General features: G+C 50.8%; 10 protein-coding genes, 2 long non-coding RNA genes and 2 other non-coding genes across 20 annotated transcripts in view; 8 read left to right on the forward strand and 6 right to left on the reverse strand.

The window, feature by feature from the left end:
- Nucleotides 1-11697: 11697 nt before the first annotated feature.
- Nucleotides 11698-38037, reverse strand: LOC121830755 (uncharacterized). Its single transcript, XR_013052635.1, has 4 exons — nucleotides 36951-38037; nucleotides 15316-15393; nucleotides 12951-15218; nucleotides 11698-12202 (listed from the first exon to the last, which is right to left on the reverse strand). It is a non-coding gene; the product is annotated as an uncharacterized LOC121830755 (long non-coding RNA).
- LOC143274192 (uncharacterized) lies at nucleotides 21085-33637 on the forward strand. The gene is made up of 4 exons (XR_013052634.1): nucleotides 21085-21571; nucleotides 25149-25324; nucleotides 27575-27633; nucleotides 33254-33637. It is a non-coding gene; the product is annotated as an uncharacterized LOC143274192 (long non-coding RNA).
- Nucleotides 38038-38336: 299 nt separating the features above from the next.
- On the reverse strand, nucleotides 38337-60617 carry LOC121830756 (uncharacterized). Of its 2 annotated transcripts, none has more exons than XR_013052636.1 (4): nucleotides 59824-60614; nucleotides 39816-39910; nucleotides 39144-39272; nucleotides 38337-39044 (listed from the first exon to the last, which is right to left on the reverse strand). XR_013052636.1 is itself a non-coding variant. In XM_076575764.1 (4 exons), the coding sequence occupies exons 1-4, from the start codon at nucleotides 59933-59935 to the stop codon at nucleotides 39040-39042; spliced, it is 330 nt and encodes a 109-aa protein (XP_076431879.1). In that variant the 5' UTR covers nucleotides 59936-60617; the 3' UTR covers nucleotides 38337-39039. The 2 variants fall into 2 exon arrangements, 1 of the variants encoding a protein (XP_076431879.1); XM_076575764.1 differs by having other exon boundaries at nucleotides 39144-39261; nucleotides 59824-60617.
- Nucleotides 60618-62602: 1985 nt separating this feature from the next.
- Nucleotides 62603-68476, forward strand: Shfl (shiftless antiviral inhibitor of ribosomal frameshifting). Its single transcript, XM_006987035.4, has 8 exons — nucleotides 62603-62757; nucleotides 63140-63263; nucleotides 63412-63461; nucleotides 65124-65162; nucleotides 65330-65479; nucleotides 67084-67187; nucleotides 67306-67460; nucleotides 67789-68476. The coding sequence occupies exons 1-8, from the start codon at nucleotides 62737-62739 to the stop codon at nucleotides 68013-68015; spliced, it is 870 nt and encodes a 289-aa protein (XP_006987097.1). The 5' UTR covers nucleotides 62603-62736; the 3' UTR covers nucleotides 68016-68476.
- Nucleotides 68047-75015, reverse strand: Angptl6 (angiopoietin like 6). The gene is made up of 6 exons (XM_042280485.2): nucleotides 74860-75015; nucleotides 73306-73893; nucleotides 71512-71689; nucleotides 70632-70819; nucleotides 69326-69596; nucleotides 68047-68316 (listed from the first exon to the last, which is right to left on the reverse strand). Exons 2-6 carry the CDS (start codon nucleotides 73885-73887, stop codon nucleotides 68126-68128), a joined length of 1410 nt encoding a protein of 469 aa, XP_042136419.2. The 5' UTR covers nucleotides 73888-73893; nucleotides 74860-75015; the 3' UTR covers nucleotides 68047-68125.
- A 4239-nt stretch (nucleotides 75016-79254) lies between these two features.
- Nucleotides 79255-83159, forward strand: Ppan (peter pan homolog). Its single transcript, XM_006987034.4, has 12 exons — nucleotides 79255-79400; nucleotides 79490-79660; nucleotides 80269-80370; nucleotides 80556-80606; nucleotides 80698-80868; nucleotides 81532-81608; nucleotides 81792-81899; nucleotides 81990-82113; nucleotides 82197-82275; nucleotides 82360-82489; nucleotides 82564-82730; nucleotides 82815-83159. Exons 1-12 carry the CDS (start codon nucleotides 79383-79385, stop codon nucleotides 83024-83026), a joined length of 1410 nt encoding a protein of 469 aa, XP_006987096.1. The 5' UTR covers nucleotides 79255-79382; the 3' UTR covers nucleotides 83027-83159.
- Nucleotides 80412-80494, forward strand: LOC121831242 (small nucleolar RNA SNORD105). The gene has a single exon (XR_006074617.1). It is a non-coding gene; the product is annotated as a small nucleolar RNA SNORD105 (small nucleolar RNA).
- LOC121831247 (small nucleolar RNA U105B) lies at nucleotides 81643-81722 on the forward strand. The gene has a single exon (XR_006074622.1). It is a non-coding gene; the product is annotated as a small nucleolar RNA U105B (small nucleolar RNA).
- Nucleotides 83160-83252: 93 nt separating the features above from the next.
- P2ry11 (purinergic receptor P2Y11) lies at nucleotides 83253-85165 on the forward strand. Its single transcript, XM_076575766.1, has 2 exons — nucleotides 83253-83392; nucleotides 83989-85165. The coding sequence occupies exons 1-2, from the start codon at nucleotides 83377-83379 to the stop codon at nucleotides 85038-85040; spliced, it is 1068 nt and encodes a 355-aa protein (XP_076431881.1). The 5' UTR covers nucleotides 83253-83376; the 3' UTR covers nucleotides 85041-85165.
- Nucleotides 85166-85253: 88 nt separating this feature from the next.
- Eif3g (eukaryotic translation initiation factor 3 subunit G) lies at nucleotides 85254-89324 on the reverse strand. The gene is made up of 11 exons (XM_006987033.4): nucleotides 89215-89324; nucleotides 89062-89108; nucleotides 88885-88968; nucleotides 88689-88777; nucleotides 88486-88545; nucleotides 86962-87066; nucleotides 86680-86869; nucleotides 86056-86163; nucleotides 85792-85928; nucleotides 85597-85703; nucleotides 85254-85345 (listed from the first exon to the last, which is right to left on the reverse strand). Exons 1-11 carry the CDS (start codon nucleotides 89232-89234, stop codon nucleotides 85330-85332), a joined length of 963 nt encoding a protein of 320 aa, XP_006987095.1. The 5' UTR covers nucleotides 89235-89324; the 3' UTR covers nucleotides 85254-85329.
- An 8901-nt stretch (nucleotides 89325-98225) lies between these two features.
- On the reverse strand, nucleotides 98226-148107 carry Dnmt1 (DNA methyltransferase 1). 4 transcript variants are annotated; one of them, XM_006987030.4, is made up of 39 exons: nucleotides 147767-148107; nucleotides 137514-137550; nucleotides 136779-136886; nucleotides 136495-136690; nucleotides 135530-135605; nucleotides 133948-134020; nucleotides 132934-132965; nucleotides 132492-132570; nucleotides 130117-130154; nucleotides 127415-127502; nucleotides 125227-125267; nucleotides 123879-123957; nucleotides 120724-120761; nucleotides 120411-120456; nucleotides 120238-120318; nucleotides 120051-120157; nucleotides 118338-118456; nucleotides 117814-117906; nucleotides 116970-117121; nucleotides 116288-116475; nucleotides 116012-116195; nucleotides 113970-114067; nucleotides 113687-113834; nucleotides 112656-112771; nucleotides 112295-112496; nucleotides 112083-112222; nucleotides 110825-110998; nucleotides 107374-107592; nucleotides 105679-105871; nucleotides 104019-104103; nucleotides 103659-103787; nucleotides 103228-103510; nucleotides 102949-103090; nucleotides 101344-101510; nucleotides 100930-101107; nucleotides 100314-100509; nucleotides 99525-99805; nucleotides 98866-98956; nucleotides 98226-98550 (listed from the first exon to the last, which is right to left on the reverse strand). In XM_006987030.4, the coding sequence occupies exons 1-39, from the start codon at nucleotides 147844-147846 to the stop codon at nucleotides 98513-98515; spliced, it is 4815 nt and encodes a 1604-aa protein (XP_006987092.3). In that variant the 5' UTR covers nucleotides 147847-148107; the 3' UTR covers nucleotides 98226-98512. The 4 variants fall into 4 exon arrangements, with proteins under 4 accessions (XP_006987092.3, XP_076431882.1, XP_042136422.2 ...); XM_076575767.1 differs by having other exon boundaries at nucleotides 127355-127502; nucleotides 147767-147928; XM_042280488.2 differs by lacking the exon at nucleotides 147767-148107 and adding an exon at nucleotides 146910-147382.
- Nucleotides 148108-169251: 21144 nt separating this feature from the next.
- Nucleotides 169252-189008, reverse strand: S1pr2 (sphingosine-1-phosphate receptor 2). Of its 3 annotated transcripts, none has more exons than XM_076575770.1 (2): nucleotides 188845-189008; nucleotides 169252-171849 (listed from the first exon to the last, which is right to left on the reverse strand). In XM_076575770.1, exon 2 carries the CDS (start codon nucleotides 171807-171809, stop codon nucleotides 170751-170753), a length of 1059 nt encoding a protein of 352 aa, XP_076431885.1. In that variant the 5' UTR covers nucleotides 171810-171849; nucleotides 188845-189008; the 3' UTR covers nucleotides 169252-170750. The 3 variants fall into 3 exon arrangements, with proteins under 3 accessions (XP_076431885.1, XP_015861050.1, XP_076431886.1); XM_016005564.3 differs by lacking the exon at nucleotides 188845-189008 and adding an exon at nucleotides 179478-179782; XM_076575771.1 differs by lacking the exon at nucleotides 188845-189008 and adding an exon at nucleotides 177642-177860.
- A 16280-nt stretch (nucleotides 189009-205288) lies between these two features.
- Nucleotides 205289-210055, forward strand: Mrpl4 (mitochondrial ribosomal protein L4). Its single transcript, XM_006987028.4, has 9 exons — nucleotides 205289-205472; nucleotides 205558-205624; nucleotides 205726-205876; nucleotides 207084-207135; nucleotides 208070-208187; nucleotides 208748-208854; nucleotides 208938-209047; nucleotides 209131-209207; nucleotides 209719-210055. Exons 1-9 carry the CDS (start codon nucleotides 205416-205418, stop codon nucleotides 209862-209864), a joined length of 885 nt encoding a protein of 294 aa, XP_006987090.1. The 5' UTR covers nucleotides 205289-205415; the 3' UTR covers nucleotides 209865-210055.
- A 7024-nt stretch (nucleotides 210056-217079) lies between these two features.
- Icam1 (intercellular adhesion molecule 1) overlaps nucleotides 217080-220884 on the forward strand; it is a 9849-nt gene continuing 6044 nt past the window's right edge. The window contains exons 1-2 of the mRNA XM_006987027.4: nucleotides 217080-217859; nucleotides 219748-220008. Coding sequence (XP_006987089.1) covers nucleotides 217793-217859; nucleotides 219748-220008 — 328 coding nt within the window. The 5' untranslated portion in view covers nucleotides 217080-217792. The remainder of the gene's footprint in view (nucleotides 217860-219747; nucleotides 220009-220884) is intronic.

Below are 220884 nucleotides of genomic sequence, written 5' to 3' on the forward strand. Positions count from 1 at the left end.
AAGAGAACTCAGCAAACAAGCAGATGGCTCAGCTGGTCAAGGAGGCGCTTACCACCGAGTCTGATAGCCTGAGTCCAGTTCCTAGTTCTCACATTCAAGAGGAGACAACCAACTCCTGCAAGCTGTCCTCTGACTGTCACACTCGAGGTGTGGCAAGTTCACACCCACCTACCCCCCACACACACACACACAGAAGTAAACACATGTTTAAAAAGCAAAACAAAGAAAGAAATCAAGTTCCAAACCTGGTGTATAGTATGCTACTCTCAGAGGAAAGGCTTAAAACAATGTATGCTTTCCACTAAAACATTCTGTCCTAATAATTTTTAAAATATGATAAAATAGTCACATCTTAATTTTCTTTGCTGAGTTCAGGCTCTAATATAGCTGAGGCTGGTCTCCAACTCCTGACCCTCTCAGCTCTACCTATAAGTGCTAGGATTATAGGCCTGAGCCACCACACTCGGCTTTAATCATTTTTTAAAATTATTTTATGTGCATTGGTGTTTTGCCTGCATGTATGTCTGTGCGAGGGTGTTGAATTCTCTGGAATTAGAGCTACAGACAGTTGTGAGCTGCCATGCATGTGCTGGGAATTGAACCCAGGTCCTCTGGAAGAGCAGCCAGTGCTCTTAACCTCTGAGCCATCTCTCCCTCCTCTAGCTTTTGTCATTTTTAAAAATTAAAAACAGAAGCTGAAGAGATGGCTCAGCAGTTAGAGTGCTCATTGCTCCTACAGAAGACCCAGGCTGCTTTCCAAACACCCAGGTTATACAACTCAGCATCATCTGCAATTCCAGCTTCAGGGCCACCCAGGGGACAGCACATGAACACACACACACACACACACCACACACACACCATACCACACACCATACACACCCAGCACACATACACCACACACACACACACACACACACACACACACACCACACACACCATACCACACACCATACACACCCAGCACACATACACCACACACACACACCATACACACCCAGCACACATACACCACACACACATCACATCACATACACACCATGCAAACACACCATCCACACAAACACATCATACACACCACACACACACATACACACACCACACACAAACATACCACACCACACACACACATAAATAAAACAAAATAAATCTTTTCTTAAAAAAAAGAAAGAAAGAAAGAAAGAAAGAAAGAAAGAAAGAAAGAAAGAAAGAAAGAAAGAAAGAAAGAAGAAGAAGAAGAAGAAAAAGAAAAAGAAGAAGAAGAATATCACAGAGTGGAGTTACTTTCATCTATTTAGTTTTGGGTTTGGTGTGTGTGTGTGTGCGCGCTTATGCATTGTGGAGATCTTTGGACAGCTTCAGGCCTCTCTTCTCTCCTCTGTCTCCTGTCTTGTTTCTGTGGTGCTGTGCACTCCACGACAGCTGCTCCATGAGCCTCTGGGTCTCTCTCTGTCTCCACCCCCCACCTCTCCTTGGAAGTGCTGAGATGACAGACGGGCATCACTGCATCTGGATTCTCACATGAATTCTGGGGACTGAACTCCAGTCTCCAGGCTTGCAAGGCAAGTGCTTACCCACAGAAGCATCTCCCGGCTCTAGGCTTTTTGTTTTGTTTTGATTTGTCTTGGGGTTTTGGGGGGGCAGGGGGAGGTGTTTTTGGTTTTGTTTTATGAGACAGGGTTTCTCTGTGTAACAGTCCTGGCTATCCTGGAACTCAGTTCAAGACTGGCCTTGAACTCAAAGATCTGCCTGCCTCTGCCTCCCAAATGCTGGGATTAAAGGTGTGCACCACAAGGCTCAGATTTTTTTGCGGGGGGGGGGGGGGGGGGGGGGGGGGGGAGTCCTTAGGTTTGTTGGTGTGTTTTTTTGTTCTTTTATAAGACCGGGTCTCAAGTAGCCCAGGATGGCCTTGAAATTACTAAATGGTTGAAGATGACCTTGAGCTTCCTGCTTCCATCTCCTGAGTGCTGGGATTAAGGTGTGCAGGACCATGTTTGGTTTATTCAGTACTGAGGACAGAAACAATTACTTCTGGTGTGCCAGGCAAGCACTCCGCCAACTGGGCCACAGTACCACCTGTTTCGAGATAGTGTCTCGCTCTGTAGCTCAGGCTGACCTTGTTCTCATGGTGATCCACACCCAGCCTTTTCCCAAGTCTTTTTTTTTTTCTTTCTTTCTTTTTTTTTTTTTTTTTTTTTTTGGTTTTTCGAGACAGGGGTTCTCTGTGTACTTTTGGTGTCTGTCCTGGATCTCACTCTGTAGCCCAGGCTGGTGTCGAACTCACAGAGATCTGCCTGCCTCTGACTCCCAAGTGCTGGGATTAAAGGCGTGCATCACCACCGCCCGGCTTCCCAAGTCTTACCTCTGTGAAATAAGACCATCTTTCTTCCCTCTCCAACTCCATCATTCCTTAGCTTGATACACTTGTTAGTTTTTCAGTCTTTGTATGTATGTATGTGTGTGTATATATATGATGTGTGTGTCTGTGTGAGTGTGTGTGAGTGTGAGCTCCCAAGCGCCACAGCACACATGCAGAAGTCACTGGACAATCTCGGGTGTCGGTCCTCAGCTCCCACCTTGTTTAGGACGGTCTCTTGTTCACCACCGCCAGTGCCAGGCTGGATAGCCCGTGAGCCTCGGCGTCCCGTCTCCCCCTCCACCTGGTGTACCGAGTGCTGACTCCAGACAGGCTGCTGCATCTGGCTTGATCCACTCTGGGGGCTCAAACCCAGGGCCTCATGCTTGTGTGGCAAGTACTCCCCCTAAGCATCTCCTTGTCCCTGAGATGTCTCCCAGCCCCCCAACCTCTTTTCATGAAAAGCCTTGTGCGTGTTGCCCAGGTTAGCCTTGACTTCCTCAGTTCAGGTGATTCTCCTGCCTCAGCTTCCCAGACAGTTGGGGCCACAGGTGCTCATGTCAGTTTGCCTGCTGATGACTTTCTGTTCTCAGCCTAAATGCTGCTTCCTCCGAGAGGCCTTCCTTGACTACCAAAGTGCAACAAGCTGGCAGGTCTCTCCTGTTCCCATACTTCATATCTCACCACTGTCCTGGACCACCAGGCTGGACACTCAGTTCTAATGCAATGAGACTCTCCAGCACCCTGCCAGGCATTCACACCCAGAAGCACAAACACCAGGCAGACAGACAAAGTTAGCTTCTGAATTTCCCTCCCTCTCAGCATCAGGGTCCTTGTGAATGTCCTCACTGCCCAGATGGGAACCCCTTGTACAAAAGGCAGGGAGACTATGGTTGTCCCAAGAGGTGAGGAAACCAGGCCAGCATCCGCAGCCTTGGGGAAATTAAAGGTAGTGATCAGAAGCCCTCTGGGAACTGGGTTATCCACCTGTTATCCCCACAGTGGGAGCTGAGGCAGGAGGATTGTGAGTTTGAAGCCAGCTTGGGCTTCTTAGCAAGTTTGAGGCCAGCCTGTGCTCCACAGTGAGTTTAAGGCCAGCCTACGCTACAAAATACGAACAGCTGTGGAGACCGCGCAGAAGCGTTTGCTGAAATCCCTGAAGACGAGTGTTCAGATCCCTGAACCCACATGATGCCGGATGCATTTCAGGAAAGAAGCAGGCACAGGGGTCCATACCTGTAATCCCAGCACTCAGGAAGTAGAGGCAGGAGGATCAGAAGTTCAAGGTCAGCCTCAGCTATTAAACAGAGGCCAGCCTAGGGTATTTGATGTCCTTGGAAACGACAGGGCACTCTTGATGGGATCCACGGCAGAAACAGCGCTTTTCTGGCGGGCCTCAGTTCCTCATCTGTAAACTCATGGCGTTGCTAGGCAAGACTTCGCTGCTCCGTGCTGGACAGGCTAGGTGTTTAACCAATTACCAGCCCTTCCTTGCCAGTTACATAGATACTGGTAATATCTTCTGGCCTCCTGAAGCCTGCCTAGCCTTTTCCCGGGAAGCCCTGGGCTGAGTGCCCTGGAGGAGGCGGGAGGCCTCAGGCCACTCATCTCTGCTCAGATAAGTCCCTGCAAGGCCAATCCCCAGGTCCCAGGGAGGGGAAGGCGAGCTGGATGGCAATCCCAGCAGCAGCTGCTGCGGGCTGGAGGCCAGCACCGCCTGGCTCAGCCAGCCGCATTCCTGCGGGGACCCGGGAAGCGAGGAGCCCTGCCAGTCATCGGCTCGCTCGCGCCCCCTCGTGGCCACATGTGGACCTGACCATTTGTAAGTCTGTAGACCCAGCCTTAGAGAGGCTGAGGCTGGAGGACGACTGAGAGTACCAGGCCAGCCTGTCTACATAATGAGACCTTGTCTCAAAAATCAAAACACCAGCGAGCAGGTTGTAGGGCTGTGGCTCAGTTGGTAGACAGCCTACCTTTAGGCAGACCGGAAGTCCTGGGTTCCATGCACAATACCACATAAACTGAGCCGGGCTGTGCCAGCCTGTAATTCCAGCATTTGTCAAGTGAAGGCAGAGTTTAAGGCCAGCCTAAGATACATAGTGAGTCTGAGGGCTGCATGAGACCCTGTTTCAAAACAAAAACAAAGGCTTGGTGAGGTGGCCGAGGGGTGAGAGGACCTGCTGCCAAGCCTGAGGTCCTGGGTTCGGTCTCTGGACCCACATGCCAAAAGAAAAGAGACAGCTCCTGAAAGCTGTCTTTTACCTTCACACGAGTGTATACACACACACACACACACACACACACACACACACACACACACACACACACACACACATCTTTTAAAAGTATTTTCAAAGCCAGGCAATTCTATACCAGCCCACAACCCGGATTTCAAAATGACCCAGGGGAGCGGATACCCTTCCTCCCCGGCCCCCTGCTGTACCGGCTGAGGGGTTTTGTTTTGTTTGTCAACTTGCTACAAGCTAGAGCCATCTAGGAAGGAGAAACAGCAGTTGAGGAGTTGCCTCCGTCAGACTGGCCTATGGTCTAGTCTGTGGACATCTTGACTAGCGATTGATGTGAGAGGACCCAGCCCGTGGAGGGCAGTGCCACCCCCGGGCTGGTGGTCCTGAGGTGTAAAAGAAAACTGAGCAAGCCATGGAAATCAAGCCACTAAGCAGTGTTTCTCCATGGCCTCTGCCGCAGCTCCTGCCCTGAATTCCCGTCGTGATGGACTGTACACTGTAAGATCATATAAACACTTCTCCCAAAGTTGCTTTTGGTCTTGGTACTTATCACAGTGTCAGAAAACAAAGTAGGGCACCTGCCCACCTTGACTCCGTGAGTGCCCTCTTCGACCCAGGATCTGGAGCTCGGCCCTATCATTAAGCATGCTGTGTGGCCCTGTACACGATGTTCAACCTCTCTGTGCCCCCATTCATTAGGGAAAAAAAAAAAGATGGAACCATGTCTGTGTCAGAAATACTCCCGACACAGGATTTGGTATTTCTGTCCTGCTCAGTGCTGTCCAATGACTCCAAATTAGGTGTCTTAGTTTTCTCATTGTTGGGACAAAGTAACTGAGGAGTGTCTTCATTACCTTTCTGTTGCTGTGATAATGGCCAAGGCGATGTATAGAAGAAAGTTTGTTAGGGATGCACAGTTCCAGTCCAGGGCCATCGTGGGGGGTGGAGGGGGACATGGCAGCAGGCAGGCATGGCGCTGGGGCCAAGAGCTTACATCTGATCCATAAGTACAAGGCACAGTGCTAACTGGGACCGCTGTGGTTTTTGAAACCTCAAAGCCTGCCCACATTGACACACCCCTTCCAACAAGGCCATGTCCTTAATCCTTCCCAAACATTTCCACCAACTGTCAACCAAGTATTCCAATATATGAGCTTCAGGGAAGAGGGTTTAATTTAGCTCACAGCGCAAAGATGCAGTCCATCATGGCAGCAGGCAGGGCTGCAGGAGCCTCGGGCAGCTGGTCATATGTGTCCAGTCAGGAAGAGAGAGAGAGATGGACGCTGGTGCTCATCTCATCTCCTCTTTTGTTCATTCCTAGCTCATGAAACGGGGCTACCCACATTTAGGGTGGGTCTTCCCACCTCAGTGAACCCGATCTAGAAACTCTCTCACAGATGTGCCTAGAAGTTCATCTCCTAGATGATTCCAGATCCCGTCACAGTGGGCCGGAGAGGTGGCTCAATTGACGCTGAACATGAGGACCCAAGTTTAACCCCTATCACCCACTTAAAAAGCTAGGCATGATGACACACATCTGTAACCCCAGCCTGGAGAAGCAGAGACATGCTACATTTGGCTGGCCGAGTTCTTGCCTCATTGGACTGGTGAGCCCCAGGTTAGTGAGAGACCCTGCCTCAAAGATGGAAGGCCTGATGGTGCACACCTTCAATTCCAGCACTCAGGAGCCCAAGACAGGTGGGTCTCCATAAGTGTCAGGCCAATCAGAGATACACGGAACGCCATGTCTCTAAATAAATAAATACCAACATGGAGGCCCAGAGAGACGACTTGATGGGTAAAGGCATCGGCCACCAAGGCTGACGACCTGGCTGCCACCAAGGCTGATGACCTGGCTGCCACCAAGGCTGATGACCTGGCTGCCACCCCTGCAACCCACAGGTCGGAAGGAGAGAACTGGCTCCTGCAAACTGTCCTCTGACCTCCAAATGCATATGCATACAAGCACACATATACCACGTTCATATGAACACACAGATATATACATATCCCACACACATGCTCAATTAACCACCATACCAGGCACACAAAAGACAGTCTCTAGATGTTGATCAAATGCTTTTCATTGTATTTTGCTGGACCTGAGCTATGTGGGATGGGAGGCCGGGGGGGGGGGGGGGGGGGGGGGGCGGGGGGGACCAATTTAAAGAAAAAGGTGGCAGTGCTGGAGCTCAGAGCCCTAGACACCCTCACCGTTGATCTATCTGCTGCCTTTGGCCCCTTAGCTTTACCTTCAACATAGGGGAACACTGGGGCAGGGGCAAAGGTAAAATCTCCCAGCCAAGTGTACGGCTGGTTTTTTGTCAACTTGACATAAGCTACAGTCATCAGAGAGGAAGAAGCCTCAGCTGAGCAAATGCCTCCATGAGATCCAGCTGTAAGGCATTTTCTCAGTTAGTGATTAGTGGGGAGGGCTCAGCCCATGGTGGGTGGTGCCATCCCTGGGATGCTGGTCCTGGGTTCTATAAGAAAGCAGGCTGAGCGAGCCAGGGGAAACAAGCCAGTAAGCAGCATCCCCACGGCCTCTGCATCAGCTCCTGCCTCCAGGTTCCAGCCCTGTTTGAGTTCCTGTCCTGACTTCCTTTGGTGAAGTGGAAGTGTAAGCCAAATAAACCCTTTCCTCCCCAAAAAAGTCATGGTGTTTCATTACAGAAATAGAAACCCCAGCTAAGACACGAAGGGTGATTCCTTAAGAGCCTAGGACTGTTAATGGACACCAATGTTCTAGAACCTTCCAGACTAGAGTTTGGCCTGCTTCAAAGAACAGTGCTCAAAATCCACATGGAAGGAGAAAGTGGGTTCCAGCAAGTTGTTCCCTGATCTGTACATGTACAATGAGAGAGAGAGAGAGAGAGAGAGAGAGAGAGAGAGAGAGAGAGAGAGAGAGAGAGAGAGAGAGAGATGGTGGCCCTCGCCTGAAGCCTGAAATCCTAGTGTCTGGAAACCTGGAGGGAGGGACTTATGCCTCTAAGTCTGGTCTTCTGAGTGCTAGGATTCTGAGCTTGTTTTGCCATACCCAGCTCGCTGTGAGCTGTAAGGTTTAAGGAGGAAAAATGCATCTTGGGCTTTTAAGTTCTCAAGAAATGTCCTTACTCAGGAATGATTTTGTCACATCCCTGGCTATGCTCCCGGTGTGCTAAGCAGAGCCAGACTCAAGAGAAAACTCTTCTGGACAAATGCACATTAGAATCGTTCACGGAATCAGACGCCATGCAAGAGGCAAGGCTGTTCAAGCCGAGACTAGGCTGTTGCTCAGTCAGTAGTGAGCACCCACCGAGCTGGGAGCCCTGGGTTCCGCCCCCAGCACCACTTAGACCATCTGTAGTGGACACGCCTGTAATCCCAGCACTTAGGGAGTAGAGGCAGGAGGATTAGGAGTTTAGGGTCATCCTTGGCTACGTAGTGATTTCAAGGGTAGCCTGACCTACATGATAGACTGTCTCAAAACTAAAATAATAATAATAATAATAATAATAATAATAATTTGTCCAAGCTGGCAGACAAAACCTCAAACAGAATTTCTCTGCAACTTCTGCTGTGTCCAAGCCAGATCAACATTCTCTTTAACACACACACCAGCCAGTGAGACTTTCTGGAAACAGAGCAAGGCTTCTTCCAGGAATACGCCAAGTGTGCTATGTTTTCCTCCCTGCCTTTAGAATGTGTCATTCACTTGCTGGGAAAGGAGACTGACATGGGTCAGGAACAATGGACAATGGACATGATTAACAAGAGCGACCATTGCCTGCAAGAGGGGAAGCCTGGTGGGTGCTTGCTGGGTACAGAAACTGAAGGCCAGCTTAGCAAGAGCTGTGTGTGTGTGGGCATGGGGGGAAGTTGGGGGGAGGGCATGTGTCTGTGGGCGTGGGGGGGCATGTGTGTGTGAGTGTGTATGTGTGTGTGTGCGTACACGTGTGCATGTGTCTGTGTGTGTGTGCGTATGTGTGTGTGTATGTGTGTGTGTGTGTTTGCACACTCACGCATGTGCTTATGCCCTGCTCTCCACCTCATCCTTTTTTTGCTTTTCGAGACAAGGTTTCTCTGTGTGGCCCTGGCTGTCCTGAAACTCGCTCTGTAGACCAGGCTGGCCTCAAACTCAGAGGCTTGTCTCTGCCTCCCGAGGGCTGGGATTAAAGGGATGCACCATCTCTGTCCCAGCAGCACCAGGACTCAGGCCCTCGCCACCATGCCGGCCTTTACGTGGGTGGTGGGACCTGACCCATCACATTTTTGCAACAAGCTCGTTAGTGACTGAGTCACCTCCTCAGCCCCTGCCTTTGTTTTCCCAGGCAGCTCTCAGTCCCCTCACGCCCCATTGTTTGTTTGTTTGTTTGTTTTGAGACAGGGACTCCCTATGTAGACCGGGATGACCCTGACTCGTAAAGATCCACCTGCCTCTGCCTTCCCGTGCTGAGTATGGAACCTCTGCTCCCACCTCATGTGGTGCTGAGGATGGAACCAGGGCTGTGTATGCATAAGCAAGCACTCTGCCTACTGAGCTGAATCTCCAGCCCACAAGAAGATTTTTTTAAATTCTTTATTATGCCTGTCATATGTGCCCAAGGGCACTCATATGAAGGTCAGAGGGCAACTTTCAGAAATCGGTTCTCTCCTTGCATCACCTGGGGCAGGGGATGGAACGTGGGGCCTCAGACTTGGTGGTAAGTACACTTACTGCTGAGCCATCTCACCAGCCGTGGGGAAGGTTTTGATCCATGTTCCTCAGGAAGTTCAATGTCTGGAGCTCCTGGGCCCAGCAGGCTGAGTGCCAAAAGGTCTTTCAAGCCTGGAACTGGGAACCTGGATAAAATGCTTAGTGTGTCCTGGGGGGGCAGCTATCACAGAAACACAACAGCCATCCAGCCCCGGGGGTGGGGGGAAGTGCCACTTGTCACTAGCAGACAATCCCAAGATAGTCCTGGCACCACATGGCTCCCTGCCTACAGAGGGGACAAGCCATCTATGGGTCTCCTCAGGCCACTCTGATCCCCCTAGACTGGGACTTATCTCAAGGCAACTGCCCCCAGGAATTAACTCTGCCAAGATGATCCAATGCCAACAGTCCTGGGCCATGTCTTAGGCATACTGTGGAACAACCCTTCCTGGTCCTCAAGGACAGCCCCACGGGCCACACCGAACCACTGTGTGTATGAGGCAGCTCTCCCTGATTTGACTCTCCAAGCACTGAGTTCCTCTCATGTTGCTTCTGTCCTCTGACAAGTAGGTATCTCCTGGTGATCCCCAAGTCATGAAAGTCAACAGTTCTGCAAACCCAGTCTCCATGCCTACTCAGACTCCAGGAGAGACCTCTTGAGGTGACCATCATGGTGCGAGACTCTCCCATAAAGAAGACAGTGTTGTCCAGGAGCCTGCTCACTGTCAGTGGAAAATGGCTTTATGGTTCAGATGCCTGCTCTTGGTTGTCAACTTGCCTACATCTGGAATTAACTAAAATCCAAATGGCTGGGCACATGTGTGAAGGATTATTTTTCTTAATGAAATCATTTGAAGACCCACTTCTAATCCTGATCTTTGAGGTGGGAAGATCCACATTTAAATTGGCCACACCTCTGCTGGAAGCCTATATAAAGGACATGGAGGAAGGAAGTTCTCACTCTGCCTGATTGCTCTCGCTGGCAAGTCCATTCCTTCACTGGCATTAGAGCCTACTTCTTTGGGATTCTGGTGTATACTGAAGACCAACTGAGGCATCCAGCTTCATGAACTGAACAACTACTGGATTCTTGGACCTTCCATTCATAGGTAGCCATTGTTGGATTAGCTGGACCAGAGCCTGTAATTCTAATAAACTCCCTTTCTATATAGATAGAGATTCATTTGATAAGTTCTGTTACTCTAGAGAACCCTGAGTAATATACCTGTGATAGTGGATGACAGGAAAGGACAAGTGGTTATAAAATGTGGCTCTAGGTCAGCAGAGAGGGTAGGAAGGAAGACATTAAAGAGGGCTTCCCACGAGGGACACTGTAGAGTCCATGCAGGACCCATGTATTATGTAACGATTCACATCCTCTCCCTTTAGAAATAAGTCCCCTAAGGCTTGAGCTCCAAGGAAGGCCAGCCCACTATAAAATGCCTATGGAAACCACAGACTCCCTGCTCTGATCTCAGCTTGGGAAGCTGAGCATGCACTGGACTCACCTGCCTTTGACTGAGTGTCCTTGTGCAATGAATAACCCACATAACTGTGCATGGCAACCTTGTTCCCTGTTTGACACAAGGTAGGGTCATCAGAGAGGAGGGATCCTCAAAGGAGAAAATTCCTCCATAAGATCAGGCTGTAAGGAAGCCTGGAAGGCATTTTCTTAATTAATGATTGGTGGGGGAGGACCCAGCCTATTGTAGGTGGTGCCATCCCTGGACTTGTGGTCCTGGGTTCTATAAGAAAGCAAGCTGAGGCCGGGCGTTGGTGGCGCACGCCTTTAATCCCAGCACTCGGGAGGCAGAGGCAGGCGGATCTCTGTGAGTTCGAGGCCAGCCTGGGCTACCAAGTGAGCTCCAGGAAAGGCGCAAAGCTACACAGAGAAACCCTGTCTCGAAAAACCAAAAAAAAAAAAAAAAAAAAAAAAAAGAAAGCAAGCTGAGCCAAGCAGTGGTGGTGCATGCCTTTAATCCCAGCACTCAGGAGACAGAGGCAGACAGATCTCTGAGTTCAAGGCCAGCCTGGTCTCCAGAGTGAGTTCCAAGAAAGGCGCAAAGCTACACAGAAAAACCCCGTCTGGAAAAACAAAAATAATTAATTTAAATAAATAAATAATAAATAAAGAGGGCACTGGATCCCCTGAAACTGGAGGTGGTTGTGACTCTCCAGAGATGGGTGCTGGGAACCAAGCTCAAGTCTTCTATAAAAGCAACAAGCACTCAGCCACTGAGCCATCTTTCTAGCCTGTCCACCTTGGGTTTTCAGGCAGACTCTCTCACGGAGCCCGGAGCTCACCAGTGGCTAACCTGTCTGGCTGAGGCAGGAATCTCTCACAAAGCTCAGACCTCACTGGTGGCTATACTGTCTGGCCAGTGATTCCTCCTATCACTGTTTCTCAGCACTGGGGTTGCAGGTGTGTGCCACCATGGCCAACCTTCTACATGGGTGCTGCAGATCTGAACTCAGGTCCTCATGAGGCACAGCACACACTTTACTCCTGGGTGTCTCAGGGTTTCTATTGTTGTGAAGAGACACCACGACCATGGCAACTCTCGTTTTGTTTCGGGGGTTTTTTGTTTGTTTGTTTGAGACAGGGTTTCTCTGCATAGTTTTAGTGCCTGTCCTGGATCTTGCTTTGTAGACCAGGCTGGCCTCGCACTCACAGAGATCCATCTGCCTGGCTCTGCCTTCCAAGTACTGGGATTAAAGGTGTGCACCACCACTGCCCAGCTCATGGCAACTCATAAATAAAAACATTTAATTGAGGTGGCTCGCTTACAGTTTCAGAGGTTCCGTCCATTATCATCAGGATGGATAACATGGCAGCACACAGGCAGATGTGGTGCTGGAGCTGAGAGTCCTACATCTTGACTCAGAGGCAACAGGAAGTCAACTGACTGTCACACGGAGTGAAGCCTGAGAAAAGAGAGACCTCAAAGTCCACCCCCACAGTGACACACTTCCTCCAACAAGGCCACAGCTCCTAATAGTGCCACTCCCTTTGGGGACCATTTCTTTCAAACCACCACACTGGGTCACCTCCCCAGTCCTCTTCAATTGCTTCTTTTCCAAAAACATAGCCAAAAGCTTTCCCCCTAGAGAGGGAGAACACCCCAACAGAACTTGAAGAAAGTAAGTATCTCTCTGCAGTTCCCTGAGAGCCTGGTGTACCCCCCAATCAAGGACAGCAACTGTTGCTTGATTCTAATGGCTCCCTGGGGGAGGAGGTGAGAAGGCATGGCATCAATGGCACAGACACCAGGAGTCAGTTGAAGGCAAACAACAAACTCATTTATTTAATAACAAGGAAGGCCTTACATACCCTCCTCCTAGCACCCAGTCGTTGTGGTTGTCTCTCATTGGCTGGGCACAATCAGGAACTCTGACATTGATCAGGAACTCTGACAGTGCCTATTGCTAGGCCCTCAGGCAGACTCCAGGTTGGCTCATAAGGAAGTATGTTATGTGCATGCCTTGGCAACTGGTCTGAGCCAATTTTCTCAACCCTATGGGCCTGTCCTACTATATATCCACCCTTTTATTTTGTTACATGTGTGCTCAGCAGGAGTTGGAGTTCTTTGCTCTGGCCTTGTTGACCCCACCTCAGGGGGCTCAGCAACTGGACTGTGCCTGTGTTAGGTTGCCTTGACAAACAAGCTCTTACCTGTCATTGACTATCAGCCCTCGAAGAGTGTCCATCCCTGGGGGGTCATCCTGGGTGGGGAGGGTCAAGCAGTAGCCTTTCGAATTTCAGAAAGCCAGGCATGCGTAACTGTAGATGTAACCAACTGTCTTATTAAATAAGAAACACAGAACCAATGCAAAGAAGAAAGCCAAGAGGTCAGAGCTAAGAACTAAAACCTTACCCTTCCTCCTGCAGTGGTCCTACCTCTCCAAACCAGAGCTACTTCCTGTGTGTCGGTCTTTTTATAGTGTTTCTGTTCTGCCTTCTCATTGGTTGTAAACCCAACCACATGACCACCTCATCATGGCCTGTCTGTATAGACCTCCAGGTTTTCTATGATTGGTATTGAGATTAAAGGCATGTGTATCCAATGCTGGCTGTATCCTTGAACACACAGAGACTTACCTAGCTCTACCTACCAAGTGCTGGGATTACAAGCGTATGCCACCACTGCCCTGCTTTCCTATGGCTTGCTAATAGCTCTGACCCCCGGGCAACTTTATTTATTAACATACAAATAGCATTTTAATACAAATAAAATATCAGCATACATAACCTCCTGTGGAGGGCTATGAGTTGGATGTCTAAGAGCCATTGAACACCTGTAGAGTCACCTTAGTGGCCACCCATTGTTGCCAGATGTGCTGTGGGAGACACTTAAAAAGGAGAAAGACTAAAAAAGCACTACCTCACCAATCAAAACATAAGTGAAAATCCAGGAGGGATCGAACAGTCTTTTTATGTCATCCCACACTTTTCACAAAATAAAGAGTCAAAGGCCATAACCTCTGCTCTTGTCTAATTTAATTGGAAAATTTCATGTGTTAGCTGCAATGAATAATATAGAAACTTTAGCTGACCATGGGCCCTTAATATATTTAGCTAGCTCCCAGCCTGCTAAATTAACTTTCCTCATCTTAAAAGCTTCATACAAAATGAAGAAAAGTGAGGGTCCACAAGTCTTCAGCCTTTAGAGGGCCAATGAGACAAGAAAGGGGAGTATATTCATTACCCATCCTGGGTTATTACCTCCTTGGTGGAAGCAGGCTGGTCTGTGGCCAAGCACAAATCTCTTGCTGGGACCCATATTGGCATAGTGGCACTCTGAGGAAAAACACAAGCATACCCTCTCCCATGGGTTAGCAGGCAGGCTGGTGATTGCCATTGGAGGGAGATAGGATCTCTCCATCTCGTTAGGGGCAGGGGCATGTTCTTTGGCAGAGATGCTCAGTGCTTGTAGGCCTAGCTGAGCCCTTTTTAGGGCCTTGAGGGCCAGGTCCAACACCTGTTAAAAATAGGCATCCAAGCTAATCTGTGTCTGGTGCACAGGATGGACATATTCCCCATGCCCTGTGAGCATATCATGGGTAAGATGTTTGTCCAGGCCTGGGATTCTGCCTGATCATCATAGACTGCAGGCTCCAACATAGCTTTAAGCAAATGGTACCAATCTAAATAAGTTTGTAACTGCATGGACCATTGAGCAAGGACCTGCTGAAAGTAGGGAGAATCTGGACCTGACTCATTGACTGCCTTCTGGATAAGGAAGAGATCAGCTATGGGGTGGGAATCCAGGGCTGGGCATCAGCATTTGGGCCCACATTGACTGGGAAGGCTTCTATGGGCCTATGGACTGATAATGGCACAGGCTGTGAGGGTTGTAAGACACCTGGTGCTGTGGGAGAGTAGCCACCTCCTGAGGCAGGTGGGTGCTGGGTTAGATCTTCCCAGAAATACCACAGAGGAGGTGTAGCCACCAGCGATGGTGGAACAGAGCAGGGAGCAGGGCATGACTTAACGACAGCTGCCTTCTCCTTGACAGATTCTGAGGGGCCCAAACTGACAGCTACATTCTTCTTGACAGATGTCTCAGGGCCTAAACTGACAGCTATGTTCTCCTTGGCAGATTTCACATGGCCCAAACTGACAGATTTCGAGGGCCCAAACTGCCTGTCTCATCATTGGATCTCATAGAGATATCCGACAGGGAAGTGGTGGGGGTGATGAAAAGATTACCCATCTTTTAGAGGGAAACAGCAAGCAAACAGCAGTCAGAGAGAAGATGACAGTCAACAGGGGTGGAATTTGTATCAGACCCTTATGTCTTGTGCTTAGTGGGGGACTTCCGTGTTTTTTAGGCCATGGCTGTATGCCCACATGGTATCTCCAGACAAGAAAGGGTGTTCTAGAGCCGAGCCTTGGTTCTACCTCCTGGGGTGTCAATCCTTATGTGAAGGTGCCAGGAGACTGAAACAGAAAAAAAAAGTGCTTTCCTAACAGAATGGGCAGACAAACATGACAGACAACACAAAAGAAGGAAAGAAATGGAGGTCCCAATGCTTACCTGCTCGAGGGACCAAAAGAACACCACACTGAGCGGCCTTCTCACCAAAACACACCATCTTGGGGGCGCTACCAAGCACTGTGAGTGAAGACAGGGAGATGATCAGAACCTGCCCTGAGAGAAAGTAACAGAAGCCCCACATTGGGTGCCAGATGTTCCTGGATTCTAACAGCTCCCTCTGGGGGAGGGGGTGAGAAGGTACGGTGTCAATGGCACAGACACCAGGAGTCAATTGAAGGCAAACAACAAACTCCTTTATTTAACAATGGAGAAGACCTTATATACCCTCCTCCCAGTACCAGTCTGTGTTGCAATCTGGTGGCATTGTGTGGTCGTCCCTCATTGGCTTGGCATGATCAGAAACTCTGACAGTGACCAGGAACTTTAACAGCACCTGTTGGTAGGCCCTCAGGCAGACCCCAGGTTGGCTCATAAGGAAGTATATTATGTGCATGCCTTGGAAACTGGTCTGAGCCAATTTCCTCAATCCTATGGGCCTGTCCTACTACAAGCAACATGTCATCATCTGGGTGACTTGGATGCCTAGCTCCAACTCCTTGTCCATGGAGGGGATGGTGCTGGAGTTTTGCCAAGCTGACAGATGGATAAGACCATCCGCACTCCTGGGCACATGGGGCAGACACTCTGTTTTGGTTTGGATTTCTATTACTGTGAAAATGACCATGGTAATTCTTATAAAGGAAAGCATTTAATTGGGGCTGACTTACAGTTCAGAGATTTAGTCCATTGTCATCATGGCAGGAAGTACAGTGGCACAGAGGCAGACATGGTGCAGGAGAAGGAACTAAGAGTTCTACATCTATCAGCAGGCAGCAGGAAGAGAGAGAGTGACACTGGACCTGGCTTAAGTTTCTGAAACCTCAAAGCCCACACCCAGTGACACATTTCTTCCAGTAAGGACACACCTACTTCAACAAGGCCATATGTCCTATCCTCTCAAATAATGCCCCTCCCTATGAGCCTATGGGAGCCATTTATTCAAACTACCACAAGCTCTTATCTCAAATGCCCTAAAATCCTCACCAGTTCCCAAGGCCTCCTCCTCCTGCCCATACTCTGAGGGAGCTGCCCCCATGTCCCTGAGACCTCTCTCCCTCCTGTCCTCTGTCCAATGCTCAGAGTCGTCCAGTCTCTCTTAGTCCTGTGGCTAGTGCTTATTGTGAGACACAGGATGGATCCCATATCCAGATACTTCACACTGTACATCAAGGTGGCCCCTGACAGGGGAGGGGGACTTAGGAGCTGGAGTTGAGTTGTGTGCTAAAGGCACAGGCCATCGAGACCCTAAAAGAGGATAGCTACCAGGCCTGTCCCCTGCACCAGCAGAACCCAGAGGGAGCCTCTGTGACCAGCCAGAGCTTGATGCCCAACAAAGGCCAACAGCTTCTATCTGCCAAAACTGATCAAGTAGGAAGCACCCTCTGGTATTTTAGGGAGCTGAGTGCAAACTGTACCTCATTCCTCTGCCTGGGAATGTCCTTGTATGATGAGCAACCTGCACAACTGCACATGGTAGCTTTGCTTCCAACATAAAGACTCTCAACTGCTTCTTTTCCCAAGATCTGGCCTAAGGTTTTGCTCCTAGGGAGGGAGACCCCAAGAGAACCTGAGGAACCAAAAGCTTCATGTTCCCCTCAAAACACTTCAGCATAGGAAGTCACTCTCTATCTTCCTATCTCCCAACTTTCTGTCACAATTTAGGAGCCTGGACCAAGAGACCAATTACCAAAGTGCAGATGGACAGAAGTTCAGGGCTACCTGTTGCTGGAGAGCTTCTCTCCAGGTTCCCCAAGCCCCGCAGTCCCACAATCCACTTATAAAATAATCACTCAGACGCTTGTATCACTTATAAACTGTATGGCCGTGGCAGGCTTCTTGTTAATTGTTCTTATATCTTAAATTAACCCATTTTTATAAATCTATAGCTTGCCACGTGGCTGGTGGCTTACCGGCTTCTTTACATGCTCTTCTCCTGGCGGTGGCTGCAGTGTCTCTCCCTCCTTCTTCCTGTTTCCCCAATTCTCCTCTCTCTTTGTCCCGCCTATACTTCCTGCCTGGTCACTGGCCATCAGTGTTTTATTTACATAGAGTAATATCCACAGCAGCTACCATAGACATGAAGGAGTCCAGTGAAGAGACAATGGATAAAACATATGAAGACCAGAAGGGAGAGCATGAGGAAGTCATAGAGGAAGGACAGAGAGGGGACAAGTGACATGCTTAGGGTGCCATCGTTTGTATCATGTCCAGTGCTTCCATCTTTTGAGGTCCAGCTGAAGCTAAACAAGACATTATTCTACCTCAGCAATGAGGCACTGGGTGTTGGCATCCAAGCCCAGTGAGTCCCCTTGATCCCCTTCCCTGCTAGAGGACCAGGGACACCAAGAAACTGGACAGACAAAGGACTCACTACAGTTGCAGTGTGACTGTGGAATGTCCCCCATGATCTCATCGGCTGGAATCCAGCACAGCTGCTATTGGAGCTGTTGCAGGGCCTTTCAGAGGTGGAGCCTGTCTAAGGAAGTGGGTCACTGGGAGACAAGTGCTCTGAGGTTAAAGCCCCACCCCGCTTCCTGTGCAGTTCTCTGTAACCTGTCTGCCATGACAGTCGGCTCCATGCTCAGGGCCTTGAAGTCTACCATGTGTTTCTTGCCAAGATAGACTGAAGCATCCCTAAAACTTGGAGCCAAATCAACCCATTCCTCTTTAAGTTGCTTCTGTCACAACAAGAAAAACAATTACACCCAATTCCTGTTTCTGTGACTAAGAGAAGGAAGTGCTCTTAACTGTTGGGCCATCTCTCTAGCCCCATACCCCCATGTTAGTTTTTAAAAGCCACTTGGTATAGTCATGTTAGGTCTATTTTCAAGGTCAAACAGAGATATATTTCAGGTAAACAGGTCATCTTCAAACACTTCAGAGATATACAGAATATGGCATTAAAGATGTTTTAATAACATAAGGCTTTTCATGACAGTGAGACACATCTGTTCCTAGCAGCACCAATCTACTTCAAAAAAAGGTTAATGAGCATCAAAGAAACTCCATACGGAGTTTGCTTTCTTTGTGGCAAAGTTAGCCATCTGGGTAAAGAAACTGCCCTTGCCTCAACTGCTGATAGTATACTGTCCAAACCGGACAAGCAGGATACAAAAGAAGGTGACTGCCGAACTTTGCCAAGACAAGGTAGGACAGCCCTTCAATGTTTCTGCTCCACAGATAAATCTGTCAGATATTCTAGGCCTCTAGGCTGAAGGTGGATGCCCCAACATTGCAGAGGAATCTTGTGTAACTGTTCAGAAAGCCAGCTGTCTTTGTTGTTTCATAGTTTTAGATGTTGTTTGCTCTGCACTTCCTGTTTACTCAGGTAATATTATAATCTTCTCCAGTCTTTGATGAGGTTGAAGACTAGATAGGTATAGTGAGAATTTTCCTTAGTTATGACAAAAAGTAAATTAAGTACAAAACTCTGGACTCATCAAGAAAGGATAGTTAATGGAGTATTTTCTGTAAATTTGTCAAATAAAAATAGATGGGACATTGTGAATACAATTCTTACATGATAATTGTTCTTATTGTATATAATTTTACCATATTAGAGTTAAAACCTTTCCTTTTTATTTAGACAAAAAGGGGGAAATGTTGTAGAATAATCTTTTTGTACACTGTGAAGATGTCACTCTGATTGGTTTACTAAAAAGCTGAATGGCCAATAGCTAGGCAGGATTCCAAGGCACAGAGGATGCTGGGAAGAAGAGTTGCCAGTGGATGCAGAGGGAACAGATATGCAGGAGAAGAGGTAAAAGCTATGAGTCACATTACAACATGTAGATGAATAGAAATGGGTTAATTTAAGTTATAAGTGCTAGTGGGACAAGACTAAGCTGAGCCTTCATAATTAATAATAAGTGTCCATGTCGTGATTTCAGAGCTGGCTGGTGGGACAGAGAAAGATTCACTACACCTTGGCCTCTCCAAAAGCTGCACTGCCACCAGGCAGCCTCCTGTCTCCACCCCTTGAGTGCTGGAGTCACAGACTTCTGCCTGTGGTAGTCTGTGCTAGTGAAAGATCCCAAGACTCCAAGCATGCTAGGTAAGCACACTACCCACGGAGCCATAATCCAGTCCCAGGTTCATGTTTTGAATGCAGTGAGGTCCAAGCATCATCCTCTGAAATCATGAGATCATAAGTGTCTCCAAGCCATCAAGAGACCCTCCACTCTCCAGGTATGTCTTCAATAAGCCAGTGTACAGGCATGCACTGGCTGTCTTTGGGGTCAAGATAAATTCCCAGCAGACTGTCATCCAGAGCTTACTCAGAGGGTGGAGGTGACTGAGTCCTGACCTTCTCCATCCTCTGCCTCTCTGTTAACACCTCAATCCAATAGCCATATCCCCTCTTCTTCCCATCCTAACAGGTCTCTGGAGGCCTGGGCTATCTCCCTGCAGAAGAACATGCTGATTACTGTTTTCTACAGTCCCCAAAAGAACTTCAATGGAGCTTCCATCTCCCTCAGGTGACATCACCACCCAGGACTTCTGTGGTGGTCATGATGCTGTTTTGTTCCAGCCATGTGACCTCAGGATCTGAGTGAGTTTCCTCATCCAAGAAATGAGGAAGAGCTGTGGAGATGACTTTGTGGGTGATGTGCTCACTATTCAAGGATAAGGAGCTGAGTTTGTTTCCCAGCATTTATATAAAAAGCTGGAGCCAGACTCCACAAAGAAAACCTGTCTCAAAAAAATAATAATAATACTGAAACCTCAAGGTGATGGTAAAGCAGTTCCCCCCAAAAAATAGATTTATTTTCTTTTTAATTGTGTGTATGTGTGTGTGTTTACTTCATAAGTAGTGTCCTCAGAGGCATCAAATCCCCTGTAGTTGGAGTTACAGACAGTTGTGAGCCTCCACTGTGAGTGCTGGGAATTGAACTCAGCTCCTCTGCAAGAACAGCCGGTGCTCTGAAATGATGAGCCGTATCTCCAGCCCCATATTACCACTGCAATGTCACACTAACCCCAACCAATAGGTACAACGATCTGGGTTTAAGGTGAGCAATTGAAGACAGACAGCATGAAACAACAAAAGCAAGCCTGTGTCAAGCCATACACTGAGTGTGTGTGTGTGTGTGTGTGTGTGTGTGTGTGTGTGTGTGTGTGTGTGTGTGTGTTTGAGAGAGAGAGAGATACCTGTGAGCACAGGGTCCTGTCTCTCATGCCCTAGGACCAAGTGGAATTCCCGCACAAGGAGTCACTGTGTGTCCCCGACAGGAGCCCCACTCAGCCAGGTGGGGGCTGTGCTGTGCCCACCAAGACTGTGACCTTCACGCTTCTCCCTCTCAAGACTGGGATGTGGAGGTCAAGGCCATGGACCCTGGCCTGGACCACATGAAGCAGATTCTCTTGGTTTGGGTAATTCTGTAATTGATAAATCATGCTGCTGAATGATTCCCTGTTTTAGGGACAGACAAGCAGTTTCCACAGGTCCCAGACTCTGTGATTGATCTGAGAATGGGGGGAGATGTGGGAGAATGGATGGGAAGGTCATCAGTGGGCTGACTTGAGAAGCTACAAAGTCTCACTCGAAGCTGTGGGTTCAAATGTTATCTTTGCTGTATGACATTGAATGACTTACTGTATTTCTCTGAGCCTCTATTTCCTCATTTATAAGACCAGGTAAAGAGCCCAGGAATATGAAAACTGTACACAGTCTGTACACATCATAGGAATATTGGAGCTGACAGCTGCTGTGGACAAAGGTTACACTTTAACACTTGCCTCTGCGTGACCCTCTGCCCTACATTCCTTTCAGCTACAGGGAAGACAGCTGTGTCAAGACAGCCACAGGCTTTCACAAATACCTGAACTAACACCCTGCAATTGAAACTGGGGACTCTCAGAATGTCACATGACTCAATGCCCAAGCTCAAGACTGTAAAACCCTGGTGACCCACCACCTGGTGCTTGGATTTTACTGTAAGAAGAGGCTTGGAAGTTCCTCTCAGGGTCACCATGTCAGAAGCCCGACTCTGTCTGTGGCCCTAGCTAGCTACAAGTTTTCTGTGCCCTGTGGTGTTTGGAATAAAGTTTGCTTCTGGTTAATAGACTTTGGTGTCTGGTCCCCATTATTCCCACATCTTCAGGACTCAACATTTTGGGGGCTCATCCAGGATTGTGCAATTTTGGGAGGACACCCCAATCTCTGGCAACTTTATTCTACTGGTCTGGACAATAGGTAAGTTTATCTCTGTTTTTTGTTTGTTTGTTTTTTGTATCTGGGGTCTGAACAAGCTGGGGCTCACTAGAGAGCAGGTAGATGCACTGTTGACCTCTGATCCAGAGGGGAATGATGGATGCCTCGACCCTGCCTCTGACCATCGGGTTGTTCATTTGTGGCCCTACAGGACTGGTTTGGAACCACTGGGCCCATCGCACAGTGTTCTCCCTTTCCTGTCTACCGGATCTTCATCTACTCATTTTTGTTTACTCGTTGTCCTGTTTATTGTTGGTCTGTTGGTCTCCTTGCTGTGCTCGCTTATGAATTAATTCCTACCATGGTCAAACTTCCTCTAAACCTAAGACTCCCTTGGACCTTGTCCTTTCTCATTCGTTGACTTCAGAGATGTAGCAGCAGCCTCCACCACCCATGTGGAACTGGGACGACTTAAGGTCTTGTGTTCACTGGAATGGTCAGACTTCTGAGTTGGATGGCCTCCCTAAGGTTCCTTTGATCTTTGTTTGTTTGTATGTTTGTTTGTTTGTTTTTCGAGACAGAGTTTCTCTGTGTAGTTTTGGTGCCTGTCCTGGATCTCGATCTGTAGACCAGGTTAGCCTTGAACTCACAGAGATCCATCTGACTCTGCCTCCCAAGTGCAGGGATTAAAGGCATGCACCACCACTGCCCAGTGGTTCCTTTGATCTTAAGCTTATTCTTAAGGTCCAGGATATCATTTTCAGCCATCCAGGCCATCCAGACCAAATCCCCTACATTGTGGCCTGGTGCTTTCTCCTGGTCAACCCCCCATCCTGGTTAAAACCCTTCATTCTTTCCTCAGAACGAGACTGCCATTCTTCCCATACAACCAAGGAAATCAAAAGGAAAACCTGGCCATTCTGATACTCTTGCGGTCTTGCCCTTCCTTCCTGATCCTGAGCTGGATGGCTCTCCCTCTCCCTATAAGCCCTGACCCTGTAGACAAGCGGGAACTCCTCTCTGATGCGGATAACACAGCTGCTGACTCCCCTCCTGCCTTACCTTCCCCCAAACCCTCTGCTCCCTCATGGAACCCCCCTCTCCTCCCCTCTGCCTCTCACCATTCACCCCCTGAGCCACGCCCACTCCATACTGACTCCGAAAACCACAAATTGTGGCCTCCATTGCTCTCCCATTCCACACTATAGGGCCACCCAATGAAGAGGGCAACCCTTGCCTAGCATATTTTCACTTTGTTACCAGTGATCTATACAACTGGGTGCTCCAAACTCCTCCACTAATAGCACTTCTTGATACTGTTTTCTTCACCCATCACCCACTCGGGATGACAGTTAACCGCTCCCATAGGTTCTATTTACTACTGAGGAGCGAGAGAATCCTGGGAGAATGGCGCAAGCTGATTCCAGATAGTCACCCCACCGAGGATGAGACAGCTACTAATGCTGCTTTCCCCACTTCTTGGCCTGATGAGGGATGGGACTGCAACACAGCTGAACGTAGGGAGAGGCAAAGGGTCTATCACCAGATTCTTATGGGGGGGGGTCTCTGAGCAGCTGCTGCTAGACAACCCACAAATGTTTCTAAGGTGAGTCAGGTAGTACAAGAAAAGAGTTAACCACTAGGTGCATTTCTTGAATGCCTGATGGATGTCTATCATACCTACACTTATTTGGATCCTGAGGTACCAGAAAATCAGGTGGAGATTAATCTGGCTTTCATTAACCAAGCAACCCCAGATATTAAAAGGAAATTTCAGTGGCTTGGTGAATTCAAAGGTAAAAATTTGTCTAAATTAGCGGCTAAAGCCACCAAAGTTTATAACAACAGAGAGACACCTGAGGACAGACAAACTCGAGGGCTGACCAAGGTCTTATTGTATTGGCAGCTGACAGGAGCCGGGGATCCACTGAACTTAGAAACCATCAACTGTCCCAAACAGCCAAAGGTTGGGGAGATAATGGGAGCCCTGAGCACTCCCCATCTCAAAAAGAATCAGTGTGCATACTGCAAGGAAATGGACCATTGGAAGAGGGAATGTCCCCAGAGAAAGAAAGGACAAAAAGAACCTAAATATGTCAAAGGGTCCTTGAACTGCCAGGTCTAGATGACTGAGGGGGATGGGGCTGGAAGTCCCTTCTTGAGCCCTGAGTGACTCTACATGTGGAGGGGCAACCTGTTGACTTCCTAGTGGACACCATAACTCACCATTCCATGTTAAAAATCCCACTAGGGTTCTATCAGATAAACAAATATGGGTTCAAGGGGCTACAGGAACAGCCTTACATCCATGGATCACAAAACAAACTGGACTTGGGAAGAAAGAAGGTTACACATTCTTCATAGTTATCCCTGAATGCCCCTACCCTCTCTTGGGAAGAGACTTATTGACCAAAATGAAAACCCAAATTCATTTCACTGGAAAGGGGGTGACAATCTCCCCATAGCCCAAAGTCTATGCCTTATGTCTGGACCCAGAAGAATACAGGCTCTTTCCACAGATGTTTACTTCAGATGTGTCTCCTTTAATGCTTTAACTTCAGTGTTCTATCCCTGGAGTATGGGCAGAGACCAATCCCCCAGGGCTACCAATCTAGAAGTCCCCAGTTGTGGTTACCTTAAAGGCAAGTACCCAACCCATCCAGGTAAGGCAGTAAGTACCCCATGACTCCTGCCAATTAGACATCACTCATCAACTGACTCCTGGAGCATGGAATTCTAGTGCCTTGCCAGTCTCTATGGAACACCCAGCTTCTGCCAGCCAAAAAGCCAAGGACCAATGATATCAACTGGTGCAGGAGCTTAGGGAAGTTAACAAATGGCTGGAAGATATTCATCCAATTGTTCCCAACTCTTATATCCTCCTGAGCTCCCTCTACCCAGAGCTCCAGGTTTACTCAGTTCAAGACCCTAAAGACACCTTCTTCAGGAGCTGGAGAGATTGCTCAGTGGTTAAGAGCACTGACTGCTCTTCTAGAGGACCTGGGTTCAATTCCCAGCACCCACATGGCAGCTCACAACGGTCTGTAATTCCAAGATATTACACTTTTACACAAACATACATGCAGGCAAAACATCAATGCATATGAAATAAAAGTAAATTTAAAAAAAAAGACACCTTCTTCAGCCTAAATCTAGAAGACAAGAGCCAGCCCATGTAGATGTAATTCTAAACGGTCTTATTAAATAAGAAACACGGAGCCAAATAAGGAGTTAAAAGCCCAGAGATTGAGCAGCAGCCAAGAGCTAAGAACCCTTTACTTACCACTCACTGCCGTCCTTCCCCTGAGAGAGAGACCTTCTTCCTGTGTCCTGCCTTTTTTATTGCCTTTCTGTTCTGCCTTCTCATTGGTTCTAAACCCAACCACATGACTTCCTCGTTACTGCCCGTCTATACAGACCTCCAGGTCTCTATGGTTGGTACTGGGATTAAAGGCGGGTGTCACCATACTGGCTGAGTCCTTGAACACACAGAGACTTTGCCTGACATGTGATCGGATTAAGGGCATGTGCTACCACTACCAGACTTCTGCTTAATGGCTGGCTATGACCTCTGACCCCCAGGCAACTTTATTAACATACAAATAAAATCACATTTCAGCACAAATAAAATATCACCGTAAGCCCATCTTTGCCTTCAAGTGGCATGACCCAGATTGAGGCTTCAGTGGGCAACTCACCTGGACTCCCTTGTCCCAAGGATCCAAGAACTCCCCAACCATCTTTGATGAAGCCCTCCATTGAGACTTGAGGGACTACTAGACCTCACACTCTGAGGTAAGCCTTCTTCAATATGTGGATGACCTCTTGATTGCTTCCAAGAACCAGGACTCTTGTTTACAGGCAGCTAGAGACTTTCTGCAAGCCTTAGATCATCTGGGATATAAGGTATCAGCTAAAAAGGCCCAGGTCTGCATCTCAGAAGTCACATACCTGGGATACATTCTAAAAGAAGGTAAGAGATGGCTGTCACCTGCTCAGAAACAGACTTTCCTGGATATCCCAGCCCCTAAGAGCTGAGGCAAATCTGAGAATTTCTAAGCTCATCCAGAATCTGCCTACTCTGGACACTGGGATTTGCTGAAATGGCCAAACCCCTATATGAGACTACTCAGGGGGCTGAGTAGTCCTTCCTCTGGACTGAGACTCAAGAAGAGGCCTTTAAAGCCAGAAAGGAAGCCCTGTTCAAGACCCCTGCCTTAGCTCTGCTCAGACATAAACAAGCCCTTCCAACTCTTCATAGATGAGAGAGCAGAGGTAGCTAAGAGAGTCCTGACTCAGTACCTTGGACCCTGGAAGTAGCCAGTGGCCTATGTGTCCAAGCAATTGGATCCTGTGGCCTCTGGAAGGCCCAGCTGCCTCCACAGTATGGCAGCTACAGCTCTGCTGATGGTCAAGGATGCTGACAAATTGACTCTGGAGCAAACTTTAACCACAGTTACTCCCCACTATATAGAGGGGGTCCTCAAAATTTCCCCTACCAGTGGATGGCCAATGCCCAGTTAACACACTACCAGGCCTTGCTCCTCAATCCCCCTTGCATTAGATTCCTCCCAAGCACTTCTCTCAACCCAGTGACCCTGATGCCTAACCCAGATTCAGATAACATCCATGACTGCACAGAGACATTACAAGTACATAGAATCTGACCAGACTTGACTGACATCCCTTGACTGTAGATGTAACCAACCGTCTTATTAAATAAGAAACACAGAGCCAATACAGAGATGAAAGCCAAGAGGTCAGAGCAATAGCTAAGAGCTAAAAACCTTACCCTTAACTGTCGCTGTACCTCTCCGAAAGAGACCTACTTCCTGTGTCTGTCTTTTTTTTTTATAGAGTTTCTGTTCTGCCTTCTCATTGGTTGTAAACCCAACCATATGACCTCCTAGTCACTGCCTGTCTGTACAGACCTCCAGGTCTTTATGATTGGTATTGAGATTAAAGGCATGTGTCTCCAATGCTGGCTGTATCCTCGAACACACAGAGATCTACCTAGCTCTGCCTACCAAGTGCTGGGATTAAAGGTGTGCGCCACCACCGCCCAGCTTTCGCTATGGCTTGCTAATAGCTCTGACCCCCGGGCAACTTTATTTATTAACATACAAATAAAATCACATTTCAGTACAAATAAAATACCACCATACTTGACCAGATCCAGACCTCACATACTTCATGAATGGCAAGGGAAGGAACCAAGTATGCAAGTGTGGAATAGTGACACCCTCAGAGACGATCTGAGCCATAGCCTGGCCCTCTGGCACCTCAGCACAAAAAACTGAGCTAACTGCCCTAGTCAAGGCCTTACAATTAGGAAAAGACAAAACTATTAATGTTCATATGGACGGCTGTTACGTGTTTGCCACGGCACATGTCCACAGGGCCATCTGCAGAGAAAGACACTAACTGCTGAAGGAAAAACTATTAAAATAAGCAAGAGATCCTAAATTTATTATCTGCCTCCTGGCTCCCAAAAAGACTGGCCATCCATTGCCCAGGACATCAGAAAGGAAACTCCTATGAAGCCCAAGGCAAAAGGAGAGCAGACCATGCAGCCACAGAGGCTGCCCTGGCTGCCACCAACCTACTAATAACACTCCCAGACCCTGTGTTTACTGAGATGCCAGATTATTCTACCCAAGATGATAAGGACTTTGCCTCTTTATCAAACACCAAGATTAAAAACAGATGGAGGTACACTTTGGATGAAAGACTCATCCTGCCAACTGAACTGGCCAAGTCTTTGATCTACCAAATCCACAAAGGAATGCATTTAGGCCAAAGGGAATTAAAAGAACTCCCAAGAAAATCAAAATTCAAAAATTTTCAACATAAATCAATTAGTGGAGGAGTGTGTAACTCAATGCCTCCCTTGCCAGGCTACTAACCCACAAAAGAAAGAGCCCTCTCAAAGCAAGAGGGAAAGAGAAACCTCCTCAGGAATCCATTGGGAGGTGGACTTCACTGAGGTAAGACCTGGAAAATAAGGATTTAAATACCTCCTAGTCTTTCTTGACACTTTTTCAGGTTGGAAAAGATATTACATCGACAGTAGTCAAGAAGATCATTGATGAACTCATCCCAAGGTATGGACTTCCTTCTGTGATAGGGTCAGACAATGGACCAGTTTTCATCTCTAAGGTAACACAAGACTTAGCTAAAATTGGGGATTAATTGGAAATTACATTGTGCATATCACTCCCAGAGTTCAGGACAGATAGAACAGATGAATCAGACCCTAAAAGAGACCATACCTAAATTAATCCTAGAAACTGGCAATGACTGGACAGCTCCCCTATCCTTTGCCCTGTTCAGGGTGGAACTCCCTACTATTGTGAGTTAACACCCTATGAAATCATGTTTGGCAGAAAGACTCTCTCCCTTGGTTCCCAAGCTCCCCTCAGAAGTCATGGCTGAGATGTCTGAATATAAGCTCCTTAAGTCCACCCAGGCTCTCGAGACAGTCCAGGACAAAATCTTCCCACCCCTGAGACACATTTATGAGTTGCCACCTGCCAAACCACACAACCACAAACTGGGTGACCTCATTTGGATCCAGAGACATCATAAAGAGGCCCTTGGACCACTCTGGAGAGGAACGCACACCGTGATCCTGACTACCCCAACTGCTGTTAAGGTAGATGGAATCAAGATGTAGATTCACTGGCTAAGATCAAAAACACCAATGACAACCAATGTTGGAGAGGATGTGGAGCAAAGGGAACACTCCTCCACTGTTGGTGGGAATGTAAACTTGTACAACCACTATGGAAATCAGTATGGCGGTTTCTCAGAAAATTAGGAATCAAACTACCTCAAGACCCAGCCATCCCACTCTTGGGCATATACCCAAAGAATGCTGATTCATACCATAAAGATACATGCTCAGCTATGTTCATAGCAGCACTATTTGTAATAGCCAGAACCTGGAAACAACCTAGATGCCCATCAACGGAAGAATGGATGAAAAAAATGTGGTACATATACACAATGGAGTACTACTCAGCAGAGAAAAACAATGAAAGCATGAAATTTGCAGGCAAATGGATGGAACTAGAAAAAATCATCCTGAGTGAGGTAACCCAAACCCAGAAAGACAGTTATGGTATGTACTCACTCATTGGTGGATTCTAGATATAAAATGAACAATCAGACCACAACCCATAGAACCATATATATATAGCATGGAGGTCCCTAGGACGACTGTGGCATATAATAAATTTCAGTTTTACTCAAAAAAAAAAAAAAAGATGTAGATTCACCACTCACATCTCAAACCCACTCCTGATGGAAGGTTGGATGACCCAACCATCAGTTGGAAGGCCTTCTAATGCCTTAAGGACCCACTAAAGATAAGACTAAAAGCTTACAAACTACCATGACTTTTCTGATCTCTGGGAACCTCCCAGTACCCTCCTCTGTTGTTTTATTTTTGGTTTTTTGAGACAGGGTTTCTTCTTGTAGTTTCTTCTTGTAGTTTTGGATCTCACTCTATAGACCAGGCTGGCCTCGAACTCACAGAGATCCACCTGGCTCTGCCTCCCAAGTGCTGGGATTAAAGGCATGCGCCATCACTGCCTGGCTCCCCTGTTAGTTTTATTTGGAGATTCACAGACCTCTGGACAGGGCAACTAATATCTGAAATGATCTAAACAGATTTTGAGACAGCCCCAATCTGTAAGACTGACTTGTGTCATCTAAGGCTAGACCTAATATTCAATCGGGTACCTCGGAGAGCCACTCATGGGGAAGCTCTCTCCAGCTCAGTTCTCAGCCTAGGAAAGTATGGGAATCTTGAGCCTTTACTAAAAGTCTTTCAGGAGGATTTCAAGGGAAAAACATTACTATGCTTGCCTGGCTGTCTCCACCCCAGCTTGCTCCAGTCAAAACAAATTCTGATGTCCATCCTGGGGATGTGAAACTTGGGTCCCCTCTTGGAATGTTGACAAGAATCCCTTAATTTTATTTTTATTTTTTTGGAGCTGAGGACCAAACCCAGGGCCTTGTGCTTGCTAGGCAAGTGCTCTACCACTGAGCTAAATCCCCAACCCCGACAAGAACCCCTTTATAACAATATCGATAACAATAACAATAACAATAACTTCTGTTAATAGTTCCTGCACAAAACCCATATTCTGTAACCTTATTATAATCCAAGTTAAGAGACGGGATGCTGCATACCCACAAGCCTATAGCTACTGGGACTTGGGAAGATCTTGGGGATTTAGATTATGGGAATCAGGTAGTGACTGTGGAATGGCATTTACCACACAACAGTCACAGGTCAAGACTCCAGTCCTCCTCATAGGACCTTTACATGACCTCCTTAGGCCTTTCCTGATTCCCATTCAGGCCCTCACAACCCAGCCCAATGCTACCCAGAATGTCACTTCACTTGGGATTGTTGTGTTAACGATAACTAAGGAAATGATGAAAAGCCAAACTGAACCACCAGCACCAGGACCCCCCTCTTTGAAATGGTTCTGGCCACTTATTCCTCCTTAACATCATTTTACTGATGACTTCTGGTTATGTCTAGACCCTAGATGCCTTTTTACATAAGATTAGGTCTTCTGGGTACACAACCATCCATAACATTCAAGACTGTGTCCCTAACCATCAGGACAGCTTGTCACTGGAAGGCCCCTCTCACCCTAAGAAACATTCAAAGAGATACAACTTGCTTCTGCTCATACAACTATCCCTTAGACAAAACTGCTTATCTATCAATATATAAAAGTATTTTCTCCGGGTCTTCTGATACTCTTAACTTAAACAACTCCCATCAGCTGGTCACTGAATAGACAGCTGGCTCTTTGGCTTCTTCTCTCCCAGCGGGTTCTGGGCTCTCCCTGGACCCCCTTCTTGGGCTGATACTACACTAGGTAGCTGTACTGTTCTACACAGAAGCAGTCAGCCTCACATCTCAGTTGTCATAGTCAGCAGATTTGGTGAGACAATTGGGAATTCTTAAAGGGAGGAATTAGTTAAAAGAGAGAGTTTTCCCACATTAAAAAATGGGAAACACTATTATGATGGAGAGAATTAGGTCTCTGTATGATTACATGATGTGTAGTTTGAAAATGGAACAATTAGATGAGAGGATAGTTTAGATGGGATTTACATAATGTCAATTATAAATAGTATCTGTTTGATCATTTTTATCATTAAAAATGTTGGTTAATATGAGTGCCAAGATAAAAGTTTTAGAAAAACTTATTTTAAAAAAATCATAGATATTCAGACCCAGACAGAGGAATTTAAACGAGAACCAACTTCAGCATTGCATTATAAGGTTACAGAGAAATAGCCTAAGATTTTCAAACAGCCAACCTTAATTTATCCAGTAACCTTACAGGAACTGCCAAATGATAGATGTCCCGAGGCTTTGTAAGAACTGAATGGACTCCTGTGCAAATGTTAGATTTGAGGAGATTCAAGGAGTCTTATATGGCATGCATTTGCCTTTTGTGAAGCAGATGTTAAACTCCTGGTCAACTTGTAATAGAATTATCCCTCAAGACTGGAAAGATTTGGTTACAGCAGTCTTGGAGCCTGGTCCTCAGTTTCAATGGAGGACCTAGTGGAAAGATGAGGCTAAGACCATTGGACAACAAAGTAGGGCTAGATATGGAAGTCTCCAAAGACCAACTTCTTGGAGAGGGAGATTATGCTAATGTACAAAAGAATTCTCTATATGCTGACCACACCCTGGCTTTATGTCACACAGTAGCCTTGAATGTTTGGGACAGAACTGAAGAATTAGGAAAGAAAATTGAATCATTTACTAAAGTTATACAGGGCCCAAAAGAAACCTTCACTGATTTCTTACAAAGATTGACTTCAGCAGTGAATAGAATGATACCAAATTCAGAGGCTAGACAAGTAATAATTGAATCTCTGGCTTTTGAAAATGCTAATGCACAATGCAAAAGGGTAATTAGGCCATTAAAGGCAAGATCAGCTAATGGAATTTTCCCAAGGGCCTACCCTAAAAAAAATCCCTCCCAGGGTCCTGGGTAAGATGCTATGTCCAGAGTGGGGTTATCTGATGGAAAAGAAGCTATGTACACCATGCTCTTCTGTCCATTTACTTTATTTCTCTAAGACAAAATTCCATCTATACAGCTTCAGTTCCATCCTGACACTCAATTCTTCCTTGCCCTTCTTTTTCTGGTCTCTCATAGCCTAATAGTAACTAAGCTCTTATGCCTTCAGTCTCATCTTCATCCTCTGTTCCTACATCCTCCATCTTTACTCCCTCTTCTCCTCTCCTGACCAGATACAAATCCACCTACGGTCTACAAATAACTTTTCCTTGCTCCTCACTCTCAGCCTGAGCCACATTCTATAAATGATCTGCCTTGTTCCTCCTTCTCTGGCTCCATGACTCTGCCTGGGCCAGGAGTTCTGCTCCAGTCTTTACTACACCTGGTTATGCAAAAAGCCCAATTGTCCTGAGTCAATTGCTCTGCAATACCACTAGGCCTGAAGGAAGGGGACGGTCTGAGCTTCATTTGCACAAGAAACAAAACTATGCATCTACAACCAGCCTGTCTCCTAGGCCCTGCAGGGGTGTTACCTAGTGGATCAGCAGTAGGTCTGAGCAGCTAAACTGTTTGCTATAAAGCCCAGTAGTATATGGGTGCACAAGAATTTCATAACATAAGATAGCTGGTATATATTAAAAGCTAAATAACACCAAATATTCCTTGATAAATGGCTTCCTCTTGAATGACTCCTTGGTCAATCAAGGTATAGCTTATTATATACAGCTGAATCTCTATAATATATTCTTGCAGCCCACTGCAATCAACACCCTTGGAGGAATGGATCCAAGATAGAATCAATATTGAATCTCATAACCATGATGAGGCTTGGATAGGAAAGGTGATTTCCAGAGGTTTGAAGAAAAATCGAAATGTTAGGTGTTTCAAATGTGGTAAACAAAGTCACCTAAAAAGGGACTGTAAACAAGGCATTTCTAGAAACAATGTTCTTCTAAGAATAATCCCAACAGAACACCCCTCCCTTCTGGATTATGTAGAAGGTGTGGCAAAGGCAGCCATTAGATTTACAAACGGCAGATCAACAAGGGAAAGTCAAGGTAATCCTTTGCCATCGGGAAATACCTTGGGGGGCCTCTCACAGGAGCCTCACATCAAATTCAATTCAGTCATTTCCTGTCATCATGGAGGAAACTCCTTCCCAGAGCAATTAATGAACCTAATGCCTATTGTAAGAAACCATACTGCTCTGGATGATAGAACAGCTATAGAAGAGAGAACAACAACAAAAAATTAAAGAGAAACCATAAAGTGAATCTTTTGGCAAACTTCTATAAAATAACAAATATTGATCCTTTAGCCTCTTTGAGATCTGCTGCATATGACATTTATTAAGTTTTCTGCATTGAACCATGACCATGCCTAACAGTGACCTTTGAAGTCTCCAAAAGGATGACAAGGCCCCACAATGATGATTCCACACAGACTATGATAACGCCACTAAGCTGACAAACACCACCTAAAGATCAGCTTTGGACTACAAACTGCTCAGCACAGTTTTGAGGTGGCTGGCTGAGATGATCCAGCCTCACAGACTACTGGAAACCAGCACTGCACATTCCCATTTCAGAGACTGGACAATAAATGGCACAGCTACCTCTCCCAGGACTTGACAATTAAACCAAATTTTTCTTTTCAGGATCCCCTAAAGAGGCCATCGCCTCCAGACAGCAGGAAGTAAACTTAAGAGCATGACACCCACATTACGGAGAGGTAGGGTGGGTGGTTTTTGGTCTTTAAACTGTTTATGAATATTTGTCATCATTTAGGGTGGTTGGTTACAAGTTGTTATTTATTGGTAATCATCAGGAAAAAAGCTGAACAAAAAAGATTAGATTCAGGATTCTTGTTTTGAAAAAAGGGGGTGGATATAGAAATGACAGGATAAAAGGTAAATTATTGAATCTACTCTGAAAAGAAAAAGGGGGATATAGATATGATAGGTTAAAAGCCCAGATTATTGATTCTACTTTTAAAAATCAACTACTAGTTTTAAATATTTTACATTGGATTGGACTTTTGTATATTGTATACAAATTTTGTATATTGATACAAATTTGAGGTTATTTTTGTTAGAACATACTGTACATACATTTCTAATCTTGTTCAAGGTATTGTACCTATATATCTCATTTAACAATGTAATGCAAATTTGTAGTCTTTGAAAGTTATTATTACCAATTAATTAGGATAATAAGAAAATACAGGTTAGTAATTAGTCATCGATTACAATTGAACTTGTAGTCATATTAGGTATGTTTTCAAGGTCAAACAGGTATATTTTAGATAGACAGGTCATCTTCAAACACTTCAGAGATCTACAGAATATGGCACTTAAGATGTTTTAATAACATAGGTTCTTTTTTTTTTTTTAATGACAATGAGACATGTCTGCTCCTAGCAGTACCAATATACTTCACAGAAGATGATGGTCATCAAAAAAACTCTATATGGAGTTTACTTCCTTTGTGGTAAAAGTTAGTCACTGAGCAAGAAAACGCCCTTGCCTCAACTGCTACAGTATGCTGTCCAAATGGACAAGCAGGACACAAAAGAAAGGACTGCTGAACTTTGCCAAGACAAGGTAGGATAGCCCTTCAGAGAATCCTGCTTCACAGATAAGTCTGTCAGATATGCTAGGCCTGTAGGCCAAAGATGGATGCCCCAACACTGTGGAGGAACCTTGGGTGACTGTCCAGGCAGCCAGCTGTTTCTGTCATTTCTTACAATTTTTGGAAGTCACTTGCTTGTACTTCCTGCTTACTCCGTTAATATTATTTCCTTCTCAGGTCTCTGAAGTTGAAGATGAAATAGATACAGGGTTTGTTGTTGTTGTTGTTGTTAACAAATTCAGAAAAGAAACTCACTAAAGAGGTGTAAAGTGTATAAGTTTGAGAGACATCAAAAGATAGTTTTCAGCTAGTAATATAAGTTAGAATAGAAAGTGAATTAGGTACAAGCTTTTGGACTCACCAAGATAGAATAAATAATGGATTATTTTCTTTGAATTTGTCAAATGTTAACAGACTAGACACTGTTGATGTATTTATTGCCTGTATACATTGTATATAGTTATTGTACTTATTGTATATAGTTTTTCTTTTATTAGTTATAATCTTTTTTTTTAATTTTAGACAAAAGGAGGAAATGTGATGATATTTTGTGTATGATCCGAATAAAGCTTGTCTGAGGATCAAAGGGCAAAGCCAGCCACTAGTTAGCCATAGAAGCCAGGCAGTGGTAGCACACACCTTTAATCCCAGCACTTGGGATCTTATGCCTTTGTTCCCAGTACTTGGGAGGCACACACACCTTTAATCCCAGCCCTAGGGAGGTTGAGACAGGAAGTGATGTGGGTGGGCAGAGAGAGGCATGTAGTGGGTTGCTGGGGACCCTTAAGGCCTGGGATGCACATACATGGTCCTCTCTTCACCTCCTTGTGGTATCAGATGCTGAGAGCTGGGACCAGGTGAATCAGCATGGGACATAGCTCAGCTTTCCCAGACCCTAGGATAAATCTCCCATGGTAGTGAGTTAACCCCCAAATAAATTTATTTGTTCATTAAATAGACTCCATGGATTTCTCCCATTATCTGGCACCCAATGTGGGGCATGGGTAAGCCATCCACAGCCTTTTACCCGTGCAGATAGCTTCAATGGATGTCTGCCCACAGACTCGGTGAGCAGCCTGAATGATCTGCCACGTACCTGGAAGCTCAGACCCCTGCTTGCTAACTATGCACCTATGGCTCCCTCCCTCCCAAGTAGCCGCATCTGTGTCCTGCCCACCGTGGCAGACTTGCATCCACTCCCTAATTTGAGCCATTGCCCAGATCCCAGTGCTTACTTGCTGACCCCACGGCCCATTCAAACTAGAACTAGCCACAGCTCACAAACCGCGTGCCCCCGCCCCCGCCCCCGCCCCCGGCCTGGTCCCATACGTGCTGCTGAGTACACCTACTGCATGCTAATATGGGAGGAGGCTGAGCGCCTCCCACCTGCCGGCCTCTGTTTACCCACTGCACCACAGGTTCCCGCCCACCCATGGCTGCCACCACCCACCAGCCTCCACCACCATGCGCCCCAGCCATTTTACGTGCACCATACACAAGCAGCTGGCCCCATAACAACACCACCAACAGGCAGCTACTTCTTGGTTAAAACTTGTTCGTTAGCTGTTTAAGCTCAATACAGGTCAAGGTCTTCGGAACGCTTCAGGACTTGCTTTAGCACTACACCTGCGACACCTGCTGGCTGAACAGCGCTACTACACCCAAAAATCCATTGCAAGAACTGGGACACCAGCTCTGAAGTATTTCTTTCATCTAAGGTAAAATTACTCATTAATTTTACACCTTAAAACTGATTAATAAATAAATTAATAAAATTTTTCTTTACAAATTTTAAATATTTAAATATAAGGCAGGAGGAGAAAGGAGCTCAGTGCTTTCGCTGAGGATTTTGTAGAGGTAAGAACTAGTGGGTGGCTGCTCTGATTCTCTGATTTTTCGGCATTTACCCTGACATCTGGCTCTGAGTTTTTATTAAGACAAATTAGGTTTTGTGCTACACCACCACCAGCACCTATGGACCCCCTCTTTGAAATAGTCCTGGCCACTAACTCCCTCCTTAACTCGACCCTTATGAATTTCACTGATGACTTCTGGTTATGTCTAGACCCTGGATGCCTTTTGACATAGGATTAGGTCTTCTGGTTACACAGCCATCCATAACATTCAGAACTGTGTCCCTAACCAACAAAACAGCTTGTCCCTGGGAGGCCCCTCTTACCCTAGGAAACATTCAAGGAGATACAACTTGCTTCTGCTCATACAACTATCCCTTAGACAAAACGAATATATATATTCGTCAATATATAAAAGTATATATTTTTTCTCAGGGTCTTCCAATTCTCTTAACTTCAACAACTCCCATCAGCTGATTGCTCCCCAAGGGTCTTGGTATGTCTGTACCATGGGTTTATACTCCTGTACATCAACTAGCCTTTTCACATGGGAAAGCAACCTGAATTCTGTATCTTGGTACAAATTGCCCCTCAAATATATTATTATGATGGTCCAGCCAACAGGGGGTCCTCCCTAGGGGTACAACATAAGAGAGGAGCCCCAATCCTTGTCCCCATAATGTTGGGAATAGGTATTGCAAGTTCCGCTGTCCTGGGGGCAGCAGCGCTGATTACTAGTCAAGCCAGTTAACCAGTCTCTCTGAGGCTGTGGAAAAGGCCTATTCCACCTCCAGGCAGAACCTCATACCTTGAACAACAGGTAGACTCTTCAGCAGAAACGGTCTTACAAAACAGAAGGGCCTAGACTTACCACTCCCGACACAAGGAGGGCTATGTGCCACCGTGGGTGAATCCTGCTGTTCCTGTGCTAACCCCTCAGGCGTTGTTAGAAACGTTCTTCAAAGTGATTCTCCTCGAAAGACAGAGAGAGAGAGAAAACGATCATTTTCCTGGTTCCATAAGCTCTTTAATTGGTTCCCTTGGCTAACGACTCTATTGCCCTCCATTACTGGACCATTGCTTATTCTTTTGATACTCTTAATAATTGGTCCATGTGTAATTAATACACTGATTAGGTTTGTAAAAAAAATGCATTTCTTCAGTGAAACTCTTGATTCTGTGCTCATAATATACAATTATTGAAAACTCAGACTCAGGTTCACATACAGATTCAGAAGAATCAAGTGTTAGATTCTGATATAAACTCATGGGGGAATGAAAAGCCCAGGAGTATGAAAACTGTACACAGCCTGTACACATCCTAGGAAAATTGGAGCTGACAGCTGCTGTGGACAAAGGTTACACTTTAACACTTGCCTCTGTGTGACCCTCTGCCCTACATTCCTTTCAGCTACAGGGAAGACAGCTGTGTCAAGACAGCCACAGGCTTTCACAAATACCTGAACTAACACCCTGCAATCGAAACTGGAGACTCTCAGAATGTCATGTGACTCAAGGCCCAAGCTCAAGACTGTAAAACCCTGTGACCCACCACCTGGTGCTTGGATTTTACTGTAAGAAGAGGCTTGGAAGTTCCTCTCAGGGTCACCATGTCAGAAGCCCAACTCTGTCTGTGGCCCTAGCTAGCTACAAGTTTTCTGTGCCCTGTGGTGTTTGGAATAAAGTTTGCTTCTGGTTAATAGACTTTGGTGTCTGGTCCCCATTATTCTCACATCCTCAGGACCCAACACAGGCCAATCATGTCACCCATAAAATAGAGAGCTGTGGAAATTAAGCTCATGTGGGTAATTCCAGCAATTAATCAGGCGGTGGTGGCGCACGCCTTTGATCCCAGCACTCGGGAGGCAGAGGCAGGCAGATCTCTGTGAGTTCGAGGCCAGCCTTGTCTACAGAGTGAGATCCAGGACAGGCACCAAAACTACACAGAAAAACCCTGCCTTGAAAAACATATATATATATATATATCAACTCATGCCTGGAGAGATGGTTCAGCAATTAAGAGCACTGGCTGCTCTTCCAGAGGCCTGAGTTCAATTCCCAACAACCACATGGTGGTGCAAAACCATCTATAATGGGATCTGATACCCTCTTCTGGTGTGGAGGCATAATATGCAGATACAGTACTCACATAAACAATCTTTTTAAAAAAAGAATATCAACTCATTGAGGTAAAGAGCAAACATCTGAGGTAGGAATTCTGATTATGCTCTTTTTCTTTCTTTTCTTTTTCTTTTTTCTTTTTGGTTTTGGTTTTGGTTTTTTCAAGACAGGATTTTGTTAATGTTGTGAAATGGTTTGGACCAAGGTGCCCCACAGGTGAGACACACCATGCAGACGCAGCAGATTACCGCATGGCGCCATCTGCTGGAAAGTTACTCACACGGTAGATATGACTTCCATATGGAAAGTTTTTATGATTAAAGGAAGAGAGAGAGAGAGAGAGAGAGAGAGAGAGAGAGAGAGAGAGAGAGAGAGAGAGAGGGAAAGAGAAAGAGAAAGAGAGAGAGGGGTGTTTGGTACCTCTGGTGGGGGGGAGTGAAGGCAGAGGAGTTTTTTCTTAAAGGGGACCTTACTTAAGATGATGTCAGGATGCTGGGTGGGTCCCCAAGGTGCAGGTCAGAATACTAGCGTTCCTCCATTTTGAGTATTATAAAAAGGTGAGTTGTGGATAGCAAGTGGGGGGAATGAGGGTGCCAAATTCTCGAGAATGCTTCCTGCTGACAAGGGGCGAAGTGGGGAGGGGGAAGCTGGGAGTCACGCATGGTGAGGGGTATGAGTGAAGAAGCATTCAGTTAGCTGTCATCGTGGAGATCTCAGGTGTTCCTGGAGGGGGCTGAGAAGGCAGGTTGCAGCAGTGATGTTCCAGGAGGTTGGGGAACGGCACACCAAATCAGGAGTACAGGAGCCATTGCATCTGCTGTGTGGTGGAAATATCTCTTTCATCCTGTAAAAAGTGTCAACGGATTAGGAGATAACAGAGTTTTTATGAGTGGGCATGTAGATGAAGTTAACCTGTCAGTATTCACCCAGTTGGTATCCTTACTTGGTGGTTGGCATCCTTGGAGCTGGTTCAGGGGCTGGCATATCTGGAGGACCCCTGTGGATTGGCCCTGGCACAAGCCTGGCAGGAGGGGTGGATCTGTGCAGGGACCTCCAAGTGTCTGTAAAGCAACTGGAACAGATTTACATCTTGGTGTCATAGCAAAAGCTATGGCTTTGGGTTAAAAGGTATGAGCATTTCCTGGTTTCAGCCTAATGAAACATATCTTTAAATCTACAACCAGAGGAAATTTACTGAATGGAAGTGGTTGAGTGAGTGAAGGAGGAGGGAGCCTTCCCTAAACATCATCAGATCTGAGAAGGATATGTAAGTGAACAGAAGTAAGAAGAAGTTTATATCTTCATATAAACAAACCTTAAAGCTATTTCTTTTTATCTAATTTATCAGGGGATACTGAGAACAGTCAACAGTAAAAAGTTACATTGAAATCTGTTCTGTGAGTTTATCTGATCCGGTAACAAGGTAAGTTGTGTCTAGACCTAGTAGTAGCCCTAGGAGAGGGAGATCTGTGAATTTTATATAGAGAACTGAGAAGGCAGCTGAAGCAAAGCCTGGTTCTCAAATTGAATCAGAGATCTGAGAAGGATAAATTATATCTGAGTGCAGGCCAAGCAGCTTTCAAATCTATTAAAGATAACAGGGACCAGTGCATACCCAGTCAGCCATGCCCGGGTCTCCCATCGTTGGAGGCAGAAGTATCAGAACAGCATCAGTCTTTGGCCACCAGGCCCATAAAGTGGGAGTTTTTCCTGTGGAAGAGGGACATGGAGAAGACTGATCTTACTTTGTCTAGGCAAAAGAGGTGCAATTGATACTCTGACGTCCTAATGTTTGTCCACAGTTGGGGCCCGGTCCTGGTAGCAGGTGTTGCATTGGGGCATTTTGCCCAGAGGTCAACGTTGCCTGCCATAATCCAGGTGGAGATGTCATGGTGCCTCATAATCTTCTTCAGAGACCTTGGGCCACTGCTAGGATCTGGGAGTCTCTGATATAATAAGCTTTTTGATCAACATTTTAAGAGCCAGAGTCTGCAGATCTCGAGCATTTGAGCACTGCTTGTCCGTTAGGTAGGAATGGCTGACCTCAGCTTATGCTCCCTAACAGTCAATGTGTTAGCAGCTTCCGTAAGGCTAGGACTTGCTCACGCCTGAGAAGGCAAAGAAGAGTGACAGGGAAAGATCCCAGGCCAAACAGGAACAGGGGAAAGGGGCTTGTGAGTCAGGGTGTGGCCCAACTCTGAGAAGAGGACCCTCTCAGGGGACCGGAAATTCCGTCATAGAATATATATCTTGTTTATTAGGTACCCCATTTATCGAATGTATGACATCATTTATTTAAATTTTCTAGAAGAAATGGGTGTAAATCACTAAGTTAACTCTTATTAATCTGAGCAGATCTTTATAAATTTAAATTTCTATTATCATATAGAGTGTACTATAAACCAGTGTTGAATCAAATATAGCTTTACATCTCTATTATCATACAAAAAGTCCATACCAATCCCAAATATTTGAGACTTATTGCTTCCTTACTCTAGAAGGAGATAAAATGAACAAAGAGGTCATCAAAACTAAATCTATTTTTAATCTTAGTAAGCCTTAGTAAATAATGGCTGCCAGCCACATGGCCATCTGCATCACGATGAGGTCACCAGCCAAGATGGTTGCTGCTCAAAGCATGTTTATCTAAGTCATAAGGAAGGGAGAAGGAAGAAAGTGGGGAATTTTTTCTCTGTTCCCCAACCGTCTGGCCCAAGAAATCCTGAGGCCAGTCTCACATCCAGGGGGATGGTCGGAGGCAGGTAGCTCCACCAGAGACCCGAGTGGAGGTGTTGATGGAAGGCAAGGAGAAGGCAGACTTGTTACAGGCGGGAGGGAGCAGACGTGCCGGTGGTGGAGGTAAGTTAGTGGGTACCTCTGGCGGGCCCTGCCAAGGCATGCCGCCAAGCAGACAGGCCACACGCAGCAGAGTTAGTGGGTACCTCTGGCGGGTCCTGCCAAGGCATGCCGCCAAGCAGACAGGCCGCAGGCAGCAGTTAGTGGAAGAGGGAGAAGCAAAGGACGAGAGTGAAGGACCCCGAGAGTGGGGGCAGGCCCTGATTGCTCACAGAAGTCATACATGTCCCAAAAAGTCACAGTTCCCACGGATGAGAGGAGGACAAGGAGTCCCTACAGCCTGTAGCCGTGGGTGTCACCAGGACTAGAGGGAGGACAGAATGAGGACCAAGCCATCAAAGACGGCCTTCGCCACACTCAATGGGGGTCGGCTGAGCCTGATTAAGCTGGGGAAGTCTCAGCACCTAGTACTAGGATTTTTGAGGAGGTGAGAAGGAAAACCGAGCTCTGAGAGGGGTCTCATCCATGGGAAAAGGTCAAGGATCGTGTTGCAAAAGCCAGAAGGGCCTAAAGGAGCTGTGGGCAGATCCTGAGGGGGTGTAACAACTCAATTGAAACTTATGTGATTGCCGCTGGTGGACGAGGTGGTGAGTGATCGGGTGAGCTGGATCCTGTGGTGGGCAGACTGCGTCCGGGATCCTGGCATGCGAGCGGCTGCCAGGAGGGCCTGAGTCATAAGCACCAGTTTTAAGGTTGTGAAATGGTGCTAAAGGCCTTGGTGGGTTTGGACCAAAGTGCCCCACGGCGGGTGAGGCACGCCACGCAGACACACGGACGGGCAGTGTGGCGCCGTGGGAAGCTACTCACAAGGCAGGTGTGACATCCACGTGGGAAGTTTTTATTAATAAAGGGAAAGAGAGAGAGGGAGAGAAAGAAAAGAGAAGGGGAGAAAGAGAGAGAAAGAGGTGTGAGAGAGAATGAAAGGGGAGGAGTTTTTTCTGAAAGGAGACTTCACATAAGATGACGTCAGGATGCTGGGCGGATCCCCAAGGAGTGGGTCAGAATACTGATAGGTTTCTTTGTGTAACCTTGGCTGTGGTAGTTAGCTCTGTGGAACAGGCTGGCACCACCACCACCCAGCTGTTTATCCTCCTTTTATAGAAAAGAAAAATGAGCGGGGTGGTGTCGGCGCACGCCTTTAATCCCAGCACTCGGGAGGCAGAGGCAGGCGGATCTGTGTGAGTTCGAGGCCAGCCTGGGCTACAGAGTGAGATCCAGGACAGACACCAAAACTACACAGAGAAACCCTGTCTCGAAAAAACAAAAAGAAAGAAAAGAAAAATGAGGAACAGAGAGGTCGGTTAATCTGCCTAAAGCCACATAGCTCTAAGCAGAAGAGCTGAGATTTGAACCCCAAACCTCTGCTCTCATGGCTTGGCTGCATTTGCTTTTGCTCTCACTGGGATTGTAGTTACTGCTGCTATAGTGGCTGTTTTAACTTTGCATCCTCCTCCCAGAGTCATGGGGGCTGGGAAAAAGAATCTGAAAGGTTTTTGCACCTCAATAAGCCTCTCTGCTCCAAATCAGACCAAATTAGAAAAAGCCCCAGTTTAACGGGTAAAGCATTCCCGGGTGATTCTCCAGCCCTCTAAAGAGGAGATAGGGAAGAGAGACCAGAAAACCACGAGTCTGTTTTCTGGGATACCTTATGGGAGTGGTCTTGAGCCTCTCTGGGGGAGGAGCCGTGTTTGTGGGGCTTTGGAGGGATGGGTTTGGGGAAAGAGATGGGGGAGGGGAGTTGAGGTGGATCTTCCACCAGAACATTCCAGACTCTGGATGTAGGGATGACAGTTCAAGTCTGGCTACTTCCTGTGGGTATGGGGCGATGTGGGGAAGGGGGGAGTTGGGAGTTGGTGGGCTTACATTCAGTAGGAGGTGTGAGTGGAGGAGCATCTGGTTAATCATCACCCTACAGGCCTCAGGCATCTGTTTCTTGAGGAAGAAAAGAAGGCAAGTTTCTAGGAAAGAAATAGATTATTAACATCTGCCCTAGCTGTGCTGCAGAGATGAACGCACAGGGCGGAAGAGCAGGTAGGCCCTGCATTGAGACAACCTGGAAAACCGGAGGGTGGAGGGTCCCAGCTGCTGGACAGACCATGTATCCTCAATAGATGCCTGTTTGAGCCTGGAGAGATGGTACCAGCATGGATGTCCCAGGAACTTGGTAGCCGAGAAGATGGTGAGGATCACAGTATAAGGTCTTGTCCACTGGGGCTCAAGAGACTTAGGAGCTAGCTGTCTGAGGAGTCCTCTGTCCCCTGGGGAGAGTGGGGCAGGCTGGAGCAGGGAGACAGCTGTCCGCATGTGAATGGCGAAGGGACCTCAGAAGGGAGAGGTAGGGGAGATACATGGCCAGTGGGGGAGTGTGGCCTGGGAGGTGGTGACTGAGGAGGAAGGGCCTTCCGTAAAAGGCTCAGGCCTGTAGGAGAGTTGCAAAGCAAGGAGGTATGACCAGAAAAGAGTGTGAGAAGAATCGCCCTGCAAGAATGCAGGGAAGAGTCGGGGTCTTGAGGGGAAGGAAGCCGTTTTCATCAATTCCTGTGGGGGAGTTTGGGGGCCCCCTCAGCCTTTTTTAATTTCTTTCTAATATCTAGTGCTGACTGAGAAATGAAATGGGTGGCCAGGACCGTGGCTCCTGCTGTGGAGGCTGAGTCAAAGTGAGTATATTGAACCCTGGTCTCTTATAACCAGTTTAGAGAAATGGCCAGGTTTTTGTCAGCTAGCTGTGTGATCTCTGAGTTTATCAAAATTAACAACTTTGTCCGAGACCATTTCCATACCTTGGAGGAGGCAACGAACCATGAGGTCTCTTCTCTGGAGACTTGAACAACTCCATCAGCTCCAGCTACTTCTCGGAGAGGGCCGAAGAGGGCAGGAGTCAGGCAAGACCAAGTATGAGAAGAAATCGGGGAAAATTCAGAGGAGTTAGGCCAGTGTGTAGAAGGGGACCAGGATGTAGGTTGGGGCATTGGGGGGTAGGGAGGAGCAGCTTCGGGAAGGGGAGGACAGGAAGGCGGATGAGGAGGAATTTGGTCCTCGGCCTTTGTCCTGGAGGGGAAAGAAGGGGGCAGGGGTGGATAGAGGCAGAAATGTGAGCAGTTTGCCACTGAATGGAACATGTGGCCCCATAGGAGGGGGGTGGATAAAGAGGGGTGGGGGCGGGGCCAGTGTCCCGGTAGCATGGTCAGAGTGGAATTTTCAGGGTCCCAGTTTCCAGACAGATGGGAATCTGGAGATGGCATGGCCCTAGCCATGGGAGACATTGGCTGCTGTAGGGAGGGTGGGAATGCAGAACCCAAAGAATGTGGACATGGACAGTTCTGCCATTTATCTCCATGCAGACAAAAATTTTCAAGATCATGGAGGATGGAAAATTCTAAGGTTTTCTCTGGAGGCCACCTTGACTGCTTATCAAGGTGTTGCAGCCAGGCCTTAGTGCTCAGAGAAACCAAGGTATTAGGAGAGATGGTATCAGATAGCCCAATTTGGATAGATTTTGTAAAAGACACCGCAGGTGCATTTGGGGATCAGGCTTTGAATAGGAAGTGCCCATTTCACAAGTCTATGCCAGGACCCGAAGCCTAGTGCAATGAATGCATCCACCGTGGTAGGCCTTGGGTCAAAAGCAGGGGTGTGTGGGAAATTCCCTTCAACAGAACGTCTTCTGCAGAAGGGGTCCCATGGAACAAAGGCAGCCCTTTGCTCTAGAATGGGTCAGGGGCCTGGCACAGCCACATCTTTGGCAGGACACCCCCCAAATCAAGAGGCCCTGGGCTTCTTAGGCAATGACTTAGAAAGGACAACTTACCGAGCTGAAAGCCAATCTTAAGTCTGGTAGAGAGCAGATGTTGGGGATAGGGTTGTTTTCCCATCACGTGGCCCGGGCTGGTGGGGGAAAATCAACCCCCATTGGTGGGACCTCCAGATGAAAGGTTTTTGTACCCCAATAGCCTCTCTGCAGACGCAGCAATCCAAATCAAACCAAATCAGACCGAATTAGAAAAAGCCCCGGTTTAATAGGTAAAGCATGCCCGGGTGATTGCCAGCCCCCTGGAAACGGGACAAGAGACCGGAAAACCACATGTCTGTTTTCTGGGCTGCAGCTTAAATACCCTGTGGGAGTGGTCTTGAGCATCTCTGGGGGAGGAGCCGTGTTTGGCAGGCTTTGAAGGAGCAGGTTTGGGGAAAGAGATGGGGGAGGGGAGTTGAGGTGGATCTTCCCCCAGAGCATTCCAGACTCTTTGGGTATAGGGCTGCCAGGGTGCCAGGGGCCAAGGTGGAGCTTCCACCAGAACAGAATCTTCAACAGCATCTTCTGAACCTTCAGGGTTTGCTGGGTTGGCAGGGGCCACGTGGAGTCCTAGGACTAAACTAGCAGGGTAGGGGGCTGAAGTGAGGGTGTCCAGCCCTCCCCATACCCTACATGTCCTGATATCCCTGATCTCATAAACACTTGTGCCTGTTCAGGTCAAACTGAGGCGGGGTGGGAGGGAAGTCTCTGAGCAAGGTAACAGGACAGAAGTGTTCGTCAGCATTCAAGGTGTGCAGCAGGGACACGGTCAGGAGGGTGGGGCCGCCTTCTCTGAGACTGCCAGGCTCAGGGTGGCCATCTGTGGCAAGCAGGTAAGAGGATGTTATCCACCTGACAGGTGACATCCTTGGAGAGGCAGCCATGGGCAGCCTGACATTCAGTGAAGTACGGGACATGCTACAGGTCCCTGTGGCTGCCCAGACAGCAAGCCAACACCTGCGGCTTTCTTTCCTTTGCTTTCCTTCCTTCTTATTTTTGGGGGAAGGGCAGGTTTCAAGACAGGGTTTCTCTGTGTAGCCCTGGCTGCCCTGGAACTCACTCTGTAGACCAGACTGGCCTCGAACTCACAGAGATCTGTCTGCCTCTGCCTACCAAGTGCTGTGATTAAAGGCTGGGGAGGACCATTGTCAGTGGTAAGTTGTAAGTCCAGCCCCTGAGGAACATTAACAAGGAAAATGAGACTCTCCAGAAGGCAGCTATGGTACCCCAGTTCCCCAGGTGACCCCAGTTCCCCAGCAGTCATCCCAAAATACTCTCAGTCTGTACCCCTTACAATCTGACAGGAGATCCTCTGATTTCCCCCAAGCAATGACTCTGCAGGTGAAGATGCAACCAGACATTGTCCACCTTGGGGCCAAGACAAGGCAAAACTACAAACACAGAGTAACATCGGGAAAGGCATCACAGAACACCTGCACGTTGAAACCTCCTCCAGCTGCCAACCAGAGATGGACAGCAGAGTCACACCCAGTCACCAGCCATCCAGGTCATCTTCAGATATTGTCACTCCAGTATCACCTAAATACCAAATCTGCAGATAGCTTTAATAATACCCAAACAGCAATAGTCACAGTTGGGTGTGATGGCCCACACCTGCTGGATACTAGAGAGGCAGAGAACCAAAAGACCAGCCTAGGCTACACAGCAAGATCCTTTCTCAAAATAAAAGGGAAATGGACAGGGGACATAAATTAGTGGGTCAAGTGTTGACCCAAGAGCATGAGGATCTGAGTTCAAATTCCCAGTACCCACATTAAAAAGCCACTTACAGTCCATCCCAAAAACCTCAGCATCTGACTCAGGAACTGAGCAGAATAGGCAGATTCCAGAGAAACCTTGTCTCAAACAATCAAAAAATTAGGGGAAGAGAAGTACAGAACATTCTCTTCAGTCGATCTTTCTGTCCTTCAAACACACACACACACACACACACACAGGTGAACATACATACAGCATACACACACACATACTCTCACACACATGGGAAAACAGGCAGAGAGGGAGGAGGAAAGCTGGAAATATGGCTCAGTGGTAGAGCCCCTGCCTAGAATCCCCCAGTGAGGGGCTGGGGCGGGGCTCAGCTGTGAGGTTCTTACACAGCATTCACAAGGCTCTGAATTTGATTCCCAGTGCTGAAGAAAAAATTAGCAGTCTTGAAAACATCAGAATCTACCTAAGAGGCAGATCCTGCTGCATCCTGAGATTACCTTTCTGTTGGCAGAGACACAGTGACAGCCTGAGTTTGCATTCAAGGACAGCTCAAGGACACTCACAGGCTCCATGTCACCCCCACCACAGCTGCACCTGAGCAGACCTGCAGTCTGTCTGAGCAGCACCCTGAGGCACACCTCTCTCCAGCATCCCCAAGGGGACTCCCAGACAATTGCAACTGGGCCCTCGGTCCTTAGCCAGCCCCTCAGCTCTACAGCCCCCTCCTTCACGTGCCTGGATGCATCTCCTTCTCCAGGTGTCCACCTAACTGTGTCATGATGGCAAGATGGCTCCGTGGGTAAAAGCACTTGTCACCAAGCCTGATGACCCGAGTTCTAGCCCCAGGACCCACCTGGTAGAAGATGAAAACCTGAAAGTATCCTCTGACTCCTGCATGTTCAATGTGACATGATTTGCCACCCCACACTCACATAAGCAAATACATAAATAAATCAAATTTACAAATTAAGCATGGTGTGGACCAAAGTCACACCTACACCCAGTCCTCATGCTCCAGATTCTCCTTGATAACAGAGGCTGGCTTCCTGGTCTCCCCACATACCAACTGCTCTGCAAGGACCACCCCTTCCCTCTTCCTCCAGGCCATGCCCAGATGCTGACCCACCAGCAAAAATGGAGGCTACCATTTCACCAAGGGAAGCATGTGGTAAGGACAGACATATCACACCTGTCTCCACTGTTTCAGGACAGCCAAGCTTAGGCAGTGAAGGAAATCATGGAAAACAGAAAGCTGGTGAAGATGTAAAAGAACAAGGGGGCCATGTTCCAGTCCCATCAAGCAGCAGAACCTTGCAGCTTTGGCACGTGGTTCTGACTTTAAGGATAGAAGAAACGGGTTGTGGAATTTGTCTGTGTCTAAGGAAAGCCGCTGAAGCTGGGTATGTGTCAGGACTGACCCTGATGGAGACCTAGAGAGACCATTGCATGAAGCTGTGAAGTTGAAACCTGGAATGCCTTGGAGAACCCAAGATGTTGGAGATACTAGAGCTGTGGGATTCCTGCCAAGCAGAGCTGCTAACAGGAAGTGGAATCAGCCCGAGAAAGAAGTGTGTTGCAGTCAACAAAACTGAAAGGAGTTGGAGAGCTGAAGAGCATTTTGACATCAGACATGGAGATGCAGAGTTTGGAGTTTGCCCAGCTGGTTTTTGGTCTTGCTTTGGTCCAGTATTTCCTCACTATGCTCCCGTCCCTACCTTTTGGAAGGGTAATTTATATCCTGTTTCATTAGATGTTGTAAGTATGTGACCTGTTTTTTTTTTTTATTTTGATTTTATAAGGGATTATAGTTAAGAGAGTGCATGAAACTCAGAAGGGACTTTGAAGTTCAGACTTTTAAATGTTGTTGAGACTGTTATAGACTGTGAAGACTTTCGAAGCTGGACTGAATGCATTTTTGCATTATGGTATGGCTACAAGCCTTTGGGGGTCAGGGAACGGAATGTGGTGGTTTGAAAGAAAATGGACCCCAAAGAGAGTAGCACTATTAGGTGTGGCTTTGCTGGAGTAGGTGTGACCTTGTTGGAGGAAGTGTTTCACTGTGGAGGTGGGCTTTGAGGTCTCATATATGCTCAAGTCACGCCCAGTGTCTCAGATCACTCTTGTTGCCTGCAGGATCAAGATGTAAGAACCCTCAGCTCCTTCTCCAGTACCATGCCTCACTGCATAGCACCATGTCCCACCATGATAATGGACTGAACCTCTGAACTGTAAGGCATCCAGTGAAATGTTTTCCTTTATAAGAGTTGCTGTGCGAGGCCAGCCTGGTCTACAGAGTGAGTCCCAGGACAGCCAGGACTGTTTCACAGAGAAACCCTGTCTCAAAAAAAAAAAAAATGGGTTGGGGATTTAGCTCGGTGGTAGAGCACTTGCCTAGCAAGCACAAGGCCCTGGGTTCGATCCTCAGCTCAAAAAAAGAAAAAAGAAAAAAAAAGAGTTGCTGTGGTTATGGTGTCTCTTCACAGCAATAGAAAAAAACCTAAGACACTAGGCAAATGCTCACCATGAGCTGCACACACAGCCAGCCATTAGCACTTGACTTGGAATGACAGACCCCACCCAGGCCCACCCTGAGCAGCTCCCCTCCTTCTCTCCCTCCTTCCCTTCCCCTCTCACCATTTTGCCTCCAGCTATATCATCCCGCCACATCTGGGTGCCTGAGAGCACCGAGGTAAGTGTTTTGGAAACGCTCCAGGGATCGTGTGTGTGAATCCCCACACACAGGATGCATACCAGGGCTCAGAAGCAGACATGTCCCTTACAACCTTCATTCTGACTGCTCTGGATAAAGGATCAATTTGTGCAGCCCAAAGATGGCGTAGGTGTAGATACCTATCCTCTGGCCCCTCTGGATCTTTTCCTCTCTAGGGACCTCTTCTAACCTCCCACCTCTGACTCTCTAGAATTTTATTGGCAGCATCCAGAGAGCCAGTGGCTTCCTGGAGATGCAGGTCCCCACCATTCAAATGACATTTACTGCGGCCATAGCCTCATACACACTGGTGCTCATCTCCAGCCCCTGAGCCAACTACCGCTGGGGCAGCTTCGCCAGCCATGGTGGGTGACTGACCACACTGAAAGTCACAGGGTGGCACAAATAGGACCTCAAATACAGCCACATGTGAGTTGTCGGTGCTTACTGAGACGCTGCTACATACCAGCTCTTGAGCTCAGACCCTGAGACAAAGATGGGTAAGATAGACAGGGTACTCGCCCTCCAGGGTCCCGCTGTCTCCAGGGAGGCAAGCAGCTGTCAGACACATCAGTGTCTAATTACTAACCAAAGTAAACCCTGGCAAGAGAGTGAGCACGGTGACTGAGAGAGACGTCAGGGAGCGGCGTAGAGATTGGAAGTTAGGTGGCTATTAAATGCACAGATGCAGCCAGGCACAATTGCATGCACCAACCCTCTCAGCACATGGGAGGCTGAGTCAGGAAGAGTGAGAGTTAGAAGCCAGCCTGGGCTATATAGTGATACCCTGTCAAGGGAAGGGAAAGATAAAGGGAGAGAGAAGTAGAGGGAGAGAGGGTGAGAGGAAGGAAGGGAAAGGGGGATGAAAGAGGGAAGGAGGGAAGAAAAAAGGAAAGAAGAAATGTGGGGGGAAAATAACATGATATGGTCAAAGGTGAACGGAAAGCCATGAAATATGGGCTATTCAGAAGGGACAGTCCCCTTTGGCCCCCATATAGCTACTTCCTGTCTTCTCCATCCTCATGTCCAGTGTGAAATTAGGGAAGCATGCTTTCACCGGAATTGAAGGCACTTTGAGGATCTTTGTTGAACCTCAGTTATCCATATCTGAGTAGTTGGAGCTCTACCTCATAGCATGATTGGCATCGTCCACATTTAGCAAAGGGTTTTTCATAAATAGCAGGTGAGTCAGGCTTGGTGGAGTACGCCTATCAATCATCCCAGTACTCAAGAAGCTGAGGCAGGAAAGTCACTGTGAATTCAAGGCCAGCCTGAGCTATACATGAGTTCCAGGACAGTGTGTGCTACATGGTGAGACCCTGTCTCACAAACGTTATAAAAAACAAATAAACAAAAACCCTTAGCTGGACAATGGTGACACATACCTTTAATCCTAGCACTCAGGAGGCAGAGGCAGGCAGATCTCTGTGAGTTCCAGAACAGCCAGGGCTACACAGCGAAACACCATCTCAAAAAGACAAAATTAAATAAATGAATTAATTTAAAAAAAAAAAAAGGCCTGGAGATCAGTTGGTAGGGTACATGCATTTTATGCATGAAGTCCTGGGTTCCATTCCCAGAACATTATAAACCGGGTATGGTGGCACACACCTGTAATCTCAGCACTCAGGAGGTAGAGGCAGAAAAGTCAGGAGTTCACAATGTCTACATAGTGAGTTTGGGGCCAGCCTGAGCTACATAAGACCCTTTTCCAAAAAATTTTAAAGGAAGGTAAAAAGAAATGAGGCTAGGTGACTCACGAGCAGGTCAAGCTGCGTAGCCCAGCTCTGCATACGTAGATGGATGTGCCTCTTGCAGACAAAAGCTGTTGGCCGGTGGACAAGCGGGACCAAAACCGCGTCTCCCTGCACACTGTTGAGGGGACAGCCACACACTAAAGCTGAAGCCGAGTCTGCACAGTGAGACAAATGCTGTTGTAGAGTGGTTGGTTGACCAGCGGGAGCTGAGAGATAGCTTTGACACAGACTGGGAAAGCCAGGGACTGGGAATTAAGCAAGGTGTTGCTGCACCCAGACCCGGGGCACGGCACGGGAGCTGTCCGTGGTCCTGAGCAGAGTCACAGGGCAGGGGTGTTAAGGCAAGCTGCCCTTTGGGAGCTGTCCACAGTGCTGACAAGGATATTGGGAGAGGGACTAGCTCAGGTGCTAGCTCACCCCGCCCTATCTGAAAGCAGTGACCCGCAGTTCTGTACAGGGCACTGAGTGGGGGGTCTAGAGGAGCATGGCTGTGAACATCCTGACAACCTGTCGGGGATCCCTGGTGCTGAGGAACCTTGGGGAGAGGGGCAGGGTGGGTAACTGAGGTGCTGGTGTGTCTCGAAACCCACACAGCTGTCTGTAGTGCTGAATGGGCCTTTGAGAAGTAGGGTTAGGGTCACCAAACTGCTGAGGTTCCCAGTGCAACAAAAGAGTGTCTCTCCATGGTGCTGAACTGGGGAGCGCTAATGTGCACCATGTCCAATCCATACTGAGCCCTTCAGGGTGCCGGACAGAGGTAGGATGGGTCACTGTGGCACTGAACGCTGCCTGTGTTCCAACGCCCAGAGCACCATGGTGGCCCTTGAAGCCTTGATCCCCTTTAGACAAGCCATCCCCTTTGAGGGTGCCAAAATCAATGTCCCCAACAGAACCTTGAACGTTCAGTGGACCACTGATCACAACAATGTCCACCACAGTGGTTAGCAAAGGCAGTCTTCTGAGGGATGAACACAGAGGTGGTACTGGAGGATGGGGAGGCCAAAGGTCACGTCCCTGCCATCCTTCCACCATAAACATAGGCAATTTGGCCATCTGTCAGCATGTCACATCGTGTACCCTGTTGATACTTTCTGAGGCTCTGCTAAAATCCTAAATTTTTAAAATTCCCACGGCCCTTGCTGGCACAGAACATACAACCTAGAAAGACACTACAGTCCATGCTTAATAGATTATATCTTAAGCATTCTAAACACAAGAACAGAGGAGTACATGTGTGAAGGAGGAGATTATGTGGGTTTAGGGAGTAAGGACACTTCCATGACTGGATTCCATGAAGCCTCAGCCATTGCCCAGCCTGGTGACAGAGCTGTCATCCCACCTATTTGGAAGGCTGAGACGAAAGCGATACAAGTTCCAAGCCAGTCTGGGATTCAGATTGAGTTCAAGGCAACCCTGGGCGACACAGTAAGACTTTACTTCAAAATAAAAGAAGCTGGGGTGTGGCTCAGTGGTAAAGCCCCCACCTAGAATCCCCCAGTGAGGGCTGGGGTGTGGCTCAGTGGTAGCGCCCCTGCCTAGAATCCCCCAGTGAGGGGCTGGGAGCCTGGCTTAGCAGTAAAGTGTGTGCCAGTGAGGGGCTGGGGACATGACTCTGAGATCCAGCACTTGACTAGTATGATGGTTCTGGGTCTGATCCTGAGCACCATCAAATAGATAAGACAGAAGATAGAAAAGAAAAATGAAAAGTTTCCATGGGAGAAGGCAGAAATGAACTTTCTGGTTGTGGAAACAGTCCAAGGACAAGCTCCCAGGAGTCCTTTTCTCCCCCCTCTTACCTAGTGGATGGCTGTGCTGCCTCCCCCTCCACCTTCAGTGCTTTTCTACCTTTCCCTCAGTTCTTAGCAGAGGACGAACTACAGATCAAGGCAGTGGTGGGGCAAAGACACCATCACCGTGACATGACACCTCCACCCGAGTGCACTCGCTGCCGCAGAGCGCTCCGTGATCTGAAGGTGGGCTCAGCAGCACACACCTGCTCAGCACACACCCTAGTGAGCCCTGCAGGGCCTGCCCAGCATTCGTGAGCCTGTGTTGCAACAAAGCAAAAACAAACCAACAAGAAACAAACTTAGGACCTGGTCATTAACAGCAGGGACTATTCCTTCCTGTTCTGTAGCAGGAAGTCCAAGCTGCAGGCGCTGGCAGCCAGTGCCTGTAAGGGCTTGTTCCTCAGCCCACAGACGGTGCCTCCTCTTCCTCCTTCATTTTCTTTTCTTTTTCTAGACAGGGTCTCATTATATAGATTTGACTGGAACTCATCTGTACACCAGGCTAACCTCAAAATCACAGAGATCCACCTGCCTGTGCCTCCTGAGTGCTGGAATTAAAGAAATGCACCACCATGCCTGGCTTCTTTTCTTTTTCTTTTCTTTCTTGTTTTGAGACAGGGTTTCTCTGTGTAACAGCTCAGGCTGTCCTAGAACTTGCTTTGTAGACCAGGCTGGGCTTGAACTCACAGAGATCCTCCTGCCTCTGCCTCCCAAGTGCTGGGATTAAAGGTGTGTGCCATCACACCTGGCCTTTTTTTGGGAGGGGAGCTCATTTTCCTTTACTTTTTAATATCGTGTGTGTGTGTGTGTGTGTGTGTGTGTGTGTGTGTGTGTGTGTGTGTTTGCACATGTAGAGATCTGAGTGCAATGTCATGGAGTCGGTTCTCTCCTTCCACCATGTGAATTCCAAAGATCCAATTCACTGAGTCCTCTCACCGGCCCTTTACGGGTCTTCTGGATATTAGAGACTCTTATAAGCTAAGGCTAGGGCTTGAGAAGAACAGAATTTGAATTCCCACATGGCTACAAACATGGGAAGTCAGGGAGGAAGGATAGTGATGGAGGTAGCTGACATCCCCTTTCTGCCTGGTGGATCCTGACCATGTGCTATGCACCCTTGGAGGCCTGGAAGAAGATCTGCAACCTGTTCTGGCTAAATGCGACTCTGCAACATGAATGACCCTGACAGTGGGCTGTGCCCGCCAGCCTCCAGCTGCTGCTTATTGGTGTCGTTTGCTTCCCACTAAGCATAACCACAACTTTGTCCAGTCATTCAACCCACATTTATGAGCATCAGTTACATGTTGGGCCATTTCTTGGTCATAGGAGCATTTCCATGAGCCAGAAAAATACCTCTCCTCACTGGGGCATGTTGTATGAGAGATTTTTTCCCTGGAGAGACACCATACACACACACACACACACACACACACATGTAACTCAACTCTGGAAAGGAAACCAATGACAGACCAAAGTAAAAATTCACCAGGGTTATTAACAGGAGTTTGGGTGAGAGGTTACTCAGGGAGCAGAGATCACTCAAAGCACGTACTTCACCAAAAAGCCCATCCCAACACAGGGGACGACTCACAGACGCTGCACTTGTGGGACTCTGCACAGTGTGCAAGCAGCTGCACAGGCCTGAAAATCTTCCTGCAGCTTTGCTAGTCGGTCCCCTCCGCCAGCACATGTGCACGGCTTCCATGCCTTTGGGAAGGACCCTGGTAAATCCTGCAAGTTTACTTTGTCCTAGATATGTGGTTTGTTTACCCCCTACCCCCTCCTCTGAAGGGACTACTTCAAGTCAGGGGACACTGCTCTGCCACAGCATACGGCAAATACTGCAGTCCCGGCACTGGGAGGTTGAGGCAGGAGGATCACTGAGAGTTCAGGGCCAGCCTGAGCTGCATAGTGAGAGGTCCTGTTTCAATTAACGAGAGCTCTGCCATAGAGCATGGCTGTAGTCCAGGCAGCTGCCAGCTCACTCCTTCGCTTTCTCCTCTTACAGAAAATAAAAAAGGGAGAAGAGACCTTCCACCTCTGGATAAAGACCAGATCGGAGCCTGGATTGGGGCTGGCAAAAGGGTCCCAAGATCTGCTAGCCACCATCCTCCACCTTCCCCAGGCACTGAAAGGTAGGTGGAGTCCTGCAAATTTGTCTGTCCCACACCTGTGTCCTCACCTGCTCACTCCATCAAGGCTGGCATATCCAGAGTCCATACCTGAGTCCTCACCTGCTCACTCCATCACAGCTGGCACACCTGAGTCCCACACCTGCATCCTCACCTGCTCACTCCATCACAGCAGGCCTACCCAGAGTCCACACCTGCGTCCTCACCTGCTCACTCCATCTGAGCTGGCATACCTGAGTCCCACACCTGCATCCTCACCTGCTCACTCAGTCTCAGCTGGCCTACCCAGAGTCCACACCTGGTCCTCACCCTGCTCACTCCATCACAGCTGACATACCTGAGTCCCACACCTGTAGCTAGAGTTTTCCTGCCTGGCCCACAGTCAGGACAAATCTTTGTCACCCGCCAGTCCCACAGCCGCTCAGACCCAACCAAGTAAACACAGAGACTTATATTGCTTACAAACTGTATGGCCGTGGCAGGCTTCTTGCTAACTGTTCTTATAGCTTAAATTGACCATTTCCATAAATCTATACCTTGCCACATGGCTGGTGGCTTACCGGTGTCTTCACATGCTGCTGGTCATGGTGGTGGCTGCAATGTCTCTCTGCCTCAGCCTTCCGCTTCCCAGAATTCTCCTCTCTCCTTGTCCCACCTACTTCCTGCCTAGCCACTGGCCAATCAGTGTTTTATTTGACATACAGACCATCCCACAGCACACACCTGTGTCCTCACCTGCTCACTCCATCACAGCTGGCATACCTGAGTCCCACACCTGCATCCTCACCTGCTCACTCAGTCACAGCTGGCATACCCAGAGCCCACACCTGTGTCCTCACCTGATCACTCCATCACAGCTGGCATACCTGAGTCCCACACCTGCATCCTCACCTGCTCACTCAGTCACAGCTGGCATACCTGAGTCCCACACCTGTGTCCTCACCTGCTCACTCCATCTGAGCTGGCATACCTGAGTCCACACCTGTGTCCTCACCTGCTCAGTCAGTCACAGCTGACATACCTGAGTCCACACCTGTGTCCTCACCTGCTCACTCCATCTGAGCTGGCATACCTGAGTCCCACACCTGCGTCCTCACCTGCTCACTCAGTCTCAGCTGGCATACCTGAGTCCACACCTGTGTCCTCACCTGCTCACTCCATCTGAGCTGGCATACCTGAGTCCCACACCTGCGTCCTCACCTGCTCACTCAGTCTCAGCTGGCATACCTGAGTCCACACCTGGTCCTCACCTGCTCACTCCATCACAGCTGGCATACCTGAGTCCACACCTGGTCCTCACCTGCTCACTCCATCTCAACCAGCATGCCTCGAGGCTCCTGCTCCGACAGCTCTACCTCTTCTGCAGCACAAACCCCTGCCTTGGCACATTTGCTCTTCTGTCCTCCAGGCTTGTTCCCCTCCAGATCCTCATGACTCCCTCTCTTCCTCACTTCTCTCAAGAGTACCTCAGAACGATCTCCAGAGCCCACGGCCCCGCCCAATTCTCTCATCTTCAGCAGTGTCATTCTTGGTGTGTGTGTGTGTGTGTGTGTGTGTGTGTGTGTGTGTGTGCTCTCGCGTGCGTGCGTGCGTGCGTGTGCATGCGTGTGTGTGTGTGTGTGTGTGTGTGTGTGTGTGTGTGTGTATGCGCGCGCGCGCGTGACGAGGGGCACACGTGCTGCAGCGCACACGTGGATGTCGGAGGACAACTCTGGAGTCGGGTCTCTTCCTCCACCTTCACTGGGTCCCATCACTCAAAGCCATCTTGCCAACCTTGCTACAGTAAGTGACTTTACCCACTGAAGTGTCTCAATGGCCTCTCTATATTCTTCTTCCTTGCCCAAGTCTAAGCCCAAAACAAGCATGTATTAAGCACCTACTGAACACAAGGCTCTGTCCTGGAAGTGAAGGACACAGTTCTAAGCAAGGCTCGCGACCCATCAGGAGAGAAAGGGGTGGGGTTGGGTTTGGTAGAGCACTGTCTAGCATGCAGAGAACCCCAGGTTACACCCCAGCACCAAATAAACAGGATGGGATAGGCGGTGCACCCCATCACCCTAGCGCTCAGAGGTAGAGCAAAAGGGTCAGAAACTCAAGGTCATCCTCAGCTACATAGTGAGTTCAAAGCCAGCCTATGCTACATGAGGTCAAAAAGAAGCCCTACACAGCAATGGCCAGACCCAAAGATCTGAGAAGCCCAGTGGTTGGAGAGGTGGAGAGCAGATGCAGAGGTGTGGAGAATGACCTCCAGCCACTCCAGCATCAGAGCAGCCTCCACCCAACCTTGCAGGACTGTGTGCCTCCCTGAGGAAGGATGACAGCAGATGGCAGGAGGAGCTCCAGGTGGCTGTGTGTGAGGCAGGAGCTCACTTTGGTGAGTGCGGGTGGGTGGTATGAACAGGGGGCTCCCACCCACTGGCCAGACAGATAGCAATACCATCCGCCACTCTGTGCCTTCCCCTAGGGCACAGGGTCAAGCTGGAGGCAGTGCAGGCCTCCGCCTTGAACCCCTACATCTCTACATGATGCAACTCCAAGCCGTCCTCAAGGTCCCACATGACAAGAAAAGGGGGTGCACCCTACCCTAGGAGTGGAAGTCCCTGTGTGGGGAGGTCCATGGCAGCACTGTGTCCTTTCCAGGAGTAGACCCTGTCACACCACACCACGAGAAGAAATTCATCACTCACGCCACCTGACAGGGCTCCCTAGGATTGCAAGAACAGGAATCATACCTCAGCATGGGCCAGACATCAGTGGGAAATCCAATCCCAGTGTGTAAAGGGCTCTTGGTGGGGACCCTTCCTTTCCCCGGCCCGGCCCTCAGTTCCAGTCTGTACCAGACCTGTCAGCCACTGGTCCAGGTGCCAGTTCTGCCTAGAGTGGAGGCACAGGCTGCACAGTGGACAACTCCAGGGTCTCTCATGCTTGTGGAGATGGTGTGTGTGTTAGGACTCAGTTATCCCACAGAGGGCAGTGAACAGGAAAGGGGGCATTTCCCCCAAATCTCTAGTCATAGGGCCAGTAGCTGGGAGACCAAAGAGACCTTGTAGTGGACACACTCCATGATGAGTTTCTTGTATGCTTGTGTGTTCACATGTGTGTGGATCCATGGAGGGGGGAGTACCTGTGCCTTTGGAGGCCAGAGGTTGATGCCTCTCCACCTGTACTCAAAGGTGGGGCCTTTCACTTAACCCAGAGCTCACTGGTCCTGGCTAGTCCAGCTGGCCAACGTCCCCAGGATCCCACCCCTGCCTCCGGAGTGATGAGATTCAAGGCAGCTGTCGTGCCCACCTGGCTTTCGTGTGGGTTGTGGGGACCCAGCCCTGCAGTCTCCATGCCTGCTTGACAAGCCCTTTACTGAGGGAGTGACCACCCCAGCCCCCAGACTGAGATTCCCACCGTCAGGGGAGCAGGACAGAAGGTCGAAGTGGGGAGGGGCAGCAGACTCTCCTCGCCTGTTCTCCCGTCTCCCTGCCTGCCACCCACAGGTACATTTACTTCTGAGGCAAGGAGATATTCCTCATGCATTGGCCAACAAAGAGGATGCGGGACAGAAGGCACTGTGGACCAGCTCAGAACATGTGACCACCATGGCTGCAAAGACAGAAGAAACTGGGTCCCCCTTGGGGCTGTTAGTATCTTTAATAAAAGAATTTAAGAGCTGGGCAGTGGTGGCACACACATTTAATCCTAGCACAAGGGAGGCAGAGGCAGGTGGATCTCAGTGAGTTTGAGGCCAGCCTGGTCTACAGACTGAGTCCAGGACACCCAGAGCTATACATAGAGAAACCCTGTCTTGAAAAAGCAAAAAAAACAAACAAACAAACAAACAAACAAACAAAAAACACTCAAGTGGAAGCACAGGACAGTTAGGGAAAGCAGCCCTGTGAGGTCAGCTGTCAGCGCCAGCTGCGGCCGAGGAGGCTGGAGGACAGACACATGGGGGGGGGGGGGTGAGGCGCTTCAGAGAAAACAAGGAAGCTGAAATGTTGAGGGGAAACCCCAAGGCTCAGGAAAGCATGTTTAGAAAAGACATAGAAGAAAACTTACACTTTGGGGAACAGTTTAGAAAAATGTGTCTTGATCACTATTCTCTTGCTGTGAGGAGACACCATGACCACGGCAACTCTTATGAGAGCAATCATTTCATTCGGGCTGGCTTACAGTTTCAGAGACTTAGTCCATTATCATCGTGGTGGCGAGGAGGCGGTATGCCGGTAAGCATGGTTCTGGAGAAGGAGCTGAGAGCTGTGTCTCGATCCTCCGGCAGAAGACAGAGAACGACACTGGGCTTTTGAAAACCCCAAAGCCCACACCCAGTGACACACCTCCTCCAACAAGGTCACACCCCCTAATCCTTCCCAATAGCCCACTGGGAACCAAACCTGCAAATATGGGCGCCTATGGGAGCCAATCTCACCCAAAGCGCCACAAGAGGGCAGACTTAGGACCCTACATGGCTGCTGTCTAGAAGCTTCTTTCAGCAGTAGCGGAGGGGCTCCTGGGAAGGAAAAGCTCGGTATCTCATCAAAGGACTAATTGTCCCGCCCATCTCTCTAGCATGGCTTAAGGTGAGCCCACCTTCCTAGGCGTGGTCCCTCGGCCAAAGTGACTGAACCAAACCAGCTGAAGTACTAGGTCTCCACCCAGGCCAGACTCTAATACCGTCCTGAGACAGGGAGGGAGGAGGGATCTCCAAGGAGGCCTGGGCAGTTGGCTTGACCTTAAATAAAGAACGCAGTATCTTAAATAAAGAACTGTATCACCCAGTGCAGACATTCCCCTCTGCCCCAGTTTTCAATGGGTGTCATGCATGACACCTGTCATCCACCACTGCCTCACACCATCTGGACTTACCAGGCCTCCTTTGTGTCCTTCCAACACCCATATTGATTTCAACCACAAAACCTTTGCACTCACTGCCTCTCTGCCAGGTACACTCCTCGGCCCATAGCAGAGCTTGAACCATTTCGTCAGGGGGACTCCGAAGATCACCGCTTCAAAGACTTCTCCCTTTAAACTCTAGGGCGGGGGTGTGGCTCAGCTGTAGTGTACCTATGTAGCCTGTGTGAGGTCCTGGATTTATACCCAGCCCTTAAAAAAAAAAAAAGGTAGGACACACACACACACACACACACACACACACACACAATTTTCTGACTCTGACTGGGTGCCCTGTGTGCTTTCTGCTGATGATAACTCACTGGCAGAGACTGGCTAAGTTCAAAAGACCACAGATTTATTTTGGCAGGGGAGTTCTGGTCCAAGGTCAGAGATCAGGTGCCTGTCTGGTGATGGACTCTCTGCTGGCTGGTTCCCCGGCAGCCAGGGCATCACATGGTGAGAGACAAGAACACCTGAGAGGCTGGCAAGACAGCCCAGCCGCTAAAACCCTCTGTTGGCAAACCTGATACCTACAGTCGATCCCTGCACCCCAAGTGTCCCTGACTCCCACACTCCTGCCATGGCACACTCACAGCACCACAGTCAGTCATGGCACACTAACAACACAGTCAGTCATGGCACACTCACAACACAGTCAGTCATGGCACACTCACAACACAGTCAGTCATGACACACTCACAACACAGTCAGTCATGGCACACTCACAACACAGTCAGTCATGGCACACTCACAACACCACAGTCAGTCATGGCACACTCACAACACAGTCATGGCACACTCACAACACAGTCATGGCACACTCACAACACCACAGTCAGTCATGGCACACTCACAACACAGTCATGGCACACTCACAACACAGTCATGGCACACTCACAACACCATTAATCAACCTTAAAAAAAAAAAAAGGAGCCAAGCGGGCGGTGGTGGTGCACACCTTTAATCCCAGAACTCGGGAGGCAGAGGCAGGCAGATCTCTGTGAGTTCGAGGCCAGCCTGGGCTACAGCGCAAGATCCAGGACAGGCTCCAAAACTACACAGAGAAACTGTGTCTCCAAAAACCAATTAATTAATTAATTAATTTTAAAAGATCATGAACTCAGCCAGGAAGTGGTGGCACAGGACTTTAGTGCCAGCACTTGAGAGGCAGAAGCAGGCAGACCTCTGAGTTCGAGGCCAGCCTGGTCTACAGAGTGAGTTCCAGGACAGCCAGGGCTACACAGAGAGACCCTGGAAAAAAAAACAATAATAATAAAAATAAAAGATCATGAGAAAAGCAGAAAGAGCCACTGTTTGTTTTCAGACAAGGTCTCACTGCAGCCTAGGGATCTCCAGATAAACAACACACATTAGCCAAAACTTGGAGCCAGTGAGAGCCACCTTTGAGTCAGTTACACCAATGTGTCCGTAGCTACCTTCCTCACCACTTTTTTTCTTTTTCTTTTTTTAGTTTTTTGAGACAGAGTTTCTCTGTGAGACAGTCCTGGCTGGGATTAAAGGTGCATGCCACTACCGCCTGGCTCCGATTTTTATTTCTGGTGTGCACATGACTGCACATTTTTGGGGCTACAGTGTAACGATTTACCACCTGAGAACATGGAATAATGATAGAAATGGAGTACTAGCGATGTTTCTTCCCGTGAGTCTGCAGGTCTCTTCTAGCTATTTTAAAACAGTAGTCAGCCACTGGAATTTACTCCTGCATTCTAACTATAACACTGTAACCCTTGACCAGCGGCTTCCCCCACCTTCCCACCTGCTACTGCTTCTAGATCAGTTTCTTTAGTCTGCACTGACTGAGGTCCAGCGGCTTATGTACCTTGACGTAATGTCTGCCAGCCTTGTCCCTATTACAGCAAATAACAAGGCTTCCTCTTTCTATGGGTAAATAATATTCCATGGTGTGTACAAACTACATTTTCTTTATCCATTCACCCACTAATGGGCATTTAAGTTGACTCCATGTCATGGCTCTTGTGAACAATGCCACAATGCAGACAGGAACAAGTCAGGCATTTTCACTTTTTCTTTCTTTCTTTCTTTTTCTTTTCTTCCTTTTTTTTCCCAAGACGCAACCCCTGTACCAAAAGGGTCAAGAAGAGGGTCATCAGAAGGAAGGGATTTGAACCCTGGAAAAACCCAGACCTCTTAAATCTGGGGTCCATTCTCTGCTTGAGAAGTCCATAAAATTTGCCCCAAAAGTTCTTTCGTTTTGTCCTGGTATATTTTCCTTTTTATTTATTTATTTTTTTTTAAGCAGAGTCCTTGTAGGCCAGAATAGCCTTGAACTCCTGATCTTCCAGGCCCCACCTTCCAAATGCTGGTGTGACAGGTGTGTATCATCATGCCTGGCTTGCACACCCATTTTGCAGAGGAGGAAACTGAGACTGAGGGGAGCTAGTGAGGAGAGATGCTGGAATGGTCGGAGCCTCTGAGCGGAGCAAAAAACGCTCCCAGGGTACTAAAAGGCTTTGGGTTCCGAGTGGGAGGAGCATCGTGGGAGCACCGAGACCCACGTCCGCGCTGTACGGCCCCGCCCCCACGGGGGACGTGAAGACGCGGACCCCGCGCAGCGTGGGGACATGTGACCGACTGCAGAGGCCGCGCGCTGCATCCCCGGCCCGGCCGCGCTGCTGCGCAGGACGCGGGGAGGCGCGCGCCGAGGCCCGGGAGCACCGCCCGGGAGCACCGCGGGGCGCGCGAGCAGACGCGCAGCCGCACGGCCGGGGCGGGGTCCCCGCGGGGTCCCCAGCTTCGCGCAGAAACGAAACCGAAAGAGGGGACCGAGGGAGGCGGAGCCGCGCCGGCGCCACCCAGCCCTGCGGGGCCCGGACCCGGGCGCGGCCAGGTGTGCACCGGCCACCATGGCTCAGGACGGCGTGGAGGTAGGACAGACGCGCCACCGGCGACAGGCCGCGCGGGGAGGGCTCCGGGGATCCCCCCGACCCTCCGGGCAGCCTCCCTCCTCCATCCCGGGCACAGAGGGGCTGTAGGGTCAGAGGTCAGAAGGAAAAGGGGTAACCTGGCCTGCATCCCGCCACGTACACGCCGCCAGACCTCAAATTCGCACCCGGGAGGCTGGGACGCACCGCAGTCTCCACCATCCCCCAATGCCTGGAGAACTTTGGATTTTTCCAGGAAATGGCTTAAAGGGAGGGGGGATGGGGATGAGGAGGCCAGAAGCCTGGGCCAAGTTCAGGAGAATGAAGGGGGGGCGCTGCGCCCCCGTCGCCCCGCAACACCAGAGTCCACCCCCCTCCATCCCAGTTGGAGAAGAGCGTCAGGCGCCTCCGGGAGAAGTTTCATGGAAAAGTGTCCCCCAAGAAGGCAGGGGCTCTTATGAGGAAGTTTGGCAGCGACCACACCGGAGTAGGGCGCTCTATCGTGTATGGTGAGTCAGCCCAGGGGGGAATACTGAGTGGGTGTGGTTTAAGAGGCCTGTGTCGCTTTAGCGACCCCGGCTCCCCTTGACAGGAGGCTCTCCACCACCTGGAACTCCTACACACGCTCCAAGAGCCCTTCCCATCTCTCCCCACTAGGTGTCAAGCAGAAAGATGGACAGGAGTTGAGCAACGATTTGGACGCTCAGGTAACCTGCCCTCCCTCTCTCCTCAAAGGAAGGGGAGAATCCCTTTTCTCTCCTGCAGAAGGAATAAACCACCGCTGTGAGCGCAGCCTGCAAACTGTAGGCGCTCATTAAGTGCTGCCTTCCTCAAATGGAGGAGACAGGACAGTCGGATGAGGAGGTCCTGGCTGTTGAGGAAGGCTCGAGGGAACTCTGCCTTGCACTAGAAGAAAGGCTGGGCTGGGATGGGGAGGAAAGCGTCCAGGTGGAGGAGACGGGATGAATGGACAACTGAATTCATGCAGTCGCTTCTGTGACTGGTACCCTATGTGTTGAACTTGCTTCAAAGACATACCAGAGTTTTATTTTGTTTGAGACGCAGTCTCACTGTGTAGCCCTGGACTGCCCTGAAACTCACTTTATAGACCATGTTGGCTTTGAACTCACAGAGATCCACCTGCACCTACTTCCCAAGTGCTGGGAATCAAAGGCATGTACCGTACCACCATGCTGGACACCTACAAGAATTTGACGAATCGTATTCTTCAGGTTTAGGTCTATAAACGATATGACAAAATAATAATAATAATAATAATAATAATAATAATAATAATAATAATAATAGAAGGAAGTCGCCTTCATGGAGAGTATCTGAGGGGCAGACCTCCAGGCCTTGGTTTGTTTCATACCCCTTTTTCTCCTGGTCCCAGGAGGTAATCCTATTACACAAGAACAGCTCAGAGCCACGACATTCACCAGGTTCTGGGGACCAGCATTTGGCTTCAGGGATTCAAACTGTAGCCAGTTGTAATGAAGTTGGGCTCTGAGAGGCCCCTCTGTGAGGACCCAGGAAGAGAGAGGGCCGTGCCCACCATCCCCATCTGGAAGCAATAGAGCAGCCATTCAGACTTGCAGCCAGCTGACTGCAAGCCCCAAACCCAGAGCCTTTTAAAGCCGTGTGGCCAAGGAGCTAAGAGATGGCTGAGCTGTTAAGAGCACTGGCTGCTCTCCCAGGGGACTCTAGTTCCATCCCCAGCACCCACATGGACAGCTCACAGCCTCTCCAGTTCCAGGGGATCTGACACCATCGTCTGGCCTCCGTGGGCACTGCACTTGTGTGCATGTACACAGGGAGACACGCATCCACATTTAAAAAGTTTTTAATCTTTAAAGACACCTGGCATCAGAGGCCGGGTGTCACATTTGTGGCCTCTGCAGATCCAGAGGTCATACAGGGCTCTGGGTCCCATGGGCCACGATCACTGAATGATTTCAGATTCCGGGCCATCTGGGAAATGAGAATAACAAAAGTATTCACTTCTTAAGGATATTTGAGACATTGTTGTGCTTTTGTCTATTTTACAGTACTAGGGATTGAACTTGGAACTTGGTGCTTTGTAGGCAGAGCTCCAATGCTGAGCCAGCCCCCAGCCTTCTATTACTGGTGATCCTCCTGCCTTACCCTCCCGAGTAACTTGAATGGCTGGCGTGAGCCACTCGCCCCAGCTCTAGTGGTTAGCTGGAAAGCTCTCGACACAGGCAGTGTTTCATCTCCGCTGCCCCTGTACAGAGCTGGGGTCCTGTCTCCAGTCCAGGGGCACCACGCAGGGGCCTCGCCCCCATTAACACGGTATAGCACCCCGAGAGCCTTTCCAGTTCCCCTTCCCCTTCCCTGTCTCCCCTCAGGACCCACCCGAGGACATGAAGCAAGACCAGGATATCCAGGTGCGCTGGTGGCTGGGAAGAGGCGGGGTGTGGACAGGGGAGGAGGTGCGGGGTGGGTACCTGTGCCTGGTGCAGCAGTGAGGATGTTCCTCACCGTGCTCCATCTCCCTCACCGTGCTCCAGGGGCAGAGGTGACCCTGTTTTGTCCCCATTCATCCATGTTGCAGGCAGTGGCCACCTCCCTGTTGCCCCTGACACAAGCCAATCTTCGAATGTTCCAAAGAGCCCAAGACGACCTCATCCCCGCCGTGGACCGACAGTTTGCCTGCTCCTCCTGTGACCACGTGTGGTGGCGCCGTGTGCCCCAGAGGAAGGAGGTGCTACCCGGACTTACCTTGATTCCTTCCTGTACTTCACTCCTGATCTCTGTGTCCAGAAATTATGTTTCTGACTGAAGGTCATCAACTCTGTGTGTGTGTGTGTGTGTGTGTGTGTTGTGTTGTGTGTTGTGTGTTTGTGGTGTGTGTGTGTGTGCCTGTGTGTGTGTGTGTGTGGTGTGGTGTGGTGCGTGTGTGGTGTGGTGCGTGTGTGTGTGTGTGTGTGTGTGTGTGTTGTGTGTTTGTGGTGTGTGTGTGCCTGTGTGTGTGTGGTGTGGTGCGTGCGTGCGTGCGTGTGTGCGTGTGTGTGTGTGTGTGTGTGTGTGTGTGTGTGGTGTGTGGTATGGTGTGTGTGTGTGTGTGTGTGGTGTGTGTATGGTATGGTGTGTGTGCGTGTGTGTGTGTGTGTGTGTGTGTGTGTGTGTGTGTGTGTGTGTGGTGTGTATGTGTGCCTGTGTGTGGTGTGGTGCATGTTTGTGTGTATGTGTGTGCCCACGTGCATGTGGAGGCCACAGTTTGGTGATGGTGTCTTTCTCAGTTGCGCTCCACCTTATTTTTTGGGACAGGGTCCCTCACTGAACCCTGGGGCACCACTTCAGTTAAGGGGTTGACCAGCATGACCCAAGAAGCCTCCTGTCTCAGCCTCCCCAGCACTGGGGTTGGGGTGCATTAGCCATGCCTGGCTCTTACATGGGTGCTATGGACTTGAACTCAGTCCTATGAGCACAGGAGGCACCTTACCTACTGAGCCATCTCGCCACCCTTTTGTGTTTAGTTTTTAGGTTTTAGGTTTATTGTATGCATATTAGCATTTTGCTCACATGCATGTGAGTGACACATGCATGTGAGTGACACATGCATGTGACACATGCACGTCAGTGACACATGCATGTCAGCGCATCACAGTGCCACGGTGCTGGGTCCTCTGCAGGAATAACAGATGCTCTTAACCATTGATCCATCTCCCCAGCCCCTTCTTTTGTTTTTTGAGAGGGTCTCATGCAGCCCAAGCTGGTCTCTGACTCAGTATGTAGCTGAGGATAGCCTTGAACTCCTCATCCTCCTGCCTCCACACCTGGTTCATGTGGGGCTGGGGTCATAACCAGGGGCTTCATACCTGCTAGACAAGCCCAACTTCAGTATCCAGCTGGAGTCATGCATCCTTGAACTTGAGAAGTCAACCCCTTGGCTTCGACCACTTTGGTTTAAACGGGAAGCTGATTTCCTAAGCTCTTTCTTCTTTTTCTTTAGACAGGGTCTCTCTGTGTAGTCTGGCTGGCCTGGAACTCAGTGATCCACCTGCCTCTGCCCAAGTGCTAGGACTAAGGGCGTGCACCACCACGCCCAGCTTGACTGCCTGTTCTCCTGTTAATTAGTGTGCTTCTGATAAGAGCTGGGACTGTGGCTTCGTCAGTGCAGCTAGCATGGCATTCACGAAGCCCTGGGTTCCATCGCCAGCACCATACACCAGGCGCAGTGATGCAGGCCTGTCGTCCCAGCCCTTGAGGGGTGGAGGCAGGAGGATCAGGAGTTCAAAGCTAGCCCGGGCCACGTGAGACCCTGTCTCAGCCCTGACAGCTCTTGGCCCTTCTCTGTCTTCCCAGGTGTCCAGGTGTCGGAAGTGTCGGAAGCGTTATGAACCAGTGCCAGGCGACAAGATGTGGGGTCTGGCCGAGTTCCACTGCCCGAAGTGTCGGCACAACTTCCGGTGAGGGCCCCCTGTCCCGCCCCAGCCCACCCTCAGCCCAGCCCCAGCCCAGCCCCTCCTCCTGTAACCCTGGGGCCCAGCTGCCCCCTCAGCCCCTCACAGCCCTGCTGGCCCCCAGGGGCTGGGCACAGATGGGGTCCCCATCACCCTGCTATGGGTGCGGCTTCCCTGTGTATCCCACTCGGATCCTGCCCCCACGCTGGGACCGTGACCTGGATCGGCGCAGCACCCACACCCACTCCTGCTCAGCTGCGGATTGCTACAATCGGAGAGGTGAGGCCCTGGTGTACACCCTCCATTCTGTACCTCCTGACCCCTGCCTGCTCCCTCCTTCCATGAGTCCTCCATGGCTCCCGAGAGCCCCCCCAGTCCTCCCATGGAGTCTCCAGCAGCTCCACAGCATCCAGCCTGCTAGTCCCACAGCCCCCATGACCCATGAGTCTGTTTCTGGGGCCAAGTTCCCACCTCCCTAAAGAGTTTGAACACCTGTAAATGTTATGACCTCGGACCTCTGTGTCATTTGGCTCCGGGGGGTCCATGCAGAGCCCCAGATCCCTCTTACCTCCAGAGTCTCACACCTCAGCAATTCTCCTTCCCCCAGAGCCCCATGTGCCTGGGACTTCCTGTGCCCACCCCAAGAGCCGGAAGCAGAACCACCTCCCCAGAGTGCTGCACCCCAGTAACCCCCACATCAGCAGTGGCTCCACAGTGGCCACATGCCTGAGCCAGGGTGGCCTCCTGGATGACCTGGACCATCTCATCCTGGAAGACCTGAAAGAGGAGGAGGAGGAGGAAGAGGAAGAGGAGGACGGTGGACCCCGAGAGTGACCCTGGCCAGACAGACACAGGACGACAGACATGGTGTGTGGACGCCTCATGTTGCTATAAGAAACCAGCTCAAGGAGACAGAGAGGCCCTTGGGGGCACTCATGGGACAGTCACAACCGCACAAGCCGGGTCAGCATGACAGCCTTCTTCAGAGAGTATGCCCCACCACGGAACTCGGCCCAGTAGACCCCGTCCTGGTAGCGGCTCCGGTAGTGACCTCCGTGATACCACACACCATTGAGGTTGGAGTGGGCACAGGCGTGGTACCACCAGCCCCCACGATGGTACAGGGCACAGTTACCTGAGGGCAGAGACAGAGTTTGTGTTCCCACCAAAATAAAAGTCTTTGCCAGCACTTCTTCGTGCAAAGCTTTTGCAGGCACCCTCAGCCTTCCCTGTCTTACTGAATAGAAGCCCTAATCCTCCATCTCCTCACCAAAATAAAAGGCTCTGGCTTCTCACTTTTCTTCTTCAGAGTAATGGCCTTAATTCCCTATCTCCTTACCAAAGTAAGAGGCATGACTTTCCCACATTTTCGGTAAAGTAGTAATCTGTCGTTCATTCCTTTGGGAGGTGGGGGGGGGGGCTTCACTTTCCTTTCTAGACGGTTTATTCCAGGTGGACTGGCACACACCTCTAATCTCAGTATGTGGGAGGCTTACAGAAGGAAGAAGGTCTGGAGTTTCAGACCAGCCTGGGCTCCACAGTGAGATCCTATCTCAAAAACAAACAAACGTGGGCGGGGATATAACTCTGCACTTTAGACTGCGGGGTGCCCAGCTCTGTCCCCCACCAGAAGAAGCTTAGCTTCTGCTCTCAGTCCTCTCACGGTGCAGGGTACCTAGGTCTTAGGCATCAGAGAGGAATCGGGGCTCCCTCCCCCCACCCTAGTTCTCTAACACAGAAGCCTCCTTATGCCGAAGTACTTACTTAGGGGACCTCTTTCTGAGACGGTATCCTGTAGCCAAGGCTGACCTTGAACTTGCTATCCCAAGGATGACCTGGAATTCCTACCCCTCTGGCCTCCATCTCCTAGAGCTGGGATTGCAGGCCTGTGCCCCACACCCAGCTCACCAGAAGGGAAACTTTACATGTTTTAGTGTAGGTGCCCACAGAGGCCAGAACTGTCAGATCCCCTGGGGCTAGAGCTACCCAGATTGGGTGCTGAGAATGGAACCCAAAAGGAATAGTTTGTGCTCTCGACTGCCGAGACATCTCCTCCTCCCAGGAGGGAAAAGTTGACTGCTTTTCACTCTGACCAGATTAGCAGTCCCACCTTCCTGCCCTCCCACCAAAATAAAAGCTCTTACCGGAATAGGAGTCTCGGTCCCTGTCCACAGTGCTGAAAGGTTTGTCGTTGTGCCAGGAGAGAGAATCTCCAGCATCACCATGGTACTGTCCAAGCCGCAGGCGGTAGTGGTCGCTCTCGGGTTCCACGGAGAAGCTGTCATAGTGGGCGCGTGCCCCACGGCCCCCCCAGTCCTCCAGGAGGATCAGCAGCTCATGGTCCCCACGGCTGGTCACCTGATGCATGGGTTCCAAGCCCAGCCAGTATTCCCCGTCTGGCCGTCCAAAGCCCGCCTGGAAGGGCGAGGAGGACGGGAGGCGGTCAGGACGGGAGGCGGTCAGGACGGGAGGTGGTCAGGACGGGAGGCGGTCAGGACGGGAGGCGGTCAGGACGGGAGGCGGTCAGGACGGGAGGCGGTCAGGACGGGAGGCGGTCAGGACGGGAGGCGGTCAGGACGGGAGGCGGTCAGGACGGGAGGTGGTCAGGACGGGAGGCGATCAGGACGGGAGGCGGTCAGGACGGGAGGTGGTCAGGACGGGAGGCGATCAGGACGGGAGGCGGTCAGGACGGGAGGCGATCAGGACGGGAGGCGGTCAGGACGGGAGGCGGTCAGGACGGGAGGTGGTCAGGACGGGAGGCGGTCAGGACGGGAGGCGGTCAGGACGGGAGGCGATCAGGACGGGAGGCGGTCAGGACGGGAGGCGGTCAGGACGGGAGGTGGTCAGGACGGGAGGCGGTCAGGACGGGAGGCGGTCAGGACGGGAGGCGGTCAGGACGGGAGGCAGTCAGGACGGGAGGTGGTCAGGAGGACGGGAGGCGGTCAGGACGGGAGGACGGGAGGACGGGAGGTGGTCAGGACGGGAGGACGGGAGGTGGTCAGGACAGGAGGACGGGAGGCGGTCAGGAGGACGGGAGGCGGTCAGGATGGGAGGACGGGAGGCGGTCAGGAGGACGGGAGGCGGTCAGGAGGACGGGAGGTGGTCAGGAGGACGGGAGGCGGTCAGGACGGGAGGACGGGAGGACGGGAGGTGGTCAGGAGGACGGGAGGACGGGAGGCGGTCAGGACGGGAGGTGGTCAGGAGGACGGGAAGACGGGAGGCGGTCAGGACGGGAGGACGGGAGGTGGTCAGGAGGACGGGAGGTGGTCAGGAGGACGGGAGGTGGTCAGGAGGACGGGAGGTGGTCAGGACGGGAGGACAGGAGGACGGGAGGTGGTCAGGACGGGAGGACAGGAGGACGGGAGGTGGTCAGGACGGGAGGACAGGAGGACGGGAGGCCTCCCTGCCTGGCCGTCCCCGCCACCCTGCCACCCTGCCACAAGCACCTACCTTGTAGTGCTGCCAGTTGGTGAAGAAATTGACGGAGCCGTCCTGCCGCCGCTGGATGACGGTCCAGCCTCCACCCTCCTGCTGCTGTTCACACCACACGGACACCACCCGCCGGCCCAGCCGCAGCTCGTACACTCCGCTCTGCCTGTGACCTGCCCCGTGAGCCTCTGCACAGTCCCTCCATGGGCCTGCGGCAAGGTACAGCCTAAGCCAGGCAGGCCCTTCCTGGATCAGAGTCCCAGTTCTCAGCAGCCCCCTACCCAAATAAAAGCCCTCTTCCGTCTCCACCTGAGGAGAGCCAGTTCCTGACCAGTCCCTGAGCCAACTTCTCACCAGAGCAGCAGTCCTGACCTCTCATGCCCTCATCAAAATGAGAGTGCCTCATGTCTACTTAATCTTCTTCCTATTTCACACTATATTAAGAGGACCTATCACGGCTGGAGAGATGGCTCAGTGGTTAAGAGCACTGGCTGCTCTTCCAGAGGACCCAAGTTCAATTCCCAGCACCCACATGGCAGCTAACAACAGTATGTGACTCCAAGATCCGACACCCTCGCACAGACATACATGTAGGCAAAACACCAATGAATATAAAAAAAGAAAATATTTTTTTTAAAAAAGAGGATCAATCTTATTTTGTTTCTATACTTTTAGGAGGCAACTGAAGACCTTGGTGCTCTACCAGTGAGCCACACCTCCAGGCTGTTCTTTCCACAGACTAATAGTCCTTTCTTGTCCCTCATTAGAATAAGAGCATCATTTCCTCTGGTCCCCACGCCGTGAGCCAAATCCTAACTAGTATTTCCCTCTACCCACGTGGCACTGGAACCCCTGGGTGGCCATCCCTCACACACACCCCGGCGGGCCTGTCTGGACTTACCCACTGGCCTGGTGGGAACAGCAAGGTGCCCAGTAGGTAGGGGAGGAGACGGGGGCTCCGGCCGCCTCGAGCTCTGGTCTCTCTGGTGCTCTGGAGTTTGGTCCAGGCTCCTGCTGCTGTTCCGGGCACTGCCCACAAGACTCAGAGGAACCAACGGCACCAGAGGCAGTGGCAGGACCTGGGGCCGTACAGTCAGACGGACGTACATTAACCCCTCAGCTGGGGCGGCCAGGCGGCCACTGGCACGGGGGGGGGGGGGGGGGGGCGCGTGCTTAGGGGACAGTCAGGGTCAGTAGACCAAATCTCCCACCAGATAAACAGAAAATCAGGCAGGGCAACACCCCAGCTTTACCACCCACCCTACCAAAGCCTAACTCGGGGTGGGGGGGGGTTGTTGGTGGGGTGCACACGTGAAGCATGGAGGGCAGAGGGGGGTGTTCGGTCCCCTGCGCTATCGCTCTCCCTGTTCGTTTGAGCTGGCCTGGCAGCCAGCAAGCCCAGTAACCCTCGGCCGCCCACAGCACTGGAGCACATGCAGGCTTCGCGTGGTGCTGGAGACTGGAGCTCAGGCGCTCACGTTCGCACAGCAAGCAGCTTCTGAACTGCTCCCCAGCCCTGTCTTGTGTGTGTGTGTGTGTGTGTGTGTGTGTGTGTGTGTGTGTGTGTGTGTGTGTGTTTCAGAAAGGGCCTCACTCCACCTGGCTGGCCTGGAACTTTCCACGACCCTCCAGCCTCTGTGTCTTGAGGATCACGGGTGTGTGTCCCATGCCTGCCTTACTCTGTGCTTTTGAACTCAGAGAGCCGCGCCCATTCCGCTCTGCTTCTGATCGAAGCTTCATTGCACCTATCTGCTGACTGGGGGCACACGGGCCTTGGAAGACGTGGGAAAATCCGCAGAACCATCACTAATCCAAAATTCAGGGCCAACACTGGGGGTGTGGCTCAGCTGTACGGCAGTCGCCTCACATGCAGGAGGCCTCAGGGACACCAAAACCAGTAGGAATGAAAAAACAGCCCAAGCCAGCCTGCTGTCAAATGTCCGTCATTCCAGCACTTCGGAGGCAAGCATGAGGGCCAAGGTCATCCTCAGCTACACAAGGAGTTAGAACCCATCCTGGGCTACATGAGGCCCTGTCTCAGTTGAAAAAGAAATTAGAGGCTGGTGACAGAAATAGCCCAAAGTTCAGAAGCCTCGTGTAGTTACAAGAAGATATTGTCTTAGGGGCTGGAGAGCTGGCTCAGCAGTTAAGGGCACTGGTTGCTCTTCCAGAGGACCCAGGTTCAATTCCCAGCACCCACATGGTGGCTGACAGCCAGTACCAGATCGATTCTGGCCTATCTAGACACTGCGCAAACACACGGTGCACAGACATACATGCAGGCAAAATACCCACACACATTAAGATGAAAAATCTTTAAAAATAAGATCATAAAACCAAATATATATATAAAGCTGGACGGTGGTGGCGCACACCTTTGGTCCCAGCACTCCAGAGGCAGATGCAGATGGCTCACTGTGAGTTCGAGGCCAGCCTGGTCTACAGAGCGAGTTCCAGAACAGACAGGGAGGGCTGTGCAGAGAAGCCCTGCCGCGGAAAAACAAAAAACAAAAGAAAACAAAAAAGAATATGCTGTCCTTGTGTATGGCGATGTGAGCGTGAGCCCCGGCGGCGCCTGTGAATGCTCCTCTGTGCAGCGGATGAGGCTCTCCCCAGCCGTTCACCCGGATGAGCAGTGGGTGGCGCCGCAGGCACCGTTTCGGACTGAGGACCTGCGCTCGCCCTGCTGCTGTACCTGCTGCTGGCCCCGGTCCGGGTCCGCGCACGCGCGCTGCAGGCGGCCCAGGAGGCGGCTATGCTGGCTGACGAGCTGCGCATGCTCGCGGAGCTGCGCGTCCAGCTGCTGCAGGCGCGCTGCCATGCGGCGCGCCTCGGCCTCGGCGTGCAGCGCGCGCTCGGCGAGCAGACTGAGCGCCGCAGCAGGCTCCGCCCCCGGGCCGGGCTCCGCCCCCGGGCCGGGCTCCGCCCCCGGGCCGGGCTCCGCCCCCGCCTCCGGCTGCAGTTGCGCGCGCAGCTGGCCCAGGCGCGCGTCCAGTCTGTGGCTGCGCTCACGCAGCGCGCGCACCTCGCCCGCGAGCCCGCCTCCCTCGGCCGCGCGCCTTTGCAGCGCGCGCAGCAGCTCCTCGTGGCGGCCCACGCGCATGCGCAGCGCGTGCAGTTCGCCGTCGTGGGAGGTGTCGGAGCTCCAGCAGCCCGCGCCGGCCGCTTTCTGCGGGGACAGGACCAGCGTGACGCGGCATCGCGCGGCGCCTCCACGTGCCCGCCAAGCGCTCAGCAGGAGCAGCAGCTGCAGCGTGCGGAGCCCAGCAGTCGCCATGGTCACCTGCAGCGGAGAGGGAGGAGGCGACTGTGTTTTAGCCCAGAACGGTCCCAAAGCTCCCAGGAACCGAGGAGGAGCGTGAAGTCTTGACCCCCGAGCCTCACCTCCCACGGTGGTGCTCTGGATCAGCTGGCAGCGCAGAGTCTCCTCTTATCACAGCTGATCCAGCAAGCAGCGTCTGTGTACACCCAGAATCCCTCGCCATCCCCGGTTCCGGCCGGGAGAAAACCTCGGTGTGTGTGTGTGAGTGTGTGTGTGCGCCTTGCTCATGCTGGGCCGCTCATCTCTAACTTGAGACACTCGTGTGTGTGTGTGTGTGTGTGTGTGTGTGTGTGTGTGTGTGTGTGTGTGTGTGTGCCTCGCTCATGCTGGGCCGCTCATCTCTAACTTGAGACATGGTATCACTATGTAATCTAGGCCAGTTCACTGCCTGAGCCTCTCCATCGCTAGATGGCCGGTGTGTGCCACTATACCACGCTCCACACGGTGTCTTCAGCCAGGTTAATATTCATGGCTCCCCATTCCTGCCCTGCAGAGCCCACACCCGGGTCCCATGCCACCACTCCCAACACTCAGTGTCACACACTTGCCCCTGCTCAGAAGGAAGCATGAATGCAAAGGTCGTGGGGTTGGATCTCCTTTCAGATGTACCGAAAAGAACAAATAGCAAGGAGGTCTGTGAGGGTGGCATGGAAGAGCGGGAAGACGAGGGAGCCCCGAGCCAAAGGGCTCTGCTCTGAAGCATGGGAAACCATGGAGCTCTCTGCGCTAGAGACTGGGTGGTCAGCTACAGCCACCCCTCATCCTGCAGGAGCTCCCAAGCACTGGGCAGGGCCGTCTCTGGCAAGTTGGCTGCCTTCTCGGGCAAGCCGGGGGTTAAGCAAGCCTGGGGGCACACACCCCCATAGCCAGATCAAGACCAGGGGTCTAGACAAACAGCTACCAACGCCACTTCTACCCCACTCTCACCTCTCACGCCCCAGATGCTGACTCCAGTGAGGTCTGCAGCAAGCCCAGCAAATCTGAGGGAGACCTGAGGCATTGGGAGGGCCTCTGAGCCGTCTGGATAGAGAAGGCTGGAGGGACAGAAGGCTTGGAAACCACCCATCCCCCGAGCCTGGGAGCAAGTGTAAATATTTAGTATTTCTAGTGTGAGAACCCAGGCAGAAAAGCCAGATCCCCTCGCCCAGGCCTCCAGAGTGTGATAACAGAGGCCACTGCCCTCCATCAGTTTCTTCCTTTCTCAGAGGCTCACAGAACATGGGAGGCCCTGCACCCTGGTAGACCTGTGGGATCCAGACTCAGACAACTATGACACACTAAAATGATAATGATGGGTATCAGTGAGCAACCTGCCTGGTGTTGGGGACACTCTTAAGGGGTAAAGCTTGTTCCTCATTTAACCCTGGCAGCCAGGCTAGAGGTGTGCCTCAACTGTAGCGCCCCTGCCTAGAATCCCCCGGTGAAGAGCTGGGATGTAGCTCAGTGGTAGAGCCCCTGCCTAGAACCCCCCAGTGAGGGTCTGGGGTGTGGCTCAGTGGTGGAGCCCCTGCCTAGAACCCCCCAGTGAGGGGCTGGGGTGTGGCTCAGTGGTGGAGCCCCTGCCTAGAATCCCCCAATGAGGGGCTGGGGCGTGGCTCAGTGGTAGAGCACTTGGAAGGTCCTGTGTTGGTACTGTACTCCAAGAAGAAAACAAAACCTCGCCGGGCGGTGGTAGCGCACGCCTTTAATCCCAGCACTCGGGAGGCAGAGCCAGGAGGATCTCTGTGAGTTCGAGGCCAGCCTGGGCTACCAAGTGAGCTCCAGGAAAGGCGCAAAGCTACGCAGAGAAACCCTGTCTCGAAAATCCAAAAAAAAAAAAAAAACCAAAAAAAAAAAAAAAAAAAAGAAGAAAACAAAACCTCAAGATGTGGTGGCACATGCTTAATCACAGTTCACCTGGGAGGCAGAGGCAGTTAGAGCTCTGTGAGTTCCAGTAAGTCCCTATCTAAAGGGGGGGGGGGGGGGATTAGATGAGGATTGACGTAGGCAATGTCAAATTAAAAGAAAGGAGAGCGAGCTCAACAGAAGCCCACTGCCCTTACTGCAGAAGTACAGACTGCCCAGGCACAGGGGGCTTGGGGTTTTAGAGGCAGAGGGAAGATGGAAATTTTTATCCATGTTTGTAGTCCAGGGCCAAGACATGCCAGCAGATGTTTTTATCATATGCTGACCTGGTCAGGTTTCTCCTGGCTCCTGACCGCAGATGTTCTCATTATTATGTAGACTTTCTTGTCAGGCAAGCTGCTCTTATCGGTATGTGCAGGGAGTTCCCTGTTGGTGTTTCTGCTCTTCTGGGAGCCCGACACCCAGCTCCCACTGTGTAGCTGGGTGGCTAGGTAGCTGACCCCTGAAGTCCTCCCTCCTTCCTCTCTTTCCTTCTACCGCCCAGATTTCTCCTTCTATATATTCTCTGCCTGCCAGCCCCATCCATCCTTTCTCCTGCCTCACCATTGGCCATTGAGTTCTTTATTAGACCATCAGATGTTTTACACAGGCCCGGTAACACAGTTTCACAGAGCTAAGCAAATTCAACATAAACAAAAGTAACACACGTTAAAATAATATTTTACCACAGTTCCTGGTGCTCCTAGCAGTATACACAGGGCATTTCTAAGCAGACGGAGGTTCTTTGTTTTAAATCACTGTCTTAGATCTTTAGATCATTGTTCTACTGCTCCGAAGAGACACCATGACCAAGTCAACTTACAAAAGAAAGCATTTAACTGGAAGCTTGCTTACAGTTTCAGAGGGTGAGTCCATGACCATCATGGCAGGGAGCAGACAGACATGATCAAATGAAAGCTTACATTTGATCCACAAGCAGGGGGCAGAGAGAGAGACACTAGGCCTAGAGTGGCCTTTGGAGACCTCAAAGCCCAGCTCCAGTGACGCACCTCCTCCAACAAGGCCACACCTCCTAATCCTTCCCAAATTGTTTCACCAACTGGGTACCACACATTCAAATATTCACACCACCGCAGTCATTAACTATTCACCGGGTGTAGTGGCACAAGCCTTTTATCCCAGCACTCAGGAGGCTGAGTCAGGTGGATCTCTGTGAGTTCCAGGCTAGTCTGTCTACATAGTGAGTGAGACCCTGTCTCAAAAAAATAAAAGAAAAAGCGAAGGATGAAACTGCTCACACTCCTGCACACCTTAAAAATAGCTTGGGTCTGTGTAGCCACACCTGCCTTAGCACCATCTAGTCAAGCACATGCTGCACAATACACACACTGCACAGCAATGCTCACATCCTTTTACAGATTCCCTTTCTCTCACGGTCACATTTTCATTTCAGGTAAACCATGCAGGGACAGAACAAGAGTAGATGTCTGTGGAGTCGCTGCCCAGAGACAGACTCCACAGCCCAGACCCAGAATCTCCCACCAGACCTGCACTGGGCAAAGTGGCCTCTCCTTGCTTAGCGAGATCCTCAACTCCCCTAAACTGAGCACACCCCAGGGCCAGGAGAGGAAAGGACTGCTCCAGACTGGAAAGCACCTGCCAGCCCCGGGCTACAGCAGGGACTGCATGGCCCCTTTGCTTCTCCATTACCAACAGAGAGAAGAAGCCTCCGGAGTCACAGAAAAGGGCTAAAGGACCAGAGAGCCGAGGAGGCAGGAACGGGGCTCAGGTGGATGAGACAGGGACGTGAGAAAGGACAGTTTAGAGAATGAGAAGGGACAGTTGGTGACGACGTTGAAGAGGGTGAAGAGGGGGTAATAACAGGAAGCTGGGTGGGGTAGGGAGGCAAAATAGGAGGTAAAGAGGGAGAGCTAGGAAGAGGCCTAACTGATAAAGGCTCCTGGGAGGAGACAAGATGCTAAGCCTTGAGGTGAGTATCCCTCCCTTCACTAAAAGGGTTTTTTTTTTTTTAGGGGGGCGGAGAAGCCAGAGTCCTGAGGCCACCATAGTGTGTGGGGGGGTACAAATGGGAAGGGGGTGAGTCAAGATGCAGAGTGCTTGGCTTCCAGAGGAAGCTTCAATGCTTCCACCCATCTGCAGACAGGGACCCTGGGGAGCAGAGCTGGCCCTCAGGATCTGGGAGACGGTGATCAGGGACCACTCAGGGCTCAATCCATCGGCTGACTGATCCCAAGTGCCAGGGACCGGTGTGCTCAGGATCAGTAAGGCATTTTTCTTTACTGAGGGCAGGGACACAGGACACTTAGTTAGGAGTCTGTTAGGAACCTCAGAGTAGAGGAAACGGTTGTTAAAATACAACAGATGGGGAGATGGATGCCACAAGATGCCCTCCCCGGCAGGAGGATGCCGAGTCCAAGGCTAGCTGCATGGTGAAAGACTTGGGAGGAGAAAAGAGAGACAGGAAGGAAGTGGGAGGGAGGGAAGAAAGAAGATGAAGGAAGAGTCGACCTAAGGATGTAAGAAAATCCGTAAGGGGATTTAAGGCGTGCACCACCACCACCCAACACACTTGTTGCTCTTTTAGAGGACCCAGGTTCAATTCCCAGCACCCACGTGGCAGCTCACAACTGTCTGTAACTCCAGTTCCCTCTTCCGGGTGCCCTCTTCTGGCCTCCTCAGGCACCAAACATGGAAATGGCACACAAACATCCGTGCAGGCAAAGTACCCATGCACATAAAATAGTAAGAAACCGTTTAAAGTAATAGGAAATAATTTAAAACATTTTTAGAGATCTGGAGAGATGGCTCAGTGGGTAGAGAGCCACCTGTCACCAAGTTTGGATACCTGAATTCCATCTCCAGGCTTCACATGATGGGAGGAGAGAACCAGCTCTTACTAGTTACCCCCTGGCCTCCCCATGTGTGCTTTGGCATGCGTACCGCCACAGATAATTAAGTGCAGTTTATTTGGGAAGGGAGCAGACGTGGTGTACGCCATTAATTCCAGAGCTTGGAAGACAGAGGCCAGGGGATCTATGCGAGCTGAGCCAGCCAGGGCTACACTGTGATATATGTGTGTGTGTGTGTGTGTGTGTGTGTGTGTGTGTGTGTGTGTGTGTGTGTGTGTGTATAATTTATATAATATATATAAATAACCCTGTCCAGCCAGGCATAGTGGCACATGCCTCTAATCCCACAGCTCATCATAAGCAAGCGGATCTGTTAGTTGCAGGCCGGCCTGGAAGGAGGAGGTAAAGGAGAGAGAGGGTCGCACACTTGCAGAAACATTCAGGATGGGGATTCGAACCCCCAAGTGCTGGGCGGCCCACCCCGTTCCCGCAGAAATGGGCGTGGCATCTCTAGCAATCCCTGTAAAGACTTAGGTCCTGCTCCCCCCCAGCCGCCTAGCGCCCAGGACCGCTGCTTGACGTCACTGGCGGGAGCGCCGGAAATGGGACGCAGACGAGCCACGCGGCGCCGGAAGTGGGCCGCACAGAGCGTGTGCAGTCGGCCTTCCGGCCTCGGAAGTGAGCGGTGCGCGCCGGAAGCAGCTTCCGCGGCCACCTCGTGGGGAAGCCGGCAGCATGGGGCAGTCGGGACGGGTGAGGCGCCTGGGCCGGGGCGGGCGTCGGGCGCGGGTGGGGTCGCGAGCGGGGCCCGGGCCCTCACCGCCCGCCTGTCGCCCCTGCAGTCCCGGCACCAGAAGCGCGCTCGCGCCCAGGCCCAGCTCCGCAACCTCGAGGCCTACGCCGCGCAGCCGCACTCGTTCGTGTTCACGCGAGGCCGGGCGGGTCGCAGCGTCCAGCAGCTCAGCCTGGATGTGCGGCGGGTCATGGAGCCGCTCACCGCCACCCGCCTGCAGGTCTGCATCCCCTCCTCCCCCGCCCTCCGAGCTCCGGTCCCGGGGTTCGCGGCTGCAGCGAGGAACCCCGGCGAGGTCTTGGGGCCAGGGGTTCGTGGTTCGATTCAGGGGCAGAGCGCCTGCCTTCCCTTGGGAGGCCCCGGCTGCGTCCCCAGCCCCGCTGGAAGTAGGCACGACGAGGTCCAGCCGAAATCGCAGCGCTGGGGAAGAGAAGGGAGGCGTACCTTAACCTTGTGTGTAAAAAATAAAGGGCCGGGGCCCCGGGGTCCCGGGGCGGGGCGCAGTCAAGAGCTGACTCCCCGGCAGAGGGGGCCTGCAGCTTAGCCCGAGGTCAATCCTCGCGACCCACATAGTGGAGGGTTCTCCAGCCCCTGAAGGTTGTCTTCTGACCTCCGCCTGTGCGCCCCTCCGAGACTGCACACAAAGTGGATACTTTTTAAAATTATGTTTGAGTGCTGGAGCTGGAGCCGAGGAATACAGTTAAGTCCCCAGCCCCCCCCCCCCCCCGAAAGTTGGGGGATGGTCAGAAATACCACCTCAGAAGCCTCAGTTTAAGCTGCCTTGCTTAATAAAAAATACCTGCATCCATTTCTTTGTCTAATTATCAGGTGCGAAAGAAGAACTCCCTGAAGGACTGTGTGGCAGTGGCCGGCCCCCTCGGGGTCACGCACTTCCTCATCTTGAGCAAAACAGACAGCAGTGTGTACTTGGTGAGTGGGCGCCATGCCCTTCCCGCCCTCAGCCCCAGCCGCTCCTGCCTCATGATGAACGCACCGCCCTGAGCTCTCGTGATGCTGGCTTCAAAGTAAACGCTCTGAAGCGATGGAGCACAGCTTCCCCCTCGCCCTACCCCCTCGCCGGAACCCTCCTCCCTCACCCGTCCTTTCCCTGGCAGAAGCTGATGCGTCTCCCAGGAGGCCCCACTTTGACCTTCCAGATCAACAAGGTGAGGGGCAGAGGTGATAGGAGAGCCCGGCTTGCCTGGGGCGGGCCCTGGTCACACAGACGGTCCTCAGCTTCTCCCGCCCTCCCCTCAGTACACACTGGTACGGGACGTTGTCTCTTCCCTGCGCCGACACCGGATGCATGAGCAGCAGTTCAACCACCCGCCTCTCCTGGTGCTCAACAGCTTTGGCCCTCAGGGCATGCACATCAAGCTCATGGCCACCATGTTCCAGAACCTGTTCCCATCCATCAACGTGCACACGGTGGGCCAGCTCTCTTGGCAGCTGCTGGGGGTGGGCGGTTGGGTAGGGAGCAGGTATTGCAGGCCCATGTCATGTCCCCATGGTGTGGAGAGACTCATAGGTGTGAAGTGACTAACGTGATCTTAAATTCAAAGGCAGAGCTGGAGTTGGTGTGATTTTGTGAGGATCTCCTGTATCTCAGGCTGGCTTCCAACTTCCTGTGTGGCTGAGGCTGGACTTAAACTTCTGGCCCGCCATCTCTTGCATGCTCAGTACACCTGGCTTTAGGTGTTGGTGATCAGACTTGGGCTTTGTGAACCATAGGCAAGCACTCTGCCACCTGAGCCACATCTCTGCCCATTTTTCTTTAGACCAGGTCTTGTGTTAGCCCAGGCTGCCCTTAGACTTGTAATCGTTTTGCCTCCTCCACCCAGCCCAGCATGACTTGAGTTTCAGCTGCTAAGCCCTGGCCCCGTTGGTTCTCAGATTAGGCTCATTACAAGGTCCCACTTAGAAGAAGTCTGAAGGTTGGCTTTGGTGGCCAGCGCTCCAGTCAGTCTGTGGACACTGGTTGCAGCCCCTGCCGCCTGTGGGCATCCCTAGCACCTGTGCAGATACAGGCTGCTGAAGGGAGGCCCTGGCTTCAGCACTTAGAGCTCAGAGGCCCCCTCTCTGGCCCTCCAGGTGAACCTAAACACCATTAAGCGCTGCCTCCTCATCAACTACAACCCGGACTCCCAAGAGCTGGACTTCCGACACTAGTGAGTGGAGGTGGGAGGGACTCAAGGTGGGGTACCCCGTGCACCTGATGAGAGCTCTGCTGCTGAGACCCTGTGATTGCTCAGACTCAAAGTAAACGCCCTGATGCACGCCCAGAAGGGAGAGGGCAAGGAGCGGCCCCTGGACCCTGTGACCCTCCCCTCCTCCCTCTGCTCCTCCTGCAGCAGCATCAAAGTGGTGCCTGTGGGTGCAAGCCGCGGCATGAAGAAGCTCCTGCAGGAGAAGTTTCCCAACATGAGCCGACTGCAGGATATCAGTGAGCTGCTGGCCACGTGAGGAAGGCTCGGGGTGGGTGGCAGTGCAGCTCAGGGGTCCCAGAGCTGGCCTGTGGAGCACCCAAGGTAACCTGCTGTGCCACACAGGGGTGCGGGACTGTCAGAGAGTGAGGTGGAGCCAGATGGCGAGCACAATATCACCGAACTGCCCCAGGCTGTGGCTGGCCGCGGCAACATGCAAGCCCAGCAGAGTGCCATCCGACTGACAGAGGTGAGGGGCGGCTCACGGTGGCTCCCACGGCCACAGCCTTCAGTCAGGAGGCCAGCCTGATTGTCCCGTCCATGTATCTACAGATTGGGCCCCGGATGACACTGCAGCTCATTAAGATCCAGGAGGGTGTTGGGACCGGCAATGTCCTCTTCCACAGTTTTGGTAAGGGCACGGGTTGAGGCCGGTCTGAGAGCAGCGCTAGGTCCCGTTGTGGTCTTGACAGGTGTGCCTGGTCTTTGTTCCCAGTGCACAAGACTGAGGAGGAGCTGCAGGCCATCCTGGCCGCAAAGGAGGAGAAGCTGCGGCTCAAGGCACAGCGGCAGAACCAGCAGGCTGCGAACCTGGAGCGCAAGCGGGAGCTGCGTGAGGCCCACAAGTATGCCAGGGCAGTGGGCAGAGGGGTGGGCTCGCCATGAAAGCAAGCTCACCCACGGCACTCTGGTCCTCCAGGAAGAAGAGCCTGGCAGGCATGAAGCGAGCCCGTGCGGGGGCCGATGGTGACAGCGATGCTGAGGACCCCGGGCCACCCCCAGAGGCCGTGGGGGCAAGCCAGGTAGAGGAGGAGGAGGATGACGCCGAGTACTTCCGCCAAGCTGTGGGCGAGGAGCCTGACGAGGGTGTGTGGCAGGGGCTGTGCTGGTGACCCCGGGGCCTTTATTTCTTGTTGAGGATGAGGACCTTGACCGTTTCTCTCCCTGCAGACATGTTTCCCAGAGTGGCCAAGCGGAGACGCCAGGGGGGACCTCCAGGCAAGAGGCGGGGAGGAAAGGTGCAGAGGCCTGGCTCAGGCCGGGGAAAGGGTGGCAACTGGCGGCCGCCAAAGCCGAAGGGTAGACCCCAAGGAGTCAAGATCAAGCCGGGACCCAGAGCCGCACGCCAGGACCCGGGTCGGCCATCAAGGAGAGGAACCTGAGCCTGGTTGGCAGTGGATGGACCACAGATGCCCCAGATTGGGGCCCGGGAGCTGCCCTGGCTTCCAGTGCGGCCCGGTTTCCTTTCATAAAGGAGCTACCCAGTTCTTACCTCCAATAAACCTGAATGTGGCACTCTGAGTCTGCTCTCTGGCTGGGGCGGGGACGGGGCTAACAGTACTTAGTTGTGACAGGCCAAGAGACAGACAAGCCCAGCCCTGATGGAACAAGAAGGAAGTGGGCTAGGTGGGAGGTGTCACCCTGACTGGCTGTGCAAGTTGAGATGGGCTGGTGGCCACACTGCTGGGAACCCAGGAGGTACTTTGTGTAACCCAGAGCTCCTGTGAGGACCATGGCTGCCCGCTCAGGTAAGCTAGCCCTCAGCCAGTTAAGAGATGGGACACGTGCCTTGTGGGGCTGACTGGTACCTCGCCAGATCCCAGCTCAGAGGGATGTCTCTTAAGGATCGGGAGGGTTCTGCAGACTGCCGAGTTTGGGGTGGCCAGGTCAGAGGCGGTCTGCACTGCATGTGGAACTTCGAAGAGGCCACCTGGTCGGTGAGAAGGGCATAGTGTGTGTGGGAACACAGAAGGCTCTGAGATTGGGGGTTGGGTTGTTGGGAAATGGTAAGGTGACCCCTGGCTGGTATCTGGGGTGCCCTCTGGTTTAACCTGGTGCTGGCAGGAGGGCGGTGTGGCGGGGAACTACTCTGGATGCTGACTACAGGCTCTGTGCAGACTCATCACAGGGTCTTGTGCTGTTCCAGCTGGTTTCAAAACCAGACTGACCCTGGCCCATTCCACCTGAGGATAGGCTGGTCCCCTTACAGGCAGTGATAAGGCCCTGCCAGGTTGCATTGGCATGCAGGCCTCCACCTGCTCACCACTGGCAGGACCTGGTATGCATGCAAATGCAGGAGGCAGGCTGAGGCAGGCTGTGGCTCAGTCGGTTACTCTGCCCACAGGTACCGAGCTCTCCTGCCCAGAAAATTTTATGGAGGCTGCTGATCGGGAATACAGGCACTTTCAGGAGGGCTACCTCTGGGCCATCCTGATCGCAGAGTTCCTGGTGTCAGCAGGGGGCAATGGCCTGGCCCTGTACCGCTTTATCACCCAAGAGCAGAGGCCCTGGCACCCAGCTGTGGTCTTCTCTGCACAGCTGGCAGTCAGCAACCTGTGCTATGCACTCACACTGCCGCCTCTGGCCGCCTACTTCTACCCCCCCAAAAACTGGAGCTTCGGGGAGGCGGCCTGCCGCCTGGAGCGCTTCGTCTCCACCTGCAACCTGCTGGGGGGCATCATCTTCATCTCCTGCATCAGCCTCAGCAGATACATGGCGGTGGTGCATCCTTTCTTTACTCGGAAACACCTGCGGCCCAAGCACGCCTGGGCCGTCAGTGTCGCCTGCTGGGCCTTGGCCATTCTCATGGCTGCCCCCATGCTCAGCTTCTCCCACCAGAACAAGCCCCAGCAAGGCCCTGGGACATGCAGTACGATGAATCCGAAGGCCTGTGTCAAGTGCCTGGGGGTGCTGAAAGGCCAGCTAGGAACCTTCAGAACCTACAGCCTGGTGCTGGCGTGCCTGGGTGGCATCCTGCCTCTGCTGCTCACACTCATGGCCTACATCTCCCTGGGGTTGGTGGTGCTGCGCAGCCAGGGCATGAGCACAGCCCAGAAGGTTCATGTGGTAGTGCTGGTGACCAGTGGTGTGGCTCTGTACGCCTGCTCCTATGCGCCCTACCACATCACACAAATGCTCCATGTGGATGCCAAGTTGCGCTGGATGGCTCGCTGCCCCAGCTTCACCAATGAGACAGAGGCTGCAGAGGCGGTCCACCTGGGGGCCTTCTTTGGCTACCAGGCCACACGCATACTCGTGCCCCTGGCCACGTGCATGCACCCCCTGCTCTACATGGCCGTGGCACCCAGCCTGCGCTGCCACCCATGCCGCCGAAACCCTCACCAGGACCTGCCTCTAGCAGGTCCAACCGCTCCCCAAAGCCAGCTGAGCCCATGACCTGATCTAGCCGAAGCCGCCTCACCACAGCTGGGTTGTGACAGCAGCCCTTTAGTGCCAAGGATCCCCCAGCTAGCCCTCACCAGGGGAGGCTGCCTGCCACCCAGGCAGGTCCCTTACAAGACCTCAGCCTGGGGGAGGGGCCAGCTCCACCCCTTCTTCCTGGTCCCCCCCACACAACAAGGGAGACCATGAGAACAAGCAAGACATAAGTGTGTTTGGAGTCTGTTTAATGGAAGCTTTCTGTCCCTGAGGGTCTGGGGGACAGCAGCAGGCAGCAGGTGTCTTTTTAGTTCGTTGATGGCCTGGAAAGAGGGAGGAGGCAGGTGGTAAGAATGCGGGTGGGGACTTGTGACCCTAAAGAGTACCTGAGACTTGACACACACACCAGGGAAGCCCAGCCCTCGCCTGCTCAGGAACAGTGGCATCAAGTCTGGCAGTTTTTCCCAGAGCACAACAAAGGACCTCCCCTCAGACAGGCCTGCCTGGCAACCAGCTAACTGGAGCAGGACCACAGCGGGCAAAGGAGGGCGTGGGGGTGGGGAGGACGGCTTACTTGGCCCATTCAACATTGAGGATGAGGTGGTCATAGCCAAAGCCAGACACCCCTGCAATGGCACGAGCGGCATCCTCCCGGCGGTGGAAGCTGATAAAAGCAAAACCCTGGGGGCAGGGCAGACAGGCGGGGATAAGGAGTGGCCCCCAGGACCCCCGTTATCCAGCCACCCACTCCCCAGACCAGCCCACCCACCTTGGACTGGCCAGTGGTCTTGTCCTTGGCCAAATATATGCGAGAGATGGAGCCAAAAGGCCGGAAGAGTTCCTGGAGGTCAGTCTCCCGCGTATCCTCAGACAGGTTGGTGACGCGGATGGTGGCGTTGTCATCAGCTTTGTGGGCAAGGCAGGGCGAGGCGACATGAGGAGCATGCCATGGCTAGACCCCACGCCCACATGCAGGATAACCACAGGGCGTCCAGTCGTCTACTTGCTACCGAGGCGATCCCTAGCCCCTCACCTCTGCGGTTTGGCTGCATGGACTCCCCACGGCGACTGGCCCCATCCCGGAGACTCGGGGGCACGTACTTCCCCGTCTTGTTCTGGGCAGCCTGCACAGGCTCCAGCTCTGGAAAGCAGCAGCAAAGTCACATGCCGCCCCAGCCCTCCAGCTGCAGGCTTCCGGTCATCCTCTGGCGACCCAAAGGTCACACCCAGGATGCTACCACCCTTCAAAGTCTCTGCTGACAACACGGGTAAAGCGAACAAGCCACAGGGCAGACGTGGTCCTGACACCACAGCCAGCACTGCAGGCCCGCAACTGAGGGCATTCCTGGGCTGTCAGGATGGGCACAGGCAAAGCTCCATGCAAGTCACAGAGGGAGCTACCCACAAGACACATCAGATACCGACCTACACCTACACACACACACACACACACACACACACACACACACACACACACACACACACACACGTTAGAATAAGATACTAGCCACATTTACATCGCGACAACCATGCCCCGAGCAAATGAGGTGTCTAGGAGGGCGCCCAGACGCAGGCCGCTCAAACCTGGCCACAGACAGAAAACAGCACACTAAAAAAGGAGAAACTGAGGCCCCTCCCAGGTGCCCCAGGCTCACACCTCCCGGCAGCTTCTCCTTCTCCCCGGTGGACAGGCCCAGCTGCTCAGCCAGCTCCTTCTGCATGGGCCCCAGTGTGTCCTTGTAAGGGCAGCGGGTGGTCCAATGGTCGCCCTTGCAGATGCGGCAGGACACAATCTTCTGGCCCTTGAGCTTGTTCATTGGGTCTTCCTCCTCCTGGCAGTTCAGGTCCTGGTGGGGAACAGGGAGGGTGGCTCAGAGGGGCTGCTGTGCCCACCCCACCACCCACTGCACTTCTGGGTCTTCAGCCTCACCCTGCTCACCTCTTTGCTAGTGATGAATGTCATGGAGACGTCATCACTGACTGTGGTGGTGGCCACATTGGGCCCTGGTGGGTCAAACTCCGAGTTGCCAAACTTCTTCCAGTTCTGGGCTCCCAGAAGGATGGGGACAGTGAGGACAAAGGACCCCACAGTGGGGTACCCCAGACAGACAACCATGTCAGGGCCTTGAATCCTACACCTAGTCTCCCCAGAGGCCTTCCACGTGATAACGGTGACAATTCACATTTCCTAAGCTAGGCGTGGTGGTACATAACCGTCACCCTAACACTTGGAAGTAGAAACAGGAAGATTTTGAGCTTAAGGTCATCCTGAGATATACAAGTTCAAAACCAGCCGGGGCTATGCTATACGAGGCCCTGTCTCCAGGGAGGGGGGGGGAAGAAGAAAGAAAAAGTATAAAAAAAAAAAAAAAGTTGCTGGTGAGGTGATTCAGTGTATAAAACTGTTTGTTGTATACTCAAGAACCTGAGTTTGATCCCAAACTCTCATATAGAGTTAAGCATGGCTCGGGGCAGGGGACACTATCTAGAGAGTAAGGTGGAGAGTGATGACAGGGCCGTCACCTGACATCCTCCTCGGGCCTGTGTGTGAATATACAGGCATTCATGACCCCCACGCACCGCGCACCCCCCCACACACACACCACAAATAGAGAAGAAAAACCTCCAGGAGGCAGTAGGAAGATTCAGAATGTGCCGGCACACATCTGTGCCGCTGGCAGTTTCTGGGCAGTCCATGGACCAGCTCCCACAGGGATGAGGCTGCACATGTCCAGGAGTCACTCAGATCACAGGATCCTCGAGCTAGTTAAACCTGAGATTCACTTCCTTCCTGTACAATGGGACCACAGAGCTCCCTGCCTCCCTAGCCTGGTCTACAGGTTGGGAAGCCATGCCTTGCTAAATGCCTGGAGTGGAGCCTGGCTTTAATTGTGGCTGCCCTTCCTCCAGAGGCCCTTGCCCCTTGAGAAAGAGGCTGCTTGTTCCTGCAGGCAGACAGGACCCAGGAGGCTGAGGCGGAAGCAATGAGAATTTGGAGACTAGACAGCAAGAGCCTCTCAGAAATAACAACAAACAAAACAAAAGTCCAAGAGGGCTGGATGTCTCCGGAGCATCTGTCACAAAAGTGCCCGTCAGAGTCCAACCCCGAGCACCCACAACGAGAAGCTGGCCGCAGAGGCATGTACTTGGAGCCTCAGTGCTGGCCAGGAAGGAGGTGGAGACAGCGGGATCCCTGGGGGTAGACGGCCAGACAGCCTGATCTACTTCCAGATGATAAGAGACCATCTCACACCAAGAGGAATGTGCCAGAGGAATGATACCGTGCACAGGAGCGCACAAAGGGGGGGGGGGTCTAACCTCATCTACTCCCGGGCCCTAAGTTTTCAGGGCCTGACACTAAACCTTAATTCTACATCAACAAGTGAGGGCTTCCCAAACCCTCTGGGTCAGTCCTGGGGACCCCCTCCCCCACTCACACCAAAACGAGCCAGGAGGGTCTCACCTTCCTCCTTGCCACGGCCTTGGACGCCTTCCGGGTCTCAATCCTGAAGGTTCTGACAATCTGAAGAGGAAAGCGAGAGGGGCGCTTCCGGAGTCTCGAAACCGTGCTCGCCAATCCAAACCACCACTCGCACCCCTCCCCACCCACCGCAGTGGCCCCGCGCACGGAGGCACGCCGACCCTCTGCGGCCGCCGCAGCCCCACCTTGAACTTCTTGCCGTCCTCATCTATCTTGTACTCGGTCACCGTCTTTATGTTCCCGTTGATGACTTCCTTGGGAGGCGGCAGTGGGTCTGCGGGAGGTGACAGCACCTGAGTGTCCCGGGTAACAGGGACCGGCCGGGAAGCAGACTGGGGGGGAGGAGGGGGGGAGGGAGAGGGCAGGACGGATGTCACTCACCTCCGGGCAGCAGCTCGGGCTCGGGACTGGTGTCGCCGGTGGGCAGAGGGATTCCCTTCAGGAGCTCGCTGGTGACGCACTTGTCTGTCGGGAGGGGGGGAAGTCAGCCACAGGCCCGGAACGCCGGGCGCTTTGGGGACCCTGCCTCCCCGGGACGGCGCGCGGCGCCGCACTCACCGTCCTCGCCCTCCTCTTCCACCTGGTCGGCCCAGCTGGGCTTCGAGCTGCGGGAACACGGGATCGGTGAGCGGGTCCCGGCCGCCCGGCCCGCCCCACGCCCACGGCCGCCCCCACCGCCGCTCCGGAGGACCCGCCACCCCCCAGGCTCACTCAAAGTCGCCGGTCGGCATCGCCAAGTCCAGCTCCACGCAGCTCCCAGCCCGGGTAGAGAGCGGAAGCGCGGGGAGAACGAGGCTTCCGGTGCCGCCGCCGCCGCAGCCCAGAGCGGCCCAGACCGCGGTGGGCACAGCGCCGCCCTGTGGACAAAGGCGGACACGCGCGTCTCGTGCGCCGCAAAGCGCTGGGACCCAAACTGGCCGAGAGGTCCAGGGGAGAGCATCCGGAACTTGTTAAACTCCACTCAGCCTTGTTTGGGGTGATGGGACTAGAAGCCAGTGTCTCACTCTATAGCTAGAATAGCCAGTAATTCCCGACAATCCTCCTGCCTCAACCTCCGAAGGGCTGAAATTACAGGCATGGGCACCACACCCAGGTTGGTCTTGAACATGAGGCCTGCCTGAAACTCCTGATGCACCAAACGCTGGGCTTAAACTCGCAGCAATCTTTCCACCTCACCCTCGCAAGCGCTGGGAATACAAACATGAAATTACCACATCGAAGGCTGGTTCGCTCTCTCCCTCCTCGAAAACTAAGGTTTTTAGCCACCAGTAATCCTAATAGTAGGGGAGGTAGAGGCAGGAAGAGCATGAGTTCAAGGCCAGGCTCAGCTACGTCTTGGATTCCAGGCTAGCCTGCTCTACATGAGACTCTGTCTCCAAAACTAAAAACTCTGGGGTCTTGCTTTGTTGCCCAGGCTTGCCCCTGAACTACTGAATGCAAGTGATTCACAAATAGATGGGGCCACAGTTGTGTGCCAACAAGCCTGGCTGAAGATCACTTGCATCAAGAAGGCTCTTGCCAGGCGGTGGTGGCGCACGCCTTTGATCCCAGCACTCGGGAGGCAGAGGCAGGCGGGTGTCTGTGAGTTCGAGGCCAGCCTGGTCTACAGAGCGAGATCCAGGAAAGGCACAAAGCTACACAGAGAAACCCTGTCTCGAAAAACAAAAAAAAAGGGGGGGGGGCTGGAGAGATGGCTCAGAGGTTAAGAGCACTGGTTGCTCTTCCAGAGGTCCTGAGTTCAATTCCCAGCAACCACATGGCAGCTCACAGCTGTCTGTAACTCCAAGATCTGACACCCTCACACAGACGTACATGCAGGCAAAACACCAATGTATATAAGAGAATAATAAATTAAAAACAAAAAAAAGAAGAAGAAGAAGAAGACAGCTTGCAGGAGATCTTCTTCCATTATGTGGGTCCTGGGTATTGAACCCAGGTCTTCAGGCTTGGCAGCAAGTCCCCTCAGCTGCAAAGACGTCTTGAAAGCCCTGCTAGTGTCACCTTAAAGCGGGGAGAGGAGAAACTGCTCGTGACGTAATGTACAAAGGAAGAATTTAAACAGGGTTCATGGTTTAACAACAATAACAGAAACTATTTCCCACGCTGTTTCTTGTCCTCCCACAGAGCCACACCCCTAGAACTCTGGCATAATCCCCCTTTGCTTGACTCTCCGCCTATAGGAACATGCTTTCCAAGAAGTTCTTTATTTATTTGGGATGCTAGTGGGGATGGAATACAGGGAGTTGAGCACACTAGTAATGACCTATATTCCCAGCACTTAGAATTGGATCTTGGAGCCGTGTGTGTGTGTGTGTGTGTGTGTGTGTGTGTGTGTGTGTGTGTGTATAGTGGCTCACACCTTTATTTCCAGCACTAGGGAGGCAGAGGCAGGCAGATCTCTGAGTTTGAGACCAGCCTGGTCTACAAAGTGAGTTCAGCACAGCCAGAGCTACAGAGAAACCCTGTCTTGAAAAACAAAAGCAAAATAAAATAAATAAATAAATAAAAACGTACTACAGAAATGCAAAATCCAGACAACACAACAAATGGGAATTTTTTAATTTAAATTTTTTGTTTTTTTTTTTGAGACAGGGTTTCTCTGTGTGGCTTTGGAGTCTGTCCTGGAACTCGCTCTGTAGCCCAGGCTGGCCTCAAACTCACAGAGATCCACCTGTCTCTGCCTCCCGAGTGCTGGGATTAAAGGCGGGTGCCATGATCGCCTGGCTACAAATGGGAAAATTTTAAAAACAAAATTTAAGTGGAAAGAGTTGACTCAGTGGTTAAGGGCACTCACTGGCTGCCCTTCCATCAGACCTGGGTTCCATTCCCAGCACACAAGTGGCTGTTCACAACTGTCCACAGTCCCAGGGGATCCAAAGCCTCCTCTGGCCTCTGAGGCCCCGGGCAGGCACACGGTATGCTGACACACTAGCAGGCCAACACCCCCACACAAATAACAGGAAATTCAAAAGTACAAAGATTAGGTACTGATTTTTCCTTGGAACCAGCCAGTAGTTTAACTTATGATCAAACTGTATGCAAATATATGACTGTAAGAAGGCTGTGAGGGCTGGGTGGTGGTGGCGCACGCCTTTAATCCCAGCACTCGAGAGCACAGCCAGGCGGATCTCTGTAAGTTCGAGGCCAGCCTGGGCTACAGCGTGAGTTCCAGGAAAGGCTCCAAAGCTATAAAAGAGAAACCCTGTCTCAAAAAAACAAAAAACAAAACAAAACAAAACAAAAGGGCTGTGCTGTGCCGTGGGAAGAGGTGGCACACGCCTGGCACTGGCACTCAGGCGGCTGGGGTAGGAGCAGTGAGCTTTCAAACGCTGCTTCCCAGAAAGCTACAGATAAATACTTCCGCTCTTTTTCTGGGGAGCAGAGTCTTGTGTAGCCCAGGCTGGTGTCAAGCCACTGTTCCTCCTGCCTCCACCTCCCCAGTGCTGGGACGACAGGCAAGCACCACAACCAGTTCATTTAGTGCTAGGGACAGATGGGGCCCAGTGCGTGCTGGGAAAGCTGTACGTCAGGTTTCCGCTGCTGTGACAAACACCACTTCGGGAGGAAATTGTGCATTTCATCCTACAGCTTGTAGTCCCTCACTGAGGAAAGTCGTGGCAGGAACTTAAGGCAAGCGCTTGGAGACCAGAGCGAAGCAGAGGCCTGAGGAGAGCTGCTTACTGACTGGCAACCTGTGGCTTGCTGAGTTGGCTTTTTGTTGTTGTTTGGGGTTTTTCAAGACAGGGTTTCTCGGTGTAGCCCTGGCTGTACTGGAACTCACTCTGTAGACCAGGCTGGCCTCAAACTCAGAGATCTGTCTGCCTCTGCCTCCTGAGTGCTGGGATTAAAAGCATAAACCACCATGCTGAGCATTTAAAAAAACAAAATAAAACAGGGTATCACCATGTAGACCAGGTTGGCCTCCAGCTCATAGAGATCCTCTGTCTCCCAAGTGCCGGGGTTAAAGGCATCTTCCACACCCCACCCTTAAAGTTTTGTTGTTGTTGTTTAAAGATTTATTTATTTATTTATTATATATACCGTGTTCTGTTTGCATATATTCCTGCAGGCCCGAAGAGGGCACCAGATCTCATTATGGATGGTTGTGAGCCACCATGTGGTTGCTGGGAATCGAACTCAGGACCTCTGGAAGAACAGTCGGTGCTCTTAACCTCTGAGCCATCTCTCCAGCCCTATTGCTGTTCTTTTTGTTTTGTGTTAACATTTTTGTTTTTTATCTAGTGTGTGCTTGTGTGGAGAACAGAGAACAGCTTTCAGGAGTGGGTTCTCACTCTCCATCATCTCGGTACCAGAGCTCGAACTCAGGCCACTAGGCTTGGCTGCCAGTGTGTTTATCCACTAAGCTATCTTTATGGCCCCCATACCATTTCCTGTCACATCGCTGCTGAAAGCCTTTCCCTTGGCTCAAACTCGCCTTCATCTTGGCACTGTGCTCTATCTTTGAGGAGGCAGATTTGAGGCTTGAGTTTTTTGCCTCCATGCCCAGCTGCCTTTCAAACCACTCTCTTTGGGTGGGGGCAGGGGGAGCACACTTGAATTACTGGCACTCCAGAAGTGAAGGTGGAAGACCAGCCACAGCTACATAACGAGTCCGAGAACAGCCTGGGCCACAGCAGACTGTGTCTCAGACACAGAAAATAATTCTGCAGCCTTTGCAGGGGGTTTGAGGGACCTCTCAGATCCTGTGGCACTCTGTACCCATATTTACCTTTAAGAAGCACCAGCTGGCCGGGCGGTGGTGGCCCATGCCTTTAATCCCAGCACTCGGGAGGCAGAGGCAGGCGGATCTCTGTGAGTTCGAGGACAGCCTGGGCTACCAAGTGAGCTCCAGGAAAGGCGCAAAGCTACACAGAGAAACCCTGTCTCGAAAAACCAAAAAAAAAAAAAAAAAAGAAGAAGAAGCAGCACCAGCTGCTGGCAATATTTTGCCTAGCCCTTTCCCGTATACTAGATGAATCATTTGAAACAGACAGAAACACGCAGCTAAGAATGAATGGTGACTCATACCTGCAAACTCAGCACCGGAAGAGAGTCTGAGGCAGGAGGATTACTGCCAGTTGAGATCAGCCTGGGCTACACAAATGAGCTCCAGGCTAGCCTGAGCTACAAAGTGAAACCTGTCTCAAAACAACCACCGTGAACTATCCCAGGTCATCACTCACACCAATAATCCCAGTACTCAGGAGTGTGGGTGGGTGGAGGGTGGGGGTGGGTGGGAGTGGGGGTGGGTGGGAGTGGGGTCAAGGGGGCATGACAACTGCGAGTTCAAGGTCACTTGCTACAAAGTGAGACCCTGGAGAGAGAGAGAGAGGGGGGGGAGAGAGAGAGAGAGAGAGAGAGAGAGAGAGAGAGAGAGAGAGAGAGAGAGAGAGAGAGAGAGACCCGAGAGCTCCTGGCCTGGCCAGTGAAGGGAGGTGGATGCGAACTCAAGGCTTCTCGGGACCTTAGATCAAGTGACGGTTGAGTGCTCAGCCCTAACCAGGCATTGACGCCACTGGAAGGAGGGTTGGAAAGAGTGCAGAGCGAGCAGGCTGCATTGTCTTCAGGACGAGACACGCATTGCAGACATGCTCTCAGCAGCTTCTGCAGCTCAGCTGCACGGGACGGGCCTGTCAACAGCCATGTGTGGGTGAAGAGGGGCTCGGGAAGCCCTTCCCCCTTCCCACCGAACTGGCAGATATGGATTCTGGAAAGGGACAGTCATCGGTTTGAGTTGTGTGTCCACGGGTGAGCCCACCAGGCTCCAGTGAATAGTTCCTGACCTGGGGCGGCAGAGACCAGTAGTCACAAAACAAAAGGGCATGGAGGTGGGAAGGAGAATGGGGGAACTCAGGGACGGGAGGCAGGTGAGAGGGTGCCGTGAGAGTGACCAGAACGCAGTACACATGAGGACAACCTTGAGGACCCGAGTTCAGATCCCTAGCACCATGTAAACACCTAGTCACAGCCTCCCGCCCCTGCAACCCCACGCTAGGGAGGCAGACATCGGGTCACCAAGGCTTGCTGCTGATGTAGCCCAAAACCAGTGAGCTCTGGGCTCAGCAGGAGACCCTGTTTCAAGGAATAACGTGGAGAATGAGCGAGAACATTTGTCGGCCTCCCCTGGCCTGCACACATGCACTGGCAGGCATGCATACCTGCAGGCACACACATGCACAAACCAAGAAGAAACGGGAACAGCAGACCACCTAAAGCTGCACCAGACTCAACAGTGTCCTACTCCGTTACAAGTGACTACCCCCCAAAAGGAAGTGTGGATCAGCAAACCCAGAACATGCTGGTGGTCATGTTAGCACCCAGGAGGTCCAGGCAGGAAGGGTAGAAGTTCAAGGCCAGTCTGGGGCTACATGAGACCCCATCTCAAAGTTTTTTTGTTTTGTTTAGATGTGGATGAGTGTTTTGCCTCAGGATGTATATGCATGAGTGCAGTACCCAGAGAGGCCAGAAGAGGGTCCCAGACCCCAGGGACTAGAGTTACCCATTCTGTGGGTGCCGGCAACCAAAGCCAGGTCCTTTGAAAGAGCAGCCAGTACTCTGAGCTGCCCCTGGAGCCTCCACATCTACGTTCAGTCGGTTTGCTTCGTGGAAACAATAAACAAGTTACACTTAGGTACAATTGGTAGGAAGGGGTCAGGGAAGGGCCTGGCATTGCCCTCGTTAATGGCTTCAGAGTGACTCGCGCACTTCTCCAATGGTGAAGACAAGAGTTCACTGATTCGGCCATTCTCAAACTGTCGAGGTGACTCACCTGCTAAGAGTTTGTGGTAGGAAATGCCAAAGGCTGCCCTCTGAACCCCACATGTGCACCGGGGACACAGGCCCCCCATTGGCACGGTAAATAGAATGCAGCAGCTGGGCATGGTGGCACACACCTTTAGCTCAGCAGATCTGAGTGTGAGAGCAGTCTGGTCCACATAGTGAGTTTCCAGGCCAGCCAGGGCTATGTAGTGAGACCCTGTTTCAACTCCTACCCCCCCCCCCAATGCAACTATCAGGTGTGAGAGCACTTATAATGTGGCACTTGAGATGCAGAGGCAGGCAGATGTTTTGTGGCCATCTTGGTTTTCAAAATGTGACTCCAGGCCCAGCGTCTCTGCCTCCTGCTTGTGGAGCGGATGTAAGCTCTCGGCCAGCACTCCAGCACCATGCCTGCCTGCTCTCCTGCCATGATCATCACAGCCTTGCTCTGAAACTAAGCAAGCCCCCAATTAAGTGTTCTAAGAGTGTGGGAGCCCGTCCTCGGGTTCCTCGTGGCTTTACCCAGCAGGTCCGAATAGAGGATGATCAGGACCTCGGGCCTGAGTGCAGGTGTCTGAGATGGTCTGCACTTGGCTGTGCTGGGGGAGGAGGTCTTTTGCTCCACCCCTTGGCGTCTCTATAAAAACCCTGGACCAGAGACAGTCCGGGCCCGTTGGAATAGGTTCCAGGCCCTCTCGAGGCTATCCTTTATTTTCTCTCTGTTTATCTCCGCAAGATTCTCCGCAATAAATCCTTCTATCTAATATTTCCTGCTGCTCGCACTCAAGAAAACTCTGGGGAACTGTGGGGGTGGTGGGTAAACGCCCCACATATAAGTCGCCTTGGTCATGATGTCTTCACAGTAACATGAAAAAAAAGATGTGGGTCTACACAGAAAGATTCTGACTCAACAGAAAAAACCCCTATTCTGGGGCAGCAAGCCTGGCACATCCCCAGCACGCCCTAAGTCAGGTGTGTTGATGCAGACAGGTAGATCAAAGCCAGCCTGAGCTTTGTGACACTGTCTCAAGCGAACCCCAACCATCCAGCACTGCTCCAATCAGGGCTCCTCACCTTGCGGTTTCTGTCCCCAGACAAAGCCTGCACTTGGGCTCTGAAGGGAAGAATGTGGTGGTTCAGCTGTGCAGCCCCCCTGGGGGCCGCGTGCTGGAGCCAGGCCAGTGCCTGCGTGTGGAGGTGGCAGTTCTGCACACGTCCATTACAAGAAACCAGCACGGAGGCCACCTGGCAACTTCTCTCAGACGGTGGGTGGCCCACGGCCTGTTGAAAGACGAGGCCAAGAGCCAAGAGGCACCGGCTTCCGTCTACACGGCAGTACACCCCAACTGTTCTAGCTGGGGGTGGTGGCACAAACATGGGTCTGGGGAGGGGGAGGCAGGGCGACTGAGTTTCAAGCTGGCCTAGGCCATCACTGCTACATTTACCACAGTGCACCAGCACTTGGAAGGTGGAGGCAGGAGGACTGCCACGATTACTAAGCCAGCCAGAGCTACACAGTGAACAGCGATCAGACATGGTTACAGATAAAGAAAAAGGCATGTATACATTTGAGCCATGCCCGATGACCCAGGAGTCTCTTCAGACATTTCTGAGCCAGGCGAGAAGGGCCACAGGAGGCTCCCGGCACAGTTCAGATCACACCTGTTTGCTCCTGAGGGGTTTAACCACTTTGTCCCTTGGTCTCAGCACATTTGGGACTCACGGGGACTGAAGAGTAAATTGATAAAGATGTATGTTTGCATTTTATAGTTGACATTTCCTAAGGACAAACTCAAGTTCTATTCATGTAGAATTCAGTAGATCAAGTCAGAAAGAAAGCCTAGGCAGGTCTTTTTTTTCCCCCCTGAATCAAAGTTCAGTTTATTGACAGTTTCAGGGGACGGAGTAAACAAATCTCCCCCAACAGATGTCCATGGTCTGTGCTTCCACCTGAATCCAAGTCAATGTCTATGATCCCTGCTGTGTCCCGAAACCATGTTGGTGTCCATGACCCAAGTTATCTCCAAAGGCCTAGGCAAGTCTTAAGCCAACTGGAGTTCTACTTAAGGGCAGCTGAGCCGTGGTTCTTCTCTCCTTGTACCACCCAGGTCTATGTCCTTATGTTCACAGGATGGCTGCTGCATTACCAGACACCAAGTGCAGTCAACTCCAGAACAAGGGCAAAGTAGCCATGGAGATAACCAACACCATTTTCTTTTAAGATCTATTTATTGGGAGCTGGAGAGATGGCTCAGAGGTTAAGAGCACTGACTGCTGCTCTTCCAGAGGTCCTGAGTTCAATTCCCAGCACCCACATGGTGGCTCACAACCATCTGAAATGAGATCTGGTGCCCTCTTCTGGCCTGCAGTCATACATGCTGTATACATAATAAATAAATAAATCTTAAAAAAAAAAAAAAGAAAAGAAAAAGAAAAACAAAATTCTACTTCCAAGCCAGGCAGTGGTGGTGCACGCCTTTAATCTCAGCACTCGGGAGGCAGAGCCAGGCAGATCTCTGTGAGTTCAAGGCCAGCCTGGTCTACAGAGCAAGATCCAGGACAGGCACCAAAACTACACAGAGAAACCCTGTCTCAAAAAACCAAAAAAAAAAAAAAAAAAAAGAGATCTATTTATTTATTATGTATAATAGTATTCTGTCTGCAGGCCAGAAGAGGGCGCTAGATCTCATTCATTACAGATGGTTGTGAGCCACCATGTGGTTGCTGGGAATTGAACTCAGGACCTCTGGAAGAGCAGTGTTCTTAACCTCTGAGCCATCTCTCCAGCCCCAACACCATTTTTTTAAGAGGCTTTCTGGAAAGTTCCATTTGCCCCTCACTTGCCAGAACTGAGCCACAGAAATGCATCCCATGAGGTAGATGCAGGTAGCACCTCTGTGGAGGCCCTGTTCCCCTCTTTTGTGGGTGGGGAAGCAGTCAGAGAAGTCAGTCACTACTTGGGGTGCTTTATAGAAGCGCTTTATTTGAAGAAATATTACAACATATAAAAACTACATCAAATCTTGCTTGCCACCTGCACAGTGGTGGATCTGATAAAATACAGAATTAAAAACAGAAAACTTTAAGATTCAGAATGCACAAAGTACTGCAGGGCTGGGTCACGAAGCAACCCTCACACAAACAGCTGTGCCGGCCGTGGCCACAGACACTGTGCACAACATTTCAAATGACGGGGCTCAACAGGTTAAAAACACGGTATCAGTGCATGTGCGGCTCTGGGAGAGCAGAGCTAGTCCATCGTCGCCGTCTCCTCTACTTTAACTGCAGCTGAGGAGAGAGCAAAGGAGAAGTCACCCTGAGCACAGCGCCATGCGAGCTCACGGCTGGCCTGGAGACCCTGCCGCAGCTGGAAACATTCAGGACTAAGTCATCTCCCCGGTTTCTGCACCCTGGTGTTTGGGTCAGCACGACTTGAGGCCGGTGCCTGACGACCACGTCCGTCAGCAGGAAGGCTCACACCCCCTCCAAAGCCACTGTGCAGTTACCGGCAGGTCACCAGTGGCTTCCACTACTGTCCTCATGTGGAGCTGGTGTGCCCAAGTCCCAGGGCCTAGGGTTTCCCTCGAGGAAAGTGGCACATACCTGAGGCGACCTCCTGAGCTTTGGCCAGCATACAGAGCTTGATCTCCAGGCCAATGGCTTTGGCCAGCGGTGGGGGCACAGCATTACCCACCTGTGGGAAGGAAAGAGGCCACACCAGGTTGATACCCAGGCTCAGCAGTGGCCTGCCTCTACTCTGACCAAGGCAGGACCACGATCTGGGCATCGGGAATTCAGTCTTCTCGAGTGGCACAGGCCTTCACTGCGATGCCCAGACCCACAGATCACTAATAGGGAGCTCTTTTGGTTTGGTCTTTGTTTCAAAGACAGGGTCTCTCTATGTAGACCAGGCTGGCCTGGAACTCAGATCAACCTGCTTCTGCCTCTCCGGTGTTTGGGATTAAATGTGTGAGCCTCCATACATGGCCAACAATGAGCTTTTAAAAGGCTTTAGGAAAATCTGGAAGGAAAATGCAGACACCCCAGTCCACTTTGATTCCTGCTGTGAGCCAAACAAGGGTTTGGGGGAGCAGGGAGCCGGTCTGCATGGAGCCCTCAACTGCAGTTCCTAACGAGGGGCAGCCAGCCTAGCAAAGACGTGTGCTATCATGTTGCCGCTGATGCCCCACACTCTCAGTGACAGCCCAACTCCCTACACGAGAGCCCAGGCCACTGGCAACAAGCTCTGGTGCTGGGCTGACCTGCCGGTGTCGGTCCAAGATGTTGCCGAAGAGCCGGTAGGTGTCCGGAAAGCCCTGGGAGCGGGCACACTCCCGCACGCTCACCACCCGGTGCTGCTCTGGGTGGAGCACACGGCCCTGCTTCCCCATGGGCTCGGGGTTGGTGACAGTGGTGCTGAAGAAGCCATCCCACTCCAGGCGCCCGTAGAGGCCGGCCCAGTGGTTGTGCCGGTTCCCAGTGTGCGGCAGGCACCAGGGGATGAGGGTGTTGAACTGCCTGGCTGTGGGGTCACAGGCCTTGCCTGCAACAGAACACTGTGCTATAGCCAGGGCTGCTGCCAGGCTACGGGGAGACTCCCCGGGGCGTCATCTCTGCACAGGGGCTTCCACCAGAGGGGCTCTGACAGCCACGTGCTCCAAGCGGAGCCGCTGACACCCTGCAGGGGCAGCCGCTGTGTAACCCACGCCGGCTGCCGACCCCTGCAGGGACAGCTGCTGTGTAACCCACGCTGACACCCGTGCTGCAGGGACAGCCGCTGTGTAACCCACGCCAGCCACTGACACCCTGCAGGGACAGCCGCTGTGTAACCCACGCCGGCCGCTGTGTAACCCACGCCGGCCGCCATTTCATTAGCAGCACCCCGGCATGGCCAGGGCCCCAAGCTTAACAAGCAGATGTGTCAAGTGGGGACGACTCGGAACCCTAAACAGCCACCCTGAAGTGACCAGACCAGACACGGGGCTGCAGTCATGGGGTTCATGTTTGTGGGGAACACCGAGGGAAGGGGTGACCGAAGCCTGGGGTCCCACCTTCCACACAGGAACAGACCCCACGCATGGCGCCAGTGCTGCTGCAGCCGTTCTTCCTGTCGTGGAAGGTGTAGCGCAGCTTCTTGGTCGTAGTGCCGTCTGTCAGCGGCACTTCTATATTGGGCAGGTCGCGCCAATCCGAGCCTGGGAACAGCGGGATGTTCCGCATGCGGGCAGCCACCAGTGGGCTCATATCCTAGAACACAGGGAGTCCCAGCTGAGACCCGGTCAGGAGCACAGAAGGGAACCAGAGGCTCAGATCCTATCAGGAGAGACAACTGCCCAACCCTAGCCGTGAGAGCCGGCCACCTAAGAATGGCGCCAAGCACACACCTGGAGGGACAGCTGAGACGAATGCATAGACAAGGGGCCAGTGTGAAGTCAGCCAGAGAAGTACACAAGGGGTGAGGTCTAGTGGATCGGAAGCCCACACAGAAAGGCTATCGGGAGAGGGGGGGCACTCGGAGGCTACCCCAGGGCCATCTGAAGATGACACTACTGGCCATGGGGGTGGGGACTGGAGATGTGAGCCTGCAGGCCTGTGGAGGTACAAGTAAGCCAAAGAGAAGCTGGGCCAGGCAAGGACCCAAGGGAGCACGAGACCCAGGCTAGCTACCTTGCAGATATGGTCCCTGAGGATGGGCTGGTAGTGTGAGCCCCGCAGCTGCCTCTGGAACCAGGACTGTGGCTCCCCGTTGTAGGAGATCTCAGGTGCTGAGGCTCCATTCTGGATCTCAGGGAGGTCAGACATGGTGTCCCGCACCGTGATGGTTCGGAAGGGGCCTGAGGTCAGCCTGCAGCAGAGGGTGCCCTGTTAGATGTCACGCGGGCAGCCTCGGCTGGATCTTAGGTGTGCAGGGCAGCTGTCCCGTGTGCTCTACTGAAGCCAGCTGCCTGCACACTGAGGCTGGGATGGCGCAGACTTGCAACAGGCTTGAGCTTCCTGACAGCCTGGCACAAACCTCAGCGACCCAGGCATGGTGACCTTCTGTCACTGTCCTGCACATGGGGTGCTGAGGTCAGCTCCTACCTGGTAATGTTGCTAACAAACTTCTTGTCATCCACCACAACGCTCAGCTGGCAGGCACGGGGTGCAAACACATGCAGAGGCTCTGGAAACAGAGGCAGCTTCTCTCCTGGGGCTGCAGCCAAAATGATGGCCCGCCTCCGAGTCTGGGCCACACCATACTGTCCAGCCTGCAACAGGGGGATGGAGACAGGCGGCCTCAGGCAGTATGTCTGCCTAGCTGGCCTGCGTGCAGAGAACCAGAACCGGGAAGCAGGTAGCACACACCTGCAACTCACAAGGCTGGCAGTGCAGCTCATCAGTAAGAGCAGCCTGCCCGTTAGCCAGGGCCACGTCACTTGTGAACCTCCCACTGTGGTCAAGTGGCGACAATCCTCAAGACCACAGTAATGAGAACTTCCAGAGCTAGTCACTTGTCCTCGTAGGCCCCCACCGCTGCAATTTGTCCAGCCCAGCCCCCAAGAATACTACCCACCTGTTTCTGCCCTCCCCTCCCCTCCTCACAGACCTCTGGTTGACCAACTGGAAAGCCCCGTTACAGTGTGCTGATTAAACCTGCCCTGCTGCGGCCCACTGTCTCTCACTGGCCTACCGTCTACAAGGCTGATGTTAACCAACCACAGCCCTCAGGGACACTGCAGATTTGGCAAGAGCAATGGGGATCCAGGAGCCCCACTGCGACAGTCACAGGGAGAACGTGGCCAGTGACCAGGCCTGGCTACAGGCAGAGGTCAGGAGTGCAGCACTTGCCCCACGGGGCCTCTCATGTCCTCTAGGTCTCATGTAGCCCAGGCTGGCCACAAACTTGCTATGTGACAAAGATGACGTCTTGAAGAACTGACCCTACCCCCACCCGCTGCCCACCTGTTGGGACGGTAGGTGTGGGCAGCCATGCTTGGGCTAGTGGGGTGGGATGGAGCCCAGGCTTCCTGCGAGTCAGGCATGTGCTCCAACTGGGCCCCAACCAACCCTGCTTACTCTTGGCAAATGTGATGTGTTCACCAATGTGCTGCTGGTGAATGCACTACACTGAGCTACAGCCCAGCTCTTAATCCCGAGACACTGGCCTTGAACTCACGATCTTCTACTTCAGCCTTTTAAGACTGGAATGACAGGCATGTGCTACCATGCTTGGTCACCCCATGCTTCTTTCTTTTTCTTTTCTTTTCTTTTTTTTTTAAAGATTTATTTATTTATTATGTATACAGTGATCTGCCTGCATGTATACATGCAGGACAGAAGAGGGCACCAGATCTGATTACAGGTGTTTGTGAGCCACCATGTGGGTGCTGGGAATTGAACTCAGGACCTCTGGAAGAGCAGTGCTCTTAACCTCTGAGCCATCTCTCCAGCCCCGCTTCTTTCTTTTTCAAGACAGGGTTTCTCTGTGGCTGTGGCTGGCCTCAGACTGAGATCTGCCTCCCGCCTCTAGTGTTGGGATTACAGGCAGGCACCACCACACGGAGCTAACCCTATGCCTTTTCTATCTGAGCTATGAGGCGCCTCTATCCTCACCAACACACTGGTGACCACACAGACCGTCTGCTGCCTAGAGCAGGCCTGACCACCCTCCTGTCAGGGATGGACCGCACCCTGTGCGGCGCCCACCTGCAGCACGCCGAAGGTGCACTGGTAGCCCATGCGGACCAGGCAGCGCAGGGTGAGCTTCAGCACCATGGAGCGCTTGAAGGACACGAAGTTCCTGACGTTCTCCAGAAGGAAGAAGCGCGGCCGGTAGTAGTCACAGTAGCTGTGGGGGCAGGAGGAACACAGGTCACCACAAACCCGCAGGCCCCAGGCATCTCCCACTAGGGAGGGGCCCCCCACAAAGCTGCATTCAGCCTGGAGTTGCCCAAAGACAGCAAGTGACAGGGCTGTCCTGCCTACCTGAGGAAGGAGACCACTAGCGAGTTCTTGAACTTGGAGTAAGTGCGGGAGTTGAAACGGTTCATGCCGCTGAAACCCTGGCAGGGCGGTCCACCACACAGCATCTCCACGTCGCCCTTCTGGGGGAGCCGCTGGCCCAGGGAGTTGGTCACCTCGCCAGCCATGACCAGCTTAAGCAGCACATTGCAGTCCTCTGTGAAGACCGTGGAGCCAGGGTTGTTGAGCCGAAACGCCTGGGCTGCCGGTTCCCACATCTCAATGGCCCACAGCGTCTCTGAGATGCCTGGTGGACACAGGGCAAAGGTTGGCTTCTGTGGAGCTGCTGTTCTCACGTCACTTGCTCAAACAGGCCACGGTCACCTGGCCCAGCTATGTGCAGACTCCGAGGCTTCCCCAGAGCCAGGCCAGAGGCGGCACCAACCAGTGCCTACCTGCTTGGTGGAATCCTTCTGATAACCCTCCACAGCCAGAAAACACATCCAGGGTCCGCAGCTTAGGCAATTTGATGGTTGTCTCGGGCTCTCTGGGCTCCGACACCTGACACTTTGCCTTCCCTTTTCCTGAAGGAGGAACAGGCCACCAGTTGTGAGAAGGACCCACCAGACTGCTCTCCTCAGAGGCTCATTCACGAGACTCTGTCTTGCTGTGTGACCTAGAGCAGCCTCTCGGGAGACCTTCCCAATTCAGCCTTCCAGAATTTGGGAGGTGGAGGCAGGAAGCTTCAGGGTTCCAGGCTAGCCTGGACAACATGCAACCTTGTCTCCACACAGGAGTGACGGACAGGGACGCACCTTTTCCTTTCCCTTTCCCTTTGTTCCCAGGGTTGCGGGTGTGGTTTGGAGGGTCTTCGAAAATTTTGCTCTTTGCGTTGTAGGCCTGCACAGAAAGGAGTCACATTAGTCCAGAAGAAATACAGGGATCCCTCACAGTTTAAGAGCTCTGACAGTCTCTTATCTCCTAGGAGCACAGCCAATCAGCCACCAACAGAATTTGATCTTATTATTGGAAACAGACAAGACTGCAGCCAGCTGGTCAAGGTGCTGAGGCCCAAGTATTAGGAGCTTGAGTCCACACTACAGAGAGGCCGTCTAACAATCACAACTACTCTATTAACCCTCCTATGGTCCGCACCGACATCTGCTGCGGTAAGCACCTAGAGCATACATCCTAAGGAAAGGCACTATGGGAGCTGCTGTCCAGCGTCACACAAACATGCACATACAGAACCTGGAAAAATGGGCACTCATCTTAACACAACACTGACGAGCCAGGCCCCAGGTATTCAAAGGGGTCTACTACCGATCCAAGAGGTTCTCGGATCCTTTCTCCAAACCAGGCCACTACCTGCTCACAAGAGATGGAGCCAGAGTGTACTCCTCCCAAGGAGGGGGACCTTCCCAACATACATTAAGACCCGAGGTATGGCTGGTAGAGGCCTTCAAAATAGTCCCTCAGATAAACTTTTAGTGGTGTTAGTAAAATGTGGTATACTCTTATAAATCTGAATGTTAGCCAGGTGACGGTGGCACTTGGGGAACAGAGGCAGGCAGATCTGAGCTCAGGGCCAGCCCAGTCTACAGAGCAAGTTCCAGGACAGCCAGGGCTACACAGAGAAACACTATCTCAAAAAACAAAACACACACACACACACACACACACACACACACCAAAACAAAACACAAAACAAGCGAAAACTGAGCACCGAACTCCAGAAGCTCTTGCTGTCAAAGGCCTGTGCTGTGAGTGACAGGATGGACGTGCAGCTCTGTAGGTTCTGTGCCCTATCCCCCTGCACACTGAACAATTGCCTGCTAGCCATTACCTATCTCCTTTGAATGCTCAATCCTGCATCCATGGCCTGAGTGCTGGGGACCCAACAAGCCAGAGCTTCATGCATCCGAGGCAAAAGTTCTACCGGATCAAGCCACATCTCCAGCTGCCTTGTTTCCTTTCAAAGCCAAAACCCTACTCCTAAGATTCTACTTAGGAGCCAGGCAAGTGGTAGTGGCACACGCCTTTAATCTCAGCACTCAAGAGCTAGAGGCAGGTGGATTTCTGAGTTTGAGGCCAGCCTGGTCTACAGACCCAGATCAGGGCTACACAGAGAAATCCTGTCTCAAAAAGCCAAAAGACTACGTAGGCTGGCATGGGGTGGGGACCACAAGCTTTTAATTCCAGCACTCGGAAGAGGGAGGTGGATTTGTCAGTTCAAGGCTAGCCTAGTCTACATATCAAGTTCCAGGGCTATATAGTAAGACCCTATCTCAAAATAACCCAACCCAAACCCACTCTACACATGCACATTAGCTGCGTGCTTGTCTACCTTGTGTCTCCCATCCTAAGACAATACATCCAGGACCTAGCCTAGCACCTGATCAACACAGGCCCTAGCCTGAGCCACTTTCTTTGGCACCCTGCTCTCAAACATTTGCCCCTGAAGCCTGGCTCCACCTCCAGGAAGTAGAAGCGGTCAGGGCCCCCTTGTGAGTAATCCTGGATGCTCTCAGGCAGGTCCTCCCCATACTCCACGGTGCAGCGGCCTTGCACATCACTGAAGTCCACCACAGCTTCCTCGTCACTCCAGTACAACAGGTTGATGTCTGAATGGTAGCTCGCCGGGGTGGATCTGTGGGTGTTCTCAGGCCTGTAAAGAGGACACCAGGTGAGCATTACTTTACCACAAGTTTATAATCACAGGTCAAAGCACCCTCATCTGAATGTCTGGAACCAGCAATTAGAGTGCTGAGCGTGAGAACGGGATCTTGTTAGTCTCATACACCTCAGACCTCAAGGCCTATATTTATTTCCTTTGGTTTTTCCCGAGACAGAGTTTCTCTGTGTAGTTTAGGTGCCTGTCCTGGAACTTGCTCTGTAGACCAAGCTGGCCTTGAATTCACGAGATCCACCTGGCTCTGCCTCCTGAGTGCTGGGATTAAAGGTGTGCGCCACCACTGCCCAGCGGCCTTTCTTTTTTAAGACAGTGTCTTGCTCTGATTCCCAGTTTAATCTCCAACTCAGTGATCCTCCTGCCACAACACCTCAAGTGCTGGCTACAGGCAACTATCAACCTAGTCTACGCAGGACATTTTAGACAGCATTTTAAAAGAGATTTCTTCGTTTGTATTCAGTGTGTATGGGTGCTTTGCAGGCATATGTCTATGCAACAGGTGCGTACAGTGCCCGTGGAGGGCCAAGAGGGCATTAAACCCCACAGAACTGGGATGTTAGATGACTGTGAGATACCATGTGGGTGCTGGGAATTAAACTTCTCAAACCTGAAGCACTGGCTAAATATACCCAAGGAGGCTGTAAGACGAGGTCAGCTGAACAATGAGTATTTTGGTTTGGGGTTGCTCAATCTATAAAGAGCATCATGGGAAGGACCACATGTCCCAGTCCATCAGTGTGGTACCACTGCTCTGATTTGGACCTAACAGCACAGCAGGAATGGACTGTTGGGAACCAGATCAGGAATGCTGCTTCTCTGCCTTCATCCTGCCTGTCAACGATGGGTGCCCCATTATTTTGTAACCATGCTGATTTTTACAAAGACTCCAGAAAAATCAGGTGTAGTAGCAGGTGCCTGTTATCCTAGTACTTGGGATGCTGAGGCAGGGGGATCTCAAGTTACAGATGTGTGGAAGGAACAAGTACATACTGGTCATCCGAGCCAGTTTTCTTCACTGTACCCCTTTTCTGCTGCCTGGCTGAAACCCATCCTCAAACAACACACACACTCACTCACACAGACAGCACACACGAATGCACAAGTGTGTGTGTGTGTGTGTGGGGGGGGGGGGTTTAGTTAAGACAATGGCTGGAAAACAAACCCTAGAACCTGAAAACAAGGTGCAGAGCAGAGGGACTGGGGAGGGAGGTGGGAGACGGACAAGGACTGTGGTTTGGGGCAGAGGATCCAGACAAACCAGGACACACTCCCTGCAACCCTGCAGCTTTTGGTCCTTGCAGGTTGAGTTAGAGCCCAAAGTAACCCACATGCTAGACCCCGGCTCCTGACACCCCACCCTGAAGGCCACAACTATGCAATACACCCATGCCCTCAGGTGTCTAGGAAGCCCTCTCCAGCAGCAGCAGCAGCAGCAGCACCTTGGGAAGGGCCTCTCGGAGGGCAGGACGCACACCAACCTGTAGAACTTGTTGACCCTGATCCTGATGTCCGCCTCATTGACCTTGCCGTTCTTCTTGCCGCAGTGAATCGCTTTGATCCGACCGATGCGGTAGGGCTCGGGAGCGTCCAGGTTGCTCCCTTTGATGTAGTCCGAGTACTTGCGGTAGTGCTCCGGGTACAGGTTCTCATCCACAGGCTCCTTCTTGGAGCGCTTCAGGGGGCTAGCCAGCTTGATGCTGCAGAGGAGGATGGAGAAGGACACAGCGAGCTCAAGGCCTGAGTCCAGATGACAGCCACGCACCATCAAAGAAAGGCAACTCAAATGAAATCTCGGTTGAAAACACCACTCCACTCCCAGCTCATAGGCTGCGGCTGCACATGTGTCATCCCAGGATTTGGGAGACAAACTGATCGATGCAGGAGGGTCAGAGTCCCAGGTACGCTTAGGCTACCTAGTGCGTTTTAGGCCAACCCGGACCTGCCTTCCAGCCACGTGGCATCGTGCACTTACTAACTGGTATGTGACAAGGTCCTGTCAGCAAGCGCAAGCTGAAATGTCATAGGAGGGGGCACTTCACTAGGGGAACCAGCAGCTTCCGAGAGGGCACAGGTACCACCTTTCTAGGAGTCAGCCAGGAAAGGAACCTCTGTGTTCTGAGAAGCCTGTGGCTCAAGGGATCACTGTGACATGATCTCACTTCCCTGACTATGTTGCACTGATGTAAATGTGACGCTGAAGGACCGGGTCTGAGAAAGCCTGAGATTGGTCCATTCATGGCAAAGCTGGCTGCCCAATCTTGCTGCTCTACCCACAGGCACCCACAAGGACACAGGAGGTGATCTTCCAGTGTGGCTCCCACTCTGGCTAGCGGCTGGCTTGACTCTCAAGTCCCCGAGGGACCTCTGAGTGCCCACCACGCGAACTTATGGAGGACACCAAAGATGAGCACTTCAGGATAGGGTAATACACCCAACACCATCAATGCAGAGACACCCACTCATTCCTGGGTCACAGGACTAAGCTAAATTTGGGGACTTAAGGTCTCACTAGGAAAATGGATTCTCAAGTCTAGATACTGAGCTGTGTGCGGAAAACACGAGCTGCAATTCCAACTTGCCCCAGTGCTTAGGATGTAAGAGTGAATGGAGGGTAGAGGTGATGTTCTCTGACTTCCAACATACAGAGAGAGCCTGGGTAGAGCACTGGAGTTCTGGCAGGCAGAGCCCATCAGCTGCAAGGAGAAACAGATTCAGGGAGAAGCTCAAGCCTCACTGCTGGGGGACGGTCTGTATGTCAAATTGCTCTGATTGGTCAATAAATAAAACACTGATTGGCCAGTGGCCAGGCAGGAAGTAGGTGGGACAAGGAGAGAGAATTCTGGGAAGCAGAAGGCTGAGGTAGAGAGACACTGCAGCCACAGCCATGACCAGCAGCATGTGAAGACACTGGTAAGCCACCAGCCATGTGGCAAGGTATAGATTTATGGAAATGGATTAACTTAAGATATAAGAACAGTTAGCAAGAAGCCTGCCACGGCCATACAGTTTGTAAGCAATATAAGTCTCTGTGTTTACTTGGTTGGGTCTGAGTGGCTGTGGGACTGGTGGGTGACAAAGATTTGTCCTGACTGTGGGCAAGGCAGGAAAACTCTAGCTACAAATGGCGCCCAACGAGTTGGCAAGAGTTTCCACCTAAAACCTGAGAAAAGATTCTAAAACGGAACTAAAAACAGTTCCTAATTGTCTCTCTCAAATGAGCAGCAGCTGCCAGTTTGGTGGGTTCCTGGCGTGTGCGCTCAACCTGCAGTATGGCAGGAATGAGGCCTCTGCAAGTGGCACATTAAGCTGCGTGGTGGATTTAGCCTTTGCTAGTACAAAACAAAAAAAGAGGTTTCTGGGCTACACGCTGCTTGGATAAAAGCACAGACCCACGATGGCTCCCAGAGCTGGCGGTAAACGTACCACCGCCATGTTGGGAAGCTGAAGTGGGCGGAGCCAGCAGCCACAGCACCGTTTCAGGCTTAAAAGGCTGCAATTTAAAGCAATAGGCTCAAGGTAATATAAAAAAAAAGCCACATAAAGATGGCTACCACACAGAGAATCTGGATTATGTTCTCTTTGATATTTGTAACTGAAGAAAAACATTTGATTGCAAAAGCTGTTGAGTTATGCCAAAATGTGTATTTTAAAGGCACCTTGACTTCAAAATTTGGATATAAGGATATGTTACTTTGGAAAAGAGTTTCTGCTTTTGTTTCTACAGAAAGCCAGAGGCTATGGATTTGTTCCAGATTAAGATACATCAGGTTTGACCAGCCAAGACCACCTGAAAGGTCTCTGATGACACCATGGCCCAGATGATCCAACATCCAGAATCGTTTCAAGGCAAGTGGCTCAGACGATACAGTCTCATGGACTACTCCATGATCCTAAAATTTTCTTTGTGTCCCCATAAGATACAGCGCCCCCTTCCAGCAGGAAGTAGTAAGAGAAGCTACGCCCAAATTCCCAAATATACCAAGCTGGCTTTGGAGATGTGTAAAAAGTTAAAACCTTCCTTTTTTAAAAAAACGAAAAGGGGAAGTGCTGTGGGATGGTCTGTATGTCAAATTGCTCTGATTGGTCAATAAATAAAACACTGATTGGCCAGTGGCCAGGCAGGAAGTAGGTGGGACAAGGAGAGAGGAGAATTCTGAGAAGCAGAAGGCTGAGGCAGAGAGACACTGCCAGCCACAGCCATGACCAGCAGCATGTGAAGACACCGGTAAGCCACCAGCCACGTGGCAAGGTATAGATTTATGGAAATGGATTAATTTAAGCTAAAAGAACAGTTAGCGAGAAGCCTGCCACGGCCATACAGTTTATAAGTAATATAAGTGTCTGAGTGATTATTTTATACGTGGATTGTGGGACTGTGGGGCTTGGTGGAACCTGGAGAGAAGCTCTCCAGCAACACCTCACAGCTGCTCAGGTGCAGAACCAAGGCGGGAAGAGACCATCCAGCACTGCAGGTCTCAGCCTCCCACACAGCTCAGATGCTGAAAGGCCCCAAAGGTAGTATGCGGTGGGCTAGGTCCCCAGCCCAGCAGCATTATCAGCAAGTGGCAGAGTCTTTACAAGGTGAGGCCTAGAGGAAAGTCCCTGGAGGCACGCTCTCAAGGGGACAGCAGCAACAGTCTCATCTCTCCTTTGCTTCCTAGGTAGGTGAGCTCTGCCACCCTCAAGAGGCTGAGAGTGACAGATCTACCCAACGTTGCACTGAACTTCCAAAATTATGAGCCTGAATCTGGCAACCTTTACAATTCAGAAAGTTATTTTGTTATAGTAACAGAGCTAAGAGCTCTGAAATTGAAGTGCAGTCATTAGGAATCAGCTTCTCATCAGAAACCAATTGGATATGGTCTAAACACTGCCTTCAGGGGAGTAGCTGGAAGTATCAGAGCCAACTGACCAGTATGGGATACTCACTTGAAGGTAAAGGCCTCAGGAGGCAGGTACACACTGTCACCGACTCGGTAGACAACACCATTCTTGGTGATAGAACTGCAGTAGATCCGGCCATCCACCTCTTCAAGTTGCTCCAGGACTTTAGGCATTTCTTTATGTCTCAGCTCACCCAGTCGGATACAGGAGAGGCAGAACCTGTAGAAGCCAAGGGAAGAAACTCAAGGCTCTGAGGTGGCAGAATGGTGACCATGGCAGCCACTGAAATCCAAGAGGAGACTATCTGCAGGTCTCTGGAGGAAATGTCCCTTTATGTCCATACTTTGAAGACAAGTTTTTGTTTGTTTGTTTGTTTGCTTGCTTTTTTATTTATTTTTATTTTATTTTTTTTTGCTTTTTCGAGACAAGGTTTCTCTGTGAATTTTTGGAGCCTGTCCTGGAACTTGATCTATAGACCAGTCTGGCCTCGAACTCACAGAGATCTGCCTGTCTCTGCCTCCCAAGTGCTGGGATTAAAGGCGTGCGCCACCACCACCTGGCTCTGAAGACAATTCCTATGGACCACAACTCAAAGACAAACACTAGCAAACAAGCCGAGGCTGTGTACAACAACAGCAGGGCCTCAGCCAGCATATGCTCAAGGCCCAGGGCTACAACCCAGATCCGCCTACCTTTGCCTCCCAAGGGCTGGGACTAAAGGCGTGCGTCACCACTGCTGGGCACAAATGAATTTTTTTTTAAGATTTATTTATTTATTATGTATACAGCATGTATGACTGCAGGCCAGAAGAGGGCACCGGATCTCATTACAAGTGGTTGTGAGCCACCATGTGGTTGCTGGAAACCTCTGGAAGAGCAGTCAGTGCTCTTAACCCCTGAGCCATCTTTCCAGCCCACAAATTAATATTTTTTAAACAGATGGCCATGCTTGCTCTGGGTAACCTCCAGCTGGTCCACACATTTTGTGGGGGAGGTGGGTGGGATTCGAGACGGGGTTTCTCTGTGTGGCCCTGGCTGTCCTGGAACTCACTCTGTAGACCAGGCTGGCCTCGAACTTAAGAGTTCCGCCTGCCTCTGCCTCCCAAGCACTGGGACTAAAGGTGTGCGCCCCCACCGCCTGGCCCGTCCACACATTTTCAACACTGTCACAATGTCAGGCCTCTGGTCAGCAAGGAACACAACGGGGGGAAGAAGTAGACCTTTCCCCGGAGCCTGAAAGGACAGCAGGACTCGCAAGCAGGACGGCCCGAGAGGGCCTGGGCTGGCTCCACCACTCACTCACTTGTGCCTGTTTTCCTCGGTCGGCTGGGTCTTGGGAGGGGACTCAAATCTTGCATACTCTTGGTTGTACCAGAGCTGGTAGAAATAGGTCTTGCCATCATCCTCAGCCCCTGGCAGCATGCTCTCAGGATCCATGCCTCCCTGTGGAAACAAAACACGGTCAGCCTCGGTTCTTAACAGGTAGGTGGAATGGGGAGGAGAGGCAGCACTCACCTCCATGGCCCAGTTTTCCGAGGGCGCTCTGTAGACGACCTTAACCTTGCTGTGGATGTAGGAAAGCTGCATGTTTTCACACTCGCCCACCAGGAACAGCTCCAGGGGGTCGGAGGTGGCTCCAAGGACTGTGTCTGTCCCAGCACAGAACCAGTGTGCATGGAACATCTGCCCGTTCTTGTCTTCCCACAGTGCCGTGACCCTGCAGCCGTAAGATGGAACAGGGAACAGATATCTCATGTAACCAGCAGAACTCAACCACACAAAACCTCGAGGAACTTCTGGTTTCATTCTGACACAATGGACTTCAGGTGTTCAAGTGGAAAAGCAGGTGTCCAAATCTGGCAAAAGAAGGACACACCTTGCTAGATACAGTGGCTTGGAGGAATCATCTGGAATGACAGAGACGCAGTCCCCCACCTCCAGGGTCTCTTCATCGATGCACACCTTCTGATAGTAAGTTCTCTTCTCTTCAACCTGAAACCAAATGCTGGAGCTCAGGTGAGGGTCAAGTCCAGTGTTCTCCCTGACTTTCTATGAAATCTACATATGATAAATATAAAAGAATTAATAAAAACAAAAAATAAGCTCTAACCCAACCTGGGCTAAACAGTGAGAGTGTATCTCTAAAACAAAACAAAAAACAATGCTTCTGAATGAAGCCTTTCTGTGTATAGCCTTGGCTGTCCTAGAACTTGCTCTGTAGACCAGGCTGGCCTCGAATTCAGATCTGCCTGTTTCTGCCTCCTGAGTGCTGACATTAAAGGAGTGCACCACCACCACCCAGCTTAAATTGTTTTTAATTTTTGTTTGTTTTTCGAGATAGAGTCTCTGTATACCCCTGGATGTCCTAGAAGTCACTTTGTAGACCAGGCTGGCCTCAAACACAGAGATACTCCTGCCTCTGCCTCCCAAGCACTGAGATTAAAGATCTGCACCACCACAGTGAGGCAATAAATTATTTCTATTAAGCTGGGTATGGTGTTGCATGCCTTTAATCCCAGCGCTCTGGAGGCAGAGGCAGGTTGATCTAGCCTGGTCTACATAAGGAGTTCCAGGACAGTGAGAGCCTACAGAGAGCTTATAGAGAAACCCTGTCTCAAAAAAACTAAAACAAAACAAAAAATCAATCCTGACATGGTGGCACATGACTGTAATTTTAGCACTTGGGAGGTGGAAATGGAGCAGTGTAAAGTATACAAGCACCTGGGCTGCCTGGGCTCCAGGGGCAGCTCAGGATTTACCAGTGAGGGCTGAGGTTCAGTTGTAGAGCTCTAGCCTCGAGTGCCTGAGGCCTTGCACTCTACTCCTAAGTATCAGGAAAAGGGGGGAAGGGACGGCAGCTCTCCTCACAGGTGAGCCGGCAGCAGCGTGAAGAGGACGGGACCTCACCTTCAGTGGGGGCCCCAGCCAGGAGATACGGTCCTTGTTCTGCTTCTTCTTCTTCCCTTGGTGCATCTTCTTGGGTGACGGCATCTCTGGGATGTCATCGTCACCTTCCTCGTCATCATCTGCCTCCTTCACAGCCAGGTTAGGGCACCTGCAGGACACACGCTGCAGTCAACCCCAGGGAAAGCGTCCTGTCAGTTCCACACCATGTCGCCACAGGACACTGCACAGGACACTGCCTCAGCCGCCCTGGCTTGTTCTCAGAACAGAACACAGTGTAGCCTACCTCCTCTTGAGGCAAGCCTGTTTGCTCCGTCCAGTGCCACCAAACTTAACCATATCCTTGCAGGCCTTGCACTTCCCACACTCAGGCTGCTGACAGACCTGAAAAATATTAAAAAGGGTCGATCAACCAGCCACTCATAACTAGAAACTTTTTTGTTTGATTTTCTTTTCTGAGATGAGGTCTCTTTAGATAGCCCTGGCTGTCTTAGAATCACTACGCAGACCAGGCTGGCCTCAAACTCAGATTTACCTGCCTCTGCAGATGAGTGCTGGGAATTACAGGTGTGTGTCACCACCTCCAGCCCAGGAACTTTCAAAAATATGCACGCTCAGGGCCAGTGAAGTGTCTCAAGACACACAGCAAGGTAGAAAACCAGCTCCACAGTCACTCTGACCTCCACACGTGCACACGGCAGCCTGTGCACACACCCTCACCAACAAAGGTTCTTTTGGTGGTTTGTTGTTGATGTTGTTTTTCGAGACAGGGTTTCTCTCTGTAGCTTTGGCGCCTTTCCTGGAACTCACTCTGTAGCCCAGGCTGGCTCTGCCTCCAAATGCTGGGATTAAAGGCATGCGCCACCACTGCCTGGCTCACTAATAGTTTTTCAAGTGTGAAAACATACTGCATCTGTGCTGAGCACTGAGACTTTTCCCACCCAGACTTAGCCTGTATTAGTCATGTCAAGTCATCCAGCTGACTCGGTCCACGGCAACACTGTGCTCTTAGAAGGGGCCTGGGAAGCTGAGTATTTAGAGGTACACAGGGTGTTGAGTGCACCCTAGAAACTCACAAGCAGCTCTGTTGAGGTGTCACAGAGTTACCAGTGTCCCCACCTGTCACCGAGGAGTGGGGGGGGGGGGATAGCCACTAACAAAACATAACAAGAGCATGAGAACAAGGTAACCAAAAGGGCTACCAAGCGCCAGATTCCCTGTTCAAAAAAAAAACAAAAACCCACAAAACCACTTTAAAGGGAATTAACATTAGATACAAGGACACTGAGAAAAAGTCAAGGATGGCGAGGACAGGGCATCCTGAGGAGGACTGCCATGAGAAAAGGACAGACACTACTGTGGGCATGGGGACCAGCCAGGCTCTGTTGCACACAGTCAAAACAGTAAACTGCAAAAATACACCTGAGCTGCGTCACAGGGTTAGGGTGACTTCCTCTAAAGAAAACCCCAGCTGCCCCTTTGGTGCTAAGAACAGCGCATAAGAGTCTCCTGTCAGAGCTCTCAGGATGCCCAAGTCCCTTTTACAGCCTGAGACAAGGTGCGCCCTGTAAGCTGGTGTCAGGACACACTGACATCACAGGGCTGGGCATGGCACCACACACCTGGACGCCCAGCTCTCGGGAGGCGGAAGGACCACCAGCAGTTTCAGGATAGCCTTGTCTACGTAGCTGCCTCATGTGCACATACAAGCCATGTTCCATATATAAATTCATTCTCTAATTTCCCAAACATGGTCTCCTGTGGCCCAGGCTGACCTCAAACTCACTATGTAACTGAGGATGATCTTTGAAATCCTGGTCCTCCTGCCTCCACTTCTCAAGTGCCTGGATCAAAGCTTGTGCCTCCAGCTTAACCACATTGAGGTTTTTTTTTTTGGATGTGACACAGGTTGATTCAAAGGTCATCTATGTAAAAAGTATTCACAAGAGCCAGGCATGGTGGGTGGCACAGGTCTGTAACTCCAGCTCTTGAAAGAATGAGGCAGGATTGAGACTTCCAGGCCAGCCTGAGCTAGATAATACTCAAGCCACATCAAAAGGCCTTCTGCAGCCACAAATCTAAGCCAAGAGAAACTTGTACTTCTGCAGAATTCCAGAGTGTAATGTGGTCTGGGAGGTGGCTCTGGCTCTGAGGTCAGGACATGGAAACAAAGTGAACGTCTCTCAGGAAACCAGGTTATGTAGCCAGGGGCATCACCCACAACAAAGGCCCTGGACACCCTTGCTGACTTCAACCCCATCTGTCCTGCAAGGCAGGCTGCTTCTCGAGACTACTGCGGCCTCCACATCTAAGGCCAGCCCTCCTCACCTCACAGACGCCACAGCGGCGGCGCTTGAAGGCATTCTCCTTTTCGTCCTTGTCATCCTTCTCAATCTGCTCCGAGAAGAAGGTGTCAAAGATCTGGTAGACCAGCTTGGTGGTGGTGGCTTTTGTGGGCCCTTTGTCCTTCTCCTTCGCAGAGTGTCTGAGGTTGTGGCGTCTCTCCGCTCGCCTGGGAGAGATGGCCCCCAGTTTAGAGATCCAGACACAGAGACTGCCTTCTCTGGGCTCAAGCCACCCATCTGACTCTTGTTCCACCCTTACCTCTGTCCCAGGGTGACCCCGGCCAACTGGATCAGGGCTCTCATGCAGGGAGTCAAGAAGATGGGTGTCTCATCACTGTCCTTGGCATCATCGTAACTCTCTACCTGGTTCACCACAAACTGGGCATGGCGCAGGAGGGAGTCCTCTGTGAACCGGTTCAAGTTAATGGCAGAAGGAGGGACAGTGGTCTTTGGGGGGGGAGGGAGAAAAGAAAAAGGGTCAGACGTTTCTAATATTTTGCCTCCTTGTAATGCTGTAGGAGGGGGACCCTAGTATCTCATGTATGCTAGGCAAGCAATGTACCACAAGTCTCACACCCTCAGCTCCTGCTGGGGACTCTAGGCAGGGGCTCTACAACTGAGCCACACCCCAGGCCTGTTGCATTAATCTTCTGTCAAAACTCTTCTAGTGGTAGCGAAAGGTTCTGATTCTGAATGCAGTTTTCTTCTTCTTCTTTTTGGTTTTTTGAGACAGGGTTTCTCTGTGTATCCCTGGCTATCCTGGAACCAGCTATGTAGACGAGGCTGGCCTTGAACTCACAGAGATTCTCCTGGCTCTGCCTCCCGAGTGCTGGGATTAAAGGTGTGTGCCACCACCACCCGGCCGCTGAATGCTGTTTTCTATAGCATCACCCATGCTCTATGTATGTGGATCCAAACCTTCATAAAGGTCAAGCTCTCACCTCAATCTTATTGATTAGGTCTTCATAGACAGCGTGAGGATTGCCTTGCAGGAATTCAACCACAATCTTGCTGATGTAAATTTTCTCCTGCATCAGACCAAATATTGGAGCATAGTCTGGGCTGGGTTCCATCAGAATGTACTCTGCAAATGCTGGAAGAACGCATGCGTGGTCTCAGGGATCAGTCCAGTTAGGGTGACTATTAGCTGTGCTGTCCTCCTACACACGTGCCCTTTAGGCAGGTGGCCGTTTGGTTTGTTTAGTGGGGTCTTGTCATATTGCTAGCCCCAAACTCCTGAGAAGCTAGGACAGCAGGGATCTGCTATGTCCAGCAGGTAATACATTTAAAGCTGTTTCTGGGCCAGTGAAAAGGCTCAGCAGATAAGGGCACTTTCCTACAAGTTTGACAATCTGAGTTTCATCCCAGGGACTCACATAGTAGAGGGAATCAACTCCTATAAGTTGTCCTGACCCTACAACACACATGCTGTGGTGCAAACACTCACTCAATAAATATAAAGAAAAAGTTAAGGCCATCTCAATCTGATGGCCTCCAGGCTGAGCACAGGCAAGTGTGCGTCTCCCATGCTTCCAGAACAACCTAAAACTAAAAACTCTACAACCTAACCCACAAGAGTCCAACTTCTCCATTGAGCCTGCTGGAGCCAGACGGAAATGAGCCAGCTGAGACCTGGACCCATCTGAGCTGTAAACACTTGACTGTCATACAACTGATAACACAGGTCACCAGGTCCTCCCCGTGCCTTATGAGACCCCCCTCTAAGGCGGACCAAGCCCAGACCGGCAGAGGTTCCAGGACACCTGTGACTGGGCAGATACTCACACGTGCTAAAGCCAATGAGCGCCTTCTCACCACCATCAAAGCCAGTGATCCACCACTCATTGATCGGCCCAAGGTTTTTGCAATTGACACCACCTGTGAAAAAAATGTCTCTTGATAACAGACAAAACACAATGACTCGTCGGGGGGTGGGGTGCTTAAACCCCAGCACTCAGGAGGCAGAGGCAGGAGGATCTGTGAGTTTGAGGCCAGCCTGAGCTACAGAGTGAGTTCCAGGACAGGCACCAAAGCTACATAGAGAAACCCTGTCTCAACCCCCACCCCCACCCCCGCAAAAACAACAACAACAAAAAATCCATGCTGACTCACAACTCTAACCCCAGCTAGAAAACACAGCCAGCATGCTGCCTCTCTTCAGGGTCACTTTGCTCAGTTAATGGCAGAACTTTGAGTTCTCCCCCTGAAGTAGTACTGCCCCCCATGGGATATCTTGCTTCCTAAATTTTGCTTGCTTCTTTAAATAAAGAACCCTTGAACATTGCACATACCTGGACTATTCCACATACCTTCCACAGATGGATTATCGTCATAAATTGCTTTGGCACAACCAGAAAAGTAGAGTTCAACGTTCTTCTCAATAAGACCAGTGTCAACAGGACACAGGTGACCTCGACTGCAGTACACGCTACACGGGCAACAGACGTCACTTTTACCACCCAGCCCAGCACAGAGGGCCATAAGCCACTGTCCAAGTCCAGCTACCCAGACTAAGTGAGGATTCTGGACTCAGCAATGCCATCCCAACAGTGTCTCACCCTCCCTCTTGTATGACAAGTACACACACTAAGGCCAGAGGATCCCCCTGACACTGAATTACAGCTGGCTGGTTGTGAGCTGCCTACACAGGTATCAGGAACTGGAGTTGACTGCTGAATCATCTCTCTAGACTAAAAAGAAATGGAGTACCAGGCCTGATCCTGCATAGGGCATGTTTCCACCAGCCATACTCAGCCAAGGGCTGCATGCCCTCAGCCATCTCCACCCCTGCCAGGAAGGAGGCTATGTAATTGAGTGAATGAGGATACCGCAGTGGGATTCACAGCTGACTGCTATCTACAAGCAATCCTCAACTGGCCCCTCAGATCTACTGCCTTAGGGCTGCCCCTGTAGACCACTAGCAGACGGTATCCTTTACGGGAGCCAAGGTTCCAGTAGTAGGGAGAGAGATGGCCACCATCAACTTGCAGGGAATACTGCCACAGCCACACCCAGGGATCTTCACCCAAGAAACTCCAGCCCATGGCGGGTTCAACATCTAGGAGCACCCAGGAAAAATGCCTATTGGGATGCCAATATGTGCTCCTGAGGGAACCCTTCTATCATATACAACCCAGAGGGACTGGTGTGTCCCAGCCCCATCCATTTGGCCCTGGTTCTCCACCAACCACTCTGCCCATGGCCAGTAACCTCTGACTGGTAACCTGAGAGCTCTCACTGGTTTTCTGTGACCAGAAAAGCAAGGGTCTGAGGTGCTATGTCTGTGGACTTGGCACTGTGCACAGAACCGGTCACTGTGTGAACATAGGGATAAGTTTCAGAATGGCATGACCTAGAGATGTAACATGTGCAGTTGCACCAACCACAAAGCAGCAAACCAATCTGCGGGCGTGGCTGGAGTGCAGGAGGCCTTACGTTCTACCCCAGCACTGTGAACAAGTATTAGAACAGCAACAAAGCCAGGCTCAGAGCCAGAGGCAGGTGGATCTGAGTTTGAGTCTAGCCCGATCAATTTAGAAAGTTCTAGCCAGGGATACGTAGTTCTAGTCTTGTTTGTTTGTTTGTGTTAAATCAAGCTTAGTGGTGCACACCTAGAACAACAGGAGGGAGTTCAGAGTCAGTTGGGTGACAGTTAAGACCCTGTCTCAAAAACCAAAACCAGGGCTGGAAATGCGGCTCAGCTGTGAAGTGCCTGCCTGATGTCAGTGAAGCTCTAGGTTGAATCCTCAGAGCACTATACAATCTGGGAGTGTTAGCACAAGAAGGCCAGGAGTTCAAGATCATCCTTGACTACCTATCAAGCTGGAGGCGGGCCCAGGCTGCAAAGCAAAACCCCAGAAAAGCCAACAAACAGCAATAACAAAATGTATCCTTGTGGTTGAAGTCTACCCAACCTTAATTGGCTTCCTGGTGTTGTTAAAAGGAAGCAGCTTGAGTGGCCTGTGGTGAGGACAATCCTTGGATGCCCACCACAGGACGTGACCACAGAACACCGTGGTTACCTGAAGCAGGTCACCCTGTGCTGGGGAGAGGAGTCAATGCGTTCTCCAGACGAATTGGAATCATAGATGGACAGTTTCTCACTGACCAACATTTGGAGTTCCTCCACCTGAAGGACAGGACAGGGGACAGTGAGACATGGTCATACCAGGAGGCAGGGATAAAGGGTGAGGCAGAGCGTGGACTCACAGCATCTGAAGGGTGCTGCTGGTACTTCAGATCAGGGTCATCCAGGTACTGGCCGCACTGGGGGCACCGTGACATGTCTATCTGTGGGAAGGACACGTACGGCCTCAGGGCAGCCCTCCAACATCTGGGAACTGCTGTCCTGCAGCTGGCCAAGTTCCTGGAGGTGCCCTTACCTTTGGGTTCATGGCTGTTTTGGTTCGAGCCGCCTTTTTCTCCGCTCTGGAAGGAAGCACAGGCTGTTGGATATTTCATCAAATTAGAAGACACTACCATCAACCCTCCACTACCTCTTCCTAAGCCACCACACGCAGGCTGGTGCCAATAACCACAGGGTACTGAGGTTGGCCGGTAGAAGAAGAGTACCCTCGCTCCACTCCAGTCCCACAGAAAGCTAAGGCCGCTGTGGCAGTCCACTAACGGCCACCTCTCACCGCTCTGTCCAGAACTGACACAGCATCACCTGCTCTGTAAGGAAAAAGTGCTTACGGTTCTCTGGGTGCCATTTTTTTTCGTCTCTTCTCCTCCTAAACAAGAGAAAGAGGAACAGAGTCAGGACACCTCAGGCTTGGATGGCACTAAGAACTTCCTATACTGCTGGGCAGTGGTGGCGCACACCTTTAATCTCTGCACGCAGGAGGCAGAAGCAGGTGGATTGAGATTGAGGCCAGGCCTACACAGAGAAACCCTGTCTCAAATAACAAAACCAAACAACGCTCCGCACCCCCAAACCAAAACCTTCCTATGTGTGACTGTCACAAAACTCAGGGAGAAAGCTGGTTAAGAGTCAGGTAATGAGGCCCAAATCACTCCAATGTCCAAATTCCATGAAAAGCCTGCTCTGAACTCAGTGCTCAGAAGCCTAAGGCAGGAGGACCATGAGTTAAGAGTCTCACCAAGTATCCCAGATTGACCTCCATCTAAAAAACAAACAACAAACACCCCAGTGTGAATGCATTAGGAAGCAGGGCAACTAGAGAGGTGAGGTTTAACAAGGCCCTAACAGTGAGGCCCTGACCTGAAAGATATGCCATTTTTATAGGAAGGAGGACAGCGGAGCCCAGTCTCTCCTTGTACTGCCCAAAGCCACGTGAGGATACAGCGACATCCAAGTGGTCAGGGACCCAGAGCAGCCTCTCCAGTAGTAGCTAACTGTGGGGTCCTCCTAAACATGGACCTCTTCAAGTCACGAGTTTCAGAAAATACAGGTATCACTGGAGATGCCTATCACAGGCAGCCTGAGCAAAGCAACATATAGAATTTCTTCAGTTTAAAATGACTCAGTGAACTCAAAAAAGTCAAGTTGCTACACAAGGTCTCACTGTGTAGCCCTAGCCGGCCTGGAAATAAGTCCCTATGTAGACCAGGCTGGCCTGAACTGAAGAGATGTACCTGTCTCTGCCTCTTGAGTGTGGGGTTGTGGCTCCTGTGCAGGTCCTAAGAGCCACAGATTTAGAACGGCAGCGGTGAGCAGTAAAGGAGCTGGAGGAAACGCTGGTGCCCCACCCCCAACCCCAATAAAGCCAAACCTGCTGGATCCAAAGCTTAACACTTCCCCGATCCCTAAGCGCCCTAGCTCCAGAGACACTGACAATCTGGGTTATGATTTTCACAGAAGCATTTGGAGGCAGCACTATTCAAACGCCTAAATGTGTCCTTTGTTTAGGAAATGTGGTAGGTTAGTTGGTGTGTATGCTTCAAACTCACCTCTCACAAAACTGTCTTCAATTAAATAATTTTTCCCTAAAATTGTCGGGCTATGTAGCCCAGGCTGACATTGAATTCTAGATCCTTCTGCCTTAGCCTCCTGACGGTGGGATTATAGGTCTGAGCCACAGTGCCCTGCTTCCTCTGTGCCATCTTTAAGTTCGAATTAGGACCCACACAAGAGAATGTACTGTGTCAGACGGCACTGAGCGGTCAGCCCAGGAGCTGACATGGGATCCACTGCTGACTGAGTGTGTTATGTAGCCTGTGGGTTTCAGCTATGAAGTCCTAACTTGTGAAGGTAGTCTGGTTCTGGATCTGGCCAGCCCTGTTTCACGCTGATGCTGGGCTGTTGGCTGTTTTTAGGAATTCGGGAGGTGGCACCATGCTTCTTGTGGCATCATCTGGACAGTGGACCAGGGGTCATGGTATGTCCCCCCAGCTGACCTGGAGCTCACTATGACCTCAAACTTAAAGTAACCCTGCCTTTGTCCCCGGGTGCTCGGAAGGCAGGCGCCACCACTGCCCAGCTTTTTTTTTGTTTTTTTTTAAACATAGTCTAGATCTTAATGTGGGTCACAGTTTAATGCTGTAAAAAACAGCAGACAGGAAGCAAATTAACATGACACACACCTGTGTCCAACACTGGGGGTGCCAGGCTATGTTTATAAGAAAATCTTGTTTCAATAAAAATAAACCCCCGGGCCTGTGGTAGCGCACGGCTTTAATCCCAGCACTCAGGAGGCAGAGGCAGGTGGATCTCCGTGAGTTCGAGGCCAGCTTGGGCTACAGAGTGAGTTCCAGGAAAGGCACCAAAGCTACACAGAGAAACCCTGTCTCGAAAAACCAAAGAAAATAAATAGACCCTGAAAGACTAGGACTGGAGTAGACTAGATATATGCTGGTGTTTTATTCACTGTGGCACTGTGATTCTATTCAGAGCAAGTTCTTCCCTCTTAGAAATTTTAAAATTACATTTGTCTATCTTGTGTGAGTATATATACTGTGTAGGTGTGCATGTGCCATGATATGCATGTAACAACCAGAAGATGACTTCTGGAGTTTGAAGTCAGCCTGGGCTACACAGATAGATCCTGACACACACACACAAAAAAAAAAAGAATAAAAAATTTAAAAAAATAAATAAATAAATAACACTAAAAATGAGGCTGAAGAGTTGCCTCCGTGGTTAAGAATACTGGCTGTGGGGCTAGAGAGATGGCTCAGTGGTTAAGAGCACTGACTGCTCTTCGAGAGGTCCTGAGTTCAATTCCCAGCAACCACATGGTGGCTCACAACCACCTGTAATGAGATCTGGTGCCCTCTTCTGGCCTGCAGGGGCACATGCAGGCAGAATACTGTATACATAATAAACAAATACATCTTAATAAAATAGAATATTACCAAAAAAAAAAAAAAAAAAGCGGTGGTGACACACGCCTTCAATCCCAGCACTCGGGAGGCAGAGGCAGGCGGATCTCTGTGAGTTCCAGGCCAGCCTGGTCTACAAAGCGAGTTTAAGGAAAGGTGCAAAGCTACACAGAGAAACCCTGTCTCCAAAAAACAAAACAAACAAACAAAAAAGAATACTGTCTGTTCCTTCAGAGGACCCAGGTACAGGTCCTAGTACCCAAAGCCAGTTCCAGGTGATCTGATACCCTCTGGTTTCTGTCAGCACTGCATGAACACGGTATACAGACATATACACAAGCAAAACACCCATACACATACAATAATTGTTTGTTTGGTTTTTCAAGACAGGGTTTCTCTGTGCAACAACAGCTCTGGCTGTCCTAGAACTCACTTTGTAGACCAAGCCAGCCTTGAATTCAGAGATTCTCCTGCTTCTGTGCTGGGATTAAAGGTATGCGCCATCACCACGGTTTTTTTGTTTTGTTTTTTAAGTTAAGGAATAGAAGAGCCAATGCTCTTCTTACCCGTTCATCTTCATCTCTGTCCTCAGGAGTCTCTGGAGTCAAATCCTCCAATTCTTCCTTGGGTCTCCGTTTGGTGGCCCTGTGAACAAGGAACACGCCAAACATTACCTTTGAAAAACTAGCTCCAGCACACCCATTCTGAAAATGACAGATGAACACCCCCTATCGAAGAGCAAAACACTGGCGCAGGACCTAAGGCGCCTTACACGTCTTCAGGACCCACGTTGGATCTCCAGCATCCATGCAAAGCTGGCACAGCAGGCACAGCCCCGGACTCCTACTGTGGAGATGTGGAAACCGGAGGTCCCTGGAGCTTACTGGTCAGCTAGTACAATCACCATTTGTGAGCTTCAGGGTCGAGGGTGAGAGGTCCCGGGTGTCAACCTCTTGACTTTATACAAACACACACAAAGCAAACACTGCCATGCATGGTAACTCACACTTGCAATCCTAATACTTAAAAGGCTATGAATTTCTAAGATCACGAGTTCTAGGCTGGCTTGAGCAACACAATGAGACCTTGCCTCAAAAAGCCCAGTCAGGGACATAGCTCAGTGGTAAAGCACTTGGTAGTGTTAGACTCTCAGTACTGAAGAAACAAAAAAGCAAGAAGCTGGAGGGATGGCTCAGTACTTGAGTGCTTGCTGCTTTTCCAGAGGACCCGGTTCAGTTCCCAGCACCCACAACAGTCAGCTTACACCAGCCTGGGACTCCAGCTCCAAGAATCTCACAACCTCTTCTGGCCTTTGAGGGCACCTCATGCAAGTAACCAACTCAGACATGTATACATAAATAAATCTTTAAAAAAAATCCAGAGGTCTGGAGAGTTGTTAAAATCACTGGCTGCTCTTCCAGAGGACCAAAGTTCTACTCCCAGCACCCACACGGTGTCTCACAACTGTCTCTAACTCCAGTTGCAGAAGCTCTGAGGGCACTATATACACACACAGTGCACAAACATACAAGCAGGCAGAATACCCATACACAAATTTTAAGAAGTCTAGGTATGGTGGTCTACACCTGTAATCTCAGCCCAGCAAGGTGGAGGAGGCAGAGGATCAGGAACTCAAAGTCAGCACTGGCTCCATGAGACACAGTTGAACACTCCCAACCCCCAAATCCAACAGCCATGAAGACTCTGAAGGCAGGATTCCTTCTGAAAGAAGGTCTGCAGATGGCCCAGGGGACTCCCATAGTTTCATGAGCTGGGTGATAAGGCGGAGCCACACACAGCTGAGCGTGTAGCCCGCCCCCAGCCTGTCCTATTCTCCGTCGGCTCCATAACTCCCCCTAGCAGAGCCTTTATGAGTTAACAGGACAGCAAGGCACAAGCACTTTTGACACTTACAGGTCTTTGGGTTGACTCCTGGGCCTGAGCCTTCTTTTATCCTGACAGCAGAAATGGAGGAGGGAAAACAGCAGCGTTACTTCCGAGGTTAAGCAGGTGACTGCAAGCTCAAGTGTGCAGAGTCAGCACCCTGGTTCTGAACACCAGGAGACATTCTCTCTTAGGACCAGATGCTAAGACTGTACCCCCCATCTCCCCAATTCCACAAATCAGCAGGCACTAAAGAACTTTCTAAACTAAAGAACTTTGTAACCTAACACTTGGAGGAAAAGCAGGAGGCCTCTTTTTTTTTTTTTTTTGTCTAAGTCAACAGGGACCTTGCCAAAAACAAAACAAAAAAAGCCCCCAACCACAGCTGATACCGTGGTGATACCCACCTTTAATCCCATCACTTGGGAGGCAGAAGCAGGTCGGTCAGCAGAGTGAGTTCTAGCCAGGACTACATAGTAAGACCCTGTCTCAAAACACTACAACGGGCTGGGACTCAGTGGGTCAAGTGCCTGCCAAGCATGCATGATGTCCTGGGTTCCACCCTTAGCTCGGTATGGATAAGGAGTGGTGGCAAAGACCTCTGATCCCGGCACTAGGGGCTGGAGTCGGGGGTAGGAGAACTGAGAGTTCAAGGTGGTCCTTTGCTATACAGTGAGACTGTTTAAATAGAACAAAAAGCAAACCAGAAAGCACACATCTAGCAGTTTCCGAGCTTGTAGAGTGTACCTCACTGAGAAGCCCATCTAGAATGAGTGGGTCTATGTAACTGGTGTGAACCTCAGCCCTCCCTTTCCACAAGGCAGCTGTGAGGCACTCTGGGCTAGGGACACAGGAGCTTAAGGCCATTCTGGTCCCACATCAAAAACCCATCCCAAACTAAGAGCTCAGCCAACAAGATGACGCGGCACTTGCAAACAAGCCTGACAATCTCAGGGCTCCCTGTGGCAGTCAAAACCAATTACTACAAGCTGTCCTCTTGATGTCTACATGCACCCACACATATAAAAAAATAAGACGGGACACAAACAAAAACTCCCTGACTGGAGGCAAGCACTGCTCACGACCCACTGGCATTTGAGCGAAGAAGAGAAAGGCACGGAAACATCACCAGACCCTGGGTGGTGCCGGAGTGTCGCCTGTGGCTTGCTCTCACAGGCCAGCAGGGAGTGAGAATACGCACACTGGCTCAGGCGCCACTCCCTAACCAATGGGGGAAACCAAATGGACATTTCCCAGGCATCTCCTAAGGTGGAGACCTGAGCATCGAGTGTGTGACCTCACCTACGGCCCTAGAGCTCCATAAAACAGGAATCCAGACTGAGCACTGTACCCTATGAGGCCTCGGCACCCGGGCAATCAGTCTTCCATGTCCCTGAGATTCAACCAATCACAGGTGCCAGTGGCTCAGAAAACCGTCCTCAGCCCATGCAGACTGTCCTGGTCCCATTCCCTAAATAATACTGCACTGTACACTACAATACACAGCATTCACTAGGCAACACATGCACTAGAGGAGATCTACAGACCAGGCAAACACGGGGCTGTTCACACAACCTCATCATATTTTACTGAATGAACAGAATCCTCGCACCACCCTCCAACTGTATGCTTTGGCTTCACAGGGAAGATTTTGGTTGTTTTGAGACAGTCTCCAATAGCCTAGGCTGGCCTTGAACCTCATTTTTTTTTTTTTTTGGAGCTGAGGACCAAACCCAGGGCCTTGTGCTTGCTAGGTAAGCGCTCTACCACTGAGTTAAATCCCCAACCCCGTTGATCCTCATCTTTAGCTAAGGAGATGAAACTCCTGCTCCTGCCTCTACCCTACTGGTGCTCAAGTTTTGGGGTATACCATTTTGCCAGCCTTTTTTTAGGTTGTGAGGGTGCTCAGTTGAGCAAGTAGAGGCGGGAAGAGGGGGAGTCAAGAATTGATGGTAAGACTTAAGGGAGCAGGTGTGGTGAACAAGTCAAGGCTTGACCAGGTGGACCAGGTCTCTAAAGAAGTAGGCTTCACATGCACCTTGGTCCAGGCAAACAGGCTCAGACATGCAGTGACAACCAACATCGGAGGGAAACCCGGCAAATCTGTACAAGTAACATGTGGGATGGATTTTGCACCCAGAACCCTGCCCAGCACCACCTCTGCCAATCCAGTAGGAGCACACAGACAAGGCCCATTTAAGATAAATAAGGACTCTGCCTTTGCTTCTTCATCAACGTCCATTTCCTTGTGGGTTCCTGGTCTTGCTTCTCTGCCTGGCTCCTCCCTTGATCTCTGCCTCGATGTTCTGCCACATAAACAAAAAAAACAAAAAACTCACACATGAACAGCGGTGGGACCAAGGCTCTGGACACCATCCAATTAGTCAAAAGGAGGGTTTAAGTGACCTCTCCTGCAGAACTCAAGGATGGGACATCTTTGCTATCCTTCACCTGTTGATCCTTTATATTCCATATTTTTGCAGAACTGGGGCTCAAACCTAGCGCGTCATGAACTGATGACAAGGACTCAATGGGGACACACCAGATGGCTGAACAGAGAGAAGGACTTGACACAAAGCCCACAGATCTGAGTTCAATCCCCACAACCCACCATGGAGGTGTGGACTGAATCCCCAGAGCTGTCCTCTTACCTCTGCCAGCAACCTGTAGCAGAACACTTTCAAATACACTTGTGTGCACATTCACAAGCATCCTGGATCTATGAGCCACACCCCTCAGTTCTTCAAATTAATGACAATCAGAAATGCCAGAGATTAAGTCAAAATCACCAGCAGGCCTCCACTGGCAATGTGGGGCCTGAAGGACCGTCTGTACCTGCCCTGTGGACACTGTTGTGAGGACTGAGTGGAGTGTGGCCAGCATCAGCAAGCACAGAGGCTGGCCTCACACAGGGGTCCAACTGTCCCTTCCTCTCCAGCAGTCTCACCCATGGGTCAGATACTTGGCTGTCCTCTGGACCTTCAATATTTACGTCAGTCAAGTGGGTATTAACAGAAGCTTAAGAAAAAAAACCCACTATCTCCGAGGCTGGGAAAACAGCTCGGATAAGGACAGAAGTTTTGATTGCCCGGCTCACTACGTAAATACTGGCAGTGTAGGCCCAGCATGACAATCCACCCGTGGTTCCAGTCTTTAGAAGACTGTGACAGAGAAGTCCCGGAGCAAGCTGGCTCATTAAGACTGGTCCTACCAGTGACCCCTGGACTCAACTGAGAGCTCCTGCCTGAATGAATAGGTGCAAAAAGGAAGACACTTATGTCAGCCTCTGGCTACCACACCTATCTACACACACACATGCCTACACGTAAGACACATGACAAAGGGGGAAAAAAGGTTTATCTCTATTTGGATGTGGTAGGACAGGCCTGCAATCCCTGCATTCCAGATGCTGAGGCAGGAGGATCAAGTCTGGGGCCAGCCTGGGATACATAGGAGATCCTATCTATTAAAACACCCAAACATTCGGTCCTCAGCTCCGACAAAACAAAACAAAACAAAAAAACAAAACAAAAAAAAAACCACCCAAGCAGGGCTGGAGCGATGGCTCAGAGGTTAAGAGCAGTAGCTGCTCTTCCAGATGTCATGAGTTCAATTCCCAGCAACCAATGTAATGAAATCTGGTGCCCTCTTCTGGCCGGTAAGCATAAATGCAGGCAGAACACTGCATACATAATAAATAAATAAATCTTAAAAAAAAAAAAAAAAGCACCCAAGCAGCCTGGCGGTGGTGGCGCACACCTTAATCCCAGCACTGCAAAGGCAGAGCAAGGCGGATCTCTGAGTTTGAGGCCAGCCTAGTCTACAGAGCAAGATCCAAGACCGGCACCAAAACTACATGGAGAAACCCTATTTAGAAAAACCAAAAATAAAATTAAAACATCCAAACAAATCACAATAAATATCAAAAGACCAGCACTACCCGTCTGTGCCTTTCCACTGCCACGAGAATGTGCTCAGGTGGAGCAAGTCAGGGACAATTAAGTCAGCCCACTGTCCCTGACAGGATCAGCTGTAGGTTAGCAGGCCTCGTGAGCTCAATGAATGCCTAGCTTTAAGCTGCTAAACTTTGGGGCAATCAGCCAGCACTCTGAGCACAAGCTAACTTATATAACTACTCAGCCACATTACCGAAGGCAGGGTGACCACTGAGAAGGTCACAGGCCACTATGATGTCAGTCTTCCCTGGAGTAGTCCTGGCTGGCCTGAACTTAGAGACCACCTCGGCCTCTCCTGTGTCAGGATGAAAGGTGTGCACCACAATGCTCCTATTTCTTTTTTTTAGAGACAGTGTCTCACTCTGTAGCTCAGGCTGGTCTCGCATTCATGGCAACCTTCCTGCCTCAGCCTCCAACCTCCCAAGACGACATTACAGACGTGTCCCCGGCCCGTGCCCAGCTTTGACTTCAGTCATCTGGACAATGTGAGTGCACAGATCCATGGGAGTCAGAAGACAACTTCAGGATGCATCCCTTTCCATCGTGTGGGTGCCAGGGATTGAACTCAACTTGTCAGACTTGTGCACCAAGCACTTTACCGGGTGAGCCATCTCACTGGGTCTCGGTGGTCTGGTTTTCATTATATTAATAATATTTTATGTGGATGGGTGTTATGCCAGCAGGTATTAGAGGCCAGAAGAGGCTATCTGATCCCCTGGGATCTGGAGTTAAAGGCAGTTGTTAGCTTCCATGTGGTTATCAAGAAGAGAACCCAGGTGCTCTGGAAGAGTAGCTAGTGTTCTTAATAGCTGAGTCATCTCTCCAGCCTGCCTTGCACTGGCTTTTCTCAGAACTTTCTATAGACTACAAAATACAATAGTGCTCAGTATCAGACCCTCATCCACAACTATGATATGACAACTGAGCATCATTACAGGGAACAGAGGCATCCAGCTGTACTTACAGTTCTCTGGTTTGACCACGAAATCTCCTGTCACGTTCCTAAAAGAGAATAAAAGAGTTAATAAAAAAGCCCGCCTGGTCTACACATTGAGTTCCAGTCAGCCAGATATACATGCATACATAGTGAGACACTGGCACCATCCAGAAAAATCCCCAATTGGTCCTGAATTAACAGATCTGCAATAATCCTACTAGATTCTAGTTAGTGAGGTTGGTAAGGTGGACACTTATCAAGACCACTGTTTTGGGTGGCTCTCCCTGGAGCTACACCCACACTTGGACTCGTCTTACTCTGAGGGGCCACATCTAGACTCTAAGTTGTTTTCTCTCAACCCTCACATTAAGCCCACATTAAAGCATCTTTTTTTTTTTTTTAAAAAAAAGATTTATTTATTTATTTATGTATACAGAATGTATGACCAGAAGAGGGCACCAGACCTTACTACAGGTGGTTGTGAGCCACCACGTGGTTACTGGGAATTGAACTCAGGACCTCTGGAAGAGCAGTCAGTACTCTTCACCTCTAAGCCATTTCTCCAGCCCTAAACATTTCTTTTTTTTTTCTTTTTTCTTTTTTCTCTTTTTGGTTTTCGAGACAGGGTTTCTCTGTGTAGCTTTGCACCTGTCCTGGAACTCACTCTGTGGCCCAGGCTGGCCTCGAACTCACAGAGATCCTCACAGAGATCTGCCTGGCTCTGCCTCCCAAGTGCTGGGATTAAAGGCGTGCGCCACCACCGCCCTAAAGTATCTTTATTAAACCCAATTCTCTTCCTTAAGAAATAAAAGCCAGGGGTTGGGGATTTAGCTCAGTGGTAGAGCGCTTGCCTAGCAAGCGCAAGGCCCTGGGTTCAGTCCTCAGCTCTGAGGGGGGAAGAATAAATAAATAAATAAATAAATAAATAAATAAATAAATAGATGGATGGATGGATGGATGGATGGATGGATGGATGGATGGATGGATGAATGAATGAATGAATAAAATAAAAGCCAGCCAGGCAGTGGTGGCGCACGCCTTTAATCCCAGTATTCCGGAGAGAGAGCCAGGTGGATCTTTGAGTTTGAGGCCAGCCTGAGCTACCAAGTGAGTTCTAGGAAAAGGCGAAAAGCTACACAGAGAATCCCTGTCTCGACAAACCAAAACGAACGAACGAACGAACGAACGAACGAACGAACGAACGAACGAACGAACGAATGAATGAATGAATAAATAAATAAATGCCCACTTGGGCAGGGGTGGCGCACGCCTTTAATCCCAGCCCTCAGGAGGCAGAGACAGATGGATCTTTGTGAATTCAAGGCCAGCCTGGTCTACAGAACAAGTTCCAGGACAGCCGAGGCATCACAGAGAAACCCCGTCTCAGAAAAAAACAAAGTAAAATAAAATAAAAAACAACAACAACAACTGCCTTTTCTTTTGGTGGAGTCAGCAGACAGCAGAGAAAGAAAAACTAAAGCAGTCCTGGGCTGGGGAGCTGCTGCAGCACACACAGGAAGTCAAGGTTTTAAAAGGGTTAAGGAACTACCTCAGCAGAAAAAGGCCTGCCATGCAGGCCTAACAGCCTGAGTTGCAGGTCCCTGGACACAGGAAAGCCAGCGCCAGAGCCAGTGAGACGGCTCAGGGCTGAATCCAGCCTGATGACCCGAGTTTGGTATCTGGGGCCCACGTGATGAAAGAGAACCCCTAAAAGTTGTTTTTTCATATCCACATGTGTAGGCCCACAGACACAAATAGATGTAAAAACCAATTTTTTTGGTTTTGTTTTTTGCTTTTTCAGATAGTCTCATGGAGCCCAGACTGGCCTTGAACTTGCCATGAAGCAAAGGATGACCTCCAATTGCCAAATACTAGGAGTATAAGTGTGCATGGAAATGTGTTGTTCCTGGATATGATGAAACCCAAGGCTGCATGTATGCCAGGCAAGTACTCCAACAAATCTCTATCCCCAGGCCTGTATATAAAAACAAACAAACAAAAAACTGCCCGTGTCTTGCTGCTGAACAAAGTATCTGTGGTCAGAACCTTCCCTGTTCTGCAGGGCTGGCCTGAGGGAATGAGCTGACCTCATCTCAGCCAGGGGCAATGTCAGACAGGTTTGCTTGCTTAGGACACTGTGGATGGACCCACAGCCTCAAGCATGCTACACCAACACTCTGCCCTGAGCTAGGACCCAGGCCCAGACGGCAGCTTTGTACCTGGATAGTGAGTGCTATGGAACCTTCAGCACTTCCTATGCTCAAAAAGGAGACCTCCATGAAGACCTAGTCCAGGCTTCCTGCTCAGCTGACACTCACCGCTGTCCTGCTCTCCTCCCCTCCACCTCACTCTAGGAACCAGAGAGACAAGCTCAAAGAAAGAAGACTGTGAAGGCGCTTTACCTGTTCACCTGGCTCTTCCTGACACAGTTGGGTTCCCGGTGTTTCTGTTTCCGGTTCCCCTTCAGAAATTCCAGCATCACTGTCAGGCAAAGCAGAACATCACAAAGGCAGGACTGAAGCAGCCTAGTCCCCAGCAGCAGCTTCACGAGCCCAGCTTCCTACACTAAGAGCAATCACCATCCCAGGACCGTGACAGTCAAGTATTCTCAGCCCCGAATACTGAGGGAGATCTTTCCACCCAGGCCTCATACCCAGAGACCTCAACTCATTCTGTGATGAGGGAGAATTCTACATGAAGTGAAAGATTAATACTTTGTTCCCAAATTCATCATCCTTAACAGGTTTATAGTTGCTAAGAAAACTTACCACAGAACTACTTTTAGCTTTCAGAAAGTAATCTCTATAACTGAGACAAACCAAAGGAGATTATAAGGATTCTTACCACACTGTGCCTTTAACTCTGCGTCTCTTATCCTGGGCAAAGGGAGGAATAGAGAACAAGACAATGTTGGTTTGAAAGGCAGATCAGGAGTTGGGGATTTAGCTCAGTGGCAGAGCGCTTGCCTAGCAAGCACAAGGCCCTGGGTTCGGTCCTGGGAGGCGGATCAGATCAACCCCCCAAACACAAGTTAAACAGGGTGGGTAGAGCCAGGTATGCTAGCCCAGCTGCAACCCAGCACTCAGGCCACTGAGGCCGGCCTCAGTTATGGTTTCAGAACAGCCTGGGTCACACAGTGACATCGTGTCTCAAAAGGGGGAGTAGGGTGCATGGAGACATGGTTTAGTCACTAAGTGCAGTTTGCTCTTCCACAGGACTAGAATTCGGTTCCCAGGACCCATGTCAACTACCCAAGTCACTCCACCCCCAGTAACTAGCTCTTGGGATCTGGTACCTCTGGCTTCCTTGAGCATCTGCATGCCCGGGCACATACCCCCCCACAAAACCACAAACATACACATAAAAATCCCAACCAGTTGGGATAGTGGTGCAAACTTGTCATTCTAGCACTTGGGAGGTGGAGGCAGGAAGACCAAGAGTTCAAGCCCAGGCTCAAGTACACACAGTTCAAGCCCAGCCTGGGCCACACAATACAGTCTTAATATACAGTTGCATCTATCAAACACAGTGACCCTGTGTGTAGTTCAGTGGAACAGGGCTTACATGGGTGAAGCCCTCAATTTGATCCCAACGTTGAAAAGTAAATAGAACTCTGCGCCTCCCGATGCCTTCAGGCAAGAACTACAGCATCAGCTGTTATATAGGACTCCAGCCTGCTAGGATGCCCTGCCATTTCAAACCCATCAGGCTCTAGCATAAGAGCACGTTCCATCGAGAGCTCTGTCCTCCCTCTAACCCACACACTCTCAACACCCCACGACTAGGAGTCTGTTTAGACAGACCACCCTTGCCAACACACACAAAGTTAAGTGTCCAGAGTCAACAGGATTGGCCCACCTGGTCCTTCTCTGCAACAGACTCGTCCGAGAGTCTCTCTTCAGATTCTTCCTTGGGTTTCCGTTTAGTGGGGCTGTCACACAGTGAGGAGACTGTTAGTTCTGAGACACACCCCCACGTACACACCAGCCATCCAGAGGCCTTCAATAACTTCCCTTCTTTCACAAAAGAACCTCTTAAAGGCACAGGTTATCTTCCCTGCCAGGAAGGGCCCATCTTTCCAGGACTGAAAGAAGTTTTTTTTTAATTAATAGTTACATGTATTATTTTAAATTATGTATGCCATGTGCTCTTGGAGGACAGAAGAGTATTAGGTGCCCTGGAGCTGGAGTTACTGGCAGCTGTGAACACCAGTGCTCACATCCATACACACACACACACACACACACACACACACACAGTGAGTGTGTGTGAACATATGTGGTGCTGCAGAGATAGCAGTGCTGACGAGCACCTGCTCCTCTTGCAGAGGACCTGGGTTCAGGGCCCAGTATCTGCTGCTCACAACCACTGGTAACTCCAGTTCCAGGGGACCCAACACCCTCCTGACTTCTACAGGCACTGTACAATGTGGTGCACAGACATAAATGCAGGCAAAGCATGCGTGTGCATGAAATTAATCTTAAACAACACATGTTTGTGTCTATATAAACATGTCCATATGAAGTTGGATGGTACCACTTTGTGAACAAGGTTCCACTACCAGAACTGGAAAAAGAAACAAAGTTCATAAAAAGCATGGAAACAGTGTTATGCTTTATTTTTCTATCACTGGGTGATGAGTGTGAGGGTTCTTTGTTTTGTTCTTTAAGTTTTATGTATATAAATGTTTTGTCTGAATGTATGTCTGTACATCACATGTACACAGTGCCCAAGGAGGCTGGAAGAGGGCCTCATATCGCCAGGACTGGAGTTACTGATAGTCATTAACTACCATGTGGGTGGAGGGAATCAAATCCAGGTCCTCTGAAAGAACACCCAGTGCTCTTATCTGAACCATCTCTCCAGGTTTGAGCATTAACAACTCTTGTAGTACTTTATGCTGTAGCTTGTGTATGCTTTAAGTCTCCTCAAAAAGTGAGGAAAAAAAAAAGGTGTTCACAAGTAATGTTTGTCAACATCCAGTGAACAAAACCTGCAAAACAGACACCTGCATAGGGCTGCAGCTCGTGGGAAATCCTCTGCCTAAAATCCCTAGGAGGAGCAGGGGCACGGCAGAGTTCCTAACATGAACCAGAACCTGGGTTCTATCCTCAGTACTAAAATAAAGGCAAAATAAATAAAATTTAAACTTGGGGCTGGAGAGATGGCTCAGAGGTTAAGAGCACTGGCTGCTTTTCCAGAGGTCCTAAGTTCAATTCCCAGCAACCACATGGTAGTTCACAACCATCTATGAGATTTGATGCCTTCTTCTGGCATATAGGCACACATGCCAGAACACTGTATACATAATAAATAAATATTAAAAAAAATTAAACTTATCAATTATGGAAGCTAGGCAGTTCACTCTGATTCCATTATGTTTTTCCAAAATTACCAGATCCCCAAGAAATGGCCAACAGCCCCCTCATTACATACTGACCCCTTCATGAAGTGAGATGTGATGGTGGTCTGCCTGGTGGTTCTCCTCGTAGCCATGGAGCTAGATGAAGCTTCAGCTGTTTAAAAGCAAGAAAAAAGACATGGCATTCTTCAGTAAGAAAAATGGCTGCAGATGGCCAGGTGCTGCAAGAATATACCCTTCTTGACTTTCAATCTCGAGTAAACTGTGCGCCAGCTTGCACATGTCAACAGACAGCCCCTTAGAGCTGCCACTGCTCAATATCGGGCAATGGCATCATACAACCCAGGGAAAGAAAGCTCAGAATCCAAGAATGGTTTATGGTGCCCATGCACCTGTCAACACCATTATAAACATCAAAAGCCCTATGCGGAAACCTCTGTAGGGACCACTTCGGTGAGTCGAAGCTAGGCAGAAGCGCACAGAAAATAAACTGGAGGTTCTGGCCAGCTCCACTGCAAAGCCCCTGTACAGCATGCACATGGCTCTGGGCTCCATCGCGGACACCACTACTACCACCCCAAAAAAGACAACAGCTGGGGTTTGGCAGATGTGCCCTTCCCTAGCACACCAAAGGTCCTGGGTTCCATCCCTGGCACTGCAGAAGAGGCGGAGACAGACAGGAGACAGACAGACAAGGAAAGGAACATTAAGAAACTAACCAGAGAGTAAGGGTGCAGCTGAATGTCAGCATGTACTTAAGTGTTCACAGGGCCTTAGGCTTCCTTCTCAGCACCAGAAATGAACAGAAAGAAACTAGAATACATGTGGTGCACGCTCATTGGTTCAAGATGGACTGTCTCTTCAAATGAACTACAACCTCCAAGACGGAAACAAGTCCAGTGAGATCGGCAAGGCAGCACAGGCCTATCACCCAGCACTCAGAAGGCTGGAGCAGCCTACGCCATCCAGACAGGCACCGTCTCAACACAGCCAGAAAACCCCAAACAAGCAAACATCTGTGAACCACTGCCGTGTGTTCTTACAATTGGTCTCACTGTCCGACTTGCTTCTCCTCGGCCTGAGTTTGGAGGGCTGTTTTGAGTCTGCCATTTCTGCTCTCCGGCTTGGCCGGCTCCCGTTGGCTGGACAATTGTTGGCTTTTCGGGTGAGAGAGTGTGTTCCATTCTCCAAGGACAAATCTTTATTTAAAAGGGATTTCACTTTAGCCAGGTAGCCCTCCTACAACAGCAAAGGATAATTTAGGAGGAAGACGTCAATGGGACAAACAGGAGCCTCTGCCGCCCTGGTAACTGGGAAACAGACTTACCTCAGATAATTCCTCTTTATGTAATTTGGTTTCCAAGTCACATAACTGGCTCTTTATTTCTGTTTGCAGGAATTCATGCAACAGGTTCAATTTCTCTTTCACACACTCCTGTGGAAAGACAGAGCTGAAGAAGCCCCAGATTCCCAAGCTAGCAATTAAACTAACACAGAAACTAAGCCATCTGGCTGCCCTGGTAGCTGTGTGCTCAGCAGCCCTGGCTCAGCCAAAAACTAAATACAAGCTAGGCGTGGTGTAAGATGCCTGAGATCTCAACACAAAGTGTAGACAAGGAGGGTTGCCAGTTTAAGGCCAGGGTCACTACTAAGTTCAGGGTCAGCCCAAGCTACGGATCAAAAGCTTGCCTCAGAAAGGAACTAGAAAGCTGGGGAATATCTTGGTCATTAAAGCACCTGCTACGCAGGCATGAAGACCAGAGTTCAGATCCCCAGACTGGCATAAAGGCTTGGCAGAATCCAGCTCTCAGTGAGCAAAGGGGATTCCCCACATCAAGCCTGACTACTTAAGACTGGCTGAACCCATGAGTTCCAGATTCAGTGAGTCTCCACCTTAGTAAATAAAGTGGACAGTGATGGACAAAGGTATCTGACATCAACCTCTGACCTCTACATGCACACGCATGCACCTGATTGCACACAGGCACCCATATACATGTGAACACATTCACAGGCACACAGAGCACACATCCAAGTGAATGTGTGAAAGAAGAGCACTTACCTTTTCTGTTAAGCCATCTCTTTCCAAGTCTTTGAGCCTGGGTAAAGGAAATGATACAAAAATAAAATAAGCAACTTCATTTACCTGAGAATCAATGCCACAATCCAAAACAGAAAGAATAACAACAACAACAACCTGTGGGATCCTGGAATTGGGGTGAGTGCCTGTGGTACTAGCCACTCATAAGGCTAAGGCAGGAGGATAACTCAAGTACATAAATCTGTAGCCAGCTTGGGTAACATAGTGAGAAAAGTGTGTGTGTGTGTGTGTGTGTGTGTGTGTGTGTGTGTGTGTGTGTGTGTGTGTGTGTAAAGCTGGGCACAGTGGTATAGCACACCTTTAATCCCAGCACTTGGGCAGAGGCACATGGAGGTGGATCTCTGAGTTCCAGGACAGCCAGAGCTGCACAGAGAAACCGTCTCGAAACACAAACAACAAAAAGAAAACAAAACCAAAATCCACCCCTGTCCCCCACCCCAAAAGGAAAAAGAATAGACATCATATTCGACTGCTGGGGAAAACAGTCCCCTTCTGCCCCTGGTCCTGATGTCCCACATCAACTTTTCTTTTTGGTTCTTTTCTAGAGACAGGGTCTCTCTCCTACAGCTGGGTGGGTGAGGAAGTTCTTGAACTCTACTCCTGATTCCCTCTACCTCCTGAGTGTGGAGACTACAAGCATGCCCTACCATGCCTGAGTTTCCAGCATGTTCTTCTATGCCTTCCCATGATGTCCTTAGTAGTCTGAACAGCAGGTACCTCAGCCTCCTGGAAGCTCATCTGAGAGCTGCTCACAGTCAGCCCCCACACTCCAGTGGCTGGGACAGGAAAAGTTAAAGCCAGTCTGGGCTACACAGTGAGACCCTACCTCAGATAACAGGGCTGGAGAAGCGCTCAACCAATCGAGTGTTTGCCTAGCATGCACGAGCCACTGGGTTCCATTCCTAGCTCGTCATAAACTGGGTATGGGGGTACACACCTATAATTCCAGCACTCAGCACAAAGGGGCAGGAAGATCAAGAATTCAGTCATCCTTGGCTGTACCTTGTGAGTTTGAGGCTAGCTTGGACTACAGGAAACTCTTGTCTCAAAGCAGAGGGGTAAAATACAAGAAAGGAAATGGACAACAGGTCACAATCAGGGTCCCTCTATAACCTGGATGACCTACAACTGTTTTTCTCCCAACTGAATCCTAAAAGGGCTGCCACAGCATGATGTCAGCATGAGTCATGGCTGCACTGTGGGGACCAGCCAGCTGATGGCTCCTAAAGGCCAGGTATGGGGTGGCAGCCTCCATTGTAGAACTAATTGAATGGGGGAAATGAGGTCTCTAGGGCATCAGGCATGCCCACATACACAGATGCTAGAGATGAAATCTGAGAAGCAAGCTGGTGAGCTGCTAAGAACGCAGCTCAGGGGTAGAGTCCTGCCTGGCACATCAAGGCCTTGGATTCCATCCCTAGCTCTAGCTGGGAAAAACAAAGCAGGCCAAAATCTCAAAGAGCTCAACCTCCAGAATATGTACCTAAGTTTGGAAGCACAGAATTCTCTTGGATTTGTCTGAAAAAAAAAAAAAAAAAATGTGGGCAGATTACTGATTACCTTACCTCTATGGTCAGGGAAGACTGGGGGGAAAAAAGCCACAGAAGAAATGGTGGAGCGTGAACAGGTCTAACCACCACGGACAGGAGCCAGGCCTGTGCGATCTCTGCCCCATCCCAGTAGCCTTGAAGTCTGGGTGCTCAGTTTTCAGTGCCTAGGGCAGATTCAGTCTACCCAGGGGCTGCCAGACCGGGGGCACCGTGATCACTCCACCTACTGGCCAACCCTCCTCCTGGCACCACTCCCATACACGTGCCTGCCTTGTTGCCGGTCAGAAGCTGGCTCACTGGACTAACGCCAGCAAAGGGGCTTCCCTTGGAAAAGGTGCTCCGCACTCTGTAACTGTACTCACGGTTAACTGCAGTGTAGCAGGGACTCAAGCTCCGGAGAGCTGGGGCCTTGAGAGTGTCTGTCTGGTACGTACATTCTGGGTTCCATCCCAGCACCCAGTAACCCACATGTGTGTGGTGGCACACATCTGTCAGCCCAGTGCTTAGGAGTGGGGGAAGAGGTTCAAGGCCAGCCTAGACTACAAAATGAGTTTAAGGCTAGCCTAGGCTCCCTGAGACTAAAAAAGAAAAAGGCTCTGGAATGGCTGATATTTCAGAAGCTCAGGCTGGAGTGTGGCAGAGTCCTGCCTAACACACACAAAGCCTCGAGTTTACTCCAACACCCAAAGGCAAAGAAAAACACCTCCAGGAGCTCAGAGCCCCACACGGGCAAAAGTCATCCCACCCTCCAGTAACTTGGCCAAAGGCAAGACTCGAAGAAAGGCAGCTGCACAGTGGACACTCGTCCCCAGAGGCAAAGCACAGCTGCTACAGCGGTCCACGTGACTGTCCCTTTTGTGCTCACCTGGTGCTGGGGTGGAGCCAGAGCCTCACTGTGCTGGGCAAGAGGTCTACCACCGAGTCATGCTCCCAAACCCAGTCAGTCTGCCTTAAAATGGCGACAGGACAGCTACTATGACCAGCTCCACAGTCCCTACATACTGAGATTCAACCGGGTAAGACTCAATTGAGTTTGGTGGTACAGGCCTGGAATCCTAGCACACAGGATGGAAGAGTTCATAGAATCTCAAGCTCAAGGCTAACCCTGTGCTACAAAAAGCAGTATGTCTCAAAAATAGTGAATGAGAGTTCCAAGTGGAGAACTAAGGATGGAGAAACATCCTTAGCCCCATGTTGACCTGACAGGCCATGATTCATTCCTAACTACTTCCAACAGCTTAGCCACCTAGGGAAGATAAAATATATATAAACCTTTGAAAAAGTAGGCAATCATAGCCAGGTGCAGCAGCACTGAACCGAGACCCCAACCAATACTTAAGAGGTAGAGGCAGGAGGATGGCAAGTTCCATACCAGTCTACATTTTATGGCTCCACTCTGTCTCAAACATAATGTAGGTCCCAGTGGGATGATTCAGTGGGTAAAGGCACTTCCTACAAATCTGACCAAAGTTCAACTCCTACAAGTGGAGGGGGAGAACCCAACTCCTGAAGTTGTCCTGACCTCCACAAGCGTGCTACACACACACACACACACACACACACACACACACACACACACACACACACACACACACGGCCTAATTTCAAAAACTCTAATGTAGCCAGGCAGTGGTGGCGCACACCTTTAATCCCAGCACTCAGGAGGCAGAAGCAGGTGGACCTCTGTGAGTTCAAGGCCAGCTTGGTTTACAGAGTGAGTTCCAGGACAGCCAGGGCTACACAGAGAAACCCTGTTTCAAAAAACCAAAACCAAAAAAAACCCTAGCTCCTCCCTGGTGAGAAGACAAGCCCAACAGCACAGAAGAGGGACCCAGCAGAGTCCCACTGGGAAGCTGCTTCAGGGGACACCCAAGAGCGAGCCATTAACAGTGCCAGACAGAAAGAAGTCCAGAGAGGGGCCAGCAACAGAAGCTCAGAAACATTTACCTTGTTCCAAGGTCAGAAGACTAAAGGAACCACGGAGAGGTAGGACCACAATACTGGAACCAGGATTTTAGGAATATTAGTCTGACAGAAACATGAACTAGATAGAAGATTGTAAAGGTTATTTCAACATCCTAAACCAGAAATGCTGGTCTGAGATACAATTTGGCAGCAGAATAAGGCCTGCAAGGGAAGCCCAAGGTTCTAGTACCCTGCCTTTTCTGTCTACTGCTGAAGATGAAAGCCAGGGCCTTGAGATGTGTTGAAGACATCCTCTCCCACTGAGCTATACCCAGCCCCAGCCTCTGGCTAGACCGATGGCGTGAGCACATCCGATGATAGCATCTTGAGTAGCAAAATGATGTCCCTCTCACAAGATGCTGCTGCCCTGACTCCAGGACCTGTGACTCTTACTTATGGGGCAACAGCGACTCGGCAAATGTGACTAAGATTCTAGCGCTTTCGATGGGAAGATTGGAAGATTATCAGGGACAATCAGTATGGGCCTAGTCTAATCTAGCTGCATCGCAGAAAAGACTGAAGTACAGAGGAAAGGTCAGAGAGACAAGGACATGGCCCAAGAAGCTGCCGGGGGGGGGGGGGGGGGGGGTCAGAGCATTTCAGAAGCTAGAGACAGTCCTCAGTTTAGCACTGATAAAGCAGACCTAGCCAGACACAGTGATGCACACCTGTAATGCAACACTCAAAATGCCAAGCAGGAACATCATAAGTTCCAGGGCATCCTAGTTACATAACAAGTCTGGAGAGGACTTAGGGAGGGCCCAAGTTAGGACCCATGTGAAAAGCAATGTGAGGAGAAAAACGACGCCAGGCTTGTTGGCCACCAAATCTGCCAAAGAAGTGAGCTCTAGATTCAGTGAGAGATCTGTCTCAAAAAATAAGGTGGAGACAATTTTGGAAGACAACCAACATTGCCCTCCGGCCTGCCTAAACACACCCACACACAGATAGGCGTACTAAAAAATATATGGTCAGTGAGATAGTTAAAGGGTTTGCCGCACAAGTCTGGAAACCTAAGTCTGACCCCAGAATCCTCAAAGGTGCAAAGAGCATCAATGCCAACAATTTGACCGCTGCCTTTCACACACATACCAAGGCGGCAGCCACCTAGACTCACTTTTGTAACTTCAAATTCTTTTAAAAATCACATAAATAAAAATTAAGTTAAAATAGCCCTCAGATGTCTATACGCATGCTGAGGAATACAGCTGCATTCATACACACACACACACACACACACACACACACACACACACACACACACACAAGAGAACTAGCTAGGTGTAATAACACCTGTCACAGTAATCACAAAGTTGGAGTAGGAAAACTAAGATCAAGATCAGCCTGGGGTATGTAATGAGACCTGTCTTACACACACACACACACACACACACACACACACACACACACACACCAGACTTGCAACAGCAATAAACTAAACTGTAGTTCCCCAGAGAGAGGACACATTCCTGTCCAAGTGTTTCCAGAAAAGGGCCACAGTCTAGAAATATCTTGGTTTCTACCCCATACCGCCCTCATTTCTGACCTACAGAACAGCACAAGAAATTTAGTGTTTGGCCCAAGGTGTGGTTCAGAGGCACAGCACTTGCCTAGCACAGATCCACAGCCAGCACTAAAAGATACAGAAAGAAAATGACAGCCGGGCGGTGGTGGCGCACGCCTTTAATCCCAGCACTCGGGAGGCAGAGCCAGGCGGATCTCTGTGAGTTCGAGGCCAGCCTGGGCTACCAAGTGAGTTCCAGGACAGGCACAAAGCTACACAGAGAAACCCTGTCTCGAAAAACCAAAAAAAAGAAAAAAGAAAATGAATAGTTGGTTATCTAAACACCAGAGAAAAAGATCTAAAAACTAAACCAGTCTTGGCAGCTCATGCTAGGAATCCCAACAGCACTCAGAAGGCTGAGCAGGACATAATTCAAAGACAGCCTGGGCTACAAAGACCCAGTTTCAAAACAGAAGGGTGACTGGAGACCTGGCACACAAAAGTCTAGGCCAATCGCAGAACAAGAAGCCTAGATCATTCTACAAGTTTGGAATAAAAAGCCAACCCAGCTGGGCGGTGGGGGCGCATGCCTTTAATCCCAGCACTCGGGAGGCAGAGGCAGGTGGATCTCTGTGAGTTCGAGGCCAGCCTGGTCTACAAAGCGAGTTCCAGGAAAGGTGCAAAAGCTACACAGAGAAACCCTGTTGGGGGTGGGGGGAGAGAGCCAACACAGCTGACTGCATAGTGCTTGAATAGACTAGCTCCCTGGGCCCAGGGTGAAGGCCTGCAGGCTGCTGTTCTAACCCACTCCCACCATGAGCTCAGCTGACCTATAAAACTCCACCGAGGAGCAGTCAGCCCCAGCCCCATCTTTCAGATGGCATGTTGAATGGTAAAATATCTGCCCTGGGTTTTATGCCCAGCGCCCTCCAAAAACAGTTGAGGGGCCCCTGGAGAGATGGCTTGGTGGTTAATAGCATGTGCTGCTCTTATAGAGGACGTAAGTTCCCCACCCGGGTCAGGTGGCTTCTACCCTAACTCAAGTTCCAAGGGATCTGACACCTTGTGATCTCTATGGGCACCTACACGCACATGACACACATACACATAAGTAGAAATAAATCTATAAAAAAGGGACATGGACAGGGCACTGAGATTAAGCAGACAACCACACAGCTGTAAGGGACAGCACCAGGACTTAACAAAACACCTGTCAATCAAGAGACAGTGTTCCACACCTGGGGTGAGATAGCCCCTCCAGCATAGAACTGACAGACATACAGGCCTGGGTTCAACTTCAACACAGCAAAAATAAGTTAAAATCTAAAGTCACAGAACTCGTTTTTCCTACTCGAGTGAAGCCAGGCTGTGTTATCTTACAGAAGGGGCAAAGTCAATGAGTAGAACGCTTGCCTGGCACACTTGAGGCCCTCCGGTCCATCCCCAACACCACATAAACCTGCACACATGGAAGTGGAGGCAGGAGGACCAGGAATCCACGTCATCTTAAGCTACACAGGGCTGGTAGGGCTAGCCTGGGCTACCTAACTGTCTGAGACTGGGGACAGGACTAGTCAAGTGACTGCCAAGCACAAGGACCCGAGTTTGGATCCCAATAGTCACAGAAAGACAAACATGGAGGAAGGAAGGGCTGCTGGGCCTGCTGGCAGCCAGACTAGCTCAGTCAGTGAGTTCCAAGGTTATGAGCGATCGGTCTCAGAGAAAGGTTATTGATCCCTGTACGCAGACACTGGCAGGAGGGTCTGTTGAGTTCCAGGCAGGCCTACTTTACATATCAAGTTCCAGAACAGCCACGGTTACATAGGGAAACCTTGTCTCAAAATAAGGTTGAAAGCAAAAATCCAGTCCCAGGGATCTACTGCCCTTTTCTGGCTTCTTGGATACCAGGCACACATGGTGCAGATAAACTCACAGGTGAAACACCTATACTTACACACACACACACACACACACACACACACACACACACATACACACACACACCATAAGGTAGAAGGCAAGAAACAACTTCCAATTCCAAGAAGTTCAAATGTAATAAGCTGGGCATGGTGGCACACGCCTTTAATCCCAGTATTTGGGAGGCAAAGGCAGGTGGGCATGAGGGCAGCTTGGTCTACAGAGTTCAGGCTAGCCAAGGCTACACAGACCTGTCTCAAAAGGAAACCAAGTTTAGGTCAGATGAGGTGGCTCATGAGTAACAAGCACTTGTTGCCAAGTCTGATTTCTTGAGTTGTTGCCATCCTGACTTCCCACCCCAAGACCCCCGAGAACTGACCTCCACATGTGCATTGTGGTAAGCGTGTGCACACAGACACAGCAAGTAATAACTGACGTGGTGCGATGGATCCGTGGGTAGAGGCACTTGTCACACAGGCCTGACAAACTTAGTTTGATCCCAGTTCCACACAAAGGCAGGTGACAGTATAAACAAGTCTAACTGCCACACTCTGCACATGAAATCAAAAAGTAAAGTTGTCCTTACACCCACCGTACCTGTGGGACGTACACAAACACACACCGTTCATACACAAGTAAAAAAAAACAAGAGCAAGACAGGCATGCAACACACACCTGTCTATACAGCACTCAGGAGGAACAAGAATTCTAAGTTCAAGGCCAGCTGGAGTACATAGAGACTCTGCCTTGAAAAAATTTAAAAAGCTGAAAGCAATTAGAAACCTGAGTCAACAAGGAGGTCTCAGCTATGGAAAAGAGAGAAACACTCCACCCTGAAAGGCATGGATCTTTGAAGCAAGGCTTTGGGTGGGTTCTAGCATGCAGCCCTCCTGCCTCTGCCTTCTAAGGGCTTGGGTTACAGGCCATGTGCCACCACACCTAAAACATGATTTTTCAAAGACGTGGGGCTTCGTGTATTGCAAAGTCAGTCTGGGGCTGGCAAGGTAGTTCAGCGGATAGGGGTATGCTACCAACCTGATGGCCTACACTCCGTACCCAGACCAGAAGACCAGCTCCTGCAGGATGTCCTCTGCCCTCCACACAGAAGCTGTAGCATGGACCCACACACATACATACTAAAGAGAAGACTCTATGTCTGGCAGAACTATGCAAACTTAAACTGCCATTTAGACCAACTGCCATTTAATACAGGATAGCAGCACGGACAGAAGCCGCTGCAAGGCCTAATTCAGCTCCTGACATCCCACCAGATGCAGGTGGCTCTTCATACTGTAGATTATATTTTGCTACTAAGTTTTCCTAAATCAAGAAAAATTAAACCAGATGTGGTGTCACAGACCTGTAATCCCAGCACTTGGAAAGAGGATCAAGGCTAGCCTGAGCTATACAACCAGAGGCTAGCCTACCTGGACTAAAGGAATCCCTTTCTGGAAAACAAAAACCACAAGTGAACAGGAAGCAAACAGACAAGAAGAACAGGAGGGAGGTCATCTCACTGTCTAACCTTAAAGAGCCACCAAGTACTCCAGCTACGTGGTAGGAAGGTTCAATTATAAAAGAAAAATTTGTTGAGGTGTCACAAAAGCTGCCAATATTGCCAGGTGGTGGTGTTATACGCCTTTAATCCCAGCACTCAGGAGGCAGAGGCAGGTGGATCTGAGTTCGAGGCCAGCCTGGTCTACAGAGTGAGATCCAGGACAGTCAGGGCTACACAGAGAAACCTGGTCTCAAAAATTTTTTAAAAATCTGCCAATTTTTCTGTCTATACAGTCAAAAACAGGCATTCAGAACCTAAACCATCATGGTGGCACATGCCAGTAATCCCAACACTGAGACAGAGGCAGGAAGATAGAGTTCCAGGCCAACCTGGGAAACTCACCAATAATCCTGTCACCCCCCACCCTCCACCCCCACCCCCCCGCCCAAAAAGAAAGAGTGCCAAGGGGCTGAGGTGTAGCTCGGTGGTGGAAACTTGCATGCACAAAGCTCCAGAGGGTGGGGTGTTTGACAGGAAGGGGGATTTCAGCCCCACTTCATCCTCCAAAGCTCAAATAGAAATTGCCCTGGCATCCCCGCAGTAAACGAACCCCTGGAAACAGACAGCCCAAGTAGATTCATAGATCGGGTTGGAAGACGTGCAGAGCTGGTCAGGGCACCTATGACTAACGCACAACACCACATGGGACAAGTTTTCAAGAATGAACTGCCTGATGATGTCCTCTGGAACAGGAAGCGGGATCGTGTTCCCGCCAAGCCCCGTGCCCAGGAGGTAGTAGCGCAGGGCCCATTACCCAGAGTCCCTCACTTCCAGTGACACAGTGGACCGTTGAAGAGCTTCCTTGGCGGAGGGCGGGTGGGAGGGGTGGGGGGTATTCGCATGGACTGAAATGGGGGGGTTACCTGCCATCCCTCACTCCTCGGAACATGCACACTGGACAACGTAAAAAGCTCCCTCAACGGTGCCAGGATCGAAGGAACTGGTTCACAGGGGTTGCAATCATGGGGCTGGGGCGAGACAGCTCATTGCCATCCATCTCTCCCTCCCCGTGATACACACTCTGGACGGGGTCAAACATTTCCTCGACTGCTCTGGGACCTCAGGGCCTGGTTTATGTCACTGAAAAGGTGGAGGGCCTATTCTGCACCCTCTCTCCCCAGGCAGGGTCCTTTGGACGGCGCCAGGATCGCAGGAGCGCCTTTCCTTTAGGGTAAAAGCAAAACAAAACCCCACGAGGGCTGCAAGCTGCCGAGGGCTGCAAGCTGCCCAGGCCCGGCGCTGCACCGTGACGCAGAGGAAGCCCCCCTGCACCCGGGCCTCGGGAGGATCCTGCAGAGCGACCCTGGGCTGGGCACGGTGGGACCTCCAGGGCACCGGAAGTGGAGGCCAGAGCTGGGTGGGGGGGCTGCGGGGTGGCCGCGGGGGAGGGGGCATTTCCTGCATCCCCAGGCGCCTGGCTGACCAAAGAGGAGCAAGCCAGGAGGGGCCCCCGAGCTCGGTCTTTTGCAGGAGGCTAGGGGATACGCTCGCCGCTCTCCCTCCAGCTCCAGGTCAGCGGGCTCGCCAGCACAGCGGCCCCCACCCATTTTGGCGCCAACAGCCTTGGGGACGCGCGACCGGAAGCACGGCCCGCGCCAAGCACGGCCCGCGCATGCGCGCCCCGGCTGTCAGCGGCCGCTGGGCCACCCACAGCAGAGATGCCTCCACAAATGCCCGGGCATCGGCCTGGCCCCCCACCCTCACCCCGCGCGGCACCTACCGCCTGCGGACATGGTCGGGCAGCGAGCCTGCCGGGGAGGCGAGCGGGAGCACTCGGGCCGGGGCTGTTCGTGCTGGCATCGCGCAGGTTGCAGCCGACAGGACAGCTCAGAACGAGACCCCGGCTTTTTCGCGCGCGCGGAAACCAACTGGGAGGGGGCGGCGCAAGCGGAAGCAGCGTGTACCACCGGGTGAGGGGGTGGGGAGAAGCCGCGCGCCGGGGCGAAGCGGGCGCGCATGCGCACCCAGGCGCCCCGCACACCTCCTGGCTGCAGTGGGCTCGTCCGCGCTGCGGCTGGCGCCACCAACCTCTCCTTCTCCCGGAGAGATGGCTCCGCTCCTGAGAGCCCGTAGAGGACCCCGGGTTGGTTACCAGCACCCGCATCCAATCACTCAAAGCCCCTGTGACTCCACTTCCAAGGGATCCTACGCCCTCTTCTGGCTTCTGTGGGCACTGCACTCACATGCGCATACACACACACACACACATACACACACACACACACACACACAATTTTTAAAAAACGTTTTAAAAAGAAAAAAAAAAAAAAACTATGAGCTCTTAAAAGGCCTCACATCTAATCCAGTCTTCACCCTGTGCCCTCTGAAGTGACCTTGAGTACACCATGGTCATCCTGGACTCATCCTGTGTTCTTATCTGCCAGCCAGGGCTGAGAGCACCTCCTTGAAAATGTAGTTCACAAGAGACTTTTAAGCCAATATATCAAGGATGTAGCATGGTGGAGAGGCCAGGAACCGCATCCATAACCTGTGTTGAATAAAATCAGTAACAGAACACAGGGAAATGATGGTCTCTTCTACTGACCTTCCACAGGCTGTGAAAGGATTGGGAATATGTAGCTCAGCAGTAGAATGCTTACCTAGCACACTCCAGAGCCCTGAGATCCATCCCTGGCACCAGATGAATAAATGAAGAGAATGAATATGAGGAGCAGGAAAATGAATGAGAGAACTGATTCTTATCAGTGCACTATAGGTGCACTTTGACACACACACCCACATATATGTACATAAAAATAAATTTAAAAATTTGTAGTGGGTAGCCATTCCAGCTTGGATCTGGAAGTTCCAACCCCTATTGAGACTCTGGCAACTGTCACGCCTACGGGGCGAGGGGAGGTGCCTCGAGACCCGAGAGCTGGATGGGCCAGCGCTCTCTCTGTGCGCTCTCTGTGCTGGGACCCTGGACGGTGAAGGTGGACTGGGCAGAGCTCCGGAGAACACCGCTGGATTGCAATACACCTTCCCCAGACCATGCGACCTACCTTTCACTTAATTTGTGAGTTACGCCATTAAATAAATATCCATTTAACTACGTGGAGTGGCCAAAATAATTTCTCCAATAAAAATTCTTTAAAATTTTTTAACCCAAGTTTTTTTTCTTTTGGTTTTTTATTTTTTTATTTTATTATTTTTAATTTTCCAGACCTGAGGACTGAACCCAGGGCCTTGTGCTTGCTAGGCAAGCGCTCTACCACTGAACTAAATCCCCAGCCCCTTGTTTTCGTTTTTTTTTTTTGTGTGTGTGTGTGTTTGTGTTTTGTTTTTCCTATTTGTTTTTCTATTATCAGCTTGACACAGTACAAATTCTTATCCTAATAGTGAAATGTTACACTGAAGCTTGCCCAGTGATTGGGTAAAACCAAAACTTATAAGCCACAGTCATCCTAGGGTCCCCCCTGCTATGTAGCCTCCCTGGTTCCGTGGGTTGCAGTCTGATTGTCCTTTGCTTTATATCTAGTATCTACTTATGAGTGCATACCATGTTTGTCTTTCTGAGCCTGGGTTACCTCACTCAGGATGATTTTTTTCTAGTTCCATCCATTTGCCTGCAAATTTCATGCTGTCATTGTTTTTTCTCTGAGTAGTACTCCATTGTGTATATGTACCACATTGTCTTAATCCATTCTTCAGTTGACGGGCATCTAGGTTGTTTCCAGGTTCTGGCTATTATGAATACAGATGCTATGAACATAGTTGAGCATGTATCTTTGTGGTATGATTGAGCATTCCTTGGGTATATGTTTTTCAATACAGGGTTTCTCTGTGTAGCAGCCCTGGCTGTCCTGGAACTTGCTTTTTAGACCAGGCTGGCCTACAACTCACTGAGATCCACCTGCCTCTATCTCCCGAGTGCTGGGTTTAAAGGCATGTGCCACCATGACTGGTCAAAGTTAATTTTAAAAATTCTGAGCAGTGATGTATCATGCTCTGTTAAAAGAATTTCAACCTGAAATAAAAAGTTCTTAGGTTAGGCCGGGTGGTGGTGGCAGCGGCGGCACACGCCTGTAATCCCAGCACTCGGGAGGCAGAGGCAGGTGGATCTCTGTGAGTTCGAGGCCAGCCTGGTCTACAGAGCTAGGCCAGGACAGGCTCCAAAGCTACAGAGAAACCACCTCTCAGGGGAAAAAAAAAAAAAAAAAAACTTCTTAGGTTGTTGACAAAATCATAAGTATTGCATATATATACACACACACACAACTTTCAGTAACAGAAGCATGTTTTTTAAAAAAAATTGTTCTTCTGATGGAAGCAAGATGCAGAGATCCACAGCCAAACACCAGGCTGAGCTCCAGGAGTCTAGTTGAAGAGAGAGAAGAGGGATTCTATGAGCAAGGCAAGGGGCATGTGGGAAACTACAGAGACAACCAAACCAAGCTAGTGGAAACTCATGAACTTTAGACCAACAGCTGTGGGGCCTCCACAGGACTGGACTCGGCCCTCTGCATGATCAAGACAGTTGTGTAGCTTGATCTGCTTAAGGGGCCCCCTCGCAGTAGGATCAGGATTCATGCCTGGTGTATAAGCAGGCTTTTTGGAGCCCACTACCTATGGGCTTGCACAGCCTTGAGGCAGTGTAGCTAGAGTTTTCCTGCCTTACCCACAGTCAGGACAAATCTTGGTCACCCACCAGTCCCACAGCCGCTCAGACCCAACCAAGTAAACACAGAGACTTATATTGCATACAAACTGTATGGCCGTGGCAGGCTTTTTGCTAACTGTTCTTATATCTTAAAGTAACCCATTTCTACAAATGTATACCTTGCCACGTGGCTCGTGGCTTACCAGCATCTTCACATGCTGCTTGTCCTGGCAGTGGCTGGCAGTGTCTCCTTCTGCCTTCCTGTTCTTTTATTTCTCCTCTCTGTTAGTCCCGCCTATACTTCCTGCCTAGCCACGACCAATCAGGTTTTATTTATTGACCAATCAGAGCAACTTGACATACAGACCATCCCCCAGTACAGCCAAGTGCAGACCATCTCAGACACCTGCACTCAGGCCCATGGTCCTAATCATCCTCTATGCAGACCTGCTGGGTAACACCACAAGGAACCCAAGAAGGGCTCCCACAGAACATACAGAACATCCCACAGCACTTCCCCCGCCTTTTTTTTTCAAAAAGGAAGCTTCTAACCTTAACAAAGTAAAATTACATATAATTTGGGAATGTGGGCATAGCTTCTCTTACTACTTCCTGCTGGAGGGGGGTGCTGTATCTTATGGGGATACAAAGAACATTTTAGGATTATGGAATAGTCCATGAGGCTGTATTGTCTGAGCCAGTTGCCTTGAATCCAATCTGGACGTTGGATTATCTGGGCCATGGTGTCATCAGAGACCTTCAGGGGGTCTTGGCTGGTCAAACCTGATGTATCTTAATCTGGAACAAATCCATAGCCTCTGGCTTTCTGTGGGAACAAAAGCAGAGTCTCCTTTCCAAAGCAAAACATCCTTAGACATAAATTTCAAAATTGAAATACTTTTAAAATATACACATTGATTTAACTGAGCAGTCTTTACAATCAAATGTCTTTCTGCAGTTAAAAAATCCCAAAGACAATATAATCCAGACTCTCTGTGTGATATCCATCTTTACATGGCTTATTTTTTATATTACTTTTACTTTCTCTTTAAAGGCTTTATTATTTTAAAACTTTCTATTTCTTTATATAACTGTCTATGTTCCTTTTCCTCTCTCTTCCAAGCCTATGTACATTTTTACACACATTGTCAAGCATTTAAAGTCTTGTTCCATCTGAATCTGTCTTATTGTGAATCTATTGCTTTAAACTGCAGCATTTGTAAGACTGAAACAGCGCTATGGCTGCTGGCTCCACCCACCTCAGCTTCCCAACATGGCGGTGGTACGTTCACTGCCAGTTCTGGGAGCTATTGTGGGTCTATGCTTTTATCCAAGCAGCATGTAGCCCAGAAACCTTTTTTGTTTTGTACTAGCAAAGGCTAAATCCACCACGCAGCTTAATGTGCCACTTGCAGAGGCCTCATTCCCGCCATACTGCAGGTCGAGCACACACACTAGGAACCCACAAGTAGCTCAAACCGGCAGCTGCCGCTCATTTGAGAGACACAATTAGGAAGCTGTTTTTAGCTCCATTTTAGAATCTTTTCTCAGGTTTTAGGTAGAAACTCTTGCCCTCTCGTTGGGCGTCATTTGTAGCTAGAGTTTTCCTGCCTTGCCCACAGTCAGGACAAATCTCTGTCACCCGCCAGTCCCACAGCCGCTCAGACCCAACCAAGTAAACACAGAGACTTATATTGCTTACAAACTGTATGGCTGTGGCAGGCTTCTTGTTAACTGTTCTTATATCTTAAATTAACCCATTTCTACAAATGTATACCTTGCCACGTGGCTTGTGGCATACCAGCATCTTCACATGCTGCTTGTCCTGGCAGTGGCTGGCAGTGTCTCCTTCTGCCTTCCTGTTCTTTTATTTCTCCTCTCTGTTAGTCCTGCCTATACTTCCTGCCTAGCCACAACCAATCAGGTTTTATTTATTGACCAATCAGAGCAACTTGACATACAGACCATCCCCCAGCACAGCCAAGTGCAGACCATCTCAGACACCTGCACTCAGGCCCATGGTCCTAATCATCCTCTATGCAGACCTGCTGGGTAACACCACAAGGAACCCGAGAACGGATTCCCACAGGACATACAGAACATCCCACAGCAAGGCAGGGAAAGGGGCTTGGACCTGCCTCTACTGAGTGTACCAGGCTCTGCTCACTCCTCATGGGAGGCCTTACCTTCTTGTAAGAGGGAATCGGGGGTGGGTTGTGGGGGAGACTGGAGGGGCAGGAGGAGGGAAGAGGGGGATTTCTGATTGGTATGTAAAATGAATAAAAAATTTCTAAATAGAAAAAATTCTGAGGCAGGCATGACGGCAGACATCTATTCTAGCACTCGGAAACTAAGGTAGGAGGGGCCAGCCTTATCACATGGTAAGATTCAGGCCAGCCTGGGATACATACTAGGACCCTGTCTGAAGGAGAGAAAAGGAAATCCTGTCTAAGTTTAAACATGATGAACCTTAAGGACACTGAGCAATGGGGGCTGGAGAGAAGGCTCCGTGGTTAAGAGCCCTGGCTGCTCTTCCAGAGGATCTGGGTTCAGTTCCCAGCACCCACATGGCAGCTCACTACTGTCTGTAACTCCATTTCCAGAGAATCCAACACCCTCCCACAGACATACATGCAGGCAAAACACCAATGCCCATAAAATGTAAAACTTAAAGAACACTGAGCTTAAGTAACAAAAGGACAAACATATGAGGCTACATCCATGAACTTCCAGAATAGTGAGACTCTGAAGACAAAATGGTGACCAAAGATGAGCAAAGGGAAAGAGAACAGTGCAGTGCCTACAGTTTCTGTCTCCAAAGATGAAAAGTTCCAGAAATCTTTTGTGCAATTATGTGCATGTCAGTAAATACTACAGAACCACACATTTAATGGTAACAGTGAAGACGGTGTATACCTCTAAACCCAGCACTCAAGATCAGAGGCAGGAGGATCAGGACCTCAAGGCCAACTATGGCTATATAGTCAGATCAGGGCTATCTTTTTTTTTTTTTTTTTTAGTTTTTTGAGACAGGGTTTCTCTGTGTAGCTTTGCGACTTTCCTGGATCTTGCTCTGTAGCCCAGGCTGGCCTCGAACTCACAGAGATCCGCCTGCCTCTGCCTCCCGAGTGCTGGGATTAAAGGCCTCGCCACCACCACCTGGCTAGATCAGGGCTATCTTGGGCTACATGAGACTACTGTCAAAAAAAAAATCATAGCCAGTATGTGGTGGCATATGCCTGTAGTGGCTAACAAGATATTAGGTCAGGATTTCAAGACCAGAGTTCACAAGATCATCATAGCCCGTCTCAACACGTACTATTAACATTTTTTTAAACTGGTGAGAGGACTCCATGAGGAAGAACACTTGTGGGACATGCACGAGGTCCCGAGTTCTAATCCCAGCACCCACATAAAAGTCAAGTCTGGCCAAGCACATGTCTATAACCTCAATACTGTGGGGACAGAGAGCTCACTGGGGCTAGCTGGCCTCTAGTGTGGATCCAGTTTGAGCAGGAGATTGTGTCTCAGAGAAATAAAGACAGCAGGAGACATGGCATCCCTAATAGAGAAGGACACTCGTCACCTTCCTCCAGCCCCCAGCACGTATGGGCCCAGCCACGCCCCAACGCCACATACATTAACGCAGAAGGGCTGGGCTGCAGAGCACTTGCCTAGCGTGTGTGAGGCTCTAGGCTCCACCTATAGTATTGCAGGCCAGGAGAGACCCAGAGAGAGAAGGAAAGTGCACGAACTCCAGGAAAGGAGAGAGAGATGCGTGCACGCGCGCACACACACACACACACACACACACACACACACACACACACACACACACACGAGAGAGAGAGTCAGAGTGACCCAAAGAGAGACAGACAGACCCAGAGAGAGACAGGCAGACAGACACCAAGAGAGAGACCCAGAGAGAGACTGATATAAACCCAAAGAGAGACAGGCAGACCCAGAGAGAGACTGATATAGACCCAAAGAGAGACAGGCAGACAGACGCCAAGAGAGAGACCCAGAGACACAGTAGGCTCCAGGGACCAGGAATGTAAACCTCTACTTCAGTGCTTCCAGCACCTCACATGCAGTGGGTGACTTTAGGCCTGACAAGTCGTTCGGCCTATCGTAGGCCACAGGGATACCATGGGGGACAGTAGGAAAGACAGGGCGGAAGCAGGGTAACCAGTAACCTCAGAGAAAGCTCTAAAGCAGCCAGAACCTAGCCCTGCCACCCCTAAGACACTTCGGAAAGGGAAGGGACACAGACGGGCACATTTCCTGTTGAGTTGCCTCAAGTCAAGGATCAGAGTGTGCTGGGAAGGAACCTAGGGTCTCATGCATGCTAGAGAAAGTGCTCTAACGCTGAGCTGGGCCCCAGCCCCTCACCTGCCAGATTCCAAGCCAGCTTCCAGGTACAGCTGCTTTGGTTAACTAGCAACTCCCTCCCAGACAAAAAAAGGGAGAAGGGTGAGCAGGCTGACAGGATGGTTCACGGGCAAAGGCACTGGCGGCCAATCCTAACGTCCCAAGTTCCATGGTCGGAGGGGACGGTCTGCAAGGTGTCCCGACCTCCACATGTGCACCACAGCACATATGTGAACCCCCCAAACACTACAAGACAGACTCAAACAAGCATTTGTCTCATCTCTAGCCTGCTGCCTGGATGTGTGCCATCCTCCCCAGAACCTTCTTTGGGAAGATGTGTACAGCCCCCAAATACTTCCATCAAAATTCTCCCAGACCACATGGAAGCCACCTGTCACCCCCACCACACCATTCTTGGGAGCCATGGCCAGAGATTCTCTTACCATTATCCCACTGGATTGGGGGTCAGACTTTTTCCATGGAGATGATATTGTGGTTTTGTGAGCCACACAGTCAGATCTGTACCCACTGAAGTCCGATACTGAAGCACAAGAATGGCTATAGATAGTATTGGACCCAATATGTCCCAATAAAGCTTTTTCTTTGCTTTGCTTCGCTTCTGGGGTTTTATGAGACATATTCATGGTTTCTCTATGTAGCTCTGACAGTCCTGGAACTCACTCTGTAGACCAGGCTAGCCTTGAACTCAGATCCATCTGCCTCTGCCTGAGTGCTGGGATTAAAGGCATGTGCCGCCACCACTCAGCCCAATAAAACTTCATTAATACAAAAACATGGTGGGCCAGAAGCAGCTACCAGCTGATTTAGCATATAGGCAAAGGAGGTGCCTGATACACCAATAAGGCACAACTGTAGTCAGTTGCAAAGTGCTTTTCTCAAATAAATCTTTTCTTTTGGTTTGGTTGGTTGTTTTTGTTTTGCTTCACAACAGTGTCAGGTTTACAGTCTTGTAGTCCATATTCTTCCTGCTTTGATGTTTGATGTATTAGAAATATCACACAAAGGATTGAATGTGCCTCAGTGATAATAGCCTTTACCTATTCTGGATTCTATTGCCAGCATACCAAAGAAAACAGTCCTCTCAGTTGGGTGGTGGTGGCGCACGCCTTTAATCCCAGCACTCAGGACACAGAGGCAGGTGGATCTCTGTGAGTTCGAGGCCAGCTTGGGCTACCAAGTGAGTCCTAGGAAAGTCGCAAAGCTACACAGAGAAACCCTGTCTCGAAAAACCAAAAAAAAAAAAAAAAAAAAGATATTGGTGAAATTATTATGGCCACTCCACGTAGTTAAAAGGGAGATTTATTTAGTGGATAACTTACAAAAAAGGGAAAGGTAGGTTGTGGGGTCTGGGGAAGGTGTATCGCAATCCAGCGGTGTCCTCTGGAGCTCTGCTCGGTCAACCTCCACCGTCCAGGGTCCCGGAACAGAGAGAGGCTGGCCCATCCAGATCTCGGGTCTCCAGGCACCTCCCCTCGCCCCACCTCGTAGGCGTGACAGTTGCTAGAGTCTCAGTGGGGGTTGGAACTTCTAGATCCAAGCTGGAATGGCTACCCACTACAAAAAGCAAGTCCCCTCTACACACACACACACACACACACACACACACACACACACACACACACACACACTAGAGGCCAGTGGCATAAGCTCCCAAATAAATGTAATTTTAAAAAAATACTTTTATGCTGGGTGTGGTGGCACACGCTTTTAATCCCAGCACTTGGGAGGCAGAGGCAGGAGGATCTCTGAGTTCAAGGCCAGCCTGTACATACAGAGTTCCAGGACAGCCAGGGCTATTAAAAGGAAAATTGTTTAAAACACAGAAAACTAAACACACACACACACACACACACACACACACACACACACACACACACACACACCCTCACCCCATACTTGCCCAAACCAGAAAACTAGAGACAGCCAAGTTCCTTGGAGTGTTCTGGGCAGAGCCCCCTCCCCTGGGGAGCCCTTGAGCAAGCCCAGAACTCTGTCTGGCATCACAGGTACTGGCTCCAGCACCTGCCAGTTTTATATCAAAGAGCCCTGAGTCAGCTGGCAATCTGCCCTCAGGTGCCCTCCCTGTCCGTCCCCGAGGCCCCTGGCCTTCCCATTGATGCCAGCCTGGCTCCATCCCCAGGTCTAGGGAGGAAGCTGTGAGAAGTCACGTGCGTCAGAACACCTGGCCCTCTTTACTGCACCTGAATGGCTTCTCAGAGCTCCTGGTGACCCCCTCAGCTTCCATGGCAGCCCACAGGCCTGATAGAAAGCTAGCTATAGCCTATAGTCAGAACTCTTACAAATTCAGTGATGGGCCTGTGGGGACAGAAAGGGCTAAAGACATGCTTCACCCACAATGACGGTAAAAGGAACCCGTCTGCTCGTCTGGTTCGACTGCCCAGGCTCATTAGTCATCACAGAGACATAAAATCTCAATGTCCTCTCCCTCTCCCTCTCCCTCTCCCTCTCCCTCTCCCTCTCCCTCTCCCTCTCCCTCTCCCTCTCCCTCTCCCTCTCCCTCTCCCTCTCCCTCTCCCTCTCCCTCTCCCTCTCTCTCTCTCTCTCTCTCACACACACACACACACACACACACACCCTAGGATGGGTCAAATTTTAAAAAGAAAGAAAGGAAATTTTCAACGTTAACATCAGAACACTTCCCTTGCTCTGCCAGAAGTCAAAAACCAGTACAGCGGGGCTAGGGAGCTGGCCCGGTGAGTAAGAGCCCTTGCCACAGAAGCCCGACAAGGGCATTTGAGCCCTGGAACCGGAGGATAGGTGGAAAGAGAATGGACTCCTGAGATTGTCCTCTGACTTCCACAGGTGTGTGCCACGGCACACACAGCATACACATACAATTAAAAAGTGATGGCCAGCGAGATAGCTCAGCAGGTAAAGGCGCTTGCTGCCAAGCCCAAAGACCTGAGTTCAATCCACCCTGGGACCCATGAGGTGCAAGGACAGAACGGATTCCCTTCTGCTAGTATCTTCTGACCGACACACACACCATGACACGTATTCACCTACACACATGCACACTGACAAAAAAAAAAGTGTGATCAATTTTTTTCTTAACTGAAAATTTTAATAAGCCACTTTGGAAGTTGGTTTGGCAACATCTGCTAGTGCTCAGTGTTTTCCCACCCTAGGACCCAGCAATTACACACCCTGAGTACCTGCATAGCAACTGGATGATATATGCAAAAATGTTCAAAGCAGTTTCCTTACAACAGCCCCAAACCCAAGCCAATTACTCCATCACACATGGAATGTGGTATCTCAGGGTGGGGATAGGTTGTTCCTTCAGCAGTGAAGGGAAACCCAGAACTCACCATGTACGATGCTACACAGCCAAGGATGATCTCCAACACCCGATCCTCCTGCCTCCACTTCCCCAGTGCTTCAATGGCAGGCATGCACCACCATGCCTGGTTGATACAGTTCTGGCGAGGGACCCTAGCTTTGCGCATGTTGGGCAAGCGTCCTACCCACTGAGCTATAGCCCCAGCCCGTAAAGTTTTTCACAAAGGGATTAAGTGGCAGGTAATTCACAGTGTGTGGGGCCCACAGGTGATGTTACAAATACCAGCTCTGCCTGTGAAGACACCAAAGCCCCAGACAATGAGAGAGAGCTACGGCAAATAAAGCTCTTCCTAAGCACCAAACCTGCCGTCCGTGCTGTTCCCAGGTGTCATAAGCGATTGTGGGATAGTGGTTGTTTTCCACGACGTAAAAGGGGGACTAATCATTCATAGTTCAGTTTACTGTCCCCATGAAAATGAACCGAAAGGGCTAGGGATGTGTCTCAGTGAGCAGAGCACTTGCCTAGCGTGCAGAAAGCCCCAGGTTCCATCCCAGCCCCCCACAAACCATGTGTGGTAGCACAAGTGCATGATCTCAGCACTGAAGGGGGTGTGGGGAGACAGGAGAATCAGGAATTGAAAGTTCCTTCAATCCCAGTACTCGGGAGGCAGAGGCAGTCGGAGGACAGCCTAGTCTACAAACTGAGTTCCAGGACAGCCAGAACTACACAGAGAAACCCTGTCCCGGGGCTGGGGGAGGCGGGTGGTGGAGAAGGCAGAAGATTATCTTTGACTAAGTTGGGAGTTCTAGGCCAGCCTGGGCTATAAGCTACAGAGTGGATTTGACCCATGGATAGCAGTTTAACAGTCCTCCCGAAGGAGTAGTTTACAGCTTCAATCAGAAACTGGGGATGTAGCTCTGGGACAGAGTGCTTCCAGGAAACCCTGAAAGCAGAAATCAGAGAAAAGATACAGTCACAACGTATGATGCACAGAGGAGAAGCTTGGGCTGAGTGTACACCCTAGAACCGTGTTTCGGTAAGTCTCCAACATTGACCCCCAAGATTTTCTCACCCACTTTAAGCATGACCCTCGTTCCTACTTACACAGGGCTGTTCTCTCAGCACTTGGACCCGGAGCCACGCCCCTTACCCCCTTATATCCCTAGAGAACGGCAGCCATGCGTGCTCGGAGGACGAAAAAGCATGCAGACTGGCTCTGAGCAGCCAAGAGTAATCTGAGGCTGAGAGCCCCGTGTGTAGCTAGAAGGGCCTGCTCTGCCCTGGCCATCAAACTAGAGGGCTTCTGCCTGCTGGTCCCTGCCTCAAATGACCCTCAACCAACCCCAGCAGAGGCTCCTAAGGCAGTCACCAATCACTGAAAGCACGCCGCCGTGCACTGTCGGGTGGCCTGCCTGAAACCTACTTGGGTTGTGAAGTGCTGTGGGCAATCTTACCCCATAAACGGCTGCTAGGAATGAATCACGTGAGCCCCGCTTCCCGAAGGTCAGTGAACTTCTGAGAGCTGGCTCTCTCCTTCCACCATGTGGTTCTGGGCATCAAACTTAGGCTGGCTGTCTTCGTGGCTGCTTTACCTGATGAACCACCTCGACTGCCCCATGCTAGGTTTATTCTGGGCTGGGGATTGAACCCAGAGCCTTGTACATTCAAGATAAACTCTCTACCAACTAAGCTACTTGATCCTTCTGCCTCTGCCCACCAAGAACTGGAGTTACAGGTGTGTGGCCATCACATCCAGCTCGATTTTCTTTTATCCTGGTTTTCTATTTATTTTTATTTAATGTGTTCGAGTGCTTTGCCTGCACATATGTCTGTGTACCACATTCATGCCTGGTGCCCAATGGGGCCAGAAGAGGGCATCATATCTCCTAAAACTGGAGTTACAGCCAATTGTCAGCTGCCACGTGGGTGCTGGGAATTGCACCCCAGACCTCTGGAAGATGTCTTAACCACTGAGCAATCTCTCAAGCTCCTTCCATTTCCTGATTTTGACAGGGGCAACTAGTCCCTAATAAGACTTTAAGGCAAGTAGTCCCTAATAAGACTTTAAGGGTTTGCCGGGCGTTGGTGGCGCACGCCTTTAATCCCAGCACTCGGGAGGCAGAGCCAGGCGGATCTCTGTGAGTTCGAGGCCAGCCTGGGCTACCAAGTGAGCTCCAGGAAAGGCGCAAAGCTACACAGAGAAACCCTGTCTCGAAAAACCAAAAAAAAAAAAAAAAAAAAAAAAAAAAAAAGACTTTAAGGGAGCTGAGTGGTAGTCCCGTACACCTTTAATCCCAGCACTTGGGAGGCAGAGGTAGGCAGATCTCTGAGTTCAAGACCAGTTTGGTCTACAGAGCAAGTTCTAAAACAGCCAGGGCTACACAGAGAAACCCTGTCTTGAAAAGAAAAAAAAAAGACTTTGGGGGAAAATGGCAGGTGTTAGTGGTCTAAATTTTGGGAGTTTTAAGCTTTGTGATCAAGTGGGAACTGACCAGAATTCTAATCACATGATGAATCCAGGAAATGCACATTATAGATGATCGATCAAGGGGGAAGATTCAAATTAAAAATTGATGAGAGAGCTAGCAAGGTGTCTCAGTGGTAAAGACACTTGCCACCAAGACTGAGGACCTGAGTTCAATTCTTGGAACCCACAGGTGGAGAGAGAAAACTTAGTCCCACAAGGTGTCTTCTGAACACACACGCATGAAATTTTTTTTAAAAATTGACATAGAGAGGCCTTTGAAACTCTTGGGTCAGTCTTAGTTATATTACAAGGAGTAGACAGACAGACATCAACACCTTCTAAAAATGTTTCCAGAACCATCTATGATAAGCTGAAGTCCAAAATAATATAGTTGGTCCTAAACCTGCTTGGAAGGCTGAAGAGTAAGTTAAATAGCATAAGGGGATGCTGCTGGCCAGGATCTAAACCGTGGCAAAGTCCACAAATTAACCTAGTCATTCTACAAATTAATTACAAGGCTGGAAAGAAGGGTTAGTAGCGTTAACTACTCTTCCAGAGGACCTGGGTTCAACTTCCCGCACCCACACAGCAGCCCACAACCATGTGCAAGTCAAGTGCCTTCTTCTGGCCTCCATGGACACTAGGCACATGGTGCAGCTATTCATGCATGCAGAACATCCATACACATAAAATTAAACACACACCAATTCCGGGGGAGGGGCTGGGAGGTGCCAGGATCTACAGGCTAAACAGAGAACCTGATTAAATGCCTTGTGAAGACCTTGTTTGGATTCTGGTTTTTTTTTTTTTTTAATTCAAATCTAAAGAAGAAAAGTGGAAAACAAATGTGGTAGCCCAAGCTATATTCTCAATGGTTGGGAGGTTGAAGAGGAGGATCAGGAGTTCAAGGCTAGCCTGGGCTACTTTCGTTTTGTTTCATTTACATATACATTATGTTCCCCCATACCCCATAATGATAAACATAACAAGCTTTTTTTTTTTTTTTTTTTTTTTTTTTTTGATATTCGAAAGAGGGTTTCTCTGTGCAACCCTGGCTGTCCTGGAACTTGCTTTGTAGACCAGGCTGGCTTGGAACTCACAGAGATCCACCTGCCTCTGCCTCCCAGGTGCTGAAATTAAAGGCGGGTGCTGCTATGGCCCAGCAAAGCCTGGGCTACTGAATGAGAGACCCTGCATCACAAGAAAGAAAGAGGGGGAAAGTGTGGGAAGGAAGGAAGGAACCTGAGACACACGAGAGCAACTTCAACTTTTTGGGGTTTTTTTTCTTTAATTTATTATTCTTTGGAAATTCCCCACATGCATAAGTGTTATTTGGTCTTTTCCACCATCTGACCTTCTCTCTCCTCCTTCCCACTCCTGCTCAGTCTTCTTTTCCAAGAACTCCAGATGGGGGACATTTAATTCTGATACTTAAAAAAAAAAACATTTTAATTAGGATCAAAGTGGTAGCGCATGTTTTTAATCCCAGCACTCAGGAGGCAGGTAGGTAGATCTCTGTGAGTTCGAGGCCAGCCTGATCTACACAGTGAGCTTTAGGACAGCCAGACCTATACAGAGAAACCCTGTTTCATAGAACAAACAAACAACATTTTAATTAGGTTATTTATTGTGGGGGGCATGGAGACCAGAGGACACCCTGCCAGAGTCAGCTCTCTCCTTCTAGCATGTGGGTTCTGAGGATGGAACTTTGGTCAGCGACCTCAGTGGCAAGGGCCCTTACCAGGTGAGTCATCTCAGTTCAGTTCTTACACTCCTCCTCCTCCTCCTCCTCCTCCTGCTTCTTCTTCTTTTTCTTTGTTTTTTTGAGACAGGGTTTCTCCACGTACCCTTGGCTAACCTGAGTACACCTTGAACTCCTCTGTAGACCAGGCTGGCCTCAAACTCAGAGATCTGCCTGCCTCTGACTCCCAAGTACTGGGATTAAAGGCGTGCGCCACCACACCTGGCAAATTCTGATACTCTTGATAAGCATGATGCTGGTATTGTGGATAAACTTTATTTTTTTTTCTCCCTGTATTGGCTATCTTTTAGAGATATAAAGCAAAGTGTTGAAAAATAAATTATTTCGCTTCTCATCTTTGCTTCTAAATAATGAGTGAGAATAGGCCTAAGCAAGAACTGGTGAGAAAGAGTGAGAGTGGCCTGAGTCATACAGGAAGTTGCACCCTGAGTAGATCTCACCGCAGGACCCTTCACAATTATCAACCAGGAAATAGCAGCCCCAAAGGGGAGAAGACAGACAGACAGACAGACAGACAGACACTGACTCAGCTGAGTGATCAGAAGAAATCGGTTTTTCTGGTGCTGGGGGCTGCAAAGGATAGCAGTGCATAAGGCCTGCGATGGAGCTGTCGGCATAAGGCCTGCGATGGAGCTGTCGGCGGGTTCCCCCTGAGCAGGGGGCCTCCAGGAACTAACAGACCTCTGTTTTCCAGAGTGTCGGGGCTGTGGAAGACAGAGGACAGTGACACTTCCCACTGAAAGAGACACTGGACACGAGGATGACCTGAGCAGTAGAGAGATCATTGGTGAAATCTGCTGCAATCTGCAGGTTGCTGCTTTTTAGAGTTATTGGGATAGAAGAGTGCCTTGATCTTAGGAAACTCAAGGAAGTGTTTACGCTGACTAGAAAGATGGGTGGGTGGATAAATGATTGGCTGGCTAGATGAAAAGGTGGGAGAGTGGATGGATGGACGGACAGACGGACGGACGGACAGACGGACGGATGGATGGATGGATAAGTGGGTAGGTGGATGAGTAGATGGATGCATAGATAGATTAATGAGTAGGAGGATGAATGGATGGATGGATAGGAGAATGGATGAATGGATAAATGTACAAGTGAAGGATAGTTGAATGGATAGATTGATTGTAGATATATGAATGGATGGAAGGAAGGATGTGTGGGTGGATGAATGGGTAGATAAGTGAATAGAGGATAAAATTGTTAGTACTTTGAATCTCTTTTAAATGTGAGAAAACTCACTTTTCCTGTCATTTAATTCAGTAGGATTTGTATCAATACTTATCAGTTACAGCTGTGTCTAATTTATATACCACTAAGAAAAAGAACTAACCTCTGCATCATGAAGCAAAATTCAGAAGTTACTATGTCATCATAATCATAGCAATAGGCATGGTAGATTCCTATTGCTCTGATACTACAATGCCAAAAGACACTTGATCCAAGGCAGCCCAAAGCAGAACTATACGTACCAATACATGGGCAAGGGTTATAGGCTCAAGGCCCTGATTTCCATCCTAGAAACCTGATGTTGCTCCAGCCAGATGGATCAATGGGTAAAGTGCCTGGCTTCTGACTCTGACAACCTGATTCTAATGCCCAGGGCCCCCTTGGTGGGAGGAGACGATTGACTACTGTAAGCTCTTCTCTGACCTCCATGCCTGCCGCTGCGGCATGCATGTGTACACGTTCACTCATCTAAATAAATAGATAAGCGAAAATTTAAGACAACAAAAAACTTGATACAGTTGCCCACATATCTAATTAAATTAGTTAAAATTAGCAAGAGGCTGGGAGAATAGCTCAGTAGGTCACTTGCCTAGCAAGCCTAGCATGTGTGAGCCCCGAAATGCAATTGTTAGCAACACACACACACACACACACACACACACACACACACTAGTTGATGTATCACCTGTAATCTTAGTACTTGGGAGGCTGACGCAGGAGGATTTCTGGGAGTTTGAGACCAGCCTGGGCTACATAATGAGTTCTAGGCTAGCCTTGACTACAGAATAATAGTCTGCCTCAAAAAAGAAATGTAAAAAGTTAACTACAGAGTGAGATCCAGGACAGGCACCAAAACTACACAGAGAAACCCTGTCTCAAAAAAAAAAAGTTAACTAATTACAATTTAAAATCTTTGCTTTGTGCTAACCATACTTTAAGCATCCCTGAACCACACTGCTCAAGATTAAAGAATGCTTGTATTTATTATTTTATGTGTATGAGTGCTTTGCCAGCGTATGTATCATGTAGCATGCCTGGTGCTTATCAAAGTCAGAAGTTGCCAGATTCCCTGGAACTGGAGCTACAAATGGTTGTGAACTACCATGTGGGTGCTAGGAACCAAAATCTGGTCCTCTGAAGTCTCCCTCCCTACCCCCACCATGCTAGTGATGGCCCCCCGGGGCCTTGGGTGTGCTCAGTGAGAGCTGTACTATGGAACTGTACCCCAGCCCAAGATCAATTATAGGAGTGGCTATCATGGTAAAGATACCTTTACAGGCTGGGCAGTGGCAGTGGTGCAAGCTTTTAGTCCCAGCACTCGGGAGGCAGAGCCAGGCGGATCTCTGTGAGTTCGAGGCCAGCCTGCTCTACAGAGCAAGATCCAGGAGAAGAAACCCTATCTCGAGAAAAAAAAAAAAAGACACTTTTATAGACCACGGGCTTTTAATTTTAAAAAGTATGACTTTGCCAGATTTGGTGGCGCACACCTTTAGTCCCAGCACTTGGGAGGCAGAGGCAGTGGATCTCTTGAGTTCGAGGACAGCCTGGTCTACAGAGTGAGTTCCAGGATAGCCAGGGGGCTACATAGAGAAACTCTGTCTCAAAAAAAAAAATATGACTTTTTCTAATGTATAATATTCCTATTTATTAATCTTGTATGTGTACATGAGCATGCATCAAAATACACACTAAAGTCAGAAGACAGCTTATTGAATCTGTTCTTTCATTCCATCATGGAAATGATTCCAATTACTTTTATCTACAGAATCATATTCCTGGAACATGCATTTGTTTGTTTGTTTTCCTAGACATGGTTTCTCTGTGTTGTCCTAGAACTAGCTCTGTAGACCAGGCTGGCCTCAAACTCACAGAAATCCACCTGCGTCTGGCTCCTGAGGGCTGGGATTGAAGGCATGTGCCACCACAGCCAGGTCTATGGATTTGTTTTTATGTGTATGGGTGTTTTGCCTGCCTGCACGTCTGTGCACCACGTGGGGGACTGGCCAGAAGAGGGTTTCAGATTCCCTGGGACTGGAGTAAGTGACAGTTTTGAGCCATCATGTGAGTGCTGGTAATCAAATCTGGGTCCTCAGGAAGAGCAGCTAGTGCTCTTAATCACTGAGCCAACCCTCCAGCCCTGCTTTTTAAATTATTTGGAATGTTTGGTTGAAAGCATGTTCCTGGGTCAACTCAGACCTTCTTAGTCTGAAATTCTTCCTGCAAGAGTTTAAGAATCTACGTTCATGATCTGGGCATGGTAGTGCACACCTTTCATCCCAGCATTCCAGAGGCAGAGGCAGGCAGATCTCTGTGAGTTCGAGGCCAACCTGGTCTACAAAGTGAGTTCCAGATAGAGTTATTACACAGAGAAACCCTGTCTCAAACGACAACAACAAAGCCTACATTTGTTTTGTTTTGAGACAGGGTCTTATGTAGGTCAGGGTAGTCTTGAACTCACTAAGTAGCTGCGGCTGACCTTGACCGTCTGATCCTCTTGCTGCCGCTGCCTGAGTTCTGAGACTGGAGATATGGCCTGTGTATGCAGTGCTGGGCAAAGCCCTGAGCTTAATTCCAAGCACCAGATGAGACAGAGATGTTTGGTGAGGATTCTAGCTGGAGGCTGGAGACCCACCCAGCACGCAAAGGCAGCTGGTGGGAAGGACTGACAGGACAGGCGTGTGCGACCTGCAGGCTGCATGCCTCTCAAGAGAGCTACAAATGGGGACCAACACAAAACCAGAAACAGGCCTGGAGAGATGGCTCAGTGGTTAAGCACTTGTTACTCTTGTGGAGGACATGGGTTCAATTCCCAGTGCACACACCAAACAACTCACAACCACTTATAACCCCAGCTCCTAGAAGATCTGATGGTTCTGGTCTCCCGGGCACTTGCATTCAAACGCTCATTTGAACACACTAGGAAAAAAAAAAAGCTTTAAAAAGAAAAACTTTCAAAATCAGAAACTTAAAACATTATTTTTCTTTTTGTTTGTTTTTTTGAGACAGGGTTTCTGTGAATAGCCCTGGCTGTCCTGAAACTCACCTGTCTTAGAGACCCGCCTGCCTCTGCCTCCCAAGTGCTAGGGTTAAAGGAATGCACCACCACTGCCTGGCTTTTTTGCATTATTTTTTTAACTTGTTGGCTTGGTTCTAGTGCATGAACTCTGGCAATCGTCTGTTGCAATGTCAGAAGGCTAGAGAAATCTGCAAGAGGACAGAGGCCACAGGCCTGCACCCCCCTGGAATTTCCCTCTCTGGACAGCTCAGAGATGACCACTGTTGGGTAACAAGCCCTGCCTGGGACTGGAGTTGTGTTAAAGGCCAGGCCTCTCTGTGTACGCACGCCCGTGCTGCAGTGACATGTACAGGTGAGGACTGTGTGCAGGAGTTGATTCTCCTCCACAGTGGGGCCTCAGGGCGTGAGCTCAGGGAGCCACGCTTGGCAGCAAAGGGGGCCTTTACCTACCGAACAACCTCACCAGCCCTCCTTTGCTTTTGCTTCTTCCTTAAACTGTCTTGAAAACACAGAACACTTTATGAATTTTCCTGTCATTCTCGATCGGGAACCATGCTGACCTCCATATTGTTCCGATTTTTGTATATGTGCTGCTTTAGTGGATGCGCGCGCGCGCGCGCGCGCGCACACACACACACACACACACACACACACACACATGCACGCACAAACACACACAAATGTTTTAAACAGGATCTTGATCTGTAATTCAGGCTAGCCTGGAACTCAGTATGTAGTCTGGGATGGACTCAAAACTCCAAATTCTGCCTTCACCTTCCCAGTGCAGGGATTAGAGGTGTGAAAGACCACATCTAACTCAGACAGGTGCAGAGGTGTGTGTGTATGTGTGTGTATAGAGGCCGGTGGTTGACTTCAGGTGTCTTCCTCCATCCCTCTCCTTTTTATTTACTCTCTGTCACAACCCGGAGCTCACCAGTCGCCGGTCTGGATTAGCCAGCTTGGTCCTGGATTAGCCAGCTTGGTCCTCCACCCCCACACTGTCTCCCTCTTCTCCCCAGGCGGGGTTCCAGGCAGCTTCTGAGCCACCTGGCTCTTCCTACCACGTGGGTCTGGAGACACATACTCAGGAGTGTCAGCTGCTGATTGTCACCTCAGCCCTAGATCAGGCTCCGAGAGACCCTTGCCTCTGGCAGTGGAGGAAAGATCATCCCTTGAGGCCATTTGGGGAAACAAAAGAAAAGCACAAAGAACTAGCCTATTGAGGCTGGGGTGGGGCTCGGCTGACAGAGCAAAGCCTAGCATGCTGGAGCCCTGGTTCCATCCTCAGCAGAGCATAACCCGGTTTGTGGTGTAACTCCAGCTCGGGAGGTGGAGGCAAGAGGATCATAATTTCAAGATTATCCTCAGCTATTACCTAGTGAATTTGAGGCCAGCCTGAGCTACATAAAGACCCTATCTCCAAAAAAAATTTATCTCTATCTATCATCTATCTACATATCACATGATAGCGGTAGACTGCTTGACCAACAGGCTTGACATCCCCAGTAGCAGGGGAGGAAGGAGGAATGAAAAGGGGCTGGAGAGATGCTTCCAAGGTTAAGAGCACTTGCTGCTCTTCTAGAGGACCTGTGTTCTGTTCCCAGCACCCACAACAGGCCGATTACAACCACCTGCAATTCTAGCACCAGAGGATCCAATTTCCCTGGCCTATTTAGGTATTACATGCACATGCTTATTCCCATAATCTTCACACACACACACACACACACACACACACACACACACACACACACACTTTAAATTATAATAAACCTTATAAAAGAAAGTGTTGAGCCGGGTAATGGTGGCACATACCTTTATCCCAGCACTCGGGGTGCAGAGGCAGGTGGATCTCTGTGAGTTGGAGGCCAGCCTGGTCTGCAAAGCAAGTTCTAGAGGACAGTCAGAGCTGTTACACAAAGAAACTCTGTCTTGAAAAACCAAAAAAATAAAATAAAATAAAATAAAATAAATAAATAAATAAATAAATAAGGAAAGTGGTGGCTGCCGGTAAGAACGGCCGGGCTTGTCTGACCTTCTGAAACCGCCTCTCCAATTCCCAGACTGCAGACTTGGAATAGAGAACAGCCCACCTCACCTGCTAAGGTGTACCTTTGAAGGAAAACATGGAGGCCCTGGGCCTAATGAGTCACTCTGAGGAGCAAGTCAACCTCCCAACAGCCCCCAGGGAAAAGGCTAAGGTTGGCCCTGTGTCCCCAGAAGCCACTGTGTGCAATATTCAGCAATTCTAGCTCAGGCAGAGCTGAGGGTTGGGGACGGGGCATGAAACAGAGAAATAAAGAAGGTTGGGGCGCCTTGGCGGGTGATAATCTCCCTTACCCCATCTCCCAGGCCAAGGACACTAATAGGAAGAAATGGCGGCCTATAATCCCAACACACACATACACAAAACCCATGACTGCCAGCAGCAAGAGAAATCGAACTGTTTATTGGCCCAGATCTGGGTCTCCAGCACAAAGGGGATACCTGGGAAGCTATATGAGGGGAGACACACTCCCAACTGGCTCCTGCATCCCAAATTTCCCCTTCCTCAGCCTTTGCTTTCACAGACTTCTTTGAGGCAGAGGTTTCTATGTGTGGAAGAGATGAACCAGCAATTCCCAAGGGGCCTGCACATGGCAGGCCCCACACACACCCCTGTCTCTCTCTGGCAGTTTCAACATGGATGTGAACATGAGAGGTCAGACAGCGCCCACACACTGGCACACAGACATATATAAATACAGTTTGTACCGCATTGGACTTTCTATTTCTCCACAGGATTTAGCAAAGTCCTTCAAGACTTTGAAGGTTCCCATGAATACCAGGATGTCCTTGTCCACCTCACGTCTTTGTTGACTATGTTACTCATGATAACTCGCAAGACAGCTGTTGGCGGTATACCCCGTGATACCAGCACTCGGGAAGTAGAGGCGGGAGGATCAGAAGTCCAAAGCCAGCCTTGGCTACATAGTGAGTTGGAGGCCAGCCTGGGCTACATGAGACCCTGTCACAATTTTTAAAAACAACAAAGACAATTGGCAAGTGGCCACACTGGGTTCAAGGCTGCCCTGCCTTAGGGGACCTGGTCCCTGGGGTAGGACGAAGGTGGGGAGGGAGGCTGGATGTGGGGGCAGGAGTTCCAGGAATGACCAATGCCTCCCCTAGGGTTTTTCCCGAGGAAGAGCAAAGTCTCCTTAGCATCTGTGTCTCACTGATTTCCCAGCCCTCAGCTGATCCCTCTGCACTCTCCAATAGAGCGAGTAGCCAACGAGGTCTGAGGATGGAGACTAGGATTTCCAGGCTCCTCCTCCCCGCCCCACAGTGGTTTCCTTTCCCGGAACACGAAAGGCAAAGGAAGAAGTAACTGAGTTAATGAAATTGAGGAAGCTGTGGATTTGGGCCTCAGATGGACAGGGAGGAGGCCTTGGGTCCCCTGGGGACAGTGTCTCCACAAGAAGAGGCCTACGGTTGTCTATGGAAGGCGGCAGGAGCTAGGTATAGTGGTACATGGCTTTAAAATCCCAGCACTCAGAAGGCAGAGGCAGGTGACCTCTGTGAGTTCCCAGCCAGCCTGGTCTGCACAGCAGTTCTAGGCCAGCCAGGGCAACATAGAGAGGCCCTGTCTTAAAGGAGGAGGCAGGAAGTGGGCCAGGCGGACCAAAGGTAGGACAGGATGCTGATACCCTCTGTACCAAGGGGCAAATGCTCTACCCCTAAGCTCCAGCTTGCTGCCCCCCTTCACCCTTAACAGTCCCCGCAGTCACGGTACTGCAATCGGTTAGGTCAGTGCCTCCGCTGGCCACCTGACCTGTGAGCTGTGGTCAGTTCCACGAGGCCTGTGGCGCTGAGGGACACATGAGGTCACCCGGTCTCTCCCCACAGAGCTCTCCGTGGCTTGGTTACCTGTCAGTTCCCCCCTTCCCTTCAGACCACTGTGTTGCCCTCCAGAAAGGTGGGTGATGTAGGCATGTGCAAGCCCCTCTCCAGCGAGCTGGAGCTGCGGAGGGGCAGGAGCCGGTGCCCTGGGGTCCCACCTCTGCGACCGGCCACTCCCTTCCCCCGCCGCCAGCACTGCACGGGCCTCAGCACCTCCCTCCGAAGGTCCCGGCTACACCACGTGTAGATGACAGGGTTGAGCAGCGAGTTGAGGGTGGCAAAGGCGAAGAAATAATGAGCTTTGTAGAGGACAGGACAGGCCCGGACGGGACAGGTCGAGTCTAAGAGAAGGATGCTAAAAGCTGGGAGCCAGCAGATGATGAAAACACCCAGTACGATGGTGACTGTCTTGAGCAGGGCCAGTGTCTGGGAACCGGCGATATCGGCATGGCTGGACCGGACTACAAAGTAGATTCGGACATACAGTGCCACGATAGCCAATAAGATGACGGAAAAGATGGTGACCACGCAGAGCACGTAGTGCTTGGCGTAGAGGGGCAGGACCGTGGAGCAGGCCTCCAGATTGTCCAGACAGTTCCAGCCCAGGATGGGCAAGCCACCCAGGACCAGCGACAGGAGCCAAGAGGCCCCAATGAGCATCAGCATCCGGCAGCTCTTGTCGCTGCCGTAAAGCTTGACCTTGGCGATGGCCACGTGTCTCTCGATGGCGATAGCCAGGAGGCTGAAGACCGAGGCAGAGAGAGTGATGAAGGCCGAACCCTCTCGGGCAAACCACTGCAAAGGAGTCAGGGACAGAGTGACGGGCCCCGAGAGCAAGGTGTTGGCCACGAAGGCCACCCCGGCCAGCAGGTCGGAGGCTGCCAGGTTGCCGAGGAACAGGTACATCGCTGAGTGGAACTTGCTGTTCCTTGCCACGGCGATTAGCACCAGAAGGTTCTCCACCACGATGGCACAGCATAGGATGATGATGAAGGCGGAGGCCACCTTGCGGGAGGGTGTCTCCTGCATGTCCAGCGTCTCCTTGGTGTAGTTGTAGTGTTCCAGAACCTTCTCAGGATTGAGGTACTCTGAGTATAAGCCACCCATGGTGGGGCTCAGTGGCCGGCTGGGGCCATGGGGATGAGAACTGCACATAAGAGGAACAGAAAAGGGACAGCAGGTCAGAACTGTGGCTTTTGCAAGGACTCTGAGCTTGGACTAAAGAGGTTCAGGGTCTAGCTGAGTCCTCAGAGTGATCTCAGGGAAGCTATATTCATTACTCTCCCCTCCCTCCTGTGACAGACAGGATGCCTAGAGAAGTTCACTCTTTCTTTTCTTTCTTTTTTTTTTCTTTCTCTCTCTTCTTTTTTTTTTTTTTTTTTTTTTTTGGTTTTTTTGGAGACAGGATTTCTCTGTGTAGACCAGGCTGGCCTGGAACTCACAGAGCTCTACCTGCCTCTGTCTCCCAAGTGCTGGGATCAAAGGTGTGCTATACCATGCAAGGTCTACATAGTGAGATTCTGTCTCAGAAACAAAAAACAGAGGGCTAGGTTTGTAGCTCACTTGGTAGAGACTTGCCTAACATGAATGAAAGCCAGGGTTCCATCCCCAGTAGGGCATAAACAAGACATGGTGGTTCACATCAGTAATTCTATCGCTTAGGAAGGATAGGCAGGAGGACTGAGGTCATGGTCATCTTTGGCTACATAATGAAGCAAGTTGGGGAAGACAGCCTGGGCTACACAAGATCTATCTCAACAACAACCCCCACAACAAGCAGGGTTGGTTGCACCTTTAAGCTCAGCACTCAGGAGGCAGAGGCAGTTGGATCTCTGTGAGTTTGAGGCCAGCCTGGTCTACATGGTGAGTTCCAGGACAGCCAGCAAGGGATACACAACAAAACCCTACCTAAAAGAAAAAAGACCAATACCAAGTAGTCAGTCCTGAAATCATATTTATTATTTTCCTTTTTTCTTTTTTTGAGACAGGGTTTCTCTGTGTAGCCCTGGCTGTCCTGGACCAGGTTGGCCTCGAACTCAGAGATGCGTTTGCCTCTGCCTCCCGAGTGCTGAGATTAAAGGTGTGCGCCAACACCTATGGCCTCAAGACATATTCATATAAGTAACATTATATGGACTGAACAAGTTGTGTTTATATATTTAGGAATGTATAGAGAGAGGCAATTGAAGAAATAGAGGCCATGAATTTGAGAGAGAAGGGGGTGGATGCAAGGGAAGGGTTGGAGGGATGAATAGGAAGGGGGGAAATTATGTAATTTTTTATTTAAATAATAAAAATTTATTTTAAATTTACCTTTTAAAAACTGTTTAAAAAGTCAGGCATAGTGGTGCGCTCAGGAGGCGGAGGCAGGATTGCTACATGTTCCAGCCAGCCTGGGCTGTATTACAAGACCCTATCTCAAGAAGAAGAAAAAAAAAACTTTAATCCCAGCACTTGGGAGGCAGAGCCAGGCAGATCTCTGTGAGTTCGAGGCCAGCCTGGGCTACAGAGTGAGTACCAGGAAAGGTACAACGCTACACAGAGAAACCCTGTCTCAAAAAAAAAAAACCAAAACAAAACAAAAAGGAACAGACAGAAGATTCTCGGGACTTCTAGAAACCTCACCTGCCTTCCATGGAACAAGCCTGAGGTACAGCTTGGACAGCTTGTCGCTTGCTTCTGTCCTACACACAGGCCTCAGGCTTCATGCCACCTGCTGACCTGGGTCAGCGAGATTCTTACTGCCAACAGCACCAACCCCTGGTCATTACCACCCACTGCCTGATTCCAGGCTGGGCCTAAGCCTTGAGGCCACGGGCACACCCAAAGATAAGGACTTGGGGAGACATCAGGACGGCCTGAGGTCCAAGCCTCCCAGAGCCGCACTATCTTGAAGGACATAGACCTTGGTGGCAGGACAGAGTTCGTCTGTTCCAGACGACAAACTCTGATACTCAGAGACTGAGCTGCTGAAGGCTCAGCCTCTTGGCCTCCACATATCCATCTTTACGATGGGTACCAAAAAGATCCCTTCATAAGGGATGGGTGGTGATGTGCACCTGTAATCACAGCACCCCACGGGCTGAGGTGGGAGGACAGCTTGAGCCCAAGAGCTTACTGAGCCCAAGACTTCACAAGCCTAAGAGTTCACGACCAGCCTGGCCAAGAGCAAGGATAGACGAAGGACAGTGAGGACATGGGGGAGGGCTGAATGGGTAAAATGCTGAGCAAGCCTGACACCGTGAGTTGGATTCCACAAAGCCATGGTTGAAGAGAACTGACTCCCAAAAATTATCCTCTGACCCCCATCTTGGGTGCTTGTGGCATGGGTGTGCCCACACTCATTCATGCCCCCCCCCAATAGTAAACATAATAAACTTTTTTTTTTTTTTTTTTTGTTTTTTAAAACAGGGTTTTTCTGTGTAACAGTCCTGGCTGTCCTAGGACTCGCTTTGTAGACCAGGCTGGCCTTGAACTCACAGAGATCTCCCAAGTGCTGGGATTAAAGGCGTGAGCCACCACTGCCTGGCTAAACATAATAAACTTTACAAAGAAAAGGCAAGAAGGGAGAGGAGAAAGGCAGGGAAAAGCCGCGCAGGCGCTGGGGAGACAGTTTGGTGGGTAAAGTGCTTTCCTTCCCCTCGTGAAGACCCGAGCTTGATCGCCACATTAAATAAAGCCAGCAGCATGCGGGATTTGAGACAGGAGGATTCTCCTGGAAGCTCAAAGGCTACTGGATGGCTCAGTAGGCAGAGTGTTTGCCTTGCAAGAATGAGGCTCTGCGTCCAATCCCCTGCATCCACCGTTCCAGGAGAGTGCCGGCTCAGACTTGTAACCCCAGCACTGGACAGGCAGCAGGAGGACCCCGGCCCCTGGTCCTTCAGCCTAATCTGCCTGGAGAGTTTCAGGCCAATGAGAGATCCTGTCTCAAAAAAAAAAGCAAAACAGGGTAGGATGTAATCTGAGACGCAATAGGTGAACTCATCCTATGCCCTGCCTGTGTGCACACACATGCACACGTACCTACACACACAACACATACAGCGAGCACAGCAAACATCCAACAAGTATTCGCTAACGTCTTCAGTGCCCTCTTTCCCAACACACAAGCTTTGGGGCTGCCTCCATCCGCTCGATAGTCTAGAAAAGGATGCTGACTTAGCCCCAAAAAAAACAAAAAACAAAAAACCACTCCAACAGCCGGTTCCCATCCCCACCATCTCACACTACCCAAGGACACTAGGTCTCAGGGGGGTGGGCAGGGCGCTGGCACCCCCTCCAGCGCCAGGATGCAATCCAGATGTGTCAAGCCCTTGGAAGAAACATGGCAGAGCCCCTGTCACATCCGGTGAGGGCAAGTCTGGGGGTGGGAACGGGGAGAATGAGGAGGGTCGCCAGGGACCCGGTCTTGGAGGTCCTGGCTAAGAAGACGAGGCAGCTGTTGAAGTCATGTGAGCTGTGAAGGGGCCCCCCGGAGCAGCCCGTGCAGAGGGGCCGGGAGGGGGGTTAGAAATTTGTTTCCATGAAAGTCTGAGTCACCCACCCCTCCTTTGCAAGGAAAACTGAGCTGAGCCCGGGAAGGGATAGGGGAGGGGACCTGTGTGGGCAGAGAACATGAGATGCTGAGCACACCATGGCCAGCTAGAGTGGGCCAGGGGAATCGAGGAGGGGCTGGCGCAATGTACAGAGAATGCTCCCGTCCTTGGTAACAGGGAGGGGCCACATGCTAAGAACTCTTCCAAGCCTGGGCTTGGAAAGAGGCCTGACAAAGGCCACGTGTTTACCAGAAAGAGCACCGTTCCAGAAGGTGGCTGGTAGAGCCGGTTCCTAGTGAGCTCTGAGAATGATGGGGTCTTCCGGGGTCGCCCAGCCATCTCCTTTCCCGGATGCCCCCTCGGTGGGACACCCTGGCCTTTGAGGGGGTTTACAGACACAGCTGCTCCCCACCCCCTAGGCGAGGGGACATCCGTCCTACTTTGGGAACAGAGAAGAGCTTGTACGTGTCCTGGGGACAGCTGCCCCACCCAGATCCTCACACAGAGGCCCCTTGTTTCCCCTGCCTGGACAGAGCCCGGGGCGCCCCAATGCCCTCAGCTCGTCGCAGCCGGTCTCAGGCCAGCTTGGCCCAGGCCACACTGCTTTTTTTTTTTTTTTTCCCCAAACCAGGTCTTCAGGCCGAAGCAGCCCGGAGCCTGATTGGCTCGTTTTCAATGCCCCAGGGTGCATCCTCAGCATCCGATTGGTCCAGCTGGGGGGGGCGCTCTGCGAAGAATCTTACAGTGGTTCCCTTTTGAAAGCTGCTGGAGCTCTGCTCTTCAGGAGCTGTGTGGTTGTCCCTGTGGGGCTGTTTGAACCACAGCCTGACCGCTGGGTCACTCTCCCTCAGACGCCTACGGACTGGCCTGATCATCTGGGCCTCTCTCGGGGTTCATCACTGAGAATCACCCCCCGGCCCCCCCCACACACACACTGCAAGCCTAGTAGGCAAGAAGCCCAGGGTGTGTCCCCTAGTCCCCCTCTGAGACTCCCAAGGATGGCCACCACCCCTTCTCCAGTCTGGCGGTGTAGAAGAGAAAGAATTACGGCCGTTTCCTGCAGAAATAAATGTGACCAGCCCCGCCCGAGCACCCCAGGGACTGACCAGAAAGTCTGTCTTCCCGGGGGCGGAAGACAGTGAGCGCTATACTCACAGCTGTGGAGAGGCTAAGACTCTGTACACGTGCAGACCCAGACCCACACACTGTCCTAGTGAGGAGGGGAAGCCGGGGTCCAGGCTCTCTCCCGGGTCTCATCATCCCTTCTAGAACCTTTCTAACCAAAGAGCTTAAGCGGTTTTAGGACTCCCAGAAAGAGGAAGCTGGGCCCAAGGGCTGGAGCCTTGGAGGAAGAGTCACTCTCCAGGCGGATAGAGGTTGGCCTGGCCTCCTGCCTTTGTCCAGACTCCAAGACTGAGTCTGGTCTCCTGTCCCCCTCCACCATAGCGGTCAGGACTGCTTCTCAGGGACAGGAGAAAGAAATTGCCACTAGACTCTGAACTGAAAAATGAGCCTGACCAGGTGGTTCATGCATATAATCCCAGCTACATAGGAAGCTAAGGGAAGAAGATGGAGAATTTAAGACCAGCCTGGGCTACATGAGCTGAAGGTTAGCTTGGGTGGAATAAGGAGACCCTGACTGAAGCTGGAATTAAAGGGGAGGCTGGGAGGTGTTGAGATGGCTCATTGGCTAAAGGCACTTGTCACCAAGCTTGAGGACTTGATCCAGCCCCGGGACCCACATAGTGGGAGAGAGGACTGTCTCCCAAAAGTTATCTTCTGGCCTGCACACTCATGCCATGAAGCACACATGCCCATACAGATACACCCACAACATAAATAAATGTAAACTTTAAAATGTAAATACATTAAAAAGCCCGCTGTGGCAGTGCACACTTTTAATCCCAGGGTTTGGGAAAAAGAGAGAAGTGGATCTCCGTGAATTTGAGGGCAGCATGATATACAGAGTAAGTTTCAGGACAGCCAGGGCTACATAGAGAGACTCTGTTTATAAATAAATAAAATTAAGAAGGCGAGCTCTGTGTAACTCGGGCACAGCATCATTTTGAAGTTCTGGGTTCCCAGGATGCAGAACACACAAGAAGAAGACAAGTGAAAGGCTCTGGAGAGGGAAGACAGATATCCGGACATGACTGCTTGGCTAAAGATTAGGGGAGAGGAAGGCTTGGTGGCTTCGTGGCCCTGCTCCTCTCTGCCAGTCCCAGCTTACCCGACCCTCCCCAGCAGCTTACCCGACCCTCCCCAGCAGCTTACCCGACCCTCCCCAGCAGCTTACCCGACCCTCCCCAGCAGCTTACCCGACCCTCCCCAGCAGCTTACCCGACCCTCCCCAGCAGCTGGCCACGACCCTCCCCAGCAGCTGGCCACGCCGGTCGGCACTCACCTTTTCTTTTGGCTGCAGTGTGGCTGTGGCGCCTCCCACACTGCTGCTGCCCACCAAGCCTGGAGGTAGAACTGACTGAACCACTCCTCACTCCCACATTCTAGGGCTCCCTAGGGCTCCAGGGGCTACCTCCTGCCCCCAGGGAGAAGCCTCACTAGCCTCCCAAGGACCATTTAAATCTCCGCAACCTCAGGGCCTTCCCGCAGTTTTTGCGGGTAAATCTTACAGACATCCCCCCCCCCCCACACACACACACAAACACTTTTTCCGGCAGACTATCTCATCTTTGGATTTCATTTGACTGCCACTTTCTAGGTCTTCAGGAACTATCTTAGACTCTTTTTGTTTTTTGAGACAGGGTCTTATGGTGTATCCCAGACTGATCAGGAAGTCACTATGTAGATCAGGCTGGCCTTGAACTCGCAAGGATCCTCCTGCCTCGTCTTCAGAGTGCTGGGATTAAAGGCATGGGGCATCATGCTCAGCCCAACCCACCTCCGGATCCTTTTTTATCAGAGCATCTGGCTTTATCATCAGAAAATGATCTTATTTTCCACAGTACCCCATGAGGCCAGCTATCAAGTTCATGCTCAGCCTCTCGCGCCTGATGTGAAGGAGGCAGGCACAAAAATAAATGAGGGCGCGAAGTTGGAGGGCTCCTATGAGGAGCTTGGGGACATCTTAGTCCCCTAGCAGCACCCCAACTCAACCACTAGGTGAAGCCAGGCGCGTCTCCATGGCGACGACGGTAAGACCCGCCCGGCCCAGGCAGCACTCGCCGGCTCCTTATCAGGCCGAGGAATGCGCGGTATCCACACTCTCTGGTGCTGGGGCGGCGCCATCTCTCTCCCAAGACCCTGACACGGCGCAGGATGCCCCCCTCCCCGCCCCAGGCAACAGGGGGGAGGCGACACCTCTGCACCCCATCAGAGGGCCCCCACACCTAGATTCTCTGGGCACTGGGGAGAGGGGAAGACCCAAGCAGCAGCTGCTGCATTCCCCGCCCCCTGCAGTGAAGCTCCCACGTCCCGCCACAGGGGACCATGGGCTCAGAGAGTGTCGCCTTGGGCATCTAACAAGGATAGAGACGGGGGTGGGGAGGGGAGGTGGAAATCCCCGGGTGAGTCAACCAGTGCCAAAGAAGGGGGCGAGGTCCCAACGCTGTGTAGCCCGCAACAATGTGGACTCCACGCCACGCGTGCCTTCTTCCTTCACCCCTACATCCCATCCGCGGGCTAGGATAGGAAGAGAAGCCGCCTGGACTATGCAGTATTGTTCCTCTCCTTCTCAAACAAAACAACTCTCCCGAAATGGAGAGCGGAGGAGAGGAGCAACTCAGGGAAACTGAGGCAAAAAACTAGCCTCACAGGCGGTGGGGTGATGGCCTTCCCTGGGGACCCCGCCCATGAGCTCCGAGCGTCCGCCGCTCGCTCGTGTGCAGCACCTTTGGTCCTGGCCCAAGGCGGAGATAGAGAAGAAGGGATGCTGTACCTCTCCCCAACAATCCCACTGCCCCAAACCCTGCTTCCTAAGAACCCCATCCTGTCTTGCAAAGTCGCCAACCCAAAGCAGTCGGATTCCGCCTTTCTCCACAGCACTAACTTCCTGCCCCGAGGAAGGCGGGGAGCTCTGTCTGGGGGTGCGCCACTGAGTAGGTGGGAAGCTGCCTGGAGTGGTGGACACGGGCGCACGGTGCGTGATCGGTCCCCTCGGTGCAGCGGAGCCTGGAGCAGCGCGTGCTACGCTGTATGAGCGCCTGACCCCGGGCTGGGCCCCCCAGCTCGGATCCCCGCGGTCCACCCCGATCGGAACCTCCGCTTTGCCCCGCGCGCTCACCTGGCTAGGCCGGCCGGGGTCCCTGCCCTGGCCTGAGCGGCCTTGGCGTCTGCGCCTCGGGACAGCCAGTGGCTGGGTTTGGAGGCTGCTGGCTGGGCTCGGTCTACGTCCTGGAGTTGGGGACCCAGGACAAGAGGGAGGCGGGCAGAGCCGCCGCCTCCGGCCCCCACTCCCTGCTCGCCCCGCCCTCCTCTCCTCCTCTTTCCGGCGGCGACTTGCAATGAATTCCAGATGTGGCCCGCCAGTCAGCCAGGGCTTGCGCTGGGGAAGTGCAGGGCCCCTTTGTCCGCACCCCCTCCCGCTCTGCCCCTCCCAGCCCCCACCCGTGAGAACCGCCGTCGCATGACGTCACGGCCGCGTGACGTCACAGCTCTTTTAAGCCAGGTGGCCTAGACCTGAAACAACTGTGTTCCATAAGGAAGACACTCAAGGCTTTGCCCCAGGCTCATGCCTGGGACCTGAAAATGGAGGAAATCGTGCTTACCTGCTACCCTACTACGCGGGGGACTTGGCAGTTCAGGATTGAGCACCTACTATGTGTTCCTACAAGAAACGAATTCCTACTTGGTGCCCCACCCAGCCCCCAAAACAGAACTGTTCATTAGCTTGGTAAGAACCCCAAACGCCAGTTGGGTATGGCGGCACATAACGCTTGTTATCCCAGCACCTGGGACCTGGGAGGCAGGAGGATCGGGAAGTTCAAGCTCTTCCAAGATGCCTTAGCCAGCCTGGACAAGTGGGATGTTTCTGGAAATCCACATGCTGGGATGTGGATTCAGGCGGTAGAGTGCTGGCCTAACATGCACAAAGCCCCGGGTTCCGTCCTCAGCACTGCATACGCAGGGCATGGCGGCTTGGGCCTCTAATCCCAGCACGTGGGAAGTAAAAGCAGGTTTGTTCGGGAGTTCAAGGCCAGCCTTGACTACACGATCCTGTAGTCTCCTTCCCTCCAAACAACTCCGACTGAAAAAATTCCAAAATTAAGAGTAACATCAGATCAGCAGTATAGCTCACTAGGCAGGGGAAAGCCTGGCCTGGAAGCCTGGCCTGAGTTCAGTCCCTGGAAGCAGAGCTGGCCTCTCACCTCCACAGGACATCATGGTACTGCTGCACCTGCATTCACGCACCGGTGCATGCGCAGCAATAATAAATGCAATTTTAAACCAATAACAGGCTGCTGAGCTGTCAGCAGGTAAAAGCTCTTACTTGGCAACAGGCCTGAAAATCTGAGTTTGATGTCTGGGACCCACATAGTGGAAAGTGATAACCAATTCCTGCAAGTTGTCCTCTGACTTCCAAGGCCTGCTGTGGCACCTGCACACCCCCCCCCACACACACAAATAATAAAATTAAAATTAATAAAATTTAAAGGTGCCCTAGAGATGGCTCAGTGAGCACCCAGAGACCTGACAACCTCCTCTGACTCCAACCCCAGGGGATCTAATACCTCCAGCCTCATGGACACCTGCACTCACATGCACATGCCCACCCGTGCACGTATACAATTACAGGTAATTAAAAACAAAAAAAAAAATGCAAACGCAACAAAACAAGAGGGCAAATTGCCCACCCAAACATAAGCTCCAGAAAAGCAAAGAATAGTTCCCCTCCTGACTTGTATAATACTGTGTGTCATAACTGCATCAGAACATTTGTTGCCAGTCATGGTGGCACATGCCTTTAATCCCCAGCACTCAGGAAGCAGAGGCAGGTGGATCTCTGTGAGTTTGAGGCCAGCCTGGTATACAAAGCAAGTTCCAGGACAGCCAGGGCTGTTACACAGAAAAACCTTGTCTCAAAACACCAAAAAGTCAAAAAACAACCCCAAACAAACAAGCAAACAAATCCAACAACAACAGCCATTTATGGAGGCATGTGGCTCAGGGTTACAGCACTTGCCTCTCATACACAGGGCCCTGTGTTCCATCTCTATTTCCACAAAAACTAAATAATAAGTGGTGACCTGTATGCAAGCCTGTAATCCCAGCACTTCAGGAGGTAGAGGCAGAGGATCGGGAGTCCAAGGTCATCTTCTATTACACAGCAAGTTCTAGGGTTTCTGATTTGTCAGATAGATTAAGCCTTTTAATAGGATACCAGAAATGGTAGAACAACAGACTAGAATCCCCCAGTTGAGGGGCTGGATGTGTGGCTCACAGGGACCCTGCCTGTGATGCACAAAGCCCTGGATTATGTCCCCAGCATGGAAAATAAGATAAAATGAAATAAAATAAAGAGGGACCACTTGCACAAGTGAAAGAATCTGTGCATTTTCCATCTGTACACTCCAGTGCTTCAGAAACTAAAGGCTAGAGGCAGATCAGTGAACAGCACGGTACCCCGTATCCCCACAGACCTGCAATGCAGTGTAAATGGGAAGAGTCCACAACTGCACCGGAAAAAGAAAGTATTCAGCTTCCTGGAAGAGGAACTGATAGGCTGGAACTGGGAGGGGAGGCAGGCGACTCTGCCTGCGTTATAGCAATCCTTTGTGCCCGTTGGCTCTGCTGACAAGTGCATGCATGTTATGTTCTAGCAACAAATGAAACTAAAGAATCGAAGGCAGCCTGGGACCCAGGCAAGGTAAAGCAATAAATCCAAGGGAACAGGGAGTTCCACTCCCAAACTTTGGTAGAAAGAATCTGAAGCTGGACTTGGCTCCCTGTCACCCCGGCACTCAGGAAGCAGAGAAGAAGGTCAGGAGTTCATCCTAGGCTACAAACCTACTAGAAGCCAGCCAGGCACCATCAGTCCCTGTCTCAAAAAAATAAATAGGGCTGCCTTGATGACTGAAAGAGAAGAGGCACTGGCTGCCAGTCTTGACAACCTGAGTTCTAGCCCCAGGCCCCACATGGTAGAAGAAGAGAACCTCTCCTCCAAGTTGTTCTCTGACCTCCACACACACTAGGGAGAGAGAGAAAGAGGGAGAGAGAGAGGGAGGGAGGGAGAGAGAGGCTGGAGGGATGGCTCAGCAGGGCACTGGCTGCTCTCCAGAGGACCTGGGTTCAATTCCCAGCATCCACATGGCAGCTCACAACTGCCTACAACTCCAGTTCCAAGGGAGCTGATGCCCTCTTCTGGCCTGCAGGGACACCTGCACACACATGGTACAAACACCTGCACACACATGGTACAAACACCCTGCACACACACGGTACAAACACCTGCACACACAGTACAAACGCCTGCACACACATGGTACAAACGCCCTGCACACACATGGTACAAACACCTGCACACACATGGTACAAACACCCTGCACACACACACGGTACAAACACCTGCACACACAGTACAAACACCCTGCACACACACGGTACAAACACCTGCACACACAGTACAAACACCCTGCACACACATGGTACAAACACCTGCACACACATGGTACAAATGCCTGCACACACATGGTACAAACACCCTGCACACACAGGGTACAAACACCCTGCACACACATGGTACAAACGCATGCATGCAAGACATTTATACACAGGATTTTAAAAAATCTTTCAAAACAATCAATCAATCAAGCTTGTTTTTGGGTTTTTAGTCAGGAGGCAGGTGAAGCGTAGCTCAGCAGAGTGTACTTGGCACGTGCGGGGCCCAGCTTCCATCCTCACAGACAAGACGGTAAATACCGAAGTGAAACTGGTGCACAGGACTATATTGGGGAAAGGGAGTTATAAACTACTATGCACTGTTTCTCCCCACGTCTGAGGTAGCTCTGGGGATGTATAAATACACCCACATTTGCCTGTGAACTCATGCGAGGGAAAATGCAACAGACACTTGTCACGCTTGTTACCAAGGGACGGAAGCTGGGGACAGGGAAACCAGCAGAGAAGGAGCCACTTCTCCTGAGGACGCTAGAGGACCCTTTCGTGGCCACTTCTGTATACCAACTCCAAACTTTACACACGTGGGCTAACAAGATGACTCAGAGGGTAAAGGGTGCTTGGGACCGAACCAGATGACCCGAGTTTGATCCCCAGGCCCCACGTGGTGGAAGGAAAGGAAAGGCCCAGCTCCTGAAAGCCTGAAAGTCATCCTTTGACCCCGGTTCATGTGTGAGCATGCATAATACATACATACATACATACATACATACATACATACATACATACGTAAGTAAGTGAATGTAAAAAAAAATCTAATTACAAAGACAAAGAATGTTATGAAACCACAAAAGACAAAAAGCAAGTACTTATCAGACCCCTGGTTGTAATTTGTAGCAATCATGATTAATAACAATCATTAATTCATAGCTTTTTGTAGTGCTGGGGAGGAACCCAGGACCCTTGCCCATGCTAGGTCAGTGCTCTACCATTGAGCAACCCTCCAGGCCTTGTAACAGTGTTCACATAGTGTCATTTAACAAAGTGAGCATCCTAAAACTGAAGAGATGGCTCGGTGCTTAAGAACACATGCTGTTCCTGCGGAGGACCTGTGTTCAGTGCCCAGCACTTACACCAGGAAGATCACAGCCGCCTGTGACTCTAGTTCCAGGGAACCCAGGGAACCTCTTCTGACCTCAGAGGGCACCAGCACACACTCACATGCACATGAACTTTTTTAAAAAATTGAATACCCAGCCAGGCAGTCATGGCGCACACCTAGGCAAAGACTGTCACAGGAAACCACAACTGGTCAAAATGCAGAGAACAGCTGCCCTCAGGGTGCCCAGCCCCGGTCCGTGCATCTACAACAGGATCCCTGCCTCCAGGGATCCTGGGAACACTGCGGGAGGGGGTGGAAAGACTGAGAGCCAGAGGACCAGGGCATCTATTGAGAGATAGTGGCAGCCATCTATGACAGGGTCTGCACTCCTCAGGTCTCAGTGACAAGGTTGCTGTCTGCACAATGACAGCCCCAGCTGATAGTATGGATCTCCCAGTAAGGGGCCAGGGACATGGCTCAGTGGGGGAGCACCTGCCTAGAATCCCCCAGCTGAGAGAAGAAAGTCAGAGTCAATGGTTCTAGACTTTAATCCTTGCCCTGAGCTAGTTTCAAGCCGAGTGTGTTATATTACTCCTGAAACTCCAACATTCAAGGAGACAGAGACAGAAGGATCATGGATTTGAGGTCAGCCTGGAATGCACAGCAAGATCGTGGTGTGTGTGTGTGTGTGTGTGTGTGTGTGTGTGTGTGTGTGTGTGTACGTGCACATGTGGAAAAAGCCAGTCTTGGTGCAGGCTCATATAATCCCAGTGCTCTGGAGATGGGGGCAGAAGAATCATTCCAGGCCAGCCTAGGCTACAGAACACCCTGCCTCAAGAGAACAAAAACAGGAGGCCAGAAAGATGGCTCAGGGGTTAAAAGAACTTGTTGGTCTTATAGACCCAGGTTTAGTTCCCAGCACCCACATGGTGCAGTGCACAGACTTACATGTGGGCAAAACATTCATAAACATTAAAGAGAGAGAGAGAGAGAGAGAGAGAGAGAGAGAGAGAGAGAGAGAGAGAGAGAGAGAGAGAGAGAGAGAGAGATATGAACCAGGAGGTGGTGCATGCCTTTAATCCCGGAACTCAGGAGGCAGAGACAGATGGATCTGAGTCTGAGGCCAGCCTGGTCTATAAAATGTTCTTAAAATGTTCTAGGATAGCCAGGGCTACAAAGAGAAAATTGTCTCAAAAAAACAAACAAACAAGCAAACAAATAGAATGAAAAATAATCAAAACAAAACAAGAAAAGTTAAGCTCGCTTTAAATTTTATTTATTTTTTGTTTTGTGTGTGTACATGGGCAAGTGTGCTCTAGCAAGCATGTGCTATGGCATGCATGAAGGTCAGGTAACAACTGTGCACGTTTCCATCTACAAGAGCCTGTGTATCCTCTGCCAATGCAGATGTGTTGCCAGGACAGGATCTAGAATCCAGGTGTTAACCAGAGGAGAGAGCTATGCAAACAAACAGACAAAAAAATAGCCTGGGTGCTGTCCTTGGAGAAAGAGCAATTTGAACGGAAATACCGTCCTCTGCGGGAGCCTGTAGCAGGGAGGAAGTGCCCCCCCCAACCACACTAGCCTCAGCTGGCTCAGCAATTTACTATCTCCCTAGAGACCCAGGTGGGGGTGATGTCAAGGCAGCAGACATATCTGGCTGTCAGGAGACTTTCAGACAGAGGTGATGTCCCCAGGGAAAGACAGCCCTTTCTTCCAGTCAGTCACCTTACCCACCTTCCACATAGCCTGTGGGTAACTCAAGGTCTCACACAGGTCATCAGGAAGAGACTTGAGACTGAACTTCCGGGTAGTTTAAAAAGTTCAGAGAAGGAGCTGGGCCTTTTCCAGGGGCCAGAATGAAGGAAAAGGAAGCAAGCAGGACTCTGTCCATGAGGACCTTTCAGACAGGAGAAATAGAAACCAAAAAGAGCTTCCAGAAACTTCTGCTAATTAAGCGGTCACCAACAATATTAGGAGGTAGGTTACAAGGTATCAAAGGATGACCTTCAAGTCCTGATCCTCCTGCCTCCACCTGCTGAGTGCTGGGGTGACAGGTGTACCCCACCAAGCTCTGTTTATGGGGAGCTGAGTGTTGAACCCACAGGTCCAAGCACTTACCCACTGAGCCAAGTCCCTAGCCTGTCCACTATTAATATTTGCCTACATGTACATCTGCACATGTAGTTAGTGTTTGTTGCCCACAGAGGCCAGAGGACAGTGTGGGATTCCCCAGAACTGGAGTTACAGGTGATTTTGAGCCCCCATGTTGGTACTGAGAACCGAACCCTGGCCCTCTGTGAGAGAGCAGCCAGTGCCCTTAACCCCTGAGCATCTCTCCAGCCCCTTGTTTTATGTTTTTTGAGACAGGCTCTTCCTAGGTAGTGCAGGTTGGCCTAAAAGTCACAATCCTCCTGCTTCAGCTACCCAAGTGCTAGGATGACAGGTATGGAATGCCCAGCTAAGGGGGCCTTACTTTTGTCTTTCCCTAATTTTATTTTTGAGACAGGGTCTCTCTCCATAAACCTGGCTGTTCTGGAACTCCCTATGTAGACCAGGCTGGCCTTGAACTCACAGAGCTCCACCGGCCTCTGCCTCCCCAGTGCTGGGTTTAAAGGCCTGAGCCAGCACCCCCAGCCTCCCCGCCCACTTTTTGTTGTTGTTGTTGTTTTTCAAGACAGGGTTTCTCTGTGTAGCTTTGGAGCCTGTCCTAGAACTCACTCTGTAGACCAGGCTGGCCTCAAACTCAGAGATCCACCTGCCTCTGCCTCCCAAGTTTTGGGATTAAAGACATGCACCTCCACCATCCAGCTCTCCCCCATTTTTTTTGGCTATTACTCCACTTTAAAGATGAAAAAAACTGAGCTAGCAACGTGACTCAGTCCGTAAAGCATGCAATCCTCATACTTACTACGTCAAGCCTCATGACCTGAGTTCCATTCCCAAAACCAAGATTATAGAAGGAGAGAAAGACTCCTGCAAGTCATCCACTGACCACATGTGCACTGTGACTGCGTGTGCCTGCATGCTGCCCTCTTACACACTGAAAATAATAATAATAATTAATAAAATCAAAATTTGAGTTCTGTGTTTCAGATGTGTTTGAATGAATCTTTCAGGCATTCATTGCTAAAACTTTTGGGAATTTGTCAAAAGAGTAGACAATCCTACTGAGGTGTCTCTCGGCCTTCGGGTAGTGACTAGAATTAGAGATTATGTTAGGGTAGAGCTCCCATGAGTGAATTTGAGTGGCTTTATGAAAAGAGAGAAACAGAACAAATATCTCAGCAGTAGAACTGCCTAGAATCTCCCAGTGAGAACATGGGAGGGTGGCTCAGGGTAGAGCCCCTGCCTAGAATCCCCCAGTGAGGGGCTGGGGTGTGGCTCAGTGGTAGAGCCCCTGCCTAGAATCCCCCAGTGAGGGGCTGGGGTGTGGCTCAGTGGTAGAGCCCCTGCCTAGAATCCCCCAGTGAGGGGCTGGGGTGTGGCTCAGTGGTAGAGCCCCTGCCTAGAATCCCCCAGTGAGGGGCTGGGGTGTGGCTCAGTGGTAGAGCCCCTGCCTAGAATCCCCCAATGAGGGGCTGGGGTGTGGCTCAGTGGTAGAGCCCCTGCCTAGAATCCCCAGTGAGGGGCTGAGGTATGGCTCAGCTGTAAAGCAAAAGCCCAGCTGTATTAAAACTCCTGGGATTCACCTGCCACGTGAAGATTTAAAAAGAAGAAGAAGGAGGAGGAGGAGGAGGAGGAGAAGAAGGAGAAGAAAGGGGAGGAAGATGACCAACCAGTGGAGCAGCGCACATTCCTGTCTCTCCGGTGCGGAGTCCCACATGCTAGGACCCTGTCATCTCTGTCATCCTGCAATCCCCGTGCCTGGGAGGCTGAAGAAGGATGACTGTGAGGCGGGTCCCAGTCTAGCCACATAGTGAGATCCTATCTCAGAAAAATGAAACAATAAGGGGCTGGCAAGATGGCTCAGCAGGTATGGAGTCTTCGGCCAAGTCAGACCACCTGAGTTAAACCCTGGGACCCACACAGCGGAACGACAAAACGTATTACTGCCGATTGTCCTTGACATCTACACACACTGTGGCATAAACACACACACACACACACACACATACACACACACACACACACACACACACACACAATTCTGGTTTTGGAGAAGACCCAGGTTCATCTGTAACTCCAGATCCAGGGGATCTGATGCCGTCCTCTGGAAATCAGGCACACACAAGGTACACATACGGACACTTAGGCAGAGCCTCATAAAATAAAATGAATCTTTTTAAAAACAACAGAAAGAAGAAGAGGAGAAGGCTGTCATCCCATGGAGAGCCCTGGCCTTCACCCTGACCATGAACCAGAATGAGCCCCTTTCTTGTATGGAAGAGCATTTGCACTGAACGAGCAAGGCCCTAAGTTTGGTCTCTAGCACTGAAAAAAAGTCATCCTGCCCCAGGTAATCTGTCGCAGTAACCCCATGCAGAATAATACACTGGCTTACACGGAGGTGTTGGATTAGAAGAACCACCGGGTTCTCTTGAACTCACCGTCCCTGGTTAAGTGGCTGTCCTCCAGTTTACCTTACTTCCCCACCCTGGTCTCATTTGGTGGCTCCTGTCCCGGTCTCCAGTGGAATGTAACAGGAGGGAAGTGGTTAACATTCAGGACCACATGAGGTAACAAAGAAACTATAATATGTTCTTCATAATCTAAGTTTGATGGCTAACAAATTTATGTATTTATTTAGAGACAGGGTCTCATTGTGTAGCCTCAGCTGTCCTGAAATTATGTTGTTTAGTGAAAACATTCCCTGGGAGATGCAACACACACATGTCTACTCACCCCAGATAGGGAGCCCAGGACAGACCAAAGTACAGACACCACCAAAGTCTAACTAGGTGAGCCAGTGAGTGTTATTGGGGTTACTTACAGGCGTGTGGGTGAGGGGTTACTCACAGGAGCAGAAACAACTCTAAGACAGCTGCATCACCATGGCCCACCCCAGCGCGGGTGACATCTCACAAAGCTGGGGACCTGAGCACACTGCACAGCCTGGAGGCAGCTGCACAGGTTGGAGGGCGTCCTTCCCAGGTGCCTCAGGTGGCCTCAACCTCTCTCCCAGGCAGCTGGGCCGATGTCTGCCTCTCCCAGGCAGCAGGGCCGGTGTCCGCCTCTCCCAGGCAGCCGGGCCGGTGTCCGCCTCTCCCAGGCAGCTGGGCCGGTGTCTGCCTCTCCCAGGCAGCTGGGCTGATGTCTGCTTCTCCCAGGCAGCCGGGCTGGCCTCAGAGTCTTCTTTGCAGCTCAGCTTCACTTCAGCTTGAGGGAACTCTCAGCTTTTACTACCTACTCTGGCAACGAGGGGCCAAGTGAATCTGGTCAGTTTCAGGGACTTCCTAAAGCTATTTTGAGTTGCTCATCTTCCTGCTTATGGAGCCTCTCTGTAAGATGAACTGTTTTAATCTCAGAGGAAACTGTTAGAAAATATGTGTAGACCAAGCTGCCCTTGAACTCCTAGAGGTGGGCCTGCCTGTGCTTCCCAGTGCTGGGATTAACAGTGCGCCCCACCACACTGGGTTGGTGGTTAATCTTGATTGTCAATTTGACAGGACAGAGAATCACTCAGGAGACTGACCTCTGGGCTTGGCTGTGAGGTTTCTAGACTGGATTAACTGGGGCAGGAAGACCTGCCCTAAATGTCGGTATCACCATCGCTTGGCTGAGATCCTGAACTGAATGAAAAGAAAGCCAGCCGAACACTGGCTCTTCAGTCTTTGCTCTCTGACTGTGGCGGCACAAGCCCCTACCGCCATGCCTGACCCACCACCACAGACCTAGCCCTCCAGCTGGGAGCCAAGACAAACCCTTCAAGTCACTTTCGTCAGGCAGGTCTCCCCAACATTTGCAACGTAACTAGTACACCGAATGTTGGGGAGCACATTGACTTCTGCCGTCCCATCCCAAGCTCAGCTATCACAAACTGCTCCAAATCACGAGACCTGAGTCTGTTTTCCATCCTGTGGGACTCCCAGCCCTCCCGCCCCTGCTTTCTGGTTTTTTCGGTGGGAGGAACTGGCTGGAGATGAGTCTCTACTTGGTCATCCAGCCCCAGCTTGGGGAGAGAGGCCCGGGGCTGCAGAGAAACCTTCCAGATGTCGGTCTTGGCGGCTACAGAGCTGAAGATGCCTCTCTCAGCCGGCCATGGGCTTGGTGCCCATTTTCAACTGAAGAGTGGATGGAGGGAGGGTCTGGGTGGAGACTAGTCTGCCACGTCTGCACCAGATGTGTTCTTGGCCCTGGGAGCCTGGAAAGGGTGGGATTTTGTGTTCAGTCCCAGGGAGACGTGGGCAGTGGGGGGAAGCAGGGACATGGTTCCCAGTAAGGCCTCGCCATCCTTACCCAATAAAAACAGCTGAGCTGAGGATGCCTGGCACTCCGTGATCCCAGGACTGAGGAGGCTGAGGAAGAAGGGTTGTGAAGTTGAGGCCAGCCTGGGCTACATACAGAGTTCTAGTTTAGACCTTGTCTCAAAAATTGAAGGGGGGGGGAGGAGGCAGCCCCTGAGCGTGGTGGCGCACGCCTTTAATACCAGCACTTAGGAAATAGAAGCAGGTGGACCTCTGTGCCTTTGAGGCCAGCCTGGGCTATGGCTATATAGCGATTTCCAGACCAGCCAGAACTACACAATGAGACCCTGTCCCCGCCCCCCAAAAATGTTCATGTATTTTCAATTTTTTGTTTATGTGGTTTTCGTAGGTGTGTGCACACTTGTACCACAGAACAATGTGCTGGAGTCAGTTCTCTCTTTCCACCAGTGGGTCACCAGGCCGGGAGGCAGGCGCCTCTACCCACTGCATCAGCTCGCCAGCCTCGGAAGCTTTGACTGTTTGCCAACACCTGGCTTCCCGAAACCTCAGCCTCTTAAGGCTCCTCTGCGCCTTGCCAGTAGCTCAGACAACTACAGCCGATGGAAATAATTATGCAAATAAGCGCCCCCCTCCCCGCCCCCACCTCTGCTTCTTGACCCGAGGGAGGCTCCTCCTCCCCAGGTTTGGCAAGTCACCCACAAACAGAATCCAGATCAGACCCACAGCAGGTGTTCCCTGTGGTTGGTGGGGGAGGGGAACTTTTAAGCCCAATGGTCTCCCATCAGACCCACACCTCCTCGCTAGTCCCTGACTCCCCAGGGTCTCATCTCTGACCTCTGGTTTTCATGAAGGCAGGATACAGGGAGCTAGCTGGGAGAGGCCAGACCTTGGGGGTCCCTCCACTTTCCAGTTAGCACCCCTAAATTGCTGTGATGCCCACAGCTCGCTCCCCCCCCCTCTCTCAGAAGCCAGGCAGGTTCTGTCTCACACCAAGGGAACAGAGGTCATCTGCATTTTGAGCCTTTACCTGCAGGACAGACAGGCCTGCTTGCTGCTGCCTTTAACCTGCTTCTGCTCTACCAGGCTTGGACCAGAGTGGTCAAACTTTGAGGTCTCTCTTTCACCACTTCTTGGTTTGTTTGTTTATCTCTCGATCCATCCACCTAGCCATTCTGGTAGGCCAGCTGGCTAGTGAGTCCCACAGATATTCCTGTCTCCACTCTTTACCAACGTTGGGATTCCAATCGTGAACTGCCACCCCAGGCTTTTCATGTGGATTCTGGGGATCCACACTCAGGTCCTCATGCTTGTGGGCCAGGCTTTTTACCTACAGAACCATTCCCTCAGCCCCTATTTAATGCTTGGTGGTTTTGTTGTTTTGTTTTGTTTTCTTAGCTGGTCTAGAACCCACTATACAGACCAGGCTGGCCTCGAAATCACAGAGATCCTCCTGCCCCTGCCTCCCAAGTGCTGGGATTAAAGGCGTGTGCCACCACACCTAGCCATATATATATTTTTTTGAGACAGGGTCTGGTGCAGCCCAGGTTGGCCACAAAAATCAGTGTAGCCAAGGATAGCTTGGAGCTCTTGATTTTCCTGCCTCTACCTCCCATACATTGGGGTTCTAGGACTGGGACAGAATGTCTAGTTAGCGAGGGCTGAGGAAGGAACGCAATGCTCATCTCATGCCAGCAGGGCCCTCACTCTACCAGCTAAGATACATCCACACCACTTGGTTATCATCATTGTGTTTTCGTTTGTTTTGTTTTGGTTTAGTTTGGTATTTCGAGGCAGAGTTTCTCTGTGTAGCCCTGGCTGTCCCGGAACTCGATCTGTAGACCAGGCTGGCCTTGAACTCACAGAGATCTGCCTGCCTCGGCCTCCTGAGTGCTGGGATTAAAGGTGTGGACCACCGTCGCCCAGCTTTCTCATTGTGTTTTTAAGTGACATTTTGTTTTATTCTGAATGTATTTATTTGAGGTGACCATGCCACCGAGCAGGTGCGGAGCTCAGGGGACAACTTGCAGCAGTTGGTCCTCTCCTTCCATGTGGGTCTCAGGGACCAAACTCAGGTCACCTGACTTGCTCAGTATGCTCCCTAACACTCTGAGCCATCTTGCTGGCGCTTATTTTGGTGTTTTGAGACAATCTCAAGTAGTCCTGGCTGGCCTCAAACTCACTGGGTAGCCAAGGTTCCAGCCAAGGCCTGGAACTCCTCCTCCTCCTGTCTTCCTTCATCTTCATCGAGCAACGGGTTACGGGTGTGCATCACCGCCCTGTTTGGCATTGAGCACCTAGTGGATACCAGGTGCCTGTCTTATTCACCATCGGGGCCCAGTCTTAGAAGAAGCAAAACCAGCCAGGGCGGTGGTGGTGCACGCCTTTAATCCCAGCCCTGGGGAGGCAGAGCCAGGTGGATCTCTGTGAGTTCGAGGCCAGCCTGGTCTACAGAGCGAGATCCAGGACAGCCAGGATTACACAGAGAAACCCTGTCTCAAAAAAACAAAGAAGAAGAAGGAGGAGGAGGAGGAGGAGGAGGAGGAGGAGAAGAAGAAGGAGCAAAACCCCCATCTTGGAGAAGCAATTTCCTAGCGACAGAAAAGGAAACGAGGCAGTGGAGCCAGTGGTAGTCTGCACACCTTTAATCCCAGCACTCAGGAGGCAGAGGCAGGTGGATCTCTGTGAGTTCGAGGCCAGCCTGGTCTACAGAGTGAGTTTCAAGACAGCCAGGGCTACACAGAGAAACCCTGTCTTGAAAAAAAAAAAAAATTAAGGGCCTGACGTCCCAACACACTCGGTCATTCCCAACATTCCAGAGGTCGGAGGTCAAGGCAGGAGGATTAGCAATTCTAAGCCAGCCTGGGCTACATAGTAAAAATAAAAGTAGACTGGAAGATAAGGAGGGGAGGAGGCGAGGACTAGGCTGGGATGATGCTCACTGGCAGAGCACTTGCCTGCCATGCGTGAGGCCCTAGGTCCCATGCCTGGTAGGAAGAAAAAAAAAAAAAAAGGTGGAGAGATGGCTCAGTGAGTATAGAGCGGCTGCACAAGCCTGGAAAACTGATCCAGATGTATCCAGATGTGGTTGTACACACGGGTCACCCCCAGCACTCAGCAAGCAGGGAAGGTATCGCTCCAGGCTGGTAGCACCAGTCTAGCCTAAGAGAGGCTCTCTGGTTTCAGGGAGAGGCTGAGCTGAAAAAAATAAGATGGGGCTGGGGCAATGGTTCCCTGGTAAAGTGCTGGCCGAGCAAGCTGATGACCTGGGCCTGCATCCCCAGAACCCACATAAAGCAGAGCTCATCAGAGGTTGTCCTCTGGTACACGCTGTGGTGTGCACACCCACCCACAAACACACTCACACACACAAAATAAAAACAAAACAAAATAAAAGCATGATAAAGAACAACAGAGGAAAACATACAATGCCATGCATGCCACAGGTGAGCACCCCCCACTACACACACACACACACACACACACACACACACACACACACACGTCAGGAGTCAGGATCAGGGAGATGGCTCAGTGGGTAGAGACACTTACCACCAAGTCTGACAACCTGAGAACCAGTTTCCACAAACTGGTCTCTGACATCCACATGAACACCACGACACCGATAAACACACACTAAATAAATACATGTTAAAAATTAATAATATTAATGAACCAGGCAGTGGTGGCACACGCCTTTAATCCCAGCACTCAGGAGGCAGAGGCAGGTGGATCTCTGTGAGTTCGAGGCCAGCCTGGTCTATAGAGCGAGATCCAGGACAGGCACCAAAACTACACAGAGAAACCCTGTCTCGAAAAATGAATAGATAGATAGATTAATTAATTAATTAATGTAAGCCTAGGCCAGCTCTTGTGGCACATGCCACTAATCCTACCACTCAGGAGGCAGAGGTAGGAGAATCTCTGTGAGTTCTAAGGCACCCTGGTCTTCATAGAGAGTTCCAGAACAACCAGAAATAGACAACCACTGTCTGGGGAAAAAAAGTAATTCTATCTAATATTAAAAAGCATCAAATCAACTAAAAAAAGGGATTCCAAGACGTCATTGGATACAACGTAATGAAAATCCTTGGGAGAAATGAAGCGTGGATGACAGTGAGGAGTGTGGCGGGAAGGGAAGGGATTTCAATCAGGTCTGGCGAGGTTCCAGCTGTCGGGAGATTAGCAGTGGAACTGATCCAGGTGGAAGGAACTCATGACCAGAGCAAACACTAAGGTCGAAATGTTAATGGAGATGGAGGTGTGGCTTCAGCACTGGAAGAAGAGCTAGCGGTGGGAGAGGTGAGGGCAGGGCCCTGGGGCTGCAAAAAGGAGATGTGAGTGATCTTGCAAGAGCATTTGTGGACCCCTTGAGGGTAAGGGAGGCTCAGGGTAAGGAGAGGGCGGGGGAGGACTCTGATCTCAGCCAGGCTCAGCAGGGGAGGCTTTGTGAGTGCACTGTTTGTAGACTAGGACGTCAGGGGTGGGGAAGTGGCTCAGTAGATAAAGTGGCTGCCAAGCAAAACTGAAGACCTGTGTTTGGACTCCTAGAACCCACCCAAATGTGAAGTGGGCTGGGGACCTCAGAAAGCAGAGACAGAGCATTCCAGAGCAAGCTGGCCAGGAGGCTAACCCTACCCAGGAGCTCTGGCCTTGACTGACAGATCCTGCCTCCTTAGGGTAGAGGAGCCACAGAGGATGATTGTAAACATCAACCTCATTCTTCACAGGCATACACACACACACACACACACACACACACACACACACACACACACACACACACACATACATACAAGCACCCACTCACATGCAACCGCACAAACACATTAAAAATAAAACACCCAGAGCACAAGCTTACCACTTTTTCAGACTGCTCCCCACAACCACAACCCCACCCCGTTTGTCTCTGTGTGTAGGGCCAGGCTGGACAGTGGTGGCGCACACCTTTAATCCCAGTACTAGGGAGGCAGAGCCAGGCAGATCTCTGTGAGTTCGAGGCCAGCCTGGTCTACAGAGCGAGATCCAGGACAGGCACCACAACTACACAGAGAAACCCTGTCTCGAAAAAACAAAAAACAAACAAACAAAAAAAATGAAGGTCACAAAAATGAAGACCTGATTTTGATTCCCCAAAATCCATATGTAAAGCTGGGTGTGGGGGCTGGAGAGATGGCTCAGTGGTTAAGAGCACTGGCTGCTCTTCCAAGGACTCGGGTTGGACTCCCAGCACCCACATGGTAGCACACAAACATCTGTGACTTCAGTTCCAGGGAATCTCATGGCCTCTTCTGGTCTCCTAGGGCATTAGGCATGCACATGGCATACTTATACATACATGTAAGCAAAATATTCATCTCTCTCTCTCTCTCTCTCTCTCTCTCTCTCTCCATCTATCTATCATCTATCTATCTATCTATCTATCTATCATCTATCTATCTATCTATCTATCTATCTATCTATCTATCTATCTATCTATCTATCTATAAGATGGGTGCAATGGCTCCTGCCTGTAATCCCATGCTACCATGACAAAGATGGGAGCCGGGGTTGTTAGGATTCGGCCCCCACTCCAGCTGCACAACTGCACATGTGCAGTTCAGGAGCTAAGCAAGGGGTCTTGCATCTTACGTCATCAGTGTACGCTGGTGATGACATGCTCTCACTGCGTGGTCATGCAGTCAGGGAGTGCGTGGAGTAGCTCCGTAAGTCAGCCTGCACATGTGCCCAGGAACCCTTAAAAAGCCGGACACAGGCTCCTCCTCTTCCTCTCTCTGTTCTGTTCCCTCTTCCAACCACCATCTTTCTCTCTTCGCTCTCTGCATGTGCTTCTCCCAGGTCTGGTTCTTTTGTCCACCCTCCTCCTAATAAAGAAAGCTCTGATACTGGGTTTTGTCGTGGCTCCTGATCTTTCCCCATGGTAACCAGTGCCAGGTACCATTTTTAAAAAACATCAGGGGTCAGGTAGGTCCCTGGAAGCTCCCTGACCAGACACCTCGCCTACATGGTGAAGGTCCAGGACAATGAGAGAATGTGTCTCAGCATGAGGTGCCGGAGCCGGGCGGTGGTGGTGCACGCCTTTAATTCCAGCACTCAGGAGTCAGAGGCAGGCAGATCTCTGTGAATTTGAGGCCAGCCTGGTCTACAGAGCGAGATCCAGGACAGACACCAAAACTACACAGAGAAACCCTGTCTCAGAAAAAAAAAAAAAAATAAATAAATAAATAAATAAGGTGCCTGAAGTATAACATCCTAGGCTGTCTTCCAACCTCCACATTCATGACCATACATGTGTGCACTGTACAGACATGTGTACATATACCCAAATAATTTATACATACCTTATTTGCTGAATGACCAGAGTGTGATAGAGGGTTTGAAAGCCAGACTCTTGAGGTGATGAAAGAGTCATAAAGTGCTTGTCACCAAAGCATGACCTGAGTTCGATCCCCAGACCCTCACGGTGGAAGGAAAAGAACTGTCTCCAGCAAGCTGTCCTCTGACTCCATAGAAAGTGGCCGGCCTATTGCCTTTGAGGGGAGTGCTGTGAAGACCTGTGCACCACACCTGCTTATTCTATTCCATTCTATACATGTATCTGCATGGAGTGTGTGTGTGTGCGTGCGTGCATGTGTGTGTGTGTGTGTGTGTGTGTGTGTGTGTGTGTGTGTGTGTGTGTGTGTGTGTGTGTGTGTGGTCTGACCTGACGCACACACGAGAGCATTCACGTGCACCCTCCCCGTGCCCACCTGCAGAGGCCAGAAGAGAACGCGGGGTGCCCTCCTCCATCACTCTCTCAGCTCCATTCCCTTGAGACAAACTCTCACTGAACAGGAAGCTCACCGTTTCCGCCAGGCTGATGTGCCAGGGAGCTCTTAGGGACCACTCTCTGCTCCCCAGTGCGTGGGTTACCGGCATGAGATGCCGCACCCAGCTTTCTGAGCAGGTGCTGGGTTTTTAACTCAGATCTTCCTCTGGCAGAACAAGTGCTCTTCCTGGCTGGACCACGTCCCCAAACCCTCACCCCTGCCCAGCTTCCTGTGCTCACTCCCTCAGCGGGGCGTACATTTTATCTTCAGATCAAAGTCCTCATGGACAGGGGGCAGGGGGCTGGGAGTGGAGCCAGTGGGCAGCAGCTCAAGTGTCCAGGGCCCCCCACTATTGCCAGGGTGGTGGAGAGGAGTCCTCACACAGAGCAAGGATTGTTCTCAGAAAAAGCACTGACCCCTCACTGCACTGACCCCTCACCCCGATTCTGCCCCCTCATTCTACCTCTGTGGAGCTGTCCCTGCAGGGAACAGCAGGTGGCGGATAAGTCGTTAATTGACTACTAGACATTCCGCTGTGCGACATAAACCCAAGATTTTCCCAGCACAGGCAAACATTCCAGTCTGCCTGGGAAACATCACCAGGGGACTGGGCATGGTGGTTCTCACCTGTCATCCCAGAACGTGGGAGGCTGAGGCAGGAGGATCACTGTGAGTTCAAGGCCAACCTGGATCAACTTGATCCCATTTCAAAAACAAAACCCAGAAGCCAACAAAAAAAAAAAATGAACTGGTAGTGCACACCTCTGATCCCAGAACTGAGGAGGCAGAGGCAGGTGGATGAGACATTTAAGGCCAGCTGGGACTACATGAGACCTTCTCTCAAAATAAAAGAAAACCAGAAAGTGCTTGCCACAAGCTTGGTGAGCTGAGCTACATCCCCAAGAACCACATAGTGGAAGAGAACAGACTTCCACAGGTGACCTCTGACCTCTACATGTATGCTGTGACCTGCATATGTACATACATAAATACACTTAATAAAACTGTAAGGTTCATATATGTGCATTTATTGTGTGAAGTATAGAGTTCCTATTTGTGAAATATGTAGTAATGTCTTTAATTTTTCACAAACTAGGGAACGAGGGAGAGGGCATAGGGATAAAGTGCTTGACACACAGGCAGACCTGAAGCTGAGTGTGCCACAGGCTTTTAATCCCAGCACTGGAAAGGCAGAGGCAAGTGGATTTCTTAGTTTGAGGCCAGCCTGGTCTACATAGCAAGTTCCATGCTAGCCTGGGCTACATATGAAACCCCATCTCAAAAGTGAACAAATAAGCAGGAGGGTGCCTAAGGAAAACACACAGGATGTTATTCTCTGGCCTCCACACACAGATGTGTGGACACACCTCTAAACACACAATTGCATCTGAAGGTACACACCTACACAACCACACAAATAGTTCATACAGTGGTTGGGAAGAGAAACTCATGGCTGTTTGTAGTGTCGTCACGGAGCACACTGTAAAAGACAGTTTTTCATTCTGTCACTGCTGTGCTGTGGTTGACCCAGAGCCCGGGCTTCCCGCATGCTGGACTCATGTTCTTTGTATTTCGTTCCTGTCTGCTCTTTATTTGTTTATGGGGGGGGGGGAGCAACATGGCGCAGTGCACACATGCAGGTCAGAGGACAGCCTGCAAGAGTTGGTTCTTTCCTCTCTACCTCTCGAGTCTAATCTAAGGGGTCGGACCAGGTCATCAGGCTTGGCAGTCAGCGCCTTTACCTGCTGAGCCATCTCACCGGCCCTTGTTCTGGTTTTTGAGACAGGGTCTCCCACTGCAGCTCGGTCGATACTCATTATCAACACCAAGCTGGCCTCAAACTTGAGGCAATCCTCCTGCCTCTGTCTGCCTAGTGGTGGGGTCACAGGTGGGCACCACGGCAGGTAGTTCCTTCTGTATTTGTGCAGTGTTCTTCATCGGGTGTGTGAATAACCAGTGAACACACAAAAGGGCAAGGCATGTTAGCACAGGCCTGTAATCCCAGGACTGGGGAAGTAGAGGCAGGAGACTTTGGAGTTCAAAGCCAACCTGCGCTAAGCAGGACCCTATTCAAACAGACAAACAGACAGATAACTGCACACACAGAGAGTGAGAGAGAAATAGACAAAACAAGTGAAATCCCACAAAATGAAGGATCAAAAAGCTTTTTTGAAAAACATTTTTAGAGTTGGGCGGTGGTGGTGCATGCCTTTAATCTCAGCACTCGGGAGGCAGAGGCAGGCGGATCTCTTAGTTTGAGGCCAGCCTGGCTACAGAGAGAGATCCAGGACAGCCAGGGCTACACAGAGAAACCTTGTCTTAAAAAAAAAAAAAAAAAGACAACAAATTGTTAGATTTTTTCCTCGTGCATCAGTGTTTTGCCTACATGTGCACTAGATTCATGAGGTCCCTGCAGACGTCAGACGAGGACATGATCCCCTGAAACTGGAGTTACAGATGGCTGTGCATCGCCATTTGGGTGCTGGGAACTGAACCTGATCCTCTGGAAGAGCAGCCAGTGCTCTTAACAGCTGAGCCAGCTCTCCAGCCCCTAAAAGAACTTTTAAATGACGATATTGGGGCTGAAGAGATGGCTCAGGGAACAAGGGCGCTTGCTGCTCTCCCAGAGTTTGTGGGATCAAGTTTGACTCCCAGCACCCACACTGGGTGGCTGGAAACCACCTGTACCTCCAGTTCCAGGAGATCCTTCACCTCTTCCAGGCTCTGTGCCCACTGCACTCAGGCATATAAATAAACACGCACACACACATAATTAAAACATAAAAATAGACAGGTATGGTGAGATACACCTTCAATCCTAGCACTTGAGAGGCAGAGGCAGACAGATTTCTGGGAGTTTGAGACCAGTCTAGTCTATATAGGAAGAAAAGAAAAGAAACTAAAAATACATAAAACAAAATAAAAACCACAAAGTAAGCTTGCAAAGACGATATGACAGTGTGCCCACTGTCGGCAATCAGATGCAAATCAAAACCACAAGAAGAAGGCATCACTCCTCAGATAGCGGGACCATAGCAGAAGAGGCTAGAGATCAAGGGACCTCCTGGGGATGCAGAGAAAGGGGAACTCACCAGTGGGGAAAATGCAAATGAGCAGGGTTCTTATGGAAAACAGAAGGAAGGTTCCTCAAAACATAAAAATAGCATCAACATATGACCCTACTGTGCCACACTGGGTACATGAGCAACGAAAAATAACTTGCTGTGTCAAGGAGGTCCCTAACTTCAGCGTCTATTTATCTGTATTCCTCGTCCTAAAACACATTTCTCATTATGGCGTACATGTGTGCGTGTGCGTGTGTGCGTGCGTGTGTGTGTGTGTGTGTGTGTGTGTGTGTGTGTGTGTGTGTGTGTGGTGTGGGGGTATTAAGGGAGTCAGAAGACAGCTTTGTGGGGATCGTTTCTCCTTCCACCACACGTGGCTTCTGATGACTGAACCTGGGTTGTCAGGCTGGTGAAGCAAGTGCCTTTACCACTGAGCCATTTGCTGGGGTCCTCTTCGTCCTGGGGAGGGGAGAACAGGGTCTCATGTAGCCAAGCCTGGCCTGGAATTCACTGTAGCCAAAGCTGGTCATCTTGCTTCCTCCTCTGAAATTAACAGGGTTGCCTCTCATCCAGTTTTTCCAGTGCTGGGCATTGAACCCAGGGCCTTCTTGAGGCTAGGTAGGCATTCTAGCTACAAAATTATGAACTAGAACTGTGCCAACTAAGTTATAAGTACTACATCAACTAAACCACAAGTACTCTACCAACTAAGTTACAAGCACTGTGCCAACTGAGCTGTTTCCTCAGGTTCCATTCAGATTTATTGCAGCCAGTGTGTGAAGTCAACTGAGGTGTCTTTTGACAGATAAATGAATAAAGAAAAGGTGGGGTTAGGGTATGGTGGTACAGGCCTGAAATCTCAGTCATGCCAGAGGGGGAGACGGGAGCAATACAATCAGGAGGCCAGCCTGGGCTGTATAGTAAGCCCGAGGCCAGCCTGGGAAACTGGGAAACTGTTTCAGACTGAACATAAAAAAGGACTGGGGAGCTGGGGCGGAGGCTCGGTTAGTAGAGTGTTTGCTGGGCAAGCGTGGAGACCTGAGTTCAGATCCCAACCCAACCCGTAGGAAAAGCCAGGGGCGGGGCTGGAGAGATGGCTCAGAGGTTAAGAGCACTGACTGCACAGAAGTCCTGAGTTCAATTCCCAGCAACCACGTGGTGGCTCACAGCCATCTGTAATGAGATCTGGTGCCCTCTACTGGCCTGCAGGCAGAACATTGTATACATAATAAATAAATCTAAGGAAGGAAGGAAGGAAGGGAGGGAGGGAGGAAGAAAAGGCCAGTGGCAGTGCTTGGTGTCCCAGCACTAGGGAGGCTGAGGCAAGAAGAGCCTTGGGCTCACCGGCCGGCCAGCCTGGCTGAATCAAGAGCTCCAGATTCAGTGAGAAACCCTGCCTCCAAAACTAAGGTGAAGGGGACTGAGGTGGACTGAGCCTCGACCTTTGCACTGCGTACCAGGCTGCACACCCACCCTCACACCTGCTCACACCCGCTCACACACTAAGAACAGGAGGACTAGGCATGCCCTCCACAAAAGAAAGAAGCGGGCATGGCTCCACACCCTTAATCCCAGCACCTCAGAGACAGAGGCACCAGGATCTCTGGTGTCCAGGCCAGCCTGGCCGACTAGTGAGCTCTAGACCAGTGCTACGTAGTGAGACCCTGTCTCAAAAAAAAAAAAAAAGAAAGAAAGAAAGAAATAATGAATGAATGAATGAATGAGAGAGAGAGAGAGAGAGAGAGAAGGAGAGAGAGAGAGAGAGAGGAAAGAGAAGAGAGGAGGAGAATGTGGTCTCTATGCTTACGGAATGTTATTCAGCATGCAGAGTAAAGCCCTGTCACTGTACTTGTGGGTGGAAGAGGAGGTGTTATAAATCAGCCGCACAGAAACACACACCACATGTGTGGTTCTCACTGAAGAGGAAACTAAAAGGTGGCTACAGCCAGGCAGGGTGGCCCACGCTAAAGGCATGGGATTAAAGATCCCACACTCAGGAGGCAGAGGCAGGTGGATCTCTGTGAGTTCCTCCAGAACAGCCAGAGCTACATAGAGAAACCCGGGTTTTTGCACGCAAAACCTGGGCTCAGGCTGTCAAGAGGACTCCACAGGCAAAGGAGCTTCCTGCCGAGCTTGACATCTGAGTTCAAGACCTAGGAGAGAACCAGTTCCCACAAGCTGTCTTTTGACCTCCACACCCACGTGTGTGCCCCAAACCCAAATAAATAAATAAATGTTAATAATTAAAACAGACTCCAAAACACTGGGTTCTGGGGCCAGTGAGAAGGCTTAGTGGACAAAGGTGCTTGCTGCCAAGTCTGACAGCCTGAGTTCGATCCCTAGAACCTACATGGTAGAAGGCAAGGACTAACGACCCAAAGTTGTCCTCTGACCTCCACATGTGCTGCTTGGCATACATGTGCATGCTTGCACATACACACACACAAAACACCTTGGCTAGAACAAATCATTCTTCTCTTTGTAATGCCAGGGCTAGAGCCAAGGACTTCATGCCTACTAGTCCACCACTGTTTAATAGAGTCGATTAGGAAATTTAATAGTATATCCTAGAAATGTCCATAAAATGTATATCAATCAGGCTGGGGCTGCACAGGGTACTTGCCTAACAAGCAGGAGGCCCTAGAGTCCAGCCTCAGCACCACACACACAGGCCACAGTAGCACAGACAGCCATCCCAGCGCTGGGGAGGTGGAGTCAGGAAGGTCAGCTCACAGTCATCCTCAGCTAGCCTGGGCTACATGAGACCAGTCTCTAAATAAATAAATTAATAGTAGATGCAGAAAGAACAACAACCCTCCCCATATACAGCCCAATAATTAAATTCTCCAGTCTGCCCCATCAGTGTGTCGTGGCTCCTGTTGGTTTGTTTTTTGTTTTTAGTTTGGTTGTGTGTACGGTTGGGTTTGGGAGTTTTGTTTTGTGTTGTTTGAGACAGAATCTCACTGTGTAGCCCTGACTGGCCTGGAACTCGCCATGTAGACCAAGGTGGTCTGAACTCAGAGATCCACCTGCCTCTGCCTTGGTCTTTTCTTGTCTCTTTGATCACAAGGCTCCGCAGTGTCAGAATTACCAATGCTGGTTATTGAGTTTTCATCCAGTGCTAGGGATCCCACCTTTGTATCCCTCATTTCACCAAAGTCTATTTCCCCATTACCCAGGGGATGAAAAGGTGGTTGGCCCAGAGACCACTTGTTCCATGTCTTAAGTTCTGTCCAGACCTCACAGTGGACAGCGGTGAGCCATGTGTGGGCTCTCAGCGCCCTCTGAAGGTCAAGTGTGGAAAGAGACAATACTATAACCTTGATCATTTAGATTATTTTTTTGGAGAAGACCTTAGTGAGGTGATCCAGATCTGTTCATCCCATGACTCCCGGCCCCCTCCTGGGAGAGTCCTGGAAGGTGTGACAGGGGGCATGATCCTGGATTAGGTGTGTGTGTGTGTGTGTGTGTGTGTGTGTGTGTGTGTGTGTGGTGGCGGTGGTGGTGGGGATTACACAGCATTGACGGGAGGTATTCCAGAGGGTGATAGCCAGCCCTGGAGAATCTAAATAGGCCTAAGAAATACTGAAAGCGGGCTGGAGGGATGGCTCAGCGGTTAAGAGCACTGGCTGCTCTTTCAGAGGACCTGGGTTCAATTCCCAGCACCCACATGGCAGTGATGTCCATGTCATAGCTCCAGGTCCAGGGGATCTGATACCCTCTCTTCTAGCCTTCAGGGGCAACAACCAAACACTGATATACCTGTCAAGCCAAAGCCCCATACACACAAAATAAAGACAAATTTTAAAAAAAGAAAGAAAAGAAATACTGAAAGTTTCTGCCTGGAGTCTTCAGGATTGGAAAGAGGAGACTGTGGAGGTGGAGGCAAGAGAATCGGAAGCTCAAGGTTATCCTAGACTACATAGAGTTCAAGGCCAGCCTGAGCTGCATCAGACCCTGTCACACACCAAAAGGGGGGAAAACATAAAATTAGGCTTTTCTGAGCATGTGAACACAGTGGTGTGTGCCACTGGCAATCCAGCACTCCAGAAACTGAGAGAGGTAGACTCTCAACTCAAGGTCAGCCTGAGCTACACAGAGACGCCTTGTTTAAAAAAAAAGAAAAGAAATCTCAGCAGGTTAGGTGGCTTGCTGCCAAACCAAGGGACCTGAGTTTAATCAACAAGGTGGAAGGTAAAGCTCCAACTCCCTAGAGTTATCCTGACCTACACACTCATACACAAAAATAAATTTAAAATATTAAAATACTCATATATTGAAACAGCAAAGAAGAGAAGCCAGATGTCTTCTGGCACACTCTTCTTCTCTTCCTCCTCCTCCTCCTCCTCCTCCTCCTCCTCCTCCTCCTCCTCCTCCTCCTCCTCCTCCTCCTCCTCCTCCTCCTCCTCCTCCTCCTCCTCCTCCTTCTAATTTCCAGATAGGATCTCACTTTGCCTGTCCTGGAATTCACTATATAGACCAGGCTGGCCTCGAACTCACAGAGATCTGCCTGCCTCTTCCCGTCGAGTGCTAGGATTAAAGGCGTACATCATTACCCCTAGTCTGGCACACATCTTTAATCTCAGTATTTAGGAAGCAAAATCAGGTGGATCTCTGTGAGTTCGAGGCTACCCAGGGCTAAAAGGTGAGTTCCAAGCTAGTCAGGAGTGGGACCCTGACTCTAAAAGACAAACATCAGTTCATATCAATAACGGTAAAAGGGGGGAAGTTGGACACAGAAAAGTTGTAGTCAAAATAAGGAGCGTGGCACGAGAGGCTTATCCAAAGTCAACCAAAAGATTAACACTGGAAAAAAAAATTGCCTGACCATGGCCAGGCAGAGCCAGGCGGATCTCTGTGAGTTCGAGGCCAGCCTGGGCTACAGAGCGAGATCCAGGACAGGCACCAAAACTACACAGAGAAACCCTGTCTCAGAATACCAAAAAATAAAAAAAATATTAAAATAAAAATGAACGCTTATTGCTCAGGTACCACCCAGCTCTGGGCGTGTCGGCTCCCCTTCCACCTATCCTTGAGGTTCATTGGCTGAAGCAGAAGCGCGTCTCTGGGGCCGAGCAACCTCATTGGTTAACTTCCGGCGCCGCGCTCGTAAGGGGCGGGGCTTCCTGCTGTTCATGGCTCCCGGGGGCCTCCGCAAAGCTGCGGGTTCTGGAGCGGAGGGCCGCGGAGTCGCCGTTCCTGACGTCATCAGCGCTCGCCGCGAGCGTCCGGCGGGCTGAGCTCCGCTGTGCGATCTGCGCCGCGATGCTGCGGTTGTGCCGGGCCGCTTCGCAGGCCTGGCTTCGACCTTCTGGCTCCCGGGTAGGACCAGGCTGAGGTCAGGGTCGGAGGTCAGAGGTTGAGAACCCTCGGGGAGCACCCCTAACTAAACGCCCATCGTTTCCAGGTCCTCAGCTCGCTAGCGGAGGACGCGACGCGGCCAGCCGAGAGCTCGGAGCCGGGGGATAACGTGGGTGAGGCGCCGGGATCACATCTTGGCACAGAGCTGGGCAGGATGCACCGGAAGTGTTGGGTTTTGTTCCTGACCCTTGTTCACTCATTCCCCGACCCCCAGGCCTCCTAGATCCCGTGTTGCGCAAGTGCGAGCTTCGGATCCCGGCGCACCGGCGCCCGGTGCAGGCCTGGGTTGAGTCGCTGCGAGGCTTCGAGCCGGAGCGCGTCGGCCTGGCAGAGCTGCACCCTGATGTGTTTGCCACGGCGCCCCGGTGAGTGCAGGCTGCACTGGCAGGACTTTGCCGCGGGGCGGGAGGACGAAGGACACAGCCCTACAGCCACCCGGAGCTGTTACGTCCTGCCTTACTCTCGTGTGCTGGGTCCCTCGTATCCGTCCTCAGGAAGTTGAGTGATGACTAGGTAGATTAATGTAGCACACAGGAAATTCTCTGGAAACGTTGATTACTAGAGCAGTAGATGTGCACAGTTGGAGGGCTTGCCTAGCATGCACGAGGCCCCGGTTCCCTTCCACTATTGCAGACAACGGTCCTAAGAACCCACACCTCCAATCCCAGCACTGTGAGAGTTGAGATAGGATAGAGAAATTAACGGTCAAGGTTGCAAAGTGAGTTCCAGGCCAGCCCGAGCTATATGACACCAGATGTAAAAATAAAAATACATGAATTAACATTTTCAAAAATGACTGATAAAAAGACCAGACTTAGTTGTGCCGTGGTGGTGCACGCCTTTAATCCCAGCACTCAGGAGGCAGAGGCAGGTGGATTTCTGTGACTTGGAGGCCAGCCTGGTCTGCAGAGTGAGATCCAGGACAGCCAGGACTACACAGAGAAACCCCGTCTTGAAAAACCAAAAAGAGAGAAAGGGAGATTTTTATTTTATGTGTAAAGTGTTTTTTTTTTGAATGTGTATGTGCACCACATGTGTGCAGTGCTCTCAGAGGCCCAGAAGGGAAGGGGTCAGGACTGGAGTTAAACCAGCTGTGTGCTGTTGTGGGTGCCAGGAATTGGACCCCCTCTACAAGAGCAGCAAGTACTCTTAACCACTGAGCCATCTCTCCAGCCTCCCTCCCCTCACATACACACACACCTCTTTGGTACTTTGAGCTTGGAACCTGCTGAAACCAGCCAAGACCAGAGCATTTCAGTGAGATACAGGTACAAAGGTTCTGATGTTTGACTCCACTCTTTGGTTTTTAGAGGCAGAGTCTTACCATGAAGCACCTTTAATTTTCCATCCTCTTGCCGTAACCTCTTGAATACCAGGAGGTCAGGCATAGCCACCAGGCCTGGCTGGACGCCGTGGCACATAGACTGCTGAGTTGAGGTGGTGTCAGCTGTGGTCAGGGGAGGACTTAGGGTCCTGAACATCCAGAGGAAGAGCCAGCTTTCCTTTACCGGGGTGCAGGTATGGGGGATTCAATTGGGGTGTCCCTCTTAGGTCTCCCTTCCCTTTTTCCAGGCTGGACATTCTGCACCAGGTTGCCACCTGGCAGAAGAACTTCAAGAGAATCGTGAGTGTCCTGAGTAGCATGGCAGAGCTCCCCACTGGGCTCCGAGGCCCGTGAGAGTGCTCTCTGGAAACAGCCCGCCTCAGGCTTTATCTGCCCGTACCATTCAGAGGCAGGTCGCTTCTCAGATCATGCCTCGGCACCCATCACTGTGGGTATTATGTTAGGGGATCTGCAACTCAGCACATCCCTGCCCCTGAGGACTCACAGTCTAGTGGGAGAGGTGAACAAAAATCAGTAGTTAGCCTGGGCACACATCTTCTCTCCAGAGAGAGGTACTTAGTGCTGGGTACTGGGTACTGGGTACTTAATGCTGTGTACTGGGTAATGAGCCCAGAGCCTCAAAAGTTGGGCAGTTGCTCTGTTAATAAGCCACCACACTCTCACTTGGGAATTTCTACTACTAAGCCACATCACCAGCCCCTCATTAGAGATGTAGACAGGTGCTCTGCTGCTGAGCCATGCTCCAGACATAAAGGGACATTGAACTTACTCTACTTATAGCCCGACTTAACTAGCTGACAGGGCATTAATGGGGACAGCATGTGTGACTAGTCTGTGGAAAAGACCACACAGAGCCTAGTATTATTACCCTTTAGTCAGTGAGAGCAAAGAGTTTTGTGCCAAGAACATTCAGGAATCAACAAGGACCCAGGTGTGATGGCCCTGCCTGTAATGCAGCACTCCACAGGCTGAGGAGGGGAAATTGAAAGTTCAGAGTCAGCCTGGGCTGTAGAGGGAGGCCTTGGTCTCAGTCCAGCAGGCTAGTGCTCAGAAATGACCGGTGCTCCTGTGAACTGGGCAGCATGGCCCTACCTCGAAAGGGAGGGGCTCCGTCCCTTTCCTCCCCCATCCCTCCCTAGGTGCTCCACATTGTCCCCTGACAGTCCTCACTGCCATGGTCTGGGCCCCACCCCACTCTCTTTGTACTCAACAGAGCTACGCCAAGACCAAGACCAGGGCTGAGGTGAGTGGTGGTGGCCGCAAGCCCTGGCGACAGAAGGGCAGTGGCCGTGCCCGGCATGGCAGCATCCGTTCCCCCCTATGGCGGGGAGGTGAGTGGAGCCCGAGTCCCAGAGACCCTTTCCACAGGTACCCACAGCTGCCATGATAAGACACACCTGAGTCCCCAGGTTAGTAGCCCACTGGGACAGTTCCATGCACTGGAACCCAGGCATGCTGAGCAGTGAGGGACAGAGCTCCTGCAGTGCTGGGGGTGGACCCAAGGTTCTGTGCACGCAGGGCAAGCCCTCTCCAGCCAAGCCACAGCCCTAACCCTCCCCTTCCTTTTGATAACTTGGTTGTTAATTTTTTTCTTTTGAGACCGGGTCTTGCTGTGCATCCCACGCTGGTCTTGAACTCTTTCTACTTCAGTTTCTTATACCAGAGTTGGATGACTACCCTCATGCATGTTCACAGGCCCTCTCCTCCCCACCTCCTGTCCAGTCTCTTTCCCACTCTTCCCATGGTACCTAGTGAGATCTGCCCCCCACCCCCAGCTCCTCCAGCCACTGTTCATCGCCCGCTCCAGCACTTGGTCTCAGGCATCAGGCTGATTTCTGACCTCCCAGCCTAGCAGCGACCAGCACCTGTTGACACAGCACTGTCCCTGCAGGAGGCGTAGCCCATGGTCCCCGGGGCCCTACAAGTTACTACTACATGCTGCCCATGAAAGTGCGGGCACTGGGCCTCAAGGTGGCCCTGACTGTCAAGCTGATGCAGGTATGGTACAGTAGAGCTGGGAGGGAAACGGCTGGCACCTGGGGGTCCTAGCACAGAGCTCAAAATCCCGTTTTTCTCCGCAGGATGACCTACACATCGTGGATTCCCTGGAGCTGCCCACTGCAGACCCTCAGTACCTGACAGAGCTGGCCCAGTACCGCCACTGGGGGAGTTCCGTGCTCCTTGTAGACTTGTGAGGGCACAGGGCAAGGTGGGCAAGGGGGGCCAAGTCTCCTGTGTCCTGCCAGGCTCACTCGCAGCCTCCATCTGTTCCAGGGAACATGAGGAGATGCCCAAGAACGTGGTGGAGGCCACCTCTGGGCTCAAGAGCTTCAACCTGATCCCTGCAGTCGGTGAGTGATGGGCCAGCTCTCAGCCCAGTAGCACAGATCCCCTGTACCTGTCACACATGACTGGATGACGTGTCCAAGAGTTTACCATTTAGTTATGGTGCTGGGGTGGAAGCCAGGGTCCAGGGCCAATCCTCCCGCCTTCAGCTGCTCCAGTGGTGCCCTCTGAAAGAAGCACTCTGTTAAAGCACATCTGTCCGTCTCTTCCACGAAGAGCCTGCAGAGGGCGAGCATGAGCACCTGAGCTCTCCTTTTCCTCCCCTCCTGCTGACTCTGGTCTCCCAGTGATACAGTGTGTTTATCCACTTCCTGTGTCCTCCTCATTGGAATGTGGGGGGGGGGTCATCGTCAAATGCTGGGCAGATGTGAAGGCAGGTAGTTCCTCAGCCGCTGGTGTGAGATCTGAAGACCAGCAGTGTACACCAGAGGAGGGCAAGGGCTCAGGCTTCAGATAAGATGGACTTGGGGCTGAACTAGAGGGCAGCCACACCCTGACCATGCCCTCACATCCCAGGCCTGAATGTGTACAGCATGCTCAAACACCAGACTCTGGTCCTCACCCTGCCTTCCGTCGCCTTCCTGGAGGACAAGCTACTCTGGCAGGATTCAAGATACACTCCACTCTACCCCTTCCGCTTGCCCTACAGTGACTTCCCCTAACCCTGCCCTGGTCACATAGAGGCCCACCCCACTTGGGGGCCAAGTCAGCCCACCAGCAATCCTGCAAGAAAAGCTCTTCCCTGGAAGCTGCTGAGCCTTGGTGCCAGGAGATTAACTGCACAGAGCCAAGAAGAATGCCTCCCTGGGGATCTCTTTTGTCACATTAAAAATGAACCCTGTTTTTCACAATACTTGGAAATGGAGGTGGTCACTGTGTGTGTGTGTGTGTGCGCGCGCGCGCGCGTGCGTGATTCTATCAACTCTTAGGCTATTCATCCTAGGTGCCTTTCCTCCGGGGCTCACAACCTGCTTTGATGGCAGCCTTGGGGCTGCCAATACAAATTGCCAGGAGGGTTGGGCGGTGGTGGCCCACGCCTGTAATCCCAGCACTTGGGAGGCAGAGGCAGGTGGATCTCTGTGAGTATGAGGCCAGCCTGGGCTTCTGAGCGAGATCCAGGACAGGCTCCAGAGCTACAGAGAAACCCTGTCTCAAAAAAAAAAAAAAAAAAACCAAATTGCCAGGAGGAACTTCTTCCTGCTGAGGCAGATGCTGGAGTGTGTGTGTGGGTGCCAAGCTAGCAGCCTGCATTCACCCCTAGGAGGGTCTGCCACCTGTGTGCCACGTAGGCTGCTTCTGACAGCTTCAGGCCCAGAATCAGACAAGCCAATGTCTCCTGTTCTTATGATAAAACAAATAAATCTGTTTAAAGACACCACGACAGGCCGGGGGGTGGTGGCACGCGCCTTTAATCACAGCACTCAGGAGGCAGAGGCAGGTGGATCTCTGTGAGTTCGAGGCCAGCCTGGGCTACCAAGTGAGTTCCAGGAAAGGTGCAAAGCTACACAGAGAAACCCTGTCTCGAAAAAACTCAAAAAAAAAAAACAAAAACAAAACAACAACAACAACAAAAAAGACACCACGACAGTATTCTCAGTATTTGCTTTTTATTGTTATTGTTTTTGTTTTTCAAGACTGGGTTTCTCCGTGTAGACCAGGCTGTCTTAGAATTCTCTCTCTGTAGACCACGCTGGCCTCGAACTCACAGAGATCCCCACCTGCCTCTTTCTCTGCCTCCCAAGTGCTAGGATTAAAGGTGTGGGCCACCACCTGGTTATATTCTCAGTTTAAAAAAAAAAAAAAACTGGACTGGAGAGATGGTTTGGCAGTGACGACTACTCTCCCAGAAGACCAGAGTTGGAGTCCAGCACCCACACGGCAGCTCATAACCATCTTCAGCTCCAGTTCCAGAAGAGCCACACGACCTCATTTGGCCTCTGCTAGCACCAGGGCAAACATGGCATGTAGACAGAGTACATAAAATAAGTTAAGAAAAATTAAAAGGGTGGGGCGGTGGGGGTGCACACTTTTAATCCCAGCACTCGGGGGAAGCAGCCTGGTGGATCTCTGTGAGTTCAAGGCCATCCTGGGCCACAGAATGAGTTCCAGGAAAGGCGTCAAAGCTACACAGAGAAACTCTGTCTCGAAAAACCAAATAAATAAATAAAAATAAAAATAAATTGGCTTAAAAATTTTTTTTTCCTGTGGTATTGGAGATAGAACCCAAGGTCTTGTGTCTGGATGGGCACTCTAACCCTGAGCTGCACCCCGCCCCTCACAGGGTTTCTAGGGAGCGGCTGTATCTCCCAAGTACAAAGACTTCAGGCACAAGCAACTGTGTCTGGTTTGGTTGTTTTGTTTTATTTATTTTTAGCAAAGAGAACGTAGGTTTAAAAAGGGAAAGTGAGGGCTGGAGAGGTGGCTCACCTGTTAAGAGCACTGGCTGCTCTTCCAGAGGACCCAGGTTCAGTTCCCAGCACCCACATGGCAGCTCACAAGTGTCTGTAACTCCAGTTGCAGGGGATCAGATGCCTTCACACAGACACACATGCAGGCAAAGCACCAATGCACACAAAAATAAACAAGGAAAAATGAGCCCCCAGAGAGTGGGTGGGGCTCCACAGAGAGAACCAACGTTGACTAGAACTTCTGTTGGTATACGTACAGCCAGACAGCCTCGGTCCCACCCGCACCGTGTGGCTGCCAGCCCTCTTCTGCCTGAAGATAACCCGAGATGTGTTGACATTGTAACTAGAAAAGCAAAGGCCACAGAAGCCCGCGTGGTACACTGCTCTAGTGCAGCCCCAGGAGGCTGAGGCTGGAGAACTGCAATTTTAAGCATAGCCTGGGCTACATAGGCCAGGCAGGCATGGTGGTACACACCTGTCATTCCAGCACCAAGGCAGAAGCAGGGGTGAAGGTTGGAAAAGTCACCCTTAGCTTGAAGCCAGCCTGGGCTACCATAGACCCTATTTCAAAAACACTAAAGAAGAGTGTTCCTGTCTTGGACTCCTCACCCTTGGGGGTTCTTTCTCATTATTCCTTAATAAATGTATGTTTTCTCTGCTCAGAAAAACAAAACAAAACAGGTCTTTAATCCCAGCACTCGGGAGGCAGAGGTAGGCAGATCTTTGAGTTGAAGGCCAACCTGATCTACAAGTGAGTTCCAGGTCAGCCAGGCTACAACACACAAAATCAGCCGGGCAGTGGTGGTGCATGCGTTTCATCCCAGCACCTGGGAAGCAGAGCCAGCCTGGTCTACAAATCGAGTTCCAGGACAACCAGGGCCGTTACACAGAGGAACCCTGTTTCAAACAACAACAACAATCCCCCCACCCCCACAAAGAGAATCCCACTGAAGAACCACTGGAATAAGTTAAAGGTGTGCTGATGTTTGCCCAGGGTGTGCTGGCCACTGCTACTGTCTGTTCCTCTTGTGCAGCTAAAAGCACTGAGGTGGAGGGTCACATCCGCAGGGACATACTAGACACCCCTGCAGTTCCACCACATCAGAAAGCGGTGAGACCCCCCCCCCAGGCCTACAAACAAGCCAGAGCCCGTCCCTCAACTCCTGAGACCCCTGACAGCTCCAGGAGGAAAAGCCATCCTCAGAAAGTGAGACTGCGTCTAGAATGTACTTTCAAGTCATTAGATGTAGCCAGGAAGGTGGTGAATGCACATGGGAAACTGAGGCAGGGGGACTGGGAGATTAATGTCACCCTGGGCTACATAGTAAGTCTGAGTATAGCCTGAGCTACATGAGACTTTGTCTCAAGAAACAAAACACCAGGGCTGAGCATGTGGCTCAGCTGGTAGAATGTTCACCTACAACTCACTCAGCTGTGGGAATCTCAGGAGGGTGGGGTAGTGCAGGCCTGTAGTCCCGGCTCCGGAGTATTGGAGCGGAAGCTGCGGAGGGCCAGGCCAGTCTGGACCACAGGGACCAAGAGCCTATCTCAAAGTAACTAAATAAAAACGGAGGCGGCTCAGGCTCCAGAAAGGAGGACGGCAAGGTGGAGCCACCAGAATTCAGAGAGTAATGTCACCGACTGAGGCCGGGAGTTTCAGAACATTCCTTAGTTTCTGTGAGACCACTTGGCACCAGGGAGGAAGTCATGCCCTTCCTGCAGACTGAGGCACAGGACAGAGGCACAGGACAGGACAGGAAACTGCAAAGGAATGTAATTCTAGAACTGCTTCTCCGAAGTCCATTGCCTCTTACCTTTCCACCCTCGCCTGGCCCTCCCAGGATCTCAGACCTGGACCAAGAATTGCCCTTGGCCTCGTTCCCAGGCCTCAACAAGTCCAGTGGGTCTAGCCTGGGAATGGATTCAAGCCCAAGACACGTCCAGTGGAACACCCAGGCAGGGTCTCATATATACACCAGGTTATCCTCTAACGTTTTTTTTTTTTTTTTTTTTTTTTTTTTTTTCCTGAGATAGGGTTTCTCTGTGTAGCCTTGGCTGTCCTGGAACTTTCTCTATAGACAAGGCTGGACTTGAAGTCATAGAAATCAACCTGTCTCTGCCTCTCCAGTGCTGGGATTAAAGGCATGTGTCACCACCACCTAGTTTTGTTCGTTTTGTGTGTGTGTGTGTGTGTGTGTGTGTGTGTGTGTGTGTGTGTGTGTGTGTGTGTTTTGTTTTTTTTAAATGCATGAGTGCTCTGTCTGCATGTGCACCTGTCTGCCAGAAGAGGGCACCAGATCTCATTGTAGATGGCTGTGAGCCACCATGTGGTTGCAGGGAATTGAACTCAGGACCTCTGGAAGAGCAGCCAGTGCTCCTAACTGTTGCACTCTCTCTCCACACACACTTTCTTTTTTTTGTGACAGGGTTTCTCTGTGTAACCCTGGCTGTGTTGGAACTCTGCCATGCTCTTTTTTTTTTTTTTTTTTCTAAAGCGGTGTTTTGTTTAAGACCAGATCTCACTATGTAGCTGTGGCTGGCCTGAAGCTCACAGAGAACCTCCTGCCTCTGCCTTCCCAGTGCTTTATTTAAAAAATGGGGGGAGGGCTAGAGAGATGGCTCAGTAGTTGAGTATTTACTGCTATTCCAGAGGACCCAGGGTTCAATTCCCACCACTCAAATGGTTGTTCACAAGCATCTGTAACTCTAATTCCAAGGGATCTGATGCCCTCATCTGGCCTCCATGGGCATTGCACACATGTGGTACATAGACATGCAAACAAAACTCCCATACACATGAAATATTTAAAAACTAAGCTGGGCAGTGGTAGCTCATACCACCACTTTAATCCCAGCATTCAGGAGGCAGATGCAGACAGATCTCTGAATTCGAGGCCAGCCTGGTCTACAGAGTGAGTTCCAAGACAGCTAGGGTTACACAGAGAAACCCTATCTCAAAAAAAAAATTATTTTCCTTATATAAGCATTTTGCCTGTACGTATATGCATGCACTGAGTGTGTGTCTGCGACTCATGAAGAGGGCACCAGATTCTCTCTAACCAGAGTTATGGACAGTTGTGAGCTACCATGTGGGTCCTGGAAACTGAACAAGAGTTCTTTGGAACAGCAACAACTATTTTTTTTTCTTTATTTTAATTTGTAGTTTATGTATGAGTGCTCTGCATGTACACCTGCAGGCCAGAAGAGGGCATCAGATTCTATTATAGATGGCTGTGACCCACCATGTGGTTGCTGGGAATTGAACTCAGGACCTCTGAAAGCCAGTGCTCTTAACCACTGAGCCTTCTCTCTCTATCTTTCCAGGTCCTCCTTTAATTTTCAAAAAAGTCTTGTGTGTATGCAGGTGTCTGCAGAAGCCAGAAGCCAGCATGGAATCAGTTGGAGCTTGGGTTACAAGCAATTGTGAGCCTCTGGATGTACTGGGAGCCAAACCCAGGTCCTCTGGAAGAGAAGCAAGTGCTCCTAACCACTAGGCTGCCCCTCTGTCCCTTTAATGTTTTGTTACCACACCAATTCTTTTTAACCATCAAACACTCTACACACACACACACACACACACACACACCCGCTTTAGTTTTCTACTTTACCACTAATCACAACATAATTCTCCATACTTTTTTTTTTTTTTTAAGTCTGGGCAGCTCTTATGTGTAGCCTGGAGGATAACCTTGAATTCCTGATTCTCCTTCTGCCACCTGGGCTTTGTGCTTGTTTGTTTATTTGTTTGTGTGTGTTTTTTGAGACAGGGTTTCTTTGTGTAACCCTAGCTGTCCTGGAACTAGATCTGCAGACCAGGCTGCCCCCCCCCCCTGCTTCCCGAGTGCTGGCACTAAGGGCCTGTGCCACCACACTTGGCCAAGGCTTTGTGCTTGTTAAATAGGCACTCTACTAACCGAGCTACAGCCCCAGAAAGATTTTTTAAATCATTAATTTTATTTTATATGTGAATGCTTTGCCTGCATGTGTACCACATGCATGTTTGCGGCTTGACATGGTGCTCGGAACTGAACTTGGATCATCAACCGCTGAGCCATCTCTTCAGCCCTAAAGTTTACTCCTGTGTGTGTGTGTGTGTGTGTGTGTGTGTGTGTGTGTTCCTGCCGGTGCCCGGGGATGCCGGAAGAGAACTTCAGATGAATCCCTAGAGCTGGAGTTACAGATGGTTGTGAGCTGGGATGGGAATAGAACCCGGGTCCTCTGCAAGAGCACTTGCTCTTAACTGCTAAACCATCCCTCCAGTCCCCAGCTGATGGTTTTTTGAAAAGGAACTCTGGGGTGGGGCTGGCCTTGAACTCGCTGTGTAGCGGAGGAGGCTGACCTCCAGCCGCAGTTCTGGCCCCTCTCCTGAGCACCACAGGCACAGGCTGCTCTGCGCTGCTGAGCTTTCCTGTGCGGCAGCGTTGCGTTCTGAGTGTCACTGCTCAGCTGAGCACCCCAGCAGGATTTCCCAGCATTCCGCTTTGGGAACGATGGTGCCCTGCACACAGTAGGCACCACTTAAACAACCACGCTCTGAGGGCTGCAAATGGGAACTTAGGGCGCTGGAGGCTCACGCACATGAAGCAGGGGCCAAAAGACTCTCAGTGACATCCGAGAAAGATCCACTCCGAGGGTTTTCCCAGACCTCCCGTGAGGTCACCCTGCAACTCTCCCACGGTCATCCCGGGGCGGGGCCTGAGTGCCCCTTCCCCAGCCCCCCAAGATCAAAAGATCCCCGTGGAAATTCCTTAGGAATGCCCAGGCTGCGGGCGTGGGTTTGTGGAGTGTCCCAGGAGCAGCGGCCGCGGGAGGAAAAGCGCGCGCATCTCGACCTCTCCCTTCCGCATCTGCAGCACGACCTCCTGGCCCAGCGCAGGTCTCCACGACAACTGTCCGGGCGTCCCACAACAGGAAGCCCCGGGCGGGGCGCCGGAGGTCCAATTCAAGCCTCTGGGTCGCAAGACTGGGGTTCGAGAGTTCAGGGTCTGCCTCAGTTTCCCTGAAGAAAGCAAAGGTTAAAATAATCAAGCATGGTGGAGCACGAGGCAGGATCTGGAGTTCAAGGTCATCCTCAGCTACAGAGTGTTTGGAGCTAGCCTGGGCTCTTTGACACCTAGCCTCGAGGAAAGAGACGGGGAGAGAGAGAGAGAGAGAGAGAGAGAGAGAGAGAGAGAGAGAGAGAGAGAGAGAGAGAGAGAGAGAAGAGGAGAAGAGAAGGGGGAGAGGAAGGAGGGGGGGAAGGAGGGAGGGGAGAAAGGAGGGGGAGAGAAGACTGGGGAGGGCAGGTCCCTCCCCCCTAGACGTGCCTCTCCCCTTCAGTTTCTTTCAGTTTCTCCTCCAGCCTGGGAAGGGCGGCGCAGGGCTCCACGCGATAGGATCAGACTTCTTCCTTCTTTCTGGGGAGCTGTCAGGACGCCCCAGGGGTCAAAGTAGAAAGGGGAAGCGCGGCCGCGGGGGCGGGGCACCCGTGGGTGGGAGGAGGGACGTGAGGACTGCACGACGGCTCCCTGGCAGGCTCACCCACGCCGGATCTGTCCGGGCCTGCTTGGATTGCTACCCCGAAAATCTCTAGTGTCGACTGGGTGGGGCATGGCCCTAGGGAGAGGGGCGGCTCTGAACGGATGGCGCCCCAAATGATCCCAGGGAACTCTCTTCCTTGGCTAAGGCTTGTCTGGTGGATTAGAGAGGCCCGAAGGAGCTGGGGGTTCAGGATTTGATTTCCGACACCTGCCCCGCACCGAGCCTCAGTTTACCCCTCGAGGGGATGGCCGTTCTGGTGGCGCAGGGAACTAGGCATGAGTTAACCAATGCATAACCTGGAGGCATGACTGCAGAAGGCCCGGAGCCTTCGCTCCTGAACTCAGCTTTGGTCGCCGACACCCTCTGCCCCACACACCCTGCCCCCAGCACGTCATTGCTTCAGTTTGGAAATTCCGGGGCCACGGTGGCCAGCGAGGCAGGACCACCCTCTCGGCCAGGGCACAGTCTCCATCCGGAAATACCGAAGTCCTCGCTCCGGAGGGGAAGGCGCGGGGTTTCCGGGAAAGTGGCCCCGCCAGCACCGCCTCTCGGCCCCCCGCGGCCAGCGACTATAAAGGACCGACGCCGCGCTGCGCCCCAGTCTGCACCTAGCGCTTGTGCCCCGAGGCGCGGCCGCCTGCGCTCGCTCTGCCCGGCTTGCGATGGCTCGCACCCGCCCCAGGCCCGCGCTGCCCCTGCTCCTGGCCCTGGTCGCCGCTGTGATTCCAGGTGAGTCCGAGGTGGGGTCCCTGACTTCGGGCGGAAAGCCCTGCTCCCCGGCCCCGGAACAGCACATGGATAGTACTTAGGCGGCTGTTAACGGGAAGTGGGAGAGGAAGCGAAGGGTGGGAAACCAAGAGCCCGGAGTTCGAGTCCCGTGGATGGGTTACAGAACACAATTCTGCCCGTCCGTCCGTCTGCCTGCCCCTCTCTCTGCCTCTCTCTCTCTCTGCCCCCTCCCCCGTCTCTCTCTCGCTCTCCTCCCCTTCCCTTCTTTCCTGTTTCGAGAGTGATGCCAAGACACTTAGCCTAGGCTGGCCTTGAACTCTCAGTCCTCACGGCCCCCGCCCTTCCGAACCCTTCAGTGTGGGATCACAGGCTCGAGACACACTACTCCTCTATAAACTTGCACGTTCGGAACCTGGGCTCCTGGCCCGTGCAATGGGAACTGTGGCCACAGCCCTTGTCACGGGAGAGTCAGGATGTGGCCCAGGTGGGGAACAGATAGTGTGGGGGGCGGGCTGGTCCGAGCCGCTCCCCCGCCCCGCACAGATACCCTGTTCCTCATCCTCACCCCTGGGGAAGTCCAGGCCGCTTCTGCGCTGGGGAATTCCAGGGTTGGTGTACTCAGGAGCCAGAGGCTGAGAAGTAAGGCGACTCAGGACTCCCCACAGCCCCAGCCTAGGGGCAGGACCTGCTACCCTCCAATGGGAGGAAGATTCAGAACTTGCTCAGCAGCTCACAGGAGGCTTCTGACCTGGACTCCCAGAATCCATTACTCCTAGCTGGATCGCGTCTTTTTAGCCTCAGGGTTCTCCATGGAACCAGAATAATTCCAGAGGTGCCTGAGAGAGTCTCCAGCTGGAACACCTCCATCCCAGACCGTGAACCACAGCGCTGGAATCTTTGGGGTGGGAGAGAAAGACGAGCTCAGACACCTTTGCTGTTGTTTTAAGCTCCCCACCCCCCACGACCACCACCACCAGGGTTTCTCTGTGTAGCCCTGGCTGTCCTGGAACTCACTCGGTAGACCAGGCTGGCCTCGAACTCAGAGATCTGCCTCCTGAGTGCTGGGATTAAAGGTGTGCACCACCACACCTGGCATTAGGGGCACATTTTTTTTTATTTTATTTTTTAGGGGCACATTTAATAAATTATTTATTCTTATTTTATGTGCATTGGTATTCTGCCTGCATGTATGTCTGTGCGAGGGTGTTAGATCTTGGAGTTACACAGACAGCTGTGAGCTGCCATATGGGCGATTGGAATTGAACCCGGGTGCTCTTAACCATTGAGCCATCTCTCCAGCCCCTAGGGACACATTTTTGTTTGTTTATTTGTTTGTTTTGTTTTTTGAGACAGGGTTTCTCTGTGAAGCTTTGGAGCCTTTTCTGGATCTTGCTCTGTAGACCAGGCTGGCCTCGAACTCACAGAGATCTGCCTGCCTCTGCCTCCCGAGTGCTGGGATTAAAGGCGTGCGCCACTGCCACCATCGCCGGGCTATATATATATTAAAGAAAGAAAATCCAATACTTGGTGTTGAGGAAGGGGAACTCCTGTAACCAAGGCTACCCTTGGACTCCATATGTAGCCCAGGATGATCTTCAACTCCTGATCCTCCTGCCTCTACCTCCTGAGTGCTAGAATTGCAAGTGTGCCACTACTCCCATTCTATGGGGTGCTGAGATGGAGCTCGAGCCTCAGGCATGCTGGGCGGGCATTCTGCGCGCTCAGCCCCCCAGCCCCGCAGCAGCCACAATTTCTTATCTTGTGTACTCAAGCACGGATACCTTCTGCACTGAGGGCAGAATCCTGCCTAACTCAAAGCTGCATGACCAGCACCCAGCTCTGAAGTCACGTGGCTGATCCAGCCTATCATCTCTCCTTTGTGTCCCAGGGCCTGGTGGCGCTCAAGTATCCATCCAACTCAGTGAGACCATCCTGCCTCGGGGTGCATCCCTGCAGGTGAATTGCTCTTCCTCCTGCAGTGAGGGCCTCGACCTGGGCTTGGAGACTCAGTGGTCCAAAGTGGAGCTCCAGCATGGACCCAACTGGAAGCTGTTTGAACTGAGTGACATTGAGGAAGACAGCAATCTTATGTGCTTTGGGAACTGTGGCACTGTCCAGTCCTCAGCCTCTGCCACCATCATCTTGTACTGTGAGTGACAGGGCCGGGGCAGGGTGTAGGGAGACGCATTGGGGACATGGCAGCTGGCAACAGGAGGCAGCCTTGGAAAGTCCCCACTGTCACTTAGAGACCTCTTTAAACTTCTGCCAGGAGAGTGTGCCGCAGGGATTTAGACCATTCCAGAATGCCACCATCTGATGCCTGGATTGTTCTGTTTTGTTTTGTCTTTTTTTTTGGGGGGGGGGGTTTCGAGACAGGGTTTCTCTGTAGCTTTGGAGCCTGTCCTGAACCTCTGGAATTGAAGTTACAGGTGTTTGTGAGCCACCTTGTGGCTGCTGGGAACCAAACCCCAGTCCTCTGTAATAGTACCAAGTGCTCTTAACTGCTGAGCCATCTCTCCAGCCCACATGTTTATTTATTTATTTTGTTTTTGTTTTTGGAGAGAGTTTTTTTGTGGGGTTTTTTTTTTTTTTTTTTTTTGAGACAGAGTTTCTTTTCTCTCTTTCTTTCTTTTTTTTTTTTAAGACTTATTTTATTATGTATACAGTGTTCTGCCTGCATGTATGCATGCTGGTCAGAAGAGGGGCACCAGATCTCATTACAGATGGATGTGAGCCACCATGTGGTTGCTGGAATTGAACTCAAGACCTCTGGAAGAGCAGTCAGTGTTCTTAACCTCTGAGCATGAGACAGGGTTTCTCTGTGTAGTTTTGGTGCCTGTCCTGGATCTCGCTCTGTAGACCAGGCTGGCCTCGAACTCACAGAGATACACCTGGCTCTGCCTCCAGGGTGCTGGGTTAAAGGTGTGTGGCACCACTGCCCAGCTTATTTTTTTAAGGTGTACTGTATTTGACATCTTGTTCTTTTTTTTTTTTTGTCTTTTAAAAATAATTTATTTTTATGTGC

Source organism: Peromyscus maniculatus, chromosome 7, assembly GCF_049852395.1.
Source record: "Peromyscus maniculatus bairdii isolate BWxNUB_F1_BW_parent chromosome 7, HU_Pman_BW_mat_3.1, whole genome shotgun sequence".
Classification (NCBI taxonomy): Eukaryota; Metazoa; Chordata; class Mammalia; order Rodentia; family Cricetidae; genus Peromyscus; species Peromyscus maniculatus.

Coding starts and splice junctions, on each gene's coding strand:
- LOC121830756 (XM_076575764.1), bottom strand. CDS start 59,935: ATGGTTCAAGCTCTGCTATGGGCCGAGGAGTGTACCTGGCAGAGAGGC. Junction 39,911..59,823: donor AAGGACACAAAGGAGGCCTG/GTAAGTCCAGAT, acceptor CCTCTTCCACAG/GAAAAACTCCCACTTTATGG. Junction 39,262..39,815: donor ACCCGGGCATGGCTGACTGG/GTATGCACTGGT, acceptor GTTGCTTTACAG/ACACTTGGAGGTCCCTGCAC.
- Shfl (XM_006987035.4), top strand. CDS start 62,737: ATGGCTCAGGACGGCGTGGAG. Junction 63,264..63,411: donor AGGGCGCTCTATCGTGTATG/GTGAGTCAGCCC, acceptor TCTCCCCACTAG/GTGTCAAGCAGAAAGATGGA. Junction 65,163..65,329: donor AGCAAGACCAGGATATCCAG/GTGCGCTGGTGG, acceptor TCCATGTTGCAG/GCAGTGGCCACCTCCCTGTT.
- Angptl6 (XM_042280485.2), bottom strand. CDS start 73,887: ATGGCGACTGCTGGGCTCCGCACGCTGCAGCTGCTGCTCCTGCTGAGC. Junction 71,690..73,305: donor CGGACCGGGGCCAGCAGCAG/GTACAGCAGCAG, acceptor GTACGGCCCCAG/GTCCTGCCACTGCCTCTGGT. Junction 68,317..69,325: donor GGACCGAGACTCCTATTCCG/GTAAGAGCTTTT, acceptor CTCTGCCCTCAG/GTAACTGTGCCCTGTACCAT.
- Ppan (XM_006987034.4), top strand. Junction 79,661..80,268: donor TCACCGCCACCCGCCTGCAG/GTCTGCATCCCC, acceptor TCTAATTATCAG/GTGCGAAAGAAGAACTCCCT. Junction 82,276..82,359: donor TGTCCTCTTCCACAGTTTTG/GTAAGGGCACGG, acceptor CTTTGTTCCCAG/TGCACAAGACTGAGGAGGAG.
- Eif3g (XM_006987033.4), bottom strand. CDS start 89,234: ATGCCGACCGGCGACTTTGA. Junction 87,067..88,485: donor AGGCCGTGGCAAGGAGGAAG/GTGAGACCCTCC, acceptor CTGGGAGCCCAG/AACTGGAAGAAGTTTGGCAA. Junction 85,704..85,791: donor AGACCACTGGCCAGTCCAAG/GTGGGTGGGCTG, acceptor CCCTGCCCCCAG/GGTTTTGCTTTTATCAGCTT.
- Dnmt1 (XM_076575767.1), bottom strand. CDS start 147,846: ATGCCAGCACGAACAGCCCCGGCCCGAGTGCTCCCGCTCGCCTCCCCG. Junction 134,021..135,529: donor ACATCTCACTTCATGAAGGG/GTCAGTATGTAA, acceptor ACTGTGTGACAG/CCCCACTAAACGGAAACCCA. Junction 114,068..116,011: donor GCCGCTGTGGCGTCTGTGAG/GTGAGGAGGGCT, acceptor AATATTTTTCAG/GTCTGTCAGCAGCCTGAGTG.
- S1pr2 (XM_076575770.1), bottom strand. CDS start 171,809: ATGGGTGGCTTATACTCAGAGTACCTCAATCCTGAGAAGGTTCTGGAA.
- Mrpl4 (XM_006987028.4), top strand. CDS start 205,416: ATGCTGCGGTTGTGCCGGGCCGCTTCGCAGGCCTGGCTTCGACCTTCT. Junction 205,625..205,725: donor GGAGCCGGGGGATAACGTGG/GTGAGGCGCCGG, acceptor CCCGACCCCCAG/GCCTCCTAGATCCCGTGTTG. Junction 209,048..209,130: donor TCCGTGCTCCTTGTAGACTT/GTGAGGGCACAG, acceptor CATCTGTTCCAG/GGAACATGAGGAGATGCCCA.